Below are 239,291 nucleotides of genomic sequence, written 5' to 3' on the forward strand. Positions count from 1 at the left end.
AAAATGAGTGATTACACCGAGCCTATGCTCAATGCCCTGGTGGTCTAGTGGAGTCCCTGCCGCAAGCAGCAGTTTTCACGCTAGCTGCTGCGGCCCGTCTCCCTGGCGCACAGCAGGACAGCGATGTAGTGCTCTCACAGAGAGCCTTACCTGTCCCTGTGCTCCGACCACGCTGTCTGAGGTTACCGGTGTCCGGCGGTGCTAGGCGTCGGCCTCCACCTCGCCGCACACACCTCTTGACCAGGGTGGTGGGGGAGTTTCGGCGCTGGCAAAGAGATGGAGCCGCCACGCTGTAGTCAGTGTGACTGACGGTGCAGGCAGCCCAGCAGCGGTAACGCTGCACAGTGTAAAACAAAAAAAACAGCTTCTTTGGGATTGCCTAAAGGTGCCCCATACATGTTACAATTATTGTATACAATATCGCATCTCATCTCGGTTTTGTGATGAGATCTCGTACAAAAAGTAGGTGCTGCACATACCTTTTGTACGAGATCTCCTCTCATAACTGAGATGTGATAGTGTATACAATAATTGTAACGTGTATGGGCACCTTGAGGCAATCCCTGCTGAAAAAAAAAGGTGCCCCAGCTTCCTGAAGGCACCAACAAAAAACGGATGAGTTAGGCATGGAGGCGGGGTTATATGGGAGAGGAGCTATGCATCCTGGGAAACCTGAAAGCTTTGCTGATTGGTGCCACGGTCCTCTGAACCGCCTACAACCCCAATTTCACCCTGTGGGACCGTGGAACTCGAAGAAGAAACTTACACTTAAAAAAGGTACATCATGTAATACATTTGCTAGCAGCTGTCAGGACCAGCATAAATCAATGTTTTACGTCACTAAGTGCACACAGTGAATAAATGTGTCCAAAACAAAGATAGAACAACTTTATCCCCTCTCCTGGTTGCAATATGCAGAGAATTTTTTTTTTTTTACAGTTTTATTTGTAATTGTGCACAAAACAAGAATTCATAAGCAACAATGGCACCTTCCGGATCGGCTAATGATCGCACAAGCGGATCCCTCAGTCTATGTTCTGGCTGTACCAATTGCACGCACATCATGGGTGAAGTCAATAAATTAGGATTTCATTCCAGTACTGAAAATAATTTAAGTTTTGAGTCTCTTAAAAAGCTGCTACATACTGTACGTCCCTGCGGCAGGAAGTTTTAGTGTTCGGCATTTAGTAGTCTGTGGTTCGGCAGACACGTTCCGCCATCGGGTGCCAAATGGCGTACCTTTCCATCAGTCCCGTGTATCTCAGTGTTCCAAGATTCACGCAAATTCAGTGAAATCATCCACAGCGGATATGAGCCGCGTCCGCTGCCCGGTTTCGAAAGAGGTGCCGGCAGACGGCGGGTTCTGCTGGGGCGGTCTGTTTGAGAGGTTGTGCATGGGATAGGGCATGTTCGCGCTCATTTCCAACAGCTCCTCCTGGATCTGGACAAGGGATACAAGAAGTAATTCATCACAAAACGCGTAGGTTAGAAGACATTCAACTGAAGAGACGCAGGCACTTAACATGCTGCACAAGATCCTTTACACCCTAAAAATTTTTTGTGCTGCCATATTATTCCTCTTCTAGACTGGAGAGGGTCCCAGAACGTAGGATAAGGAACAAAAAAAAACCTCCTTATTTCTGTTACCATTTCACTCAATGCCAGCCCAGCATGGACACCAGGACAAGAGAATTGGAGCAGCAGCGATGTAGGTGCGGATTCAGAGGTGGGCGCTGTTTGCAGCCCTACTGCATCTTTGTACGCTGTGAATGCAAAAGCCGTGGGAGGTTTCTTGAGATGCCACCTACTGCCGCCTCATCTGATCTGCTGATCGTCTTGGGGACTGGAGTGTTGAACCACTGTTCTATGCTGTTCTAGGTTTTGCTACCCCTCTGTTGGCTGCGAGCTGCCATAGAGAGAAGCACATCTGCCACCTCACTGCCTATGGAGTCATTGATGCATCCTCAGATTCCTGTGTACACCTGCAATGATGCCAGGCCCCCAATGAGGTCATAATGACCACACATTGCTAGAGTATACCCTAATTCTACCGATTCATCCCTAAACACCCATGGATAGATAAGGGTGACAGAAGGGCTCTGGGCAGAGCTTAGGGGTACACAAGGTAGGCTAATGAAAGGTGAGCTGTACAAGTAATATAAGTAGACTTCATGTACCTTGGGTCTGATCTTCTTGATGTGTCGCAGCCTTGCAATCCACTTGGAGGGATAGATATCTGTGGGATTCGATCTGCTGTGGTGGACCTGAGAGGCCATCTAAGCAATGCAGAGACAATGGAAGACACCACGTTATAACCATACAACACAGCAATGCAGGACCATTACCCATGTATCCTGGGCTTGCTGTACTGTCTCACTATTGCTGATACATGTGGTTCCCCATACCCTATCTTACCAAACCACCTTGGTATAAGCTCGATTTTCACACGCACAGTAAGACTCTCCACTGGCCTCCAAACTTTCAAGCGTTCCCTGAAAACTCACCTCTTCAGGCAAGCCTATCATATATATGTACCACACACACATAACCCTCTGAGGCACTTATGTATTATATAGCTTCCCTTCTGGACCTACAAGCTATGCTATTACTGGTGCCTGTCCTTGTGCTTCCCTCCTATATCCCTATAGATTGTAAGCTTGCAACAGGGCCCTCCTACCTCCAATTCTGTCTGTTACCCAGTTTGTTTTATCACTGTCTACTATTGTAAAGTACAACAGAATCTGCTGCGCTATATAAGACGCTGTAACGGAATCTGCTGCGCTATGTAAGACACTAACGGAATCTGCTGCGATATATATGACACTAACGGAATCTGCTGCACTATATAAGTACCTGTAACAGAATCTGCTGCGCTATATAAGTACCTGTAACAGAATCTGCTGCGCTATATAAGACGCTGTAACGGAATCTGCTGCGCTATATAAGACACTGTAACGGAATCTGCTGCGCTATATAAGACACTGTAACGGAATCTGCTGCGCTATGTAAGACACTAACGGAATCTGCTGCGATATATATGACACTAACGGAATCTGCTGCACTATATAAGACACTAACAGAATCTGCTGTGCTATATAAGACGCTGTAATGGAATCTGCTGCGCTATATAAGACGCTGTAACGGAATCTGCTGCGCTATATAAGACACTAACGGGATCTGCTGCGCTATGTAAGACACTAACGGAATCTGCTGCGCTATATAAGACACTAACGGAATCTGCTGCGCTATGTAAGACACTAACGGAATCTGCTGCGCTATGTAAGACACTAACGGGATCTGCTGCGCTATGTAAGACACTGTAACGGAATCTGCTGCGCTATATAAGACACTGTAACGGAATCTGCCGCGCTATGTAAGACACTAACGGAATCTGCTGCGCTATATAAGACACTGTAACGGAATCTGCTGCGCTATGTAAGACACTAACGGAATCTGCTGCGATATATATGACACTAACGGAATCTGCTGCACTATATAAGACACTAACAGAATCTGCTGTGCTATATAAGACGCTGTAATGGAATCTGCTGCGCTATATAAGACGCTGTAACGGAATCTGCTGCGCTATATAAGACACTAACGGGATCTGCTGCGCTATGTAAGACACTAACGGAATCTGCTGCGCTATATAAGACACTAACGGAATCTGCTGCGCTATGTAAGACACTAACGGAATCTGCTGCGCTATGTAAGACACTAACGGGATCTGCTGCGCTATGTAAGACACTGTAACGGAATCTGCTGCGCTATATAAGACACTGTAACGGAATCTGCCGCGCTATGTAAGACACTAACGGAATCTGCTGCGCTATATAAGACACTGTAACGGAATCTGCTGCGCTATGTAAGACACTAACGGAATCTGCTGCGCTATGTAAGACACTGTAACGGAATCTGCTGCGCTATGTAAGACACTAACGGAATCTGCTGCGCTATATAAGACACTGTAAATATATAAATAAGCTGCAGGAGCTCTGTGTGACCAGCATTACTACTACACATCCTACTATGTGCACACAGGAATGGGAACACGGCCTGCCTTGTGCACATACAGTAGGTTTCATTCATTTCCCTCTTACATATAGAGATAAATTGGAGAAGTCGCTCATATCAAAATAGTCATCTGATACTGTGCTAGTTGGAAGGACAGGTAAAAGCCGTTTGGTTGCTATCGGCAACTTCTTCCACTTCATACATCCACCCCATCCCGGTTGGTCTGTTATCGCTCAGACTTACGTTATTACGGTTTTGTTCCCAACTGTAAAGCATAACAGAATATGCTGGTTCTATGCAAATAACGGTAATTGTGTATTATCATGGCACCCATGCCCGCGGATCGCATTGTATGCAAATATCGTATACGATTTGCATACAATGCGATTTAGCACACCACCACTATCCACGTTGGCCCGAAGCGTGGCGAGCGGAAACGGTACGCGTCCTCCCTACCTGTTCATACCCCCACTATCCACGTCGGCATGGAGTTGTTGATTTAGTAAAGTGTGGCGAGCGCACCGAGCCCAAAGCTTGGAGAGTGCAGCGAGCAGACGTGTAAAACAAGCCCGAAGCTTGGCAAGCCCCGCGAGGGGATGCGGAATACATGTCAAATAATCTGCATGCACTCGCCACGCTTCAGGCTCGTTTTAAACGTTGGGGGCTCGGTGTGCTCATCACACTTTATAAAATCAACTCCTTGCCGAGTGGGAGTATGAACAGGTCGGGAGGATGCATACTGCGTCCCCTCGCCACGCTTCAGGGTGACGTGGCTTGTGGTGGTGTGCTAAATCGCATTGTATGCAAATCGCAAGCGATATGGCATGGGCGCCGTGATAACACACAAGTACCCAAATAACGTAATAAATAAGTGGGTGTGGTCTTCAGTCACTCACAGCCCATGCAGACGTTAGGGCAATATGTACTAAGCCTTGAAAAAGTGATAAATGGAGAGTAATAAACCACCATCCAATCAGCTCCTACCTGTCATTTTTCAAGCACAGCATGTGACACGGCAGTTAGCAGCTGATTGGCTGGTGAGTTATCACTCTTTTCAAGCTTAGTACATCTGGCCCAGAATGAGCTTACTAGAGACGATACAGTGCCTCATGCCTCATTACTGAGTAGGCTGGAAATTAGGCCATAACACAAGTGCCTGCCTCTGCAATGAGTAGATTACATGTACAGTAGGTACCTGTAGGTAAATCCCCGATATTTACAACACAAACATAAGCAGCACCCTTACATTTGAGTGCAGCGCCATCTGACGGGCCAGGAATGGCAGGTTTTTATCAGACACAATTTTGGCCACAGAGATATCAACAAGACCTTCCATATCTGAAAGAGAAGCAGAACACATTAACAAGACCTATAGAGGGATGCAGGATTGATGGTGGTGGTGTGTGAGGAGGACATCACCGTGGTTACAGATCTCTGCAGCGGTGGTGGGTGGTCCAGCGAAGACGCCGCTCTTGTGTTACCCAAGGAAGTACACACTGCATGGGTTATAATGCATATGGCACTGTGCACTGACCAAAGAACCTAACTGTACCTTTCCGACACTGCAGCGTCACCAAGTTGCTTTCACAGTCCAAGGGCTGAATGTTCACATCCACGAAGTTGAACTGACCCTGGAGAAAAGCAATCAGACGTTACATTCTTCCCAGCAGTTGGGTGCTGAGTGTGAGTGAGGGTGAGGAACAGACCTTGAGGGTGCCCAGCTTATAGTGCTCTCCTGAATCGTTGTACACGATGTTCACAAAGTTGTTGCCGACGTGCCTCTTCTTGTTGCAGCGGTAAGGGTCTATCTCATTGTTGGGCATCAGGGTGGTGATCTGGAAGATGACTGCAGAAGACATCGGAAGAGGGAGTCATTGGCGACGTAACGTAATAAAAACACCCTGTACAACTCATCAGTGATTGGACCAAGGGCCCAACAAAACATCCAGACTCCCAAGTAAGACCATCACCGGTATCTGCTGCCAAAGTAGCAGAAGGCTTGCAGGTCACTCAGGAGAAGGAAACTAATGGCCACCACTGGTGGAGGAACTACTAATGCAAACACATGGTAGAAGGGACCTGAGCAACAGTCCTCATTGGTAAAGCTACATACCTTGCATGATATCGTCATGCCAGCAGTAGGTGAACTGACCGTCATCTCCACAACCACCCAGTCCTCCCAGGAAGATCTTGTCGGGTTGAGTTTCTTTCAGCTCAATCAGCTTTCCCAAGCCAGTCAGGAACTGCGTGTATCTGTAGGAACCATGCTCATTGGACAGGATCGCCCGCTCATCGCCAATCTATCAAACAGAATATAGTGTAAGTAATAAAAATAATAATTGTATTTATATAGCGCTATTTCTCCAATCGGACTCAAGGGGCTTAACAGATAGAATGAATGTAGTACAGTACAGGAACAATGAAGTACAGAAAAGCTTTTCATAAACAATACTTAAGGGAATGAAGGAAATGCTTGAGTAAACAGGAAAGTCTTGAGTCTGTTTTGAAGCATTCTAGAGTGTGCGGGGAAGTGAGTGCCATAGAGTCGGAGCTGCATGGCCAAAAGCTTGACCACCAGATGAATTATGGGAGACCCTAGGTACTGCTAAATGTCCTTCATCTACAGACCGCAGTAATCGGGTGGGACAGTATGGAATCAGAAGCTGCTGCAGGTACCTCGGGCCTTGCTCATGTTGGGCTTTGAAACTCAGCAAGTTGATCTTGAAGATGATTCACCATTTTATGGGCAGCCAGTGAAGGAGGTAGAGAATGGGAGTAATGTGGCTAGAACGGGGCTGGTTAGTTTACAGCTGGTACATAACACAGCTGCCAGGCTGTTATCGGTGCGGCTCTTTTGCTGGGAGACCAGGGTAGAAGGCATTGCAGTAATCCAATCAAGAGGATACAAATGGATGTATGACTTTTGGCAGATCTTCAGAGGGGATAAAGTGTTTAATTCTGGTCATGTTCCTCAGATGAAAGAACGAGGATAGAGGCCTCTATATGTGCCGGCTGTACAAACAGGCAGATACATACTGTGTGTAGGGCAGACAGCTGTAAGGCAGCCAAGGCAAAGTTGATTAATGGAAAGTTATATAGAAGATTTTATAACCGCGTCAGTGGTAAAAACCGGACTGCCCTTTGTATTATTTAGAAATGTAACCTGTTGTCGGGGGAGGGGAGGGGTTTACACAAACTAATATATCATATATAGATCATTACCAAATAACTGGAGGCATGTCCACTTTCCCAATTTAACAATACCAATATTACAAAGAGCGCTTGTATTCTCTAGGAAAATGCTCTATGCAAGTACAGTATGTACAATGAACGTTTCCTTAATAGTTGGAGCCCCTGTCAACTTTGTTCCTTAGCTCGTGGCTCACCATGCCTATCCTATTGTTCTCAGCAGCAATACAATACATAGAACAATACAGTAGGGGATTAGCAGAGCAGAGAAATCCTATTACTCACTTAATCCTATTAACAGGCTAAATGAGGAGGGCTACATCTGTATAGCGCATTTATATCTATATATATATATATATATATATATATATATATATATATATATATATATATATATATATATATATATATATATATATATATATATATATATATATATATATATATATATATATATATATATATATATATATATATTTTTTTTTACGGGAACAGCGCATAACCATTCCTGCACAAGGGGTCACCTATGTCTTTGGTCACGTCCCATAGTTAAATACTTTAGGCGCCTGGTACGCAGATATGCGGAAACTAAACTCGCTAATTACATTCCCTTTACCCCGTAATGGTGATCTGTGCGAATCTTCAATCCAACCCTCAGAATAACTTTACAATGCAAGAAATTGCTATCGGCTCTAAATGCCGCGGGAAGGAAAACTACTTTGCATGGTTGGCCATACAGCACAGAACCCAAAATACCATTGTTTTTAACAAAACGGTCATTCTTTTCCATATAGACTGGGTGGAAACAATGATAAATAAAGAAAAACATGGTGGAAGTTTTTCTCACTATGGGAATCATATATTACCTCTCTCCCCATTGATAGCCAGGCAGCAAATCCAACATAGCTTTAAGAATACCACCTGGTACCTAACTATACTAGCAGCAGGATTCACCCATCTCTAGACTTCACCTGCACACTGGGCTGGGTCCGCTCTCCAGAGGATATAATTTAGTACTGCGACCTAATACACTTACTGTGCTGTTAATTATGTTTAATACTAGTTAAAAGCCTGTCAAAACGACGGCTTCTGCAATGTACTTCCAGTTTGAGCTGTGACCGTTTTTACTTTCACTTTGAGCTGTGACCGTTTTTACTTTCACTTTGAGCTGTGACAGTTTTAACTACCCACCCCACCCTCAGTCCCCATCTGCTCCTACCTCCAATCTTTTTTCACAGCTCCCTCTCTCCATGTCCAGCAAGCTTGAAACAGATCAGTGTCCCTTCAAAAATTGCTTTCACTTTCTCTTATGACATCATTTAGCACACAATGGGGTAATCTGGTCCGCCGAGTGGCCTCTGGTGGTCAGTGGTGGTACTTCAGATGTATATAATTTTATTGGAACATTGTAATCTCGCCCAGGAAGAATTTTGGCCCGGAGATAACGTTTTCACTTTAACAGCACCCCCAACATTTTCCCACTCTCACCCCAGAGCGACTCCTTCCTGTGTGCTCCATTATTCGCACTGTGCAAACATTCTACACAATCACAAATGGTGTCCAGTGAACCAACACTTCTAGTGGTCAATGCGGCATGGCGAGGTCACTGCAAGGTCGCAGTGTCAGACTGTGGTCCAGACAAATACAATGACAGACACTCACAGGTTTCAGCAACAAACTCTATACATGAACTTAAAATGTACAAATATCTGATGGACACTTACCTGCCCTTCTCCAACATACAAAACACCTATCTTGTGTGTGTCATAGCACGGGATCTGATCTAGAAGCTTCATAGTCCGTTCAAAGGTCTATAAAATGAAAACAACCCAGAAGGCACACAGATAAGTCTCCCATCACGGGGAACATGAAGGAAAGGACAGTCTACAGACATAGATATAATACTGAAAAGTTTAAAGTGCAAATAGGGGACAACGATATGTGTGTGAGTGTGTGTGTGTGTGAGTGTGTGGTGGTGGTGGGGGGGGCACAAAGAGGGGCAAAGAACACCTACAGGGTTTGTATAAAAAGTAATGAGACCGATTTTTTTTTTAAAGCGACTGTACGTCGCAGCACGGATGCTCCAGGTGGGTTCTATGGAAGGGAAAGTCAGCTTCAACACGCACTGAGCGTCAGTCGCCTACGAGCTTCTGTGCGGTTCGTTTCGTGGTTTAAGTGGACCCCTGTCCCTAGGCTCGGTTGAAGCCATCGAACGGCGCTACGCCATTAAAGTCTGTGTGGGACTAGGAAATTCGGCTATGGAGACGTCAGCCATGATCCAGAAAGTGTTCAGGAGTGAAAGCCTATCACAAGCTGCTGTTTCGTGACAATGCACCAAGCCAAACCAGCTTCGTAGTCAACGACTACCTGGCTCGGAATGATATCGCAACGCTTCCCCAGCTCCCTACAGTCTGATCTGCCCCCGGTTGACTTGTTCCTGTTCCCCCCGAGTGAAGACAGCCCTCAAAAAGGACACCACCATGGGACCACAGCAGAGGTCAAAGCGGCTTCAACTTGCTGCATGAAGGACGTTCCGGTAAAAAGGACTTCCAGGGCGTCTTCCAAGTGTGGGCAACTCAATGGAAGAAGTGTGACAACTCACAAGGGTCTTATTTTGAAGAATTGAAATTGTTTGTAGCGATATCTTCAACAAATATTTTTTCCCGAATTTGGTCTAATTTTTTTTTTTTTATACCATCCCTGTAACTAGTGACATGGTGGATGGTAGGCCTTAAATACTAATACGCAAGAATGGTACAAAAGGCCGAATACACCACAGCAACATGCAAAACACTTTCTAGTTTCAATTTTTTATTTCTTCTGTTTCGATTTGCAGACAGACATTTAAAATCTATTAATGACCGATTTGGAGTCTCAGAGGCCCTTTGTCACTGACCTGGGTATTGGGGACCAGTATAGGCCTATTGGACTCGTCACCAAAGAATGGAGAGTGGTACAACTGCAAGAACACGAAGCTGCAAGCAAAAGAATATTAAGAAAGAAATGGGACCAGTAAGACATTGATAATTCCACTTTAACCATACAACCCACCTATAATGGAAAGAACAACGGTGGGAAGAAGAGCAAGACAACTGTGAACATTAACGGTGTTTGGTTTCCATGTCCTTTGAAGGAAACGTTTGTAGTAGCTCATGGCCATTACTATTTGGCACGATACAGTATTGTGTCCCTGCTCCATTGTGATCACTCCCACTCCACCCCCCATCAAAAGCCACAGTGGACGAGAGGGGACATAGCAGCTTCTGCCTCCACATGGGCTTGGCATTCTTACAAAGACTAAAAAAAAAGGCACTTCTTTACTTTCACGGCGCCAGCATGGCGCCGCGCTACTTCCGGGTTATGCTCGCCACAAACTAAGTAAAATAAACAAAGTTAACACCATGCCAACATGGATAGTTCATACCTCCACTATCCATGTTGGCATGGAGTTGATTTTAATTAGCGTGGCGAGCCACCGAGCCTGCAGCGTGGGCGAGCGAAGCGAGCCCCGCAAGGGGACTCTGACGCGCGGCGCCATGCTGGCGCCGTGAAAGTAAAGAAGTACCAAAAAAAAACCTGTACTGTACCTTGGGTCTATTCCTGGCACTTTATCAGCCTTTGTGGCTTTGGTGCTGTTCTTAAAAGCATCAACATTTATCCTTCTCCCCCGTCTGGATGGTTCAGAGTCAGAGATGGTGTGGCCTCTTGGACGATGTCCACTTGGTGACTGGAGAGGTTGCGGTGATGCTCCTGGTTCCAACCTGGATCCTACTTCTGGTTTAGGTGTGGCTACAGCAGGACCGCCTTCTTCGGGTCTCTTCTGTGCGGTAGGCGGTTCTAGGTCAAGGCTCTGCGGGACAGGTTGCGGTTCTAATGGTGGACCAACTATAATTTCTTTGGCATCCGGTTCTCTGGGAAGCTCCTGCAAGGTTTGAAGTTCAGGGGATGAACTGGACTTGCTAAGGGTCTGTGAGGGTTGAAAAGGAATTTCACGTGAAGATCCTTCAATAGGAATTCCACCAAGTTCCAGATCTGACTGTTGGGCTGCAGACTCTTCTTGACTGGAGGTGGAAGATGACTAGGGTGGCAAAATAAAAATCAGAGATTTTAAAATCTGAAAGGGCCAGGAAAATAATTTATGTCTGTGATTAATTCCCAAACCGTACGTACCCTGCTAATACCAGGATTCTTCTTGTCTTCACTGGTGGGCTCATTAGCCACTGCTTCAAAGTCATCAAGCTCTTGAGATCCACCTGGAGAGGCGTTCTCTGCTTCACCATCTAGCTGGGCGCCCTCTTCTGGCACAACTGAGGATTCTGTCAAATAGGATTTATTATGAGACACAGCGGGGTTTTATATTTTATTAACCAGAGAGGACGGACAGAATATAAAAGAGACAATTATTTATTGGTTAATGAGGAAGTATCACTTTTTTTTCAATCCATACTTCAAGGTGATGCTTCAAGGTCTAGAGACCAGTAATAAAAGTCTAATTTTTCAAAATTAAAGAACCTAAAAGAATAAAACGTACACTTCTATGAAAAAGGTTTCCAGAATCACAATATGCAAAAGGGACCAAATGTTTCCAAAATATGATACTTCAACATTAAGCAACTCCTTACATATTGATGAACTCACAAATGTGACAAGGCCATTGAAGAAAGCAAAAGCAAGCCCCCCCCCCCCAAGTACAAAAATCTCACTACTAACAGGAATACTGGATTTCAAGTCTAATCTGGTCAACATTTATTAAAGTCTGAACACATAACTGATTTAAATGAAGAGGATATTAGTGCAATCTGTGTGTGGTTCTGGTCAGCATTAAATAGAAATGGAATCAACCAGCTTCAAACAAACATTTAACAGCAGGCGGGACAGGCAGCGGGAACAGAAGTCTTTAGAGTAATACCGGGTTAGTGATAGCGCCACACATGACAGTGGTGTGGTACCCTTGTGGTCTGAGCAGAGACGAGTGTGGCTGTTCGATAAGATACAGTAACATGCAATCCGTGTGGGGGGTACACAAAGCATTTATAGCGTTCCGTTCTGCAGAGAGCTCAATAAGTTAGGACATACCAGCCAGTTATGTAGTAGGTCATGCCACAAACACGGTTCCTTGTTGGTTTTCTTATTAGCAAGAAAGTGCACAGTAAATAAAACAATTTGGTAGTACAAATGAAAAATAACTAAACAAATCGAAAAAAAAAAAAATAATCAAAAAAATTAATAAATAAAAAATTATATATAAGAAACCAAAAAAAAAAAAATAGAAATAAAAGACTGAACGCATACAAAATAAAAGCAAAAACAAACAGAAAAAAAATTAAACGAAGACGCAATCACGCACAAAAAATAGACTACAAGCTTGTTAAAAAACAGGCATATGCCAATGGGTCAAACATGATTCTGCATGGTCCCTGATGCGCTATATATACCTGCCCAGGAAATGCTCCTAAGCAGCTTCCCTTGACCACTGGACTGGGAGGCGAGAGAGATAGAAGCCACTGTAATGGGAGAGGAAGAGCAGATTGCAAGATGTTCCTGTGACTAGGTCATACTGTCGGAGCAGTGATTTATATCTCCAGCCACCAAAGCCACCCACAGAGAAAATGTACAGCATTGACCCTCTCGTTCTGTGACACTCGTCCACTTGTCTGACAATGAGCTTTAGCCAAAGACTCTTGAAGAAGTCGAAACACAGAGTGTTAAGACAGCCATTTTAGGCGCTTAACCAATCATGATAATGTATCCTACACAAGATAGCCGGTGAGAACATCACCAAGGCGGCTCAGGGTCCATAGTCATCGTACATGATCAATACTCATGAAGCCTTTGTTTACTAGTCAATTGCTAGGCTGCATTGGTTTAGCCCTCAAATGGCTACCTTCAATTGCGTAGGACAAAGACGCCCCATGAGCAATCCTCAACACGGAATAGCAATCACTGGCAGGTTGTAGAACCAGAGGAAAGAAACAGAAGGTATAGATATGGAACAGGCTGAGCAACAGACACATTATTCAGAAGTGTAGTGTAACCGTGAGGTGGAGAACATCATGGAAGCAGAGTTTGTTCCTGAGAGATAGAGTTGTCCGTCACTTACCGGTGTTCGATCTCTGGAGCAGTGTAGGTTTGCTTGCGGCAGGGCTCAGCGTGGAGGAAGGCATGGACAAGGACTTGTACAGAGCCGTCTCTCTATGCTCTTTAAACCTCTCAGCTGCCATCAGGGCATTAGACAGTTCTTGGAGGGGCATGTTGTTGATGTCTGAAGAGAAGGGGCTGAGCGGGTTTTCCAAGCTCATCAGCCAGCTGGTATTGCCTGAGGAGCAGAAGATCCAAGTGCAGAATGAAGACAAAGATGGTACAGGCCAATAGTCTTGTTCTAACCTTAATCTATGGATCATTTCTGAAGGTCTCAAAAATAAAAAGGAGGTTAACGGGGACAATGACAAAACAAAAAACCTCAGCATATAAACTCTTTACCTATGGACTCCTTATCGAACATGCAATTCTTCAAATGAGTGTTATAAGAATGGACTCTGCAGGTTCTCATGTTGGCAAATACTCCAACACCTGCAATCCTAAATCCATAACCAGAATATGTTCTCATTCATAGGGGACATATCGGACTGTGGAGCGCGGTGGCAGGAGCATTATAAGTTTCTTGCAAAAGCCATCCCTTCAGACATTCACCCTTCCTACCTGGTGCCGCTTCCAGGTAGGAAACGATAGACGCTGTAACCTTATTTTGGGAGCAGCAAGCAGCTCCTCTGCAACACAGCAAACCCAGTACCCTGCCACGCTCCTCTCATCTTGTTCAGAACTTTACAGCTCCTGGGATATGGGACTATAGCTGTTCACTCTTCCCTCACTGTCTAGGTTGGGTGAGTGTAGAGATTCCACGGCATAGAGCAGTGAAAAGACACAGCCAAAATAAATGTTGCATGTTCCAGAAACCGCCTTCAAATACCTTGTCCCATAGTCTAGGGTAGATGACCTGTGCAGGGGCATATAAGGCAAAGGATCTGAGGCCGAACTCACCCATAACTGCCCCCACTGAGTCAGCAAATTCAGCCTGGGCTGAGGCGCCTTCTTTCACAGCCAGTATTGGAGCTCAAGTATTTTCTTTCCTGAGATGGTGAGGTCACAGAATGCACATACCTGGATATTTCCCCTCTACCCTGGCAGGGATTCCAACAAGAAGGCACTATACCCCAGTGTCCCCCATTAAATCCAGACAAGGATGAAAGAAATCTCAAAAAATAATTTGGATAAATCAGCAGGACTGTCTACTCATGTAACGCATTTCACCACATTCGTCTACAAAACATTCGTCTAGGGCACTGGTTCTCAAACTCTGTCCTCAGGACCCCACAAAGTTGATGTTTTCAAGGTCACCTGGCAGGTACACTATTTCTCACCTTTTACATTTTCAAAGATCCACAGATGGAGCTAACTCTGTGAGGAGGCCATTAAAACCTGCACTGCATGAGGACAGAGTTTGAGATCTAGTGGCACTGCCACCCAGTAGGATAACCCCTGCCTCTCTCTGTGGGCATGCCTGCCAGCAATGTACGTGGTGGTGGCCAACAAAGGCTCTAATCGTGCTGGAACATCCTGCCACTAGTACACCATCTGCTGAGGACATTCTTTCACAATGGTGCATATGAAGCTTTTAGATGCTCTCCTTCCTAAACACCTCGTGGTCTGTCTACCAGTCCACTTCAGGTGGCCATTAAGGAGGAGGATTTATGCCTAAGATTATGGCATCCGAAAGCAGAAGTTCCAAGATATAAACTTATGAAGAGAACTTGGCTGGGACGAATAGCAAAATGCCACCTAGTTGAGAACGGCTTCTGTAATATAAGTTAGAGGCATAAAGTGCAGGTTGCACTTCAGTTGTAATTGCCAAAAACCTGGTGCAAAAATTAATATTTAACCCAATGAAGTATTTAGCTGTAGGGTTTGAAAGTCAACAGCGGCTTTGTTTACCTGTCGGCCTGCGTACAAGCACCTCAGCCCAACCCTGTGTCAGCACCGGCACGAAATCAGCCAACGTGGCCTTCTCCTTCTTCATCTGTACCCTATGAGGAGTCTTTTCTGCTCTGCTTCCTGCTCCAGCAGGGGAAGACAAAGAGCTGCCTTCCGCCCCAGCGCGTAGGCCGTGTCCACCTGGAGAAATTCAGCGTGTGAACAAGTAGTATGTAACTTGCTCTTCATGTAAAACACCAAGCAAGCTTTTTACATGTACACGTTTCATGCATTGAAAGGCGGCGTCCATTTTGTGATCCGGAACCAGAAAATAAAGAACTGAACGTATCAATTCAATAGCATGAAGTGGCATCAACTTTCGATCATTATGCTCATCCAAACTAGTTCAGCAAACAAAATGGCTGCCGACTTGTGCATTTTAAAAAACAGATTGACAATGGATTTAAGAAAACGCTGCTTAAGAAAGTGTAGAATGTGGTGGCAGAGAGGACAATACCAGACACAGGAAGGGATATGGTGCTCTCAGGCGACCTTCGGTCCACAATATCGCTGATTAAAAACCTTAGAAGGGACAATGAATTAAGCTCACCGGACATGGAGCGGACTCTATGACGGGGCGTTTGGATACCCTGCTTTCTCGCCTGCAGGTCTATCTTAGGAGGTTCTCTGACTTGTTCTGATGGCAAGGGTGACCTTCAAGGCAAAAAAATAAATAAAAAAAACAATGCTAAATACAGAGCCCCGAAACATGGCTACCTGGTCAGACATTCCTCCCGACACACAATGAATTCCAACCAAACATTTAGCTAACCACCCCTTTTCTCCTCCCTCACCCTCCTATACGGGTACATTTTCCAGATACTAGGCTACCAACCAAAGCAAACCCTTAACAGCAATAGACACTTGCCCAACTGCGAGAAGTCTGAGCCAGGATCCCGCGAGAAATGGGACAGGAGGCAGAAACTACTATTGTACTTTGGACAACCAGCAACCATTCAGAATGACCCACTCACTACAGACAGGATATTACCCAAACTCAGAATCTCCCTCCTTTGGGACATCTCCAGTATCCAAACCAAGAAGTGAGCGTGTTCCCCTTCCCACACTGGTTGTCACAGTCACTAGCTTGTTCCCAACGAGCCAGGTCTTCGTTCTTCCTCCGTCCAGCAGAAACTCTCCAACGGGTGACCTAAAAAATTAGAAACTCAGTGCACCAACATAACGCCAAAACTCATACGACGGGTCACAAGCCAGCAATGGCACTGAAGACACTGCTGAACCTTACTTAAATTACTTCAGGGAGATTTAACCAGAGTTTCTAAATGGATTAGCAAAACCCCTCCCATCACCATAACACTTTGGTAGTTGGTTCCTCCCCTGCAAAAAAATTGAACCTGCCAATCCAAATCAAGGCTTCCCTAATCTGGAAGATGCTACCTCCAGCAGGGTCCACCAGAGCAAAGTTGCAGAGACATGTCCTGGCGGATTACTGTACATATTTTTGCAAACCTATGCAAACTGAGATCTCAGAGTTTCAATTATCATGTAGTATTCACATCTCATCGCTGCTCCTTTGCAGTGAAGGTTTTTCCTGTTGTATCGTAAAATATTTGTGAACGATTCCTTTAGATACAACATTTATAGCATTACATCATACCCTGCCAAAAGACTTGACACAAAGTGTGTGTGGGGGGGTAGTTTCTTGTGACGTGTGTGTGGTGCCATGGGAATGGCCAGAGAGTGCAATACATGACCTTCAATCTTTGTCCCACAAATGTGTGCAGGACATTTAGCCCATATCTGCTACAGTAATTCTAGAAGTTCTAGATTTAAGGTCCCCTCTCTCCAAGGACACTTGCCCAACCTTGCTGCTTGTGTGTCATCCTTGCTATCCATTCAGTCCTTTTCACAATCATGCAGCTTCCAGTTCGATTACCGTCAAGAGCTCAAGAACGCCAAGATCTCAAGAGTGCACCTCGATTACTTGAAGGCATTCCAACCCCCTACCTCATCCCTCTTCTGCTGCCCACTTAATTTACCTCATTACTCCACCCCTGCTGCCCCCCTTATGCCAGTCCTTCTACCTCTCATCACTTCTATGTACATCTCCAGGCCTTTTTCCGCACTCCTCATGCCTGTTCCACCAATAACTACTGCCTCTACTTTATGATCACATTTTGCCATCATGACCTCCCATGATAACTCATGAACTGTGGAATTCCCTCCCATGCTCTGCTAGCCATTTACTATGGCCGTTTCATTCCTCAACTCTCCTCCCGTCGCCCTCTATGTCCACCCACACCCACTGAAGAACGTAGGTTCGTGACCAGGGCCCTCTCTCTTCATCTCTGTGACGTTGTAACACGCAGTTGTTATTTACGGTCATTATATAGATTTAAACTTGGGCTGTAATTAACAAAAGCACATAAGTAGGTTAACTGTATATTTTATTCTTTGCACGGAACTATGTAAATCCTTGTGGTGTCACATCTGGTGTCGTAGAGCAAGACAAAAGAACGTTGGCCAACTAAGACTACAGGAACAGAGCAGACTGGCTGCAAGGAACAACCAGGTAAATAACCTCCTGTGGACAGCTGGAAGTCTATAGGTCTTGTCTGTGAACTTACCTCTTCGGGACGGCGGTGAAGTTGGAGAAGACATATCTAGCCATCATGTCCAGGCAAATCTCTGTTAGCTCTAGGTGGAGATTTTTCAGGCTATCGTCTGCCTGAGCCATCGAGCTTTCATCTGCGGAGCTCAGACTGGAGCTGGTAACGGAGGTCTGCATCCGGCTGTACAAAGCAACAATGGGTTGAGGACATGCATCTATTCACGTCAGGTCTGTCGGAGCATGACTGACTAACCCCAAGATAATCCAGAGATGGGCTCTATACTGGCCATGCAATGCATTCTACCAGCAGGGGGGCCAAGATGTGTTAGACTTCAAAATCAAATGTATGTCTAGCTCATAAACTGCTGATACCCAGGGCGAGTCACTTTCCCATATGCTGTAAAGTCTTTAAAATACAGAAAACTGATTTTTACCCACAGATGTAGGCACACTCATCGTTGCTGCACCAATCGCCACTTGCGGCCTCCGCGGCGATTGACGTGATCCCGTCGCCAGGTGCGTGCGTCTAATTAGCTCCCGCAGCTCATAGAAACGCATTGAGCAGCGATTTCGCAGCGTGGTGATTCCGAGATACAGGTGCGATTTTGGCATGCCTACATCTGTAGATCTGCGAACTATGGATCTGCAGTAGACTCACCTGCACTCCAAGTAGAAATCGGACCTCTATTTATCCTCATTATCTCCCCCAATTGCTATTTTCCAAGTGGGAAGGATCAAATTTACTGCCCCCACACATCTGCATGCCAATCTCCCTATTCCCCGATACGGCTGGCACCACCGATCTGAACCGCCGTCCACCAGTTCTGTTTTCAGTTCGGACCAAGGAAATCTAGATTTTTTTAAATTTAAAACCTTTTTCAATATTCCCGATTCCCCAGCCCAGGTGTTCGGGGAATGTGGAAATCACAGCAATCCTTTGCAGATGTATGGGGTATTTTGGATGTAAAGTAGGGATAAATCCTTTAGGATGTAACATATGTACGTGTAGGTATCAGACAAATCCCTGATACAGACATTTTTCTGAGAGGTTAAAGACTGTTCTGGGGTTAGGACCCTGGAGACGGGATGTACAGGTGCCTAGAAAGGCACGGGATGTACAGGTGCCTAGAAAGGCACGGGATGTACAGGTGCCTGTAAAGGGATGTACAGGTGCCTAGAAAGTGGATAGTGGATTTTTTTTTCCATCGTGACCCAGTCATGATCCGCAGACCTGTTCGCAAAACGTAAAATGTTTATCAATCATGCAGAACCCGTATAATTCTCTATTTTGTAACACCCCCCACCAGCTAAGAAAAGAATACAGTCAGAACCGCCATCACGAGAAAACGAAGCACAAGAGTTTTCTGGACAGTTCCATTGAGTAAGGAAAGTCTGCCGACAAATCAGTTACTGATTGCTAAGAATATTCACCGTGAGGGGGCAGATTGCAATCTTTTCTTTTCCAAAGGAGTAAAGTTATTCAATAAAAAAATTGAGGCAAGAATTTAAGTAGAAAAGCGTGCACTTTGTGGGTTAGGGCCACCATGGCAGTATAATGTTACAGAACCGGTACTAGTGTTTAAGTCTGCCATGCAAATTTCCCAGGCATGCATTCCACCCGCCACCCCCTCTCCAATCCCGCTGGGTGCAGACAGGCCAGAAAACATCCCCCCCCCCCCCAGCCACTACCTGTACGCAGCACGTTCCGACACACTGATGCTGCGAGATCGAAAGGCATTGGAAAGGTCCCGCATCTCCTTCACTGGGGAGGAGTCATTCATAGCCGGCTTGGCGTGTTTAGATAGCTTTAAGCTATCCGTGTAAGATGTGCCGTGCAGGCCATGAGGGCAGGGATGCCCAACGCCCAACCCATATTTCGCGCACAAGTTGGAAAGAAAGGTCACCCCACCCACACATAGGACGAAGGTGGAAACCAGGGAAAAGCCGTGTAGAATGGGTAACACCAGAAGGCCCACGGACATCGGAATTGGGGGGGTACACCATAGGAAAGGAGAAACAGAAAAACAAAAAAAAAACAAAAAACAAAAATAAATGCCACAAATGAGAAGGCAAAAAAGCAAAAAAAAAAAAAAAAAGTTTGTGCAAAGTAAAGAAAAAAACAAAAACAAGGTAGAGGCAAACGGCAGTAACGTCATAAGTACCAGTTGTGTCACAGGGGTTTGCGAGAAACTCGCCACGTATGCAGAAGTGCCACAAAGGACGTAACTTGCCAGGCAAAAATGCAGGAAATCTGTGGTACCGCTACATACAGTTCGGACTAGTTATTTTACACACCAGACTGATCACAAATGGTTCTTTTGACGCCGGTAATTGTAATTATAGACATTTTAGAGGAAATCAAAATCGAACAAAAAAAAGATTAACCAATGCTGCAATGGGTCCAACCTGACTCCATTGACAACGTTAGTTTAAATGCTGTAAAATTAATATAAAAAAAATCCACCTGTGATTACTGTATATTGGAGACAACATCAAGGCGCTGCTGGGTAACCTTATGAAATGGACTCAGATTACATAAAACCAAGCCTGAGAACACACAGCCTAACTGCGACCGGATACAGACAGCAAAGTAGCTGGGGACCTTTAATAGGACCTATTACCTTATAGGCCACTGCAGGTGACTTGCTGACCAGAAGTCAGTTGGATCGCCGGTAGGGTTGGCCAGGATATTAAGGCATTTAAAGTCTAGGGGAGGAACTAATACTTGGTATTACCACCTGCATGATACTACTTGGTATTCACCACCTGCAGGCTACTACTTGGTATTCACCACCTGCAGGCTACTTCTTGGTATTCACCACCTGCAGGCTACTACTTGGTATTCACCACCTGCAGGCTACTACTTGGTATTCACCACCTGCAGGCTACTACTTGGTATTCACCACCTGCAGGCTACTACTTGGTATTCACCACCTGCAGGCTACTACTTGGTATTCACCACCTGCAGGCTACTACTTGGTATTCACCACCTGCAGGCTACTACTTGGTATTCACCACCTGCAGGCATATTGGGGAGAGTTCCTACCAGGTTTGCATACATTTTGGAAGCGATTTGCCCAATCTTCCTTGCAGATTTGATCCAGACCAACAGTGTTACAATTGGACTGAGACTCTAGGACTTGGCCATTGCAGAGAAACATCAGTGTTGCCGTCTCTGGATTACCATCCTGCGGGAAGAGGACTAGCAGGTAAAGACTTAAGGTGCGTACACACTAGCCAATGTATTGTCCATTCGATTGGACGGACGATATATATCGATGGTTCATCAACTAGTGTGTAAAACTAGAATTAACAAATACGCACAGAAAGTGAGGAGCATTTTCCAGTCGTATTCAGCCCTATGAATAATTAAAATGAGTAAAATCGGCTCACCACCGTAGAAATCATGGGCATATACAGCCGTATTCTATCGATGGGGTATTCATTCGTAAAGCCGAATTCTGCGGACCTTGCCGTATATAAATACGGCAACCATAATAACTATTCATACACCACTGAGGGCTGAATAGTGCCACGTGTGGCTAGCTTTCCATTACACAGTGAGCCGCCTAGCAGCGCCTTGATGTTCTCAGTGTGGAGAAGGTCCAACAGAACGTACCTGTTTAGAACATAATAGATTTCCCTGGAAGTAGGGATTGCAGGTCAGTGTTATTTTAAAGACAAATGAGCCACCATCACGGGTTAAATAATCACATTGGATTGCATATACCTTACAACAACATAGGAAATGATAACAAGGAGTGCAGCGCTCGTTCTCAGTAATACACTAAGCACCCAGCAAAGTCACGCTCACCTTCACGGTCTTAAATTATGCAACTGCCATCCAGGGATGACATTTCATTAAAGGTCCTCTATGGGCTTTAACAATTAAAATGGTCACTGAGAACGAGTTAAGCAATACATTGCAGATTGCTGGTCAAATTAAGTGCAGACACGGAAATTGCTTTGGACTCAAAACACAACTTTAAAGGGGGGGGGGCCACTAAACCGAAAATGCACAACGTGTTCTATAAACGATGACCAAGGTAAAAACTTCACACGTGTAAAAATGGAAATGTTTTTTATAGCAACAATAAAGGTATCCTCGGTAAATATTTAACCAGGTCACATTCATATTAGTTACCAGAATGACGGACCACCACAACACTAATGTCAGAGCCGGCGGCTGTGCGCTCCTAAAACGGAGCAACATTTGAACTGCGCCATCTAGCGGCCGCTGGTGAACATGACGTTTGAATTTCTGCCCAATGAGGTGGGTTGCGGCGTTAGCCTTTTGTTATGTAGGATTCTGTTCAAATGACTCCAAATTTCAATTCTCTTAGTACATGTCGTGCCACGTATCACGCTAACCATATATGTGCGCCTACTTCAGCTGACCTCTAGTGAAGCAGAGAGAGACCTCGTTGGACACAATATATCTGGTTGTTGAGATACTGCAGCACAGAAGACTTCACAGCCAAAACCCAGCCTTTCATACAGATGTGTCCTCATACATCTAGCCTCATAACACCATGCAGAATGAGACGCCTTGCGGAAGTGAGACGCCAAGCCACGAGCAGCTCTGTTAGCGGTGCCGAAAATGCATTGTAGGCTGGGTACACATTAAGCCGACCAGCAATCTTGCCGATACTAACCATTTTGACCTTTTTCATCTGTCAACCCAGTGATCCACACGTGGTCTTTCTCGTGCCTCCTATTTGCATTGTGTGGATTCATATTCTGAAGAGGCGTTTATGAACGTGTGCGCGTCTATCTGTGGACCAATTGCTACGATGCAGTGACTGTGGCCTATTCTCGCGCCAAGCTCAGTCGCGTTTCAACTGCGGCGGTCTACGCGTTTGAAACCAATCCATGTGTGGTGCAGCGCAGTGGCTCTTGGAGCGTCTCAGTATTGCCAGGCGCCTCGCGCTGCATGACGCAATGAGACGTAGGTGTAGGAGGAAGAGCTGTGGCTTGTGTGAAGAGGATATGAGAGAGATCTTTAAAATTCTGCATTTTCGGTTTAGTGCCCCTTTAAATTGGAGACCTCTCACAAATTCAAGAAGCAGGAACGGGATAAGGAACATTTGCATCTTATTTCGTAATCCCCTATAAATCCGGCCTAAGCCTACTGCACATTAACAGGCTATGCGGAACCAGTGGTCAGAAGCCCTGAAAACTTGTACAGTCGGGGGTGTCCCTAGGGCTTACCGAACCATAATTCCCCATCATAGGATGTTTTAGGAGCTCGCTATACTCTAGATTAAGGCGGCATACCTTTTGGGCCTCTCATTCAGGCTGGTGCTCCGGGCTCGGAAACTTCCTTTCTCGGGTGTGTCGTCAAAGCTCTGCAGGACATTAGAGCGCAAGCCCTAATAGGTGGGAGAGGAGAATGGGCAAAGAGGCATTTTCAGGCTAACCCTCCGTGTGGGCCAGATAAGGAGGAATAGGGGTTACCTTCGTTATATACGGCACAAAGTCTCTTCTCAGGGAGAGCCGACATCGAATAAACCACATAGCAATGACGTGGTGGGCCAGAAATACAATGTACTGGTTAAACCTACAGGAGGAGAACCGGGCCATTAAATTCCATGAGGACATCAGTGAATAAAAACAAACCTCATGTCATGTAAACAGTAACTTCAAAATAGAACCATCCAAGTCTAGACATTAAAGGTTATTAAAAGTGCATCTGAGTATTTTCTGAGAACCTACTGCATACATTCGCCTGAACAAAAATAAGGTGAAGTGGGTGGAGCTGCAACAACCTGTAGCCAATCAGAAATTATTTTCCTGCATTCCAAAAGTGCAGAGATGATTGAAGTGGGTGGGGCTAGGCGAATATGTGGCAGTCTTCTAGACCTTGGTCCGACCAATATGGTAATCTTCAAATTCTTTGAGTAACACCAGTGTCTCACAGAGCTAAAATCTTTTTGAAATACATTCAATGGGTGCTATTCAATTGTTTGTCACCTGAATTTCTGCTCACTATCCTCGAGGGCGGGCTGAGATGCGCAAATGCGCGGCTTAACCTGACCATAATGAGCGCGATATGCACAAAAAAAATAGATCAAATGAATATCACCCTACGATTGCCCGTCACTTTAGACGGTAGTTTGGGCACAACATAACAATTGAATACCACCCAATGTGTCTGTACTACATTTTACATTCTTTTAAAATCATGGGTCACACGTGCCCACAAAGGGCGACTAAACTAAATCTTTGGCCAGTCCGTAGCCTAGGAAAAGAACAGAACAGTGGGACTCACTTGGATGGATTGGTGTAAGGAAGCGATATGGCAAACACGCTGGCATACTGCTCGGCGGCAAAGTTCCCATAGAGGTGAGGCAGCCGCACCAGCGCTGTAAGACAAGATAAGGACACGAGGATTAACGTCTCAGACAAGCTAAAGGGGGAGAGTTTTACCCAACCTTCTGAAGTGCTAAGTGGAGATGTTGTCAATAGCAACCTTATAATTTTATATAATGTATGAGATAAAGGAGAGATGCGATCTGATTGGTCGCTATGGGCAACATCTCCGTTTCATAAATCGTACCAAAGTAAAAAATAAATAAATAACCCCTTCAACATTTAAAGGTAACAAAGCATATTACACAATTGGAAACTTTGCCATGTAACACTGGGATCCGGTCGATTGATAGTCTTTGACAAAAAGTCGATGTGAGTTTTTGAGGTACTTGTATAGTTTTACGGCGGCAGCTACGTAGATAGCGTTGCGTCCCTGTCAGAATCGGCGTTGTGTTCCTGCAAGCAGCGTAGTCAGTCAGAAGAAGCACGCTGTATTCCCGCGACCAGTGTAGTCAGTACGTAGTTAGCGTAGCGTCCCTGACAGAATCGGCGTTGTGTTCCTGCGGACAGCATAGTCATTCAGAAGTAGCACGCTGTGTTCCCGCGACCAGCGTAGTCAGTACGTAGTTAGTGTAGCGTCCCTGTCAGAATCGGCGTAGTGTTCACGCAGCCGCTTAGCGTAGCCAGCGTCCCTGTCAGATCCAGCGTAGTGTTCCCACAGACAGCGTAGTCAGTCAGCTGGTAGATTGTGTGAGAGTTACATCGATTTCAGTTATGGCTGCAGAAAAGCTTACTCTTTTTAACCTGCCACAGACTGAGGAGGAGTCGGTGGCTTTATTACAAAGGCACAAATTCCTGCCTGTCACCAAGACCTGACCCAATGGTCACCCTATGAGGCTATATGTGAGAGAGCGGATGTGGTGCTGCCACATCAGAAGCTGCGGAAAAAAGGTCAGCGTCAGGGCTGCATAATGGTTCCGTGGGTGCCATCTAACCTTTGTTACACTCATCAGATTCGTGTTTTGTTGGGCAGAGGAGCTGACCAGCATCAGCGTTTGTGAGCGGCATCTGTCGATCTCTCAGAAAACAACTGTCCAGTACAACAATTTGATGAGGGAGGCCTGCACCGTTGACCTCATGTCGCAGCCTCACCGACGTATTGGCGGCCCAGGCAAGATCGTCAAGGTGGACGAGAGCCTATTCATCCAAAGGAAGAGCCATGTTGGTCGTATGCTGCCCCAACAGTGGCTCTTTGGAGGCATTCCTAGGGAGACTGGAGAGTGCTTCGTCACAGCCGTCGAAAGACATGATGCCAGCACCCTGATGACCACCATCAAGAGGCACATCGAACCGGGGATGACCATCTACACGGATTGCTTGCATGCCTACAACACAGAGCAGCTGGAGCTGGCAGGGTACCACCACGCTCGGGTGAACCACCGGTACAACTTTGTGGATCCGGAGACCGGGGTTCACACCCAGAACATCGAGCGGCTTTGGGGATCCTGCAAGTGGAACAATAAATGCCAAGGGGGCACTGCACGCCATCAGCTCGACTCCTACTTGCAGGAGTTCATATGGAGAAAGACTGTGGGCGCCAAAAACGCATTTGGACGTATTCTCCATGCACTAACCCTGCTCCCCCAAGCTGAGAAAGGCGACGGCACAGAGGCAGAGACAAGTGCATCCACTTCTTATGCGGTTTCTGCAAATGCAGTTTCTGCGTGGAGTTGATTTTATAAAGTGTGGTGAGCGCAGCGAGCCACCAAGTGAGGGGACGCGGAACACATGTGAATTAATCCGCTGCACTTGCCACGTTTCGTGCTCGGTGGCTCGCTGCGCTCACCACACTTTATAAAATCAACTCCACGCCGACGTTCGGGCTGGCGTGGATACTGGGGGAATCAAATGGAGGCATTTGCCAGTATGTAACGTGGAGCACTGGCAAATGCCTCCTCTTTGTGCAGGAGACGCACGCGCTACTGAACCCCTAACCCTGTCGGCAGGGTTTCTGTACCCTGCCGCAATAGTTACTCAGACGCAGTAGCGTCTCACACAGATGGAGCGCCACTCCACCTGCGCCCGCATGATCCCCTCTCCGCTCACTAGGCTTGCCAGGGACGCCTGGAGTTCCTGGCAACAGTACAGTAGTTACTTTTGTAGTTTCACGGCGGCAGCCTAAGCTACGCTGATAACATAGCTTAGGCTGCCGCCGTAAAACTACAGAAGGCAGCAGTTGGGCTACGCTAATAACTTCATTTCAAACGTAGCGTAAGCTGCCGCCGTGAAACTACACAAGTACAGTTTTTGATGAATTTTTTTTTAAACCGACTTGTTCTTACGTCACAATCCAAGTGTGCATAGAGTCAGATGATAATAGTGAGCCGAGCGCAGTGAAGAACCATGCCCGAAACGAGGGGACACGGCACACTTCCATGCAAGATATTGACAGACACCACAAAAAAAGTAAAAAAACTCCTATTGACTGATCGACTGTCTATCTATTGATCCACACACACTATACTACAATAATCACAGGAGTTGTACTCCAGATTACATGTTCCTACAGTCTGTAGATGTCCATCATAAACGGGGTACGACATGAAGCATTTAAAACCAGCGTTCTAGAAGTGGACTTACTAGATAGGAACTCCAGCATGGGGATTGCCATGGTGACCGTGGCGGAAATGTGAGTCAGTTTGACGATGAGGACCGGGAGCGATTTGATCAGGATGCCCGGCATCTCCACCATACACATGGACAAGGCCACCACACATTGCTTGGCACAGCGATATATAAGGCCAGTTTCCAGACAATGCACCATTTCTCTCTGCGAACAAGAATCAACACATCAGGCAACGACACAACCCTTAACACATTCGTCTCTGTTCTGTAAAGTAGCGAGACTCTTGTAAAGTCCTAATGAAATCCTATTTAACTAAACGCATAGCATAATGGGCTCCAATCCTATGATTCCTACACCAGACTTGATCTATAAGCTCAATTAGCTTCTCTAGTAGAAGAGGTCTAGGCTGCTCAGACGATGGATGTCAGACTTTGTGGCCGATTCAAACGTATTCAGGGTCGGAATTCGGGCCCACGTCCGATGGTGGTGGGTTTGCGCATGTGCAAACTCCCAGGAGCGACACTTGCTGAGCGGTTTGCTCCGGACAGGGAGGTCTGGTGGCGGCAGCAGGCAGAATGTCCCGGGATTCACGGGCGTCCCCATAAAAACACTGGCCGTTCCCCTGGGAGCGCAGGCGTGTCATTGTCTCCAATGACCATCTCCATCCAGGATAAAATTAAGTATAGACTTACATTTGCCCACGAACGGAGAAAAAAAAAAAATCATTTGTTGGTCAGCGACCATCGAATAATTTTTTTGTCCAGACGGTCACATACCAGATTATTTGTTCTTGGGCGGCGAGGGGCATGCAGTACTAACCTGTTTGCTAGGCTGCGGGTATATGAGGCCTTGTGAACAGGTCTGAATAAGGCCCTTTATGCCAAGTGTTCTTTTCAACCCGGGATATGCATTAATGAACAACCTTGGTTTACAGTATTACCCCTTAGTTCTCTATATCATATGCACTGATTCGTATGTCTCAAGAACGGACTGAACGGTCCGTGTTCCACTTAGTTTCCAGGGACAAGTTACAGATAAACCTCTCCAACATGTACGTTGGTGCACATTACTATTCGCAGCCATTACATAGTCATACCTGCTTACTGATCTCCAGGTGAGTGTGATAAGAGGTCAATGCAGTCAGCACCGGGACCACTGCCAGCTGGAGGTCTGTACGCGAGAAACCGTCGGGTGTATTGTAAAGACGCTCACTTGCACTTCGGTCCGAGAGCTGAAAGACAGTACAACCGGTAGTATCTTGATCTCTATGCCGCCGTAACCACACATGGGACCCTAGATCCTCCATGGATTTCCGAAGTAGTAAGGTTTAAATACAGCCTGAAAGTTGGCGCGTGGATTTCGTTGCTCACCATAGTGCAGAGGGATGAGGAAAGCTGATCGATGTTGCAGGGGGATGACAGGATGAGCAGCTTGTATCGGAGGCACTCGGGCAGTTTGTTGAGAACCAGCTTGAGGACTTTCCAGTCTGTCTCCTGTGAGGTTAGGAGAAATGATACAAGAACATAGCTGATACAAGAACATAGCTGACACCTCATTGGATTTTCCTTTTCGCAACGTCCAATTAAGAACCCAGGAAACACTGGTGTATGGGAGGTCCACTTGAGGAATGTGGGCACTTTAACCCCCCCCCCTTAACTAAAGCTTCTCTCTCTATACTCTCATTGGCTGCAAGAGACACTGTACTAATGAGATCCAGAAGTCTTACCTTAATAAAAAAGGGATTTTTGTAAGAACTTACCGTTCGAATCCCTTTCTCTGATATGGTCCTGGTGACACAGCTCAACACTGGGGATGTAGGAGGGTCCGAAGGAGCCAGGCACCTATCCTAAAGTTTTAGAGGGTAGGCTCCTCCCCTACTGCATCCCTGGACTCTTCAGTTCATCTTTCAAAGCCACTGGAATACATTAACTCAGTACAAACGCCTGCACATATTATATGCACATTTTATAACAGAAAACTGTTAACTTTTAACCATTTTAACATGAACATCATGAAACTTCTGGCATACTTACTGAGCGTAAGGGAGGGATCGCTGTGTCACCAGGACCATATCAGAGAAAGGGATTCGAACGGTAAGTTCTTACAAAAATCCCTTTTTCTCTTTCAATGGTCCTGGTGACACAGCTCAACACTGGGACGTTCCAGAGCCGGTCCTTTGGGAGGGTACGCTCAGGTCTGCAGCTCTCAGCACTGCTCGCCCGAATGATGCGTCCTCCGACGCGAACTCATGGAATCTATAGAATTTGGCAAATGTGTGAACAGATGACCAAGTGGCAGCTCTGCAAACCTGCTCAGCTGTGGCCCCATGTCGAACCGCCCAAGAGGTGGCAACTGACCTGGTGGTATGCGCATTTATTTTGGCCGGTACTGGTCTACCCACTTTGGTGTATGCAAAGGCTATCACAGACCGCAACCACCTAGCAATAGTCTGCTTAGATGCAGGCCAACCAATTTTGTGTACGTCGTACAATACCAACAATGTGTCAGTCTTCCTGACACTCTTCACTCTGTCCACATATATGCGTAAGGCACGCACAACATCCAAAGTTCTCAACTTGTCCCTTTTCTTAGAACCCTCTGGGGGTTGAAACACAGGTAGAACTATCTCCTGATTTAAATGGAAGGTAGATACCACCTTCGGTAAAAACTGAGGCACTGTTCTTAAAACAGCCCTGTCATCATGAAAAATTAAGAAGGGAGATTTACATGACAAAGCTCCCAATTCTGACACTCTTTTAGCAGATGCTACTGCTAACAAAAACACTAGCTTCCACGTGAGAAACTTAAAGTCAGCCGACCTTAAAGGTTCAAAAGGTGCCTTTTGAAGGCATTCCAAAACCAGTGATAGATCCCAAGGTGCTACTGGTTGCTTATATGGAGGTTTCAACCTGGATACTCCTTGTAAAAAGGTTTGAATTTCCGGCAAAATGGCTATCTTTTTCTGGAAATAGATGGACAAGGCCGAAATCTGCACCTTCAGTGACTGAAGGCTTAGGCCCGATGAAAAACCATCTTGTAAGAATTCCATCATTCTTGATAGCTTAAAATGAGATGTATGAGCCTTTCTTCTCTCACACCATCGAATGTAAGTCTTCCAGACTCTATAATAATTTGCCGAAGATACAGCTTTTCTGGCTTTTATCATAGTCTGTACTACTGCCTCAGAAAACCCTTTTCTTTTCAAAATGGTGGTTTCAATAGCCAGGCCGTCAAAATCAATCGATCTGAATCCAGGTGATTGAATGGGCCTTGTCTTAGAAGGTCTGGTCTCAGAGGTAGACGCCATGAGTCCACAGACAGCCTCTGAAGCCTCGAGTACCAGGATCTCCTTGGCCAATCCGGGGCCACTAAGATCACTGGAACCTTCTGCCCCTGTATTTTCTTCAGAAGTCTCGGTAACATTGGTACTGGTGGGAATGCATAAAGGAGATCTCCCTGCCAGTGAATAGTCATGGCATCCACTGCCTCCGCTAGTGGATCCCTTGTTCTGGCATAGAACCTGGGCACTTGACAGTTGATCCTGGATGCCATCAGGTCCACATCCGGAGTTCCCCACATCGAAGTGATTTGGTGAAACACCTGAGGGTGTAAGCTCCATTCCCCTTCCTTGAGCTCCTCCCTGCTCAGGAAGTCGGCTTCTATATTCTCTATTCCTGGGATGAATATAGCCGATACAGCTGGAACATTCTGTTCCGCCCATAGGAGGATTCTGGACACCTCCCACATGGCCAATTTGCTGCGTGTACCTCCCTGGTGATTCAGATACGCCACAGCTGTGGCATTGTCGGTCTGAATCCTCAAAGGGAGGTTCTGTAACCTGTCTCCCGCCAAGGAAATGACTTTCCAGACAGCTCTCAGCTCCAAGATGTTTATTGGTAACGCTGATTCCTCTGCCGTCCACAGGCCCTGAAGCCTGAGATCCAGGACTATTGCCCCCCAGCCCCTGAGACTGGCGTCGGTAGTTACTATCAACCAGTCCCAGGTCTGTAATGACCGACCCCACTGAAGGGAATCTACTTCTGTCCACCATTTCAAGGATTCTCGGGTGTCCGAAGACAGCACTATCATCTCGGATTTCATGGTCAAAGTGTCTCCTGACCAAGCTGACAAAATGTTCCATTGGAACCTCCGAGAGTGGAACCTGGCAAATTGAAGCGTCTCGAATGACGCCACCATCTTCCCCAGGAGCTTGAGGCACCTCCATACTGAAATGCTCTGAGCCCTGAGAATCTCCTGGACTAGGGTGACCAGATCCCTGGCCTTTACCTCCGGGAGGAATACCCGATGAAGATGGGTGTCCAGTATGACTCCCAAGAATTGGAGCCTTTGTGACGGTACCAACTGAGATTTTTGCAAATTTAAAATCCAGCCGTGAGCCTGCAAAAAACTGATGGCCTCTGCCAAGTGACTCTGCAGCATGGCTGCTGACTCTGCTTTGAACAGGAGATCGTCCAAATAGGGTATTACTGTGATTCCCCTGAGCCTCAGCACCGCCGCCATTACTGACATTATCTTTGTGAATACCCTTGGCGCGGTTGCTAGCCCAAAGGGTAACGCCCGGAATTGTAAATGCAGGTCTCCTATGGCAAACCTCAACAAGGTCTGATGCTCCGGGTGTATAGGAACGTGCAAATATGCGTCCTGGACATCCATGGACGCCAAAAATTCTCCCTGGTCCAGACTCAGAAGTACTGACCGTAGAGACTCCATTTTGAAATGGTCTACCCATAAATGAACATTTAGAGACTTCAAATTTAGTATTGGTCTGAAAGACCCGTCTGGTTTGGGCACCAGGAACAGCGTGGAGTAAAAGCCTTTCTTCCACTCTGTCTTGGGGACTAGTGTAACCACCCCTTTTTTCAAAAGGGAGTGCGCTGCTCTCACAAGAGCTGTACGCAGCCGTGCCTCCTTTGGTAAGGATGTGGGAATGAACCTCTTCGGAGGTGGCCCTCTGAAAGGGATTTTGTAACCCTGTGTTATGATGTCTAGCACCCAGGCATCCTGGTCTAGAGAAGCCCAAGCGTCCCTGAAGAGTGTGAGACGCCCGCCCACTTTTGTCACTGTCGGGCAAAGCCCCTGACAGTCATGCAGAGGGTTTATCCTCTCCTTTATTGGCAGGCTTCTTGTGAAAAGAGCCAAATTTTGACTTTTGTGTCTTGCCTCTAGAGGGCTGAAACCTTCCCCTGAAAGACTGTCCTCGAAAGGACGCACCACCTCTAGGGGAGGGCCGAAAGGACGGCTTAAAAGCAGAAAATCTGGACGTCTGCTTTGCTGAGGAGGCCGGCAGGAATGTACTTTTGCCGCCTGTGGCCTGTTTTATAATCTCCTCTAATTCGGTACCAAAGAGTACCTTTCCTTTGAAGGCTAATGTTTCCAGAGCCTTCTTGGACTCATTGTCTGCTTCCCAGGCTTTAAGCCAAAGCACTCTCCTGGCATTAATGGAGACTGTGGACACTCGGGTTGCCATTTTAATAGCTTCCTCCTCTGCTTCAACTGCATATTCTGCTGCTGCCTTAATCTTTTCTGCAAGCAGTAATGCACCCGGGTCAGCCTGCAGCATGGTGCATAATTCACCAGCCCACTCTATCATGGCCTTAGAAACCCAGGCTGAAGCAATAAGGGGTCGTAAGGTAAACCCCACCCCTTCAAAGATAGCCTTGAGGTTTCCCTCCAGCTTTTTATCCACAGAATCTTTAAAAGCTGCACCGCCCTGTACTGGTAATACAGTAGCCTTGGACAAACGTGCCACTGAAGCGTCCACAACTGGGACCCTTTCCCAGAGCTCCGCATGAGACTCTGGCATGGGGTACAGATTTAGGAATCGTTTTGGCATCTGAAGCCTCTTATCAAGAGTTTTCCAAGCCCCTTCTAACAATTCCTGTAACCCCTCATCTGAAGGAAAAGTAACAGCCTCCTTTCGCTGTCGCTTAAAAACACCTTTAACAGGAGTCTTATCCTCCACAGTCAGCTTTAAAGCCTGCTTCACAGCTACAATGAGATCCTCTATACCAGCAGCAGAGTTCTCTTCCAAATCATCACCCTGATCCCAGGGGATGTCAGTATACTCTCCTTCCTCTTCATCTACCACAGTAGTTAAAGCATAAGACCTTCTAGGGGTCCCTGCCACATCATCCATTTTGTCCAGCATTTCACTGAACCTGTTAATCCCTTTTGCAGTATCCTGCATCACCTGGATAAGTGCAGGATCTGCCTGGGTAAGAGGCAAGGAGCCAGACGACTGCTGAGATGATGGCATAGGTCTCTGTGATTCTACCAGCCCATCACTCTGCCTGTCCAAAAGCTGCACCAAAGCGTTTACTGACCTGCCTAGGGCCCTGGCCCACGCAGGTTCCATATGCTCTGCCCTATGGGGATCACTGCCCATGGGTCTCACATCAGCGCAAGTAATACATAAGCCCCCCTTGGCCATCTGCTCAGGGACAAACTTTTGTGTGCAAACATTGCACGCGCTCAGTGCATTAAGGGCTCCCTCCCCCAAAACCGCAGCCTGATGCTCAGACATGATGCAAGTGATAAATGTATATCTATCAGTATACACAGTGCAAACAATGTACAAGCGTTTATACAGAGGCAATGCACCCAATCACTTATCTGTCTGTTGGTTTCAACTGCGGGGAAGCGATGCCCAGGAAATCCAAGTCACTCTGCCAGGATCAGTAAGCCAGCTCAGCTCCGCTGCAAGCGTTCTGAAAGGCGCCAAAGTCAGAGTGAAGGAAGAGACCACAGGTCCCTGCTGCTGCGGGGTCCGTGACCTTTTGGCGCCAACCACCCCCAGCAAGCCGCTCCTTAGGTAGGATTTCCTAGTTCCAGTGTCTCCCCCTCAAATGGGGATCACTTGGAACATGCCTGTCACAACGCTGCTGTCCTCTCATCTAGGAGCTCAGCGTGTAAGCTCCGCATAAAATGGCCGCCGCCATCACGGAGCGCCTGTCCCCCATGATCCCCACCTAAACGTGGAGCCGGTTTCAGGGTACTCCGGAGCCCAGGCAGCCTTTTAGAAAAGGCTATAAGCGCTGCACAGGGGGACCAGACAGTGTCTCCCTTGTGCACAGTGAGCTGACAGGACGCGCTTCTGTCAGCTCCTGCTGCGCAAGCAGTGTGAGGATTCACTATGAGAATCCTCACACTGTGCCTACCTAGCTAGGGTAAAATTTGTTAATAAAATAATAAAAATCCCCTAACTACTCTAATTCTTCGGCTGCTCCTGCAGCCCTTTAGAATAGCACCCACTCCAGTGGGCACCTAACACGAACTGAAGAGTCCAGGGATGCAGTAGGGGAGGAGCCTACCCTCTAAAACTTTAGGATAGGTGCCTGGCTCCTTCGGACCCTCCTACATCCCCAGTGTTGAGCTGTGTCACCAGGACCATTGAAAGAGAAAGGAAAGACCATAATGAAATATGACCAGGGGGAGGCAGGAGTCACTGAGGGGGCTGGCAGGTCAGTTAGAGACATTAGAGGAGACTCCACTTCTTGGTCTTCCCCCTCTTCTGGACACATGATGGTCCAAGTAGCACCAAGAATAGAGAGATGGAGGCTGAAGGGATGTTAGGAGGCATGCTATTTACTGCAGCAGCAACTGCAGGCCAATGCTCCCATCTCCCAACCATAGTGCCTCCCCTCAACTTAGTGCCCACCTCTCATCTCAGTGTCTCTATGTTGTAGAATCCGGTGCTCCCTCCTCCACAGACACCGACCTCACCACACGTCACCAGCACAGACTGCGGGAGCAGGGGCTTGTAGTGGAAGCTATGCAGGTGCCCATGTTCCTACACTGCACTTATACACACACCAGTGTTCTCAGAATCCACCACAGATGAAAGTAAAATGGCTTAATGCGGCGGTTCCCATCCCGGCTACAAGGCAGCCTACAGTCCATATCGTAAGGAGTTCTATGCTTGGACACAGTTCCATTGCATCAAATTGGCTGAGGAATGGAGTCATAGATATCCTTAAAACCTGGCCTGAGTGTGTGACTTTGGTTTGGGAATGTGCGGTTTAGTAGAACAAATTACTATACCTGCTTCAGACATTGCAGTATGACCCCAAAGGCAAGGGAGAAGGGCATCGAGCCCATGCGCGGAGACGCACTCTGGGAGGAGAGACTCGGGCTGCCAGTTGGAGGTGACAAAGTACCGGCTGGCTTCCTGTCGGTCGGCCTCTTCTCAGGCTCGTTCCTATTGGACATTCCAATATTTAAAAAAGGATAATGAGACAAAAAAAAAAAAAAGTTTGTGTTAAATACAGACAATAGAGGGTACCAAAGCTTATAAAAGAAAGGAAAGAAATAAAAAAAGCCACGTTGCCCATAGCAACCAATCAGATGTGAAGGATGCAACATAGAAAAACAGTCAGGGGCTAAGTGTATGGATTCCTCTCCCGCTTGTTTCAAACAGGCCTAGTTGGGTGCGCTGCTTCATCGCGCCCATCGGAGACCCTGGCAGAACTAGTGACCACAATCAGTGGCTTCATTACTTTAACCAAGGACGCAAAGATTGACAAAAAGCCATGCAGGCCAATCTGAGTGTACAGAGCGGTGTAACATGGCGGTAATATGTAAAACGAGACAAAAGAAGATATGTACACAGAAACGGCGGCGTTGGCCACTTACACGATCTCACAGAGGCAGTAGGGGCTGAAGCGCACAGCGCCGTCCTTGCTGGGAAGACCCACGCGTCTAAGCGAGTCCGCTCGCAGGAGCAAGAAGAAGTCAAACACCTTTCATTAGAGAAGAACAAACCAAAGGATAGATCAGGTTTAGTCTTAGCACTAAGTAATGGCTTAGATCAGGCATGTCCAAACTATGGCCCTCCAGCTGTTGTGAAACTACAAGTCCCATCATGCCTTGCCACAGTTTTGCTATTAGGGAATACTAAAACTATGGCAAGGCATGCTGGGATGTGTAGTATCAGGAGGGCCACAGTTTGGACATGCCTGGCTTACAATAAAACCACTCGACAAATCAGCACCTTTATGAGGACATGCGCTACACTAGGCCTGGCCAACCTGTGTCTCCCAGCTGTTGTGAAACTACAAGTCCCAGGATGCCCTGCCACAGTATTAGGAAGAGCTAAAAATTGGGGCAGGGCATGCTGGGATGTGTAGTTTCCCAGCAGCTGGAGAGCCATGGGTTGGGCAGGCCCAACCTACAAAGATATCGTGTGATGGCCTGCTGTCATCTGCCATGAGATGGGTTGTGGTATAAAAAGTATAATGTAGACACTAAATTATGTAATGCCGACATGGATGTTGACATTTTGAACATATCCAAACATGTTGACATTCAGAAAAGATATTGTGGCATGAAGGGGGGCAGCCCCTGAAGCATGAATCCTTCTACCATTAAACGGACACCAGTCCCCAGTGATGTCATATGTTCTTGGCTGGGCATTCACGGTCAAATAACATGCCTGTGATACCTACAGACATTTTATATGACAGCCATCACATATTGCTGGAATACACAGATATAGCACTGTGGCCACACAAGATCTATGCTCTACTTCTGGGGGGATGGGGGACAACATACGTTGCCTTGTGACTCCGTATTCCGTCGCTACAGTCTTGCAACGTCAAACCATTGCAGCGGACGGACCTGCATGTCCGACAGATCAATACTTACATGACTACACTGTACATTTACCCGGGAGATCCCCTGATATCCGGCAGATCGCCCAGACAACTACAGTATGCAGTGTATAACCAGGCTTTTCTCCCCTGTACCATCATCTCTCAATGGTGGGAATTCAAACCGGTTAGGGAAAACTTGCAATGTCGGCAATATACTGAGGGCCTAATTCAGACCTGATCGTAGAACAAGTTTGTTCTCAAAATGGCCCATGTTGCACTGCAGGCGAGGCAGATGTAACAGGTGCAGAGAGAGTTAGACTTGTGTGATTATTATTATTGTGTTATGAACACACCTTACCCAAATCTAACTCTCTCTGCACCAGTTACATCTGCCCCACCTGTAGTGCAGCACGGTTTTCCCATTTTGAGAACAAATTTGGAGGATAAAAAGTGGAATGACTATGTAGTGACAATGGTAGCCCCAGTTACTCATGCTCCTTCTACGGACCCTCAGATCTAGTTCAGACGATAGACTATAACGTACATTACTGACACGAATAAACCCAAGTGTACATGGTAATTGGCAGGAGTAAGAGACCGTACTAGCTCCATTCTGTGGGCCGTATTCAATGAGAAAAATTTGCCGTGTTTTATGGCGAGTTTGTGATATTTTCGCGTTGGAAGGAGCATTTTGCTCTCCAAAAGTGAACCACCCTATTCAATGTGATATTTTCGCCGTCTTTAAGTGATTTTCGCCGTGTCTCTCCGTGTAGCAATTCTCCATCTTTTCATGTAGAAGTGGAAAGTGAACTTTTAAACTAAAAGGTTTTTTGTTTTAATTTTGGTGTAAAAAAAAAAAAAAAAAAACCAGGATTTTTTTTCTGTGAAGGGGAATGCTATTTTTATTCATATGCTTATAGCACATGAATATATATTTAATTTTAAAAAATATATATTTTTTTTATATTCACTGCACCCGATCATTACATATGCATGATCGGGAACAGTGAATATACCCGGTCCCCCCCCCCATACGTTCTGGGGCAGGCAGGGAGATGGGCTCCCTGCGGCATCACCTCATACGCCGGATTGGCTGATACTCGCCGCGAGGGGCGGTGAGTATCAGCCACATTGAATAGTGTATAAAGTCCCGTGATGGCGAATCTCCAAACTTGGAGAATCGCCGAAAAAACACGACGAGCGAAAAAAAACGCTCGCCGTGCACGGCGAATTTTCTCATTGAATACGGCCCTATGTACTAATCAGGTCCTCAGCCACTCGGCAGAACAGAGGCACTGAAGAGGCTCTATCAGAGTCACCTGGAGGCGGATGCTGCTGGCGATGGCGGAACTGTACATGTTCCTGTAGTGCAGCTGGATGTGGTTGACCAGCATCTCGTACACCCGCACAGCGTGGCCAGCGGGAAGGATATACAGCTTGGTCTGCACAGAACAGAGCGAGGAGATTAGTTGTATGGATAATACAGTGCATAGTTGTGGACAAGTGCCGCTGCTTCCTACCTGCAATATAACCATAAGGCCCAGGACGGAGGTCTTCACATCTTCCAGGGAAGAAGCTTCCTGCCCTGCACAGTCCGGTGGTGTGGAGAGCGGGCGAGTCACCACCTAGAAGAAAAGGGTTGTAAGCGCTACCAATGCAATAGGGTACGCTACCTGTTACGCCAACAACAAAATGACCGCTTATACGCTTAGTAGGTGTTTCACCCCCTTTGTTGATTCCACATGAACACACAAAAACAGGCCTCACCCTCTCAATGATGTCCATCAGGCTGTTAAAATGGCACGAGTGGCAGCATTCGGCCAAGTCCACCAGTAGCTGGGTGGCAAGTTTCCGGACCTGGTGGTCTTTATCCTCAGGGATCTGAGCCAGCTGACACGTCACAACTTTCTCAATGAGTTCCTCCTGCAAGCCAAGAGTAACAAATGGAAAAGGGGGTCTGTACCCCACACACTGCCCAGTCCCATACTACAGCATCGGAAAAATGCCCCAACGTGGCATCTGATAATAGGGCCAGGGTGGTATAATCTAATGCATGGATGGGGTAGAAGGCTTTGCAAATAAAGTTTTTGTTGCACAAAAAAAAAAAAAAAAAAAAAAACACTGAGTGGCGTCAAGAACCAATAGGAGTTCCCCATTGTGCTCAAGTGGAGTGTAAAGGTGTGTATGGGGTCATTGGGTCGACAGGCCTTATGTCGACACCTGAAGTAAGTCAACATGGCTACAGTCAACAGGACCGGAGGTCGACACAAGCATTAGGTTGACAATGGGAAGGTCGACAGTCAAAAGGGAGAAGAGTTTTTCAAGTTTTTTTGTCACTAATGTCAACACAGCCGACATGCTTCAGGCACACCTTTTCTCTCCCACCAACCTGTAGTGGATGGTAGGGCATGAAATACCGCCTGTTGGCACACGTCGGCTCAAAAAAAAAAAAAAACATGAAAAACTCATATCGACCTTTCCATTGTCGGCCTAATGCTTGTGTCAACCTATTTCCAGTGTCGACCTGACGTGTCGACCCAATGCATTTCATTGATGTTCCAGAGTGAGAACACACAAGCAGAAGTCACAGCAGCTTAGAGATCAGATGACAACCAACCTCGTAGAACTGCCTATTAATGCTCAGCGTGTTGGACAGGACGGCCAGCACTTTAGTGCGCACGCTGCAGCGGGATTGGTTCCTGAAACAGAAGAATGGACACAAGTGATTTTTTTCTTTTGTGGCTTGAGGATTTGAGGTGACAAACCGTACAGACCGTCCCAGTTCTCCTGCTACCAGATGCATGGCAGAAGGATGCTCAAGCGATCAGACTATTCTGTCCAATCCAATGATGCAGCATAGAAAAGGGCAGCGCAGTGGTTCCAACCTGAAGTACTTCTCCATGAGCCTCTGCAGGTCCTGGACCCAGCCTTCCTTCCCCGGGTGGATGGACTGAGCTCTGTAAGCAATGAGATTGACAACAGAGCTCACCTATGGAGACACAGAAGAAAGTCATCTCAATAGGAGAACGTGAAATACCACATAGGAGACCGGACACAAATCAAACCATGTTCTAAAGGGAAAAATATCTCATATAGAATGCGATGTTGGCATCATTGGTCTGCATTGGGTACAATCATCAGTAGTCATCAGTATAATCATCAGTATTCAAATCCTTATAGTAAGGCAACATGGGCAAGACAATACATTAGGGACAGCTCGGAAGGCTAACAAAATCCCATGATGTCCAATTACAGAAGTAATAAGCCTGTAACGAACTTACAGGCCGTTCATCAGAGTTCCGTTCCACTAGTTCAAAGAACCGCTCCTCGTCCCCATGGAAGTCGCTCTGGCTATGAAGCTCTTCTGCTGCGGTCAGCAGGCTGTGTACAGCGATCTTTAGCTCATGGCTGCGCAGCACCTGAAACGAGGTTGGAAACAGATCATGGAGTCTGGAAAACACATGCAATTCTGTCCTTGTATTGTTGCCAAGCTGAACAGGTTGTATAGATCAGCCCAGCGGTAACTCCGGTGCGTTTCATTGTAAAATAACCTATAATTTCTTCATGTTGTGGTTTATTCCACAGCGAAACGCATCAGTGACAAGAACATCCCAACACCTTCTAATCCTTAGTTTCATTCTCAGCTATACATAAAAATGTAGTTCCAATGGAACAGGAAACGCAGGGACACAAAGAACTTTGGACCCATAACCACTCTGAGCGTTTGCCAGTCAGAAAGGCCAAGGAAGTAGAATTGGTAAAACAAACCCAGGAGGCTACAAAAGGCAGATCTTCCGCTAAGCAGCCATGTTACAGAGTCCTACAAGGACAGATTGCTTGGCCGAATGAGCTATTTTGCTCACTGTAAATGTCGCTCACCATCTCCTGCCTTCGCCAAGAAAAGCCTGGACTGACTTTTCTAGCGCCCGCTGTACCCAGAATTATGTGGGGATGCCCGCCCCAAGCAGGCATAGGCCACGCCTGCAGGGGAACACCCAACGGTTTTCCATTAACATATGAAACGTCCAGCGTTTCATGGGCGTTCCCATATGCTAATGGTCCGATGACGCGGGTGCAGCCAGCTGACCACCAGATGTCCGCTGCCCATCCACTTCCCTCAGAATGTGCATGCAGATCAGGTGGCTCGGAGCAACCTTACATCTGCGTGCACGTTCCACATTCTTCGATGGTTGCTGACCATCGAATGATGTGGCTGTTATGTCGCAGGCTGCGGACGGATGTTTATGTAAAACAGCCATTCGCATGCCGTGCGAATATACGCAACGTGTGAATGGTGGGTCGGCGTACCACCATTCACAAGGCGGGATCTGGTTGACTCGCAAAGATGCGAATCCACCAGAATAACCCCCACAATCTAGAACATACGTAAATGACACAGTATTATAGAACCTTGCTACCCACTTCCCTCTGACCCATCATGACCAGTTATTTGCCCTTGTGTGGCAATAATAGCCTCATTCTGCTGACAAATGTCTGGCATGCATAGGGAAGGGTGCAGACCCCGCCCCACATAGTTGCCTTTGCTAGTACGTACCTGTAGCTGCTGGAATAACCGCTCGATGATATCCAGGATCACGTCCCATGTGACGGCCTGCAGCTCCCTCCCATACTTCTTGAGGAGTCGTGTGATGGACAGGACGATCTCATAGGAAACCACTGCGTTTGGGCAATTCATTGCCTGGTAAGGAGACCCAAAGTGAGTTAAACCCGTCACCCAAATTACGGCAACACGGATGAAAGCCCAGCTATATTAGCAAAACAGCTGCTATACTTTCAGCAATATCTCTCTGAACAGGCTGGGCGCATACACCAAGCTTACATGGTCGCTATAATGGGGAGCATGGACCCCCACCCCCAATAACACTGCACAACGTTCCATCCACAGCCGCTTACCTTCAGGAAGGAGGGAAGCACAGATATAGGAGAGTTCTTCAAGCAGAACAGTCTGTGTGCTCCCCATAGCCCCATCCCAACGAAGAACACCGCTCCTCTCAGCAAGGGCGCGTCCTCCCAATACGCTCTGAAAACAAGGAGATAGGACAGTCATGCCATCATGAAATCAGAGCGCTGTCCTCCCCAAGATCAATTCCACAGACTCTCCACCCAACTCATACCTGCCACCTGGCAATTACCCGCTTATGGGGTCCGGCCTACATCAGATGGATGGGCTTACGTTACTCTGGGGTAGATGTATGAAGCAGTGATAAGGGAAGAGGAGTGATAAAGTGCCTGATCACTTTATCACCGGCCAATCAGCTCCTGACTGTTAAGTAACAGGCTGGGTTTAAAAAGGGACAGTCAGGAGCTGATTGGCCGATGATAAAGTACCAGGCACTTCATCACTTCTCCATTATCACTGCTTCATACATCTACCCCTCTGACAGGTATGGTAACAGAAATCCCTCCCCTGTCTAAGAAGCAGGGCTTGGATTGAAAGGTGGGAACATTGCAAGAGGCAGCACTGCACCAATCAGCATGCATTGCTGGACATGGTCACATCGGTGTCCAGCTAGCAAGTGAGCAAGGATCTGCAAGAGCCTATAGTAAGAAAAGCGGTCTCAAACCAGATTAAACCGTCCCCACCCGGCTACTTCTTAATGACTCCTGGCTGGAATAAATCTCTGGGGAGAACACTGCAGCGCATTCTTTTTCTAGACATAAATGGCAAGTGCTGAGCAAGACCCACGATGGGAACCTAGACCAGCCTGAAAAATCTTACAATTCATCTGCATGCTTACCGCCTTCACCCATTACTCTGTGGTGACCCCTCTACACTCATCTCAAGCATGAGACCCTTTGGCCGTCCAGCTGTTTTTGAACTACAGATCCCAGCATGCCCTGCTACAGTTTTACTATTTGGCCATACTAATACTGTTGCAGTACAGGCTAGTATATGTATTTCAACAACAGCTGGAGGGCCAAAGATTCCCCAAACCACTTTAGGGCAATCAAATGATTTGGCCCTTTATGGAGTTGACGCAGCAAGAACCCACAAATATCGCTTACACTGTAGGATGGACTATGTAATTTACATCCTAGTGTGCCCTTGTGGCCTCTATTATGTTGGCTTAACTAAATGCAATTTCCGCGAGAGGATGGTAAGCGAGGTTTGCAAACCAGAAGTGCCGGTGATGGAGGGTTACAGTATAGGAGCCTCCCAGAGGGTCTCTAGAGAACCCAATAGATAACATCCAGAAACACAAATGACATTGGCATTTTAGGCTGGAACTCTTTTACCGCTATTGATGTTTTTAGAAGCTTTTCCACGGGTAGAGATGATATTCTGTTACATAACTCACTATTTTAAAGTGCAGGACGCCCAATAAGAGCTATGCTCATTTATTTTGTAAGAGTTTTCATTTTACTTTAAGAAATGCAGCTGTCCGAACCCACTGTAAACACCAATGGGGAGAGTTTCCGCGGTATAAAGAGGGGAACAGGCCCCCATCAGCATACACCTTGAAATATACCAGTGAGACTGAATAGGGCTCTCTACCAGTGCTGTCCATCTTGGGGAACCCACTGCACCCCCTGCAACATTTTGGTCCCAGTTCTCAGGAGGTTCTTGTTAGTACTGTTTATGCGATCTTAGGGTGCTGTGTTCACCCCCAAAATCTGGTACGCTGTTAAATTGAAAACCAATTTGCTGGGACTCATATCATGTTATTAGGTCTGACCTTAAAAGGGTTGTGCTGATTAGTAGGTGGAATGATATACAGTACAGTACAGTATATTGGTTTGTATCTATATGCAAATACCTACAGAATAGTGGGGCAGATGTCTAGCCCCCATACATTAGGCCGACTTGTCCTTAGGACAAGTCGGACCCAATTCTCCTGTGAGCCGCCCGGCAGCTCCCCGGGAGGCTCACATACAATTTGGCACTTGATGAGCCAAATTTTACATGTGATAAATCGCTTGCGATTTATCACATGTAACGGGGAGCAGGGGGCAGGCGGTGAGGAGCAGGGGGCGGGCGGTGAGGGGCGGGCGGTGAGGGGCATGGGGCCAGCGGTGATCCTCTTCATGGGGAGCAGTGGGGCGGGCAGCGGGGGTACTGAGCGCTGACCTGGCCGGGCGGTGTGGTCAGCAGCAGCGCTCATCAGGGGGACGCCAGAGTGGGCAGCGGGTCCTGGTGGTTTAAATAGCTGGCGGTGGGCCGGTGTGTGATGACCTGGCCGGGCGCTGTGATCATTCACAGATATCATTTAGCAGCGCTGTGGGACGGACGGGGCCGGGCAGTGCAGTGGCGGACTGGCGGGTATTAGATTTTTAAAACACCTGTCAAATGACTAGCCGTTCTCTGATTGGCTGAGAGCTCTGCCCGGCCCCGTCCGTCCCACAGCGCTGCTGAATGATATCTGTGAATGATCACAGCGCCCGGCCAGGTCATCACACACCGGCACCGCCAGCTATTTAAACCGCCAGGACCCGCTGCCCGCTCCGGCGTCCCCCTGATGAGCGCTGCTGCTGACCACACCGCCCGGCCAGGTCAGCGCTCAGTACCCCCGCTGCCCACCCCACTGCTCCCCATGAAGAGGATCACCGCCGGCCCCATGCCCCTCACCGCCCGCCCCTCACCGCCCGCCACTGTACTGCCCGGCCCCATCCGTCCCACAGCGCTGCTGAATGATATCTGTGAATGATCACAGCGCCCGGCCAGGTCATCACACACCGGCGCTGCCAGCTAGTTAAACCGTCAGGACCCGCTGCCCGCTCCAGCGTCGCCCTGATGAGCGCTGCTGCTGACCACACCGCCCGCCCAGGTCAGCACTCACCGGCGCCGCCAGCTAACAGGGAGGTCGGACGTGATCTTATGTGCTGACCGTCCGACCTCCCTGATCCGATCCGATGCGCACGGGACCGCGCATCGGATCAGATGTCACACTTCTGCGATTTTGGGCCGATTTCACCCGGTTATCGTCCCAAAAAGCCGAAATCGGATTAAATCGTCCCAAAATCGCATAGTGTATGGGGGCCTTTAGGCCTAGAGAAGAGATAAACTGGAGATAAAGCGGAAGGAACTAACGCACCGGCCAATCAACTCCCAACTGTCATATTTCAAACACAGCTGATTGGCTGGTGCGTTATCTCCTTCCACTTTATCTCTTCACCAGGCTTAATAACACCTGCCCCATTATTCCCTACACACAGCACCACCACTGTGCCCATGTATCATGAATACGCTAGTGTCACAATCTCACAGCGCTCCGTTATACACTTCGTGCAAGTCGCAGAATTATAATGACTGTTTTGCGCACAGACACTGACTTATTGTAGAGGTCTGTATACAGATTGGGTTACATCAGTGCATAAAGTGAATTGTAATTAAACCCACTGCACAGAGCAAATTACAGAACCACCTAGGAAAGAGGATCAGAGCCGCTTCTGTAATTCTAGTTCTGTATGGTCAGATAGCCGCAACAACGCCACAATAAAATCCTGCCCTGTGCGATTATGTGAAAGGCCTCCAAAAACACTGAGCAGGTTTAAGAACCGCGCCACTAGTACGTCTGTGTATTACCACTAAGTGGCTGGACCCATTTAAAAACAAATTAGAAATCACAGAACTACATCATTTAAGAAATAAAAAAAATAGATGAAAGCAGTTCCCTCCTCGGGTCGGTCTAGGACAGACGTAACAGGGCTACAAACACTCACTTGTCCTCCATGATTCGGCTCATAGTATAAATCGCGCTGTGGCCAAGATGAGTTCCCAGGAGATTTCGCATTAGCTAAAGAGAAAACACATTTATTCCGGTCAGTACACAGAACATAAACGTAATTCAATTACAGTTCTATAAATAGAGGCAAAGGGACAAGAATGACCTCATGGAATGACTGCACCATAAAGAGCCGTACGGAGGCTATGCCGATAACTAACACTGCATGCCAGGTCATCACTATAGCACCCTACTTCTCTAGAGAGAAAAAAGCAGCCCTGCCAAAGCGACATGTGCCAGGGATACAAGACCACGTTCCGTGTACACTAGGTGCTGTGCGGAATGGGTTCCAGTCAAATATACAGACCGTGACTGGTCAGAAAGTCCATAGGTCAACCACATGTGGGCAACATTAGCAAAACAGCAACAAGGTTTTGTTTTTGAACTTTTGCTTCATTCACAATCCATGTTAACTATGATTTATAATAGTATCCAAAGCGTGGCGAGGATCACCAATCATAATCCGTCTGAAATGGACAAATCTAGGTAAAACCTCCAACAAAAAAAGTTTGGTCAACACAAAAAAAAAATACCAACACTTTTCAGGTTGACCTTTTAACCCCTTTGACCTTTTGTACTGGACGGCCTTAGTCAACGTTTTGAGCCTGTGGACCGTGTGGGGTTGACCTATCTATTTTATGTAGATCTAATACACCACACCCATGAGGAACATAGGTTTTACAACATCTCGCCCCTTCTACAGCGTGGTGTGTTTGGGATAGAACCAACACCACTTAAGCACCATTCCCACCTAATGAATGGAATTCTGCAGCCAAAAAGCCAAATACCACGGAACAGAATTCTCAAGAATGGACCAAAGTCCCCATTCCCAAATCCAAACACGGAACCGACTTCTACAAATACAAGCCAGTGTCTGATCATAGATTGGCTTCCGAAAGAGAATTTCGAAGGACTTGTAAGATCTACATCAGGGCATCCAGTCCTCAGGACACTCTAGCAGGGCAGGTTTTCCGTCTCCTTGCCGATGCACAGGCGTAGCCAGTACAGACTGCCCCTTTAACGATACACTTGTGGTTCACTTGCGGTCATGTGAGGAGACCTAGAAAACATGCTTAGTTTGTCCCAAGGTCTGGGATTATACAGCACTGATCTATGGGACAGTGTCATGCTCAACGGCTCATTGTCAGCCATCTCCTTCATTTGCCTAACAAGTTACCCAGAGACAACACCTTTTTTGCTCTCTCCACCTAAAATGTGTGTCCACCTCTTGTGACAGACACCAAACTAGTTATCAACTGTGTTAGAAATGATTGGTGTGGCCACAGTGATGGGTGTGGCACTCCAATGCAATCCATCACAGCCAACCTATAAGAGGCAATTATTTATATATTAAAAAAATAAAAATAAAAAAAGCTTCTCCCAGGTGTTCGTGGGCAAGTGCAGCAAATTGGCCTTCACAGCCAAGTTTGCTCTGATGCAAAGGTAAATTAGCTGTGTGCGGACTAAGGCAAAGCATTAAGCCTCTGTGTGGCGTTCACAGTAACTGCATCCTATGCAATAATATATCTGACGCTTAAGGATAGAGTCCACCCAGTGGACATTATACGCAGGACATGTCTCACCTTCCAGCAGGGCTCACAAAGCTCCTTCACGTTGATTGTGCGGCACAGCGTAATGACAAAGGTAGGAATGCTCTCGGAGGGGAGACAGTTGTAGCAAACCACCGCGTCCAGGACCTTCAGCGAGACCTACAAAAAGCAAAGTGTGACCTCAGCGCCTCCATATTATACAATTTTACTTTTAAAAAAACCTCCAAGGTCTACTGGCATCTTGCACGGCCGTCGTACTTGCATTAATTCTGGCCCGTATGATCTTGCTTTGTTGGAGCCTTTATATTTCCCATTCCAAGTTAAAAAAATAAATAGATGTGTCCTCATACATTGTAGCTTCAGTTGCGCCAAACAGCCTGTCAGGTCGGTGGGACTCATTTGTACAAAGCAACTGATGTGCGACCATTGTACATCCATGTGGGACAGAGTCTGAACCTGCGCAGTTAGTGCTACGAAGCAGTGCTACCGGATTTCTGTCCCGCTGTGCTCGCCATTAAAAACAAATTCCTGTGCGGATAAAGTCACAGCGCGGTGTCGCTAGAAAACCGCCTGGTGGCTAGTGGCGTCGGTCATGACGATAAGTTGCCGAATGTAAAGCAGCAGACCTACACATCTTGGGGAAATTGTCGCGCTGTATGGCGTATAGATGCTAGGTGTATGAGGACACATCTGTACAAAAGAAGAAAACTGTACAAAATAAAAGGGATTTATCTTGAGAATACCAGCAGTAAAGCGGAATTTAGCAACCTCTGTATTAAGGGTTGTTGTTTATAGCAGACTTGTCGATCACAGAGGAACTAGACATGAACCGAATTCGACCTCTGCCCGGATGGTCGGGATTTGCGCATGCACAAACCCACAACTCAAACGGCCTTTGCGATTTACGCCGTCGCCAGGCCGTTTGCAGCGGGAGGAGGGAGAGGGGTGGTGGCAGCATTGGGATATGGGAACGCCCACCATGTCATGGGCGTCCACGTGAAACCGCTGGGCATTCCCATGGTTACGTGAGCAGGCCACTGCCTGCAGGTGGCTGAGGTCACATGACGTCTGCCGCCCGCCCGGTGGCTGCAAATATAAGTCAGTGGAGACTGACATATTTGCGAAGGCGGGAGAAATCATTCGATGTTCAGTAGCCATGATTTCTCCAGCTGCTGCGGCACGCGAGAGGATAGAGCAGAGGGGAGATTCACCGGGGCACAATAATCAACATAATATTTATTACTTGGGAATATACAAAAAATATGCAAGTGCTGACCCACACCGACCCCTTTAATCAGAATTAAAAAAAAGGTGACTAACCTCAATGTCATAGAAAGAGGTGGTCCGATTACATAGCAGACAAATCATACTGGCAGATAAAGAGTAAGGGGAAAAAAAAACAAAAACATTAAGACACAGATCGCTACATCCCCAAGGTTAGAAAAATGTAAGTAAAATAAAAAACATGTACGCAATCTAAACAATTCAGTTCAATCCAGAGATTCCACTGCTGCTCCCATTACATCACATGTTAAGCATCGTGTCCTGAAGGAATAGGATACACGCCAAACTGGAAAGATTGCAGTCAGTTAAGCAGCTGTGATGTCACTGGTCTTGCCTGCATGTATACATACACCAACTGTCGGAAGTGCATGTCTACAGTTCTGTCACTACAATCTGTGCTGGGGCAAGTAAAGAGGAACCGCTCTCCCACCATTCTGGTCATAGTTAGTGATAAACCTACATCAGTTAGTATTGGTGCCTAGTATACGCACCCTTTGCTATATAGGGATATCAAACAGAGGCTTTGCATGCTCTCCCTTTGAGTGCCGAGTGAATTTGTCAAAAGAGATGTGAAAATTCCCACGCAAACTTTGGTATTGATCATCATGACCTGTAACGTTTACCATATGTAGGAAATATCTTTTTTTTTCTTTTTTTATGCAACATTTTTTATTTGAATTTATATAACAAATGTGAGCGACGCTGGCATTTTTTTTTTTACGGGTATTTTAGACATCTCAGACCTTGGCACTCAAAGGGTTAAATAAACCAGCGTAAAGCAGACATACAGTGCATTCGAAAATACTCACTGCACCATAGGAGCAATGTATCGTTCTAGGTAACAGCTGTGAAACTTCACCAGATTCACCAGAACCAGCAGGAAATCCGGACACAGGCCGACCTCCATCCACTGTAGGACGAACTCCGCTACAATGATAGTTAGACGTGTTGTATAGGAGATTACAAACTAATTCAGTGAAGATCTTCAGTTAGGGTCATGTCACCAAACCTGTACCCAATACAGGATAGGTTCCTGCTTGAGCGTGTCACTTCTGTCATAGGACACCTGTCTCACACCACTACATTCATCCTACTGGTTACACGTCACTAGTCCTGTCCTCAATAAAATATCACTCTTCTCCTGATATACTCTGCGCTGCTGTGTGAACCTTCTCCTTCTACCTTATAACTCTGTCAGTGGCTTCCTGCTGCCTCCATTCTCCTCACATCATGTCACTGCCCCTGTCACATGCAGCCCTGTCATCAAAGACACATTACTTATCTCCTGATATACTCTGTGCTGCTGAGACCCTGCTCCTCCCACTATATAATGCTCCGTCTGTGGCCTCCTGTTGTATCCGTTCCCCTCCTCACATCATGTCACTGCCCCTGTCACATGCAGCCCTGTCCTCACTGACACATCACTCATCTCCGGATATATTCTGTGCTGCTGGGGACCCTGCTCCTCCCACTATATAAAACTCTCAGTCTGTGGCTTCCTGCTGCCTCCATTCCCCTCCTCACATCATGTCACTGCCCCTGTCACATGCAGCCCTGTCCTCACTGACACATCACCCATCTCCTGATATATTCTGTGCTGCTGGGGACCCTGCTCCTCCCATTATATAAAACTCTCAGTCTGTGGCTTCCTGCTGCCTCCATTCCCCTCCTCACATCATGTCACTGCCCATTTCTCATGCAGCCCTGTCCTCCCTGACACATCCATCACCTTCTTATACACACTGTGCTGCTGGGGATCCTGCTCCTCCCACTATATAACTTTCAGTCTGTGGCCTCCTGCTGCCCCCATTCCCCTCCTCACGTATACCATAAGCGCAGATTAACTGTAAGGAAACCCGTGCAGACAGACAACCACAGCCGACCCCTTCACACCTACCCAACTCCTCCTCAAGGTAAGTGATGTCGCGGCCATTGTCTGTAAGTGATTTAAAGACCTCCAGTCTCTCCATAATGTCCTCGTTGCTGGGATAATCCTTTATGACGTGGAAAAAGTGAGCGCGGAGAATGCCAAGCCGCTCCCCCTATAGGAAACACACAGAGCATCCTTTATCGATAGGAATTCATACAACCTAGCGCTTAAGCTGCCCACACCCAGGCAGATTGGCCACAGCATCCAAGAGCGGATACCGAATTAGGCAACACAGGCAACGTACCCACTAGGATGAGATCAGCGGATCCGCATCACACCATTACACATATCACAAGTCACATTATTTCTAGGGCCACATTGCTGGGAGAATACCTGTCCTATGATCAGATTCTTCAACAGATTCAGCACGTTAAGCCTGCCCTCCGCTGGCTGATTGGTCTCTAGGAGATCAGAGACGGAGATCCATATAGCTTCCACGGCATGCTGTGATTGGACAGGAAGACAGCAGAAACCAAGGTGAGCGACAGTAACCGACAGCAGCTCATGAGCAGAACGGGGACCGGCGCGGAATGCCGGTGATCTGCTACACAGCTAAGTCCTATTACAGCCCCGCAGCATTATCACACTGACCCTAGAGAAAGGGAAACTGCTGCACAGGTGCTCATAATAAAGACAGATGAAGGCAAGCAGACCATGGCAATAAAGGCGAGGCATGGCAGTGACAGGACCGCAAACCGGATAAAAGGCATAAGACAGTTTGTCCAATTGTCACCATTACAGACCTGGGGGGGGGGGGGGGGGGGTTATTCTGACCTGATCACGCAGCTGTGATTTAGCAGGCCGGGTGATTACTGATAGACTGCCCATGTGGATGGCTCACAGCGTGGCCATCCTGCAATAAAATCCTGCTATTTTTTTCATTTTTTTTATTGCTTGCCATGCGCAGGGTGAGTGACAGGAAGCTGCAGGCAGGGTGGAAGCAGGAGAGCAGGGTCCGGGGTAGCAGCAAGAGAATAGAAAAAAAATCCTCAAAAGATTGGGAGGCCACTCACAGCCAACCAGTGGTCGCCCAGTCTTTAGAACAGGATTTTTTCTATTTCGTCCCCACCTGCCGCTACCCCGGACCCTGCTCCCCGGTCCCTGCCTGCCACTACCCCGGACCCTGCTCTCCGGTCCCCACCTGCCGCTACCCCGGACCCTGCTCTCCGGTCCCCACCTGCCGCTACCCCGGACCCTGCTCTCCGGTCCCCACCTGCTGCTACCCCGGACCCTGCTCTCAGGTCCCTGCTCTCCGCACCAGGGCCCCACTCCCCCGGACCTCGCTCCCCGCCGCACTGATGGCTGCACATAAGATTTATCTTATGTGCAGACTGTCTGACCTCCGGATCGGATCTGATGCACACGGGACCGGGCATCGGATCAGATCGGATGTCATACACTACGCAAATTGGGCCTATTTCACCCGACCCTCCAGAATCGCATGAAATTGGGCCCAAATCGCGTAGTGTATGGGGGCCTTTAGACAGGTTATACATAGGCTTACCATACTATCACTTTAAACAAGGACACTAATGATTTACACAGGTTCTGAGGCTGGGAGACTTCAAGCCTGCATTTTCCTTGGTTTTATAAAGCCACTGAACCTGTGTAATCCACGTGTCCTGGTGTAAAGAGATAGGGCCAGATGTATCAAGCTTCAAAAAGTGATAAATTGGAGAGTGATAAACAGCCGGCCAATCAGCAACCTGTCAATTTTCAAACCCACCCTGTAATATGGCAGAGAGGAGCTGATTGGCTGGTTATTTATCACTCTCCATATTATATTTCTTATTGCTTGATACATCTGGCCCATGGTATGGTAAGCCTAACACACACACACACACACACAATCACACACAATCACAATGCAGGCTCTCCCGGCTACTGTATAATGACCGCCATATGAAAAGTCGCACTTACATCCTCAAACTTCTTGGTTTTCGCCAGCTCACAGATCTGATTCATAGCTTTTATACGAATGCTCAGTGCACTTTCTGGACCCAGCTCCTGTCAATGAGAACGATAAAATACAGGATAGTAAAAAAAAGGCAAATGTACCTCAAACATGTCATTCTAAACATTCAAAAGCAGACAGGACACAGCAGGCAGTTATTGGTATTTGTGCACGTATTTAATGACCTACAATCCACTCACAGCAAACAAGGCTTCATATAAACAATCATATAAAGATACTTGTCCATGCAGCACTCCTTGCGTGCGGTATTTCCGGGCACTGGCAGTCCAAGTCCCTGGTACTACAATACGTATTCCTACTTACTGGCCCCTATCAGGCATTAGCGCCCTGAGCAGCAACCAATAGTAAGATTTATCCCTTCTACTGTAATTCCCACCTGTGGCTGTGCACCTCTAAAAACCTCGACCGGAGCCATGTGCCTGAGAGCCTACCCATCTCTCCCCCAGAGACACACCTCAGAGACCCATTCCTGGCTTTGCAGTGAACCAGGTTCTGTTACCTGACTGCAGAGCATGCTCTCTCTGAGGCTGGACGGCTCCTTAACCCTTTACAGGACAGTTGTGACCAGAGAAAAACAGTGTTCTTTGGTGAAACTAACCAAGATTCACCACAGTATGAAATAAAAGAAACAGAACCGTCCGTCTGACTGGGGTGACCAAACTCCTGGATATGTCCTTGACCCACAAAATCCATAATTTTCCGGGACTTGAGGGCAAGTGATAGAGAAGGCCGCCACGAGCATGAGTTCTTGCTCATGGCTTCCAACACTCTCGGGCATTGGTTGGTGTACCATTGCCCAGTGCCTATGCGCTGCTGCACGATTAGAACAGTCTTGGCCATAAAAAACCCTACTATCGCCTTGGCCATGCTGCACTCATGTGGGAACTTCTGTGGCAGCACACCTCCTGTTCGTACAGGTCTGAATTCGGCCGCGACTCCAATGGTAGGGGTGGGCGTGTACGCATGCGCATAGTCGCACATAACCGTAATTGAATGAGGTTTCCTCCCTTTGCAGATTTTCCCTTCGTGCAGGCGCATGCGAGCAGATCAGTAAGCGTACACATCCGCTTGCAGCATAGCACCGGGATTCGGAAGACGGGGTAGACGTGCGTTCCGCTGATTGGTGTTTACCTCCTCGCTAGGCATCGAAGACACGCAACCTAGCGAGCAGACCTGAATTGGGCCCCAAGTCCCCCGAGCCTCCTCCTGCTCTCGAGTAAGGGAATAGGGCAGCCACTGTGCAGAAACCTTGCTCAGGCCAAGCTTTTCCGTGGCGTATCAAACGGATGTGACCCAATGAGATGCCCGTCTTCTGCTCTAACTCAGTCACGGTCACCCTGAAACCCACCTTAACTATGACCCGCTGCGACGCTCCAGGGACGCACCCACTGAAATTCAGCAAAACGCAGTGGCTCAGGATGGTTCTTCCTCTTCAAACGCAGCTCGCAGACGGTCAAAACTCCCTAACCGTAGAAGACCCTAATCCGGTATCCGGTCGATTGGTTGACAGTGCCTAAGTCAGTAGCCAATACATTGACCACTATTGGCCAACTGGAAATATGTCAACACATAAAAAGTCAACTTTGACAAGTAGTAGACAGGCCAAATCTTGACATGTCAACTGCCGTAACAGGAAAGGTCAAAACGAGTTTGTCATGACATTGGGAATACAGGGACAATATAATAGTGTGTCGGGACTCTACTACGGCGTCCATGTCGATGTATGTCAACATAGCCACCAAAACCATGCAAAACTTGCGTCGACCTCTCCCTTCCATTTACACGTTTCTCTCTTTTGCTTGTGTTGACCTTTTTCATGTGTCGACCTATTGCCTATCGACCAATAGTGGTCAACCATTTACAAGTCACCCCCTTGTGCTTGTGTTGACCTTTTGCCTATTGACCAATAGTGGTCAACCTATTGACTGGCAACCTAATAATCCACACCCCATAACTCTGCAGTGGCTGTTCCCAATAATGGGGGTGTAAAGGAAGGGTCTTATGGCCTCAAAGTTTTCTTATCTCTTCTATTAAACAATGGGCGGTATTCAGTCCCGCCCGCCATTTCCTTCGGCGGAAACAGTGGGCTTCGCCTATTCAATGTTGCCCTTTCTGTCAGCATTGAAGGCATTTTCGGACAAAACAGATGCGACTTTCAAACAAGTCGGGTCTGTTTTGTCGGAAACGGACGCGGATTGTCGAATTCACGTCTCTGTTTTTCACCAATCCTTGTACTTCCCGACATTCGCCTGTGAATACTAACAGTCAAGAGAAATGAAAACAGCCTGGGATTCCGACTGTTGGGAATTGGAATGGTGGTAGTTTAATTAAAGCCCCATACAAACTTATTTGTATTTATTTGTATATTTGTAATATTGTAAATATCGCCTAGTGTGTACACTCCATGTCCTTAACAATGCGCACACCCACGCGCTGTTTACGACACCTTCCCTTGTCCGGATGATGGAGTCCTCGTTGACGGCGGTCATGCTGCAGCCACAGCATGACCATCACTCCATGACATCCCCGGCAAGAGTGTATGCGCTTTCCGATGCCGGTGCCCCGCCACCATCGTCGGGGACTTGTTAAGTGTGGGGCTTTAGAGAATCGAGGTTGGAAGAATACATCATAGGTGGTGATTTCCATTTCACTGTAACAGTCCTAGGTAGAGGACGGAGGCAGTTCCAATTCCCATGGGTTTGTGCTCTGCCATTTCTGGATGCTGTACCAAGGCAGAGGACTAATGCTGGCAAAGAGCACCCACAGAACAAATCAGAATGTCTGAAAGAAAGGCTATCAGCATGCATAGCTGTATTCCATCTTCCTGTAGTTTTATATAACATGGCAATTCAGGGACAAGAATGATACAGCACTGACTGCTTACACAGTCATCATGTCCAGCAGGAAACAGGAGATAACATGTCCTTACATGACTGTACAGATACAGACCCCTGTGCAGAGCTCCCATCATTTCTAATTGTTTTATTAGTTATGTACTACAACCTATATGTTCTTTGTCTGCCAAATAAGCCAGCATCCCTACAAACCTAGCACAACATATCCTTATCTGTGTGTGTCAGCAGATCGAAGTTTGGGAAGCCAGCCATGTGATGGAGACTATTTTTGGCAGAAAAGGGAAAATCAGGACACAAAGACCCTGCACGTGTGTGAAAATGAATCATTTCTTTTTGTGTATCTGCAATGTGAGAAGCTGAACAGGCGGCCGGTATTATCCAATTAAAATACTGCACACAGTCGACTACAGACTTACCTTTAATAAATCAGCAGTGATGATATATGCCGGCTGCCTCCATTCCGAAGGCTTGGCTCTTCCCCGTGCGGGGCCAAAACCCAGCAGCATTTTCACCTTTTCCTTCAGGCCAGAATCTCGGCCCATCGGCCTGGCCATTGCTGCGGTGATGGTAGGGGGGCCTGTGTGAGAACAAAAGCAAGATGGGTGTTAGGGTATTGTTATTCCTTTGTACCAGACGACATGTGATTCCCCTGCCTCCCATAAAGGTGTGGTTGAAAAGCCTGCGATGTTGCCACTATTATTACTACTAATAGGCATGTAGCCTGGCATCTTGGCACACCATGTCAAACCGTATTCCACCCATAATGCACAGTTGGGAGATTTATCAAAACTTAAATGGAAGACATTTAACAGATCAGATTCTACCAATTATCTTCAAGAACGTACTAGCTAAAGGATAGCTGCAATTTGATTGGTTGCTACACTTTTCCCTTTAAGAAGCTTCGGTAGATCTCACCCAATGTTCCATTCAGAGTGCAATAGGAAAAGTTCTTAGAGGACCTCAATGTTAGGCTGGAGGCTATTGCATAGATCTCGCCCAAAGCACCCTTGATTAGGTCATTGTGCAAGTTAAACACTTCACGGAGAGCGAATCCTGAAATCCAGGTCAGTGTTGCGATCACTGAGCCTTAAGCCCCATACACACAAGACGATATGCTCAATAGCCGAATATCCCGGGTGTAAACGGAGCACAGTGGTATGTGTGTGTAGAGGGGGGAGCATGGGGAAAACTCAATAAGTAAACACACCCACTGCATCCCTCTTCCACCCTCCATTACCCACTGCCACCCCCTTCTACCCGCCATTACCCACTGCCACCCTGTTGCATTAGCATTCCCTTCCCTCGTTTTGTGCCTCTGCAATGTTACTTTGCATGTTCAGTCTGCTGACCACACATGGGATCCTACAATAATTTTTGTTGTCCAACAGAGACCCACAGCAAAAACTATTTGAGAACCCCTGCTCTCCTGCAATGTCAGCTACGTATACATGACCAGCGGGTCCCCATAAGGGTCCTGGCAGAACTCCAAGAACATTGTAGGGGCAGGCTCTGAAAACCAGGTGCTTCAATGATGCAATATGGGACTTCTGGTACAATGTAACGCAATTCTGGTACTGTGCTACACATGCAGTTCTTGATAAATGGGACCCTTAATGCAGGCATGTAACAAATGCTCTTTTAATTAATGGAAACACAACTATACTGAAATGTCAGCGCTTCTCTGCAGGGAAGGACATTTGGAAGTGTGTATGTAGTATCAGTCACATAACAGGCACTACAGCTTTCCTGCCACCTAGGAAGGAATAGAAATGCAATGAGAGGACACTGCAGAGGCCTCCCTGGGGATTCCCCTATTGCCAGGCCCACTGACTGAGCCAAAGTCCCCCAGTCACATGACCAGGACTTTCCTGCCCCACAGCAACCAGGAAGCTTGCACTCTATTTTATACAACACATAAAGCCCATTGCTACAATATAAACATAGAATGATGGAGTTGGTACAGAATGCACCATATATACTCCTGCTGAAGCCTGTAAGAAGCTCCAGGCCACTTGCTCAGCATTGCACACAGCTGTACTGCGCAGAACGTAAACAGCTGCCACTGAGGGGGACACTTATATGCGCTGCACAGTGGCGGACACTCATCCGGGGACACACACACATACAGTACCAGCTCGGGCTGTACAGACCTGACGCTATCCCACCCTCCTCTTCCTCCTGTCACCCGCAGGCTGCAGCAGCCAGCCCGCAGCGATCTCTTTACTTAATTCCTCGGCTTCAGGGCCTGCAAGCTCCGCCCGCAGCAGCAGCAGCAGCAGCAGCAGCAGCAGCAGCAACCCGGAAGCGCGGCGCGCAGGGGCTGCCGGGAGTTGTAGTTCCATTCCTTCTCCTCCTGGGATGATCCTTCTTCATTGTCTGTCTGTGTCCCTATGGAGGCGGCTGGAGTGCAGCAATGAGCGCTGGCAGGGTGACCAGGAGCAGGAGACGGGTGCTGGGGGGTCTGGTGCTGGAACTGGGCGCTAAGAGGCAATGTGGGAGCCAGAAGAGACGTGCAGCAGGTTAGGGCACCTTGTATTATCAAGTGTTGTGCTTCTATCTCCTGGTTCTGTATGTGCCAAATGCAGGGATGCATGCCTGGTGTGGAGGCTGCATGCCCTGCCAGTGACAGGCCATGGCATGGCATGCTGCCTTCAGCTATAGATCCTATAATGCCTGACTTATGGTCTACTGATCAGCAATGAGAAGTAAAGTAGAGTCCATAGATAATTAGGCTATGTTCCTTTGTTGTTAAATGACCCTTTTTGCAAACTTTTTACTATGTACAGGTGCTGGAACAATAAATGCATTGTTCCCAGTTCCGCACACTTACAGTATGTAGTATGCTCTAATTCATCTTTAGCGTGTGTGTACATCTATATATAGATAGATACTGTATATCGAGTTCAGATCAAGAGAACCCCAAAGACATCTTTTGGGAATAGTAACCTTTAATGATGTTTTCAAGCAGTTTAGTTATGCTCACCTGGGTGCCAGGTTAAACAGTTGAGCTGAATCAAAATGAAGTTTCCTTTAATGGTGTGTACACATGGGTACAATCAGCATGAGATTTTGACTATATAGTCAAAATCGTGTGCAGATCGCACATGTTTTTAACCTTGCGATCCCAATGCGTGCTCCCGTGGCAGAACAAATCGAAACCCATATAGACAGGGCAGCAATGACTTTATAGTGCAAATCTAATGCAGATTGTATGAATTGGACATAAATAGTACAGAGTTATAGTGTGTACACACGGTGCGATATGGCTTCCGATGTTGCCGATATAGTGAACATCGGAAGCCATATCGCATGCTGATTGTGTGTTTTTTTTTTAGGGCTTGCGAGCCCGATGCGCGCTCCTGTGTGAGCGAAAATTGGCAGCCAAGACTATATAGTGCAGATCTGCATCGGGATCGCAAGGTAAAAAACCTGTGCGATCTGCATGCGATTTTGACTATATAGTCGAAATCTCATGCTGGATTGTACCGTGTGTACACTGCATTAGCAAAGATTGTATAGCAGTCTAATCTTTAAGTCGAATAGCAAGGGAATCTCACCGTGTGCACACAGCATTAGCTGTGTACACATGCTTTGATTTTCCCTGTTTTCGATTCAATTTTGCTTAAAGAAGCAAAATCGAATCCACATCTAATGGTTTTTAGGACACTTTCGACCTGCACTCGATTCGATGCACGCTCCCGTTTTCACAAAATCGAACAGAAAAATCTACTGTGCAGCCAAGGAAATATCTAATTCGATCTAGTAAATCGAATGTGTACAATGTACCATGAATGTATATCGAATTCGATATCTCATGCAAAAGTACAGATCTAATGCCAAATCGAATGGAAAGATCTAATGCCAGATCTAATAGAGAATCTAATCTAACATCGAATCAAAAGCAAATCCATGTGTGTGTACAGGGCTTAAGATGGGAGTTCTATTTTAGATGGGCAACCAATCAGATACGATCTATTATCTTCTAGAAGGGGATAAATAAATAAGTAGATTCTGATTGGTTGCCTGTAGCAACATCCCATGTGATATATAACGCCCATCTTAGTAAATTTCCCCCTAAATGTGATATTGGCCCTTATTCTGGTTGGTGCGGAAATTCCCGCTTGCGTACGGGCCGCCGATGTTTATCTTCTGCGCATGTGCAGAGGTCACTCTGCGCATGTGCAGGCGATTTCGCCGCAAGGATTCTCTATACGCCGCACAGGGGGCGTAGAGGGGCGTGAGGGTCTACTTATCCTCATTACCCTATGCATACGCCCAGCGTTTCATGGGCGTTCCCATGCAAACGCGGGGCGTATGCATGGTAATGAGGCCGTGACGCGTGGGTACGGGGCGGGCATCTGACATCGCCGGATGTCAGCTGCCCGCCCCCATACAAGATTTCACATGGACAAGTGTCCGTGTGGTCTTGTGTTGCGGGACCTGGTGGAGCGTGCGGCCCTGCATTCGATGTTCGGCGACCATCGAATGCAGGGGCTGCTCCCACCATGGAGGAGGCGTATCCCCGTCCAATTTCATGCGGATCGCCACATATCCGCGTACGGACGGCCGTGGCGATCCGTATGGAAGGCGGGGATTCGCCTGGTGCGTTGGAGCCGCATATGCGGCTCCGGCTGCACCAACCAGAATAAGGGCCATTGTGTTTGACGTAACAAAGAAATTTTTTTTTCTACGTAAAAAAATAATCCTAGTTGGGGGGGGGGGGGTCGGCAGTGGCATTTTGGGTTGGATAATCCGATGTACTAAAAAAAATTCTTATGTGAAATTTGTTTTTTAGTGAAGCATAAGAAAGCTTTAGAACGGAAACGAGTGCAGGTGGAATACGAGTCGGTTGAAGAGCCAGAGAAGCCGCAGAAGTGGGAGCCAAATAACTGGAGGGAGCAGCTGGAGAACATCAGGCAGATGAGGAGTGCCCGAGATGCCCCAGTGGATCAGATGGGGGCTGAGAAGTGTTTTGATCAGGGTGCGCCCCCAGAGGTAATAGCTGAGTTCCTTACGACCATCTCGCCAACCTCTCACAAATCGTTCGCATACTACAAATGTCTCAAGAATCTTGCAAATTTGGTTCAAGTAGAATCCCTTCCCTTTGGCCCAGCTCTCGCCCAAAGCACCTCGTGAATACTCCAGGGACCGTGGCCCGGATTTATCAAAGCTTGGACAAAAATAAAGGGGAGGGGGATAAAGTACCAACCAGTCTGCTCCTGACGACCATGTTACAGGCTGTGTTTGAAAACCAACAGGACATTGGTGGGTACTTTGTGGTAGATGTACGAAGCAGTGATAACAAGGGAGGAGAAGTGAGCCAGAGGAGAAGTGGCCCGTGGTAACCAATCGGCTGCTCTGTATAATTTTATATTATGCAAATTATAGATGTTACTTCAGTGCTGATTGGCTGCCATGGACCCCTTCTCCTCTGGCTCACTTCCGCTCGCTTATCACTGCTTCATACATCTACCCCTTTATCTCCAAGATTTAATCAATCTGGGCCCATGTGTTTGATTCCACGAAGTTTGCAGCCCTGAAAGACTCAGCTTAGTAGCAGACTGAATTATTAAAACCATGGAGCTTTCAGAGGGACCCATAGATTCATGGTTTGGACTGATGGAAATGCTGGGCTAACGAAAAGTAGAGCTTTTTATTTTACCTTATCTAAGTGAACTCAACCACTATTCCTGCTCACAGGATGAAGTAGATCATTGATGTGTGACCTCTGGTAGCTACATAGCCGTTTACCAGCCAGAATCCATCTGCTTTGCAGGTGATACGCTACCAGGTCTTGCTGTCCTTGATGCTCTCCAGCCAGACAAAGGACCAGGTGACCTCAGCAGCCATGACCAGGCTACGAGAACATGGCCTGACTGTGAGCCAGATACTGGAGATGGATGAGGAGACACTGGGGAAGCTTATTTATCCCGTGGGATTCTGGAAGGTGAGATGGGCAATGTTAGATATGTTCTCTTTTGTTATTTATTTCTTTATGGGCATCTGGTCGTCTTCTCTACAGAGAGGCGGCAGCCATTTTGTGTGCTCCAGCAAATGCCTCATTGATGTAACTAGCTCTTTGTGGGCTGATAGACTACATTGTCATGACAAAGTGACTGACTCCTCCCTGTGCTGGCGCTGTTTTCATATTTAGTGAACCAAATTGAAAGAACTGGCAAAAGACTCGCCATTAAAAGTTCCAGGGGCAATTCCCGCTCTAGTATCTTCCACATTGATAGAATTACCCCGATAGTGTGAACTGGTGACAAATATAATTGTGTTTTCTTATTGCAGAGCAAAGTTAAGTACATCAAGCAAACTACAAGGATCCTACAGGAGAAGTACGGTGGTGATATACCTGATAATGTGGCAGAACTGGTGAAACTTCCTGGGGTGGGACCCAAAATGGCTCATCTGGTTATGGACATTGCCTGGCACAAGGTGTCTGGGATCGGTAAGGTTTAGCATTGTGCCCGCATTGCTACTCTGCATGCTGGGTTTGGTAACGTTAAAGACCTGAAACAATGTGATCTCAGGTGGTGTGACCTGTACCAACCAACCAGGTGTTTGCGTTCTTTAAGCTAAGATTCTGAACTGTTTAAGTGCAGTAAGGAGGCGTATGTAAAAAAAACATAGAAACAGAATTTGATGGCAGATAAGAACCATTTGGCCCATCTATGTAGAAAATATTCCTCCTGCCTGCATCTGTGGCATCCGAGTGCTGCATCTGAGGACGCAACATTCGATGGCCAATTTGTGTAAGGTGAAGCTGATACCATATAGGTAATTGCGTCTGATTCGGGGAGCCAGGTCTAGAAAGTCTGCGTCCAATGAAGTGGATAGCGGGTGACAGCAGTGTAAGGGTGGTGGATGAGGGTGACGGGCAGTGGGTGATAGTGACAGATAGTGGGTGACAGCAGCATGAGGGTGATGGGCAGTGGGTGATAGCGATGGATAGTGGGTGACGGCAGCATAAGGGCGACATCGGTGTGAGGGTGACGAGCAGTGAGTGATAGTAATGGATAGTGGGTGACAGTAGCATAAGGGTGGTGGATGAGGGTGACGGGCAGTGGGTGACAGCAGCGTGAGGGTGATGGGCAGTGGGTGATAGCGATGGATAGTGGGTGACGGTAGCATAAGGGCGACATCGGTGTGAGGGTGACGAGCAGTGAGTGATAGTAATGGATAGTGGGTGACAGTAGCATAAGGGTGGTGGATGAGGGTGACGGGCAGTGGGTGACAGCAGCGTGAGGGTGATGGGCAGTGGGTGATAGCGATGGATAGTGGGTGACGGCAGCATAAGGGCGACATCGGTGTGAGGGTGACGAGCAGTGAGTGATAGTAATGGATAGTGGGTGACAGTAGCATAAGGGTGGTGGATGAGGGTGACGGGCAGTGGGTGACAGCAGCGTGAGGGTGATGGGCAGTGGGTGATAGCGATGGATAGTGGGTGACGGCAGCATAAGGGCGACATCGGTGTGAGGGTGACGAGCAGTGAGTGATAGTAATGGATAGTGGGTGACAGTAGCATAAGGGTGGTGGATGAGGGTGACGGGCAGTGGGTGACAGCAGCGTGAGGGTGATGGGCAGTGGGTGATGGTGACGGATTGTGGGTGACGGCAGCGTAAGGGTGGCTGGTGATGGTGACGGATAGTGTACTGGCTGGGAGGGGGGGGGGCACATGCCATCCTGCCACCCGACTTGGGCCCCTAGGATTATGGGGCCCTAGGGCAACTGCCCATCAAGCCCTTGCATTAAGATGTCCCTGAATATATACATTGCTGGTCTGTGCCAGCAATGTATATATTACTGGCTTATTATCTGCAGCCTGTGACCGGACAGCGTGGGAGCGAGGAGAGGTGAGTATAAGCAGGGGGAGGGAGCGGGCGGTCAGCTGAGCTGAAAGTCTGTGATCTTTCAGCCCGGCTGCCGTACACATTTAGCAATGATGGGTAAAAAACCAGCCATCATCGCTAGATGTGCTGGTAAAACCAGCAGACTTCCCACCTCGCTAGCGATGATGCGGGAGCGCGCATCATCGCTAGTCGGGGATCTCTGGCCCATACACACTAGGCGATTTTCAGCTGAAAATCGTCAAGTGTGTATGGGCCTTAAATTGTTGTTTTTCCAGGTGTGGACACTGCAATCAGTCAGTTACAAAGGTCCTGATTCAGGTTGGCTTTCTAGGCAGCGTACATTCGCTCGCCAGCGAGCCAACCTGAATTGTACGAGGACACATCCCCCTCATATGTGACCGAAGGGAAGATAAATCATTCAATGGTAGCTTACCAACATCGGGGCTGGGGCGGAATTCAGATCGCAACGAGATCGCAACGAGCGATCCCATATCGGCCCCGAAATGTGTTCTCTTCCTTATTTATAAACAATTCCTGGCATTGCATTACTTTGAAGGAAAAATCTCTCCTTCTCCTCTCCTGCACGATAACCTTTATGACAAAGAAAAGGGAAATAAATCCATCCTCATGTTGGTGTTGTAATCTCTGACATGTTTCCCGCCATTTATCAGAATCTCAGGGTTTGCAGGCACTAGGCACACTCGGCCCATAATGCAGTTACTGCACTCCATGTGTTCCTCAGGGCTGATCTCACTCGCCGTGTAGGCCTCTATATAAGTCCGCCTCTTTGTACTCCTCTTCCTCACGTCACAAGGCCAGCAATGTACATGGGGGTAATTCAGACCAACTTGCTAGGTTGCGTATATTCGGAGCTTAGCGAGCAGGTTAACGCTCCCCTGTCAAACTCCTGCTCCCCCGCCTGCCGCCGGAATCCCTTTGCTATGCTGCGCGCGGGTGTGTACTCTTTATCTCATGTTAAGGCTAAATACATCTGCCCCAATGTTTGAAAAATGACAGGTAGGAGCTGATTGGCCGGTGATAAAAACCAGACACTTTATCACTTCACCGAGCTTAATAAATCTGCCCCTGACTTGTCTTCCTCTGTACTCCCTCGCTGGCAGGACAGATGAGGGGGTATATTTACTGAAGTGTGGGTTTATAAAAGTGGAGATGTTGCCCAACCAATCAGAATTTAGCTATTATCTTTTAGAATCTGGTTGGTTGATATGGGCAACATCTCCACTTGTATAAACCCACACTTTAATACATTGGCCCCTAGAGGCAACCACAAACCATCGATGGTTAAGAACTCTTGATGGTGCGATGGAGATGGTGAGTCTTTCCACCATCGATTGGAGGTCACCCATGATATAAAATGAATGGCTGTCTAATTGCCGGACCCATTCTGCGCATGTGTGGGGCTCCTCCTTCCAGTGTTGTAAAATCATCAGCTGTTATTGGTAGAGCTTTGACCTATCTAAATGAGGCTCTAGGGCAGGCATGTCCAAACTATGTCCCTCCGGCTGTTGTGAAACTACAAGTCCCAGCATGCATTGCCACAGTTTTGCTATTAGGGAATGCTAAAAACTATGGCAAGGCATGCTGGGATGTGTAGTTTCACAACAGCTGGAGGGCCACAGTTTGGACATGCCTGCTAGGGGTTATATGTACTAAAGGGCAATTTTCATTGATTTCGGAGAAAGTGTAGCTTGTGTAACCCCGCGGCATACGCTCTCTCCCCAGGTGTGGACACTCACGTGCATCGTATTTCTAACCGGCTGAAGTGGGTGAAAAAGGAAACCAAGACCCCCGAGGACACACGCGTAGCCCTGGAGGACTGGATGCCTAGGTGAGGGTCTTCAGCTTCATAATGGTCACATCCTGGTGCCCTCTGATAACAACAGTGTGAGCTTTTCCTGTTGCTGACATACTGCTCTGTAAAATGCCTCCATCTTGTTTCACCACAGACCTGAGGCAAGTGGAATGGTGGGAAAGGATGGAGATAGGGCACTCAGGGCCAAGGAAATTGAATTGGGGATGGGTGGTGCTCCCTGTGCTCTTGCGGGAGTATGCGGCACTGAGGGGATTGTGCAGGCACGTATCGGGTCAACAAAGATGGCCTTGTGTGCAGGATTCCCTTACACCTCTCCTAGGTCCCGCCAGATTGACACTGCATTGGTTTTCCTGTGCGACACAGGGCTTGTCTCAGGAATCTGGTTATTCTGGCGGTGTTTGGTGGACTCACAAGGCTGCGAAATTCGCAGCCATGCGAGTCAACCAGAATAAGACCCTATATATAGACTTGCAAAATAAAATATCATCACGCGTGTATATAAATAAATCCTATATATACAGGACACACAGACATTCTTACTTCCTTTCCCTATCCCCGCTACCTACCCCCCATCCCCATTTCCTAGGCCCCGAGTGCGCACTCTCCAACCTTTCCTGGGGTTTGGAAGCAGCAGCAACATATCCCAGCGAACCCCAGGTAGAGCGCAATACAAACTCCATATCTTCCAAGTGAAATGGTGGATCATGAACTGTATATACAGTACAGTAGGAACCAATTCAGCCCTGAGGGCGCGGCTGTGAATTAGCAGGCCAGGTGATTATCGATAGACTGTAGTTCACATTTGCGCAGCCAAACTGCGATAAAATCCTGCTACTTTTTTGATCGCTGTCCGTTTGCAAGGTGATTGACAGGAAACTGACGTTTGTGGGTGGTAACTGAACGTTTTCTAGGAGCATCAGGGAAAAGGCAGGTTTTAGGGGAAGTCATGTGACGTCAGGTCCAGCCCCGATCATCCTGCTTCTGTCGCAGCCGCAGCGTAAGTCCTGGGCTACGCACAGACCGCACACACTGGAAATATCATGAGATGGCGGTGAGCGGCTTGCCCAGGGCGGGATTACACTCTGTCGGGGGTGGTGTATACCTGATTGCAGGGCTCGTGTCTGAATTGGTCCCATTAAGGGATATGCCCACCTCCTTGTCCTGTGGCATTGGCTGGATAATTTTATAGAATATGTCCGTCTTTCCATCCACAGGGATCTCTGGAGTGAGATTAACTGGCTTCTTGTTGGGTTTGGGCAGCAGGTCTGCCTCCCTGCGGCCCCTCAGTGCTCTGATTGTCTGAACAGGGACATCTGTCCTGGTGCAAAGAAGACGCGGCCCAGCCCTGCACCCTGACGAGAGGAAGAGACCGCTCGGAAGTTACGCACTGTACATGTTCCAGTCATGAGTTAGGCTAGTGTAAAAATTAGGTCCAGTTTCTACAAACCTTCTAAAGATGCAATTCCTTTAACGTTAGAATGTGTATATTTCTATGCTTTCAATAAATGTAACACGGTTTCTCTTTTTCTACCGTATTATTTTAATGTTGGTGTGCTTTTGTTCCTTATTAATAATAGTAATGGACAGCTAACTGCCATTTATCAGGCTTTGGGACAGATGTATTGTAGCGGGGCTTGGTGCGCCGCTATAATACTTCCTGCTTCGCCTCATTAAGCAGGCAAAGCAGGAGGGGAGACCGACAAGATAGATATATTAACATCTTGTCTGCCGAAGCGGGATAGCGCTAACTCCCCCCTCCGGTGATGTCTCCTCCCGGAGATAGTGCATCAGTTTATACTGACGCGCCATCTCCCCCTCCCCCTTCCCCCCCCGGCTGGCTGGACTGAGCATGCGCAGGATTGCGCTAGTCACGTGAGATCCCCAGCGCAGCCCAGACCCAACAGCAGCGCTATCCCTGCTGTTGAGATAGGGATTCGCCAGCCTGTTCATACATTCGGCCTGCTATCATTTAGATAGCAGCGCCGATATGGACACGCTGGCTTTTTCATACATGGGGGAGAAGCGGTATCAGTGCACATAACATGCGCTGATACCCCTTCTCCCCCATAACGCCGGTCATACATCTGCCCCTGTGTTTGAAAAATGGGAGGTGATTGGTTGTAACTTTGGGGCTTATTCAGGCCTAATCATTTGCAGACTTGCACTGGACGGGATTTCACTCTGTCTGGGCGGAGACTATTGCTAACCAATCACTTGTGCGATCAGATTCAATGTGACATCGAAGTGCAATGTCCATGCCATTTTGAGATGGCACATTGGGTGCTGGAAGAGGGCGGAGGAGTAGCGTAGTGCCAGAAATAGAGCTAGCGGGGGTCAACGGTGGCGGCAGAATTGTTTAAAACAATGGGCAGCCCTCTGATTGGCTGAGAGAGCTAAGCCAATCAGAGGGCTGCCCAGTGTTTTAAACAATTCTGCCACCACCACTGATGCCTGATAGCGCTACTCCTCTACCCGCCCTCTCCCACACCACCAACGGTCCCTCTGGCCCCCTCTTCCCAGACCCCATGCCGCCAAAAGGGGTTCCCTCAGCACCCCACCCGCGGATTGCATTCAATCGATCGTCTGAGGTGAAAAACCAAATGTGATCGCTCCTGCAATTTGTTAGAACATGTGCAGAACATAAGGGAGAGGGGCAGAACATAAGATCTATCGACGCGACGGCATGTCCGCGCTTCATGTCGAATGGTTCCTTAAAATGCATACAATCATTCCATTTATTGGCCAGATGTGATGTCCAAATCGAATGATTGCAAGCAATATCTCACAAGTGTATGGGCAGTATAACTGTGTGCAGGCTTTTGCAATTTCACACAGCAGTTAAGGTCTGAAAACCCCCCTTTATACAATATACTGTATATATGGAGCCTTTGGGTGAAATTTAATAGGATGAGAGATTCAGAAAGTGAGAGATTTGGTAAGAAATCTCCAGGTTTTTTTTAAAGTCAATCATTTACACTGCAAAATCAAACTGGTTTTGCAGTGTGAATGATTGCTGCTTTAAAAACAACTGGAGAATTCTTACCAAATCTATTGCCGGGTACACACCAGGACGACCCGCTCACGATGCCCATCGTGAGCGAGTCGTCAGTGTCTCGTTCGACGCGATCATGCAGAGCGCACGACCCGCTCACCATGTGCATCGTGAGTGGGTTCCGATCCGATCGCAACCCGCACCCGGGTGTATGGTCCTTTTACCTGCTGCAGGTAGGATCTGAATAACGACCGACCCACGGGGCTGCGCATCCGATCGGGATCGGATCAGGACAGAAAAGGGCCCAGTCAACATACAATCTACATCCAATCGGTCGGAATTGGATCTAGATTGATGGGATCGGACCCTTGTCGTCCTAGTGTGTACCACCTCTATCACTTTCTGAATCTCTCATCCTATTAAATTTCACTCTTTATCTGGATAGTATAGGTGTGGCCAATCTTGTTGAAGTCATGTGTATGTGTTTTGGGGGCAGGGGGGTTGGCTGAGATGGTCATTCCCTCTGGGAGATAATGGCCCCATTTCATGTCCATTATCTAGAAGAAACACTAGATGCAAACAGTGTGTAATAAATGTATTGTTTTGTCCTGATTATGTGAGCAGCAGCCATTTTCTTGTGGTGTAGAAAGAACATAGCTTTAAAATACTGTACATTAATTCTGTACACAAATGAAAATGTTTTGCAAACCCCAGAAACGACATCTATTAGTTTGCGTACATTTTGGAATTAGCCCTAAAAAGTACCCTGTAGCGCAGATTCCTTTCTCCATAATAAATGCCCCTCCTCCTGTAGCACAGATCCCTCTCTGTAATAAATGCCCCTCCTCCTGTAGCACAGATCCCCCTCTGTAATAAAAAAAATGTCTATTGAGCGGTGCACCAGGGGTAGGTAAATAAGATATAACTTTTAATGTTAATATTTAAAATACTGCAAGAATATAAATCTAAACACACTACATATATAGACTAGAAAAGTTTATTTCTAAAAAGGAAATAATATTCCTGACGTGGCGGGGGTTTTAACGTTAGAACGTTAGTTTGGTGGTATTATGACATGTAAAGAATGTGTGGTGTGTATCAATGATTTGCGAAATGATACTATAACACTTGTAATAGTCACAGTCCGTGAAATAACAAAGTATCAAATGTTCAGGTTAAAAATAATTGTCGAATGATAGATAGCAGTGAAAAAGCTTATTGCGAAACGCGCGTCTGCGTTTCACGTGGGTGGGGGGAAAACTAGTCTAATTTGATTGGGCTAGACATTCAAAATACAATTTACACAATCAAATTAGACTAGTTTGCCCCCCCCCCCCCACCCACGTGAAACGCAGACGCGCGTTTCGCAATAAGCTTCCCCCGTCACGTCAGGAATATTATATCATTTTTAGAAATCTTCTTTTCTAGTCTATATATGTTGTGTGGGTACTTGTGAGTTATCCGGTCTGCCAATTTTTTCATCGCGCCCGAAATCGTGGGCATCGCGTCGGTCGTGGCCGTTATAAGGAGCCGCGACGCGATGCCCACGATTTCCCATAGACAGTAATGTTAAAAGACACGATGGACCCGATTTCCGACCCGATTTCCCATAGACAGTAATGTTAAAAGACGCGATGGACCCGATTTCCCATAGACAGCAATGTTAAAATAAAATGACAATGTGAAATTGGCCAATATGGCCATTTCAGATTGGATATGTTTTAAAAAAAAATGTTTCATGGCCCCCCACCACCGTTAACGCCACCCCGCTATTGACGCCAACCCGAAGCGTGGCGAGCCCGCGAGGGGCGGCGGTACGCGTCCTCCGACCTTTTCATGCCCTACTATCCACTAGGGCGTGGAGTGAGAATAGAATAGTGTGGCGAGCGCAGCGAGCCACCGAGCCCGAAGCGTGGCGAGGGGACGCGGACACCTTCACAGGTATCCGCATGCCCTTGCGGGCTTCACAGGTGTCCGCGTCCCCTCGCGGGGCTCGCTGCGCTCGCCGCGCTTCGGGCTCGGTGGCTCGCTGCGCTCGCCACACTATTCTATTCTCACTCCACGCCCTAGTGGATAGTAGGGCATGAAAAGGTCGGAGGACGCGTACCGCCGCCCCTCGCGGGTTCACTGCGCTCGCCACGCTTCGGGTTGGCGTCAATAGCGGGGTGGCGTTAACGGTGGTGGGGGGCCATGAAACATTTTTTTTTAAAACATATTGGCCAATTTCACATTGTCATTTTATTTTAACATTGCTGTCTATGGGAAATCGGGTCCATCGCGTCTTTTAACATTACTGTCTATGGGAAATCGGGTCCATCGTGTCTTTTAACATTACTGTCTATGGGAAATCGTGGGCATCGCGTCGCGGCCCCTTATAACGGCCACGACCGACGCGATGCCCCCGATTTGGGGCTAAATCGCGGGCATCGCGTCGGTCTGGTGTCCTTAAGTTAACCAAACTTAGGGGCTTATTCTAGTTCACTCTTAGGAGGAAAATTCCTTCTTAGCTGGACAAAACCATGTGCACTGCAGGTGGGGCAGATGTAACTTGTGCAGAGATAATTAGATTTGGGTGGAGTTTTTCTTCAAAGTGAGATCTATATTGCAGTGTAAAAATAAAGCAGCCAGTATTTAACCTGCACAAAAATAAAATAACTCACCCAAAGCTAAATCTCTCTGCACATGTTACATCTACCCCCCTGCAGTGCACATGGTTTTGTCCAGCTAAGAAGGAATTTGCCTCTAAGAGTGAACTAGAATAAGGCCCATAAGGACAAAATCGGCAGCCCGGATAACTCACAAGTACCGTTGTGTGTTTGTTTTTATATTCTTGCAGTATTTTAAATATTACCATTAAAAGTTATATCCTATCTACCCACCCCTCAATAGACATTCTTTTGTTTCCCCCTGAATTAATATACGTATTGTCGGTAGCACACCTCAACATTACACAGACTTGATCCTCATTATTGATAAGGAGGTAATTTCTGTCTATGAATTTGACCTGACTCTCCAGTGCGATCGATTATTCTTTGTCTTAGCCCTCTCTGTAATAAATGACCCTCCTTCTGTAGTACAGATACCCCTCTCTGTAATAAATGCCCCTCTTCCTGTAGCACAGATCCCTCTATCCGTAATAAATGCCCCTCTTCCTGTAGCACGGATCCCTCTCTCCGTAATAAATGCACCTCTTCCAGTAGCATGTATCTCTCTCTCACCATTATAAACGCCCCTCTTCCTGTACCATGGACCCCTCTCTCCATAATAAATGCCCCTCTTCCTGTAGCACGGATCCCTCTATCCGTAATAAATGCCCCTCTTCCTGTAGCACGGATCCCTCTCTCTGTAATAAAAGCCCCTCTACCTGTAACACTGATCCCTCTCTGTAATAAATGCCCCTCCTACTGTAGCACGGATCCCTAACTCTGTAATAAATGCCCCTCTTTCTATAACACTGATCCCTCTCTGTAATAAATGCCCCTCCTACTGTAGCACGGATCCCTCTATCCGTAATAAATGCCCCTCCTCCTGTAGCATGTATCCCTCTTTCTGTAATAAATGCCCCTCTTCCTGTAGCAAGGATCCGTCCATCCGTAATAAATGCCCCTCTTCCTATAACACTGATCCCTCTCTGTAATAAATGCCCCTCTTCCTGTAACACTGATTCCTTCCTGTAATAAATGCTCCTCTTCCTGTAACATGGATACCTCTCTCCATAATAAATGCCCCTCTTCCTGTAGCATGGATCCCTCTCTCCGTAATAAATGCCCCTCTTCCTGTAGCACGGATCCCTCTCTCTGTAATAAATGCCCCTCTTCCTGTAGCACGGATCCCTCTCTGTAATAAATGCTCCTCTTCCTGTAGCACGGATCTCTCTCTCTGTAATAAATGCCCCTCTTCCTGTAGCACGGATCCCTCTCTCCCTAATAAATGCCCCTCTTCCTGTAGCATGGATCCCTCTCTCTGTAATAAATGCCCCTCTTCCTGTAGCATGGATCCCTCTCTCTGTAATGAATGCCTCTCTGTAATAAATGCCCCTCTTCCTGTAGCACGGATCCCTCTCTCCGTAATAAATGCCCCTCTTCCTGTAGCACGGATCCCTCTCTGTAATAAATGCCTCTCTCTGTAATAAATGCCCTTCTTCCTGTAGCACGGATCTCTCTCTCTGTAATAAATGCCTCTCTGTAATAAATGCCCCTCTTCCTGTAGCACAGATCCCTCTATCTGTAATAAATGCCTCTCTCTGTAATAAATGCCCCTCTTCCTGTAGCACGGATCCCTCTCTCTGTAATAAATGCCCCTCTTCCTGTAGCATGGATCCCTCTCTCCGTAATAAATGCCCCTCTTCATGTAGCACGGATCCCTCTCTCTGTAATAAATGCCCCTCTTCCTGTACCATGGATCCCTCTCTCCCTAATAAATGCCCCTCTTCCTGTAGCATGGATCCCTCTCTCTGTAATAAATGCCCCTCTTCCTGTAGCACGGATCCCTCTCTGTAATAAATGCCTCTCTGTAATAAATGCCCCTCTTCCTGTAGCATGGATCCCTCTCTTCGTAATAAATGCCCCTCTTCCTGTAGCACGGATCCCTCTCTGTAATAAATGCCTCTCTCTGTAATAAATGCCCCTCTTCCTGTAGCACGGATCTCTCTCTGTAATAAATGCCTCTCTCTGTAATAAATGCCCCTCTTCCTGTAGCACAGATCCCTCTATCCATAATACATGCCCCTCTTCCTGTAGTACAGATCCCTCTCTCTGTAATAAATGCCCCTCTTCCTGTAGCACCGATCCCTCTCTCTGTAATAAATGCCCCTCTTCCTGTAGCATAGATCCCGCTCTCTGTAATAAATGCCCCTCTTCCTGTAGCACATATCCCTCTCTCTGTAATAAATGCCCCTCTTCCTGTAGCACAGATCGCTCTCTGTAATAAATGCCCCTCTTCCTGTAGCACAGATCCCTCTCTGTAATAAATGCCCCTCTTCCTGTAGCACGGATCCCTCTCTCTGTAATAAATGCCCCTCTTCCTGTAGCACGGATCCCTCTCTCTGTAATAAATGCCCCTCTTCCTGTAGCACGGATCCCTCTCTCTGTAATAAATGCCCCTCTTCCTGTAGCACGGATCCCTCTCTCTGTAATAAATGCCCCTCTTCCTGTAGCACGGATCCCTCTCTGTAATAAATGCCTCTCTGTAATAAATGCCCCTCTTCCTGTAGCATGGATCCCTCTCTTCGTAATAAATGCCCCTCTTCCTGTAGCACGGATCCCTCTCTGTAATAAATGCCTCTCTCTGTAATAAATGCCCCTCTTCCTGTAGCACGGATCTCTCTCTCTGTAATAAATGCCTCTCTCTGTAATAAATGCCCCTCTTCCTGTAGCACAGATCCCTCTATCCATAATACATGCCACTCTTCCTGTAGCACAGATCCCTCTGTAATAAATGCCCCTCTTCCTGTAGTACAGATCCCTCTCTCTGTAATAAATGCCCCTCTTCCTGTAGCACCGATCCCTCTCTCTGTAATAAATGCCCCTCTTCCTGTAGCACAGATCCCGCTCTCTGTAATAAATGCCCCTCTTCCTGTAGCACATATCCCTCTCTCTGTAATAAATGCCCCTCTTCCTGTAGCACAGATCGCTCTCTGTAATAAATGCCCCTCTTCCTGTAGCACATATCCCTCTCTCTGTAATAAATGCCCCTCTTCCTGTAGCACAGATCGCTCTCTGTAATAAATGCCCCTCTTCCTGTAGCACGGATCCCTCTCTCTGTAATAAATGCCCCTCTTCCTGTAGCACATATCCCTCTCTCTGTAATAAATGCCCCTCTTCCTGTAGCACAGATCGCTCTCTGTAATAAATGCCCCTCTTCCTGTAGCACATATCCCTCTCTCTGTAATAAATGCCCCTCTTCCTGTAGCACAGATCGCTCTCTGTAATAAATGCCCCTCTTCCTGTAACACGGATCCCTCTCTCTGTAATAAATGCCCCTCTTCCTGTAGCACGGATCCCTCTCTCTGTAATAAATGCCCCTCTTCCTGTAGCACGGATCCCTCTCTCTGTAATAAATGCCCCTCTTCCTGTAGCACGGATCCCTCTCTCTGTAATAAATGCCCCTCTTCCTGTAGCACGGATCCCTCTCTCTGTAATAAATGCCCCTCTTCCTGTAGCACGGATCCCTCTCTCTGTAATAAATGCCCCTCTTCCTGTAGTACAGATCCCTCTCTCTGTAATAAATGCCCCTCTTCCTGTAGCACGGATCCCTCTCTCTGTAATAAATGCCCCTCTTCCTGTAGCACGGATCCCTCCCTGTAATAAATGCCCCTCTTCCTGTAGCACGGATCCCTCCCTGTAATAAACGCCCCTCTTCCTGTAGCACAGATCCCTTTCTCTGTAATAAACGCCCCTCTTCCTGTAACACGGATCCCTCTCTCTGTAATAAATGCCCCTCTTCCTGTAGCACAGATCCCTCTCTGTAATAAATGCCCCACTTCCTGTAGCACAGATCCCTCTCTGTAATAAAATACCCCTCTATAATAGACATCTCTTATTGTGACCTTATAATGGCAGAGGTGCAGGAATGAATGGACACACATCCTTGGGAAATCCTTTATTACGCACATAGTAGCTTACAATGTATACCTGTGTGTGTTATAGATTAATGTTATCAGATATGTGCCTTATATACCTACAGGTTTAAAAGTACAAAAATATGATTCCAAACAGAGCTACATATAGGCAGCTTAATGGCTATGTGCAGTCGGAGGTCACGATCCACCTTCCAAGTGTCCATCATCCTGCTGGCCTCCAGCCCTACCACCAGAGGGCAGCATGTAGGGGACACTGTTGTCCTCAGTGACATCACATGGTGTCGGCCATAGTCCAGCCCTAGTGGTCAGAGTCCATCACACGCAAGAGATTTCTCTGCTCTTTTTTTATTTGTTTAAAAAAACTAAAATCTGTTCATTGGTTAGAAATAAAATCATCATCTATACCGGTTTGCTGTAACCTGCCCGGGCAGCAGCTGCCTTCATTCATCACTTAATTTGCATAATATGTCCTCGCCTACTCCACATGCTACATACCAACGCATTTCCATTCATAGGCCCAGAGCTTACCAAAGTCCTGCAATTCAATTCTATGGGCCGTATTCAGAGGGGGATGCTATTGCCGCAGCAACCGCAGTGTGCACGGCCAAGGGGCAGCCGATAATGTGCTAGGGATGGCCATCGATGATTTGAAATCATCAATAGTTTATGGCCGATGTTGATACTTTTGCCACCGATGTGGGAGAACCAGATGGTTTCCCTATATCGATGGCAAAGGAGAACTGATGTTTCTTTTTTGTTTTGGTTCAATGTGTCGGGATATGTAGCATAGCTAAAAGCCACGCCCTCATATTTTCATTGGCCCTCGGGCCATTCGCTCAAGGATAATGGATAACCATCAATAGCTAAAACTATCGATGGTTATCCATCACATAGATTATGACTATCGACGGCTGGGTGCACCGATGGTCATCCCTATAATGCGGGAGAGCTAGGCTGTATAGTGAAGCGCTTGCACAATAGAGATGTGTGGGCACATTGCGGGGTGGGACCGGGGGTTCGGGGCCATATTGCCCTCTGCTGGCTGGCCCTCCCACTGTCTGTTGCCGAAGTTGTTGTAATTTTGCGAAACTTTGCAAAATTACAACTCATGCTGAATTAGGCCCTATGATCAGTAAACTTTCACGGATCCGACACACGCGCAGTCCAGAAAGTGCTGGCCAGCTGCGCAGTAAACATCGGCATTGTGTCCACCTCTGAATCCGGCCCAATGTTGCCTCAGAGGGATTAAGGGCATAGCACAGGCTTAGTCCACCACTGGCTCTCCAGTTCTGGATGAACTGTAAGTCACAGCATGCCCTGCTCAGCTCCTACTTCACCAGCTGGAACGCTGGAGGCTTCCCACCCCTGGTGCAAGGCAATAGAATGGCTGAGCCTGGTCAGCTGACCTACTCGGAGTAACACCTAACATTCCAATATCTTCTGTTACCATAGAAACTTTCACTTTTATTACTACTTCATTCACCTTGTCCATTCACAGTATAGTGGGCTCCTCCTCCTGAGAGCGGGGTAATGCAATAACGCTTGATGCCAGGGGCAGATTAATGAAACCCAGATACAGGTCCTTATTCTAGTTGACTCGGACGGATGCGTATTTTCGGACGGCCACCGAGTGTTCTTAGCCCCGCCTACCGTACGGATCAATCACACCGTCCGAATGCGGTAAGATGCCGAGCAAATGGACCGCGAGTGGATGTTCCATGTGAACACCTAGCAGCAATACGCCATGCGGCACACAGCGATGTTGCATAGCAACGTTTTCTTTGTCGCATTGCACAGAAAGGGCCCAGTTCAGACCTATTTGCTGGTCTGCAAGTGTTTGGAGCACAGCGAGCAGGCAAACGCTGCCCCCTGCCGAGCTCCCCCGCCTCTGTGTCCAGATGAGAATGTGTTCGCAGCCGTGCACACAGTGGGAAATTCACTAGACTTACTCAGCGCTGCAAAGACCGCGGGGAGGAGGCCGCTGATGACATCAGCGGGCATCCTTCCCAATGGCCTGGGAGCGCCTGTGTTTTCCGGGGACACGCCCAGAAAACGCTGGGTTACCGACCTTAAACACCTGCAGGGAGTCAAGCTCCCTTCACTGACTACCTTAGTACAAACGGCTCGCACGTGCGCACAGCGTACTGTGCGTATACACGGTCGTCCGATAATCGCTCGTGCTGCCAATACGCAGCACAGCGAACGGGTCTGAATTGGGCTCAAAATACACTCGTCGAGTAGGGCAATTTGGTGCGGCTGCGGCAATGGTGTATAAGGACACGTCTGTATGTAAGATTTCTTAATGATCGGGGGAACTGACTCTCTGCTCCGGAGTTATCATCCGAAAACACCAATCGTGTCTTCTTCCAACTCCCTGGTTCCGTTTACATCGCAGTTGCCCCCGGTTACCATTATTAAGGACGCACAGCATTTTAGATACACGATCGACCCTTCTGGATCACAGGCAAGGACTGCTAATCCAACAGGCTAAGAATTAACCCTTACATGATGACCACCAGGGGGCACCATTGGTTATAGAAATATACAAACTTTACAAACTTTCTTTGTTGTTATTGGTTGTTTTCTCGGGAAATTATTGTAGGAGAGCTATTTATTTTGGCGCGCTACGACCAAATCTCAATGATTTTTTTTATTTTTTTAAAGCGTTCTTGAGCCAAGTCCAGATCTTTATATTATTTTTTAAAGGAAACATTTCTAACATAAGGTCTCCATGTTCCTTTTGCTAATTATTTTAACGTAATGAATACTGACATACGTCGGTGTAAATCTAGACTATATTAATCAGAGAAGACGGATAAAGCCCTTTAATTTGCCGCATCCTATGCGGATCCGTCTACCCGCTGCTGGCGGACATCCATGACACTACCTGCTGCCCCGGCCTTGCTGGCGACAGATTGAGGTTCTCTTAAGTTTGCATTCACTCCGCTTTCTGAGTATCTGCTTCCAGCACCTTAAGAGTTAATGTGATCCCCTATAGCTACACCCTGGACATCCCTCCTACGGGCGAGTGACTTTACTGTGGGGTCTTGGGTAGACAGAGGGGCATTTGTATTTGGGCTCAAGGCAGATTGCTAAATGACTTTAGTCTGAATCTGCTTTTCTCCTTTAACTCAAACCAGCTGTACCTCAGTCGGGTAGCGTGAGCCAGCAGTTTTGGGCTGCAGTGTGGAATGTGTGATCCCGTGGGACAATCTGACGTGGGATACTTTGTGTATTCCACAGGAGGCCCGGGCCCTCCCCCCCCCCCTTCACTGTACATGCAAAGGATGGTTATAGAGAAGGCACTAGAGGAGACTTTCAGTGCAGCTCAGTTCTGAGAGAACAATGGCTACAGAAATTCTGCTCAGTGTCACTCTCACTTTCCACTGCCGGATGAATCTAGCGGCGCAAGCGTTAACCGAACCGTGCCGCACATACCCTCCTGCAGCCAATTAAACACAAGCGTCAGGAGGAGGTTGCACAATCCTTCTATCTGCAAGCTTAAGGTCTAAGAACCTCTGGAATGTTTAGCATGTTAGTGATCTACATGTACTCAACTTGTCAGGTTACGCAGTAAGAGCCTTGAATTGAGGGCTACCACAAATAAGAGGGCACTCTGTCCTCTGAGGTTGCAGGAAGGCCATATTGGTTTATCGTATGTGTCTCCTGAGTGCTTGGCTAACAGGTCGCAAGCTGCGGAAACCACACTTCCTAATCCTTGGTGGAACCCGCAGGACAGGATGAGGAAGGGGCCTTATAAACAGAGCGGGAAGAATACATCGCAGCTGTGGAGGCCCCCGCTGTTATTGAAGCGCATAACTGCAACGGTGTCCAGTCCTTAATTCCCACAGTGCATTGCAGCAGCCAACTTTTCCTATACATAACAGCGGCTTCCTGTCTCCGCAACAGTCCAGTCCAGAGAGTCGAGCACGGCCCCGTGACCCATCCTGACAATAATGCCCACAATCTGCTGCCGGTCGGCTATTTCCAAAAAAGTTCCGGGGCACTAGCAAAATAAAATTGTTACTCATCGTAGCAAAGTCCGGATCCGTCCTGGGGAAACCCTCCGGTAACTGGCGGACGGTGGTCCTGGCACTGAAGAGCTTTAAATGCCACTTAAGTGAAATGGTTAAAAAATAAATTTGGTGACATCTTCTCATTAGTTGGTTTTAATCGTCCCCGCCCCTTCCCCCACCGCGTTCCATGTAATGCGCAGCGTTTAAGTGGTGGGGGGTGAGGGGCTCTAGTCCTGTTACCGCTCTCGCCCCAACGGTTCATGTCCTTGGAGGCAAGATCAGAAGTTGCTGAAGATTTCGTGCTTCTTGCTCCAGTCCATTTGCGGGGCGCGTTTATTGGCTCGCTTAGCGCGCGCTTTCTCCTTCGCCTCGGCCGCTGTGGGGCTGAGGCGCAGGCCGCTCTCTTCGAAAGGATCCGATCGGCTCAGGTCGCCAGCCTGTGTGCAACAAGGAAAAAGAGAAGCATTACAGAAAGCCATCAGTTACCATGCACGCGGACTATATGATTGCGAATCACGACCTGCGCCTAGAGACCCTGCGAAAAATCGTTAATCATACCAAATTACACCCCCCATTTTTTGGGGGTATTTGTTTCCTAGCATGGCGCCCAGATTTTCTACGTACACTAACGTAGTAAAATCGCATCGCATCGCATGCGCTTTTTGCATGACATGCGATGCAATGTCGTCTTTACTGTCTCAGATGTATGATATGGCTGGTGTGAATGTGTTCCTAAAACACCCCCACTATTGACGCCACCCTGAAGCGTGGCGAGCGGCGGCGGAACGCGTCCTCCGACCTTTTCATATCCCCACTATCCACATCGGCGTGGAGTTGATTCTATATAGTGTGGCAAGCGCAGCGAGCCACCGAGCCCGAAGCGTGGTGAGCGCAGCGCATTACTTTACATGTATTCCGCGTCCGCTCACCACGCTTCGGGCTCGGTGACTCCCTGTGCTCGCCACACTATATAAAATCAACTCCACGCCGACGTGGATAGTGGGGGTATGAAAAGGTCAGAGGACGCGTTCGCCCGCCGCTCGCCATGCTTCGGGGTGGCATGGGTACTGGGGGTGACGCAATGGCATAGTAAACACCCATCACATCACATGGTATGGGTGCTCATACAATGAAATATTGCATCGCATCGCATCTGGTGCCATGCGATCCTACGCGATATTTCATTGGACATTGCATCGCAACCATTAGATTGTTGTGAATCGTTGGTGCGGCCATCTTGTCCGGGACTTAGGGACTGTTACCTGTGAGTCTTTATCAGGACTTTGCAGATCGCTGTGCGACGAGGACGTGGAAGAACCTCCATTGATCTACAAAACACAAAGGGTACATTGTAACTGTGCTACAGGTCACCGGGCTGGAACAGTGACCGGTGAGGACCTTATACATATATTATTCACTCATTGTCAGGGCAATGACCAACCCGTCTGCATCTGGGACTTCAGGACATTGTGAGAGATAAGCGTTTAAAGCTTTCACTCAGATCACCGTCACCAGGGCAAGAGACATATGCAAACATTGTACTTGTACTGCAGTAGTTTCTGTGCATGCGCAGATCTCCAGGAACATGGTGCCCGTACCTTGTTCCCGGGGACATATCTATTGCACGAACCAATGAGAAACTGACTGCGGCGGCCATTTTTGCAGAAATCATAGGGAAAATGGCCAGCAAAATGTTAAGTAAAATTACATGTCTGCAGGTTGTGGGCCCATGTGCACCACACATCCTGCACCCATTACAGGTACGCCAGCGACACATGACCAGTTGGGGCTACTGGGGGACTGGAGTTTGCAATCACTGCTCTGATCTATGAAGAGAATAGCGCTGGACGTTTCAATGCATTTTCATCAATGGGAGTTATTTGCGGATATCAATAGACTGCGCATGTGTAAAATTTCTGGCCATACGCGATGTGATTGGCAGGAAGCCAGCAATTGTGGGTGGTACTCAGCAGTTTTCTGGGAGTGTCAGGGAATACACAGGCGTGGCCAGGAATCTGAGGGGAAGACTTGTGACAACAGCTCCGCCCCTTATCAGCCTGTTTCTATCGCAGCCGGGGCTACGTACAGACTGCGCACAGTGGAAAATCATTCCATGGTGAGCGGCTGCTAATGAATTCGCAGCTAATCGCAGATCCAGCTGATTTTCACAAGCAATTTCCAGGCTTGCACGGGGCGGGATTTAACTTGCAGCAGCTAACTAATTGCAGGTGATCTATTTATCTGAATAACCCCCAATATTTTATTGCTGTGCCCAAGGAGAAAATTATTGGTTTATAGCAGCAGACCTGCTGGTTTAATTATGACTGGGTAGGCCTCATTTAGTTGCCAAATCTGCAATAATCAGCGGCAGGCAATCACTTCCATTTTAGCATCGCACGTGGTTATAGCATATTGTTGTCTTTCATTCAAGTTACTTTTAATCATACTTGCCTACTTTTGAAAACTAGTTTCAGGGAGATTATAGTTGGTAGTAGATTTTTGCCCATTGAGGGGGCGTGTCATGCTCCACCCAAAGGGCGTGTCTAGTTCCATATATGGGCCCTTATTCTGATTGATGCGGATATTCCCGAATTCTTACGGTGCGGTCCGCACGCCACGCTGTGCTGCCGCGTGCGGCCATCGTCCGTAGAAACGCCCACGTGTCCTCCGCATTCGGACGGACTCACTCTTTAAGAACAGGGCGTGTTTACGGACGACATACAAACCATGCGTGTGCGGGGGAAACACTCAGATTCTGCACGGGAATACCGCATCCGAACGGATGGCAAGCGGTCCGTCCGCACGGAAGCGGTGTATTTACGCAAAACTACCCACTATTATGTCTATTCTGCAATACATCACATGACCCACTTATTCAATTACCTATCCTCATAAAAAAATGTTTATTTGGAATTGGAATCAATTATATGCCAATATATCCTTACAACCATGCCTAACACATGCATTGCACACATTAACCCTTACAGCAATTGAAGTGCAATGGTTTCAATTAAAGCACTGACAAGCGTCCTATTAGTGAGTAATGAGTAAAGGAGTCGATTGTATTGGGTTCAGGTGTTAATGCTTGTAGTCATTAGGCGTTCCGTTCGCCTACCGCAAGACCGAGTGGTTTCCGCAAAGCAATACTTGACTTATGGACACCGCACATTTCTATCGGTTTTGTTCGCGTGCATTCGGAGTGCTATCCGAATGCACGCCCCCCAACATAAGTGTACTCCCCCGTGTCCGCCCATGTTTCCTCCCAGTTTTGCCCACTTTTAAACTACGCCCATGTGTCATTCCGCATGACGCCCATAATACGCCCATATTTCCAGACTGATTGCGGTGCACAGTTTTGTACGGGATTTGGCCGAACAGGTACGGAGTCAATGCGTGGCACATGCGCGTTGCGTTCTCCACGCATGCGCAGACGCCGTAAAGACGCTATCCGAAAGTATGCGGAAAAGTATGCATCAATCAGAATAAGGGCCATGGAGAGATTGTGAAAAGAGATTGTGCACGTGGCACCTAGAAGCCTGGGTGTGTCCTGCTACATCTGAGAGGACTCTTTCAAAATGACTTCTATACAAATGTAGATGAGCCCAAAGCAATTAGTAAGAGCTACTATACTTGGTAAAGTGCTGGGAAATGGTGCTGATGATTCAATGTAAATGTATCTATCTCTCATTCCTTTTTCCCCAAAATATGTAACAGTGTAATGTGGGCTAGGTGACATGAGGGAGATTTCTAGACTAATGAGGGAGAGAGGGAGATTGCCTTTATTTCAGGGAGTCTCCTGCAGAATACAGGAGGGGAGGTAACTATGATGTAACAGTATAATGTGGGCTAGGTGAAATGAGGGAGATTGCTAGACTAATGAGGGAGAGAGGGAGATTGCCTTTATTTCAGGGAGTCTCCTGCAGAATACAGGAGGGGAGGTAACTATGATGTAAGTGTAATGTGGGCTAGGTGAAATGAGGGAGATTGCTAGACTAATGAGGGAGAGAGGGAGATTGCCTTTATTTCAGGGAGTCTCCTGCAGAATGTAGGAGGGGAGATAACTATGGTGTAACAGTGTAATGTGGGCTAGGTGACATGAGGGAGATTGGTAGACTAATGAGGGAGAGAGGGAGATTGCTGCTATGTCAGGGAGCCTCCTGCGGAATGCAGGAGGCTAGGCAGCTATGCTTTTAACAAACTGTATTTTCTATACTGCACAATGCAGTGCATGTATTCATATTTCCCTGTTGTTTTGCATACTGACCCGTGACTTGGTCATTCCATTAGTCAGCAACTGGGAGACTGAACCTAAAACACAAAGATGGCAATGTTAGAATAGAAAGCAGCCATACAGATTTCACTTTACTAATAGAAGGGCCTTCCCATAAGAAGACCTCATGTAAAAGATATGAAATGCTTTTGACCACGTGCAATGCCTCCTTGTGGCATGCAGAGGTCACTGTTGCGACCGGTGACACTGGTTTACATGTCAGGCTATGAAATACATTGATGTGTCATATTGACGGGCTGATAACTAGTTTGAACATAATGGCAATGATACCTCAGCCAATGGGGAAGTACCTTCTTTTACGTGAAGTTCTGCAGGGGTCACTCCCAACTTCTTGAAGTATTCATCTGTTTCCGGGTCAACCACGAGTAACGACGTCTCATTATCCTTGGATTTTATGATGGCCACCACCTCAGAATGCTTCATGTTTTCAACATTCTGCTTATTTACCTGTAAAGGGAGGTATAGCGATTATACAGGGATCACAGTAGGAATATATGTGGGCAGTATAACAAGGAACATGACGAGATACAATCTTGTAAATGGCTGCCAAGGAGACATCGCCAAGAAAACAACTGTGTCTTAGCCACCAAGGAGATACAACTCTGAAACTTACGGCTCGGAGACACAACTTTACATTATGGATTCCCAGTGGTCAACAAGGAGACACAACTCTGCAATTGGCCGCTTGCGGACACAACTCTGCAATTGGCCACTTGCGGACACAACTCTGTAAATGGCCGCTTGCGGACACAACTCTGTAAATGGCCGCTTGCGGACACAACTCTGTAAATGGCCGCTTGCGGACACAACTCTGTAAATGGCCGCTTGCGGACACAACTCTGTAAATGGCCGCTTGCGGACACAACTCTGTAAATGGCCGCTTGCGAACAAAACTCTGTAAATGGCCGCTTGCGGACACAACTCTGCAATTGGCTGCTTGCGGACACAACTCTGCAATTGGCCGCTTGCGGGCACAACTCTGTAAATGGCCGCTTGCGGGCACAACTCTGTAAATGGCCGCTTGCGGACACAACACTTTAAATGTCCGCTTGCGGACACAACTCTGTAATTGGCTGCTTGCGGACACAACTCTGTAAATGGCCGCTTGCGGACACAACACTTTAAATGGCCGCTTGCGGACACAACTCTGTAATTGGCTGCTTGCGGACACAACTCTGTAATTGGCTGCTTGCGGACACAACTCTGTAATTGGCTGCCTAGGGAACACAACCCTGTAAATGGCTGCCTAGGAGACACAGCTCTGTAAAATGCTGCCCGGGGGACACAACTGTGTAAGCGAATGCTCAGGGGACACAACTCTGTAATTTGCCACCCAGAGGATATTAACTGAAAAGGTTTATCAATAGAAAAAGTCTGTGGGGGAGATGTACTAAGTCTTGAAAAGTGATAAAATGGAGAGTGATAAACCACCAGCCAATCAGCTCCTAACTGCCATGTCAGGCTGTTTTTGACAAATGACAGGGAGGAGCAAATTGACTGGTGCATTATAACTCTCCAATTTATAACTTTTTAACCTTAGGGCACGATTTCCGAGCCCCTGAGACGCTGCCCGTGCCAAGGGGATTTGGCGTGGAGGGTGGGGATGGTGAATCAGGGCCCAAGTGTCGAACTGCTGATGAGATTGGGTGCTCTGAGACCCCAGGGCAGTGGCTGCTATGCGGGCGAGTCAGGATTTATTGCTAAATTACCGCCATAAAATAAAAGTCTAGATCCGACCCCTGGCACAGCCTGGTGAGAGACTCCTGGCAACAAGTACATAAGTCTATTATGGAGATTTTATTGGGCACTTACTGGTTATATACCAGCGTCGGAGAGGATGTATACTCTGGCTGGAGGAGGGGAGGAGACACCATGCTCTCTACTGTGGAAACAGGCAGAAACTCTCTAGACCACACCAAACAATGCATTGTGCGATGAGCAGTGTATGTGTGTAATGCAGGGTAACTGGCATTGCAAGAGTTACAGAGACTTATTTGTCTTTTTACATTTTAATTTAAATGGTCTCTTTTCTCCGCTCCCTGCACTCTGCCCTTAGCTCTGGCAATGAAAACAAACACCAGGACCTCTTTCTCCCGTTCCCTAGCAACCGCTTCCTACTTTCTCCTTCTCCTTGCAGAAATAATGACTTTGTCTGCATTGGGCCACACTGCTCCCCTGCCCCCCAGCCCCTCTTCCCCCCTTACCCCTGAAACCCCCCCACCCCACCCCCTCCCTGGCGGTCTAATGCACTTCTCTCTACTTCCCAACTCCAGATGCTTACAAAGGATTTCCCCACTACATACCTACATACACTGATATATATATATATATATATCTCAATCACAGGTGGAGCCCATACAGAGCAACCTGTTCCACTGCAAAATTGACACCAATGACTCATCTTGCAGTTCCCACGAGCAGTGGTTGTTATACATGTGTCCCACTAAAAGTTAAGTAGGATAAAAGAATGTGCAAATGGATCAGGATTGTGCAGGCGGTAATGAGTGTGTGTGTGTGTGTGTGTGTGTGTGAGGGGGGGGGGGGGGGACGGTTTTGTCCAGTGCACACCAGGCTTCCTGCCAAGCTCTATCCCATGAAGCTGCGGGGACTGGGAGCCTCTCAGTGCCTGACATGTGAACCTGCACATAGGAAAATAGCTGGGGCTCCGTCAGGCCATGGAAAGTTTTACACACACATATATATTTGTCAGTGTCACAGGCACATCCTGCACCGCAATGTTCCTGTATAACCAGCAGACGTGATGCGGAGCCCACTGGTACTTTATCTCCAGCCAAGGCTTATTACATACGCACCAAAGCTGAAGACAATACACTGCTATATACCGATGGTCACACTGGCGCTCGGATGCCGCGCCCCCCCCAGCAGAACTGAGGAAGAGCATGCTGGGATGTATAGTTTCACAGCAGCTGGAGTGCCTCAAGGTCGACCACTAAATGTTGACAGGGCTTAGGTCGACACACGAAAGCAGTCGACATGGCTAAAGTCAGAAGGTCGACACAAGCATTAGGTGGACAATGGGAATGTCGACAGTCAAAGGGACGATCTGCGTTTTTCAAAAAATGTTGTCCCTAATTTCGCTGCAAGACAACATGGACGCCGTATCAGCGTGCCACGTCCCCTTGCGTGGCACGCTGCGCTCGCCATGCTCCGGGCACACTATTATATTCTCCCTCCACGCCCTAGTGGAGGGTACGGTATGAAATACTGCCTGTCGGCACAAGTCAGCACGGAAAAAATACGGGAAAACTCATGTCGACCTTTCCACTGTCGAGCGAATGCTTGTGTCGACTATCTGACCCTGTCTGCCTTAGCCATGTTGATCTCTTTCTCATGTCGAGCCAGGCCCTGTCGACCTTTAGTGGTTGTCCTGATGTATGTCGACCTTTATTGTGTCGATCATACAACTGTGTCCCAGTTGTCTACCCCTGCCCCGCGGTAGTCGGGTAATCCACAGCCCATAAAAGTATTGGAGTTTGCCGGGCAACCGACACACCTGATGGGAAACTAACGCCAACTGGAATTGAACTAATGACCCCAACGCTGCTCGGCAGCAATGCTGACCGCAGTGCATCCCTGCTGCCCCATAATTCCACGTTGTGAAACAGCCAAACATATCTGTATTGTCCAGGCTCCTCTCTCCAGGTACCTGCTTATTATAATCAATGGGCTGTTTATGTGCACACCTCCCCTCTCTCTCTCTCTGCTACAATGCAGCATAAAATATGCATGTAAGGCTCTAGTACAGAATGTCTGTGTGGTGCTGGGTACGGGATCAGGTTCCCAAATCTCCCAGCTGGTTTGTCACTGATGGAGAAAAAAAAAGCAGAAAGAAGAGAAACAAGACCCCCCCGCCCCCAGCTGGCACAGCGTTCCCTACCACTCGCATGGCTGCGCTGCCCCCATTAATTATACAGTATGGCCCAGGAATTGCAGCGCAAGGCCTTGCCAGGTGCACAAAGGGAAGAGATGACAGATCTACCGGGCAGAGGGCAACGAAGGTTCAGCAGACTCGGGCAACGTGGATACGGATCAAGTGACCTGTGGCACGGTACTCAGTGCCTAAGGGATAACCACCTGTCCAAATTAGCACCAGTACCTGCCCATGTCAACGCAGCGCCTGCTGCCAATTTCCCTCTCTAATATGTTCCCCCGATTTATCAGCAAAAACCCACTGAAATGTCACGTGACGTCTACAGCGTTATTAAATTACCCCATTGTGCTGCGCTGCAGGATAAGGATCTGATTAATTTATTAAGTGACAAAGAATTGTACAGCCCATCACAATGGTGTCATAATGTGACAATGAAACGCATAACGAACACAGACGTCTGTGACAGGCAGCTCCAAACATTAAAGGGACAGGTTTGTACTTTATTCTGCGTTCCATTCTGTTGTTCTGGGAGGAAAATACTTTGAAAGACGATCCTCAAGTTATGTATGGAGGAGGCTCAGGTGGTTTTGCCCATTTTGAGAACAGATTTGTACTGCGATCAGATCTGAATAAGGGCCTTAAGCCGGACCCAAGTAGGCTAAAGGAGCCCATACACGGTCCGTTGTGTATGGCTCCGTTCTGTACTATGCGATGCGCGCTCCCGCGCATCGCATAGTACGGTACAAAAAGTATGTGCTGCACATACTTTTTGCACTAGGTACACATCGGATCGGATCGCAGTGCATGCACACTGCATGCACTAGGGATCCGATCCGATGTGTGCTAATTAAGTCCCAAACGGATCCGTTAAACGGACCGTGTATGGGCTGCTTTACCGTAGTATTTAATTAAACCAGACCACTAATGAATTGCACAGGTTCTGTGGCTGGCTTACTCCAAGCCTGCATTTCACCTGGCTTTAATCAGCCACGGAAGGTGTGTAATCCATGAGTGTCCCAGTTCGAAGGGATAGGGCCAGATGTATCGAACTTCAAGAAGTGATAAACTGGAGAGTGATAAACAACCAATGAGCTCCTGCCTGTCATTTTTCAAACCCAGCCAGGAACATGGCAAGTAGGAGCTGATTGGCTGGCTGTTTATCACTTTTTGAAGCTTGATACATCTGGCTCATAGTATTAAAAAAAAAATTAGCAGGTAGTGGGCAGCGACACAGAGCAAGAAAAGACACAAAGGGGTGTATTCAATGCTGTCGGTGAGCCCCTAATGGCGAGCTATGACAGCGGGCAGTGCCGATAGCTCGCCATCAGAGTATTCCCCTTCACTTGCCATTTCCACCTTGCTGGTTCTTTTCAGCAAGGTTGAAACGGCGAGTGTGCCTATCAAAACGGCAGGGATTGCCACAAAATGCCGTCCTCTGATGGCAAGGATTCTGGCAAAACGTTGAATATAGCGAGGGGGGGGGGGGGGGTTGGTCGGCAAGGATAGCTTTTCCTCGCCGGAAATAAACCATCCTCGTCATACAAACCCCCCTCGCGGCCACAATGAATACCTCCCAAAGAGGCTATCTCCTGCGGGTCAATGTTTCAGAATTTTCATATGGCGAAACATTGAAATATTGACCCTTTGTGTCTTATTTTGCTGAGTGCGGCCATCCACTATAAATATATATATATATTTATATATAATGTAAGCTCTCACAAGCAGGGCCCTCTCTCCTCATATGTTTTTCTTAATGGTAGCACTAACACATTGCATATACAGATGTGTCCCCACCATCTATTCTCATTACACCATGCACGATGCCTGGTGCCGAGCAGCAAAAGGCATTGTAGCGAAATTTTCGCTCTGTACAAAATGTGACTGCTTCGCAGGACTGCACGGATTGCTTTGATTTGTGACACTTGTATATCTGTGTGCGACTGAGTCTGAACCTGTCTAAGGAAGTACATTGGAACATGCAACACTGATAACGCTGGGTGTCTTTTTTTTTTTTTTAATGCCAAAACGCAACGGAATGCAACTAAGATGCACGAGGAGACTGTGTGAATAAATGTGATATGGCACTTGTATATCTGTGTGCGACTGAGTCTCTGAGTCTGTAGGCAAAGTGCTACAATGTAACAGCGGGAGCTTTTCTCCAATACAGGTTCTGTTCTGCTCCATATACAGACACACACACACACAATATACAAGTGTCATGAGATTACTCAGAACAGTCTCCTTGAGCATCTTAGTCAGCAACGAAATATGAACGATGCTAGCAGAGCTGCACTAGGACCTGGGAGACCACTCACACCGGGGATCTTGCCCTGCATGCTGTAATAAAGCTGGGTGAAGGAGGAAACATCTATAGATTATCTGAAATTTACAGGACATAATAATCCACAATGTAAGTAAATATGTATAAGCGTATTGTATATACCAGTATGACTAATCTAATATTGATTTGCATATGTAATAACCGTCCCAGCACAGAAAGCCATTGCTTCCTTGTAACAGAGTGTAATTAAGTCCCATATATAGTAAAGGGACATAAAGTACTGTAGAACAGATGCCCGCTTTACCTGAAGGGTGTGCAAAGGTTACAGAGAAGTATGATGGTATAGAATCACGATTTAGTGACATTTTCATTTGTTCATTCAGTCAAGTTCGAGAAAACAGGTTTTCCCATGCTCTATCAACCAGGTCCAGGTTTTATGGATATCCATGCTTGTACTAATTTAAGTCATCTGCGCTTAAGCATGGATATCCTTAAAACCTGGACTTCTTTGGTGCCCTCAATAAAGAGCTTTGGAACCAATGAGATACAATATTTGTCTACAACACAATACAAGAGATTGTAATTTCCATACCTCTACCAGGCGGTCCTGCGGTCTCAGACCTGCTTTGGCTGCCGGGGAACCTGGATCCACTGAGCGGATGAACTGGCCAGGCCGGGATTTTTCACTGTGAAGATTAAAGCCATAACCATTGGGTCCTTTCTTTAAGTAACACAGACGGGGGCACCTCTCCTTCAGCTGTCCATTTATATCCTGCAAGATAGAGAGTGAGACAGTTGGTTTGTGGCCGTCTAAAGAGTTTCTTCTGTTTGGGACAGCCGCCTCTTTAGTTAGTTCATCACCATGCATCACTTCAGCGGGGGTTGTCCCACCACTGCCCCGCCCCCTAGGATCTCCCTCCTCTGACTTAATAGCAACCTTCCACATTTCCTCCCTTGTTCGAAAGAACACTTAAGGAATTAAGTCTGATTTAGTCACTTACAATGTAAAGTGTGAACTGAATATGACACCTGGAGTGAAATGTAATAGGATGTGAGATTCAAAAGTGAGAGATTTGGTAAGAAATAATTTACACTGACAAACCAGTTTGACTTTGCAGTATAAATGATTGCCGCTTTAAGAAAACTGGAGATTTCTTACCAAATCTCGCACTTTCTGAATCTCTCATCCTATTACATTTCCCCCCTGGTTGGGCCACAGCAGATGCAGGATGATACTTGTTTCCAGCCCCAGTGACTTTCAATTCCACATCCACTAGAGCACCATTAATGTGGTCAGATGATGATGAGATTTACCATTCCACTCAATGTCTCATAGATCCCAGCCGGTGGAATTTGTGGACACATGCAAATTGCAAATTACAAGTAATTAGGTTACAAATAGGCGTCCTAAATCACAGCACAAGGCAGTGATCTGATTTGGCGACTCAACTGTAATTTCTGTACTAATCAGAACAAAGGAGTTTTCAGCCTAACATAATCCAATAGTTACATATCTGTATTCCATTTACGAGCGCTCTTTACGTTCCAAGTGTACACTAGGTCAAAGTTCACTGAAATTACAGCTGAGACCAACCCAGGCCAAATATTTTTACAGTTGGGAGATGTGGCATGTCCTAACGCAAACTGGTCTGTCAGTCTTTGGGGGAGAGGTATCAAACGTATCAACCAATCAGCTTCTAAGGTTTTTTTTTTACTAAGATGGGATGTTGCTATGGGCAACCAATCCAATTCTATATATATATTAGCTAAATAAATAAGTAGAATCTGATAGGTTGTCATGGGCAACATCCCATAAACCCCTAAGTGTCATGTTACCGGCTGTGTGAAAGATGACAATTAGGAGCTAATTTGTTGGTACTTTATCCCTGTCCGAGCTTTGAGATATCTCCCCCATTGTACGAGTTTCATGAATAGGGCAATATATGTAAAAGACAGAGGAGGTTACAATCTACCATCCTCATTTTGTGCATTCTTCGGGCGTGCTAAAGGTCACACAGTAGAGCTGGCAACAATATGAAATCATTTCCAGGAGCACTTTACTACTGAGCCGATCTCTGTGATACTCTCCCGGCAGACTCTGCACAATGCGACACGTTATCAGTTCATGTTCACACCATTTAATCATAATAAATAAAAAAAATTCAATAAATATCAGGGGCAGTAGGTAGGTTCGGCACTATGTGGAGTGTAGGGGTTACGCTGTGGAAGGGATGGTTAGGCACAAGGGGAAGTGGATGGCTAGGGTTAGGAAGTGAAAGGGGATGGTTAGGTACTAGGGCCCTTATTCTGATTCGGTCGGTACGGCCCGCGTGCGGCCGTACCGCCGATGTTTGGACTCTGCACATGCGCAGAGGTCAATCTGCGCATGTGCAGCCCCCTTCGCCGCAGACGTATTTCGTCCGCCGCAAAGGGGGCGTATAGGGGCGTGAGAGGCTTCATGCCCTCATTTCCCTATGTGTACGCCCCGCGTTTCATGGGCGTTCCCATGCAAACGCGGGGCGTATGCATGGTAATGAGGGCATGACGCCCTCATTACCATGACATGGGGGCGGAAAGCTGACGTCGCCGGATGTCAGCTTTCAGCCCCCATACAAGCTACCACACGGACGATTGTCCGTGTGGTCTTAGCTTGCGGGAGCTGCCGCGGCGTGCGGGCCTGCCTTCGATGGTCGACGACCATCGAATGCAGGGGGCAGCTCCCACCATGGTGGAGGCGTAGCCTCCACCATTTTAATGCGGATCGCCAGCCGTCCGTGTACGGACGGCCGTGGCGATCCGTCTGGTGGGCGGCCCTTGGTTTGTGCGGTCGGAGCCCCGTGTGCGGCTCTGACCGCACCAACCAGAATAAGGGCCCCAGTTTGGTTTGGGGAAGGGGAAGTATAGGAGTTTGGGAGGCACTAGGGGAAATGTAGGGATTGGGGGAAGGGGATGGTTAGGCACTAGGGGAAGTGTAGGGATTGGGGGAAGGGGATGGTTAGGCACTAGGGGAAGTGTAGGGGTTGGGGCGAGGGGATGGTTAGGCACTAGGGGAAGTGTAGGGGTTGGGGGAAGGGGATGGTTAGGCACTAGGGGAAGTGTAGGGATTGGGGGAAGGGGACGGTTAGGCACTAGGGGAAGTGTAGGAGTTGGGGAAGGGGATGATTAGGCACTAGGGGAAGTGTAGGGGTTGGGGGAAGGGGATGGTTAAGCACTAGGGGAAATGTAGGGATTGGGGGAAGGGGTTGGTTAGGCACTAGGGGAAGTGTAGGGATTGGGGGAAGGGGATGGTTAGGCACTAGGGGAAGTGTAGGGGTTGGGGAAGGGGATGGTTAGGCACGAGGGGAAGTGTAGGGGTTGGGGCGAGGAGATGGTTAGGCACTAGGGGAAGTGTAGGGGTTGGGGGAAGGGGATGGTTAGGCACTAGGGGAAGTGTAGGGATTGGGGAAGGGGATGATTAGGCACTAGGGGAAGTGTAGGGATTGGGGGAAGGGGACGGTTAGGCACTAGGGGAAGTGTAGGAGTTGGGGAAGGGGATGATTAGGCACTAGGGGAAGTGTAGGGGTTGGGGGAAGGGAATGGTTAGGCACTAGGGGAAGTGTAAGGGTTGGGGGAAGGGGATGGTTAGGCACTAGGGGAAGTGTAGGGATTGGGGGAAGGGGACGGTTAGGCACTAGGGGAAGTGTAGGAGTTGGGGAAGGGGATGATTAGGCACTAGGGGAAGTGTAGGGGTTGGGGGAAGGGAATGGTTAGGCACTAGGGGAAGTGTAGGGTTGGGGAAGGGGATGGTTAGGCACTAGGGGAAGTGTAGGGTTGGGGAAGGGGATGGTTAGGCACTAGGGGAAGTGTAGGGTTGGGGAAGGGGATGGTTAGGCACTATGGAAAGTGTAGGGGTTGGGGGAAGGGGATGGTTAGGCACTAGGGGAAGTGTAGGGGTTGGGAAAAGGGGATGGTTAAGCACTAGGGAATGGGAATGATTAGAGTTAAGCACTAGGGGAAGGGGATGATTAGGGTTAGGCACTAGGGGAAGGGGATGATTAGGGTTAGGCACTAGGGGAAGGGGATGATTAGGGTTAGGCACTAGGGGAAGGGGATGATTTGGGTTAGGCACTAGGGGAAGGGGATGATTTGGGTTAGGCACTAGGGAATGATTAGAGTTAAGCTCTAGGGGAAGGGGATGATTTGGGTTAGGCACTAGGGAATGATTAGAGTTAAGCTCTAGGGGAAGGGGATGATTTGGGTTAGGCACTAGGGGAAGGGGATGATTTGGGTTAGGCACTAGGGAATGATTAGAGTTAAGCTCTAGGGGAAGGGGATGATTTGGGTTAGGCACTAGGGCAGTGGTTCCCAAACTGTGTGCCGTGGCTCCCTGGAGTGCCTTGGGACCCATGCAGGGGGTGCTTTGGGTTGGTGGTCCAGGACAAACTCAAAACATTAATGGTTAATTATTTATGAACAAAACCAGTGCTGGTGGCTGCCAATCGTAAAATATGTACAAACAGAAGCAAATCCTGCCCTTTACCACATCACATATAAACCCAATCTTATTCTTTTTTTTTTGCCTAGGGGGTGCCGTGAAAAATTTGGATACTCTAGTGTGCCGTGATTCAAAAAAGATTGGGAACTCCTGCACTAGGCGAAAGGGGATGGTTAGGATTAGGCACTAGTGGAGGGGGATGGTTAGGATTAGGCACTAGTGGAGGGGGATGGTTAGGATTAGGCACTAGTGGAGGGGGATGGTTAGGATTAGGCACTAGCGGAAGGGGATGGTTAGGATTAGGCACTAGTGGAGGGGGATGGTTAGGATTAGGCACTAGCAGAAGGGGATGGTTAGGATTAGGCACTAGTGGAGGGGGATGGTTAGGATTAGGCACTAGCGGAGGGGGATGGTTAGGATTAGGCACTAGCGGAAGGGGATGGTTAAGATTAGGCACTAGCGGAGGGGGATGGTTAGGATTAGGCACTAGCGGAGGGGGATGGTTAGGATTAGGCACTAGCGGAGGGGGATGGTTAGGATTAGGCACTAGCGGAGGGGGATGGTTAGGATTAGGCACTAGCGGAAGGGGATGGTTAGGATTAGGCACTAGCGGAAGGGGATGGTTAGGATTAGGCACTAGCGGAGGGGGATGGTTAGGATAAGGCACTAGCAGAAGGGGATGGTTAGGATTAGGCACTAGCGGAAGGGGATGGTTAGGATTAGGCACTACCGGAAGGGGATGGTTAGGATTAGGCACTAGCGGAGGGGGATGGTTAGGATTAGGCACTAGCGGAAGGGGATGGTTAGGATTAGGCACTAGCGGAGGGGGATGGTTAGGATTAGGCACTAGCGGAAGGGGATGGTTAGGATAAGGCACTAGCGGAAGGGTATGGTTAGGATTAGGCACTAGCGGAAGGGGATGGTTAGAGTTAGGCACTAGCGGAAGGGGTATGGTTAGGATTAGGCACTATGGTAAGGGTTTGGATTTGTGCTCAAATAATATGTCTGGGTTCTGTTTTTCCCCGTTGATTACATAAGAATTGGCCACATTTTTAACGTCAACATTTCTTATTTCTAGGGGAGACTTCTAAGACGTTGGAGAGAGATAAAGTGGAGGGGGAGAAAGTAAAGAACCATCAGCTCCTGTCATTTTGCAGGCTGCGTTTGAAAAATGACAGGAGCTGATTGGATTGTATGTTATCCCTTGCCGAGCTTGATAAATCCCCCCTTAAAATATACAATCAGAGGCTGAGAGGAAAGCGGTTTAATGAATAACTTTATGCCTATGACATAAATGCACAATTGCCATTATTTGATATTCGTTTCCTGCACTGCGCTGTGAAAATGACAGTAATAATGTGACTTGTTGCTATGCGCTCGTAAGTGCACTCTGCAATAAAACACCTCAGGGACACGGTGCTATAGAACAAATGGTGCTGATAATACGAATGTATACATTTCCTGCTGGCGTAATAATAACCGTCATAGATGTGCATACTGGCGTCTGGCCAGGGTTCCGTGTGCTGCTAATCAAACTCTGATTTGCATTTCAAATAACTGCTTTTGCATATTAAATCCTGGCTTGAGGTGTGTAGTGTTCGCCGGCAGCCACTACCACTTCTACATCACATTAACCATTTCCATGCTTCACTAGGCCACAGACAGCTTTCACTTTCTCTTTCATGTCAGGGCACAGGTAATCCCGTCTGACAGGTAAACTGGGAGAATGCAGGTCAACTGTTCAGGATCGCTCCCATTAATACCGCTTTCACATCGCTATGATGGGTCACTTTAATACAACACATGTAAAGGAACTCCAGGGGAGCTGCCGGGGAAGATCAAGGGAAATCGGATGTGCTACATCACATTGCCAAGAAGAACCTGCAATGTGCCGCTGATGATCTGATTCCGACTGATCTTTGGTGCACACATTGGATCTGGTCTGATGTCGGCGCGATCCATCAGAATCAGGTGAAATCAGCCCAAATCGGACCTGTGTTTGTGCACCTTAATAGCAGCAGGTACTAAGGGTTATATAGGTCAACTAACCCTTATCCAGATATTTCAAAATCAAGATATTCCAAAAAAACGTAGGTTTTCAGATTATTTTGTTTTTGTTCCCACCACCCTGCTGTGGGCAACACTTACACTTCTAAGTATACATATACTGGGGTAAATATACATAGGAGTGAATATGCCACTAAGGCTGAAGGAACAATATACACAGTTTGCTCCACAATAAAGCACAATGCCAACGTCGCTCTGCTTTTCCCAGAACCGCACCGCTCTGCTTCTGCTTTTCCCTATTTTCCCACACATGTAATAACCTGAGCTGATAGGAACGGGCAAACATTACTCAGGCAAAGGCGACTGTAAAGGGATATAAACCATTATTATTATGGTGGTACTACAGAAATAACTACAAATATATAATAACCCACAATATGTATGATTACTAATGAATCAAATCAAGTTTACTGAACTTCCCTACTAATTTATTACGTGTAACTGGTCACCGTTGTGTAAGTAATAATAAAGAAAATTGTTCAAGATACAACTCATCACTAGTAATACAACTTATTACTAACCATATCACACAGAGGTTCCCAAAAACAGTTCTCTAGGCACCCTACTATGCTGGCCACACATCAGACCAACTTTCCTCCAACCATCCAACTAGTTGCTTGGATGGAATAAAAATATTGTACTGGATGGGGGCAAATGTAATATTTACTTTTGCTCCCAAAATCTGGAAAAGGACAAAAACTCAGACACGGTACTGTAGCTGAACCTGTTTGATTGAAACAATTTAACTGAATGTTTTTGTCCATTTTCCTGGCTTTGTGAGCACATTTCTCATTGTCCTTTGCTCCCATCCAGTACCAGTCCAGGTTTTTAGGATATCTATGCTTGGGTACAGGTGGCTTAATTAGTATCACAGTCAATCTTATGTAACCATCTGGATAGCCATACATCATGGGGGGAGATTCTCTAAGAATCTCCGCCCCCCTTCACCGCGCATCGCATTTATAATTATCGCATATGTTCTAACATATGTGCTAATTATAGCAAAGGACAGCTCTTGCGTTAAGAGCTGTCCTTTGCGGTGAGAGTCGCCCGGTCCCAGCAGGTCCCGGCGGCTCCCCCCTCCCTCACACACCCGGCGCTGCTGCTGCTGCGCCGGGCTCTCCTCCTCCCTGCACCCGGAAGAGGATCAGTGCAGGGAGGAGGTCACAGGTCCGGGCAGCACAGCTCTGTGCTGCCCGGACACAGGTGAGGGGGGAGGGGGCGGCGGGGGTCCGTGCGGGGCGGCGGGGGGTCGTTGCGGGGCGGCGGTAGGATGCGGTAGAAGCCCATTGGCTTCTATGGGGCATCACCAGATTTTTCTGGCGATGCTCCCCGCCGGGGAAATGCGTCCCAAAATGCGGTAAAAATCCCGGTAACGGGGTTTTTACCACATTTTTCGCTTAGAGAATCTCCCCCATGGACTGATACAGTGCTTTGAGAACGGGTGCCGGATGACGCTCCGACAGTGGGGATCCCGACACACAGGGCCTATTCTCCCTTGTGGGGGTCCAAGCCCCCCATAGAGGGAGAATAGTGTGGCGAGCGTAGCGTGCACCGGCAGTTGGAATACTGACTGTTGGGATCCCCACTGTCAGAGGCACATACCACACCCTTGAGAACTGAGGGGTAATTGTATTATAGCTGCACGTATAGTGCTTCCTGCTTAACCTCTGAGGCCAAGCAGGAAGTCATATTAGAAATTGTTAATAAATTAATAATAATATTGTATTAACATCTGGGGCGCTGGCGATCCTCATAATGGGCAGTACGGATAGTTTAATGGTAAGCATTACTGCCTCACAGCACTGAGGTCATGGGTTCCATTCCCACCATGGCCCTAAGCAAGGGCGTAACTACCATATGTGCAAGGGGTGCAGCTGCTATGGGGCCCAGAGCTGAAGGGGGCCCATCTTTGCTGTCTAAGTAATATGTTTTACGTACATTTATCACCATCATTTGCTAAATAGGGGTCCCTTAAAAACTTTTGCTATGGGGCCCACGAATATCTAGGTACGCCTCTGGCCCTAACTGTGCGGAGTTTGTATATTTGAGAAAATATAATAAGATGGATATTGTAAACCAGGTAAGGAATTGGCTCTAAAGCTTGGTCCTGCGGACCCCAAACAGTTCATGATTTCCAGGTCACCTAGCAGGGGCACAGGTGTATTCGATACCCACTGACAAATTTCCCAAGTCACCTAGCTGGTGCACAGGTGTATTCATTACTCACTGACACATTTTCCAGGTCCCCCAGCAGGTGCACAGGTGCAGTCATTACTCACTGACACACTTCACCATGTCACCTACCAGATGCATTGGTGTATTCATTACTCACTGATTTTAAAAGATCATTATTTCACTTGTGATCATTTGAGGAGACCTGGAAAACATGAAGTGTCAGCGGTCCGGAGGCACGAGTTTGAGAACCTATGAGGTACAGCAGGTCAGGTTTGGGAACACATGCTCCTGCGTGCGGATGACAGCCTCCCCTTCTCATTTCTGCCTATTCAGTGGAAACTGCATGCGTATAAAACTACTGACGTCCTTCTAGTCACAAATGTTTAACTCTTTATGGCCCATCAGCCGCACCTGCAATGCTGAGGTAAGCAATAGCCTCAAACCCAGCTATGCAGAAAATCCCAGTACAATATGCTGTTGCTATGTAACACAAATATGGTTACTCCTCCAATAAGGCCTCTCTATCAGTATATCAGCTGCCCTCCCACAGCCCGAAGATCTCCTGCTTTATCTAATCTCCTGGCTGCAGCTACAGTTTAGCAAAGTTTGTTAATCGCTGGAACACTGTCTGCATTTGTGGGGGCGGTCAATGGAAACAGCGTCGTCCCTTCTGCAGAGTGTCAGCGAAAAGTCCAGGCAACGGGAATGTGCAAAGTACAAGAGACAGCCTTGTTTTGTGTGCAAACAGAGATATCAATGAAATCTGGAAGTGACAGAATAGCCAGCGGCATGTTGCCATGTGCTATCATTTTCTGGGACCGATAAGGCCCCAATTCCAATGAGGACTTGCGGAGAATTGTCTTGAAGAGATTAAACAAGCCCATAAACCCAACAAATGAAGTCAGGCAGTTACTCAGTAATAGTTTTATCACACTACAGATAAAAGAGAAGCTACTGTGGATAAACAGGTCTGTTTGGCTGCTGGGCCCGTTTGGTTGCTGGGCCCGACTGGCTGCTGGGCCCGTTTGGCTGCTGGGCCCATTTGACTGCTGGGCCTGTTTGACTGCTGGGCCCGTTTGGCTGCTAGGCCCGTTTGACTACTGGGCCCGACTGTCTGCTGGGCCCGTTTGGCTGTTGTTCCCATTTGGATGCTGGGCCCGTTTGGATGCTGGGCCCAGTTTGGCTTCTTCTCCGCTTGGATGTTGGGCCCAGTTTAGATTCTTCTCTTCTTGACTGCTAGGCCCGTTTGACTGCTGGGCCCATTTGGCTGCTAGGCCCGTTAGGCTGCTGGGCCCTTTTGACTGCTGGGCCCGTTTGACTGCTGGGCCCGACTAGCTGCTGGGCCCGTTTGACTGCTGGGCCCGACTAGCTGCTGGGCCCGACTAGCTGCTGTTCCCGTTTGGATCCTGGGCCCGTTTGGATGCTGGGCGCAGTTTGGCTTCTTCTCCGATAGGTATACCTGTTCAGGCACAGCCGGCGTTGCCTGAGGATGGTCGTATACATGGTTAGATCATGGTCTCTTGTTTTCATGTGAGGACAAATGTATTGTAAATTTTGTTACCTGTGGGGACCCGTGTGATTTCTGTTTTTTTTTTTCATATGGGGGCCAATGGGGGTCCCCCCCCCCCCCCGTGGGGGCCTATGTGTTTTTCCCTGTGGGGGGTCTGATGGTGTGCCTTGGCAATTTTAGAATCTCGTCTGATGTGCCGTGATCTAAAAAAGGTTGAAAATCACTAGAAGATAATAGAATCTGATTGGTTTCCCATAGTAACATCCTATGTGAACTCCCATTTTAGTAAATTTACCCCAAAAAATTTCCCCAAAAAACTTTGGTACTATCTACCTTTTACCTGTCAACCATTTGACATTATCGACCAATAAGTGTTGACCTATTGATTTTCCCAAAGCAGGCAGCATTTCATACCTTACCATCCACTAGGTTGTGGAGGGAGAATAGAATAGCGAGGCAGTGTGCCCGAAGCATGGCGAACTCAGCGAGCCATGCGAGGGGACGCGGTGCACTAATATGGTGTTCACGGCGACTTACGGGACAAAAAAAGTGCAAAAACTTATGACGACCATTTCACTGTTGACCTTCCAATTGTCAAGCCTACGTAACTATAAATTATGTTTTACAAAAGACTTTAAAAAAACAAAAACACAGGTTAAATAAACGTATAAAGCCGGTTGGAAATGGTTCTCTAGTGAGGTGTTAAGTTTCACTGGAATGGATTTGGATAGTGCATAATTTAACACAGAAGTAATGCAGAGGGCTGAACGATTAATGGTCGTTTTCTGGAATGCAGAACCCATGGGGGGGGGGGGGGGACGACACATTCCCAGTACGGTACTCCCACAGAATATCTAAACAGACCCTTGGCACACACTGTGCCCGTGAGCTGAGCCTGCAGCCTGTCAGAGCTGTCTGTTGTGGGGGTGTGCGAACGTGCGGAGTGGACGCGCTCATGGAAAATCAGCATAATCACCATTTGGGGTAATGCAAAAAATGTAAACACATGAACATGGTACCAGCTGAGAACTATGTGCAACGTGATGGTTACTGTACAGCAGACTCAGGGCCAGATTCTCTAAGCTTCAAAAGTGATAAAATGGAGAATGAATCAGCTCCTGCCTGACATTTTTCAAACACAGTCTGTGACATGGCAGGCAGGAGCTGATTGGCTGGCTGTTGATCACTCTCCATTTTATCACTTTTGAAGCTTAGAGAATCTGGCTCTCAGGCCTGCTTATAATGCTGGGTACATGTATCGTGTCCATGCTCAGCGATATTCTGTCCTGAGCATCTGTAAGCGCACTCTCAGTCGTTAGGAAAAGCGCCAGGGCGGTCTGCATCATTCACGTCACTGGTGTATTTATAATGGGTGTGGTGTGTGCCATGCACACTGGTCCCTGAGTCCAGTGAGTCCAGCAAGGGGCCCACATCGCACATGCTGCCCCCGTTTCTTGAATACTAAAGGCCCCCATACACTAGCCGATTTTGGTCAGATTTCAGCCAGATCAATCGGATCTGGCCGAAATCGGACCAAAATCAGCTAGTTTTGATGTCCCCTCAGATCCGATGCGCGGTCCCGTGCGCATCGGATCTGCGTCGGGTGGTCGGACCTGCTGCACGTCCGACCACCCGACTTGGGACCTAGTGGGGCGGCGCGGCGGTAGAGGGAGCAGGAGGGGCTGGGGACGCTGCGGGGGACACAGGCGGCATAGAGCCGGGCAGGGGGAGCCGGCGGGAGCTGTCAGTACGGAATAAAAAAAAAAAGCCCATACAATGAATGGGCGGCCTGTGATTGGCTGAGCACTCTCTCAGCCAGTCAGCAATTGGCTGAGAGAGCGCTCAGCCAATCATAGGCTGCCCATTCATTGTATAGGCTTTTTTTTTCTAGCACTGACAGCTCCCGGCTCTATGCCGCCTGTGTCCCCCGCAGCGTCCCCAGCCCCCCCTGCTCCCACCAGCAGCCCTGCTCTGTAGGCCCCCCCCTGCTCCCCGGGTTTTTTACATGTGATAAATCGAGACGATTTATCACATGTAAAAAATGGCACATCAAGAGCCAATCTAATCAAGCTCCCCCGGGGAGCAGCCGGGGAAGCTCAGGGGGAAGTCGGGGGCGACTTGTCCTAACCCGGCGGGGGATGCTTAGAGCATCCAAAAATGTGTCAAAAACCCGATAACTGGGTTTTTACCGCATTTTTAGTTTAGAGAATCTCCCCCAAAGTATTGTTGACCCTAATTAGTCCCCTGTACAATGGTGCTCAGCCAGGGGCAGATTGGTAACGAAATCCGGCACGGGAACAGACTTGAAGCAGCCCGGGGGAGTGGTCACACTACTGCCCGGGGGGGAATGGCCGGGTTTCCCGGTGGGCCAATCCGCCCCTGTGCTCCACCCACAACATGGCTGCCCCCATTCAGATGACAACTTTAAATGATACTATAATCTTGGTCCCACAATGGCAAATGTCAAGGTCATACCCTCCAACATGACCCATTGCATGCTCTCTTCCTGGACTTCCCTGGTAATGTATGATTGGCGTCACCTGAGTTGAACACCTTTCTCGTCAATTACCTAGTTCCACACAGGTGATGGCAATCATACATTACCAGGGGCGTCCAGGAACAGAGCACTGTGTACCGAATGGAATGGGTCATGTTGGATCGTATGGTCAAGGTATGAATACTGAGTAAAATACAGCAGCCATATAGGACCCTAGCTGCCTACTCACCCAATTCGGGCGGGAGGCTTCTGAAAATAGAGTGACCCTCCCGGCCCCCTGGAATGGTAAGCTAGTCTCCTGATATGTCTGCACAACCTGGACTGGCCGCCTGCATTGTGAGGAAAGTTGTCTGTTCCGGCGGCCCATGACACAATGCTTGCTGAATAACATCCTCAGCCACGCCACCAGCTGTATAACACAAGGAATCTTTTATTTCTCTACCACATTCTATAAAATGATAGCAAGCATCTGACTGGATGTTATGGGAAACACCTTCACTTTTCCTTTTTTAGGCCTTTTATTAAATCTCCCCAATGTGGTTTATTGTCTTCTGCAGAGTATAACTTTACATGGCTTTAATTAGGATTTACCGCAGAACTTCGGGGAATTGGGTTGTTCTCCAGCAGCTGTGGGGTTAATCATTATTCTACAGGTGCAGATTAGGAAAGAGTAATGGATCCCAGAAGAACCTTGGCCATTGCTTCCATCACACACACACACACACAGCGCCCCCTCTCTGGGACCAATTTCCTTTGTGTACAAAGGTTTCTATTCATCCTGGCAGCCTTGTGATTTGGACAAATGTACGACAATCTTCCAGTTAACCCCACATGTGACACGCCGTGCACTTATAGTCACGGTAACCTACCTCTTACGGTGCCCACACACCATTCTCGCATGCCATATCAACCTTGTAGTTCAAATGGACATCACGTTTAGTACAAATGGTGGGCAGGAGGTGGGCGCAGGGGTACGCCCAGCACAAAAAGTGGGTGCGCCCATGAAAATGCTGGACGTACTCCTGCGTGCGTGGGTGCTCAGGCAGGTGGCTGCCGTCACATGACATATCGGAGCATACAAAACAATACAGGAAAATAAAGAACCGAGGTCAGCCCAGCAAACTAGGGTTCATTCTGTGTGTTTTCTTTTGGGTTATCCATGGCAGCCTGAAGAAGAACCAGACCTTCAACCTGGTTAACACCAGCCTAATTACAGTGCTACTAATCACTTTCTTACAGGGTGTCAGCTCCCAAGAGTCTTCAGTGGAGGTTGGAAGCTGCAGGAGGGGGATATCGCAGGATCCTGCTCCACTGAACATGCCTCCATAGGCATAAAGCAGAAGCCGCCATCACCAAACTCCGAGCAGCCACGTACTTTGTTATGTAGTGTTAGTGAATTAGTCCCAAAAAGGGACTATTTCTTTATCTGTGACATGAAGTAGGGATGCGGTAGCCTAACCATTGCATATATTCCTGCGCACGTCTATGGTGCCGACGTCTATGGTGCCGCCGACGATCAGGGTCCAGAAAGTCACAATACAGGGGATACGGTAGTATTGTCGACCCGACTTAGGTCGACAGGCAACAAGTCTGATTACACTTTTGTTAAAGTATCATCCCATTACAGGATCGGGGGCAAATCAAATCCTTAATCCCTGGTTGTACACCCTCTAAAATAGGGATATGGTCGACACAAGCATTAAGTCAACAATGGGAAGGTTGACAGTCAAAAGGTGGACCTAATGTATGTAGACATGATAGTGTCGACCCAATGACACATACCCCTGAAATAACAGCATGTATACAGTATGTCCTTATTATATTGATGGTGATACAAGAGAGAGGCAATATCTGTGTCGGCCCAAAGCGCTGATTTGCAGCACTGAGCAGGTGAGCTGTGTGACAGGTGTATCCCCCGGTGCTGGGAACCGTACCTTGTGCTGTCACAGAGCCACAATATACACAGCAGCCTGTGCTACTTGTAAATCATTCTCTAAGAGGCCGGGATCCGCTGTGACAACAGAACAGGCTCTGTGTGACAGCCATTAGCGGCCCTGGAGTGGCTCGCAGCCCCTCTGAATAGCCCAATATAATGTCATCCACTTGAGGAAGACAAAGAACATGACAGAGTCCATTCACTGCGGCAGAAACAGCGTGTTCCTCTCCCGTCCCATCTGCCGTATACTATCCAGGCTGTTGTTCACAGATGGATCAATCCAGGTTAATGTTATACATGGTGAAGAGGCGCAGCCATGACTTCCGTCATTCACATTAATCGCAGACAAATCGTCCCCCTGGGGTAGCAGGACGTCAGCATGTGCAAATGAAATGGGAATCAATGCTCGGAGGACGTGAAACAGATTAATCAGCGGGAATGATGGTTCCCAGGGGAGGGGTGATCAATGTCAGAAGAAAAACCACAGAGATATTCACTGCTCACATTAGAGAACAAGGGGGAGATGTAGCAAACATTGGACAGAGCTAAGGTACCGACCAATAATGACCAAATGTCCTTCCTCAGGTTCCACACTGTGCCAGTCGACTCCACAGGTCAGTGACACCTTGTGCGCCAAGGTATTCCTTGGACAAAATGGGATGTTGGCTCACATGAAGGGGGTGTGGCCTCAATGGAAGGGGTGTGGCTTCAATTATGGCTGTTTAATGTGGACTATAATTGGGATATGTAAAATGTGCAGCTGTAACGGAAAAAGGAACCGTGCTTGAGTATGCTCTACACTAATTGGGGGTCCATGTTGACAATGACACTAAAACCGCGAAACCTCATGTCAACCTTTTCATGTGCCGGCCTTCTGCCTATGGCAACATGTTCCAAGTCAACCATTTATAGTTAGTTGAGTTAATTTTAAGTGCTGTCCTTGTCATAGTCCTTATACAGTCCTCATTGCACCAATACAAAAATGTTCCCGGCATTACTCGTGCCCCTTCAGACAAAAACTCTGGGGGAAATTTACTAAAGGAAATTTGTAAAAAATAGGTGTATTTGTATCCAGAAATACACTTATTTTTGACATTTACTATCCCGAAAAATACGGCAATTCGTATTCGTATTGATAGCACATCAATACGAATACGAATTGCCGTATTTTCGGGATAGTAAATGTCAAAAATAAGTGTATTTCTGGATACAAATACACCTATTTTTTACAAATTTCCTTTAGTAAATTCCCCCCTCTGTGTCGGACCTGGGTTATTAAACATGTTTAATTACCCTCAATCGTTGTCCAGAATGACCTATTTGATAACTCAATTTGGCTTGTTAATAGCCTTTAGCCATGGGTGGTAGCCATCGCCCCTTCCTATTGTGAAATGAGCTACCGATGGAATAAAGCGGCACCATGACCGCAGTGGGAGAGCAGATCGCACTCCTTTAGGATCTCTCCTCGGCGGGTATCCAAGAAGTACTGTTATTTCTATAGCACAGAGTTGGCGCATTGTCCTTTCCCCGTTCCTTCCCTTCCTTGTTTCCCGTAGCCAACCAACCTCACCTGGATTGTGAAAGTGGAAAAGCTGTGTGTAGCTCTCCCTCTCTCCCGGTATTGAAGAAAAACCTGTTCTCTCGGCTCTGCAAGGATGTTACGAGAAAATATTTTCTTAAATGTGTCCTTTCAGTGATAGTATTGCATAATTGCATCCCATCCCCGACCAGCACTGTAACCTGGTGACATCATGGACGATTAATAGGCTGGTAACTGGTCCTGCCCAAATATCTATGGAGATCCAGACTTTGGGTGGACATGCAATAGAGCGACGGTCAAGTGGACAACCACTATTGGCGGAAATACATTAGTTTGACATGAACAATACATACACACAAGCAAAGTGTCATTATGAAAAAGTTGACATATCATAATGTCCGCGTGAGTTCGGAAAAAGTAGTTTGCATAAAGAAACATACAGAGTCCTCCTCCAGCTCCTCTGTGACATTGGGCGGTATTCAATGTGAATACCGGCGAGGTGCAGCGAATCCTGTTTAGGATTCGCTGCACATTCGCCACGTTCCGGAGCCTCGCCGGCTCCGGTATTCAACGAGTCAGGGGCTCGCTGCCCCTGACCGGCGAATATGAGCTCCTGCGGCGAACGCCGCAGGGAGCCTGAGGACGGTGGCAGGCAGGGAGATGGAAGTCTCTCTGCCTGCCCCAGAGCGTATGTGGGGGGGAGGTGGGCTCCCCGGGTACCAGGCAGCACAGGCTGCCCCCCGGGGGTGCCAGCAGGGGACCGGGTATATTCACTACACCCGATCATGAATATGTAACGATCGGGTGCAGTGAATATATGAATATCTAATGAGCGGCTCGGCTCCGGCGCCCCCTGCTGGCTGCTGTGTAAAAAAAAAATATATATTTTTTTTTTTTTAAATTAAATATATATTCATGTGCTTACAGCACATGAATAAAAATAGCATGCCCCTCCTCAGAATAAAATTCCTGATTTTTTGACACCAAATGTAAAAAACAAAACACTTTATTTTAAAAGTTCACATTCCACTTCTCCATAAAAAGATAGCGATTGCTACTCGGTGAATCATGGCGAAAAAAACCTTCAAATGTATTCGCCATCTGGTCATTGAATAGGGTGATTCACCGTTTTAGTCAAGAATTCGCCAAACAGCACAAATTCGCCATAAAAACATGGCGAATCAGGCTCATTGAATACCGCCCAATGAGTGCCAATGCCCAGAAGCTGACATTTGATATTTGCGAAAACTTTCCTCATCATTTCTCAAATAAGTGCATGTGTGTCCTGAAACTGTGTATGAAGTCTACCTCCCAACCCGTTTCATTGCGACAGGCTTAATTTTCTCCCTTTCCCCTTGTTATGCAAAGATATTGCTATTGCTATCCAGCTGGCAGCTCGGGAGCACAGACGCTAATCCGGAGATAATGTTGCAAAAGATTAGTAAAAGCTAAATCTTGCTGTTCTTGTGCAGCCTCCTGACATTATAAAATGTAAACAGGACTGTTGTGTTCTTTAGCGGGCTCAAATACCCCATTGAAAGCTGCCTGTTTTATCATCTATAATGCTGTAAATGCAGAAGTTACCAGTTACCGCGCAGCCGGAGAACAGTTACGTTCAAAGGACGTCCTTTGGCTGACAAGAGAGCGCATTTCTCCATGAATGGGGTTATAGGCCGACCTTAGTGCACTGGCCCCTCTGGAACCTGCTCGAGTGCCCAGCAATCAGATATATACGATCTTCTCCTCTGCAAATGTGGCCTAATTGGTCAGACTAGGCTCGTCAACGTCTAGGTCGACAGTCATTTGTTCAACATTGACACAAAGTCGACACATGCCAATGCGTAAGAAAATGTCAACATACAATTTTTTTTTTACTTTCTTTTGACTTTTTTATGGTTAAACTTCTATGTGGCCTATAATTGGGAATGGTAAAGTGTGTAGAGCGAGGCACCATGCCCGATGCATGCCCGTTGCACTGATTGGGGGTCCTTGTCGGCAGATGTCAACACGGCACACAAAAAAAACTATGTGAAAAACGTAGAAGTTAACCTTTTGATATTTTGACCATTTTCATGTTGACCGTTGGCTTGTTTTGACCTTTTGTCGGTATCGACTTAGTGCATGTCAACGTTTGGCCTGTCGAAAATTCAAATCGATCGTCGATCTAGACATTTTCGACTCTTTGATCAACACTCCCTTATGTCCATATGTTCTAGAGAACTCTGACGGCTAATTGTTTTCAATGCACGTACGGTGTGTTGCGTTCTAAAATCTGAAGCAATGGAGATAAGATTTGTAGTTCGCTATGGTGGGAAGGCTGGAAGTTTGTCCCATTTATTTTTAAGCATTTACTAACCGGTAGAGAATACAAAACCTGTGTATATGCCTTGTGAATGGGCCCTGGATCGCAGCTATGTCCCCTGACACCGCACACACCCAGCGCACACTCTTCCTCGGATTGTTCAACACACAGGATGGGGAGGATATAGAAGGAAACAATATAGACGTTTTCATGGTCTGCGGACTGGAGAAATGTCACCAAAAATAGAAAAAGTTGCTGCCGATTTTTTTCCCCCAAGTCTTAAAACAATGCAACATCGATGACGCAGTCTCTAATCTCCTGAGCGATTTCAAATCCATAAAATCTAACTCCGCGGACAGGATTTGACGATGATGATAATAACATTAAAGGGTTTTTATTTCCCAGGTTTCTCCTGGTGACTGATATGCGGAGCCCGGTGAGAGCAATTAATCCTCCCGTCCTTGGGAAAAATCACCTGTTCCAGGCTGTAACCTTGTCAGCGAGTACAGTATACACAGTCACATTCCTCATCTTTATTAGATGCTTAAGATTAAGTTGCCGCAGTACAAATACCTGCGCTGTTAACTCTCTCATCGCCCCGAAGCTCACAACTCTGATACCGCACTTATAGATAGATACTACGTGGTAAGGGGATGATTTATCAATGCGTTTTATCATCCGCAACTGGTTTTATAACTGTAAATGTGCTCCAGCCAATCAGATCCCAACTGCCGTGTGTTTGAAAACTGACAGCTGTGAGCCGATTGGTTGGAGCACTATTTATCATATGCAAAGAGTTTAAAGCGGATAATAAAGCTTGTTGATAAGTCGACTCCTTATTCTCTAGAGCTGATGAAGGCCAGAAGTCAGTCCATGCTTCTCCAGCCCCCAGAATGGGACTTGTGGTAGTTCCACAACAGCTGGCACATGTATTAACGGGGGTATGGTATAGTCATTCAACACCAAAAGATCAACACGCACAAGGTCGACACTGTGAAAAGATGGATGCGAGCAAAAGGCCAGCACATTAAAGGTCCACATGAGTTCTTTTTGGTGTCAATGTCGACACCTGAGAACGTGGACCCCAGTTAGTGGACCGCTTCACGGGGTCACTTTATGGTTCCCAATCAAAGTACACATGGATGGTAGAGTATGAAAAAGTTAAGAAAAGTTACAAATCCCCTAAAAAAAGGAAGGCCAACCCTTTTATGTGTTGATAAAAGCCATGTCGGCATTTTGACTATGATGACCATATGTTTGTCGTATATGGTATTGACCTATTGTCTGTCGTTCTAGATATTGTCTATTAGCCATCCAGATACCCATGAAAAGATGTAACATTTAGACCACGCCCATCAACATAACCTCTTCCACTCAGACAAGGACATACCACTTATTTGCCAACATGGAACGGCGGGACAGTCAGCGCTAATCAGAAATTACCCACTGCAATTGGACCAGTTGGAAGGTGTGGTATAGGTTATTTACCCCCCCCCCCCCCCCCCCCCCCGAAAAAAAATATATAAAAAAAACCACACAGAATCTTTGCTTCAATATACAGTATTTAACTAGTAAAATGTTTGCGGCATATGCCAGGCCCCCTCTCTTCCTTATATTATAAGACTCCTGTGGGTGCCCCTGGAGGGTGAGAGGGCAGAGGTGCTGCACCCCCGCTTGAACTGTGCATGACAGTCACGGTAAAGTCCATTCGCGGTTGTTAATTAGATTTGACTTCAGCCAGCAAACCGGGAATGTTGTTATTTAATTAGACACAAATATGCTGAGAGATAAGATTATTGGTGCTAGAGAAAACCTTCTAAACTTAACTCTAGCCACCAAGCTCTAAACCTAGCCCTCGACCCCATACACTATGCACCCTAATGTACTACTGACGGCTGCATATGTGCAGCCTGACCAACCTCCGACTCAGATCTGATGCACACAGGAACGTGCATTGGATCTTATCTCATACACATGGGATTTGGTTGATAGGTGTGTGCCAATGCACCGCTGGCACACACCTATATGTGGAGTGCGGAAGCGTGGACAGGAGAAGCTGCCCACTTTGCATCCTCGGTGGGCGGCAGACGGCGGGCAGAAGAGTTAAAGAAAAACCCATACAAAAGAATAAGCGGCTGCTGATTGGCTGAGAGATCTCTCAGCCAATCAGCAGCCACCCAAACAGGAGGCCACCGATTGGCTGTTTTTTTTTATTCTCTTGCCCCCAGTCTGAAGCTTTCCAGGAATTTTACATGCGATAAATCGCATGTGATTTATCGCATGTAAAAAATGGCACATCAAGTGCCAATCGTAAGTGAGCCTCCAGGGAAGGTCAAGGAAATTGAGTCGGCCTAGTGTATGGGGGCCTTAAAGCCCCCATACCACTACTGAGACTTCTCCGAGGGTAGAAGTTGCAGCCGATCCCCCTTGAGTTGTCTGCAGGATAGCATCCCAGCTGTGGAATCCGATGGATCCTTGGTGCAACAACAGTGACAATGTTCTGCTCCAATCCGACACGCAGCGGATCGGAATTGGAGGTTAAACATGTGCAATTTGGGCCCTTTTCAACCAATTTCTCAGCCAAATGCCTCGAAATCTGATTTTTCAAGGTCTTGAAAAAGACATCAGTTGATGTCGAAACATGTTGGAAAGTCCAGAGAGTCCTAGAGGGAGAAGGAGGATCGTTATCAGGGAAAGGAGAATACCCGGGTACCATCAGTTCCTGCTCTGTTACCATCCTTTCACTTTTGTCTGGAACGAGCTTGATTTTATTTATGTTTTTTTGCTTTGATGGCATAATAAATTTGACATCGTTGGAGGATTTTATCTTTCTTTCATGGGATTGGGAGAGTATGAAGCGTAAAGATACACAGGTGTGTTTAATATCTCTCCATTACGAGTAAGCTACATGTGAGCATCAATTATTGAATGTACGTGAAAGCACACTGTTTCACAAAAAGAACCCTTTATGAGCTCATACACAATTTTTCACGTGTAAGATCAGTGTAAGCACCTTATTATGGCTGACACAAAAGGATGGAAATTATATTTTATATCAAAACTATTTTACCTAGGAAAGGCACATAAACAACAGATACAGGGATTGGGATATGCAGGACAGATCCTTACAGGTGGACAGAGAGGGTGTGTGTCCTAATCATTTCTCTGACAGGCCTATAATTCAGGAAATGTCTCTGCGTTGCCAGGCACCTGGCAATCACAATAATAACACCCCCACCCTCCCGCCTGAGCGTACAATGCCTTTCCCAGCACCAGAACACTGGACGTCACTCATTAGCAAATTGTCTCCAAGTTTCCCAAAACACAATGCAAAACCCGGGCACTGCATTCAGGCGGATCCTGCACAGAATTGAGACGGTTACTGATCTGTACACTCTGATTACCTCAAACATCTCTGCAGGCCACAGGCCTGGGCCCCCCATAGAATGATCAGAACTCCACAAAGGACTTCCCTGGTGCCGGGCTGAGAACAACTGAGAGTTAGTGATTGGCTGGTACTTTATCTCCGCCCACTTTATCGCTGTAAACATGCACACATTAGAACTTGGCATTTCCCAGAAGTCATTTAGCCTGAAGTGGAGCTGCATTAGGCATCCTAAAGAGTGAGACATTGTCCATAGCAACCAATAAGATTCGAGCTATCATTTATAAAGTACATTCTATAAAATGATAGGTAGAAGCGGGTGACCTGGGTCCTATCTATACAGCTATGAAAGCTGGTTAATATGTAGAGCATTGGAAGCATATTAATACTGGGTGCTGTAAGCAGAGATACTGTACCATATACACAGAGTTACTGAGTAACACCTCAGAGGCAATAAATGGATTTACTTCTTACGTCATATTTGTACTTTATCATCCGAGCAAACAGGATCTGTGTTTCCATTAAGCGTAACGGTATGTATTCATCAGTTATATTATACACGTAAAACTGCAGGCCGCACAAACTCCAGTCACGATATGTGCAAGTGGTTATGTTGCTATGGAGATGTCACTCGTAGACAGGTAACCGTCTAACCTACAAAATGGCAGCAGAATGCCAGTAATGTTAAGTAATGTGCTCAAACCAAGACATTTGCACCCAAGAAAGTAACACCAGTCTGTAATAGCACATGGGCAGCCATTTTACAATAACACATGGGCATGGGCAGCTATTTTACAATAACACATGGGCATGGGCAGCTATTTTACAATAACACATGGAGCAGCCATTTTACAATAACGCAAGGGGCAGCCATTGTACAATAACACATGGGGCGGCCATTTTAAATCAGTATTATGATCCGTAACAAACAAAGCTGACAATAAAGCAGGAAGTACGAAGGCTGTGGGCCGAGGAATTGACCATTTTTCTTTTATTGCGTGTCAACTTTTTTATGTGTCAATGTGCCACTGACATTTTTGTCTATGTTGGCCATGTCAATGTTGAACATATAGGTTGATGTATTGCCCGTCGACCTAGAAACAGTCGACCTTACAACCAGATAACGTAGAGGTGAGGGGTCCAATTTAAAGCCTATTTTTAAAGCATATTTTTTCCTCAATCTGTCTTAGTCCGACCACAAATATTCAAAGCGTTGTTGTAGTCTGAACGTCTCCATCTTAACAACTCTCAGCCTTAGAATGGCATCTAGACTAAAAATAGAAGATGCTCTGACAAAGGCCATCTGTCTACGGCAGGAAAATGGGACTTCACATCCTTAAATGTGTCCGAGGGGACACTTTCCATCCTCTAATTTACTGATCCATGGCACGCCTCAGAAATGTTCTGCTGGAAATAGCGACAAAACCAGCTACGTGGAGAATGAGATAGGAGGACATCTGTGGTCCATGCAACACTTCTGGTAAACATCGGCCTTCCTACAAGGGGGCCTTTCAATCCTGGTGCACAAGTCATGAGCATGTCCCTAATGGAAAAGACTCCTCACATGCAAAGGGCAGGCACCCTTAATAAAAATTGGTTTATTTATTTATTGTTAAAATGAAATAGTTATAATTAAAAGTAGCATTCAAACCCCCCCCCCTTTCCATTCGCACCTCCCGAGTGGTCAGAAGAAGCGGCTTTCCAACACAAGCTCTCGTACGCCTCTGTTTGGAGAGCTACGATTGGTCAGATCATAACCACACTTAAAAAAAAGAGAAAATGGAGGTGCACACGCTAAAAAAGTGGCTTATTCAGACCGGTTCGTACAGGTCTGACTTCGTCCCCGTCCCCAATGGTGGGGGTCTGCACATGTGCAATAATGCGCATGTGCAACCCCCGCAGCGAGCACCTTCGGCGGATTTTTCATTCACCAAGGTGCTTGCTGCCTGAGTGACAGGCAGGGGGTGTTCACTGGGGTCCGCCCAGCGTTTCACGAGCGTGCGCTCAAAAAATGGTGCGCGCACCCCAGAAAACGCAGGCGTACCCCTGCCGGCTCTGGGCATGTCAAGCCTTTATACCATAACAATTTTGCTAACTACACACTATAATTATGATTTCATGTCTTGGAGAGAGATAACTAATTAGCACCTAACTGTCATTTTGCTAACTCAGCCTGTACACATGGCAGCAAGGAGTGGATTGGCTGGTATCTGTCTCCACTTTATCTAGTTATCCCTCTAGAATCAGGACAGGGCAGGGCGCAGGGGGTAAAACGTAAAGGCGCCACATGTGTTTTGCAGCGCCGTACAAATGATATTATATAGCCCTCACCACATGCACTCATCATGCACTCCAGGGTATCGAAGTGCCTTTTGATCTTATTGTGACACAAGAGTCTCATGCACCCCAGTTTGCTAGTTAAATTCAAAATGTGTCAGCTGCTTGCCTAGGTGTGTTACAGCTGGCATGCTGGCTGGAAGTCTTATAGAAACCAGTGTGCGGGTGAGTCTGATACCAGGAAGCTTACGTGTAATACTGATGATCCAGCAATTGCCATGTTTATAGCGCTGAGTGGTAGAGCAGGACTGACCAGATGGGGGAGACTTTGGTGCGGTTCCTTAGCTCAACAAATGTTGTAACAATTGTAATTAACATTTCCTGCTTATAAAGTATAAAAGAGAAAGTTTGCAGTGCCTTTAGTAACTATGAGCGATTTCTGTTCAAACAATGTAACCCAGATATAAGAGTGACAAGTGCGGTGGATTCCTTAGGGAGCTGGTCATGTGATGTGATGACCCCCCTACATGGTGACCATGTGACAATATAGGGGCGTTATATTAATGCTAACAGCCTACCTGACACTTTATGGTAATTAGGTGACAGGTTACTTGGGCCTATTAATTACTTCCTGCATTTTTAATGTATTAATATCGAAAAACAAAAAAATATAAAATTTACCAAACAGTTCTTGCTGGAAAACCTTCACTGCCGAGGGCCTATCCCGGAGAAGGGCTGATGGGAGAGCCGTAGCTTCTGGCCACATCTAATGCACCTGCATGGCGAACTTCCAAAGAGACCACAGGTTCTCAAACTCGGTCCTAAGGACCCCACGCAGTGCATGTTTTGCAGGTCTCCTCACAGAATCACAAGTGAAATAATTAGCTCCACCTGTGGATCTTTTAAAATGTGTCAATGAGTAATGAGTGCACCTGCCGGGTGACCTGGAAAACGCGAGGACCTGAGAACCGAGTTTGAGAATCCCTGAAATAGACAGAGTAGGCACCGGCTTATGGGCCCCACGCCTTTTAGGATCCCGCGACTATGGTTCAAAATAATATTGATTGCCCATGAAAGAAAATTGCGGTCAAGCTTTCTAATATTGTTTCCAAAAGATAGAAAAATAAACAAAAACTCGACCGTATAGCTAAAATACTGTATTAATGTATTAAAGACATCTAGGTAGAATAGTGGACTAATGCCGTGATATATTTCACCAAGGTATTCAGGTTCAATCCCCTGGAAAGCAACATTTTTTTCTATAGATTGTAAGCTTGTGAGCCGGGCCCTCCTACCTCTATGTCTGTCTGTGATTAACAAGTTTGTCCTGTGCTATATAACAAACTGGAAATAAATAATAAAGTAATGTACCCATTAACAACTTAGGGGGGTATTCCATTAAGTCCGTTTTTTTTTCATCTAGCCAAAAAAAATTAAACTTTAGTATTCAATTGCATCTGTTTTCGCTGTTGCACTACTTTTTTTTTTTTTCATTTGCATCTGCGAAAAATGACAAAAAAATTAGAAAATGGGCGCTATTTCGCCGAAAATACGTGGATTGACGAGTAATAAATAACTGGTTGTAATAAGAACACGTTTTTCGACCGCGCCGGATTTTTTCACTAAAAATCAACATTTTGATTGGATAGTTTGAATGTAGATTTGACATCAAAACATTGAAAAGTTCCGGGTTTTTTTTTTCTGAAAAAATGGCACTTAATTGAATACCCCCCATAAAGTACACAAACCATAGACATCAGAGTCACAGTTAGTTTCCACAGCGATGACTGTTCGTTTGAACATTTTTGAAAAAAGTATTAGGAGATGCGTGGTGGTTATGGGGGGGTTTGTTTGAATTGGTGACCTTTTTGCTGCCTAGGGGCCTTCATAGGATTTAGGGCCTGATTCTGGTTCACTTGCAAAAGCAAATTCTCTCTCTAATGGACAAAACCATGCTGCATTGCTGGTGGGGCAGATGTAACATGTGCAGAGAGAGTTAGATTTAAGTGGGTTTGTACTTCAAACTGATATCTATATTGCAGTGTAACAATAAACAGCCAGTATTTACTCTGCACAGAAACAAAACAACACCCGAATCTAAATCTCTCTGCACATGTTACATCTGCCCCCCTGCAGCGCAGCATGGTTTGGTCCATTAGAGAGAATTTGCTTTTGCAAGTGAAACAGAATCAGGCCCTTAATCCAGCACTGGGAGAGACCCGCTCCACCAAAAATGTGGAAGATTTGCCCATAGGCTACTATGCCACCAGCTATCGGGGGGTCAAGATTTGGAATTTGTGTGTTTTGGGACAAAAATATGCCGCTTGGCCTGTGACAACCACCTTTTATACCGTAAGAATAACAGAGGAAAATGTGCACAGCAGGGGGGTTTGTGATTACCCTGCAATACTACTAGCTAGGGCCAAACACATGGCCATCATGACAGATTGTTTCCACAGCTGGATCAGCCAGGACAGGTTATTCCGCCACTTCTACAACTATGGTTTTACCGACACCTAACCCTAGGTCTCTACCACCCTTATAAGTACTTCAGCGTCCAGTGCCCTGATGCATGCCCTTATCCCTTATACCATGTACTTGTCCTGTACATGTCCATGTACTTGTCCTGTACCATGTACTTGTCCTGAATTGCCTTGTGCTGTAAGTCATTGCTTTCTTGTTTTGTTCATGTATGTATTCTGTTAGGCGCTGTGGAACCTTTGTAGCGCCATATAAATAAAGGACAATAATAATAATGCACTGCCTGGCAGTATATCCGATGGGCCCTCTTCATGTCACACACCGCAGTGTTTCTGTTTTTAAGCTTATTTTTCTTTCTTTCGTTTTGAGGTTGTTTTTCCCACAGTCGACGTTTCTGGCGGCTCCTGCCAAAGTGACCCAACCCTTCCTTATCAGCCTTCAGCACCAGGGAGAAGAATGTGAGACGGGCAGCTGATAGCGGAGGTTAGGTACTACGGGGGAATGGCCAATTTAACAGCATCCAAAGACACGATACATAGCACCCAAATCTGATATTAACTCTGCACACGTTCCACTAATGAAGGCTATTATCTGATTTGTTGCCATTAGTAACAACGTGTACGCTAACACATCCCCTCGCATACAAGCCATCATCTCCTGGGGTTTGCGCATATTCGCAAGTCGCAGGGGTGGGACTGAGAGGGATCTTTTTGATCCCTCTCTGAGGATTTGTGCAAATAGAACATTTAGATGACACTGCCTAATGGGCACAAGCTCCAGAGGGTTTCACTTTCCTCAGCTTGATACCTATGTGGAATATGGCAGACCTCTGAAAACTGCAGTTTTGAGCACATTTTACTGCTTCGTGCATCCCGCCCATACTCTGTTCTGTAGCACGTTACAGCCACTGGAAGCCAACAAGCTTGGAATACACAAACACAGCACGTGGGGAAATGTTCCTGCACATATAAGGAAGAACCTGCTTTCAGATGGTCAACGGATGTCAGACCGGAGGTCGCTTATTAAGCAAAATAGAGGTTTTATGTGTTTGTAATGCAGACCTGACACAAGAACATCTAAACAGGGGTTTAGTCAGAATGACGCTGGTGAAATGCCGACATGTCAACAATCGGCGGTGCTGCAATGGGGCTGGTATAGAGGTTACTCTAATCCTAACCGTAACTTGTTGGCGGCAGTCCTTGGCACAGTCAGCATGGGACAGATGTACATGAAGAAGTGAGACAGAGGAGAAGTGGCCCATGGCAACCAATCAGCACTGAAGTAACATCTATAATTTGCATAATAATAAATTATACAGAGAAGCTGATTGGTTGCCATGGGCCACTTCTCCTCTGGCTCACTTTTCCTCCCTTATCACTGTTTCAAACATCTACCCCACTGTCTCTATCCCAAACTGGAAACCTAACCCTTAAACTAATGTCGGCATTACGCAAACTGTCTACAATTCACTTGTCGACATTTTCTATGTCAACACTGTGAACATGTCAACATTTTGCAGATGTCAGCATTGGTATAGTTGACATGCTGACCACACCCTACTAAAAAAGGCAACACTAGAAATCTGAAAAGTGTGGATTGGACGCATTCTCCATATTTACAAAGCTTGCACCCAGTAGGCAATGCTTAATAGAAGCCGTTGGGCTTCTTTCAGCATTGATCCCTGAGAGGGACCCAAAGGATCCCTCCCAGTGTGAGTGGACACCGTCTGGGAGTGGTAAGCACTCCCAGACTGTGGCTGGCAGCGGTAGACGGGCATGACCAATGGGCAGCGGGAGGGTAACCCAATGGCCAGCCTCCCCTGTCCACATCAAAAAACCCAGGTAAGAGCCTTTTAACCCACTAAAAACCCTGCTTGAGTCCGGGATAAGAATCCCAGGTCACTAGACCCGTAATTTTTTACCTCATCACCAATTCCACTGTCGAACATTCCGGGTCGGTGAACGTTCACGTGCAAAAACCCAGGATTTTTAGATTGGTGGAAAAGGGGTACAATTCAGCTTTCATTTTTCTAGCACAGTCTATAAAATGACAATTATAAGCTAACAGGTTGCTATGGGAAACGTCTATACTTATCCTCTATCGCTAAGGTTCGATACATCTCCTCCTCAGTCTGAACGTGACCAGTGTCAGAATTAGCAGGTCTTCTGACCTCCAAATGATACAGCGGCCCCCTCACTGCAGTATAATCTGCTGCTACCCTATTCGCATCAACGTCATCAATTCCTGAGAACTACAAATATACAAATAAATGATTCCACCATTTCTTGTAAGAGGCTGACGGGGGTGGGGGGGGTGGGGGGGAGATTAAAAAGCAAAAGCATAAAGCTACTGCTAATATTTACCCTAAGCAACTAGCATGTTTTGTGTTCCAACAGGCATAACACAGTAATCCCCTGGACAGATGGTTCATAAAACAGTGGTGTTTCCGTACAGTTATCAGTGTTTACACAAAGCTGGAAGATGTGTGTGGGGGGGGGGGGGGGGGGGGAGTCAAATGCTTTAGGTCTCGCTCCCTGTCCGGATTCCTGACCCTCCGCAGCCTCTGCACGCACATTCATCCAGAGAATGCGCAGAATGCGGTGGTACCTGCACTCATAGCCAAGACTACCAGGGACTACAGGAACATGGCGACAACCTCTTACCCCTAACCTAGACATTGGAGAACAGAACATCCTGCATTATAGCTGTTCCTGATGTACAAATATGTGATCATGACGCAACTACGTCAGGGCTTGTACTCGGGAACATTGACCTGCGCTGCGTTCACTCGCTGGACAGTGTCAAAACAAAGTTCTGAGAATGCAGCCGACGCGTTTCACTTAGTGCTCGGTAAATCAATATTCTGAGATTTGTTTGGACCTTATTCGCCTTCAGTTAGGCACCAAGATGGCCAATGGCCCATAGGTAGATGCGTAACTCATACCTGCCACGGTTCTTGATTGCGGCAGGGCAGGTCGGGATACGTGAGGACTGTCCTACCTCCCGCCGATCAGATATTTCATCCACACACTTTGTACCACGCTTTATCTGGCTGTATACACTCAAGGAACATGTCTTATTTATCTGAAGCAGTATATTAATAAAATGTACTCATCCCTGATGCTAATGGTATGAACCAATCAAATCACTAGTTACCAGTGACATCACTGAAGCATGCAGTGACATCACTAAAGCATGACGTACAGAACACCAAATGTCATTATAATGTATTACATTTGGGGAAATGTACTAAACCTTAAGGGGCCTACACATGGGGTGATTTCATGGCATTTTCTAAGCAATTGTACTAGATCGCTTAGAAAAGGTCCCTTCATCTCTCTGTGTGTAGGGGCAATAGCAATAGTGATGTGCGGGTCTGCGCGTTGCTATCACCCCAGCGATTAATATCCAGCATGCTGTATAAATCTACTAACATCGCCAGTCAGGGCCAGTGTTCTCACCAGTACACTGACCCTGACAGATGTGCGCAGCGCTGTATGCTGAGCAAGCTACACTGCTCACATCGCTCAGCAAAATCTCCTTGTGTGTAGGCCCCATTGGCGAGTAAGTAAGTGGACAGAGATAAATGGGCTGTGTCTGCAAGACGGGGGGCGGTAGCACCATCATCATACCCCTCCCTAGATATGCCCCTGGCTGAGGGTCTCATAGCATCACCCCACCATTCCCCCCTGTCCACGTTGGCAATGCTCTTTTGGCATTTTTAAATTGGACGTGATCACACCTCAGTGATGAGGTCATGCCCCCCTGACACGCCTCCCTGTCTGCCTTCACATGACATGCTGAGAGCTGTCAGAATCTATCTGTCTATCTAACCACCGGAAGTCATATTGGGCTCCCCTCCAGAGAGATTTTGTAAAGGAGATAGTGATTTTTCAGAAACAGTACTAGCAGATGCTTTAAAAAAAAGATATTTTTCGTTGGATTGCTGCTTTTAACTTTTTCACTAGTAATACTATGACATATGACAGGGTGGAGGGGAATGTCAAACAGAAACCCTCTCAGTGAGTAACGCTTTGACAGTAAGCATTTACAGAGCGCTAGAACTGGCGTGACTCAGTTGCACACATATGCATTCCATTACAAATACTCGGTGAGATGACATGGGAAAACAAACACGTACTTGCAAGATGCGCTTATCCATGTGTGAGTAACCACAGGGAAATGTCACATGTTTACACGGATTTATTCACAGACATGTGGAAGCACTTGGGGGTCAAATAACACAAAGGAGGGGAACTGTTTCCACCTGGGGGTATAAGCAGGATGCGAGCCAGTTGCCCAACACAGGTTATCCTGGCTAAAATGTTCAAGCGGCCCTCTGGCTACATCAGAACTACATATTCCAGAATGCCCTGCCAGAGTTCTGCTAATTTCCGTGGTAAAAACGTTGCAGAGCATGCTGGGATGTGTAGTTCTAGAAAAACTGGAAGGCAGCTTAGATGTCTGAAGATGTAGACCAGTTATCCATAGCAACTACATTCTATACAGTGATTGGTAAAAGCTGGTTGCTATGGGTAACATCTCCACTGGTCTCCACTTTTTCCACTACTTGATATATCTCCCCCTTAGTGCTATTCCACAGGTAAATCAAGACCATTATACCCACCACTGCCCAGCAAATTATATTCAGTAATACTGACTCTGGAATCCATAGTAACCAATAAAAAACAAACATTGATCAGTCCCGTCCCCCCCACCCACCCTCCACATCACACTATACAAGGTGCCTCCACTTTACCACTTACAAATTTATCAGTGTACATAACATTTCTCTTGTAAAACTATATGCGTTTTACCTCAGCATGACCCCTGGGCGTGACCCCTTTTATGAGGTTTTCTCTATATTTACAAGGAGAGGAGAGACAAGGTATAAAGCAAACCTCTCCACGGAAGTGTTTAATCCCCCCCCCAGGTAATATCCGACTGCCAATACCACAAACCTGGCGCATCAGACACATGAGATCCGCTGGCTGTCGGAGGCTGATAACACGTAAAACACACACACAAATACGTCGGTGGAAACAGGTGTGGCAATTACTGACCCTGTAGTGTAGATCAATTCACCTGTGCATACTTAAAGAAATCCAGAAAACATGACCTGTTTAGGGTACTTGGGGACGGGAGTTGACAACCTCTGCCCTAGAGTGGTCTTTCTGAATCTCGGTCCTCAAGGCCCATAGGGGGTTATTCTAGTTCACTCGCAAAGGCACAATCACTCTCTAATGGACAAAACCATATGCACTGCAGGTGGGGCAGATGTAACATGTGCAGAGAGAGTTGCATTTGGGTGTTTTAATGTTTCTGTTTCTGTACATGTAACATCAGCCCCACCTGCAGTGCACATGGTTTTGTCCATTAGAGAGTGATTGTGCCTTTGCGAGTGAACTAGAATAACCCCCATAGGGCCTGATTCAGCTAACATGCAGCTTAACGAGCAGGTTCAAGCTGCCACGGCGAATGCACCTCCCCCCGTGCGTGCGTATCTGTTCGCAAGTGGACTTAGAGAGGAGAAATGGTACTTGTTTCCTAGCACGGCCACACCGATCAGAATCGCGCTCATCGGGGGTAAAATCGGGGCCATCGCGGGCATCGCGGCCGCTAAAAAAATCGGGTGCGATGGCCAGATGCGATGCCCGCGATTTCCCCATAGAGAACAATGTTAAATGCCTCAATTTACCCGCGATGACCACGATTTCCCATAGGAAACAATGTGAAATGGCTCAATTTAGCCAAATTATCATAGGGAACAATGGTAAATGGCCCCAAAACACCCCAGAACATTGAAATGTCCCCCCAAAAGTTATTGACGCCACCCCGCCATCAACGTGAACCCGAAGCGTGGCGAGCGCAGCGAGCCCGCGAGGGGCGGCGGTACGCGTCCTCCGACCTTTTCATGCCCTACTATCCACTAGGGCATGGAGTGAGAATAGAATAGTGTGGCGAGCGCAGCGAGCCACCGAGCCCGAAGCGTGGCGAGCGCAGCGAGCCCCGCGAGGGGACGCGGATACCTTCACAGTTATACGCGTCCCCTCGCGGGCTTCCCAGGTGTCCATGGCGACGCGGACACCTGGGAAGCCCGCGAAGGGACGCGTTTACCTGTGAAGGTATCCGCGTCCCCTCGCGGGGCTCGCTGCGCTCGCCACGCTTCGGGCTCGGTGGCTCGCTGCGCTCGCCACACTATTCTATTCTCACTCCACGCCCTAGTGGATAGTAGGGCATGAAAAGGTCGTAGGACGCGTACCGCCGCCCCTCGCGGGATCGCTGCGCTCGCCACGCTTCGGGTTCACGTTGATGGCGGGGTGGCGTCAACTACTTTTGGGGGCACATTTCAATGTTCAGGGGTCTTTTTGGCCCATTTACTATTGTTCCTATGCTGATTTGGGTAAATTGATCCATTTAACATTGTTTCCTATGGGAAATCGTGGTCATCGCGGGTAAATTGAGGCATTTAACATTGTTCCCTATGGGGAAATCGGGGGCATCGCGTCTGGACCATTTAAGCATTTTTAGCTGCACACGACGCGACCGACCCGATTTTTCACTGTTTTCAATGCATTTCTATGGAAAAATCGGGGGCATCGCGTCGGTCGCGTCGCAGGCCACTCAAATTACCCCCGATGGCCAAGATATGTGGCCGTGCTAGGAAACAAGTACCGGAGAAATCATTTGATCGTTACTTACCATTGAAGGATTCCTCCTACTGTGCCCAGCGCAAGCCAGATTTTACTCAGCGGCTGCACGGATCAACGCAAATTCGGGGCAGGAGGATGATATCGGTGCTCACTTGGACCCACCTAGCAATTCTATGGGCTCGCCAACCACACACCCATGATGCCCCCTGACTGTCAATCACCTGGCGTACAGCCAGCGAAGGCTACCCTTTGCATGGTCCTTACGCAGGCGGACCCCGCACACACGAAGTCTACTGATGTTCGGGTGACTGCGAATTCGCAGCCCTCCAAACAGGTCTGAATACGTCCCATAGTGATAGTACAAACCGGTGTCCCCCGAAGTCTATACGAACATTCTGTTATTTGTGCCCATGAGAATACAGTAACGTACAGCAGGCAGCCTGTTCCGTCATTAGTAACTAGCACAGATAGGAAAGGACATATTTAGCGTCCATTTAAACAAGATTAAAAGATCAAAGTGAGCGGAGTGCGGCCAGTCCCGGGAACGTGCACTGTTTACCCAGCTAATGCATTCAATTAAGTGCAAACTAAATGGTCAGTTCAACTGCCAAAGCCGAACACGGCCGACACAGCAAACATCAGAAACACGCCATTTAAAGTGTTAGAGCCTTTTTTAATACGACAAGTGGTCTATACACTAAGCCTCAGAGAGAGATAAAGTGGACGGTGATAAAGGTCTATATTCTATGCCATGGAGTGTGATAACGGGGATGGAGATAAAGTACCAGCTGGTCAGCTCCTAAATGTCATGTTACAGGCTGTGTTTGAAAAATGGCAGTTGGGAGTTTCTCCAAGGCCAAGTACATAGACCCTTTTATCTCAGTCCACTTTTCTGCATGTTAAAAATCCCAGATTCACCGATCCGGATCATTTTTTGGCAGAATGGGAAATTGGGGCAATGCACTGCACATGTATGAGCACAGTAGTTACAGCCTTTTGGTCAGTCTACTGTGCATGTGCCGGGCTTTGGAAATATGGTGCCCCCTCCTTGTTCCTGGGGATAACTCTACTGCACATACCACCAGGAAAATGGCCACAGTACCAATTTTCTGGTTATTTCTGTCTGCAGAGCCGGGCGCAGTGAGACTCCGGAGAGGTAAGTATATTTATGTGGGTGTAGGGTGTGCAGTGTGGTATTAACTGAAATGAGTTACTAGCCCATCAAAATGTCAGCGTTCGGTCAGAAGTGCACGCCCAAATGGAGCACCGCGTGAATTGCTCCGTCAGGCACCAAAATGTAATACCTGCATAATATAGAATGTCTGTAAACATCTCATTCGGCAAAATGGTGGATAAAGTTTGGCTTGGAAGTAAAAGAAAAAATTTACACATTTACTCAATAAGCACCTCCAAAATTATGGAGCACAGTACCTCAGTGATGTACGAGTTGTACTGATTTAATTACATCTGTCAAAATGCCGCATGACAAGAACGCATTAGTAATGCAGAGCAACCACAAAGACTATATAGAATATGCGCCACTGTAGCGTAGCCAAAGTAATGAAAGCTAGCAACTCACGACAGAATACATGTAATTTCACTATTTTCTATAATAAACCCTGATGTGTTTAGGACAATTAAAATGTCATTAACAAGGTAAATGAAAGAGAGTTAGAATGCCAGACTTTACAGGAGCAAATGTTTGCTTTTCAGTCCTTTACATACAAGTGTGAAGTTCTGTATACATTATACATAGCATCACAGATTAGATGCAGACACGCAGAAGAATGCACGCGATCCTATGACTGATGTATGTGTGGCGTATTTACAATCACCCCGGGTCAAAAAATCCTAATCCGACACTAAATGGAAAAACCATTGTTGAGTATTTTGGTAGCGTTCTATAAATAAGCACAGTGAAAGGAAATTTCACTCCTGGGGTGTGGACATCCTGCAACTCCACCAACAGAAAATATATTGGCCGCATCCATTGTCTCTACAGAAAAGTGGAACTGCACAAGGATCAAGAACAAAATGGTGTCCATGAGTGTTAAATACATGGAACCGCACCATACTGTAATCACAGTATCGCCGATGGCAACCAATTAACCATTGAGCATGAACCTTTAAAGTTGGCCTGTCACCTGCAGGTACTAGAGGGGGCCATATTGAAAACAGAGGGGAAAAAAGAGTGACGTCACTAGTAATGTGCCTCAGTGGCATCGCTAGATCCTAGTAAATTGACTATTGATCCTGCAAAGAAAATGGCTGCCTCCACTCCACTGATCAACAGAGGCCACTGGAGAGCCGTGATCTTTTCTGAATACAACTTCAAGAATGGTCTGCAACCGCAGGGGGGTTATGATCGCCTGTGAGCTGCTTTTGGGGAGGAAGCACAGTCCCGAACATTGTGTTTCAGACTTTTGCAGAATTTTGGTGCAGAAGACGGTGCTTGCAACTGACCTGTGTTTGCCATCACCGAGGACAGGGTGCCATGTGAGCCATAGATGTGAGGGACACCAGGGCCCATTTAGAAAAGAAGATAGGCATCAATCCGCTTGATACTCCATGAAAATCTTGCCCTGAGCAAGGTTTTTGCCTGCTACGTTCCCCGTCAACTGACTCAAGAGCAGAAAGAGGCTTGGTGCTGCCACATGCTGGCCAGGTTTGGTGGCAGTCCCCAGTTGGTGGTGCGCTGCCACATAACTTCCAACATGAGTGCAGCGTGGTCAAGTAGATGGTGGCTGGTTTTGTGACCAAGACTGGTCATGTAGCTACCATACCGATTGTGGAGAAGCACACGTCACTGAGCACTTGTATTTCAACCAATGCCTCTTCAAGTGGAAAAACAGTGCCGACCTTGTGGGTGTCGACCTTAAGCTTTTGCTGACCTTCTGTCAATGCTGACACATGGTATGTCGACCATTTCCAGGTGTCGACCTAGTGACTGTCAACCTAGACATTGGGTTCGCATACCAAGTTAAGATGGGATGAATTAAATGGACACGGTACATACCGGGCACAACAGCAAGTACAAACCAGGTACAGACCACACAATAAACTGGACAATGTATCGTTCCGATGCGGACATATTGGCCACATAAGACCCATCACTCAGTGTGCCCCTGTGATCTCGCACTCCCAGGGGTCGTTCCCTGGGTCATCGTGTCAGCCGTGCCGCATGCCCAATTAGATGACCCTGGGGATAACAGATTGCATTTTAAATGCGGCAGTCAATGATACACGGCACCGACATCCACAGCACTGTGCAGTATATACGGACGGCGCAATGTACGGTGCTGTGGCATCCTGCCGCTGGGCACACACATTGTTTAGTGTATAACCTGCATTATATAATACATTTCCATGCTCACGGCCTTGCCTTGAAGGGCAAACAGTGTAAATCAGCTGTGTAACGCACATGTACAAATCCTGTCACATAAGTGATTGCATGAGGTGAAAGGTCCAGATTAAGCTTGCACCCACCCTCCACGATCCGGCTGTAGAACGCAGCGCTAACAAAGGCCTCTCTGTGTCCATGCCTGCCAACTGAAAATAGCACAGTCTTAGGAGATAAAGCCGGATTGTACATTCTGAGGTTTTCTGCTTTTTTACAATGCAACGCACAGTCTCTCGCTAATCTTTCCGGGGCATTGGCATTAATCTGTAATATAGATAAAGTCAAACCAAAATTTCTTCAAAAATGTTTTTGTTTTTATTGTGTTTCCTCAATTTGTTATAACTGAGTGAAAACAAAAGTTAAAGAACTCTTAAGCCATCTAAAATGTTAAGGGATGTATGAAGCAGTGAAAAGAGTGGAGACGTTGCCCCTAGCAACCAGTCAACTGCAAGGCCCGATTCAGACATGATCACCGGGCTGCCAATTTTGAGTGCACCGCGATCAGGTAAACTCTGCTCCACACACCTGAGTTCCCTCCCATGTGAATCCCTTCACAGCTGTGCACATGAGGGAAAAACAGAGGAGAAGTGGCCCATGGCAACCAATCAGCTGCTCTGTATTATTTAATGTTATGCAAATTACAGATTTTACTTCAGTGCTGATTGGTCATCATGGGCCTCTTCTCCTCTGGCTCACTTCTCCTCCCTTATAACCGCTTCATACATCTGGGCCCTTATACAGATCTGATAGCAGTACAAATTTGTTCTCAAAATTAACAAAACCATGTTCACTGCAGGTGGGGCAGATATAACATGTACAGAGAGAGTTAGATTTGTGTGAGTTATTTTGTTTCTGTGCAGGGTAAATACTGGCTGCATTATTATTACACTGCAATTTAGATTTCAGTTTCAACATACCCCACCCAAATGTAACTCACTCTGCACATTTTACATCTGCCCCACCTGCAGTGCACATGGTTTTGCCTATTGTGAGAACAAAATTGTACTGCTATCAGACTTGAATAAGGGCCCTGCTCCACAGACCCATTATTCTCTGGCTTTTCAGTAGCTGTAGAACTACAAGTACCAGCATTCCAGTGGCTCTCTTTGGTTTACCTCACAGGGATTTATTACTGGATTGATTACTGATGCTGGACTGTATAACTCCTCTGCACCACACAAGCCAATCAGACCCTGTGCGTTACGCATGGCCAAAGGGGCATTTCCGAATCTTTATTTATACTGTAAACAAATTTACTGTACACAGTGTGTATTCCTGTGCCGCAGGGATATAACACAGGAATACAATGCCACAATAGATCTCTAGGCGACTTTGTGTGAAAAACACAAATGTGTAGGAGAGACAAGATGGACGTCATGCCCCTGCGGCCGGTCATTTGTGTCAAACAAAAAATCTTCTGACAGGAAAGATGGAGCGGCGTCGATAAAGAGGATTTAGTATTGAGCAACAAACCACAAATTCCTAAGCCAGGGAAGAATTGTGTTATAAATATCCGGCTACGGGGGGGTCAAAGATGGAGTCAGCACTCAGCAGCGTATGCAATACAGACTGCACACATTCCCTGCAAAGTGCGTGCCATTATATATATATATATATATATATATATATATATATATATATATAAAAAGGCTAACCACTCCTCACCTCTATGAGGCGAATTACCGCCAGTGACCACTAGAGGCCACTCGACAGACAACAAATGACTCCTTTGTGTATTTGAGGTCTTAAAGCTAATACATTTTTGCAGGGACACTGATCTGTTTCAAAGTTGCAGTATATGGACAGTGGGGGCTGTGAAGACAGAGATTAGAGGTAGGAGCAGATAGGGACTAGGGGTGGGGTGGAGAGTTTGTGAGCTAAAAACTGTCACAGCTCAAAGTGAAAGTATATTGCAGAAGCTGTCATTTTGACAGGCTTTTAACGAGTGACAATAAATAAGAACTTGGGCGAGATGTTCTAAAGGGAAAATGCGGTAAAACCCCCATTTTACCGCATTTTCCTATGTACTATTACCCGACCGCACCGTCACCGCAGTGTAGGGTATCGCCACCTTTGGGTGGCGATACCCTATAGAAGCCTATGGGCTTCTTTTCGCCGCCCGACGCCTCCGCCGAAAAACCCGCCGACCCCCCTCTCCCCCTCCCTCTCTTACCTGGTCCAGGTCCTCCTGGACCCGGAAGGTAACACCTTCCTCCCCCTAGTGACGCAGCCGGACGTCCTTCCGGCTGCAGGGGGGAGGAAGAGGCGCCGGGGACAGCTTGCATAGCTGTCCCCGGCGTGAGGGATGCAGAAGGGGGCAGAGAGGTGACGGAGACCCCTCGCACACCACATTCCAGGTATCGCGGGGGGCCTCCGTCACCGCATCGCGATGCCAGCCGCATATGTTAGTACATATGCGGCGGCATCGCGGCGGGGGGGCCGCGATGGGCGGCGATGTATTTTAATACATCCCGCCCCTTATGAGGTATGTTACCAATAGCTCTAGACCAGTGGTCGCCAACCAGTCGCTCGTCAGCGACTGGTAACTAGCTGCAGCAAACCAGGTAGCTCGACACCTGCTGACTGTTTCAGCACCCGTTCTGTTTGTAGCACTCCTCTGCCTCGGAGGAGACAGACATTAGCATCTGACAGGGAGCACAGCACTGCAGCCCGTGCAGGAAGCACTTACGCCACAGGGAGAAAATGGCATGGCAAAGCTGCAGCTTATACCATGATGCCCCTGCTAATGAGCATTAGCCCCCTGGCAATGAGCATTACACCCCTTTCATCGAGCATTACACCCAGAACATGATTACCCTGGCGAGGAGCATGTAATTTAAAATGAATTAGAAGCTTTACTGCAGAGCATAATTTGTAAGGGACATTACAGTGAGTGGCATAATGTATCATGGGCATTGTGGTGTGTGGCATAATTTGTCGGGCATTGTGGTGTGTGGTATCATGTGTAAGGGGCATTACGGTGTGTGGCATAATGTGTAAGGGGCATTACGGTGTGTGGCATAATGTGTAAGGGGCATTACGGTGTGTGGCATAATGTGTAATAAGCATTGTAGTGTGTGGTATAATGTGGAAGGGGCATTACGGTGTGTGGCATAATGTATAATAAGCATTGCGGTGTCGTATAATGTGTGTAATAAGCATTGTAGTGTGTGGTATAATGTCTAAGGGGCATTACGGTGTGTGGCATAATGTGTAATAAGCATTGCGGTGAGTGGTATAATGTCTAAGCGGCATTAAGGTGTGTGGCATAATGTCTAATAAGCATTGTAGTGTGTGGTATAATGTTTAAGGGGCATTACGGTGTGTGGCATAATGTATAATAAGCATTGCGGTGTTGTATAATGTGTAATAAGCATTGTAGTGTGTGGTATAATGTCTAAGGGGCATTACGGTGTGTGGCATAATGTATTATAAGCATTGCAGTGTGGTATAATGTGTAATAAGCATTGCAGTGTGGTATAATGTGTAATAAGCATTGCATGTGTGGTATAATGGGTCAGATTCATTTTTCGTTTTTTTGACAGATTTTTTTTTTTATTTAGTACTGTAGCTCTTCAGAAGGTTTCATTTTTCTGAGGTAGCTCTCACTCAAAGGGCGGGATGTATTCAAATACATCGCCGCCCTTCGCCGCCGCGATGCCGCCGCATATGTACTAACATATGCGGCTGGCATCGCGATGCAGTGATGGAGCCCCCCCGCTATACCTGGAATGTGGTGTGGTCTCCGTCACTTCCCAGCCGGCTCCTGCATCCCTCTAGCCGGGGACAGCTAAGCAAGCTGTCCCCGGCGCCTCCTCCTCCCCCCTGCAGCCGGAAGGACGTCCGGCTGCGTTACTAGGGGGAGGAGGGGTTTACCTTCCAGGGTCCAGGAGGACCCTTCAGGAAGGTAAGCGAGAGGGGGGGTCGGCGAGGCGGCGGGTTTGCGTCGGCGGGTGGCGAAAAGAAGCCCATAGGCCCAAAGGTGGCGATACCCTACACTGCGGTATCATTTTTGATACATTTGAAAATGCGGTAAAACCCCGATTTTCCATTTGATACATCTCGCCCAAACAGGCCACTGCTCTAGATTATTTGAGGTCAAATTTACTGTAGTAAGAATCAAGTTTTTAGTCATGGGGAGGTATTTTGCATTGCACAGCAGGCTTCCTGTAATTAAGTTTATTGATAGATAATGGACCCTAGAACAGGGGTTCTCAACCCTAATCCACAAGTAATCCAACAGGTCATGTTTTCAGGATGTCTTTAATCTTACAAAGGTGAGTTCATCTATTTTGCTAGGTCAGTAATTAGGTATCTGGTATCCAATGTACTGGTCAATGTTAATAGGTCCATGTGGACTGCGATTTAGCCATAGCTACCTGTGGCGAGCGCAGCGGAGTGAGCACATTTGTACTGACGGTGGTCACATGACATGAAATATAAACAAATTGGCCCAAAATAATGCACCAAATATTGCGTGTTGACCAATGTCATGTCCACCTTTTGACCTTTGGACCAAACATTTGCATCTGTCAATCATAAGCTCTGTTGACCTTTTGATCTGTCGGCTTTTTGTACCGGGCAGCCTAATGCATGTTGACTATAACATTGTCCATACATTGATCCACACCCCAGTAATGATCCCAGCTGCTTCTACAGGCAAAAATCCAGAAAACATGCCATGCTAGTGGTACTTGAAGGTAGTGTCTGACAACCCCTTATCCGGAATAGCAAAGGAAGAAAAATCTTAGGGGGAAATTTACTGAGATCTGTATTCTACTTCACATGTGATATTGCTATGGACAACCAATCAGAAGCTACTTCTTATTTATTTAGTACCCTCTAGAAGATAGTATACAGGATCTGATTGGTTGCCCATAGCGACATCACATGTGAAGTAGAATACACATCTTAGTAAATTTGCCCCTTAGTGAGGTAACCAAGGGTATGTACAGTGGTAAATGACTGTAATGGTGTGTATGTGTGTGGAAATTAATCTCAGGTAGTTACCTGGTACAGGTCGCCACAGATTACAAGTGCAGAGCTTTGATGTCACATTGGAATGTATTGAGAAATATTGCACTAGGAGGTGCCTTTTGGCTTATTTCTAAAATACACCTAAGTAAATGTGTGTGTGGGTGTGTGTGTGTGTGTGTGTGTGTGTGCGCGCGCGAGCGTTATGGTAGGCACATAAAACCACCAACGAGTTTCATGCTCAGTCTTCATCAAGGGGGAAATGAATGATGAAGTCTGAGTGACTAGAAGAAATGCGTTGTTTTCTCTTGTGCCTACCATGGACCTATGTTATATGAAATAAGATAAGCATACTTCCTCTATACCTGTGCTATTTATAGTTTTTAATTTTAAAATATTTTCATCCTAAATGTAAGCGTTCATATTTCATTGTGTGTAATAACTATTTGTTTTTTTATATATATTTCCTTCTATTTTTTTGGCGGTCCACCGAGTGGCAAAATCTCCCGCACACATCCCACCCGCTTCCTAGTAAGGAGGGCAGGGTGAGATACCATGGATTTGGAGTTAAATTAGAGGCGGAGCTAAATTATGAAAAAAATGCTTTTTTTAGCCCCGCCTCCTCCCAAAGGACCTGCACATCGCTGCATTTTACCATGAAGGGGCGGGGCTTAACCATGAGACAGTTCGACCACGCCCCCCAGTACTGTTCTGCAGTGTCTCCTCTCCGGGCTTCTCCCAGAGAAGAGACCATACATGTAGACCATACATGTATGGTTCCATATGGATGGAAGAGAGATGATGTCCTAATAACCAGCGGCAGCTTACACTAATTCCCCAATTTCCTTTCACAGCCAGCAAACAGGAAACTACGGTCTTCAAAATGGCTCCCCTCCCAACTCTCTGCCCTTCCACACGCTCCCTGACGCCCTCTGACACGCAGCTGTAATAAGAGGAGCTGGAAGAAAAGTAAGCGAGCATATGATTTCCAGAACACGCGGGTTCATTGTAACCTGAGGAAATTCAGCTACTGTGGAACTACAAGTCTCAACATGCCCCAACTGTAGGTGTAGAACAGACACAGGGCCAGATGCACTGAATTCCAAAAGTGATAAACTGGAGAGTGATAAACAGCCAGCCAATCAGCTGCTACCTGCCATGTCACAGGTTGTGTTTGAAAAATGTGAGGCAGGAGCTGATTGGTTGGTTGTTTATCACTCTCCATTTTATCACTTTTGAAGCTTAGTGCATCTGTCCCACAGAACCACAGGCCTGCTCTACCAATGTGCGGACCCTGACATAAACTAACAGACAAGGTGACAAAATGACGTTGGGAGAGATGTATCAAGCCACCTAAAAACTGATTGGTTCCAGGGACAATTATATTACGTTGGGTCTCCTCCCTAGTGTTAGGACAAAGTGCAATTCCTGCAAATATAAGCTGCTGCATGGTATATGCCAGTTATAATTAGTTTATAACATCTGCCATAAAGTAATAGCATATTTTAATTTGAATTCTTTAAATGCCCTTCTCGGGAGCTGCGTTCCCATTCGGCCCATTGTTAATATGGCCCTCTGCACAGCCTTGGTGGAAACACAGGGAAGTCCATTTAAAAATCCAGATAGCAAGGCAGACAATAACCAGGGCTAGATAAGATCGGGGGTCTGGGCTGAGGCCAGCTTTGTGCTGATCTGGGTGATAGCCAATAAGGATGTATTTCCACCACAGTCAGTTATCAGGGCACAGACGGGCGCACCACCCAATCCTGGGCGGAACGGAGGCTGCTTCTCCTTGATCAAATCTGTCTCCAAAGACAAAAAAGAACACAATGGTTCTGCGCTTTATAAAGCGGTTCCCAGGTCAGGCACGAGATTAATATAAATATTTCCGTTTTATTACAGAATAGTGTTGATTAAACCGGTCGGTGACATGACAGTCAGTGGCGGAAACAGTGGCCAGCATAAGGGGGTTAACCTGCGTTAAGCCAACAATGTGTAAGGCTAATCAGCCTGTCTGTTCTTCAGGTCAACATGAACCAATGCAAACAGCTATGAGCTTAATCAGTCACCAAGAACCTTGAAAGTTCGATGGCAGGAGTCACATGTTCTGGCATAGGGATTGTTCTCAGGTACAGGACATAGCTGTGTAGCCGTGAAGTAAAAGTTTTACATATTAAAATAATTTGGAAATATCACACTGCTGGGGACCATGCTCCTTCCACTGCGTAGATATCAGCCTGCGTCACATCATGCCACTGCCACATGCAGCCCTGTCCTCACTAACATATAACACATCTCCTAATATACTCTGTGCTGCTGGGGACCCTGCTCCTCCCATTATATAAATCTCAGTCTGTGACTTCCTGCTGCCTCCATTCCCCTCCTCACATCATGTCACTGCATCTGTCACATGCAGCCCTGTCCTCACTGACACATCACTCATCTCCTGATATACTCTGTGCTGCTGGGGACACTGCTTCTTCCATTATATAACTCTCAGTCTGTGGCTTCCTGCTGCCCCCATTCCCCTCCTCACATCAAGTCACTGCCCCTGTCACATGCAGCCCTGTCCTCACTGACACTCCCCTCCTCTCCTGATATACTCTGTGCTGCTAGGGGCTCCTGCTCCTCCCACTATATAACTCTCAGTCTGTGGCTTCCTGTCGCCTCCATCCCCTCCTCACATCATGCCACTGCCCCTATCACATGCAGCCCTGTCCTCACTGACACTCCCCTCCTCTCCTGATATACTCTGTGCTGCTGGGGACCCTGCCCATCCCACTATATAACTCTCAGTCTGTGGCTTCCTGCTGCCTCCATTCCCCTCCTCCCATCATGTCACTGCCCCTGTCACATGCAGCCCTGTCCTCACTGACACATCACTCATCTCCTGATATACTCTGTGCTGCTAGGGACCCTGCTCCTCCCACTATATAACTCTCAGTCTGTGGCTTCCTGCTGCCTCCATCCCCTCCTCACATCATGTCACTGCCCCTATCACATGCAGCCCTGTCCTCACTGACACTCCCCTCCTCTCCTGATATACTCTGTGCTGCTGGGGATCCTGCTCCTCCCACTATATAACTCTCAGTCTGTGGCTTCCTGCCGCCTCCATCCCCTCCTCACATCATGTCACTGCCCCTATCACATGCAGCCCTGTCCTCACTGACACTCCCCTCCTCTCCTGATATACTCTGTGCTGCTGGGGACCCTGCTCCTCCCATTATATAACTCTCAGTCTGTGACTTCCTGCTGCCTCCATTCCCCTCCTCACATCATGTCACTGCCCCTGTCACATGCAGCCCTGTCCTCACTGACACATCACTCATCTCCTGATATACTCTGTGCTGCTGGGGACACTGCTTCTTCCATTATATAACTCTCAGTCTGTGGCTTCCTGCTGCCCCCATTCCCCTCCTCACATCAAGTCACTACCCCTGTCACATGCAGCCCTGTCCTCACTGACACTCCCCTCCTCTCCTGATATACTCTGTGCTGCTGGGGGCTCCTGCTCCTCCCACTATATAACTCTCAGTCTGTGGCTTCCTGTCGCCTCCATCCCCTCCTCACATCATGCCACTGCCCCTATCACATGCAGCCCTGTCCTCACTGACACTCCCCTCCTCTCCTGATATACTCTGTGCTGCTGGGGACCCTGCCCATCCCACTATATAACTCTCAGTCTGTGGCTTCCTGCTGCCTCCATTCCCCTCCTCCCATCATGTCACTGCCCCTGTCACATGCAGCCCTGTCCTCACTGACACATCACTCATCTCCTGATATACTCTGTGCTGCTAGGGACCCTGCTCCTCCCACTATATAACTCTCAGTCTGTGGCTTCCTGCTGCCTCCATCCCCTCCTCACATCATGTCACTGCCCCTATCACATGCAGCCCTGTCCTCACTGACACTCCCCTCCTCTCCTGATATACTCTGTGCTGCTGGGGATCCTGCTCCTCCCACTATATAACTCTCAGTCTGTGGCTTCCTGCCGCCTCCATCCCCTCCTCACATCATGTCACTGCCCCTATCACATGCAGCCCTGTCCTCACTGACACTCCCCTCCTCTCCTGATATACTCTGTGCTGCTGGGGACCCTGCCCATCCCACTATATAACTCTCAGTCTGTGGCTTCCTGCTGCCTCCATTCCCCTCCTCCCATCATGTCACTGCCCCTGTCACATGCAGCCCTGTCCTCACTGACACATCACTCATCTCCTGATATACTCTGTGCTGCTAGGGACCCTGCTCCTCCCACTATATAACTCTCAGTCTGTGGCTTCCTGCTGCCTCCATCCCCTCCTCACATCATGTCACTTCCCCATCACATCTCTCATCTCCTGATATACTCTGTGCTGCTGGGGAAGGGGCTAGGCTAAGTATGCGTTAGATGCTGGGCTAAGCATAGAAGCCCCTATAGAACCCTAGGAGGCTGCTCTGTAACCGAAAAAGCAGGGATGTCAGCAGAATAATCCTAAATGAATATGCCCCTATATAGAATTTATATTTCGGATGTTTTGTTTTATTGACTGTGGAGCTTTGTGGTGACTACGCTACATATAGGGCCCGATTCTGGTTCACTCTCAAAAGCAAATTCTCTCTCTAATGGACAAAACCATGTGCACTGCAGGGGGGCAGATGTAACATGTGCAGAGAGAGAGTTAGATTTGGGTGGGGTTTGTACTTCAAACTGATCTCTATATTGCAGTGTAAAAATAAAGCAGCCAGTATTTACTCTGCGCAGAAACAAAATAACTCACCAAAATCTAACTCTCTCTGCACATGTTACATCTGCCCCACGTGCAGCGCAGCACAGTTTTGTCCATTAGAGAGAGAATTTGCTTTTGTGAGTGAACCAGAATCAGGCACATAATCCAGTTTAAAACCTGATCGGGATAATATGGCTAAATAAGAGAGTGCTACAGCGGTCGGGTGACCCCGGGTCACAGCAGGAAACGGGAGATGGATTACACGCAGGCCCCGAGTTGGCAGGAGGTCATTGCATGTATATATCCCGAGCACTGACTGACAGACCCTACAACAAGAGTATCAGCCTTCCCGATTAGCAAAAGCTCCTGATTACTCTCAGGCGAGGGGAGCGGGTGAGGGGCGGAGGGGCATGATCCCTTATCCTTCCACAATTTCCTATTGTGACCACAGGTAATCTGCACCCTTTACCTCAATTTCATCCCCTTCATAATCCCCCTTGCCGACGCACAGCCCAAGATCTTCCTCTTGAGAAAACTTCAAACAGTTAAACTAAAAGGACATTAGTTCAGGTTATAATTGCAATTAAGCGGAGAACAAGATCCGGTGGTTGCAGTGTTCCCGGGTAATTAGTTCGATTTGTAGAAGGAACGCATTACAATTTAGCTTTGGACGACGCAGTCAGGCTTGGCAAGGACAGGCGGAACTTTACAAGCATATTAATTAAGAAAAGAAGCCGGGATTTCTACAGAGGGAGGGTGGAGAGATAATAACGTCTATTATGTGTAATCTTTGCCAAGATTTATCAATCCGCGTGGTCAGAGATATTAACATGACGGAAGCACACTGGAACACCTATGAAAACAACCTAATAATCTTCTTTCAGGGGTTGCGTAACCCGTTAGAGCGTACCCGTCACCACCAGGCCCCGGCGGGCTTTTACAGGGCTGTGCCCGTCCTCTGCTGAGATAACATTTACTCCCCCCAAAAAACTGCTGAGTTTATGAGTTCTGACGATGATTTAAGGTGTGTGGATAATGTAAGCGGTTTTGCGTATATTTCCTTATTTCTGCTACACTGTGCCTTGTATTATCGCTACCCTCTCATTATCCCACATTATGTAAAGCTTCGAGCTCCTAATTAACGAGGGGAACTTTGGAAACGGACACGTAGAGTAATGGCGGACATTGTTGTGAATTTGCTTCAGAAAGTAAGAACAGCAGCGGAGGAAGCGGCCTGGCTACGGGAAATGTCTAGTGGGGCGTGAGGTGACTGTGAATGTACAGAGGTGTTTTAGGGACGTGGGACGAATGACGGAAGGCACGAGCTGGTGCCAGTTTTATATTTATTCGGTTACTAGGGACAAGGGCCCTTATTCTGTTTCACCCGCGAAGGCAAATTCTTCCTCAAATGGACAAAACCATGTGCACTGCAGGTGGGGCAGATGTAACTTGTGCAGAGAGAATTACATTTGGGTGGGGTTTTACTTCAAAGTGAGATCTATATTGCAGTGTAGAAATAAAGCAGTCAGTATTTTCCCTGCACAGAAACAAAATAACTCACCCAAATCTAACTCTCTCTGCACATGTTACATCTGTCCCACCTGCAATGCAAACGGTTTTGTCCATTTGAGAAGGAATTTGCATCTGCAAGTGAATCAGAATAGGTGCCAATGTCCTGTTTATTTACTAACAGTTATGTAATTAGCGCATACATACCCCGCAGCGCTTAGTAGTGAGAAGGTGAGGTGAGAAGGTGAGGCTGGTAGTGTGAAGGGGAAGGTGTTAGCGAGCAGGGGTAAGTGGTAGCAAGCATGGGAAGTTGGAAAAGCACTGGGGCAGGTAGCAGAGCGCAGGGGAAGCTGGTAGCACGCAGTGGAAGTCGGTAGACCACAAGCGAAGGTGGTAGAGCACAGGGGAAGGATTTAGCGTGCAGGGGAAAGAGGTAGTGAGCAGGAGAGGTAGGTAACAAGCAGGAGAAGGTAGAAACGCACATGGGAAGGTGGTAGAGCACAAGGGAAGGAGGAAGTAAGCAAGCAGAGGAAGGTGGCAGATTGCAAGGGAAGGTGGTAGAGCGCAAGGGAAGGAGGTAGTGGTGCAGGAGAAGGTGTAAGTGCTCAGGGGAAGGTGGTAGCGCTCAGGGGAAGGTGGTAGCGCGCAGGGGAAGGTGGTAGCGCGCAGGGGAAGGTGGTAGCGCGCAGGGGAAGGTGGTAGCACACAAGGGAAGGTCATAGTGTACAGGTACAATTGGTAACAGCCAAATGTTACCTGTTATCTGAGAGGAAAGAAAGCTGCAAATGTAACAGCCTGCGAGTGGTGATCAGCAGCAGAGGCACAACCAGGTTTTGCCCAAATCGGGCCACTGGCAGCAGCTGGCAGGCTGTTACATTTGGTCCGAAGACCCTGAAATGGACACCTAGCTGCTCTCTGTACTTATACACTAACATGGATTATGCAAGGAAGAGATTTCACACAACAACAATGTGAATAATTCATACAGACGTCTGCACACATTCCCTGCTGGAAGTTACCTGGAACCTTCAGAGGTATACGGCAGGAACACGCGTTCCTAAGAGACTCCTGCCTTGTTATAAATACTTTTTCCTAACTCAATTAAGACGCCGGTCCCCAGGTGCCGCTTTCACTGTAGGGAGCTAATTGAATCATTACTTTAATGTCCTCATCTGCGGGTCGGCCATGTTACCTCATCACGTGGGCCTGTACTGCAAACACGACCCTTACCTGCACACAGTGTCACGGAGCCATCATCATCGGACAACGTGAGCACCTGGGCAAGCTGCCTGGCACACACAGAGGCCAAGGGCCTGGGATCAACTGCAACGTGACTGTTCAGTTTGATTTTTCCATAGAAAATGTCCCTATACCAAACAAGTCTGCAGGTCACCTGCACATGCAGTCCGCTTTGTCTGTAGGCATATGCAGGTGGAGCAGAGCTTATTGCAGTCAAAAAGGTATTAAGTGGACTGTTTATTTACTAAGGGGTTTATTTACTAAGATGGGAGTGCTATTGAAGATGCGTTTCCCATAGCAACCAATCAGAAACTATTTCTTATTTTATTTAGCACCTTCTAGAAGATAATAGATTCTGATTGGTTGCCCATAGCAACATCCTCTCAAGAGAACTTCCATCTTAGAAAAAAAAAACGTTAAGGCCTAATTGACGTTCATTCAGAATGGGGTGAATTCAGCCCCGTTCCGATGTTTGGGAGTCTGCGCATGCCCGTATTTGCGCAGACCCTGGCAACGAACAGCCTCGTTTGTTGCGGGTGAGGAGGGCCGGGGCGGACGGTGGCGGGAATGGGGCTCGCCCATGGGAAAGCTGCGGTCAGTGACCATCGACTCCTGAAACGGAGGCATGCGAGGGGATGTGTTTTCATTACGCATGTTAATGAGGGGAATGGGCGGAAGCGGACAGACGGGCGGGTGGCGTCTCAGGTGCCAACCTGAATCGGGCCCTTATTGTGGTATTTATAGCAATGCATTCTACTCCATCTGCGTGGTTAAATACGACACATGGAAAATAGTTTTATGGATTACGCCACTAATCTGATGGCACCAAGCAATAAATGTGCGGTGTTCCTGTCAGATTTGTTCCTGACTCCTGTGTTCCAGGATAATGTGAGTCCCAGGTCAGTCCAGTTCCTGCAGGAAGATGAATCCCCAGCTCCCCTGAGCCTGAACTCTCAGCTCTGCCTTATGTCACCGTTACATTATCATGGCCTCCGACTAGTGTGTGTTACAGACCTCTGTGCAAAAGCCCTAAGGAGCCTGCAGCGCGAGCGGGCGAATCAGGAAATGGGGGCTGGGGAGCGGAAACAGCCCCCGACAGAAGAGTTCTCGGTCCCAGGGATTATGTAAACACAGCGAGAGGAGGGGCGCAGGCTGCAGTATGCACAAGAGGCAGACGAAAGTTCTAGCTACGCGTAATAACCAATCAGATAAAGCTGAGTGTGCGCCCAATGTAGGCGCAATTGCAATACGATTTGCGTACAGCTGCCCCCTATGTCCGATCTGCCCCCTTTTAAACCACACATGTAAGAACGTAAAAACAGAGGCAAAGGTGGAGAGAATGCCGGTAGAAAATGTATACAATGCCACAGGTGACCCGCCACCCACACCCTAGGGTGATCTCCATCCCATTGCTATATACCTGCTTGCCGTTCTCTGTGCTGTGGTTGTTCTGCAGCTGGTCCTCGTGGCTGGTGTCTTCCTTCAGCTTCCAGGCCTCGCCGTTGTTGTTGCCCACGGATGGGGAGGAAGGGACACTGGAGTTAGGCTGAGACTCAGCAGGTGAGCTGGACTGGGACAGGCGCCGGTGTTCCTCTGCCTTTCTGTCAATGACCAGCAACCGCGTCTCGTTCTCTATGGTTTTTATGCGCTGAACAACCTGAGTAAGAGAGAGAGAGGAAGTATCATTATAGTCATATTGCAGTGTGGTGCTAATAATATTATTATTATTATTATTATTATTATTATTAATATGCTTTATTTATACAGCGCCACAAGGGATCCACGGCGCCCAATTGTACAATACATATCATCAACCTGCCCAGTCTTCTTGCTACGTGCAACATAGCATCAACTGTGCATTATAAGTCTATGCCTTGCAGCTCGGTCCCTCCGCTCAAGTGTCCTCATGTATCATACGTCTGTTATGCTACTGACTGTAAGCTTTGGGGCAGGAACCCGTGGCCTCTCTGACCGTCTGCTATTGGACAGTCATGTTTTATACCCTTGTGCTCAATAATCGTGCCATCAGCAATTTACATAGTCCATTGTCCTATCTGGTCTTACTTACAAAGTCACAGGGTTCCTGGAGGACCCACCATCCTTCCAACAATCCCTGCATGTCCCTGACATGGGCACTCATTATCTCCCTGTCTGCTGGGTATATACAGGGTGAGGCACTGTAAATGCCAGTCACAATGATAGTACATAAGGTAAAAGTGCGCGGAATACAGTTTGGAATATGATATGGTCAGGGGTATGGATCGTTAGGTTGACACTCCTTAGGCCGACACAGGAAAGTCAACAATGCAGAATGTCGACACGTATTTTTTTTTTATTTTTTAGGTGTCTACATCTAGACTTCTAGTTCTGGACACCTTCTAAATGTACGGCTGCCCTTCGCAACGCTTGCTGCGCTCGCGATGCTTCGCGTGCGGTGCCCAGCAAGCTATTCTCCCTCCATGCCCTACTGGATGGTAGGGCATGAACTACCACCTGTAGAGCCATTATCTTATTCAAAACCAATTGGAAATAACCTGCACTCCGCTGTTAGATTATGTACTGATATGGCGAATAGCGTTTACCGGGCCCTTTTTTATTAACCTTTAAAATTGGGGAGGTTTCCGTGCCTCTCCCTGTAGATAAGAGCGTATTTGACTTAACCGTCCTGCCAGTGCTTTCTGTAATGGTACGGCCAGGTTTACACAAGTTTCATGTAAATAAGAGACTCCTCTGGGGAATCCTTAATACACCCATGTTTATTTATGGAAAAAGCTTTTCTTAGGGACAATGAGCATTGTTCTAAAGCATTGGGCAGACAGCCCATGTTACAGGTTCCCACTGGTCAAGTCCCATAAAAATAGCATGAAAATTGAATATCTAGGTTAAAAAAAACTATATATATATATATATATATATATATATATATTATTATTATTATAATTATTATTATTATTATTATTAATATTAAATCTCAGCACTTTTCCACTAGTGGCTGAAACGGTCACCAGTCACAGACAATTATCCCCGCCCCAGCATTACCTCAGGCGCGCTCATCCTGACCCAGGCCAGCACATCACACGTCATCTTAATTCGCTTCTCCGTGTCACAAGTATTTTTATCTCCCACACACCTCAATTGCTCATAGCTATGTCCCAATTCCTTTCCCTGGCTGATTGTATCTCTATACAATGAGGATTAGACATCTGAGAATGTCAGGTGGGTAGTGCCAACCGGGCAACATCTCAGCAAATGTCAGTGTTTGTCCTACTGTGAAACTGGGTATCATAATCCTATTAACCAGTAACTATGGACGGATATTGTGAGAAAAGAAGGCCACAGGTATTCGCACACAACATCCAAATTAGGGGGAAAAAAATACAAAGTACAATCACATATAAAGCCAGCCGAGATAACGTCAGTAAAATATACACCAAATGTCACAAATAAAAAAAATTAAAAAATTCTTTAAGGGTTTACAAGTGGCGGCAGCCCTGCTAGACGCCATTTTTATGAGGATTAACGCTGTATGCAGGATTGACCAAAATATGGATAAAGCAGTCCATAAAATAACTGGTGAGCTGCATAGAACGAGACAGACTCTGTCAGCCCAAAGGCGAGACAGGGTAGAAGGAGCGGGCTAACGTAGATTGGGACAGAATGGATGCGTTTGCGTATTTCCAACAAGGCACAGTAAAACACAGAGGCGTGACTGATGCTGGCAGGCGCCATTTTGTGCTTGTGCTTTAGCAATTTTTATCCGTACATGACATGGAAGGGTAAATTTAGATGGGAGTTCTATTGAAGATGGGAGGTTTCCCACAGCAACCAACCAGATTCTATCTGTTATATTTTAGAAGGTGCTAAATACATAATTAGTAGAATTGGATTGGTCACTAGGGGCAACATCCCATTCTCAATAAAATTCCCATCTAAGGAACGTTAGCCAGTAGAGTTGTACGGAATGTTTGGGGATTATGGGACCAATGTGTAGAGTAATGGTCCATACTGTATGTGTAGAACTGCCCCCATCATGAATCACTTACAACATGGCCGCAGTCACTGCGTTTCCAGTTAAGGTCATACTGGAGTACTGGACAATGGAACTCAGCATCGTCCTCCAAAGAATCCATAAGATTACATTAGAAAAACATCAAACATGGCATTGGCCATTTAGGAGCTGACCCTGGGTCACACGGCATGCCAATATTTTTCCGAATAGTCGCCGTTTTTTTAACTACGCATGAGTCATGGGGGGTATTCAGTCTGGGAAATATCGCCACTCACCTATTCAATGATGCCTTTAACAACAGCATTGAATGGTGTCAGATCCGACTTTTTTTTAAAGTCAAGTCTGTTTTGTCGGAAACGGCCAAGGATTTTTGAATTTACGTCCATTTTTTCAACAATCTGTGGCCGTTTTTGCCAATCCACTGACTTTCTGACACTCCAGTCGGAACATTGAATTCGTACTGTCGAGTTACTGTCGGATCAGATGAAAACGGCCTGGGAATCCGACTGTCAGGACCATCCAACAGACGGAATCCCGGATTGAACACCCCCCTAACTTGCAATAAAAAAAACACACACACACATGCATGCCTCTCTACTAAGATGCACATTTTTAAAGCCCCCATACACTAGTGAGATTTGGTCCGATTTGATTCGGGCTGATAAATCGGACCAAATCACATGTATTTGACATCCTGACCGACCCGATGCGCGGTCATCATGTGCCTTATCATATCTGACCTGTCCCAGGGAGCTGCCGGGGAAATTAGATTTGACTTGCCCTTCGGCCTAATGTATGGGGGCCTTTAGATGTATTGTCAATTTACTGGGCATTCCTGGGGGTTGGTTATTCAGATAGAAAGCGTTGCATCAGTTTATGGATGTGCCCTAATCAAATTCTGAACTCAGGTGCATAGTCACTTCCATTGAACACCATACTTTGATGGAGATTTTGAAGCGAACATTGGGCAATTGCAAGATTCAACAGGGCATCCTATGATATGCACCCAACGAGATTGTTGTATTTAAAGATGACAAAGAGGGCACCATAGTCCTTTTACAGTCGTGCGTTGTGCAAGAGGGTATAACCTGTGGTAGGGTATAACCAACAGGTATAACCTGTGGGAGATAGGAGTCCTCTAGAGTGGCTCAGTACAATTGTGTCCACCATCGATGAAAAAGTTTCCATCTTTTTTTTGGTGAAATTCACAAATTCCTAAGGAACTATTCGGAAAATTATTTTACGATTCTTCTTTTTTAACAATTATCTAACACCATTCAAAGGTCTCCTACCAAGGAATAAATCCTTTTTGGATTGACAATATGGACCACACAGGACCTCTATTATGATAATAGGATATCCTATATCAAACAGAAGATTGTACCTGTTATTCCCCTGATGAAGTCTTTTTAAAGACGAAACGCGTTAGGAAGTTTCTCCATTTTATGACTATCTATTGAAGGTTCAAATAAAGCAATTGCTTGGATGAAATTTTCGTCATTATTTTACAATTATTGGTTTCATAAGGACTGTACATCAACAGATTGCCGCCTCACTCCTATTGGGGAGAATATATATATATATATATATACATATATAAATAACAAAATACTCAAATCGAGTCTATCACTGACACAGGACCGTACTTCTGTTATTATCACTAAGGCTGTGTTTTGAGCCATACAAGGAAGGATGTGATCCGGGGGACCAAGTAAAATCACCAAATTCATCACAATGAAACCTCTCTCTGTCCCTCAGAGGCTTACGCGGAGGAGGGTCAGGATGGAGCATAGTGCAAAGTTATTAGTATGTAGGGCTGACTCCAAATTGTCCCAGCTCCAAGGTTGCCTCGTACATAAACAGGACTTGGTACCAGGACCGAGGGCAGCGGCCTCTCCACTTTGCACTGGGAGAGAACAGAAACCAGGCTGCCAAAAGTAACACATAATAAAAAAGGTTAAGAAAATAAAATCATTTCTACGGGCCAGGACGTGAAGTGACAATGACAAAAGGCCAAACATAATGTTACACAGAGCTCAGTGACAATGGCAGAAGGCAAACACAATGCCACACTGATCTCCGCCACAATGACAGAGCCAGACACAATTTGACACGGCCTCCTTAACCCTTTCACTGATATTGTTTACAAAACACACGGCAAACATGACATCTTTCTGGTCCGATGACGCTGCGCACAAGATCAGACTATGGGCCAGATGCACTAAGCTTCAAAAGTGATAAAATGGAGGGTACTTGTGTATTTTGGCGGCGCCCCCGATGTCCGTCGTACGATGAACGTATCGCATCGCATGCCATGTACCCGATGGCATGCGATGCGACGCGATTTTGACCCCCTATACGATTAAAAATCGTATAAGCACCCTAAAGGGTGCTTTTGAGCACCCTAATGGGTGCTTACAATGTTAAATGCACCCCCACGCCACCCCCCCCCCCCCCCACTATAAACGTGAACCCGAAGCGTGGCGAGCGCAGCGAGCACGCGAGGGGCGGCGGTACGCGTCCTACGACCTTTTCATACCCCCACTATCCACGTCGGCGTGGAGTTGAGAATAGAATAGTGTGGCGAGCGCAGCGAGCCACCGAGCCCGAAGCGTGGCGAGGGGACGCGGATACCTTCACAGGTAAACGCGTCCCTTCGTGGGCTTCACAGGTATCCGCGTCCCCTCGCGGGGCTCGCTGCGCTCGCCACACTATTCTATTCTCAACTCCACGCCGACGTGGATAGTGGGGGTATGAGAAGGTAGTAGGATGCGTACCGCCGCCGCTCGCTGCGCTCGCCACGCTTCGGGTTCACCCATTAGGGTGCTTAACATTGTATAAGCACCCATTAGGGTGCTTATACAATGTTTAATCGCATCGCATCGTATGGCATTGTATGCCATGTACAATGGCATACAATTTCAAAATTGTATGCCTTCGTGCAGTATCGTACGATATTGCGTCGCATCGCATACCATCGTATGCGTTATGGTATGCGATGCGATGGGCGCCGCCAAAATACACAAGTACCAAAAGGAGAGTGATAAACAGCCAGCCAATCAGCTCCTGCCTGACATTTTTCAAACACAGCCTGTGACATGACAGGTAGGAGCTGATTGGCTGGTGGTTTATCAGTCATGTCACAGGCTGTGTTTGAGAAATGACAAGTAGGAGCTGATTGGCTGGCTGTTTATCCCTCTTCATTTTATCACTTTTGAAGCTTAGTGCATCTGGCGTTTTGTGTCTTAGAATGTCGGGGCCCCATTCAGAAGTGGTTGAAGCAGCTACCGCACAGAAATGGGGGCTGACACTGCCCCCTTCCCCCCAAACCTGTACTATGTTACATGCATAGTTGAGATGCTTTTTGAGGTAAATTTTCTAACATGGGAGTTCTATTGAAGATGGGATGTTGCCCATAGCAACCAATAAGATTATTTTATCTTCTAGACCAGGGGTGGGCAATAAGCGGCCCTCCTGCTGTTGATGAACTTCACATCCCAGCATGCCTTGCCTTGTTTTTGCTGTTTGGCCATGCTGAAACTCATACAAGGCATGCTGGGATGTGTAGTTCATGAACAGCTGGAGGGCCGCTGAAGTGCTAAATAAACAAAGAAGTGGGGTCTGATTGGTTGCTATGGGCACACCCATAGAAATGCCGGGCGCACACCTGCGGATGCAGACGTGCCCATGCACATTACGTTAGTGCCCGCCCCAAGTTTACGCTAGAAAAGTCAGTTCAGGCTGACATTTCTGTACGATCAGTGGAAAAGTCATTCAATGGTGAGCGACTATCGACCGATTTCTCCTCCTTGCAGCCACATGAAAGCGTATGTGTAAGCGAACACATCCGCTAGCATGCTAGTGAGGGGAATTGGGCGGCGGGGGGGGGGTCGGATGTTCCCCGGGGCAGCGTTTACCTGCTCATTAGGCAGCAAATATATGCAGCCTAGTCTGAATCAGGCCCTTAGTAAATTGACCCAATTGCGTCCATACCTGACAATGCCCTCGTACTGCCGGCGAGCCATCACCTGACAATCGCAATCTATCTTATTAGCAGACGTATAGAGAGTGGCCACAATCGGTGAGGGAGAAGATTCCAGGGAGTGTGGTGCGTGCCGGCCTAGCTTCCAGCCTAGCGTGCTTATGCTAATAGCAGTGCAGAGCTTATGCAAAACATTCACTGCAGCCAAACGAGCTCCGTGACTGACTGTGTGCAGGGGCCCTGTAACCAGATCAGTCAGAATGGACGAGGAAGGGAAACAGAAGCAGTATACAAGCATGAGGGCTCTACGCCGGTGTATGTGTAGCGCCTGGGCCCCGTACAATTACATCTGTCAACCAGCACATGCTGTGTGGTAGTTTATTGGAGCTACGGGGGGCCCATGCGCAAGTACTGGGCCATGTGTTTATCGGTAGTGTCCTATACCACCTGCAAGGTAGGGAGGACCATCGATGATCTGAAATCATCAATGGTTTATGGTCCATGTAGAACAGTTTTGCCATCGATGGGGAGAACCAGATGGTTTCCCTCCATCGATGTCTTGCAAAAACAGAAAAAATAAATTCCCCAAGATGTTAGGACCCGGAGCATAAGCCCCCGACAACCATGCAACCCCGCCCCCATGTTTTGATTGGCACACAGGCCAATCAGTCAAAGAAAATGAATGACCATCGATAGGTAAAAACATTAATGGACATCCATTGCATAGTATGCCTCTATCGATGGCCAGTTGCACTATTGCCATAGTTACTATCTATTATCTTCTAGAACGTGCTAAATAAATGAGAAACAGTTTCTTATTGTTGCTATGGGCAACATTCTATCTTCAATAGAACTTAGTAAATAAACCCCACAGTGTCTACATAGATGTCAATAGGTCGACACCAAAAGGTCGACATGAAAAGTTTGACATATGAAAAGGTCAAGATGAGTTTTTCACTTCTTTTTTTTTTTTTTATACTATCCACGTGGACTACAGGTGTACTACGGTATAGTGTGCTGAGCGAGGGGTGCATCATACCTAAAAATGCGGTAGAATTTCCGATAATGATTCATGTGCCGAGGAAGGTTTTGGGGTATGAAACATTAATCTATGACAAAAGGGAGCCGAGCAGTGATGATTTTACTGAAGCAAGTCAAAGAAAAAAGGGCTGTACGAGCGCCATATATTACAGCAATGGGCTTCATTTATACTATGTAGAGATTAATATGTATTATCCGCTTCCTATGTATTTCTAGGTTTCAAGTATTTCTAGAAGTGTCAGCTAAAGTCCATGGGAATGGAAGAAAAAAAAGTTGAAGGTCAAACCAGCAGAGGATGGCAGAGGGGATGATTGGAGGCACATGAGGGAGTGAGAGTGCACACAGGGGGTTAATCTGGTTGACTCGTTAGGATGCGAATTTGCACCCTTGTGAGTACAATTAAACCCAGGCCGACACACCCATTCGCAAGGTGGAGTCTGCGACCGTCGAACGATGGCGAAGGCGCACGCAATATGAAAGTGACTCTATAGTCACTTGTTATATGCGTGGACGCTTGGGGGGAAGTGGGCGGGCATCCGATGATGTCAGCCTCCTGCCATCCCCCTGCGCGCGCGTCATCGGCTATTAGCATGAGAACGCCCAGCATTCTCATGGGAACGTCCATGAAACGCTGGGTGTTCCCATATGCTTATGCCCAGCCCACTGCGCCGCCCCCCGCCCTCCACACAGGAGGATGGGTTCACGGTGGACATACGCACCCAGCTCATGCACAGAAATGCACAATAGCAAAACATCCTGAATAAGGTCCACAGTGCTTAAGACCTATTGGCATAAATTATAAAGTGGCCAATCGGCTCATACGTTTGAAAAATGACAGGAGCTGATTGGCTGGACTTGGGACTAGCTCAAGTTACAGAAATGTGTCCAGCCCTGGTCCATTCTGTCCCATAGAACTGATCATCTCCATGCTTACAGTCAGGTAGAAAGCTCAAGCGGTTAATGAGTGTTCCAGGTACGTCCTGTGGGAAGCACGGTCTGATGGTCTAATGAAAAACCCAGTCACATAATGATATGGTTAAGGGCTTTGCTGTTCTATAATCAGCTGCAGCTCCGAGGAGACCTAACTCCTGGGTGGAAGCTGGCCAGCGCCGTTCCTGCTCTGAGAACGTACCCTGCGAACACGAGCGAGAGCTTAGTTTATTAGGCTGCACTCCAATGGGAAATGGGGCAGATGTGGTGTGTGAACGTGGAAGGATGGAAACCGGCACAGGTGTCCGCTAACACTGCGACACAAGATGTTTTCCAGCCATCCCCAGGAGTGTCATCTCGGGACCAGCCTGCTACGCTCAGCCCTAGGCTATATGTGCTACACGGCACGAGACAGATCCGGTACAATTTTTGCAGATGGACAAAACCTTTGCTGCACTGCAGATGGGGCAGATGTAACGTGCAGAGAGAGTTATGGTTCCCACCCACTACAGCGAGGTTTCACATGCCGTACCTTGCATGCGATAATCCACTGTCCCACCCAGCAGCTCCCAGGCGGCAGGATCACGTACGATACATCGTATGTGGTCCTTTTGCATACGATGTATCGTACGCAATCCTTTCACTGGCCGCGGGATCCGTTGGATCCTTGGTGCAGCAGTGACGATCTTCGGATCCGATCTGATGCGCACAGGACTGGGCATTGGATCAGAATCGGAGGTTGAAACACATGCGATTTGGGCCCTTTTCAGCCGATTCCTCGGCCCGATACCTCGGCATCGGATGGGGGCCTTTAGATTTGGGGGAGCTATTTTGTTTCTGTGCAGGGTAAATACTGGATGCTTTGGGCGGGATGTATCAACATACATCTCCGCCCTTCGCACGGCAGCCGCCGCGATGCTACCGCATATGTACTAACATATGCGGCCGGCATCGGGCTGCGGTAACGGAGACCCCCGCAATACCTGTGATGTTGGCTGCGGGGGTCTCCGTCACCTCCCGGCGGCTGCCAGCGTCCCCCTGTGTCTCCTCCTCCCCCCTGAAGCCGGATGTCCTGCCGGCTGTGACACCAGGGGGAGGAGATGATCACAGGAGGACGGGAGGGGGTGGGCGCGCGGACGGCGTACGGCGGGCGGCGAAAGAAGCCCAGAGGGTGGCGATACCCTGCCTAGCGAAAACGCTGCGGACGTTTGTTGATACATAGGAAAATGCCGTAAAACGGGGGTTTTACGGCATTTTCCCTTTAGTAAATCTCGCCCTTTATCCTTACACTGCAATTTCGATTTTAGCTTAAACACACCTCACACAAATCTAACTCTCTGTGCACATACAGGTATGAATCAGACCCATGGAGGAAACCGACAAACCATATAACATGTAAATAAGAGACCGATAAATCATTATAAGGAACCGATGGTGGTAGTATCCATGGACGCTGAATCAATAAAAAAAAAGGTAATTTGGATGTAGTGCAGCAACGGACGTCACTTAAATGGGATCCAGTCGATCAGTCGACAGTCTGGGTCTACAGGCAATAGGTTGACACATAAAAAAAGGTCCATTTGCCATAGGTCGACATTGTCAAAAGGCCGACTTGCACAAAAGGTCGACATGCCGATGGTTGACACAGGAAAAGGTTGACACAGGTTCTTGATGTTTTTTCATTTTTACGACTTGTTCTTACTTCACGATCCATGTCGACATAGAGTGAGATTATAATATTGTGCCCTAAGCAATCGCTGTTGACTGACGCTACCTGGTCACTTACTATCCTTTTTTTTGTTTTTCATGTAGAAGAACCTAGAATTTAACAATAGAACTACACACCCCAGCATGCCATGACACATTTTTTAATCTCCCCTTTGCAGCAAAACTGTGGCAGGGCATGCTGGGATGTGTAGTTCCGGAGCACTTCAGTGCCTCACACGCTGCCTGTTTAGATTACTTGGGGTAAAGTTACTAAAATGGGATTTCTATTGAAAATTAGATATCTATTATCTTCTAGAAGGTAAGAAGTAGAATAGGATTGGTTGCTATGGGCAACATCTCACCTGCAATAGAACTCCCATCTTAGAAAATGTAACCCCTTGTGTCACTCCTGTGTGTCTGAATGTGTTTGCACGTTTCTCAAACCCAGCCCAGGAATGTACTTTCCAGTCAGGCTGTAATTGGAAGGTGAACAATCCCATGAAAAGTTTAGGAACATGGACTGGTTTTCAGCACCTCAGACCTTCCAGAAAATCCTGTCCATTTGCTGAGTGGAAATGGATGTGTGCCTAGCCCTTAAAGGGGAACCCTTTCCTTAGCAGGCATGTCCCAACTATGGCCCTCCAGCTGTTGTGAAACTACAAGTCCCATCATGCCTTGCCACAGTTTTGCTATTAGGGAATGTTAAAACTGTGGCAAGGCATGCTGGGATGTGTAGTTTCACAACAGCTGGAGGGCCATAGTTTGGACATGCCTGTGAATTTAAAGTGTCTGCAAAACAACGCAGACTGCAAAATAAAGTCTAATTATGTCACTGAAACGAGCACAAACCTCCAATCCTGCTAAACTCCTCTTACCAAACATTGCACAAATATGGCAGCCAGAAGACGCCATCTTGTCCTCCAAGTCCATGCATGAGGGACATTTAGGCAAAAGCGTATTTTTGTCCCAAACTATCCCTTGCAATGTACTTAGGTAAATGACCTTATTGATAACTGCTAGGTATATACCAGATAACATTATCGCCTTACTGATTAAACTGCAATTTATCAAGCCTCACTTTACCACATGATTTCTGTCACCGTACACTTTCCATGTCCTCTGCTACACGCGTGTAATAGTAGTACCTATAGGTCACATGACTGCCAATGTTACAGGTTCCTGTGTAATATACACAGCCTGATCAATAATTCTATGATCGTATCCTATGGAATAAAAGGCTAATATGGCCTACACACATGCCGATATTAAGGCATTTTCTAAGCGATTTTGCTTAGTTTGGCAAAGTCGCTTAGCAAATGCCCTCACATCGGTGTATGTGTGGGGGCTATATCGGCAGCAGTGCGCGTCCCCGTGCGTCTTTATCGCAGGCCGAGATTGATGGATCTCAATCTCGGCATCTGCAGGGTTCTCACCCGGGAGAACACTGGCGCTGTCTGCTCGCTTAGCACACAGAGCTGACAGCTCGCTCTATGTGTGGGCTGTCAGCTCTGTGTGCTATGCGATAGCGGCGTAGCACAGCCCGACCTAGCATAGCTAGGTAGCCCTGCACACATCGCTATGTGTGTAGGGCCCATAAGGGCCAGATTCTCCAAGCTTCAAAAGTGATAAAATGGAGAGTGATAAACAGCCAGCCAATCAGCTCCTACCTGCCATGTCACAGACTGTGTTTGAAAAATGTCATACAGGAGCTGATTGGCTGGCTGTTTATCACTCCCCATTTTATCACTTTTGAAGATTCTATCAAATCATTTGGGAACCACTGGGAAATGCCTAAATGGTCACCTGATAAACGGCATTAACGAGAGAAAGTGCAAATAAAATACACGCCGTAATATTCACACAGTCATACAAGCCCGTGCTTCAGGCAATGTTGGTTGAACTATTTTACTGATATAAAGTGACAGCAAAAACCTTAAAGTACCTGGCCTCCTCATCCAAATAAAGGTGCAATGTACTCGAGTCTGCTGTCACCCATACTGAATATTTGTTTGCATTGTGTAATCTATGCTGCAAAGATCACTGAATCTGGTTGCTAATGGTTACAGCACGTGCACCAAGTTCTTTCATAAGCCTCTGTAACCTAAACTCTTTATTCTCCTGCAGTCAGGAAATATATTGACTGCTTCGTTTTATAAAGTGTTTGTACTTTATAAGCCAAAGTGAAACTACAAGTCCCAGCAGAGGCAGAACTCTGGGAGGCAATGGAGTCATCTGCCACCGGGCTCCTGCTCCCAAGGGGGCACCTCTTTTCCACTGTGAGTTTGAATCAGTTAATTGAAAGCCGTTGATATCGTTTCTGCGTCTTACTCCCCCTCCTAGCAGGACCATAGATGTCACACACTCTTTATTCTAAACATAATATCCATAACATACATACATACATGCATACATATATTTATATAAGGTGCGTGTGTTGGGGGGGGGGCACCAATATTTATCTTGCCTCCGGGCAACTGGGACGAACTTACGCCACTGAGTCCCAGCATGCCCTGCCACAGTTCTAGCAAACCCAAATAACACAACGTGACAGGGCATGCTGGGATGTGTAGTTCCACGGAAGCTGGAGGGCCTCATGCTGTTGCATTTCTTTTCAAATTTGCACACTTGCCTGTCCTGTGTGTTATTGTTTCACTGTGTTAGCCATGACACACGTGCGGCTGAACTGCTGTTCTGTCACACACACCGCAGCCAGGGAGCAGTCTGCCATCTGGACTGACAGGCGGGATCAAAAATGATCTGGTTGATCTCATTGTACTTTCACTTTGAGCTGTGACAGTTTGTACTTTCCCTTTTAGCTGTGACAGTTTTTAACCGATAGATAGATAGATAGATAGATAGATAGATAGATAGATAGATAGATAGATAGATAGAAGTGTACATAGCCCCAGCAGCAGTGAGTGTATAAGATTAGTACTATATAGGTAGGTCAGTATATATAGTATATATAGATCGGTGTACACAGCCCCAGCATCAGTGAGTGTATAAGATTAGTACTGTATAGGTAGGTCAGTATATACAGTATATGTAGATTGGTGTACACAGGCCCAGCATCAGTGAGTGTATAAGACCAGTACTATATAGGTAGGTCAGTATATATAGTATATATAGATCGGTGTACACAGCCCCAGCATCAGTGAGTGAATAAGACCAGTACTATATAGGTAGGTCAGTATATACAGTATATATAGATCGGTGTACTCGGCCCCAGCATCAGTGAGTGTATAAGACCAGTACTATATAGGTAGGTCAGTATATACAGTATATATAGATCGGTGTACTCGGCCCCAGCCGCAGTGAGTGTATAAGACCAGTACTATACAGGTAGGTCAGTATATACAGTATATGTAGATTGGTGTACACAGCCCCAGCATCAGTGAGTGTATAAGACCAGTACTATACATGTAGGTCAGTATATAGAGTATACATAGATCAGTGTACACAGCCCCAGCAGCAGTGTGTGTATAAGACCAGTACTATATAGGTAGGTCAGTATATACAGTATATGTAGATTGGTGTACACAGCCCCAGCATCAGTGAGTGTATAAGACCAGTACTATACATGTAGGTCAGTATATACAGTATACATAGATCAGTGTACACAGGCCCAGCAGCAGTGAGTGTATAAGACAAGTACTATATAGGTAGGTCAGTATATACAGTATATGTAGATTGGTGTACACAGCCCCAGCATCAGTGAGTGTATAAGACCAGTACTATACATGTAGGTCAGTATATACAGTATACATAGATCAGTGTACACAGGCCCAGCAGCAGTGAGTGTATAAGACAAGTACTATATAGGTAGGTCAGTATATACAGTATACGTAGATCGGTGTACACAGCCCCAGCAGCAGTGAGTGTATAAGACCAGTACTATATAGGTAGGTCAGTATATACAGTATACAGTATATGTAGATCGGTGCACTCGGCCCCAGCATCAGTGAGTGTATAATACCAGTACTATATAGGTAGGTCAGTATATACAGTATAAAGTATATAGATCAGTGTACACAGCCCCAGCATCAGTGAGTGTATAAGACCAGTACTATACATGTAGGTCAGTATATACAGTATACATAGATCAGTGTACACAGCCCCAGCAGCAGTGTGTGTATAAGACCAGTACTATATAGGTAGGTCAGTATATATATATATATATATATATATATATATAGTATACGTAGATCGGTGTACACAGCCCCAGCAGCAGTGAGTGTATTATACCAGTACTATATAGGTAGGTCAGTATATACAGTATATGTAGATCGGTGTACACAGCCCCAGCATCAGTGAGTGTATAAGACCAGTACTATACATGTAGGTCAGTATATACAGTATACATAGATCAGTGTACACAGCCCCAGCATCAGTGAGTGTATAAGACCAGTACTATATAGGTAGGTCAGTATATACAGTATATATAGATCAGTGTACACAGCCCCAGCAGCAGTGAGTGTATAAGACAAGTACTATATAGGTAGGTCAGTATATACAGTATATGTAGATTGGTGCACACAGCCCCAGCATCAGTGAGTGTATAAGACCAGTACTATACAGGTAGGTCAGTATATACAGTATATGTAGATCGGTGTACACAGCCCCAGCAGCAGTGAGTGTATAATACCAGTACTATATAGGTAGGTCAGTATATACAGTATATGTAGATCGGTGCACTCGGCCCCAGCAGCAGTGAGTGTATAATACCAGTACTATATAGGTAGGTCAGTATATACAGTATAAAGTATATAGATCAGTGTACACAGCCCCAGCAGCAGTGAGTGTATAAGACCAGTACTATACAGGTAGGTCAGTATATACAGTATATATAGATCGGTGTACACAGCCCCAGCAGCAGTGTGTGTATAAGACCAGTACTATATAGGTAGGTCAGTATATACAGTATACGTAGATCGGTGTACACAGCCCCAGCAGCAGTGAGTGTATAATACCAGTACTATATAGGTAGGTCAGTATATACAGTATACAGTATATGTAGATCGGTGTACACAGCCCCAGCATCAGTGAGTGTATAAGACCAGTACTATACATGTAGGTCAGTATATACAGTATACATAGATCAGTGTACACAGCCCCAGCAGCAGTGAGTGTATAAGACAAGTACTATATAGGTAGGTCAGTATATACAGTATACGTAGATCGTGTACACAGCCCCAGCAGCAGTGAGTGTATAATACCAGTACTATATAGGTAGGTCAGTATATACTGTATACAGTATATGTAGATCGGTGTACACAGCCCCAGCATCAGTGAGTGTATAAGACCAGTACTATACAGGTAGGTCAGTATATACAGTATACGTAGATCGGTGTACACAGCCCCAGCAGCAGTGAGTGTATAAGACCAGTACTATACAGATAGGTCAGTATATACAGTATACGTAGATCGGTGTACACAGCCCCAGCAGCAGTGAGTGTATAAGACCAGTACTATACAGATAGGTCAGTATATACAGTATACGTAGATCGGTGTACACAGCCCCAGCAGCAGTGAGTGTATAAGACCAGTACTATATACAGTTGTTCTCATAAATTTACATACCCTAGCAGAATTTGTGCTTTTCTGGCCATTTGTCAGAGAATATGAATGATAACTCACAAACTTTTCTTTCACTCATGGTTAGTGGTTGGTTGAAGCCATTTATTGTCAAACAACTGTGTTTAAATCATAATGACAACAGAAACTACCCAAATTAACCTGATCAAAAGTTTACACACCCTGGAGATTTTGGCCTCATAACATGCACACAAGTTGGCACAAACGGGTTTGAATGGCTACTAAAGGTAACCATCCTCACCTGTGATCTGTTTGCTTGTAATCAGTGTGTGTGTATAAAAGGTCAGTGAGTTTCTGGTCTCCTGAAAGACCCTTGCATCTTTCATCCAGCACTGCACTGACATGTCTGGATTCTGATTCAGGGGGAAAGCAAAAGAATTGTCAAAGGATCTGTGGGAAAAGGTGATTGAACTGTATAAAACAAGAAAGGGATATAAAAAGATCAAGCAATTGAGAATGCCAATCAGCAGTGTTCAAACTCTAATTAAGAAAATGAGGGATTCTATGGAAACCAAATCACGGTCAGGTAGACCAACAAAAATTTCAGCCACAACTGCCAGGAAAATTGTTTGGGATGCAAAGAAAGATCAAGAAATAACTTCAGCTGAAATTCAGGACTCTGGAAAAAAAAGTGGTGTGGTTGTTTCAAGCGACTCGACCATGCAGCCCATTTCTCTTCACATACCTCCTTATTGTACAATAAGGAGGTATGTGAAGAGAAATGGGCTGCATGGTCGAGTCGCTAGAAGAAAGCCATTACTACGCAAATGCCACAATGCATCCCGCTTACAATACTCCAAACAGCACAGAGACAAGCCTCAAAACTTCCGGAACAAAGTAACTTGGAGTGATGAGACCAAAATTGAACTTTTTGTCCACAACCATAAACGTTACATTTGGAGAGGAGTCAACAAGGCCTATGATGAAAGGTACACCATTCTTACTGTGAAACCCGGAGGTGGGTCGCTGATGTTTTGGGGATGTGTGAGCTACAAAGGAACTGGAAACTTGGTAAAAAATGATGGCAAGATGAATGCAGCATGTTATCAGAAAATACCGGAGGAAAATTTGCACTCATCAGCCCGGAAGCTGCGCATGGGACGTACTTGGACATTCCAACATGATCCAAAACACGCCAAGTCGACCTGTCATTGACTACAGCAGAATAAAGTGAAGGTTCTGGAGTGGCCATCTCAGTCTCTTGACCTCAATATCATGGAGCCACTCTGGGGAGATCTCAAACGTGCAGATCCGGTAAGACAGCCCGAGAATTTACAGGAACTGGAGGCTTTACCATCTGAGAAAATAAAGAGCCTCATCCACAACTACCACAAAAGACTTCAAGCTGTCATTGATGTTAAAGGGGGCAATACACGGTATTAAGAACTGGGGTATGTAAACTTTTGATCAGGGTCATTTGGGTAGTTTCTGTTGTCATTATGATTTAAAAAGAGTAAACACAGTTGTGTGACAATAAATGGCTTCACCCAACCACCCACCATGAGTGAAAGAAAAGTTTATGAGTTATCATTCATATTCTCTGACAAATGGCCAGAAAATAACAAAATCTGCTAGGGTATGTAACCTTATGAGCACAACTGTAAGTATACAGCAGCACAGAGTATCTAAGAACACATGTCACTGTTATGGTGATACCCAGCAGCACAGAGTGTATAAGGACACAGCAGCACAGATGGTATAAGGACACATAACACTATTGCATATGCCCATTAGCACAGAGTGTATAAGGACACAGCAGCACAGAGTGTATAAGGACACAGCAGCACAGAGGGTATAAGGACACAATACACTATTGCATATACCCAGCAGCACAGAGTGTATAAGGACACAGCAGCACAAAGGGTAAAGGACACATAACACCATTGCATATACCCAGCAACAGAATTTATAATGACAGCAGCGCAGAGTGTATCAGGGCACAGCAGCACAGAGTGTATAAGGACACATGACACAGAGATACCAGGCAGCTCGGTTACCTGGTGGTGCGTTTCTTTCTCCACGTTCTCCCCATTGACTTCCAGCACCCGGTCTCCAGCCTTCAGCCCCGCGATCTCAGCCGGGGATCCGGGCTCCACTTTGCGGATGTACTGTCCGATCTTGTTCTTCTCTCCGTGCAGGTGGAAGCCGTATCCCTGCTCCCCTCTCTGGATGTGGCACAGCCGGGGCTCCATGGTGCAGCGGGTGCGGGGCACTGGCGGAGGGGGCACTGACAGGGCTCAGTGCAGCACAGGGGGCATGGTGATCCGGGCAGCAGAGCTGGGCACAGTGTGGTGGATGTATCTCTGGGATAGTCCTGACTTGCTGGCTCCCTGCCCCGTCTCCTGCTCCTCCTCCTCCTGCTGCTGCTGCTCCCCGGGCTCCGGCTCCGGCTCTGGCTTGTGTTACACCAGCAAACAAGAAACAGTCACAAAGATGCTGCTCTGGCACCTCCCTCTGATCCAACCTGGAATCTTCCAGACTGGGGGCCAGGAACAGTGCACTGCACAGATGTGGGAGCACAGCAGACAGGGACAGTGCACAGATGTGGGGGCACAGAAGGCATGGACAGTGCTCATATGTGGGTGGCACATCAGGCAGGCAAAGGGCACATATGTGGGGGCACAGCAGGCAGGCATAGGGCACAGATGTGGGGGCACAGTAGTCAGACATAGGGCACAGCAGGCAGGCATAGGACACAGCAGGTAGGGACACTGCACAGATGAGGGGAACAAAAGGCAGGGAATCCAAACAGACGTGGGGGCACAGCAGGTAGGGGCAGTACCAATACACAGATGTGGGGGCACATAAGGCATGGGCAGTGCACAGATGAAGGGTCACAGCAGGCAGGGGCAGTGCACAGATGTGCCGGCACAGCAGGCAGGGACAGTGCACAGACATAGGGCACAGATGTGGGGGCATAACAGACAGACATAGGGCACAGATGTGGGGGCACAACAGGCAGACATAGGGCACAGATGTGGGGGCACAGCAGGCAGACATAGGGCACAGATGTAGGGCACAGCAGGCAGGGACAGTGTACAGATGCGGGGGCACAGAAGGCAGACATAGGGCACAGATGCGAGGGCACAGCAGGCAGGCATAGGGCACAGATGTGGGGGCACAGCAGGCAGCAATAGGGCACAGCAGGTAGGGACACTGCACAGATGAGGAGTAAAGCAGGCAGGGAATCTGAACAGATGTGGGGGCACAGCAGGCAGGGGCAGTACACAGATGTGGGGGCACATAAGGCATGGGCAGTGCACAGATGAGGGGTCACAGCAGGCAGGGGCAGTGCACAGATATGGGGGAACAGCAGGCATGGACACTGCCCAGATGTGGGGTCAAAGCAGACAGACATAGAGCACAAATGTAGGAGCACAGCTGGCAGACATAGGGCACAGATGTGGGAGCACAGCAGGCAGACATCGGGCACAGATGTGGGAGCACAGCAGGCAGACATAGGGCACAGATGTGGGAGCACAACTGTCAGACACAGTGCACAGATGTGGGAGCACAGCAGGCAGACATAGGGTACAGATGTGAAAGCACAGCGGGCAGACATCAGGCACAGATGTGGGAGCACAGCTGGCAGACATGGGGCACAGATATGGGAGCATAGCTGGCAGACATAGGGTACATATGTGGGAGCACAACAGGCAGACATCGGAACAGATGTGGGAGCACAGCTGGCAGACATAGGGTACAGATGTGGGAGCACAGCAGGCACACATAGTGCACAGATGTGGGAGCACAGCAGACAGACATAGGGCACAGATGTGGGAGCACAGCTGGCAGACATAGGGCACAGATGTAGGAGCACAGCTGGCAGATATAGGGCACAGATGTGGAACACAGCTGGCAGACATAGGGCACAGATGTGGGAGCACAACTGACAGACACAATGCACAGATGTGGGAGCACAGCAGGCAGACATAGGGTACAGATGTGAAAGCACAGCGGACAGACATCAGGCACAGATGTGGGAGCACAGCTGGCAGACACTGGGCACAGATGTGGGAGCACAGCTGGCAGACATAGGGTACAGATGTGGGAGCACAGCAGGCAGACATCGGAACAGATGTGGGATCATAGCTGGCAGACATGGGGCACAGATGTGGGAGCACAGCTGGCAGACATAGGGTACATATGTGGGAGCACAACAGGCAGACATCGGAACAGATGTGGGAGCACAGCTGGCAGACATAGGGTACAGATGTGGGAGCACAGCAGGCACAGATGTGGGAGCACAGCAGACAGACATAGGGCACAGATGTGGGAGCACAGCTGGCAGACATAGGGCACAGATGTAGGAGCACAGCTGGCAGATATAGGGCACAGATGTGGAAACACAGCTGGCAGACATAGGGCACAGATGTGGGAGCACAATTGACAGACACAATGCACAGATGTGGGAGCACAGCAGGCAGACATAGGGTACAGATATGAAAGCACAGCGGGCAGATATCAGGCACAGATGTGGGAGCACAGCTGGCAGACACGGGGCACAGATGTGGGAGCACAGCTGGCAGACATAGGGTACAGATGTGGGAGCACAGCAGGCAGACATCGGAACAGATGTGGGAGCACAGCTGGCAGACATAGGGTACAGATGTGGGAGCACAGCAGGCACACATAGTGCACAGATGTGGGAACACAGCAGACAGACATAGGGCACAGATGTGGGAACACAGCTGGCAGACATAGGGCACAGATGTAGGAGCACAGCTGGCAGACATAGGGTACAGATGTGGGAGCACAGCAGGCACACAGTGCACAGATGTGGGAGCACAGCAGACAGACATAGGGCACAGATGTGGGAGCACAGCTGGCAGACATAGGGCACAGATGTAGGAGCACAGCTGGCAGACATAGGGCACAGATGTGGGAGCACAGCTGGCAGACATAGGGTACAGCTGTGGGAGCACAGCAGGCAGACATAGGGCACAGATGTGGGAGCACAGCTGGCAGACATAGGGCACAGATGTAGGAGCACAGCTGGCAGACATAGGGTACAGATGTGGGAGCACAGCAGGCAGACATAGGTCACAGATGTGGGAGCACAGCAGGCAGACATAGGTCACAGATGTGGGAGCACAGCAGGCAGACATAGGGCACAGATGTGGGAGCACAGCAGGCAGACATAGGTCACAGATGTGGGAGCACAGCTGGCAGACATAGGTCACAGATGTGGGAGCACAGCAGGTGGGCTCCCAGTAAGGGTGTGCATTTATTCCAGCGGGTGACATGGGAGACTCCCAACTGCCCCCCCCCCCCCCCAATGCGGGATACTGCTGCTGCGGGTGGGACATGGGACAGTGTCGTCCCCCCCAAAAGGACTGTCCCTCAAAAATTGGGACAGTTGGGATGTATGGATTCTGTCATTTTCTAGGATGCATAATAATGACTGAGAGCGACATGGCTAAGGTACCTTGGCAGTGCAATCGTGACGCATGCACCAGCGGGCGATACTCGCTCACCTCCATAAATATCGGCATTGCGTGCATTACGGAATCAGGCCTTTCGTTTAGACTGCACATTAGTAATTTGAGACTGATTGTAATAAGGCAGCGCCTTCACTGTCACCAAGACCGTTACTCAGTAGTACGCGGCAATAACGCAGAATGACAATGTCAGTAACATGCGGGGGCAGATCCGGCATTTACTGACTGTTACTTTGCTGATCTGGTAAAACAGATAGTAGAATTATCTTACCAGTTATGTGACACCAACGTGCTGCAGAGAACGCAAGGAAGGCGCTTGTTTACTTAAAGTGACACTAGCTGCAATATTTGCACTTGGCAATGGCATTACACACACACACACCCTGTTACTGTAAATCACTTCTGTCCAAGTGTCTACATTGGGAAGTGAAAATAATAAAGGAATAATGTGCCGCACCTAGGTCTAATACAACTGGGGTAAATAGCAATGCTTCAGTTGTCTCCGTTTATTGTATACAGGTCACTAAGTACACTGCAACAGTACAGTATATGAATGCAGCAACGCCTAGGGGCCCAGCTGGTAGAAGAAAGGAGAGAGTTTCCCTGGTAATATGGTATACCCATTTATTACATCTTTAGTGGGAATCATGGGGTAGATGTATGAAGCAGTGATAAGGGAGGAGAAGTGCCTGGTACTTTATCATCGGCCAATCAGCTACTGACTGCTAAGCTACAGGCTGGGTTTAAAAAGGGACAGTTAGGAGCTGATTGGCTGGTGATAAAGTACCAGGCTTCACTTCTCCTCCCTTATCGCTGCTTCATACATCTACCCCCATGTTCACTATTGGGACGGAATGGTTGGCGTAGTGGTTGGCATTACTGCTTTACAGTATTAAGGTCATTGGCTTGATTGCAGCCAAGACCTGTACATACTATGTAAGGATAAATTATTGATTCCTGGCTACACCCAGGGCTGGTGCTATCACTAGGCAGCTTTAGGCATTTGCCTAGGGCGCCGGCCACTGGAGGGCGGTAGTCGGGAGCATGGACCACCCCTGGATGGAGGTGAGCAGGGCCGAACCAAGGTGTTTCGGCGCCCGGGTCGGCAGTCATTTGGTCGCCCCCCCCCCCCCCCCCCCCCCAAAAAAAAAAAAAAAATCACTGCCTTGGGGTCAGGCAGCGGGGGTCCGGGGACTGGAGAAGGTTAACTCCGGCTCCTAGCGCTGCCGGGCGGTGGGCGGGAGGCAGATTTTGAAAAGACTTGCCGGACGCTGATTGGCTAGTCTTTTCAAAATCATCAGCGCTTCTCGCCGCCAGGCAAATAGCGAGCGGCTGTGTATGTGAAAGCTGCCAGGCAAATAGTGAGCGGCTGTGTATGTGAAAGCTGCCGCTACACCAGTCCCTGGACCCCCGCTGCCAACATACCTGTGTGTAGCGTCCAGGGATTGGTGTAGCGGCAGCCTTTACTCACTCCGTCTCCTAGCGCTATCTGCCTGGCGGCGGGAAGCGCTGATGAATTCAGCCAATCAGCGTCCGGCAAGTCTTTTCAAAACCTGCTTCGTGCCCACCGTCCGGCAGCGATAGGAGCCGGAGTTAACCCACCAGTCCCCGGGACCCCGCTAGGACCTGGCATTAACCCACCAGTCCCCGGACCACCGCTGCTCATCCCAGGGACCACTCTGCTGGGACACCACACTAGCGCCCCCACCCTCCAGCGCCCGGTGACCCCCTAGCCCACCCCTAGTTACGGCCCTGAGGTGAGTAACTGTCATTACCCCCCCAGCGACCTCGGCGGCCACCACCGCATCACACACCCCCCAACCACCCCTGTGGAATGACCTGGCGGCATCACCCCCACCCGCCCGCCATCCCAACTCCCCCATGGAGCAATGCAGCGGCATCGCACCCGGCAACTGAACCCAAACACCCCCCCATGGAGCGACCGCATCGCATCACCCACCTCCCCCAACCCTATAGAGCCCCCCTGCGCACGGTCTGCCACATATGAAGCTACGCCACTGGCTGGCTATTACGACCTTGCCTTTGGCTATCATAGACATTACTATCCATTGGAAGAAAACCATTGACGTTTGATCCCTCCAGAGATGAGAGCAGCGCTCCCAACATCTCCATCTAGGCAGGATAGTCCCACGTTTTCAGGCACTGTGCCACTGCTGTGTCCCACATGGGCGACGGAGAGTTCGGATGTCTCAAGAGAGAGACTGTACGTAGCCAAGCAGCTCGGGGAGTTCCTGGCCTGCCCCCAGCATGAAAGGGAGGAGACCATGGTAGCCGTGGATGTGCACAGCAGAAAGTGATGCCCATTTTGCCATCGGACCTCCACCTACGATGGGCTGGACCATTGAACATGGCCTGCAAACGATTGATAACCATTGATTAACAATTATAGGTAGGAGCTTCAGCAAGACCTGCCAATGCGGCTCTTAATATGGTCTTGTAAGGAATCTATCTAAGCAGTGTATACTGTTAAGAATTCCAATTCCTGTCCCCGGGGTTTACTAACAGGGTCCATTGTCCTTTTCTACTGTAGCTGAGCAATCTACAGATGGAAGACTTAAAGAATGGGATCGTCATGGTAGAATCAATTCTCTGAGGTTTGGCCGGACAGACGATCAGTTCAGCATTGCAGGAATAAGTAAGATGCCAGCCCCCAACCCTTATAACACTGGTCTATACACTGGCAGCAGTGCTTTGCTGATTCCGAATATCCAGTGGTTGGGTCACAAGGCCATAATGGGCAAAGGATGGGTAATCTAACGTGTCCCTACAGAAACCAGCAGTGATTACCAGGCAACCACTGGTGTTGTGTACATATCTTAAATCATCGCAACGCATTTACCTACTGACTCTTTAATTGACTTTGTTATGACGAGCAGCCGTTTCGCTGCCTCAGGCATGTGAGCTGACAGCGGGAACAGTGTTGTGTCAGCTCACAATGGGGAAGATGTATTAAGCCTTAACAAGAGATAAATGCAAGGGTGATAAGGAGAGATAAATGTCCAGCCAATCAGCTCCTTACTGACTTTTTTCAAACACAGGCTGTAACATGGCAGTTAGCAGGTGATTGGCTGGGCATTTATCTCTCCTTATCAGCCTTATTTATTTGTTTATTTACAGTTTCTTATATAGCGCAGCAGATTTCGTTGCGCTTTACAATAGTAGACAGTGATAAGACAAACTGAGTAACAACAGACAGACTTATAGGTAGGAGGGCCCTGCTGCAAGCTTACAATCTATAGGGATATAGGGGGAAACATAAGGACAGGCACCAGTAATAGCATAGCAGTTACAAATCCAGAAGGAAAGCTATATAATACATAAGTGCCTCGGAGGGTTATGCATGTAGAACTTAAATATGATAGGCTTGCCTGAAGAGGTGAGTTTTCAGGGAACGCTTGAAAGTCTGGAGGCTAGAGGAGAGTCTAATTGTGCATGGAAGGGCATTCCATAGGATGGGAGCCGCCCGATGAAAGTCCTGTAATAATGAATGGGAGCTAGTGATCCGTGCAGAAGAGAGACGCAGATCTTGTGTAGAGCGTAGTGGTCGAGATGGGAGATATTTTGTGATAAGTGCAGAGATATATGCTGGTGCAGTATGGTTAATAGCTTTATAAGCAAGTAGAAGTGTTTTATATTGAATACGGTAATATACAGGCAACCAATGGAGGGGCTGGCAGAGCGGATCAGCAGACGATGAGCGTCTTGCAAGGAAGATCAGCCTAGCAGCAGCATTTAAAATTGATTGCAGTGGTGAGAGTCTGTTCTTGGGAAGACCAGTTAGGAGACTATTGCAATAATCAATGCGGGTTTTATCTCTTGTTAAAGCTTAATACATCTGCCCCAATAAACCCACCTGCAATAATATCTCAGGATCATTATGATGCCCTGCTCTTAGCAAAGTCCTGTGCAGCAGGCCGTGCCTTAAGGTCCATAGGGGTCCTATGTGGTCAGAGCCAGCTTGTGCACCTAACATGACTGGGAGGAGCGGCCCGGCAGGGGTGACTGTTCTCAATCATTAAATAAATCCTCTCTAATTGGTGTTTGAAGGAGTTTACATCAGTCCTAAGTGACTCAGCTCTGCAGTTTAATAAAACCTGCTACCGTCATGAAATCTGACTGTGCTTCTAAATCGTCTATAGCAAGCGAGCCCGGTCACGCCTCTGTGTGACGTTCCATTTATAATGTGTAGGAAATGTCATTTATAAACATTTGCTGTATAGCTTTGTCCCTCATTCTCCATTTATTCAGCATGCTGACTGCGATAGCACTGTAGGCCCTGATGCAGCTGTAGCCCCTTATAATGCCACTACTGGTGGTCAGTGGTGCGGGGGTCAAAGGATGGAACCCTACTCCACACTGGCCCCACTGATTTGCTCACTTACGTACAGTTTTACCATATAATCGATGCTGCTTCGGCACCGGGAAGATAAAGATGTATGTTTTGTCCCAAATAATTTGTCCGCTGACCTCCAGGGGTCACCGAGGTGAACAAAGGTCACATTTCGCTGTATGGCCACCCCGCCACTCATTATAGACAATTATGATTAGTGTATAGGCTCACGTTACCCTCCCATGCCTTACCCAGCAGGCTTCACTATAAATAGCTGCACAGATCAAAAGCGCTAAGATCTCAATAGAAAGGGTGAGGTTCTGTTGCTGTGAACGTAGGAGTCGGCGAGACACCTTTCAGAGCCAGTGGACTGTCTAATCCTTAAGGAGCCTACACACGGGGAGATGTGGTGAGCGTTCTGAGCAATGGTAGATCACGCAGAACGCTCAGCAAGATCGCTCAGCGCAGAGCGATGTGTCACCGCTGTGTGCTGAGCAATCCGTCAGGGCCAGTGTTCTCTGGTGATGTCCAAACTATGGCCCTCCAGTTGCTGTGAAACTACAAGTCCCATCATGCCTTGCCACACTATTGATATTTGGGAATGCTAAAACTATGGCAAGGCATGCTGGGATGTGTAGTCTCACAACAGCTGGAGGGCCACAGTTTGGACATGCCTGTTCTAGACGGTGATAAATAATATAAGTGGATTCTGATTGGTTGCCCATAGCAATATCCCATTGAAAATAGAACTATCATCATAGTAAATAATCCCTCAGTGTCTAGATAGACAATCCATAGGTCTACTCCAAAAGGTCGACATGCAATAAGCCGACAGGGTCAAAAGGTCAACGTGGGAAAGGTCAACATAGGAAAGGATCGACAGGGTGAAAAGGTCAAAACGTGCCCTTGCTTTTGGACTCTGCACACTATTATATTCCCCCTCTATTACCGACATGGATGGTGAAGTAAGAAGAAGCCAGGTTTAAAGAAAAAAATCGTGAAAAACTCTTTCATGTGTCTACTTTTTCATGTCAACCGTCAACTTGTTGACTTCATCATAGACCGATTGACAATGTAGATCTATCAACCGATACCAGATCGGAATGATAGGTCAACAGTCAATTTTTCATGAGGCTGTCAGGTACAAAATGTTGACACAGTCGTTCTGTCATCCTCCGTTTGGGAAATCTGACCACGCCACCATCTTTCTCTTGCCAAAATGTAAACAAAGGTTAAAGCAGAAAGCTCCTGCTCAGAGGGAGGTCTCACGCTGGACGAACCAATCGGTGGCCGCTCGGCAGGATGCTCTGGATGACGCAGACTGGGACATGTTTCGGCGCAGCTCTGATGATGACGTCAACATGTTTACGGAAGTGGTCATAGGATTCATCGGGAAACTAGTAGAAGACACAGTCCACAAGACTACCATCACTATGTTCTCAAATCAGAAGCCGTGGGTGGATAAATCCGTCCGCGATGCACTGAGATCCCTTTCCGCTGCGTATAACTCAGTGGGAACATGTCAGAGTATAAGGCTACATCTATAGGGTACGCAGAGTAGTGAAGGAGGCGAAGCGGTGATATGGCCAGAAATTAGAGTCACAACTTTACCAGAAAAAGTTCAGCATTTAATTCAATAATCCCCTCCATACTCACCACTAAGCTGGAGATCCTGGGCCTCAGCAGATCCTTGTGTTGCTGGATATCCAACTTTCTGACAGACAGACCCAGACCCTCGCTCACCCTCAGCACTGGAGCACCCCAGGGCTGTGTTCTGAGCCCCCTGCTGTACTCTCTATGTACTTACGACTGTGTGGCCACTTCAAGCTCCACCAGCATCATTAAGTATGCAGACAACACTGTGGTGGTGGGCCTGATCTCTAACAATGACGAGACAGCCTACCTAGAGGAGGTTAGCAACCTGGAATCTTGGTGCCAGGTCAACAATCTCTACCTGAACGTCAGCAAAACTAAGGAGCTAATAGTGGACTTCAGCACAAAGCAGGAGAGGAACTACCAGCCACTGACCATCGATGGGACCCCAGTGGAGAGAGTAGACAGTTTCAGGTACCTTGGTATCTACATCACGCAGGACATGACTCGGTCCTGTCATGTTAACTCCCTGACGAAGAAGGCATGGCAATGTCTTTATCATCTTGGATGACTGAAGGACTTTAGACTATCCTCAAGAGTACTAAAGAATTTCTATTCCTGCACCATTGAGAGCATCCTGACAGGAAATATCACGGCCTGGTTTGGCAACAGCACCAAAAAGGACAGGCAAGCTCTCCAGAGGGTTGTGCGATCGGCAGAGTGTACCATCCGTATCGAGCTTCTAGACCTGGACACTATATACAGAAAGCGATGCTGGACCAAAGCCAGGAAGATAATGAAGGACCTCAGCCATCCCAACAATGGACTATTCTCTTTGTTGCGGTCAGGGAAACGCTACCGCTCATTGAAGGCAAACACAGAGCGTATGAGAAGGAGCTTCTTCCCGTAGGCCATTAGAGCCCTCAACCAGACCTCCTAGTACCGGGATGTTCTTTCTTTCTTTCTAGACCTACCCAGCACACTCTCTCTACACTCTTCCTAAGCCGATCTACTTATCGTAATGTAGGACAGTTGTATAATAAGCATTTCACTACATATTGTACTACAGGTATGTATGATTTTTGTATGTGACAAATAAAATTTTATTTTATTTGATCATGTAAAATGCGTGATCGCTGAGTTCCTGCTGTAACGTAGGGATGGCCATCATTGCCATCGATGGTTGCCATCGATGGCAATAGTGCATTTGGTCTTCGATGGTGCCATACTATGCAATGGATGACCATCGAGGGTTTTTACCTATCGATATTCATCTATTTTCGTTGACTGATTGGCCTATGGGCCAATCAGATCCTGGGGGTGGGGCTTCCTGTGTGTCAGGGGTGGAGCTATACTCAGTGTACCGACTCCTTGTGGAGAAAACAACAAAACAACTATTTGGTTATGTTGTCATCGATGGAGGGAAACCATCTGGTTCGCCCCCATCGATGGCAAAACTATTCTACATGGACCATAAACCATCGATGATCATGAATGGTTGCTGGCCATCCCTACAGTAGTGTGTATAGGAGACAGGTGGACAGCAGGCGTGCAATGCACAGACCCCTCGCTGGGAGACCCTGCCAGTGACTATCCATCATAGTGACAGAGCTGGAATGTCACACATTTCCTGTTTGCGCCATTAAATGCTTATCAGTCACATGACTTTCTGTCTTTTTGGTCACATGACTTCTGGCACGGCACCTAATACTGAATATATGACACAACACTTTACTGTGTTTTATAGGAAACTCTCAGGGCTGATTACTGCTTTAAGGAAACAAAATTCTAAGTATTTTCCTTATTAACCTTGGGGTCACGGTGGTGATATTACCCAGATGTGACGTCTGTAAGTCTTCTCCTTCATGTGTTTACCAGGTTTTTGCCACAGTTGCACTTTCCAGTGTTGTAATACCATCAATAGTATGGACTATATGGGCCTAATTCAGACCTGATCACTGGGCCAGTAAGTGACTCACAGTGTGCAGTCAGGACTTGCTCAGCGGCTGTGATAGAAGCAGGCTGATCGGGGCTGGAGCTGGTGTCACATGACTTCCCTCTCGCTTGTGCACGCCTGCGTTTTTCTGGACACTCCCAGAAAACAGTCGGTTACCACCCCTGAACGCAGGCTTTCTGTCAATCACCTTGTGTACAGCCAGCGATAAAAAAACGGGATTTTATCGCAGGACAGCCACAGCGCATGCGTACTATGGGCCACCAGCGGCGTAGCTACGTTTTGGGCACCCCCCCGCCATTAGGGGGGGCGCCCCCCGCCGCCCATTCAAAGCCCCCCAATCCCCCGCAGCCTTACCTTTCGCGCTGGTCCCGGCGGCTCCGTTCTTCTGCTGAGGACCACCACAAAATGGCCACCCCCATACAGCAGACAGTTTCAGAGAACTGTGTGCTATATGGGGGCGGCCATTTTGTGGTGGTCCTCAGCAGAAGAATGGAGCCGCCGGGACCAGCGAAATAGGTAAGCCTGCGGGGGATTGGGGGGAGGTGTAACTATAGCACCGCAGCCCCCAGCGCCCCCATATGCACAGCTCCCCCCCCCCGCGGTGGCGGGGGCTGCGGTGCTATAGTTACGCCAGTGCGGGCCACATAGCATGTTTTGGGGCAGGCAGGAGTTGATGACTTATTTTAGGTGAGAGCAGGAATGAGCAGGGTTCTCCCTCCTGCATTCACTATCAGTGTGCACAAGCTCATCTCCGGATATGGGTAAAAACCGAACTGGACAGCACTCCGGAACGCCGGACCGGACAGGCTCCATTCATTGCCGGGGGTGTCCCGTCTGGTGGAGCTGTTTTGACACCTCTCACCAGGGAGAGGAGAAGGGGGAGAATACAGCCTCCCAGCATGGTCCGGGGGGTGTAATAAAAACCGGAACGGTACGGACCACACGGGGAGGCTGTAATCTCCCCTTCCCCATGTCCCTGGTGAGAGCTATAACTGGGATTGCCCCCCCCCCCTCCCTGGATGGGACAGGCTTACAATTTAAAGGGGGAGATGAGGGGACTAAGTAAAAACCAGGCCCGGACAAGATCCCGGAACGACGGAGCGGACGTCAAACTCTGCATTCCAGAGCTTGTAGTGTCCGTTCCGGGGTCTTGTCCGGGCCCGGTTTTTACTTAGTCCCCTCATCTCCCCCTCTAGACTGTAAGCCTGTGTGCGGACCCGCGCACCTCCTTCTCTGTCTGTTATTACCCAGATGTTCGTTCCCTATTGTTTAGTGCTGGTGCTTGGGCTCTCTCAAGCGTAGATGTATAACCTACAGAACCAGCTGCAGAATGTTCTCCAATGTTTATAGAAGCCCTACACATCTGGATATGAGTAGAAAGACGTCAGCAAAGGACCTCTGCCAGTGACTTTGGACACAGTAAATCAGTTGGTTGGAGAGCAGTCTATACTAGCAGTAGCAAAAGTTACTACAAACAGTCTGTAATACCCTGTAGTACTGGTGACATCCACAGATCACATACTAGCCCCAAATCCCTGCATCTGAAGACAGAGGAAACTTCTCCCCCTGGAAGCACAAGGGCCTTGAGAGTTCTTCCTGCTGGAAAAGTTATTACACAGCACCCCCTATGGCACAACTATACTCACTGCAGGTTTGTCATTGCTATACACACAATGGTGCTGATATGAAAAGGAATGCTGGGTATGGGTCATTGGGTCGACATGCATTGGGTCAACCACTGAATGTCAACAGGCCTGAAATAGGGGGGCATGAAATACTGCCTTTCCTGGTTCAGAAAAACGTGAAAAACTCATGTTGACCTTTTGATTGTCGACATTCCAACCCTCTCAACCTTAGCTATGTCGACCTATTTCAGGTGTCTACCTAAGGCCTGTCGAACTTCAATGGTCAACCCAATGCATGTTGACCTTAATCGGGCCGACCAAATGTCCGTATCCCGGCTGTGATTGGGGAGCCTGTGTTCATGGGTGTTCTGCCCAGCAATGCAGCTGGTGATCTCTGGATAGATGCCATTGTAGTGCTCCTGGGGGATGCCCAGCTGCTGAGGGACCGCCGGGCACTCACTAAGATGATGGAACCTGGAGACGGGTCATGACCTGTAACTTGACAGTAAGGAGCCGATTGGCTGGTGCGTTATCACCTACCACTTTCCCTAGGGTTACTTTAGTTTTCGTATGGATAGTGGTAGATGCTCAATGAGTTCAGTAATACCACTCAGGTGCATGCAAGGGAGGGGTTACTACTGAGTAACTAAAAAAATACATAGTTTCCCCGGCTCACTGAATGGTATTAGTAACCAATCTAGAACACTACATGGTAATAGAATTCAGAGATATTGGTTACATATACCTGCGCAGGTGTATGCTATGCCCCCAAGCCACAACAAGGCTTCTCTGTATATTGGGGGTCCCTAGCGCTATATCTAGGTGCAGGGTGCGGCACCCCAAAAAACTAGCATAAGCTAGGAAGCCCAGTGCGCAACACCAGTGAGATACTATAGTGTTAATAAAAATTAGTGATAGGAGGCCGAGGCTATATATATATAGAGAGAGAGAGAGATAAAGTAAAAAATGAAATGTAATTAATACGAGAGAGATAGTGTTAGTGAGGAAAATAAAAAAGTGTTAATAGAATGTAAGGGCATGCCGCACTAGAGCCACCCAGTCCAACCGTCCAGGGGCACCGCACCCCACACCACCATTACCCTAAATTGGGTCTACGATTAACCAGCAAGGAGCCACATGATAATGATAATTTAGGGTAACGGTGGTGTGGGGTGCGGTGTACCTGGACTGGTTGAGCTGGGTGGCTCTAGTGCAGCACTAGGGACCCCCAATTTACAGAGAAGCCTTGATGTGGCTTGGGGGTATAGCATACACCTGCGCAGGTATATGTAACCAATATCTCTGAATGCTATTATCATGTAGTGTTCAAGATTGGTTAGTAATACCATTCAGTGAGCTGGAAGAACAATGTCTTTTTTTACTTTAGTTTTCCCCTGCCACTGCTGGACACGCCCCTGAGTGACAATAGATACACCTATTGGTGGAGATAGACACACCCCTTGGACAGAATGTGACACACCTTCTTAATGGCGTGTGCCGCATTATAGTAAAAGCTATAATCTTCTTGACACTAATTTTCAACAGTAGACAAGTGTGATGTACCTGCATAACAACTGAGACCACTGCCACCATGCCCGGGCAGTCCGCCAAGGCAGCCACTACTCTGATTACCACCTTGTGGCAGTGAGAGAAAAAAACACAATGCCATGGGGTTATTTGCTGGGCATGCGTGATCAGCAATGTGCGTCTGATGGACCCGGCCGGCGTGATCGGCTATGTGCGTCCTTTGGACCTGGCCGGCGTGATCGGCTATGTGCGTCCTTTGGACCCAGCCGGCGTGATAGGCTATGTGCGTTCTTTGGACCCGGCCGGCGTGATCGGCTAGGTGCATCTGTTGGACCCTGCCGGCATCGGCTATGTGCGTCCTTTGGAACCGGCCAGCGTGATAGGCTATGTGTGTCCTTTGGACCCGGCCGGCGTGATCGGCTATGTGCATCTGTTGGACCCTGCCGGTGTCGGCTAGGTGCGTCTGATGGACCCGGCCGGCGTGATCGACAATGTGCGTCCGTTGGACCCTGCCAGCGTGATCGGCTATGTGCGTCCATTGGACCCTGCCGGTGTCGGCTATGTGTGTCTGATGGACCCGGCCGGCATGATTGACAATGTGCGTCAGTTGGACCCTGCCAGCGTGATCAGCTATGTGCGTCCTTTGGACCCGGCCGGTGTCGGCTAGGTGCGTCTGATGGACCAGGGCAGCGTGATCGACTATGTGCGTCCGATGGACCCAGCTGGCGTGATCGGCTATGTGTGTCTGATGGACCAGGGCAGCGTGATCAGCTATGTGCGTCCTTTGGACCCGGCCGGTGTCGGCTAGGTGCGTCTGATGGACCCGACCGGTGTGATCGACTATGTGCGTCCGATGGACCCAGCTGGCGTGATCGGCTATGTGTGTCTGATGGACCAGGGCAGCGTGATCAGCTATGTGCGTCCTTTGGACCCGGCCAGCGTCGGCTATGTGTGTCTGATGGAACCGACCGGTGTGATCGACTATGTGCGTCCGATGGACCCAGCTGGCGTGATCGGCTATGTGTGTCTGATGGTCCAGGGCAGCGTGATCAGCTATGTGCGTCCTTTGGACCTGGCCGGGGTCGTCTAGGTGCGTCTGATGGACCCGACCGGTGTGATCGGCTATGTGTGTCTGATGGACCAGGGCAGCGTGATCAGCTATGTGTGTCTGATGGACCAGGGCAGCAGGATCAGCTATGTGTGTCTGATGGACCAGGGCAGCGTGATCAGCTATGTGTGTCTGATGGACTCGGCCAGTGTGACAAGGTCAAAAGGTCAACACAAACAAAATTTCTACATGGAAAAAGGTTGACATGGAAAAAGGTCGACATGAGTTTTAAATAAAACTGACTTGTTCATCCCAGTGGGCATAGAGGAAGAATATAATAGTATCCTAAGTGCGAGATATGTGAGGGAATGCGGTATACTTATACAGTGTCCTGTGTCGACATAGACACTCCAATATTTTTGTGAAAAACTCATGTTGACCTTTTTTTTGTCATGCTGACCTTTTTTTTCATGCTGAGATTTTGTTTGTGTCAACCTTCTTGACCATGTCAACATAATGCACGTCCACCTTTTTTCATGTGTCAACCTTCTGCCTGTTGATCAATAATGGTCCTTTTGACTGTCTACCTAGACACTGTCCACACCCCTCACCTATACTGGGTCCCCTGATCGCTGCTCTGCAGAGGGCTGCTGGCCCTCAGGGCTCCCTGCCGCTCCTGTTACCCCCGGTCCAGCTCATGCCAAAGGTCACAGAAGCCCCCCCCCCCCCCCGAGTAGGCGAGCAATATCATCAGTGTGGGGGGTCACGGCACGTGTGTGGGGAGTCATCACAATTGGGAGGCAGTGTCGGCTGTAGCGGTGGAGATACCTGTTGAGCGCAGCACACGATTGGGATATTTTTCCCACAAGCTCTGTCCCTGCATACGATAATTGGGTACTTATGTACTTTCACGGCTCCCATCGCATGCCATCGCATGCCATATGTAGTGGCATGCGATCTGATGCGATGCGATGTCATTTTTCACAGAAATTATGGACATGAGTTGACATCATGTAAAATGAACCCCAAATGTCATTTTTCACACTGTACCACCCCCACTATCAACGCCAACCCAAAGCGTGGCGAGCGCAGCGAGCCCGCGAGGGGCGTCGGTACGCGTCCTACGACCTTTTCATACCCCCACTATCCACGTCGGCGTGGAGTTGAGAATAGAAAGTGTGTTGAGCGCAGCTAGCCGCCGAGCCCGAAGCGTGGCGAGCGCAGCGAGCCCCGCGAGGGGACGCGGATACCTTCACAGGTATCCGTGTCCCCTCGTGGGCTTCACAGGTATCTGTGTCCCCTCGCGGGGCGCGCTGTGCGCGCCACGCTTCGGGCTCGGTGGCTCAGCGAGCGCAGCGAGCCCTGCGAGGGGACGCGGATACCTTCACAGGTATCCGTGTCCCCTCGCGGGCTTCACAGGTATCCGTGTCCCCTCGCGGGGTTTGCTGCGCTCGCCACGCTTCGGGCTCGGTGGCTCTCTGCGCTCGCCACACTTTCTATTCTCAACTCCACGCCGACGTGGATAGTGGAGGTATGAAAAGGTCATAGGACGCGTACTGCCGCCCCTCGCGGGCTCGCTGCGCTCACCACGCTTCTCATCTCATCTCATGCGATCGCATGCGATGCGATTTTTCTCTGTACGATGCACATCGTGGGAGCTGTGAAAGTACTTGTGTAATAACTGGGCGCCAGATTTTGAGATCGGGTCGGAAAAATCGCATTGCATCGCATCGCATGCAACCAAATCGCATGCAACCAAATCGCATGCGATGCGATCGACGCGATTTTCAAAAGGATTCAATGTTAAAATGGTCCTGTTCATTTCCCCACTATCCAAGTGGGCATAGAGTTGATTTTATATAGTGTGGCGAGCGCAGCGAGCCCCGCGTGGGGACTCAGAATACATTTTAAGTAATCCGCGTCCCCTCGCGGGGCTCTCTGCGCTCGCCAGAAAAAAAAAAAAAGCAAACTGTTATTTTCAGAAATGCTTTAGCAGTTTTGATGTTATATTTAACAGAATGCCCTCAATATTTCTATTGAATTTAAGCTTACAAGAAAATTGTACTACGTACTTGTATTCAATGACTTTTCATTAATAAAATTTTTGTGATAAAATCAACTCTATGCCCACTTGGATAGTGGGGAAATGAACAGGACCATTTTAACATTGAATCCTATGGAAAATCGCGTTCATCGCATCGCATGCGATTTGGAGGCAATGCGATGCGATTTTGCTGAAAATCGCGTCGCATCGCATCTGATTGTATGCCTTAAGTTAAGGCATACAATCAATTAATCGGGCGCCCAGATATTACACAAGTACCGCATTTTCATTTGGCAGAATTTCTCAAGTATGAAGTTGTTTCTGGCTCCTGCTATATAATGCTGCCTCCTAGTGGCTAAACATACTTGTTTCCTAGCACGGCGCCTACATTACCTACGTACGGCCAGGGCAGGCGACAGGGGGGTCAAGGGGGACAAGTGTGACGGGCTTCAGCAATCTCAAGGGCCCCAGAGCTTCCATGCCCCATCACGGCCGCTGGCCTGTCAGTGACCCTCGCGGCCAGGCCGTCTACTGTGCACCATCTGTGTTTGTGAGTCTAACTGACTCACTGTGTGCCACTGCTGTATACTGTGTGTGTGCCTTGCCGTTCGGTGCTTAGAGCCATCTACTCTGTGTGTGCACATGGCCTGTGGCTGCAGGCGCACAGCCATACCCGCCGCTGGCACTGTAGCCTCAGTCTCTGTTCCTGTACTTTATAGCACATGCGCGGGTCGAGTCATCTGTTCCGTGCCTGCTTGTAGTGCTCTGCATTGTTTTGTGAAAGTGACCGGCCAGCAGAAGGCAGCAGCCAGGAGCAAGGCCAACAGGACTGAGAACGAGAGAAGTCTGCACCTAAAAGCAGGATCTGGAGCAGCGAAAGGTTAAATGAGGCTCGTACAGAAGAGGGTTGTGTGGATTTGGGATTAGGTGGGGGCCCCAGAAATATAATTGTACAGGGCCCCAAGATTTCTGTTGCCAGCCCTGCGTACGGCACCCTAGGGAGATTATTTTATGTACTTTTTTCTATGCTCATTGTACCCCACTATATCGCATCGCATTGCATCGCATGTCCCGCAAAATCGCATGATTTTATAGGGTGTGCGATGCCATGACATTAGCTATACAATAATATGATTGTATGTCCCAAAAATAGGTTTAAAGCACCCCCCCCCCCCCACTATCCACGCCAGCCCGAAGCATGGCGAGAGCAGCGAGCCCTCCGACCTTTTCATTCCCCCACTATCCACGTCGGCGTGGAGCTGACTTTATATAGTGTGGCGAGCACAGCGAGCCACCGAGCCCGAAGCGTGGCAAGCGCAGCGAGGGGACGTGGATTACTTTACATGTATTCCGTGGCCCCTCGCTGCGCTCGCCATGATTCGTGCACTATAGAAAATCAACTCCACGCCGACGTAGATAGTGGGGTAATGAAAAATTCAGAGGACGTGTTCCGCTATCCCTCGCGGGGATCGCTGCGCTCGCTACGCTTCGGGGTGGCGTAGATAGTGTGGGGGGGTGCGTTAAAAATATTTTTGGGACATACAATCATATTATTGTATACCTAATGTCATGGCATCGCACACCCTATAAAATCGCATGCGATCACATGCCATTTTGTGACAGATGCGATGCAATGGGCCGGGGCTGAGAGAGCAGTGAATTAATTACATAGGAAAATCGCATCGCATCGCACATCGCATGGCACTAAAATGGCCCATGTGATGCGAAGCGATTTCCCTACGCAGAATGTTCTAGGAAACAAGTACCAAAAAAATAAATGATAACCAGGTTGATTTTGCCTTGTGATTGGCTCTTTAAAATAATGGGAGATGTCTTCAGCCACAAACCTACGGGCGTTTCCATGGCTTTGTTTGTGCAGAAGCGTAATGAATCTGTTCTTGCTCAGCGCCCTCTCCTGATTTGTTCCTCTCCTCCTATGCCTATGGCTTCAATGCATACTGTTGTGTTCATATAATTCCAATCATTGGGACACAGAGGCGAGGGAACCACTGCTGTGCTCTTTTATTATGTTGCTAACTCCAAACACACTGTACACTGAACTACACCCATGTCCCAGCATTCCCTATGGTCCTAGGGACCGTCACTGAAGATTCAGGATTACACATTAAAGCAAGGGAGTGTCTTCAAATATAAAGCATTCTAATGCAATAATATCACACTAGTCTACCATGGCTCCTGAAAATTGGATCTGCCTCCAGGTCCCCTGGAAAGGTGGGCAAGTACCCTGCATCTTCATCAGGCTCCCGGACCTCCCGAACGCCGCCCGTATTGCCATCAATAATTTATGGCAGTTTATAGAGGAAGCGAAGCTAAAATGATGCAAATCACATAATTTTAGACCCACCCCCTCTCCACAGAACCGCAAATAACGGCATTTGACTGTGACGGGGCGGGCCTTAATGATATCAGCATCCACCCCGACCTCCACAAAGCAGATCAGTGTCTCCTTTCTGGGCTCTGAAATGTAGGAAGTTTGTTCTAATGATGATCCATGTGACTCCATTCTACAAAGAATTACGACAACCTTTCAAGTGGAATTAGGAGACGTGACACAGGAATTGAACTCTGAAATACATTTGTTGGGTGTCCAAACAGATGGATTTCAAGACATCTTTTTTTTTTTAAATTCTGTTTTTATTGAGTTAAAGTATTCAAGTACAGAAATTAGAGAAGTAATAACATGTATCTTTGCGAATAATTTAGGTTACAGATGTTGGCATTACATTTACAGTAATCGTTACAGTATTGCAGTCTCGAATATAACAGCATAACATACAAGGGTATTCTTCTAACCAAGGAAAGATAGGAGGAGGGGGGGGGGGGGGTTCAGGATTGGAGGGTTTCTAGAGTTGAGTGTGAGTAGGGGGGGGGGGGGTGAGGGGGTTGTCCAATCCTTAGTAGTATCCTTTAATTAGTCGTAGAGTTGCAAAGTGATGGAAGAGAGGATTGATTGGGTCTTCCATGGGCCACCACATAGTCTTTGTATAGGTTGGAAGATTTGTAGTTTAACCATGGAAGCCAAATGGCCGTGAATTCTGACATCCTATCTTTAGAGCTGAGGAGCAAGTCCTCCATGTTCATGTAATAGTCTATCCTCGAAAACCAGGTGAGACGGGTGGGTGGATTCTGGGACTTCCAGAGAGCAGGGATCACTGCGCGAGCTGCGTTGCTTAGGTGCCTTAGTATGGATTTTTTATGTGAGGAAAGCGGTATAGTTGAGTGGTTTAGCAACCAGAAGGAGGGGTTGGAGGGGGTAGGAGTAAGTGTAATGTCCGATGACACAGAGATTACCTCCCTCCAGAATGGTTGAATTAGAGGGCATGACCACCATATATGCACCATGGTGCCTAAATCTTTCCGGCACCTCCAGCAGGTAGGGGAGTTTGACGAGGATATTGTGTGGAGAAGGGATGGGTGTCTGTACCATCTCATCAGAACTTTATATTGGGTTTCTTTGACTTGAGTGCATATGGAGCTTCTATGGGTTTTCATGAAGATAGCCTCCCATTCCCTCTCTGTGATTTTGATATCTAGGTCTTTTTCCCACTTCCTGAGAAAGGGCATGGTTTCCTGAGAAGTGTGTTGTTGTAGGATTTGGTATAGGGAAGAAATTATACGTTTAGGGTGGGCAGGGGAGATACATAGTCTCTCGAAGGGGGATAGTTCTCTAGAGGCCTGTTTTAGTGTGTTCTTTGTGTGAAGGAAATGCCTAACCTGGAGATATTTCCAGAAGTTTGATTGTGGGATATCCCATTTTTTCCGGATGTCAGAGAATTGCAGCACCACCGAGTTTTGTGTTAGTTGGCCTAGCCTAAAGAGGCCTTCCAGGGCCCACGGTTTGTAGTGGGAGAGAGTAATGCCTGGTGTGAAAGCTGGGTTCCCCAGGAAGGATGTGAGGGGGCCTATATCTGAGGAAATCATCGATTTCTTGCGTAAGAGCTTCCATGCCTTCAATGTAGGGGAGATGGTCGGGTGTTGATGTGGGAGTTTAGGAAGGGATGGAAGCCAGGGGAAAATTTCGGGGTACTGTTGAGCATATAGTCCCTCCAGAACCACCCATTGTTTGAGCTCCCTACTTCGTGTCCAATCTAGGACCCTACCTAACATGATGGCTTGGTGATACTTTCTAATATCCGGAAGTTGGAATCCACCTTGAGCGGTTGGCCGCGTCAGGGTGGATTTGCTAATCCTGGGGGTTTTGCGAGCCCAGATAAACTGTTGGATCAGGGATTGGATGGTCTGAAACCAGGAGTCTGGGAGCTTAATCGGGAGCGCTTGAAGGAGATACAGTAGGCGAGGGAGTGTGTTCATTTTGACCACGCCGATACGACCTAACCATGAAATTGTTTTGTATTGCCATCTGCAAAAATCCTTTTTGATAGCTTTGAGGATGGGGTGGAAGTTTAGGGTGAATAGTTGTGAGAGATCTCTAGGGAGTTGAACCCCCAGGTATGTGATATGGGAGTCTTTCCAAATAAATGGATAGAGGGCTTTTAGGGCATTTATTTCTTTGGGAGGTGCGGAGATGTTCAGGGCATATGATTTAGTGGTGTTCACTTTAAAGTTGGAAAGGGCGCTAAAAGTGTTCAGTTCCTGCATAAAATGTGGGAGTGAGTGGGAGGGTTTTGTGAGGATTGTCAGGACATCATCTGCGAATAGGGCTAGTTTGTAATTGGTGTCGTCCACTTGTAGGCCTGTAATTTGGTTATTCTTCCTAATTGCCCTAGCGAGGGCTTCGATACAAAAGACAAAGATGAGGGGGGAGAGTGGGCAACCCTGTCTTGTACCGTTGCTAATGGAAAAAGTGTCAGATAGGGTTCCGTTTACTTTAACTCTGGCATAGGGATGTGAGTAAAGAGCCATTATTCTGTGGAGTGATACCTGCCCTAACCCAATGTGTTCCAGCACTGCCCTCATGAAGTCCCAGTTAACCCTGTCGAAAGCCTTTTCGGCGTCGGTCGACAGTAAAATGGTAGGATTTTGGCTCTTGGAGGCTAGATGAATTAAAGAGATTATTTTTGTAGTGTTGTCTTTTGCCTCGCGGCCGGGTACGAAGCCGACTTGGTCATTGTGTATGAGCATGGGGAGAAATTCGTTCAGTCTAGTGGCCAGTAATTTTGCATATAGTTTTAGATCTACATTGAGCAGGGATATAGGTCTGTAGCTGGGGCAGATAGAGGGATCTTTTCCTTGTTTTGGGATTACAGTGATTTGAGCTTCTAGGGACTGAGGGGGAAAATAATGGGTAGCTGTTATGGAGTTAAAGACTTGGACTATTTTGGGGGTAAGGACTTCTTTGAAGGTTTTGTAGTATGTTGCCGGGAATCCGTCCGGGCCGGGGCTTTTGCCTGAAGGCAGAGAGGCTATGGCACGGTCTACCTCCAGTGTCGTGAAGGGCTCGTCTAGGGAGGTTCTAGCTGCCGACGGGAGTGTGGGATATGCGACCTTTTCTAGGTATCGTTTAGAATTAATTAGGTTTGGGATAGGGTTTGTTGTTGAGGATGGGTCTGTGAGGTTGTATAGTGCCGAGTAGTATTCTTTAAAACAGGCTGCAATTTCCGGTGTTTTAAAGCAGAGTGTACCTGATTTATTTTTCATGTTTGAAATAAAGGAGGCTGTTTTCTGGGCCCTAAGAGCCTGAGCCAGTAGGCGTCCGGGCTTGTTGCCCCACTGGTAGTATCTGTATTTACATTTTCGTATGGATGCTTGAGTTTTAAGGTTGAGTCGTTTTTTCAGTTGGTCGCGGGCTTCAGCTAGGTCTAGGAGGTCACCGGGTGCTAGGGAGGATTTGTGGCGAGTTTCTAGGAGGTGAATTTTTTGTAGTAGTGATTCTACAGCTGTTGATCTAGATTTTTTCATATATGAGCCTAGTTGGATCAGTTTACCTCGCATTACGCATTTATGCGCTTCCCAGAGGGTCGTTTTGGAGACCTCGTCTGTCTCGTTGATAGAGAAGTAATCGGCTAAAGTTTTATCTAGTTCGGATTTGCAATATTTGTCTTGAAGGAGAGATTCATTGAGACGCCAAGACCATTGGGCTGGGTTGCGGTAGGAAGTCGCTAGGGTCAGGAAAACTGGGGCGTGGTCTGATAGATGGATCGATCCGACATCGGCTTGAATTATCTGTGGGAGGTGTCTGTGGCTAATAAATAGGTAGTCTAGTCGGGAGTAAGTTTGGTGCGGATGGGAGAAAAAGGTATAGTCGCGGCCATTAGGGTTCAAAACTCTCCACGAGTCAGCTAGTTGTGAGTTGTGTAATAGCTTCCTTACTTGTCTATGTTTGCGTATTGAAAATCTAGGAGAGGGGGGGGAGGTGTCTACAGGTGGGTCTATGGTCCAATTGAGGTCACCTCCTAAAATAACAGTTCCCTTATATAGAGGTTCTAATTTTGATAAGTGGGAGCTAAGAAATGAAGGTTGATTGCTGTTAGGGGCGTAGAGGGCTATGAATGTGTAGGGACTGGAGAAGATTGTGCAAGTGACTACCAGTATTCTACCTGGAACTATTTTATGGGTCTTGATTTCCGTAACTTGTAGGGATCGTGAGAATACAACAGCTACACCTTTCGTTTTGCTGTCAGGATTGTTTGAGTAGTATGCTAAGGGGAATCTATAATTGGCCAGGGAGGGAGGACGTGTGGATCCTTTAAAGTGAGTTTCTTGTATCAGAGCTACATCCACCCTCTCTGACCAAAGCATATTCAGTAATTGAGATCTTTTTTCGGGGATGTTCAGACCTCTAGCGTTGAATGAGACAATTTTAAGTTTACCTGGACTTGACATCCTGGGTAGGGTTTGGTTTAGCAGAAGGACGTTCGGATTGGACTGAGGGGATAAGAGTATATGAGGGTGGGATGGGGGAAAACAAAGGGTAAAAAAGTACAAGAAAAATAAACATCGGTAATATGTAACAATCCGCCATGAGACTACCAGTTGTATTGTACATTCGGTGTCTCATTGGGCCAAGTAGGCCAAGTGCGGGGTATGGGGGTAACTAGGGAACGCCACCTGGGGCGCCACATTGAGAGTGTTGCATAGTACACTTCAAGAAGATAATTACAATGTTAGTCGAACCAACCTTAACTTAATAGTAAGAAAAAACATTTAAACTTTGTTATAAAGGAACAAAAAAGAACTGCGGAGACCAGTCTGTCTCACTAATATGTAGTAGGGGCGTCATTAGACGGGGTTTTTTTTTTTTTTGGTGAGCAGGTGGAAGGGTATGTCTCACCCGTCCGTCGACACCCGGGAAGTCCATGGATCGCTGGAGTCTAGGAGATGATCATGTCGACCCAGAAGGTGATGGGTCTTTGGCGGAAATGTTCTGGATGCAGGCCTGAGCCAGGGAGGATTTCTTGCTAGAGTCTCGAGTAGTTTGCCATGGTGTTCCATTTTTGTTCAGCTGGGGAGGGGTCAAGTCTGGTGGGTTAAATTCCCAATCCGGAATCTTCATGGGGGGAAGGCCGAGGCCAGAGCAAAAGGTTGGGAGATCTGAGGGAGATTGTAGGGAGTAGGTTTTCCCCGACAATGCTACTTGTAGTTGAAAGGGGAATCCCCATCTGTATTTTAGTTGGCGTTTTCGTAGCTCGTCGGTAATGGGTTTGAGAGTTTTCCGCTGCTGGAGGGTGTGCCATGAAAGATCTTGGTATAGGGCAATGGGTTCGTTGTTGAAAGTTAGCCCATCTAGTCTCCTCACTTTATTCATTATCTCTTCCTTTTGGGAGAAATAGTGCAGGCGGCATATAACGTCTCTTGGGCGGTCTGCAGAGAGACCTCTTGGTTTGAGCGCTCGGTGTGCTCGATCAAAGGTGATAGTGTTTGAAGAGTCTTTCCCCAGGATCTCGTTGAAGATCTTTGTTAAGACATCTATGAGGTTTGCCGGGGGGACATCTTCAGGGATGCCTCTTACTCTGATGTTATTACGACGGCCTCTGTTGTCCAGGTCTAGGACCCGTGTTCTGAGGGATTTGATTTCGAGTGTTTGGGCTGCGATGACTTCGCAGAGGGATTTTGTGAATGTGTCAGCAGACTCCTGATGGTCCTCGAGGACATCCACTCTTTCAGTTAGTTGAGTTACATCTTGCTTGATCGTTGCCAACTCCTTACGCATGATGTTTTGTATGTATTGTTCGGTGGGTAAGGTTTTCATGTACGCCATGAGTTCCTTGAGAGTGGGTTCCCCTTGGGTGGGGGAGGGGGGATGTTCCATTGTCTTGGGGGAAGGGGGTATAGAGGAGCAATTGAGAAGTGGGCTTGGGGGGGTGTTAGTTTCAGAGTCACTCGGTATGGCAGAGAGTAAAAAGGGTCTCAGATCTCCCTGGGTCGGATTCGCTTTTGGTTTCGGGGTGCTTCCTTTCTTTTTACCAGACTTGACCATGCTGGTGAGAAGGCAGTTCACATCTAGGCGGTCATGGGGCCGCCAGGTTGGTAGCTAAAAGTAGTAAAAGAGTAGCGTGGCGAAGTCCCGGCCGCGTTCCCTCATTGGCCTGGCATCAGCAGGTTTTCGGGTAAATCATCTCAAGTGGGAAGACGGGTCAGTGTGGAGTGAGGTCATCATCTCCGGTTTCTGCTATGGGGCTGTATTCTCTAGACAGCAGGTGGGCCCCTCAACCACTTCGCGGGGCTCTGGGCGGGGTGTATAAATTGCGTCCGATCTTCAGTATGTTGATGGGTAGCTGTTATTTTGCCACGCTATGATCTGCGCTGTGGGCGGGGCTGTCTCAGTCGTAGCAAAGGGGGGCGCAGTGTGGGCCCAATGCAGGTTCTGGTATTATAATAATATAGCCAGATATTTGAGTGTGGGGAGGGGGATCAGTCTCTTGTAGTACTGCTTTTTGACCTCTGCAGTGGGGATTGCAGGAGGGCTGGTTGATAGTCCTGAGGTGGCTGGTGGTTTCTCTGCCTGAGAGGCACCATCCACACTCAGCAGGGCAGAGGGAGGGAGACAGGTAGTTTTCTTGTAAAGAAGGGCAGAAATCAGCACTGCAGCTTAACTGTTCAGCCCACAGAGCTGTCTGTGTGCAGAGGTGTTTAGCTCTGCCACCTTCAAGATGGCCGCCGCTCAGAGGGCCAGGAGCTGGGGATAATAGCGGGGTTTTATGAGGGTAGGGACGGGCACAGACCTTGTGTGTGGCGCTGGGGGGGTCTCCGGGTGGTTGTCTGAGCAGGGGGTGAGTGCTGGCGTCTTCGCGCGCTGTTTAACGGCAGACGTCCGCTGTGGAGCCCGCAGTGCGGCCGGCTGTTGAAATTTAGGCCGCGGCTTCCGGGGATCGGGTAGGCCGCAATCCGCGAGCGGCCGTAAACGGCCGCCCCGACTCCGCTGCCACCCGCCGGTAGCTCCGCTAGCCTCTGGGGGTCTCTGGGAGGCTGTGCAGCCGGCTGCTGAGTTCTGTAGGTGCCTGGAAAGGAGCTTTCAGCCTGCGTTGTGCTGGAGCTAAACGGAGCCACGTCTTGCTCTAATGGCTGCCAGGCCACGCCCCGGATTTCAAGACATCATGCATCAAGAGTTTACTGTCATGTGATCTGACCACGATTTCTTTCGGAATCAAGTTGAAGATCTGGAGAACAGAACCCGCAGGGACAATCTCCCTATTTGGAACATTCCAGAATCAGTTCAGGCTGCTGACCACCCTAGTTATCTAAAAGAGCTGCTCTTGCAATCTCTCCACAGAAAACTGCTCTTGGCCCATGACCATAGAGCTCTCAGGGCTGACTCTACCATTAGGCAGCTCTAGGCACCTGTGCAAAGAAGATGGGATATGGATCCGCACAGACTTAATACATATTTAAGATATTATACAAGGACCATAGGTTTGACCAATATGTTGGACTACTCAATTATATGGTGGTAGTCTTGGATTGGTGGTGCGCCCAACACATTCAGTATTTGTAACTGTGTAAGGGGGAGGTTGTATGCAAGAAGCATACAAAAAGACAAATGTGCCTTTTTGGGCGCACTCTTTATTCAATAATTTTGATATGATTACTACATTAAAACATAACTTTTATTGGCTTCTTATTCTAAAAAATTGGGAGCATTCATCAATTCTTGGTCATTTGATACGTTGTCATTGACTATCAATCAAAAAATCACATACAACATTTAGAAAAGACATCAACAAACATTTGAAGACATGCTAGGCTTCTAGCTGGTCCTCATGTACAACCATCTTATTCGTGACCGTTCACAATAATCAGGTTATAAATTTTCTGTATTTTGTTTTTTATTTATAGTTTTTTTCGAATTTTATATTTAAATTTTGTAATCAAATTGCCTCAGCAAAATAACAACAATTAGCTCAGCCACATAAGCTCTGTCAATCTCTCATGCTCGTCAATTGTGATGACATAAGGCTATTAACTATCTTACTTGGAAGAAGAAGGTAACCCAATCCAGTGAGTGGACCTGGAGGAGGTATGTATAGTCACCTGTGGAAAGTACTCCAACAACCGGTGGTTCCTAAGCATCTGCTGTTCAATCACCCGTCTAAGTTACCACCCAGTTTGTTCGCCAGAAGTCTCCTCTCTGGCTACTAGACTGGCCCCTTGTGGGTACTGCTGGTATCAAGCCTGTAGTGGAGTATACAGGTAACTTTTTGGACTTAGTGTTAAATGAGAGTGCCTGGTTGGTTGTGACATGGGAGTTATGGTAAAGTGCACTTCTGCTTTCCAATGCAGCTCAGTGAGTCACCCTGGTGCTTTTCAGTATTGCAGGGAGACACAACGGGCTGGATGGATGAGAGAGTGTTATGAAGTGAGTGAATCAGTGACAGTTTGTCAGTTTACCATAAATTGGCACTTCTGCTTTCAGAGATCTGTAAGCATCGAATCTCTGATGAGAGAGTCCCAAATCACTGGACACCTTACCGACATGAATAGAGAGCTTTAAGTGAGATGGAAAAAGAGAAGGGAGATAGAAGGGTGACACATGTAACAGGCATGGGGTACTGAACTGTAATTTTAATTTAAAAAATTACAATCTCACATCTCATGGGTATCCTGATGTGTATCCACTCACGTCAAAATCTCTCGGTGGCCTATATACTGAAAAGACTAACCCCAATCAACATGAAAGGGTTAAACCTTAGGCAAGCAGAGTAGCAGGTTATCTCACTGTCTAATCAAAGTTGTAAAGTAGCTCATGAGTTTTATCTAAAAATGGGTACAGTGAATCTCTATGCATATATATTGTACAGACATTGAAACATGGTGTAATGAAATGGTGCTGGCCACTCCTACTGTGGTGCTGGCCACTCCTACATGTTAGAGTGGTTCATTAATATACTTTAGAATAGTAAAAGAGAGTACGAGCTTGTCCTAGTGCAAAGTGACTGACTTTGGTGGGAGAAAAAATCCCTGATAATTGACCCATTTTCACGGTCACAATTGTAAATATTGTGTTTTCTCCTGAACGTTTTTTTTTATTTATTTTTTGGAGAGGATGCTCAGTAATTGAAGTGACCAAGAAAAAAAACTTGGGGCAACAAATCAGGGTAAATTCCCTTTGTTTGCCCTAAATAGAAGAATAATGCACACCTGTGTCTTCTAATGTCCAACACACTCTTTACTGAATGCTCCAGTAAGTTCAGTAAACAATGCATTACAGTCAGGGCCTTATTCTGATTCACTCGCAGAGGCAAATTCCTTCTCAAATGGGCAGAACCATGTGCACTGCAGGTGGGGCAGATGTAACATGTCACCCAAATCTAATTCTCTCTGCACAAGTAATATCTGCACCACCTGCATTTGAGAAGGAATTTGCCTTTGCGAGTGAACCAGAATAAGGCCCTCTTTAGGTGCAGTATTTAAAACACTTCTGTTTATTGTATTTACTTGTGGCAGTTTATTTTAAACATGAATCTGTCTGAAAAACTGTTTTGCATCCCCTATGCTGGGAACATGATAATTATGCAAAAGATAAGCCAATATATTAACAGTTAAATACGTTGAAGTGTATTATGATGTAATAAACAAATACCTCTAATGTTTAGAAAAATCAAATCAAGAACATTGATTAAAAAATCAACAGGTTATTCATTCTATGAGTGGTGTCCAGCAGTACACATATGCCAATCACTGTGTTAATTACTAGGCAGGATTGATGAGCAATACTTCATTCCTTTTTATGTGCTTATTGACCATATTTAACAGTCTAATAATAGCGGACATCAATCACAATTGGTTTGTATAAAACAAGTCAAAACACAACATAAAACAATAAGAAGACAATACTGTATGTGCAACATCTTTGAAACCTGTTGTTATTGAATCAATTGATTTTATTTTTCTAAACATTAGATGTATTTGTTTATTACATCATAATACACTTCAACATACTTAACTGTTAATATATTGGCTTATCTTTGGCATAATTATATGCTGTTATGCCGCCCATTCATGTTCCCAGCATAGGGGATGCAAAACTGTTTTTCTGTCAATAAACAGAAGTGATATGTAAAATGATACATTAGACAGTTTACACTTACTTGTAATACTTATTTTAACAGTTACTGTATTTCAATAACAGACTGCAACAGTTATTTCTTATTAATGTACACAGGATTGTCTATCTTTGTATATGCACTGTAAAGAGAGCAGCATAAATCCAATTATACCCCTTTCACACCAGAAATGCAGAGACAAACCCGGGAACTATATTCCCGGGACATGCAGGGACATTCCCGGGTTGGGACCCTTTCACACCAGAAAAGTTTCTACATTTTCTGGTGTGTGAAGGGGCGGGACGGAGGCCGGCAGGAGGTGGGGAGGAGGCGGACAGTCGGCGGGATGGCGGCAGAGGTGGGCAGGAGGTGTTGAGAATACCCCCCCCCCCCCCGGTTGCTTGTCCTCTGTGCAGGCCGGGGATCCACACAGGCGGCGGCGCAAATGACAGGACAGGCGGCGGATGAAGATAACGCAGCTCTCCGGCGCCCTCACTGCCGCCAGAGAGCTGCGTCATCATCTGCATCATCATCATCCACCTCCTGTCCCGTCATTTGCGCCCGCCGCCTGCGTGGATTCCCGGCTGGACACGACACTGAGGACCGTCAACCCGGGTAAATATACACGACCCCATTCACACCAGCCAGGTTGAACCCGGGAACAAACCTGCTACCTAGCAGGGTTGGATTGCCGGCAAATTAGCCCCGTAATTTGTCCCGGGAACCAGCGCTAGTACCGGGTTGTTCCCGGACTCAACCCGGGAATTTAGGCTGGTGTGAAAGGGGTATGAATGTGTTGTTATTCCATATGAGCCCAGCCACTCTTACTTCCTGTCTGCCAGCACACTGAGTGACTGAGCCTCCCTGAGTGTGCTGTGAGCCCTGCACTGTCTCCCTGTGCCTGTAATTCCATATGAGTAATGGCTCGAGCGGCGAGTCACTGATTCAACACACTTCACAGAGCTGAGCCTTGTGTCTCAACTAATTTCAATTAATTGCTTTGGCCATGACTAGCCTCTCGCTCCTCTCCCGCCTCCTCCAAGATGGCCGCCTGCTCATCAACGGGGATGATCTCCCAAATGGCTGCCGACTCCTGGTCCATCTGGCCGTACAATGTCTCCAGGGCACAGGTAGGGCACCACAGCGGGGAAGGGGGGCAGCAGGGAAGGCCCGGTGTTCTCTAGTCAGGGGGGTGGGTGCGATCCTCCACGCTACACACAAAATTTAGGCCCATCTCTGTCACGCAGGAGAGGGTATTAACCAGCTATCAGGACCCCGGTAAGTTCAGACGCTCCCCTTGATGAGGGCTGTCAGGTTTCGTGCCCAATCTTAAATGGTCATGCAGGCCTCCACAATGAAGGCCAGGACTCCGGTGGTAATGAAGAGTACAGCTCCGAGAAGGGTATCTGCTTAATGAGCAGGATGCCAGCTCCTGAGATCTATGGCAGATGCTTTTGTGGTCCCAATATAGAGGACGATGGGGATGGATATAAATCCTCTCTTGGTAGGAGATTTGTTAAAATGCTTTCAGCTCCTCGCCCCACCGGAAGTCATATAAACCATTTTTATATGCAGCTCACAGGTGCTACTAATCAATTTAGCCGCAGTTGATTCCTGAGCTCAAACCAAAACTGTAACGAGGCAGGTACGTGTGTGTGGAGGTGGGCAGAGCCCTCAGCCGGGACCACTGTTTTAGACGGCCACGGCGCACCCTACACTAGCTCTTTTGACCTCTTCGGGCAGATGACCTTAGTCTGCAGATAGCTAGGCTTCTCCTTTAGTCACCGTGTTCGAAGGAGTGAGTTAGACCCGCTCCAACCCCGATGCAACCAGGTTTTAAAAAAACTTGACAAAACTACGGTGATCATCATAGGTAGTGCCAAAAGGAGATCTAGCTAAACGGCGCTATCTGGGAGGAACACCCTACGTGATGCAACCAGATGAGGATGGACCGGGGTGCCACCAACTAAAAACACACCAAATTAAATGCTCAGTACACCACACCAAACGGTACCCCAAAACAGACATGAACCCATATCTGTGGGCCTCTCCTCACCTGGGAGAGCTGGACACAGTAAACACTAAGAAACAAAAGACACAGGGCAGCTTGCCCACAGTAATAAAGAAAGGAACGGAACCAGGCTCCACTGGAGCACTTACGTGACCTGAACGGACACAGCGACCAGACTGCGAAACCCAGTGGCACGAGATGGAAAAGTGCAGGCCGGGAATGACTGGCAGGACTGGACAAGACTGCAACACTAACCAAGGTGGGACCAGGACAGGACCAATACAGGACCAGGACAGGACCAAGACTGCAGCGCGGCCAGGACACACTGCTGGAACCAATATCACCGGCGGGGCTGAGCTGGGCCAGATCCCTTAAAAGGGATAGTCTGACCAATCAGCCCCCGCCGAGAGACGAGACCCCCTGTAATTACTGATTCATTTCAGGAGGCCGAGCGCACCGCCCGGCGTCCCCCAGTTGCTAGGCAACCACCAGGCGACACAGCCTGAATAGTCACAGTGCTGCCATCCCCCGGCCGGGCGGATGTGACGTCGTGGGACCCAGCGCCGCTGGACGGAAGTGTCTGGGCAGCCCTGCTCCGGGCGCCGGCACTCTGCAGCAGCACTGACAAAAACCTGGACTGAATAAATGTTTAACTGCGTTAGTGTGCTTAAACAAGGAAATCCTATTAACATTGACACACTCTTTCCCCTTTAGCTTCAACCACTTCTTCGATGCTCAGATTATCACATTTGGCAGGAGCGGTTTATGTAGCTCCACCTGCTGGATTTTCCAGCTAGCCACCCCAAAGACCATAATTAGGTGATGTGACATGTGCCACTGTAAAGGGCACCACAAGGCAGGGGGCGCTGTTCTGCAGCACCTGAAATTTTTCAGTTTTAATCAATCTCACTTGAAACTTCCTCCTCTTTAATCCTGGGGTTCACCTGGCCGCCCCCATCTCCACCTTATGTCTTTATGCAACTTCAGCCACTCATTCCTTTGTTTAAGGCACACACTTTCATACTTTTCATACAGTAGAAAATAGCTCCATAAGTAACATGTCTGATTACAATATAGAATGTAATGGGTTTGAATCCTGGGTGTGACAGTATTTCAAAATGTGCTCTTTAAATAAAGGAGGATGTGACTGAAGCTCCTGGGTATGACTGCATAGAAATGTGTCATTTAAAATAACTAAATGAAAAAAGAGCTCTCAAATGAAGTAAATAATGGTATAAGATGGAAAATAGGGGTGGGGGGGGCGGAGTTTCAAGCTAAGACCAAACAATCTGTGTTTTTGTAGTCCTATTACCGCTCCCCATCGAGGCCTGAATGTCAGACGCATTGTGAATACATCCTTCCCGTGACCAACCTCACAAGACAATGGCACAAGTGGTCCACTCTGAGGCATGCACAGTGGCTAAAACTCACTTCACCGCCCACAACATCACCATTGCGTCTATCTCTGCTATTTAATTTATTGACATAAGTTCTATGTAATATAGTTAATGAGGATTTTAATTTGACTAATTACATTAATAGCATTAGCAGGGAGATTGTAGGCCGTATCAATTTCAGTAGTTCCATAAACCTGTTTTTTGTTTGTTTGTTTTTTAATATTCAATCTTTATTTTCTTCTTTTTCATATTTTTAAAATGTAGGAACATCAGTTAACAATGGATCTGCGTGTCAAAGTATACATATTGCCATCATTTGTGCAATAAAATGTCTTAACATGTTTATCCATATCAAGGTGCGCAAATCATAAATAGTTTTACATACATCTTTATTTAAGGTGCTGTGCCCCGGCCCGCGCCCCCCCCCCCCGTGGCTTAATAGTGGGGTAACTTGTGGAGTTATTCCTATTTCATACTTATTTATCCCCTTTTTACCTAATAATCTTGAAGCTTAGTGCATATGGCCCACTATCTTGTAAATCTACTAAGTTTATAACCTTATCTATTCCTTTTAAATGCATGCTTTTTACATTTTGATTTCAAACATTATACTTTATTTTATATGTGAAAACGTGTCCAATCGTGAGTACAGGTCGAGTAACCCGTATCCGAATATCCGTTATCCGAATTATTCCGAAAACCATACATTCCAGAAAGTGAAGAATTTTTTTTTTTTGGGGATAAAAACTCACTGGGGACATATGTAACAGCACTACTGAGGACATGACATGTAACTGGCACTATATATGTACAAGAAAATGATTGCTTGCCATTCAAATTCAGTATCTGAGTTAGTACACACATTTTGTTTCATGTTTTGAAACCTTGTTTTTTGAACAAATAAAATATATTTGTGTGTATTTTATGTGGTAATAAAATATATATGTGTGTATTTTATTGTTTATACAGCATAAATGCAAGATACTTCAAAAAACATCATTGAAATATTAAAATATTCCGAAATACGGAATAATCCGTTATCCAAAATTCTCCTGGTCCCGAGCATTTTGGATAAGGGATACTCAACCTGTATTTTCCTTCTTTGCTTTTAGGTGAACTAGGGGTACTTGTGTACTAGTACGGCGCCCACGATATTTGGTCGCAAGACATATAATCACATTGCATGCCATCGCATGGCATACACCCGATGCACTGCGATGCGATTTTAAATTGTATAAGCCCCCTATACGATGTTTAATTGTCTAAGCACCCTAATGGGGGCTTACAATGTTAAATGCACCCCCACGCCACCCCCACTATGAACGCCAACTCGAAGCATGGCGAGCGCAGCGAGCCTGCGAGGGGCGTTGGCACGCATCCTACGACTTTTTCATAACCCCACTATCCACGTCGGCGTGGAGTTCATTTTATATAGTGTGGCGAGCGCAGCAAGCCACCGCGGCCGAAGCGTGGCAAGCGCAGCGAGCCCCGCAAGGGGACGCGTATTACTTTACATGTATTCCGCGGCCCCTCGCGGGGCACGCTGCGTGCTCGGTGGGTCGCTGCGCTCGCCACACTATATAGAATCAACTCCACGCCGACGTGGATAGTGGGGGTATGAAAAGGTCGTAGGACGCGTACCACCGCCCCTCGCGGGCTCGCTGTGCTCGCCACACTTCGGGTTGGCGTTGATAGTCGGGGTGCCGTTGGGGGTGCTTTTAACATACTAAGCACCCATCACGTTATATTAACTTATAGGGGCCACTTTTAACATGGAAAAACCCTTTAGGGTGCTTATACAATTTTAAATCGCATACCATTGTATATGCGATAGAATGGCATACAATGCCATACAATGTGATGGTATACAATTTAAAATTGTATAACATCGGCTGCCATCGCGTAACATCGCATCGCATACCATCACATGCCTTATGGTCTGCGATGCGATGAACGATGTGCTAGTAAACAAGTACCGAACTAGGTGACTTAATAACTAAGCTTACAATAATAACTATATTTTCCGTAGTGTTTTTTGTCTTAAATTAATAACATATCTTAACCTCTAACCCTTGTCTCAGACCCTAGGGCACACGGACTAGAGCTCAGCACTGCATTTACATACTTGCACATTAACACAAATGACGCTAACGAACTACATACCACCGCTACATAAACCCGTTTACTTTCCTGTCTGCCTCATGCCGAAGAAGAACACAAATGCGTAATTACAGCGCGGAGAGTTACGTTATGTCGGTTCCTAAGCGCGCCTGACGTCTGGTATCTCACACAGCACATTGCAGACTTGTTTTAATCTTCTAAAAAAAAAGCAAAGGTTTTTATTCAGTAAAGAATAAACTCAGGCACCTGTCATATGAGCTGGATCCCAATGAGCAGCTGCTGGGTAGTAGGGGTAGTCAATCCCTACAGCGAAGGTCAACAAGAAAGATGGAAATGATAGCAGTGCTACCGCTACAAGAAACAAAAGCAGGGTTTTTGTAAATGCAAAACTCTACTTGTTATATGAAGAACATAGCACTTAAAATTGTTATATAAACAATAGCAGGAATAAGAAATAAAAATGGCCTCACTGTCAGATGACAATTTCAGGAACCATCCAGGTGCAGAAGAGTATTGTTAAGAGAATGGGTAAGTGCACTTTACCAAATGTTGCTGTAATTGCTTCCACTTAAAAAAAGATCCCAGGGGGGTAACAAAGTCCTCTCTAGTGACACGGTGTCCGTTTGTATAACTGCTGGAGGAAGGTGGATGAAAATGATTGGAGCCCACCAATTGGGGTACCAGAGCCCTCTCTAGTATTGCAGCGTCCAGATGTAAACCGCTGGAGGAAATTTTGCTGTTGTACCTTAGTGTTGGATTAGGCGTCCTCTCAAACGGGTGGCTGTAAATAACTTTGGCCGGCCGGAGGATAATCCAAGGAGTGAAGTGCCAATAACCTGGTGTTATTGCCTCACCACCAGGATATTGAATTAAGGAGCTGATCATCTTTGATCTTGATGTGCCAAGTTTTGCATATGATAAATCGCCATGCGATTTATCATATGCAACTCCCAGGGAGCTGCAGCGGGAGAGCCGGGCAGAATCAGCGGGCGAGGGACACTGGGGAGCTGCAGGGGGAGAGCCGGGCAGAATCAGCGGGCGAGGGACACTGGGGAGCTGCAGGGGGTGGAGTCGGGCATGGTAAGCTGTCAAATAGGCAGCGGGGGGGGGGGGGGTGTCAAAACATGCGATTTGGGCCGATTTCATGGGTGAAATAGTGCCCAAATCGTATAGTGTATGGGGGCCTTAAGGGGCCCTTTACTCACCTACAATCCATACCTGCATCTCTTCTCACTCACTTCCCTATATCTCAGCTGTATTGTGTACTAAGATCCGTGCTGTTAATTGTTCTCTGTTTTTGATCTTCTGTCACTGTTATGTCTAGTTCTGTGTACCCTGTACTGTTCTAATGTGGTCTATATGTATGGCGCTGCGTACCACTTGTGGCGCCTTATAAATAAAAGGTACTTGTGGAGTATCACGGCTCCCATCGTATGGCATCGTATGCCATATGTAGTGGCATACGATGGCATACGATGCGATGTTTTACCGATTTTTGAGCATTTTTGCTCAAAAATCGTATGCCATCGCATGGCATCGTATGCCATATGTAATGGCATACGATGTCTCACGATGCGATACGATGTTTTACCGATTTTTGAGCAAAAATGGTCAAAAATCGGTAAAACATCGCATAACATCGTATGCCATATGTAGTGACGATGCGATACGATGTTTTACCGATTTTTGAGCAAAAATGGTGAAAAATCGGTAAAACATCGCATGGCATCGTATGCCATCGATGCGATACGATGTTTTACCGATTTTTGAGCATTTTAGCTCAAAAATCGTATGCGATCGCATCGGATGCCATACAATGGCATCCGATGCGATGCGATGGCACCCGATTTTGCACTGAAATGCATCAGAATGCATTGAAATGTGTATTAACGTAGTGAAATGCCCCCAAGTGCCATTTTTCATAGTGCACCACCCCCACTATCAACGTCAACCCGAAGCGTGGCGAGCGCAGCGAGCCCGCGAGGGGCGGCGGTACGCGTCCTACTAACTTTTCATACCCCCACTATCCACGTCGGCATGGAGTCGAGAATAGAATAGTGTGGCGAGCGCAGCGAGCCACCGAGCCCGAAGCGTGGCGAGCGCACGCGGATACCTGTAAAGCCCGCGAGGAGACGCGTATAGCTGTGAAGGTATCCGCGTCCGCTCGCCACGCTTCGGGCTCGGTGGCTCGCTGCGCTCGCCACACTATTCTATTCTCAACTCCACGCCGACGTGGATAGTGGGGGTATGAAAAGGTCGTAGGACGCGTACCGCCGCCCCTCGCGGGCTCGCTACGCTCGCCACGCTTCGGGTTGACGTTGATAGTGGGGGTGCTGCACTATGAAAAATGGCATTTGGGGGCATTTCACTACTTTAATACACATTTCAATGCATTCTGATGCATTTCAGTCCAAAATCGGGTGCCATCGCATCGCATGCCATCGTATGGCATCCGATGCGATCGCATACGATTTTTGAGCTAAAATGCTCAAAAATCGGTAAAACATCGTATCGCATCGTATGACATCGTATGCCACTACATATGGCATACGATGCCATTCGATGTTTTACCGATTTTTGCTCAAAAATCGGTAAAACATCGTATCACATCGTATGACATCGTATGCCACTACATATGGCATACGATGTTATGCGATGGCATACGATTTTTGAGCAAAAATAGTCAAAAATCGGTAAAACATCGCATCGCATCGTATGCCATCGTATGCCACATGCGATGCGATGCGATTTTTAGCATACGATCTGCATACGATGCAGGTCGTGGGAGCCGTGATACTCCACAAGTACCAAATAAAAATATAATAATAATAATCCACCTTCCTCCAGCGGTTATACAAACAGACACCGTGTCACTAGAGAGGACTTTGTTACCCCCTGGGAGTTCCATCTATATCTTTCTTTAAGTGGAAGCAGTTACAGCAACACATGGTAAAGTGCACGTACCCATTCTCCTAACCATACTATTCCATACTTGCCTACTTTTGAAATCTAGTTTCAGGGAGATTATAGTTGGTAGCAGAATATTGTGCTGCACCCCATTGAGGGGGCGTGTCATGCTCCACCCAAAGAGGGTGTCTAGTTCCATATATGGAGAGATTGTGAACGTGGCACCTAGAAGCGTGTAAGTAAGAGCTACCATACAGTACATACTATACTGTACAGAAAAGTCACTGATACGTGTCAGGGATTGTCCATTTAGCGGTATTTCTTAAACGGGTAAAAAGCAGTGTCCTACCTGTTTCAGACCCGTTTTTTTTAGCAGTGTGAACAGTTCTGAAATGGTATTTAGGACCCTGGCAGTAGTGATCCCTGAGCACTTAGCTGGTCCCACTCTGTGCATATCTAATGAGTCGGCCACTCCACACCCCTTTCTGCCTGCCGGATCCTCTGGACTCCTGTAGTGTCCCCGCCGCTAGCCAGCTACGCTAGCCTGCCTCTGTACTCCCCTCCGCACCGGACTCCGCCATGTTCCCGGGGCAACCTTACATGAGGTAAATGGCATCATTGCCGATCAGTGGCCCGGAGTTTTCACACCACGAACTTGCTTATACCGGTATAATACCAGGTAATATGTGTGGATGCTGACCCAGTGTGTTTAATTTGGGAGAGAGAGGTATTGGGTGCAGTGTTGATCTTGCGATCTTTACTTTGGGTGATATCCGGATTTGACCCCATTATATTTTTTGTTTGGACCTCATTTCACCTGCGGCCTTTCAAACCCTTTGTTTTTAATTTTAAAGTGATACATTTTATCGACCAATAAAATCATTTAAAGGAGAAAGAAACCCTGATGTGTGTTACATTCCATGATTAATCGTGAGTACCGGTACGTAGGGCTGGCCATCGTTGCCATTGCCATCGATGGTTGGCATTGATGGCAATTCTGCAACTGGCCATCGATGCTATGGATGACCATCGATATTTTTACATATCGATGGTCATCCATTGTGTTTGTTTGATTGGCCTGTGGGCCAATCAAACCACGGGGGTGGGGCTTCGCGGTGTCAGGGGCGGAGCTATGCTCCGTGTCCCGGCACTTTAAAAAAAAAAAAAAAAAACCCATCGTTTTGCTGTTACATCGATGGAGGGCAACCATCTGGTTCTCCCCCATCGATGGCTAAAGTATTCGACATCGGCCACGAACCATCGATGATTTCGAATCATCGATGGTCGATGGCCATCCCTACCGGTACGCCATTGTCAAAAGAAATTTGAAAGAAACCTAGATGTGTGTTTCATAATCTATTGATTGTGTGAGTTCGGTATGCTCTAACATCAATATTTATAAGAAACAGTATACCGCAAAAAAATCCTTGGGCGAAATGTAATAGGATGTGATTTTTGGACGAGTTCCAAACTCGCCAGAAATCGCACCTTTAAAAATCGCGTTTTTTGCCGCGAATTCGCATATGTAATGAGATGCGAATTAGCGGCAAAAAATGCGATTTGCCGCGATTTCGGGCGATTTTCAGTCATGAAAATGTGCGCATTTTCAGTCATGAAAATGTGCGCATTTTCATAAATGCGATTTTGTGCAAAAAAAAAAGTAAAAAAAAAACGGCGTGGGGTCCCCCCTCCTAAGCATAACCAGCCCCGGGCTCATTGAGCCGGACCTGGTTACAAAAATACGGGGGACAAAAAGCATAGGGGTCCCCCGTATTTCTGAAACCAGCCCCGGACTCTTGAACCGGTCCTGGTTCCAAAAATACGGGGGACAAAAAATCTGGGGGTCTTTTTTTATACAAGGTCCCCCGGCCAAAACATGAGCACCGTGGCTGGTCAGCCTTGGACGGGGTACCTGGAGGAGTGGGGACCCCCCCAATAAAGGGGTCCCCCCCCCCAAGGCTTCACCCGTCCAGGGCTGTGTCCCTGACAGCAGACATGTCCCTGCATGCCCAGGGGGGGCTGCGATGCCGCCCCCCCGTCGGCGATCGCTGTGATTGGCTGTTCAGTGTGAACAGCCATTCACAGCATTTTCCTGTGTTACTGGCGAATCAGACGCTCGGTAACACAGGTGTCATTCACCGCCGGGCGTCAGGGGGCATGAGGGGGTCATCGGTGACGACGACACCTCACCCCACCTGCCCCCAAGGCTGTGATTGGTCCGTGGGACCCACGGACCAATCACAGCCAAGGCGCGTGATTTAAACTAACGGTGACTGCGCTGCAGACGACATTCCGTTCTGGAATTGCGTGCAGAGCGGTCACCGTGCCAATCTGTCGTGATACATACCTGATCCTTGCCTGAAACTTACCTGATCACCGCTGATCACCGCTGGTAGCGTGCTGCCAGCAGCTGGATACTTCCTGGATCTTGTGACTTCTGTGTGTGCTGCTGCAGCAGTGTCATAGAGTCACAGATCGTGAGAGATAGGGACAGATAGTGACAGAGAGTGATAGAGAGTGATAGAGAGTGATAGAGAGTGATAGAGAGTGAGAGATAGAGAGAGATAGTGACAGAGAGTGATAGAGAGTGCTATATTCTGTGTCTGCTACCCCCCCTTTTGTGCTGATCAGTATATCTGTGCTGATCAGCAACTTTTTGGGGGTGCAGGGTTTTTTTTTTATATATACCTGTCAGTTGCTGCCAGTTGCACTGTCAGTTGCACCAAAGGTTGTGCACCTGCTGCCCCTCACTGGTAATCAGTGTCGCATCACTGATCACCTTTTTTTTTTTTTTTTGAGGGTGCTGTGGGGTCTTTTTTTAATTTTTTTTTTTACACACACTGTGATTTTGTGGGTGTCCTGTGGCCACTGTGCGCTGATCAGTGAAGTACATCACTGATCAGCTTTTTCGGCACAGGGTTGATCTATTTTTTTTTTTTTTATCAAATTCCTGTTGCCTTTGAGCGCTGTTCAGTGACGGACGTTACTGACCAACATCTGTGCTCAATTTTTGGCGCAGGACCTTTTTTTTTTTTTTTTAACCCCTTCAATTTTAATTTTTTTTATTGGGATCAAATTCCTGTATAAAGTATTTTTTTTTTCTGCACTACATACACACTACACACTACATACCCCCCGTGTTGAAATAAAGTTTGTACCCCCCCTACACTATACACGTGTTGAAACATTACACTTACAGAAACACAAAAATAAAAATGGCATCCCAAATGTCATCCCAAATGTCATCCCAAATGTCATCCCAGTCATCCAGAAGAATGTATTCAGCGGAGGAGGCATATGCCATGCTTGCCTCTGACTCTGACTCTGACACAGCCAGTGATGCAAGCGGGGAATTTGAAGGATTCGCCTTAAGCTCCTCTTCCTCCTCTGCTGATGAGGGACCCCCTCAAAGACGCCCCCGTAGAGCAGCTGAGACCCCCCCCCCCAAATGATTGATCCCGTATGGACCCCACCACCAGGCAATTTTGAGCCCCAGGTTCCTGAGTTTTTGGCCATCCCAGGAATCCAATTTGATTCAGCAGGTCTCAGAGAAATTGACTTTTTCAAATTATTTTTCTCTGATGATTTTATAAATTTAATGGTGGACCAAACTAATTTATATGCCCAGCAGTTTATTGCTCAAAACCCCACGTCATCATTTGCTAGGTGGACCCCTGTAGATGCAGTAGAGATGATGACGTTTTGGGGTCTGGTGTTACATATGGGCATAGTAAAAAAGCCAGAAATTAGGCAATATTGGAGTACAGATGTTCTGTACAGCACCCCATTTTACCGTATGGCCATGACTCGGGCTCGTTTTGAGATAATCCTTAAATTTTTACATTACACCGATAATACACTGTGCCCACCCAGAGATGATCCCACCTTTGACCGGCTATTCAAAGTCAGGCCGGTCATTGATCATTTCAGTGCCAAATTTGCAGAGATGTACATCCCTGAAAAATTTATTTGTATTGACGAGTCCCTTATACATTTTAAAGGAAGGGTTAAATTCCGCCAGTACCTTCCCAGTAAGAGGGCAAGGTATGGCATAAAAATGTATAAGCTGTGTGAAAGCACCTCAGGGTACACCCACAGGTTTAGGGTATATGAAGGGAAGGATTCAAGAATTGAACCGCCAGAATGCCCCCCCTCCCTCGTAGGTGTTAGTGGAAAAATTGTCTGGGATTTAGTGCACCCCTTCCTGGATAAAGGTTATCACCTCTATGTGGATAACTTTTACACTAGCATCCCCCTGTTTAAGGCCCTTGGTTCAAGAGGTACAGCAGCTTGCGGTACTGTGCGTAAGAACCAAAGAGGCCTCCCAAAAACGCACATTGCCCAAGTAATGAGAAGGGGTGAAAGCAGGGGAATATGCACCGAAAATATGTTGTTGGTCAAATATAAGGACAAGAGGGATGTCCTTATACTGACAACAATTCATGGAGACAGTACCACCTCCATCCCTGTACGAGGTACCAGTACCCACACCTCAAAACCTAATTGTATCCTAGATTACAATAGGTACATGGGCGGAGTGGATCTTTCAGATCAGGTACTGAAGCCGTACAGTGCCCTGCGGAAAACAAAAATCTGGTACAAGAAGCTGGCCGTGTATATCATCCAGATGGCACTGTATAACGCTTACGTGCTATTCCGTTCTACCAGCCAGAGGGGGACATTTATGCACTTTCAAGAGGAAGTCATAAAGGGCCTAATATTTGGGAACCAGCAGGCAGAGGGCCCCAGTACTTCTAGTACTGGCCCCCGTATTGTACCAGGGCAGCATTTTCCTAACGAAATCCCCTCCACTGCAAGAAAGGGCAGGACACAAAAAAGGTGCAAAGTTTGCTATAAAAAGGGAATAAGAAAGGAAACTATTTTCCACTGTGAAACTTGCCCCGACAAACCCGGCCTATGTATAAAGGAGTGTTTTAAAATATACCACACATCTATGGATTATTAGGTTCATCATTTCACCGTGCTTCGGGGGTCTTGCTAATGCCACATAGCACCCACCATTCATTCCACCAGAATCTGAGCTGCAAAATCCAAAAATCACTCCTTCCCTTCTGAGTCCTGCCATGCACCCAACTGGTATTTTTTGGTCACATATGAGGCATTGCCATACTCGGGAGAAATTGGGGCACAGATTTTGGGGTGCTTTTTCTCCTTCATACCTTCTGAAAATGAAAAATTTTGAGCCAGAACTGCATTTTTGTGTAAAAAAATGTAATTTTTCATTTTCACTGCCCAGTTGTATCAAAATTGGTGAAACCCCTGGGGGTTTGAAATGTACACTATACCCCTAGATTAATTCCCTGAGGGGTGTAGTTTGCAAAATGGGGTCACTTGTGGGGGGGTTCCACTGTATTGGTGCTTTGGGGGTCTTGCTAATGCGACATAGCACCCACCAACATTCCACCAGAATCTGTGCTGCAAAATCCAAATATCACTCCTTCCCTTCTGAGTCCTGCCACTTTTTGGTCACACATGAGGCATTGCCGTACTCGGGAGAAATTGGGGCACAGATTTTGGGGTGCTTTGTCTCCTTCATTCCTTGTGAAAATGACAAATTTGGAGCCAGAACTGCATTTTTGTGTAAAAAATGTAATTTTTCATTTGCACAGCCCAGTTGTATCAAAATTGGTGAAACCCCTGGGGGTTTGAAATTTACACTATACCCCTAGATGAATTCCCTGAGGGGTGTAGTTTGCAAAATGGGGTCACTTGTGGGGGGGTTCCACTGTATTGGTGCTTCGGGGGTCTTGCTAATGCGACATAGCACCCACCAACATTCCACCAGAATCTGAGCTGCAAAATCCAAAAATCACTCCTTCCCTTCTGAGTCCTGCCATGCACCCAAATGGTATTTTTTGGTCACATGTGAGGCATTGCCGTACTCGGGAGAAATTGGGGCACAGATTTTGGGGTGCTTTGTCTCCTTCATTCCTTGTGAAAATGAAAAATTTGGAGCCAGAACTGCATTTTTGTGTAAAAAAATTAATTTTTCATTTTCACTGCCCAGTTGTACCACAATTGGTGAAACCCCTGGGGGTTTGAAATGTACACTATACCCCTAGATGAATTCCCTGAGGGGTGTAGTTTGCAAAATGGGGTCACTTGTGGGGGGGTTCCTAACTTTTAGCATCTTATGGTGCCTAGAAACCTACATGGTGCCTAAAAAATAATCTCATAAAAAGGAGGCTCCAAAATCAAGTAGGTGCTCCTTCTATTATGAAGCCTGTGGTTTGGTCAACGTGCACACTAGGGCCACATATAGGATATTTATGAAAACAAAAGAATTGGGGGAATCAATTTTTAGTCACATTTCTCTAGTAAAATCTACTTTGTTCCTTAGAAAAATGTATTAAAATTGCAAATCTGCAAAAAAAATGAAATTTTGAAATTTCACCTACACTTTGTTTTAATTCCTGTGAAACACCTAAAGGGTTAACAAACTTCCAAAATGCTGTTTTGAATACTGTGAGGGGTGCAGTTTTTGAAATGGCATCATTTATGGGGGTGTCAGAACTGAACTGGTCCCTAAAAAAATCAGTGTTTGAAATTTTCTTGAAAATTTGAGAATTTGCTATTCATATTTTAAGCCTCCTAGTGTCCAAAAAAATTAAAAGGATGTTGAAATAATGATGGAAACATAAAGTAGACATATGGTCTATGTTAGTTATTAACTATTTTGAGTGGTATGATTATTTGTCTCACAAGCAGAAAATTTAACATTTTGCAAATTGCTAAATTTTCCATTTTTTTACGACATTTTGGTATTTTTCACAAAAAAACACAGACTGTATCGACCCAAATTTACCACTAATTTGAAGTACAATGTGTCACGAGAAAACAATCTCAAAATCACTGGGATAAGTAAAAGCAAAAAAAAGTTATCCCCACTTAAGTGATACATGTCAGATTTGAAAAAAAGGGCTCTGTCAGGAAGGCAAAAACTGGCTGTGTCAGGAAGGGGTTAATAACATTGGGGACCATCTAGTAAACTAATTATTCTGCTGTGATGCGGCTAATAGAGGGGAGGCGGCTGCAGGCTGCTGGCGGGAAGTGTCCTAGAACACCTGCAAAATGCCCGATTACGGGAAGTCTGTGCTGGCGTTACATCAATAATGTTCTATTAATGTGGAGCTTTGTTCTTCCATGGCTGTTTGTACTTCAGTTTTTCTAAACGTGTTTTGCAATGATGTGGTGATGAAGTGTTGTCGCACTGCGTGTGCACCGGGGCCGAGTGCATGGAAGTATTGGTGAATCAGAGGCGTATGGAACTCATATCCGCATGTGACCGAAGTGATGTACCTGGGTGGCAACGTGGCGAAAGCACATAGGTGCGTTTTGGGACGTCGTGTTGAATTAATTGCGAGTTATTTGAAGTGAGCGTGCACAGAGGTGCATCTGTTTCCTGTCAGGGACCAGGGCCGGTGCAAGCCCCCTGCCCGCCCCAGGCAAAACCCCCCGCTCTGCCCCGCTCTGGGGGGGGGAGGGTGCGGACGATACTGCGGCGCGGGGGGGTGGTGTGTTCTGCGATACTACGATGCGGCACGGGGGGGTTGCGATACTGTGATGCGGCACGGGGGTGTGTGCGGGCGATACTGCCACACTGAAATCCCCCCAGCGGGGAGTGGGCGGCACGCAGGGGGGGGCAGCGTTAATTAGCAAGTGACCAATGCTGCTGTGAAACTCTTCCATCCCTCACCTGTCAAGTGACGTGTCCACCCTCCCACAGATGATCCTCCAAAATTTCTGGATTCAAAAATCGTATGGGATACAGCCTTATTCCTAATCATCCAGTTCATTTCAAGAGGACATACTCATTGGAACATCCTGAGTCCTTGAAATTATAGGACAAACCTAAGGACACTCCGTCACAGACCCTGGCTTCCAAAACCGACCAGGCACAAATGGGATGGCAATATACAGCCTTTAATTTAATATTTTTCCAAACAGCTCAAACAACCAAGACCAATTATCCCCTGAGATAGTCTTTTATGATTGTGTGCTATGGACTGTTTGCTTTTAAAGTGATTCATCATTTTATAAATATTTGTTTTTATTTTCATTATATTATATTCATTTAATAAATTGTTATATACTTTTGAGAACCGTGTACTATAAATTTATTAGAGCCAGCGCTGGCACACACCCTCTTTCTTTTTCTTAACAATATATTGGGCTTGACAAACCCTTGTGCCAGCTGCTGTTTGATAGCGCACCACACAACAATTTGTTTGTTTCTTTGAGAACAAATGTGTACTGCGATTAGATCTGAATAAGGGCCATAGTCCAACAAAGGCATGCATTAAACATTTACACCATAATGTCCATTACACGTTAAGTTACACGCCATTATGTCCATTATGTATTTTGCCAAACACCATAATGCCTATTAAAAATTATGCTACATAAGTGCTGCTTATCTACATGCTCATTGCCAATGGTTCCATACTCATTGCCAGAGGTTCCATGCTCGTTGCCATGTGGGATTACATGTTCATTGCCAAGGGGGAATACATGCTGGAGGTAAATGGGGGACAGCCGCCACCAGGCAGAAGTGATAGCCACTGACAGTGGCAGAGCCTTGCTGTATTCAGAGCACTGCAGGTCCCGGCTATTTGAAATAATACCCCTTTCACATCAGAAAATGCATTCCCAGGTTGGCCCCTTTTACACCAGCCTAGTCCCTGCATTTTCTGGTGTGAGGGGGAGAGAAAATCACCCCTCCCCCTTTAACCAGTTATCTCATTTAACCGGCTATATCTTCGGAACCAACTGACCCATTTACATGAGACAAGTATCATATTGAAGAACTTTTGAGTGGGCTTTGAATGATTTTGGTCCAGTGAAACTGGAACGTTTGGTTCCAGAGTAATCTGCCCTCAAAGAACATGAACAGCCATGAAATTACATTTCAAAAACAAAAACAATCGGTTTGCACGCAATATCTCTAGAACCGATTGACCGATATGGACCAACCTGGTATCATATTGAAGGCCCAGCGATTTGGAATTAGATGAGATCAATCACAAGCTTCTTTGTTGCCAGAGGGGGAACTGGCAGCCATCGGAACCGGGTGGGGGTCGGAATTGACGGGTCCCATATTATACTATGGGGAAAAAACGTTACAGATTTGCCAGACGATATCTCCGGTTCCCAGGGGGCTAGAGACACGGGGCTGGGCTCGTTGGAAAGCCCTGGTCCTCAGCTGACAGGGAAATGACAGGGGGGCACGTGCCCGGGTGCCCCCCCCCCCGAATCCGCCACTGGATGCTATAAACCTCAGTTTGAATCATCCAGGTTTTATAACACTACACAAACACTTTACAGAGGGAAGAGCGGTAGACAGTCTACTATGATGGATATGTGTGAACGGTGATTACCCTCCACCTGAAGTGATTATAGCATCTGCTTGTGGGGACATAGCCATTAGCACCATTATGGTGGACTGTGTGCTCCTCGTTAGGAAGGCCAACTGTACTGATAGATTGTCACAAACAGGAGGAACTGAGAGAAACCGCATTATGTTAAGCAACCATTTTTGCATATATACTTTAGTTTTATAATGGATTATAACCAATAGTGATATTAAGTCAGTAAAAGGTAGAATCAACAGGAGGAAATGATAGAGTATAGATATGATTCTCACCTTTTATATACATGGAAGGTTTAAGTTTTATATATGTTATTCAGAACTATCACTGTCCCTTTAAGATGTATTTTCCTTAACATGCTTCTAGCAGAACAGATTTCAATTTCAGCATAAGATGGAAAAGTTTGAGGTGATTTCAAGAGATGTTACCAAGGTCAGAAGATATTGCACCTGCGACATGAAGATAGCGTTTTGGAATGTTTTGAGAATCAGAAGGAGGAGGCAGAGTTACTGCTTGCTTATTAACATTGATCCAATTATTTCTATTATAAACAAACTTTTGTTTTGACATCTTATTAAAAAGTATGAATTTATTGCTTTAGCTTAAAACTTCAAAATAAATATTTAATGAGCAATGACGTGGATTGCATTCCACATTTTTGGTATAACTATGAGCACCCTAAGATTAAACTTCAGATCACTGTCTGACTAGTATACTCTATTGGTGTGTGTGTGTGTGTGTGTGTGTGTCATTTCAACTGATCTCCGGCCGTCACTTAGAAGATGAATCCTCTGGCTGACATCGAAGGTTGATAAGTATAGCTGAACCCTATCAGCTCTAACATCAATATTTATAAGAAACAGTATACCGCAAAAAAATCCTTGTGTTAAAATGTAAAACTATCCTTCACATCTGCAATACTTTTTTGCATGTACTTCGAAATCTGGATATTGACGTCACGATTTCTGAGGAGAATCTGAAGAGGTCCACGACAGGATTGAAAAGGGGAGTCTAATTGAAACCCATTTTTCCCCCCAAACAAGGGGGAGCACCTAGAATTCAGCACCACCCAGTATTTCCTACAATATGTGCGGTGTGAAAGGGACATTAACCTGCATGGACCCGTTTTAAGTATCGTTTTAAATACCGGGTCTAAGCAGGTTTTGCAGTGTGAAAGCAGCATAAATGTATATATCTCTCGTTCCCTTTTTTCCAAAGAATTTAACAGCTATATAATGTGACCTAAGGAAAATTAGATAACAAGTAAAGTTTTGCATTTTCAAAAACCCTGCTTTTGGTTCTTTATTGTAGCGGTAGCGCTACTATTATTTCCATCGTTCTTGTTTTAATCTTCTGCCTGTTTGGGATTAATGATTCTGCATCCAGCTGCTACGTAAGACATCTGTACCGGGCCCTGCTGTGCAGGATCGGTTGCTACATGTATATTGAGCGCCTTCCTGTCTGTCTGCCCACCGCGGGGTGCATCGTTAGGTCCTGCCTGGTTTCCCCAACAGCACCGGTTGTTCTCACGGTGGGAGAAGGCTCGGTAACTTGTAAACACTCATTTAATGAGAGGCTACATTGGAGGCACATCACATATATTAATAACATTGGGGACCATCTAGTAAATTAATTATTCCGCTGTGATGCGGCTAATAGAGGGGAGGCGGCTGCAGGCTGCTGGCGGGAAGTGTCCTAGAACACCTGCAAAATGCCCGATTACGGAAAGTCTGTGCTGGCGTTACATCAATAATGTTCTATCAATGTGGAGCTTTGTTCTTCCATGGCTGTTTGTACTTCAGTTTTTCTAAACGTGTTTTGCAATGATGTGGTGATGAAGTGTTGTCGCACTGCGTGTGCACCGGGGCCGAGTGCATGGAAGTATTGGTGAATCAGAGGCGTATGGAACTCATATCCGCATGTGACCAAAGTGATGTACCTGGGTGGCAACGTGGCGAAAGCACATAGGTGCGTTTTGGGACGTCGTGTTGAATTAATTGCGAGTTATTTGAAGTGAGCCTGCGCAGAGGTGCATCTGTTTCCTGTCAGGGACCAGGGCCGGTGCAAGCCCCCTGCCCGCCCCAGGCAAAACCCCCCGCTCTGCCTGCCGGGGGGGGGGGAGGGTGCGGACGATACTGCGGCGCGGGGGGTGTGTGTTTTGCGATACTACGATGCGGCACGGGGGGGTTGCGATACTGTGATGGGGCACGGGGGTGTGTGCGGGCGATACTGCCACACTGAAATCCCCCCAGCGGGGAGTGGGCGGCGCGCAGGGGGGGGCAGCGTTAATTAACGGGTGGGATGGGGGTCGGGGAGGGGGATTACATACCTGCTCCCCGCTTTCAGGTACCTCTCTATGGTACCTAGGCGGCTCAGACCGCCCTCAAGTGGCCAGCGCCCTAGGCAAATGCCTAGTCCTGCCTAGTGGTGGCGCCGGCCCTGTCAGGGACAGCAACAGGGGGTGGTGGTCACCCGCACCGGGCCTGACCTTGTGGTCGACAGGGTCAAAAGGTCAACAGACAAAGGTTGAAATGGTCAAAAGATCGACATGAAAAGGTTGACATGTGTGTTTTATGTTGTTGTTTTTATGTTGACCTTTTGACCATGTAGACTTTTTCGAGTGTCGACCTCTTGATCATGTCAACCGTTTCGACTGCTGACCAATGGTTGTCGACCATTTGATTGTCTTACTAGACACATTGATCTAATGCCGGAGACCGGCTCATAGGGGCTCAGAAGCTGTATCCATGACTGTGGCAGTGCAGTACCACTGCTTAGCAATGGTTTATGAAGGCGCTGGCCAGCCACCTGCCTGCCTGGATCCCTGGAGGGGAACTTACTCAGACTACACAAGGCCTGTCAACCCGTACTAATGAGTTTAGTGACATCACACAATGAACCAGACTGCACAACGTACTTTTCTGCGCCATCCCATCTGCCCTTCCCTGTTCTTTCCCTGTCTATCCACTAGGTGGAGCAGGACTGCAGGAGAGACAGAAGCAGCGTGGACTGGAGCCATGATAGCAGCACCTGTGGTACCAGGGAGGAGCATTGGTAAAAGAGACAGTGTGGAGGTGCTGTAACTCACTCAGTGTCATTTATGAACAGGCAATTATTAATTATAAACTCCCCAACAGATAATTAAATATTCCCTATATCATGAAACTATATGAAATCTGAAAATGCAGGTGCGATTATGCCCATAGGCGTGCGCAGCCCATGTTCTTAGGGGGTGGACCATTGGAGGGGCATGTCCATCACCTACTACTGGGCGTGCCTATTACTGTCTACTGGGCATCAATGAAAACTAAATAGGTGAATTATTTTATGTATATGGGCTACCAGGGCTGCCACTAGAAATTATGGGGCCCGGTACTGATTTCTAGGCTGGGCCCCCGGGTGTCCCCAGATGCTCAGCTGGTGGGCTCCGGGCTGGCGGCTCCGGGCGAGAGGCTGGCGGCTCGGAGCAACAGGGTGAACGCTCCGGGTGATGCAGCTCCTGGCACAGGCCTGTGAGCGGTCCTCCAGCTTCACATGATAGGAGCCGCTGCCGCAGTGGCGTAGCTTTGTTTGGGGCGCCCCCCCGCCGTTATTGGGGGGGCGCCCCCCTCTCCCCCCCCGGCTGCCCCCCCTCTCCCCCCCAGCTGCCCGTGCCCCCCGTGCCCTCTCCCCCCATTGCCGCAGGCTTACCTGTCCGCGCGTCCCGGCTCCCCTCCTGGCTTCAATTAATTCTATGCAGACGGACCACGATAAAATGGCTGCCCCCATACCGCAGACAGTTTCAGAGAACAGTCTGCTTTATGGGGCGGCCATTTTATCGTGGTCCGTCTCCATAGCATTGATTGAAGCCAGGAGGGTAGCCGGGACGCGCGGACAGGTAAGCCTGCGGGGGATGGGGGGCTGGGCATTACTATAGCATCGCAGCCCCCCCGGCGCCCCCATATGTACAGCGCCCCCCCGCGACCGCGGGGGCTGCGGTGCTATAGCTACGCCACTGCGCTGCCAGGCAGAAGAGGAGGAGGGGTAAGGGTGAGCCTGGAGTGCCGGACATTACAAAGCAACTTCCGGGAGGGGGCGTGGCCTAATCCAGCTCTATCTAGTGAGGGCAGCTCAGTGGGGGTGCGGTGGGCAGAATGAATGGCCCGGGGCCCCGGGCCCTTCACTGGCTGGGCCCGGGACAGCTGTGCCCGCAGCACCCACATGTAACCCACATGTAACTCTATCTACACCGTATGCAGCGCTTCCATCTGATCCATACTTGCCTACTTTTGTAAACTAGTTTCAGGGAGATTATAGTTGGTAGTATAATTTTGCACAGCGCCCCATTGAGGGGGGGTGGTTGTTTCATGCTCCTCCCAAAGGGTGTGTCTAGTTCCATATATGGAGAGATTGTGAAAAGAGATTGTGAACGTGGCACCTAGAAGCGTGGGTGTGTACTGCTACATCTGAGAGGAATCTTGTAAAACGACTTATATCCAAATGCATACCTCCCAACATTTGAAGATCAGCAGTTCGGGACGCTGCTGCTGCGCACCGGAGGCGCACCGAAATTTTTGGGGGTGTGGCCTAATTTGGGGGCGTGGCCTATACTTGCGGCTCCCCGCGAGGCCACGGCCCCCATTTTGCCGCTATGGGGGCATGACCCAGAGGCTCTGTGAGCCTCTAGCCATGCCCCCAGCCCCCTGGCTGCGGGAATAGACGCTGTGCGCATGCGCACAGCGTTTATTCCCCGCTGCTTTGCAGCTGACAGGGGGGACTCCCAACAGCCCCCCCACACCGCGGGACACTGCCGCCCACGGGTGGGACAGCGGGACAGGCCCTGACAATCGGGACTGTCCCGATAAAATCGGGACTGTTGGGAGGTATGCAAATGTAGATGAGCCCCAGAGCAGTTAGTAAGAGCTACTATACTTGGTAAAGTGCTGGGAAATGGTGCTGATGATGCAATGTGATTATATCTATCCCTCATTCCTTTTTTCCCTGATCCTTGCAAAACTGTTATGGGAGTCCTATCTTATCTTCTCCCAGACCTGCAATAGATACAATTATATGTAATAACTAATAAGTCATTTATATGTAGTATATTACGTTATCAGCCTCTTGGTTATATACACTCTCCATGTTTTCTGATTTCCTCATCTTACATAGTGAGATCTTTGGTCAGGACAGGTCTCACAATGGCCCTTATTCTGGTTGGTGCGGCCAGAGCCGCACACGGGGCTCCGGCCGCACAAACCAATCCCCGCCCACCCTACGGATCGCCACGGCCGTCCGTACACGGACGGCTGGCGATCCGCATAAAAATGGTGGAGGCGTACGCCTCCACCATGGTGGGAGCTGCCCCCTGCATTCGATGGTCGTCGACCATCGAAGGCAGGTCCGCACGCCCCGGCAGCTCCCGCAAGCTGAGACCACACGGACAATCGTCCGTGTGGTAGCTTGTATGGGGGCTGAAAGCTGACATCCGGCGACGTCAGCTTTCCGCCCCCATGAGTTGCGTCATGCCCTCATTACCATGCATACGCCCCGCGTTTGCATGGGAACGCCCATGAAACGCGGGGCGTACACATAGGGAAATGAGGGCATGAAGCCTCTCACGCCCCTATACGCCCCCTTTGCGGCGGACGAAATACGTCTGCGGCGAAGGGGGCTGCACATGCGCAGATTGACCTCTGCGCATGTGCAGAGTAAAAACATCGGCGGTACGGCCGCACGCGGGCCGTACCGCACGAAGCAGAATAAGGGCCTATGACACGTCTAATCACTTGGATTGAGCAGTGTGTATATTTCCATTTAGCCACTAGAGGGCAGGCTAATATCTGTATTTTGCTATAGCTGCAGTGTAGACAGTACTGGATGTCCTCACACCAGGTATAATGCATTTACATAGAACAAGACTTTGCTCCCATACAAATGGAAAGTTGGTATTGGGCTGTTGTAGCGTAGATTGTGAGTCTGTTTCTGCAGCACTCCGGATATCCATAACGGCTTAGTAACTTATTATAAGATACCCATTGCTCCCAAACACATGAATGTAAGGGTGTCTCCTTCTACATGGAGGGTCCATAAGACAAGAAGTCTGTGCTCTCGTTTTGCTTCTTTGTTTATGTACTCTGTAATCGGGCACTGCAAATCCCTTGTGGCGCCATATAAACAAAGGATAATAATCAAGGGCTGGATTAAAGACCACATGGGCCTGCGACTGAAAATGATCAAGGGCCTATTTGGACAGCGGGAGTAGGTGTGATGTGTGGGTGTGGCTGGTGCTGTGTGGGTGTGGTTAGTCACATGTGGGCGTGTACATCCATTACAGTATCAGCCAGGGGAGTAATAATAATTTGTTGGCCCCATAGTAACATATGTTAGGATCCCATGTGAAGCCCAAGGGAAAATAATATTCCCAAAGAAGCATAGGATGGGCCCTTTCAGCTGTGGGCCCCACAGCAGCTGCACCCACTTCACCAATTGTAGTTCCATACCTCCCAATTGCAGTTGCCAGGCCCACTATTCGGACATCATCCCGCTGTCCCTGGAAGGGAGAGGTTGGGAGAGCCCGTGATCATCCAGATAAGGCCACTCCCCCTCCCACCCAAGGCCATGCCCCCTTTTTTCAGAAAGCCAGAAGTTGGGAGGTATGTACTTATACCCTTGTTATCAGCCCCAAGTTCCCCTTAAATAAGTAACAGTCTGGTGTCAAACAATTGACTGTCTGTGTATGATGTTGATCTTATAATCCAGACCCGACAGGTGGAGGATGAGGTCATTCCCAGAGAGAGATCTCATGGGAAGAGTAGGACATGACCACTTATTATCAGGCACGTTCTGTTCGGGTGCCGGACGGGGTCCCGACAGTTGGGATCCCGACAGTCATTTACGAGGCGTCAGGATCCCAACTGTTAAAACACTGACAGATGGGTTCCCGACGGCCACCGGCCATTCCCCCTCGTGGGGGTCCACGACCCCCATAGAGGGAGAATATAATAGTGTGGCGAGTGCAGCGAGGCACCGTGCCCGAAGAATAGTGACAAAAAACATGAAAAAAATCATGTTGACCTTTTTGACTGTCAACCTTCCCATTGTCGACCTAATGCTTGTGTCGATCTTCCGCCATACTGTGGACCTTAGCCATAAGGTGTTGACCTGAAATAGCTCAAGATGTCATCTTCAGTGGTTGACCCAATGTATGTCGACCTTCATTGATCATTGAGTCAACCCTATGACCCATACCCAGGCAAATTTAGATTAAAGACTCCTACCTAGAATCAGCGGCGTAACTATTGCACCGCAGCCCCCGCCACCGCGGGGGGGGGGGGGGGGCGCTGTGCATGTGGGGGCGCCGGGGGCTGTGGTGCTATAGTTACAACCCTTCCCCCCAATCCCCCGCAGACTTACCTATCTCGCTGGTCCCGGCGGCTCCGTTCTTCTGTTGAGGACCACCACAAAATGGCCGCCCCCATATAGCACACAGTTCTCTGAAACTGTCTGCTGTATGGGGGGCGGCCATTTTGTGGTGGTCCTCAGCAGAAGAAGAACGGAGCCGTGGGGACCAGCGCTATAGGTAAGGCTGCAGGGGATTGGGGGGGGGGGGTTTGCATGGGCGGCGGGGCGGCAGGGGATGGGGGGGGGTTTGCATGGGCGGAGGGGCGGCAGGTGATTGGGGCTGCTCGGCGGGGCGGCGGGGGGGGGGGGCGCCCAAAACTTAGTTACACCACTGCCTAGAATGCATATATTGCAGTACCCTGTCCATGTCACTGGCATAGTATGTGCTATTCAGTGTATATACTGTGTGTCTGCATCTTCCCTAGCAAAAATGGGGACTTCGGCAAGTTGTGAAAAGACTATTACAGTATGTGTGGCAGGAGGCATAGAGCAACTCAGTAACCCAAATCCACCTGTCAAGTGTTCTGCCATCATCACGCAGTCAATTTGTATGCTCGCTTACATTGTAGTTATGCCGCGCTCTTCGATGGCGTAAAATTATACAGTAGAATACTCCATATTATGGTGAGGGATGGATTTTCTTTCGGTGATTCTAAAATTTGGGGCTTGGTTTGACATCAATTTTATTAAATAGGTTATTGTTTAAAGAGAGCCCATTTATCCATAGAAATGACTTTATTTGGGGTTTATTGTCATATCAGCCGAGTGATCCCCTTTTCTGATCCCCAAACTCCTTTTGTTTTTGAATATTATTTTCTGGGAGGTCATCCAAAAGTAGATATCGCATAACTTTTATATTTGATCTGCCTTGTTATCTGCCGAGCATTTCCCAGTGCAGTGAATGAGCAGTCCTGGCTACTGCATCGTGTGGTTAGCGCTGACCGCACCGCACAGCTGGCTGTGTGGTGTGTAGCCCATAGGTTTCAATAGGCTACTGCCATTCTTGGATGGCGGTAGCTGCAGGCAGGGGCGCCAACAGCTCTGCCTGGCCGCAGTAAAACAAAGGGGTCATGATCAGCGGGAGGGGGCATGGCCACACCCCTGTTAAGAATCAACAACTTAGCTGGGGTTGGTGTGCAGCGGGTGGCTCAGGGAGAGAGAGGATAGCCTGTGCTCTATCTCCCATCGCCCGGCTTTCTGCAGCGGGGGAGAAGGGTAGCGGGTCCTTCCATCAGACCTGGGCCCGGGTAAAAAGTGCCTGCTCCCCCACATCTCAGCGCCACTAGCTGCGGGACAATGGATATTGGTACATCAGGCAGCATTGCATGTGGGGGACTGCGGACAATAATGGAGGAATTGCAGCACACATCCCTTTTACATACAATCGGGAGGTACTTATTATTTGCGACTTACCCACGGAAAAATGGGTGTTTTAGAGGAATTGGCCGCAGATGTTGATTGATAAATGGGCCCATTAGGCAGCTGCATAGGGTGCAGGGATCTGGGGGGGCACAACAGAGTCTACCTATAACAGGGGTAACTAAAGAAAGTGGTCAAGTATGCTTTCAGAGAACGGCCCGCTCCCGCAGCGCCATCTCCAAAAAGTGGAATCCTGGCCAAACTAAATCTGTGGTGACGCCAATAGGCCGCACAGCCAACATGATGATCTGTGATACACAGGGGCATCAGGGCGATCAGGCAGCAATGTCTGGCCTTTTCTATATTCTCTCACAAATGAATAAAATAATAGTGAAATATGTAAGTGCTGCGGTAACTGTGGAGTCATGTGTCAGCTGCGCTCTCCCCCGGGGGGGTTACACTGACAGTAAATGGAAGAGCTGAGCTGCTAATGATGTGTTGGAGTATCACACCACAAATCAGCCGTTCCCATGAGGCAGCAGCCAGATGGGGCACGGTGAACTAAGGGCCCTGCAAAGTAGCGGGTGTGATCAATGCAAACTGTCCAGGGGACTGATGCAGCTAATGCATTGCTGACCCAGCCCTGGAAACACATTTCCCGCTCACCTCATGTCACTGTGACATCTGCCCAGCTGCCATTTGCAGAACATTTGGGCTAAATCAGTCTGAGGTGAATATGCCTTTGCTAATGTCTAACTATGTATTACAGCATACTTGGCCACTTACCATGTCCAGGTGACAGGTGCAGGCGGTGTGGCAACACAAGTTGTGTCCCGCCCACTGCATCGTAATGCTGCATATTGAGGCATCCTGTGTGGACCATGATAATGAAATCTGCATAAATTAGCATGAAGCCCCCAACTTGCTTCATTACTCTCAGAGAATACTCATATAAATCCTGGAAAGTAGACAAGTCTGTATTATAGGGGGGCAAGTCTGTATTATAGGGGGTCAAAAAAATGCTGTTTTAGCTAATGCTACCATTAAATTGGACTGTTCTTTAAACATGCTGAGCAACAGAATAGATCAGTATAAAAACAACCAATCATAAAAATCCTCCCCAAAAATCCAACTTTTTATATAAAAACAACAAACGTTATTCTTTGTTTTATTAAAATACATATACTGTAACTACTTATACAATCTGAATGTTTTTACAATTATACAGTAGTTATCAGCACAAGACTGGCTTTTAAAGGGGTGTTTGGATGACAATCCAAAAATATACTGGTAGGTTAATTGGCTTCCAACAAAAATTAACCCTAGAATGTCTGTGTGTGCGTGTACATGTGGTAGGGAATATAGATTGTAAGCTCCACTGGGGCAGGTGTGAATGTTAAAATATTCTCTGTAAAGCGCTACGTAATATGTGTGCGCTGTATAAGAAACTGTTAATAAATAAATAAATAAATAAATAATGACTGGCTGATGGTCGGGATCCCAACGGTCAGTATACGAACGTCGATATCCCGACTGTTCAACTGCCTGACAGTCGACATCCTGACCAACAGTGGCCATCCTCCCTCGTAGGAGTCCACGGCTAAAAAAATGGACCAGAAATACCGCAAAGTACGTGAATTAGTGGCAATTTTGCCGATCCACACAGAATTTGCCGATACTGGATTTTTCGCTCAGGCAAAAATTTAGCACTGGGATTGAATAGGGTGAGTCGAATTCGTCCAAAAAAACAAAAAAATTGCCTGGGATTAAACACCACCCATAGGGAGAAATTTACTAAAACGGGAGTATAGCAACCTAAATCAAACCACCTCCCACCTGCTTGCACCTCATGTAATCTATCTGTTGCCCTTTCCTACTAGATTGTAAGCTCTTCAGAGCAGGACCCTCTTCCCTTCTGTTGTCTAAGCCCTCTTCTCTACACATTTCACTCACAGCTCTCCCATACTCAAACACTCACTGACCATCTTTGGCCACCAGCCCCTAGTACTACGCTGATCACGTCCTCATTACTTATATTTAAGCTGTAATGTGTATTGAACTATGGCGCTCTTTACCTGTAATCTATTTCTGTTATTTATTTATTGTAATGCTAAGTTTTGCCTCCCTGTATTGTTCCTTTGTACGGCGCTGCAAAACACTTGTAGCGCCTTATAAATAAAATAATAATAATAAATAAAAAGCCCAATTCCCCTTGTTATGAGCTGCATTGCCAACTCGGATGAGTGCAATGGTTAAATCGGATGTCATGTGTTTACTTTGAAGAGCCAAGGAATGCCGCGCGTCTGCGCCCTCTATTGTTCTGACGGAGCAGTGCCAATGTGGAGGGTTGGGTGTGTCTCCTGGTTGGACACACCTGGTGTGCAGATGCCTTGGGGGGAGGTGTATCACACACACTGACACCCATTGTCACACTCATGTGTAATTCCCCAAGTGCATTTATCTGAACGGAGTCTTTGTTAGGGCTGGATTAGCAAGCTGCAAGAACAAGGGCGGAACAGAACGCAATGGTGAGCATCCAGGACGGGAAGCACATCCAAGCACAGCAGCAATTAGATTATATTATAACAGTCTTTCCAGCATGCGTCTCGCCACACATTACTGTGATTATCATGCTTTATTTATACGTTGCCACAAGGGTTCCGCAGTGCCTTACAAAGTCCATTATCAGATACAGTAATACAAAGCACGAAAAGTAAGCCAGTATAGACCATTACAGGATATAAAGATGGCTGCCGCAGCAGTCACGTCCCCTCCAACATGACCCATTCCATTAGGTACAAAATGCTCTGTTCCTGGACTTGCAGTGGCAGTTGCAGAGGTGGGGCTCCAGCACAGTCCAATATTCAAAAAGGGGTGGTCACACCTACTGCCAGCCCAAACATCACTGTCCTGGACTCACTGACAGTTGATGTGACCCCCCCCTCTTTGAATATTGGACTGTGCAGGAGCCTCATAATGTACAAGCAGCAGGCGGCAGAGCCAATGAGCTAGGTGTCCTTGTAGTCAGTGGGGAGGAGATGAAGGTATAGGTGAGGGAATAAAAAGCATATAAGGGCAGAGGGCCCTGCTCGCTCGTTTATATTCTAAAAAAAAGTGAAAGGGAGACAGGGGGGATCCGGGGGGAGAGACAGTGTGAGGTAAAATAGCGACCAATCAGATTGTACTTCCTATTTATTTAGCACCTTCTAGAAGATAATAGATATAAAGTACAGGTTCTTAAACTCGGTCCTCAGGACCCCACGCGGCGCATGTTTTTCAGGTCTCCTCACAGAATCACAAGTGAAATCATTAGCTCCACCTGTGGATCTTTTAAAATGTGTCAGTCAGTAATGAATGCACCTGTCGGGTGACCTGGAAAACGTGAGCTGTGTGGGGTCCTGAGGACCGAGTTTGAGAACCCCATATATAAAATGAATGGTTGCTACGGGTAACATACCATCTTCAATAGAACTCCCATCTTAGTATGGCAGCTGGGTGGCATTGATCAAGAAGTGGGTATTGCGAGCCCAGGGGAAGTGGAGGGGTGGAGAGTCTGATAGGGGGAGGAAAAGAGTTCCAGTGGTAGGAAGCACCATGAGTAGTCTGCCCAGAACCAGACTTATGGAGTCGAGAAACTTTCAGAAGCCAGGATGAGGCAACAAGTGTTTTTGAAGCCAAATAAATTAGATGAAGAGTGCTGGATAGACAAGTTTTTCGTGAGATGATAGTTCTGGATCAACGCTTCACAAATGAGCTCATCCAGAAATGTTGGGGTTCCTATGTAACCTTTGCCTCGGTATCCAGATGTAAATCTCCACGTGTCTTAAATACCTTGGGGATGAGACTTGGCTGGGACAGGGCAGACAGCTAAGACACACTGTGGTATTTCATAGGTGTTGTCAGGCTTGTGAGGGTCTACAAGGACACTGTGGACACAATACCTCTCAACGTGACCCATTCCAGGAGCAGGGGCTGGCTGGCAACTTTTAGCCTAGGGGGCAAGTCCAGAGCACTGGCCCATACCCCCCATCTTTCTGGAAGGCTGAATGCTTGTGCACGCCGGAGGCGCACTGAAAAAATGAGGCGTGTGTGGCCTATCATAAGGGGGCGTGGCCTTTACCTTGATTGTATTGTGTACCTGCAGATTGCACATTGTGATGCTAATTACACATTATGCCGCACACCTTGATGCCCATTGCACCCTATACTGTGATGGCAATTACCCAATGCTCCCCACACCGTATTGCCCATTACACCCCATACCATGATGCCCATTACACCGCACAATGTGATGTCCACAGTGCCAGATTTGCCCCCACAGCGCCAGATATTTCGCCACAGTGCCAAATACACATATGCCCCCACAGTGCCAGATATGCCCCCACAGTGCCAGAGACACATATGCCCCCACAGTGCCAGAGACACATATGCCCCCAGTGCCAGATACACATATGCCCCCACAGTGCCAGATATGCCCCACAGTGCCAGAGACACATATGCCCCACAGTGACAGATACACATATGCCCCAACAGTGACAGATATTCCCCCACAGTGCCAGATATGGCACCACAGTGCCAGAGACACATATGCCCCCACAGTGGCAGAAATGCCCCCACAGTGCCAAAAACACATATGCCCCACAGTGCCAGAATTTCCCACCAGCAACTCACCATTGTTGCTGTCTCTCCATCTGCTGCTGCTGCTGCTGGGCGGGGGGTATCCGGAGGGGTCCGACAGCCCTCCTGCTCCCCCGGCCGCTTAGACAGTCACTGGCTGCGGGCCGCGCTGGTCACCATTCACCTCCTCCAGGCAGCCCTCCTGCGCTGGCCGCGGCTTCCAGAACACGGCCACAGCTACAGGACATGTCCTCAGTGCAGGGGGCCGGCAGCCATTGTCCTGTAGCCGCGGCCGTGTTCTGGAAGCCGCGGCCAGCGCAGGAGGGCTGCCTGGAGGAGGTGGATGGTGACCAGCGCGGCCCGCAGCCAGTGACTGGCTAAGCGCCCGGGGGGCACATGGCACCCTGCCCTCCGGCCCAGCCCGCCCCTGTCCAGGAGGGACAAGATGCTCTGTTCCTGGACTTTTCTGCCAGTGGCAGTTGCAGATGAGGGGCTGCAGCACAGCCCAAAATTCAGATACTGTAGGTTAGCCCAACCAACTGCTGCCCCAAACACCAGAGTCCAGGACTCACTGGCTAGTGGGGCTCCCCTATTTGAATTTTGGACAGTGGTGCAGTCCCAACTCTGCAACTGCCACTGGCATGAAACTCCAGGAACAAAGCATTTTGTCCCTCCTGGGATGGGTCATGTTGGGAGGTATGGGACACTAACCCAGGCCACAGAAAGGTCTGTCTGGGGTACAGAGGCATGGTGTCTCTGGCCACCCTGTGGAGGTGCATAGGCCCTGCCTGTCAGAACTTTGTAAATGTGAGGGACACTCTGGGGTAGATATAATTAGCATAGGTCCCGTTCGATTTCCATGAAACATAAACTAAAGGCCTAGGGCACCTGTCTCTGAGTTGTACGGAAGTCCTCTCTGCGTATGTGTTTGGGCCGTGCATACTCCTAGCAACCTCGGTTTTCAGGTTTGTGCTCATCTCCACTTCTGACCAAGTGGGTATAACTAGGCGGCAAAGGGGCATTAAAGAGTAGGGTAAAGGTTTTATGGGCTGCTAAAGGCTTAATTAAAACCTTCTCAAACTGTCCCGTTCCTCACGGTCTTGAAGAAGAGGATCAGCCCACCTCTTCTTCTGCCTCAATGTGTAGCGTTGAGTCATGTTCCTGCTTCCCACTTCCCTTTCCTCCATCACACACACTGATGTTGGTCACAATGACGCCAGTGCACCGTCTTTCACCAAGCATTAGCTTTAGTGACACTTATTCAGAGTTTACCAACATGTTGCCCATCCCTTTATATGGAGCTAGTTACATCACTGAGGCAGGTGGTACAAAGTACCTCAGGGACTATGTAAAAACCAGACCCGGACTAAACCCCGGACCGGAAGCAAAATCTGCAGTCCGGGGCTTGTAGTGTCCGGTCCAGAGGGTGTCCTGTCCGGGGGGTGTCCTGTCCGGGGGGTCCCTGTGATAGCTATCACCAGGGACATGGGGAAGGGGAGATTGCAGCCTCCCCGTGTGGTCCGGACCGTCCGGTTTTTGCTACATGCCCGGACCATACAGGGAGGCTTTATTGTCTCACTCCTCCTCCCCCTGGTGACAGGTGTCACAGGCAGCCCCCCCAGACAGGACACCCCCGGGCAGGCAGTGGTGTAGCTAGGTGCCACGGCGCCCGGAGCAAGGGCATGTTTCGCCCTCCCCCCTCAATTTGTAGTAGGTGAGGCTCCTGCGCAGTGAAAAGTGGGCACAGACCAACATTATACCACACACCATTTTGCCCATTGCACATTTTAGTGAACTTTGTCATTCTAATTACACATAAGCCCACACATGATGCCCATGACATACTATATAACACTCTGCAATGCCCATGCAGGGCCGGCGCCACCACTAGGCAACTCTAGGCATTTGCCTAGGGCGCCGGCACCTGGAGGGCTGCAGTTCGCCCCTCACCCCCAGCGAACTGTGTAAAAAACTTGCTGGAGCGGTCAGGGGTGTCCGTGCGACAGTGGTACCTGCGGCGCCGTCATGTGTATAAAGCTGGCTGCGGCCGGCGGGGTCCCTGCAGTGAATAGAAAATAACTAGCGCTATGCGCGCGGCGGCGCGGTTATTTTCTATTCACTGCAGGGACCCCGCCAGCGGCAGCCAGCTTTATACACATGACGGCGCCGCAGGTACCACTGCCGCACGGACACCCCTGACCGCTCCTGCACTGCAGGGATGCCGGGGCCGCAAGTTTTTTCGACAGGTACCACCCCCCCCCCCCCCGGCACCGGGGCGCCACCACCCCGACTTGCCTGGGGCGCTCCGGTACCTTGCACCGGCCCTGTGCCCATGACATACTATATAACACTCGGCAATGGCCATAACATACTATATACTATATGTGCAGCACATACTTTTTGTACCGTACTATGTGATGCGCGGGAGCGCGCATCGCATAGTACAGAACGGATCCATACACAACGGACCGTGTATGGGCTCCTTAACACTCGGCAATGCCCATGACATTCTATATAACACTCTGCAATGCCCATGACATACTATATAACACTCCGCAATGCCCATGACATACTATATAACACACCGCAATGCCCATGACATACTATATAACACACCACAATGCCCATGACATACTATTTAACACTCTGCAATGCCCATGACATACTATATAACACTCCGCAATGCCCATGACATACTATATAACACACCGCAATGCCCATGACATACTATATAACACACCATACACATTTGACACATAAGTGCCACTTACCTACATGCTCAATGCCAGGGGCTTCATGCTCGATGCCAAGGGGCTTCATGCTCGTTGCCAAGGGGCTTCATGCTCGATGCCAAGGGGGACTGAATTTGCTCGTTGCCAAGGGGAACAGAACTGTGCAGTGGCCCACTCCTGGCTCCTCGACGCTATTTTCAATTCAATGCACCGCCAGTAGTGTGTAGCAGGGAGGGAGCAGTAGTGTGCAGCAGGGAATGAGGGTGGGAGCAGTAGTGTGCAGCAGGGAGGGAGGGTGGGAGCAGTAGTGTGCAGCAGGGAGGGAGGGTGGGAGCAGTAGTGTGCAGCAGGGAGGGAGGGTGCAGCAGGGTGGATTGCTGTAGTGTGCAGCCGGGTGGGTGCAGTAGGGTGGGAGGGTGGGTGCAGTAGGGTGGGTGGGTGGCTGCAGGAGGGTGGGTGGCTGCAGGTGGGTGGGTGGCTGCAGGAGGGTGGGTGGCTGCAGTAGGGTGGGAGGGTGGCTGCAGGAGGGTGGGTGGGTGGCTGCAGGAGGGTGGCTGGCTGCAGGAGGGTGGGTGCCTGGCTGCAGGAGGGTGGCTGCAGGAGGGTGGGTGCCTGGCTGCAGGAGGGTGGCTGCAGGAGGGTGTGTCAGGGAGAGAGACGCGCTGTGCTGCTATGCAATATTCATATCTCCCGCTGGACCACTAGCCAATAGGCGCTCACGGTCCAGCAGCCGCAAGCGCCCATTGGCTAGTGGTCCAGCCAGCGGGAGATATGAATATTGCATAGCAGCACAGCGCGTCTCTCTCCTGGACACAGCGGGGGAGCCGCGAGCGGGCGGGCGGTGCGCACATGGACACACACACTGACAGGGGGGCTGGCAGGTAGCGGGCGGGCGAGCTGGCGGTGCCGGCACAGGCACAGCTCCAGCGCCATGCTATCTTCCTGCGCCCGGAGCGTGTGCTCCGCTGGCACCACCCTCGCTACGCCTCTGCGGACAGGAAACCCCTGGACCAGACGCTACAAGCTCCGGACTGCAGATTTTGGTGTCCGGTCCGGGGGGTCTTGTCCTGGTCCGGTTTTTACCCATACCCAGTACCTCACGCGTTGAACCTAGCTTCTAGTGTATTGATCAGCTGCATCCTCATGAAGATTGGTTAGCCCACAACATGGATGCCTCCGCTCTGCGTAGGTGATGAGGACACTTTACTCATTTGAAGTAATTGCACTGCACTGGTAAAACAAAGAAAAGCCAGACAGCCGGCAGGGATTGGAATAGACCTGATCCAGAGGCGTGGGAGTAGAACCAGTCCTGGCACGGCTCCTTGTCTGGAGCTCTGCTTAGCCTCTAGCCATTCAGCATCAACATTCCATATGTATGTACATGCCGTTCTCTGGGCTGTGGTAAGATCATGGTCCAGTGGGTATGGAACCGTGGTACGGGGCCTACAAAGAAAGGCAAAAGCAGACTCAACCGCTTCATGGAAAGACCTCTCTTACTCCGATGGAGAGTTCCTCCCCACAACGATGGAGTTGTGGTGCGTGACCTCATGGGTTCCTCAGCCGGCCGATGGTGTTGCAGGTGATCAGGTGCAGTGTCCTTAGGTGCAGCACGGGTCACACATGCATGTTAAGGGCGTCACATATGTCAGTATCGCTGATGCTACTTCCAAGTAAGCAGTAGCGATGCTCAATCCAACTGCACCTGAATCACACCCCATATGCACAACTGGGAGTGGCCACACCCCATAAAAGTGTCAGGGCCATGGATTTCTCACCGTGACCCTGGACATATTATCCTTTTTTAGTGCAGGACTGTGGCATCTCTTCTGAGCATGCATGAGACCTGGGCTTCATTACACATGGGCACAGGTCCAACGTATGGTGAAATATCGCTATGGTGTCGGGTGATGCTGCATCATATTTGCCTTCCCTCCTGGAAAATTGGGCTGCCCGGAAAGGGTCAAGTCTCTCGCATCTTCCCATCATTTTATGTCATTTTAGCCCCACCCCCTCATTGTAGACCCACAAATCATGGCTTGGGGTGGGGCTTAATAATATCAGGGTCCGAACCCAGCCCCAAACTGCATCAGAGTCTCCTTTCTGGGCTTCTCCGGGTACTGCGTTATCCCATCCTATTACACAATAAGCCAGTGGTTCCTAAACTTTTTTGAATCACGGCGCCCTAAAGCATCAAAATGTTTTCAAGGCACCCCTAGGCCAAATGTTTCTTATTTAAAAATTTAGAAAATAAAATATTAAATTAAGTACATTGTGTGTATATGTCACAGTTATCTGGTGAGGGACAGGATTTGCTCCTGTTTGTCCATATATATTATGATTGGCAGCCACCATATTGGTTTTGCCTGTTACATTGACCATTAATAATATGAATTGATCCTGGTGCCCCAACCCAAGGCACCTCTGCAAGTGTCCTGAGGCACCCCAGGGAGCCTAGGCACACAGTTTGGGAACCACTGCATTAAGCAATACTATATAAATGCAGCACAGGGGAGGAATCCTGACTGTCACATGTAGGCCTCCATCGCTCCATGCCACCAACATGTCCATTATTGGTCTAAACACAGCCTTGCTGACAGTGGCATAACTACCGAGGGTACAGGGGGTGCAGTTGCTATGGGGCCCGAGCAGTCCGCAGGGCCTGCTGCTCCCCCTGCACCCAGTAACACTGCAGAAAAGGGCACCGGCATCAGAGATCTGAGGATCTCTCCCACCCCTGGCCCTGGAGACCTGAGCTGCTCTAAACCAACCAACCCCCCCCCCCCCCCCAAAAAAAAAGAAACAAGTGTAACAGTGGCATAATGTGGGTTAGGTTCAACTAGGGAGATTACTATTCTCGTCAGGGAGATTGCTGCTATTTCAGGGAGTCTCCTGGATGATTAAATGCAGATTTTCCATAATGCAACCTAGGCGGCCACCTAAGGCCCGTATGCGGCCCCCGTAGCCAGTCTGAGTGGCCCACCCACCCATCCGGCAGCTTTGCCGAAAGTCAAGTACAATGGAATTCTCAGGAGAGGTCGGTAGTTCTCGCAAGATTCCTCTTAATCAACAGCAGCCGGAGACTGTCAGTCCTATTCAGCGGCAGCCGCCGGAGCGTGGGAGGGCTGCAGCAGGACAATTTGTAAAAAAAATTTTTTACACGTGGCCCCTGAAGGATTTTTTCCCCATACAAACGGCCCTTTGCACAAAAAAGGTTCCCCGGCCCTGCCTTAAGGGGTTGGAAAGTGGATATTGGTGGCAGTACGGGGGAGAGGGGGGGGGGGGGGGGGCAGTATGTTGAAGTTTTGCCTAGGGTGCTGTGAAGCCTTACACCGGTTCTGCCTAGAGCCAGATTCAGATTTGTACGCAATGCCGACTTGGCTGGGGGGCTCCAGAACTTGGGTCCACCGAAAACATGATTTATAGGTTACAGAGATGTGTGTGAGAGAGAGTTTCTCAGCTGTATCACAGAACCGCACCCCTGTGACTGACCACTGACAAATATCACCACATAGCTTCCTGTGGCTGGTCTCGGTGGAATTAGTGACTGGATGTTATTTTACATCAGCCAGATGCTTTATTACAGCAGCAGATGAATCCACCACTTCATCATTTTTATTATTGTCTTTATAACAAACTGACCTGGAAAAGTGAGACCTGTGCATTTCCCCATCCGCTGCTTGACACGGGTTGATGAGTTGGCGACAGCTGTCCCCCACTGACTACACAGGATGGCTGAAGCTGGTACCGGGCTAAATATAGACTGGCACGTGTAATCGCAGGAGTTATATGTTAACCTGCTGGAAGCAATGTGTGAGAAAAGTCTGGCAACCCTTTCTCCTATTAGCCCGTGACTCTCCCAGCTGGTGGGCAACTACAAGTCCCAGCATGCAGGATAACTGCAATCAGGAGCCCGATTCTGCACAAAATATTCTATTTAACTTCAGCGGGGGTGCAGGCTGCACTATGCAAAGCCGCTCTCTCCTCGCTGACGGCGCCGGGCAGGGGGAAGGCGGCTCAGTGTGTATACATTGAGCGGCTTTCCCCCCCCCAGCATTGATAGAGATCATCTCTGTCCATACACGCTGGGTATAATCGCCCAGTGTGTATGGACTTTAAGTCCTCACTTCAACAGACATTGCAAGGCTATCGCGGGACATGCGCAGTGAGACTTTTACATATGCGCACTGGCAAAGAGTCTCTCCACTGTATGCAACATCAGCATTGCCGATGAATCAGGCAAAGTGTTTCATGCAGAGTTACAAAGTAGGGATGACCGTCAGTGGGTTAAACTTTGATGGTTCCCACCGATGGTCACCATTGATGGTTTTACCCACTGATGGTCATCCCTGCTTTTCTATTCTGTGGACAAATCACGGCCTGAGAGTGGGGCTTCATGTATGTCATGGAGGCAGAACTATGATCCGTGTCCTGACAGATTGTAGAAACCACCACCCTAAAAAAAATTGTAAAAAAAAAAAGGGATAGTTCTATACCATGCATTACTTGGGACGTGATGTGTAACTGGCATTACTGGGGGCATGATATGTAACTTGTACTACTGGGGGCATGATGTGTAACTGGCATTACTGGGGGCATGATATGTAACTGGCACTACTGGGGACATGATGTGTAACTGGCACTACTGGGGACATGATATGTAACTGGCACTACTGGGGACATGATATATAACTGGTACTACTGGGGACATGATATGTAACTGGCACTATTGGGGACTTGATATGTAACTGGCACTACTGGGGATTTGATATGTAACTGGCATTACTGGGGACATGATATGTAACTGGCACTACTGGGGACATGATATGTAACTGGTACTACTGGGGACATGATATGTAACTGGTACTACTGGGGACATGATATGTAACTGGTACTACTGGGGACATGATATGTAACTGGTACTACTGGGGACATGATGTGTAACTGGCATTACTGGAGACATGATATGTAACTGGCACTACTGGGCACATGATGTGTAACTGGCACTACTTGGGACATGATGTGTAACTGGCACTTCTGGGGACATGATATGGAATTGGCACTACTGGGGACATGATATGTAACTGGCACTACTGGGCACATGATATGGAATTGGCACTACTGGGGACAAGATATGTAACTGGCACTACTTGGGACATCTGTATCTGTCACTACTGGGGACATGATATGGAACTGTCACTAAATATTGCTTAGCATTCAAATTCAGTGCCTGAGATGGTACACAAACTTTGTTTCATGCACAAATAAAATATACTGTATTTGTTTGTATTTCGTGTGCTTGATGTGTTTGTACAACATAAATGCAGGATACCTCAAGATACATCAATGAAATATACAAATATTCCAAAACACAGAATCATCTGTGATCCAAAATGTCTTCTGGTCCCGAGCATTTTGGATGAGGGGTACTCAACCTGTACTTCATTCTGTTTTATGTGTGTTCTTTTTTTATGAACCAAACTGAGCTGCACGCCGTTATATAATCTGTAGGCAATCTATTACGGGAGCGATAATGCAGGTGCCAGAAGAAATGGTTACATAAGCTATTTAGTTGACTCTCATTAAAAACCGTACACGCTCTGATTGCCAGACATGTGTTATGGCTCGATAGAGTAACTTACGCAATGTTAAAAAAGGGGGGTGTCATTTATGGAGGGCACCTCATACACAAAGCTGCGGAGGTTGCCAGCACAGATGGGGGGAACTGGTTTCCGGGCCAGTTTTGGGAGACTGTGTCAGGAAGGAAAAGAGAGAAGTCTCTTCCTCTGGCTGCAGTCTGTTCCCAAACTTCTATTTTCTGCACAGAATTCTTTTTTTTTACATAAGCAGCCACCAAGAAGAGACTGGGACCGCCGCCAGGCTGCCCGCGATTCCTGGTGAAGCCAGAGACTAATTGGGCATCTGGTTCGTCTGTCGGAAGCCAAGGGAAGCTCCGTAAATGGGCAATTCATTACAGCCAGGGGAAACAGGGAAAAGGCTCAGCTGGGCGGCACTAGTATTAGATACATGGATTGTTCTCAGGCTGGGTAGGAAGCTCTTGGGCCGGTGGCGACCAGCGTACCCAGACGTGGGACCGGGGGTCCAATAAGCATGGTGCATTAACCGTTTATCTGCCAGAGAGCTCATCCACGGGCAAACAGAACAATACAAAGCTAAATCTATTGTCTTTGTTGTGGTCATTTGTATGGGCCGTGTTAATCATTTGTATACCATTGTAGTCCGAGGCTTTTATCTACGTGTAGGTCACAGAAGGGACATAGAGACCTGTATAATAGCCAAACATTGCTGAGTGTAAAGGGATTTTATGACATCGCTGTATATTTTATCAGCCAGGCACCGGTCGCAGTTCTGTGCTAAAGCCAAACTAGCAAATGAACAATACTAAATTCTACACTCAGGGCCATAAAAGGGCTGCCCCACGGCCCTTGCTTGTGGCTAGGGTGCCTGCATAGGCACTGACAGGGGTGGAGAGGAGCCCCCGCCCATTCTGGTAACAGGTAGTGGCGTGGTGCTATGGGCAGGGAGAAATAAGTGACTGCTGGGCTGTGGAGCGAGGCTGCTGCAGCAGCAGTCATTCTTCTTTCTCCCCGCGTGATGTGCGGTGGCGGAGAGGGAATCTGTCGCACATGACACTGCATTCACCACCATTCAACACTGGCTGACCACCAACTGGTGCCCACCCCAGCTTCTCAGTCTCCAATAAATGATATTTGCGAGCACAGGAGAAATCATTCCATGGTCGGCGACCATGGTTAATTTTATTGAGAGGCAGTATATTTTTGGATTGTGGGGTAAACCGGAATACCCGGAGGAAACCCACGCAAGCACGGGGAGACTATACAAACTCCGCACAGTTAGAGCTATGGTGGGAATTGAACCCGTGACCTCAGCACTATGAGGCAGTAATGCTAACCATTACACCATCTGTGCTGCCCCATATTCCAGCTGAGATCCATCCGACTGAAGTTGGTGGTAGGCCAGTGATGGCTCCAGAGGAAAGGCTGCAACACAGTTCAAAATTCAAATAAGGGAGCCACACCAATTGCCAGGGAGTCAGTTTGGAATGGCAGTTGCTGTACCTCCCCATTTGAATTTTGAATTGTGCTGCAGCCGCTCCGCTGGAGCCTCCCCAGGTTCCCTCCATGGAAACGTCCGCTGTGCATGTGCGATTAGTGGAGCACACTGGGCAAGCTGGGGCTACTCCCCAGATCATTTACTGTAGGAGGATCAACAATGATGTTTCAACCTATATACTCAACCATGTACTTTAGTAGGTTAAGACACTGAAGGGGAGATGTTTCAAGTCTTGGAGAGTGCTAAGGTGAGCTGCCCTGGAGTTACTGGCACTAAGAATGACTGCGTTGCCAGGGCAACGTGACGCAGGAAGGACCCGGCTCACCACCTTACACACACCCAGCGGAACTGGAATCCGGGCTTCTCACTGCAGCAACATACAGACTTTTGATGTGATTTATATCATGCCATGTCCGTGGCAGTGTTGAGAGATAAAGTACCAAAAAATACACTCCTAACTACCGAGTTACAGGCTGTGTTTCAAAAATGACAGTTGTGAGCTGTCTGGTTGTTACTGTATCAGTCTCCACTTTGTCTCTTGTCAATGTTTGGTAAATAGACCCCACGGCCTGTAAAATGTAGCTAATCGGTTGGTACTTTATCTCTCTTCAAGCTATATCTTCCCCATAGTGCACTGTGCTTACAGACACACAGGGACACGCGTGTAACAAAGTGCCTGTTCTTGTTTACACTGTGTGAGTGTGCGAGGCCTCGGGGCGCTGCTGTTTAGTCTGCACAGAGGATGGAAATAACGCTGTGCACATTAGTAATACAGAGCGTCCTCCATACATCTGTGTACACCGGGACCGGTCCCTGCTCTTTCTCTAGCTGAGGATTACTGTAATGTAAATCACATAGTGTGGAAAGAGGAACCAGAAGCTGCTCTATAAACACACAGACCCTAAATGGAGACCTGGCCTGTGTTACTCCAACGGCATGAGGCCACTCAGACTGAATGCAATAGATACATCAGTTACATGGCAAAGCTTAGCAAACGGTACAAGAGGATGTGGCCCCTAGGCCGTGATGGATTGGTGCCTGTAGTAGCCAAGTTGGGATGTCCTGACCCCCAATAACCTCACTTTAAGGGCCTATTAGGCTCCTCGGAATAGAAACCATTAGATGACACAATGTTAGGATTTGTGAGACATTTCCAGAGACACATTGATTACCCAACATATGGCAGTGTCTCTACATCTGGCACTTGCTCATACTGTATGTACAGATGCACTTAGGGTGTTGGTCTGGATCGTTGGTGTTCTTAATGTGTTGGCCTGGACCGTTGATGCACTTAAGGTGTTGGCCTTGACCACTGGTGCACTTAGGGTGTTGAGCTGGACTGTTGGTGCACTTAGGGTGTTGACCAGGAACGTTGGTGCACTTAGGGTGTTGAACTGGACTTTTGGTGCACTTAGGGTGTTGACCAGGAACGTTGGTGCACTTAGGGTGTTGACCAGGAACATTGGTGCACTTAGGGTGTTGAGCTGGACTGCTGGTGCACTTAGGGTGATGACCAGGAAAGTTGGTGCACTTGGGGGGTTTAGCTGGACTGTTGGTGCACTTAGGGTGTTGACCAGGAAGTTGTTGCACTTAGGGTATTGACCAGGACCATTGGTGCATTTAGGGTGATGAAACGGACTGTTGGTACAATTAGGGTATTGACCAGTACCGTTGGTGCACTTAGGGTGATGACCTTGACTGTTGGTGCACTTAGGGTGATGACCTTGACTGTTGGTGCACTTAGGGTGTTGACCTGGACCATCTGTGCGGGGGTTGTACCAAACATATTAACCCCTTCCTGACACAGCCAGTTTTTGCCTTCCTGACAGAGCCCTTTTTTTCAAATCTGACATGTATCACTTAAGTGGGGATAACTTTTTTTTGCTTTTACTTATCCCAGTGATTTTGAGATTGTTTTCTCGTGACACATTGTACTTCAAGTTAGTGGTAAATTTGGGTCGATACAGTCTGTGTTTTTTTGTGAAAAATACCAAAATGTCACAAAAAAATGGAAAATTTAGTAATTTGCAAAATGTTAAATTTTCTGCTTGTGAGACAAATAATCATACCACTCAAAATAGTTAATAACTAACATAGACCATATGTCTACTTTATGTTTCCATCATTATTTCAACTTCCTTTTAAATTTTTTGGACACTAGGAGGCTTAAAATATGAATAGCAAATTCTCAAATTTTCAAGAAAATTTCAAACACTGATTTTTTTAGGGACCAGTTCAGTTCTGATGAGACTTTGAGGGACTTGTATGTGAGACACCCCCATAAATGATGCCATTTCAAAAACTGCACCCCTCACAGTATTCAAAACAGCATTTTGGAAGTTTGTTAACCCTTTAGGTGTTTCACAGGAATTAAAACAAAGTGTAGGTGAAATTTCAAAATTTCATTTTTTTTGCAGATTTGCAATTTTAATACATTTTTCTAAGGAACACAGTACATTTTACTAGAGAAATGTGACTAAAAATTGATTCCCCCAATTCTTTTGTTTTCATAAATATCCTATATGTGGCCCTAGTGTGCACGTTGACCAAACCACAGGCTTCATAATAGAAGGAGCACCTACTTGATTTTGGAGCCTCATTTTTATGAGATTATATTTTAGGCACCATGTAGGTTTCTAGGCACCATAAGATGCTAAAAGTTAGGAACCTCCCCCACAAGTGACCCCATTTTGCAAACTACACCCTTCAGGGAATTCATTTAGGGGTATAGTGTACATTTCAAACCTCCAGGGGTTTCACCAATTGTGGTACAACTGGGCAGTGAAAATGAAAAATTAATTTTTTTACACAAAAATGCAGTTCTGGCTCCAAATTTTTCATTTTCACAAGGAATGAAGGAGACAAAGCACCCCAAAATCTGTGCCCCAATTTCTCCCGAGTACGGCAATGTCTCACATGTGACCAAAAAATACCATTTGGGTGCATGGCAGGACTCAGAAGGGAAGGAGTGATTTTTGGATTTTGCAGCACAGATTCTGGTGGAATGTTGGTGGGTGCTATGTCGCATTAGCAAGACCCCCAAAGCACCAATACAGTGGAACCCCCCCACAAGTGACCCCATTTTGCAAACTACACCCCTCAGGGAATTCATCTAGGGGTATAGTGTACATTTCAAACCCCCAGGGGTTTCACCAATTTTGATACAACTGGGCAGTGAAAATGAAAAATTACATTTTTTTACACAAAAATGCAGTTCTGGCTCAAAATTTTTCATTTTCATAAGGTATGAAGGAGAAAAAGCACCCCAAAATCTGTGCCCCAATTTCTCCCGAGTACGGCAATGCCTCACATGTGACCAAAAAATACCATTTGGGTGCATGGCAGGACTCAGAAGGGAAGGAGTGATTTTTGGATTTTGCAGCTCAGATTCTGGTGGAATGTTGGTGGGTGCTATGTCGCATTAGCAAGACCCCCCAAGCACCAATACAGTGGAACCCCCCCACAAGTGACCCCATTTTGCAAACTACACCCCTCAGGGAATTCATCTAGGGGTATAGTGTACATTTCAAACCCCCAGGGGTTTCACCAATTTTGATACAACTGGGCAGTGAAAATGAAAAATTACATTTTTTTACACAAAAATGCAGTTCTGGCTCAAAATTTTTCATTTTCATAAGGTATGAAGGAGAAAAAGCACCCCAAAATCTGTGCCCCAATTTCTCCCGAGTACGGCAATGCCTCACATGTGACCAAAAAATACCATTTGGGTGCATGGCAGGACTCAGAAGGGAAGGAGTGATTTTTGGATTTTGCAGCACAGATTCTGGTGGAATGTTGGTGGGTGCTATGTCGCATTAGCAAGACCCCCAAAGCACCAATACAGTGGAACCCCCCCACAAGTGACCCCATTTTGCAAACTACACCCCTCAGGGAATTCATCTAGGGGTATAGTGTACATTTCAAACTCCCAGGGGTTTCACCAATTTTGATACAACTGGGCAGTGAAAATGAAAAATTACATTTTTTTACACAAAAATGCAGTTCTGGCTCAAAATTTTTCATTTTCATAAGGTATGAAGGAGAAAAAGCACCCCAAAATCTGTGCCCCAATTTCTCCCGAGTACGGCAATGCCTCATGTGTGACCAAAAAGTGGCAGGACTCAGAAGGGAAGGAGTGATATTTGGATTTTGCAGCACAGATTCTGGTGGAATGTTGGTGGGTGCTATGTCGCATTAGCAAGACCCCCAAAGCACCAATACAGTGGAACCCCCCCACAAGTGACCCCATTTTGCAAACTACACCCCTCAGGGAATTCATCTAGGGGTATAGTGTACATTTCAAACCCCCAGGGGTTTCACCAATTTTGATACAACTGGGCAGTGAAAATGAAAAATTACATTTTTTTACACAAAAATGCAGTTCTGGCTCAAAATTTTTCATTTTCATAAGGTATGAAGGAGAAAAAGCGGTACTCTTTACCTAGATGGGCGCCCGCGATTGAAATCGCGGGCGTCGGGGACACCTGTCGCCACGGACACCTGTGAAGCCCGCGAGGGGACGCGTATAACTGTGAAGGTATCCGCGTCCCCTTGCGGGGCTCGCTGCGCTCGCCACGCTTCGGGCTCGGTGGCTCGCTACGCTCGCCACACTATTCTATTCTCACTCCACGCCCTAGTGGATAGTAGGGCATGAAAAGGTCGGAGGACGCGTACCGCCGCCCCTCGCGGGCTCGCTGCGCTCGCCACGCTTCGGGTTGGCGTGGATCGTGGGGTGGCGTTAAAAATTTGGGGGGACATTTAAGGGTTAATTGTGCTTATTTGGGCTCTGTGGCCCATTTAACATTGATTCCTATGGCCAAATCGGGTCCATTGAGGCATTTAACAGTAAAATCGTGTCCATCGGGCCTTTTAACATTGATTCCTATGGCAAATCGGGAGCATCGCGTCGCGGGCATCGCGGGTACATTTATGGCCGGCCGCGACGCGACCGACACGATTTCCATGTTTAACATGGGTTTCAATGGGAAATCGCGGGCATCGCGTCGGTCGCGTCGCGGCCAGACATAAATGTACCCGCGATCACCACGACGGGCGCCCATCTAGGTAAAGAGTACCGAAAAAGCACCCCAAAATCTGTGCCCCAATTTCTCCCGAGTACGGCAATGCCTCATGTGTGACCAAAAAGTGGCAGGACTCAGAAGGGAAGGAGTGATATTTGGATTTTGCAGCACAGATTCTGGTGGAATGTTGGTGGGTGCTATGTCGCATTAGCAAGACCCCCAAAGCACCAATACAGTGGAACCCCCCCACAAGTGACCCCATTTTGCAAACTACACCCCTCAGGGAATTCATCTAGGGGTATAGTGTACATTTCAAACCCCCAGGGGTTTCACCAATTTTGATACAACTGGGCAGTGAAAATGAAAAATTACATTTTTTTACACAAAAATGCAGTTCTGGCTCAAAATTTTTCATTTTCATAAGGTATGAAGGAGAAAAAGCACCCCAAAATCTGTGCCCCAATTTCTCCCGAGTACGGCAATGCCTCATGTGTGACCAAAAAGTGGCAGGACTCAGAAGGGAAGGAGTGATATTTGGATTTTGCAGCACAGATTCTGGTGGAATGTTGGTGGGTGCTATGTCGCATTAGCAAGACCCCCAAAGCACCAATACAGTGGAACCCCCCCACAAGTGACCCCATTTTGCAAACTACACCCCTCAGGGAATACATCTAGGGGTATAGTGTACATTTCAAACCCCCAGGGGTTTCACCAATTTTGATACAACTGGGCAGTGAAAATGAAAAATTACATTTTTTTACACAAAAATGCAGTTCTGGCTCAAAATTTTTCATTTTCATAAGGTATGAAGGAGAAAAAGCACCCCAAAATCTGTGCCCCAATTTCTCCCGAGTACGGCAATGCCTCACATGTGACCAAAAAATACCATTTGGGTGCATGGCAGGACTCAGAAGGGAAGGAGTGATTTTTGGATTTTGCAGCTCAGATTCTGGTGGAATGAATGGTGGGTGCTATGTGGCATTAGCAAGACCCCCGAAGCACGGTGAAATGATGAACCTAATAATCCATAGATGTGTGGTATATTTTAAAACACTCCTTTATACATAGGCCGGGTTTGTCGGGGCAAGTTTCACAGTGGAAAATAGTTTCCTTTCTTATTTCCTTTTTATAGCAAACTTTGCACCTTTTTTGTGTCCTGCCCTTTCTTGCAGTGGAGGGGATTTCGTTAGGAAAATGCTGCCCTGGTACAATACGGGGGCCAGTACTAGAAGTACTGGGGCCCTCTGCCTGCTGGTTCCCAAATATTAGGCCCTTTATGACTTCCTCTTGAAAGTGCATAAATGTCCCCCTCTGGCTGGTAGAACGGAATAGCACGTAAGCGTTATACAGTGCCATCTGGATGATATACACGGCCAGCTTCTTGTACCAGATTTTTGTTTTCCGCAGGGCACTGTACGGCTTCAGTACCTGATCTGAAAGATCCACTCCGCCCATGTACCTATTGTAATCTAGGATACAATTAGGTTTTGAGGTGTGGGTACTGGTACCTCGTACAGGGATGGAGGTGGTACTGTCTCCATGAATTGTTGTCAGTATAAGGACATCCCTCTTGTCCTTATATTTGACCAACAACATATTTTCGGTGCATATTCCCCTGCTTTCACCCCTTCTCATTACTTGGGCAATGTGCGTTTTTGGGAGGCCTCTTTGGTTCTTACGCACAGTACCGCAAGCTGCTGTACCTCTTGAACCAAGGGCCTTAAACAGGGGGATGCTAGTGTAAAAGTTATCCACATAGAGGTGATAACCTTTATCCAGGAAGGGGTGCACTAAATCCCAGACAATTTTTCCACTAACACCTACGAGGGAGGGTGGGCATTCTGGCGGTTCAATTCTTGAATCCTTCCCTTCATATACCCTAAACCTGTGGGTGTACCCTGAGGTGCTTTCACACAGCTTATACATTTTTATGCCATACCTTGCCCTCTTACTGGGAAGGTACTGGCGGAATTTAACCCTTCCTTTAAAATGTATAAGGGACTCGTCTATGCAAATGAATTTATCTGGGATGTACATCTCTTCAAATTTGGCACTGAAGTGATCAATGACCGGCCTGACTTTGAATAGCCGGTCAAAGGTGGGATCATCTCTGGGTGGGCACAGTGTATTATCGGTGTAATGTAAAAATTTAAGGATTATCTCAAAACGAGCCCGAGTCATGGCCATACGGTAAAATGGGGTGCTGTACAGAACATCTGTACTCCAATATTGCCTAATTTCTGGCTTTTTTACTATGCCCATATGTAACACCAGACCCCAAAACGTCATCATCTCTACTGCATCTACAGGGGTCCACCTAGCAAATGATGACGTGGGGTTTTGAGCAATAAACTGCTGGGCATATAAATTAGTTTGGTCCACCATTAAATTTATAAAATCATCAGAGAAAAATAATTTGAAAAAGTCAATTTCTCTGAGACCTGCTGAATCAAATTGGATTCCTGGAATGGCCAAAAACTCAGGAACCTGGGGCTCAAAATTGTCTGGTGGTGGGGTCCATACGGGATCAATCATTTGGGGGGGTCTCAGCTGCTCTACGGGGGCGTCTTTGAGGGGGTCCCTCATCAGCAGAGGAGGAAGAGGAGCTTAAGGCGAATCCTTCAAATTCCCCGCTTGCATCACTGGCTGTGTCAGAGGGCAGTATTCAATGGAAATATTCTCCGTGCACGGCGAGCATTTTTTTTTGCTCGCCGTGCACTCTCCGTGTTCCGGAGGGCTCGCTGCCACTCCTGCTCCCCCTATTCAACGTGTTAAAGACTCGCCGCCACTCGCGGCGAGTCTTAACCCCTGCAGCGGACGAGCGTCCGCGGCAGGGAGCTGTCAGGGAGCCGGGGGACGTAGCAGCCAAGAGAGATTAAAGTCTCTCTTGGCTGCTGTAGGGGATATGGGGAGGGGAGCAGGGCTCCCCTGGACCCAGGCAGCACAGGCTGCCCCCCCTATAGCCAGCGGGGGACCCAGTATTCACTGTACCCGAACGTGCTTCGGGTGCAGTGAATATATGAATATCTAATGAGCGGCTCGAGCGCTCCGGCCCCCTGCTGGCTGCACTGTGTAAAAAAAAAAAAAAAAAAAATGTAAAAAAATATTTTTTTTTAAATTAAATATATATTCATGTGCTATAGGCACGTGAATAAAAATAACATGGCCCTTCACAGAAAAAAAAACATGATTTTTGGACACCAAAATTAAAAAAAACACCCTTTTAGTTTAAAAGTTTACATTCCTGCTCTCCATCAAAAGATGGAGAATTTCTACACGGAGAGAGGCGGCGAGAATAACTTAGAAAGACGGAGAATATTTCACATTGAATAGGGTGGCTCGCCTTTGGAGAAAAAAAACCTCTCTCCACGGCGTGAAAAGCACAAACTCGCCATGAAACACGGCGAATTTTTGTCATTGAATACTGCCCAGAGTCAGAGGCAAGCATGGCATATGCCTCCTCCGCTGAATACATTCTTCTGGATGACTGGGATGACATTTGGGATGACATTTGGGATGCCATTTTTATTTTTGTGTTTCTGGTAGTGAAATGTTTCAACGCGTGTATAGTGTAGGGGGGGTACAAACTTTATTTCAACACGGGGGGTATGTAGTGTGTAGTGTGTATGTAGTGCAGAAAAAAAAATACTTTATACAGGAATTTGATCCCAATAAAAAAAAAAAAAATTGAAGGGGTTAAAAAAAAAAAAAAAAAGGTCCTGCGCCAAAAATTGAGCACAGATGTTGGTCAGTAACGTCCGTCACTGAACAGCGCTCAAAGGCAACAGGAATTTGATAAAAAAAAAAAAAAAATAGATCAACCCTGTGCCGAAAAAGCTGATCAGTGATGTACGTCACTGATCAGCGCACAGTGGCCACAGGACACCCACAAAATCACAGTGTGTGTAAAAAAAAAAATTAAAAAAAGACCCCACAGCACCCTCAAAAATAAAAAAAAGGTGATCAGTGATGCGACACTGATTACCAGTGAGGGGCAGCAGGTGCACAACCTTTGGTGCAACTGACAGTGCAACTGGCAGCAACTGACAGGTATATATATATAAAAAAAAAAAAACCTGCACCCCCAAAAAGTTGCTGATCAGCACAGATATACTGATCAGCACAAAAGGGGGGGTAGCAGACACAAAATATAGCACTCTCTATCACTCTCTGTCACTATCTCTCTCTATCTCTCACTCTCTATCACTCTCTATCACTCTCTATCACTCTCTATCACTCTCTGTCACTATCTGTCCCTATCTCTCACGATCTGTGACTCTATGACACTGCTGCAGCAGCACACACAGAAGTCACAAGATCCAGGAAGTATCCAGCTGCTGGCAGCACGCTACCAGCGGTGATCAGCGGTGATCAGGTAAGTTTCAGGCAAGGATCAGGTATGTATCACGACAGATTGGCACGGTGACCGCTCTGCACGCAATTCCAGACCGGAATGGCGTCTGCAGCGCAGTCACCGTTAGTTTAAATCACGCGCCTTGGCTGTGATTGGTCCGTGGGTCCCACGGACCAATCACAGCCTTGGGGGCAGGTGGGGTGAGGTGTCGTCGTCACCGATGACCCCCTCATGCCCCCTGACGCCCGGCGGTGATTGACACCTGTGTTACCGAGCGTCTGATTCGCCAGTAACACAGGAAAACGCTGTGAATGGCTGTTCACACTGAACAGCCAATCACAGCGATCGCCGACGGGGGGGCGGCATCGCTGCCCCCCCTGGGCATGCAGGGACATGTCTGCTGTCAGGGACAGCAGACATCGTCCCTCTGTCACTGCGTCTCGAGACGCAGTGGCACTTTGAAGTCATGACGTATATATACGTCATGTGTCGGGAAGTACATCCCGGCCATGACGTATATATACGTCAAATGTCGGGAAGGGGTTAAAGCAGGAATGGCTGGCTACTAATAGGGATCAATGTGACAGGGTAAGGTTTGTATGAATTTGATGTCTCAGATAGGCAGGGGCCATCATGCGTACTAGCCCAATGAGTGATAGTGATACCGGACTGTGAGGTCCTGCTGTTTGTGGACTTGCAGTCTGCTGGTTCTCTTCACTCTGACCGATGCTACGAATCCTGGTTGTCCTAGGTGTCACCCATCTTTGACCACTTTGACCCTGACGGACATGGCACCAGGACACCTTCCAAAGAACAGGACCTGACACCTTACGGATACCAGAACAGGACCCCCTCTTGTCTTTGCATTGTTTAGAAGGGACTAACTAAACCCCCGGACAGGTCACACTCCGGACCAGACACTACAAGCTCCGGAATGCAGAGTTTGATGTCCGGCATTCCTCTAGTTCTATAACTACTTAGAACAGCACAAGGTGTACGAGTTCTGTTTCCCATAGACTATCATACATGAGCACCACGAAGACCACGTCTGGTCTATTTATTGCCTGACAATGATTCTGCCGCGCACCAGCCCCTGACATCACCCTTAGCAGAACACTTTGTAACCACAAATAATTTTATCCTGTTCTCCAATACTCCGGCTGCATGCGGATAGGATGGGGTCATTACAGTAACGGCAGCTCGTTCCCTGGCCAGGCTGTCTGATTGGATTACATTTCCATTAGCACAAATTGCTGGCGACACTCAGCCATCATCCAGGAAATGCAGGATAAAAGCGAGCAGATGATGGTCTGGGGGTACCAGAGAGACCATGCCTATTGGGACATGGCGTTATCAGTTGGATTATATACAGTATTACATTACAGGGATTATTGTTATAACGTTTGATTGAGTTAGACTCAAGTTATCTGTCTTCTGCCAACAGATGATATAGGAAGCTGGAGGTAATTCACTAGCGATCGAAGGTTGTCAGAGAACTGTATGTACGTATGTGTCTGGCGCTGCTCAGTCTAGAAGGTGTCCTGGGACCTTCCTTCTGTTATGTCGTAGCGGCTGGTGGACGTGATTGCTGCACTTTTGAGTGTCTTCCGTGGTTTCACAGATGTGTATTGTTTGAACTGAACGGTAATGAATGGTGCTCTCTGGATATGAGTAAATGTTTATTAATTGAAGGTTGTAAAACATCAATAATTGTATGCAGTGGCGGATCCAGTGATGGAGCTGCAACACAGTCTTAAATTCAAATAGGGGAACCATACCCACTGCCAATGAGTCAGTTTGGAATGACAGTTATTGGCAGTTGCTGTGACTCCACCTATTGGCGGCGATCAATCGCATGAAAAGGAACCAAATTGGATGAGATTGACAGTAGTTCCGGGGCGATGGGCGGTCTTGTGCGCATCGCACCGGAGACGGCAAATCGCACCGGCTGCAGAAAAGATCTGATGAATTGCTTCCAAGCTGGGCAGGCGTAGCTATAAAAAGACGGCATGCAATATATTTATATATATATATTTA

The 239,291-nt window shown here is 47.5% G+C and overlaps 3 protein-coding genes across 7 annotated transcripts; 1 reads left to right on the plus strand and 2 right to left on the minus strand.

Annotated features, from left to right (window-relative positions):
* Positions 1 to 913: 913 nt before the first annotated feature.
* Positions 914 to 56,992, minus strand: TSC2 (TSC complex subunit 2). 5 transcript variants are annotated; one of them, XM_083152764.1, is made up of 42 exons: positions 56,841 to 56,992; positions 55,107 to 55,267; positions 51,781 to 51,867; positions 50,194 to 50,304; positions 49,828 to 49,972; positions 48,740 to 48,857; positions 47,967 to 48,015; positions 46,680 to 46,805; positions 45,035 to 45,108; positions 41,267 to 41,393; positions 40,908 to 41,051; positions 39,634 to 39,771; positions 39,238 to 39,341; positions 38,970 to 39,051; positions 38,120 to 38,275; positions 37,873 to 37,977; positions 37,672 to 37,794; positions 35,394 to 35,500; positions 34,803 to 34,959; positions 28,112 to 28,234; positions 27,838 to 27,972; positions 26,756 to 26,945; positions 24,075 to 24,168; positions 23,261 to 23,363; positions 23,081 to 23,175; positions 19,493 to 19,615; positions 17,820 to 17,984; positions 16,223 to 16,381; positions 15,782 to 15,885; positions 15,193 to 15,372; positions 13,304 to 13,519; positions 12,639 to 12,707; positions 11,374 to 11,519; positions 10,791 to 11,281; positions 10,100 to 10,178; positions 8,928 to 9,014; positions 6,128 to 6,314; positions 5,721 to 5,860; positions 5,567 to 5,645; positions 5,261 to 5,352; positions 2,178 to 2,276; positions 914 to 1,441 (listed from the first exon to the last, which is right to left on the minus strand). In XM_083152764.1, the coding sequence occupies exons 2-42, from the start codon at positions 55,242 to 55,244 to the stop codon at positions 1,277 to 1,279; spliced, it is 5,412 nt and encodes a 1,803-aa protein (XP_083008890.1). In that variant the 5' UTR covers positions 55,245 to 55,267; positions 56,841 to 56,992; the 3' UTR covers positions 914 to 1,276. The 5 variants fall into 5 exon arrangements, with proteins under 5 accessions (XP_083008890.1, XP_083008892.1, XP_083008893.1 ...); XM_083152766.1 differs by lacking the exon at positions 19,493 to 19,615 and adding an exon at positions 21,423 to 21,446 and having other exon boundaries at positions 915 to 1,441; XM_083152767.1 differs by lacking the exon at positions 19,493 to 19,615 and having other exon boundaries at positions 915 to 1,441.
* On the plus strand, positions 56,833 to 65,928 carry NTHL1 (nth like DNA glycosylase 1). Its single transcript, XM_083152769.1, has 6 exons — positions 56,833 to 57,209; positions 59,486 to 59,685; positions 60,467 to 60,637; positions 60,985 to 61,144; positions 64,290 to 64,395; positions 65,595 to 65,928. Exons 1-6 carry the CDS (start codon positions 57,104 to 57,106, stop codon positions 65,734 to 65,736), a joined length of 885 nt encoding a protein of 294 aa, XP_083008895.1. The 5' UTR covers positions 56,833 to 57,103; the 3' UTR covers positions 65,737 to 65,928.
* Positions 65,929 to 73,959: 8,031 nt separating this feature from the next.
* Positions 73,960 to 157,223, minus strand: NHERF2 (NHERF family PDZ scaffold protein 2). The gene is made up of 7 exons (XM_083152771.1): positions 156,825 to 157,223; positions 138,984 to 139,220; positions 89,025 to 89,204; positions 82,550 to 82,706; positions 82,233 to 82,276; positions 79,231 to 79,296; positions 73,960 to 78,405 (listed from the first exon to the last, which is right to left on the minus strand). Exons 1-7 carry the CDS (start codon positions 157,017 to 157,019, stop codon positions 78,247 to 78,249), a joined length of 1,038 nt encoding a protein of 345 aa, XP_083008897.1. The 5' UTR covers positions 157,020 to 157,223; the 3' UTR covers positions 73,960 to 78,246.
* Between the last annotated feature and the right edge of the window lie 82,068 nt (positions 157,224 to 239,291).

Source organism: Crinia signifera, chromosome 7 (assembly GCF_055691185.1).
Source record: "Crinia signifera chromosome 7, ASM5569118v1, whole genome shotgun sequence".
NCBI lineage: Eukaryota > Metazoa > Chordata > Amphibia > Anura > Myobatrachidae > Crinia > Crinia signifera.

Excerpts from the sequence above, each read along its gene's own strand:
- TSC2 (XM_083152764.1), bottom strand. The coding sequence starts at position 55,244 with ATGGCCAGGCCGATGGGCCGAGATTCTGGCCTGAAGGAAAAGGTGAAA. Across the intron at positions 23,364-24,074 it reads CCTTACACCAATCCATCCAA|GTTTAACCAGTACATTGTAT; the intron begins GTGAGTCCCACT and ends CTCCTCCTGTAG. Across the intron at positions 5,646-5,720 it reads ATAAGCTGGGCACCCTCAAG|GGTCAGTTCAACTTCGTGGA; the intron begins GTCTGTTCCTCA and ends GCTTTTCTCCAG.
- NTHL1 (XM_083152769.1), top strand. The coding sequence starts at position 57,104 with ATGAGCGCTGGCAGGGTGACCAGGAGCAGGAGACGGGTGCTGGGGGGT. Across the intron at positions 57,210-59,485 it reads CCAGAAGAGACGTGCAGCAG|TGAAGCATAAGAAAGCTTTA; the intron begins GTTAGGGCACCT and ends TTTGTTTTTTAG. Across the intron at positions 64,396-65,594 it reads CTGGAGGACTGGATGCCTAG|GGATCTCTGGAGTGAGATTA; the intron begins GTGAGGGTCTTC and ends TTCCATCCACAG.
- NHERF2 (XM_083152771.1), bottom strand. The coding sequence starts at position 157,019 with ATGGAGCCCCGGCTGTGCCACATCCAGAGAGGGGAGCAGGGATACGGC. Across the intron at positions 139,221-156,824 it reads AGAAAGAAACGCACCACCAG|GTTGTTCAGCGCATAAAAAC; the intron begins GTAACCGAGCTG and ends TCTCTTACTCAG. Across the intron at positions 78,406-79,230 it reads GTCCTGATAAAGACTCACAG|GCTGGCGACCTGAGCCGATC; the intron begins GTAACAGTCCCT and ends TGTTGCACACAG.